Source organism: Salvelinus alpinus, chromosome 2 (genome assembly GCF_045679555.1).
Source record: "Salvelinus alpinus chromosome 2, SLU_Salpinus.1, whole genome shotgun sequence".
Taxonomy (NCBI): domain Eukaryota; kingdom Metazoa; phylum Chordata; class Actinopteri; order Salmoniformes; family Salmonidae; genus Salvelinus; species Salvelinus alpinus.
The window spans coordinates 70093627-70356588 of NC_092087.1; the positions used below are offsets into that span (position 1 = coordinate 70093627).

Below are 262962 nucleotides of genomic sequence, written 5' to 3' on the forward strand. Positions count from 1 at the left end.
GCGGTTAAAATTGGCAACAAGCAAACAGACTTCTTCTCTCAGGGGCGGGGAGTGAAACAGGGCTGCCCAATAAGTCCAACATTATTTAACATCTACATGAATGAATTGGCAAAAACATTAGAAGAATCGACAGCACCTGGTATCACCCTACACAACACTGAAATCAAGTGTCTGCTGTACGCAGATGACCTGGTGCTGCTGTCTCCCACTAAAGAGGGGTTACAGCAACACCTAGATCATCTTCACAGGTTCTGTCAGACTTGGGCTCTGACCGTTAACCTAAAAAAAACAAATATAATGATATTCCAAAAAAGGTCCGGAAATAAGGATGACAAATATAAATTCTATTTGGACACAGTTCTATTAGAACACACCAAAAACTACACATATCTAGGACTAAATATCAGCAACACAGGTAGCTTTCACATGGCTGTGAATGAGCTGAGAGACAAAGCAAGAAGAGCATTCTATGCCATTAAAAGGAACATCAAAATTGAAATTCCAATTAGAATCTGGCTCAAAATGTTTCAATCAGTTATAGAACCAATTGCTCTATATGGCAGTGAAGTATGGGGTCCACTCTCTAATAATGAATTTACTAAATGGGACAAACATCCAATTGAAGTATTGCATGCAGAGTTTTGCAAGACTGTATTGCAAGTACAAAGAAAAACTCCAAATAACGCATGTAGGGCAGAATTGGGCCAATATCCCCTCCTCATTCGAATAGAAAAAAGAGCCATCAAATTTTACAACCATCTAAAAACAAGTGACCCTAAAACATTCCAGGCTGTGCTCACTCTGCTCCAGGGGAGAGGTAGAGACAGAAGTGCATTTCCTACTACACTGTGACAAATACTCAGACCTAAGAGCATATTTCTTTCCCAAAATTATAATTCAATACAAAGAATTTGAAACTATAAAAGATGAAGAAAAATTCAAATATTTGTTGGGTGAAAAGCCAAAATGTGCAGTTTTGGCAGCCAAATATGTGTCCTCCTGCCACAGCCTGAGGGACAGCCAGTGAAAAATGCAAAGAAATGTTGATAATATTTCCCATTTAGCTTAGTTTTGTTTTGTCTTTCGTACCAGGTCATGTGTCTTCTCAGTCATGTTGACACTGGTCTACTACTGTTGCTTTAATGTATTGTTGTTCTGATTAACATTGTTGTTGTAGCTGTTATTAATGGTAATCCCATGTCCACTACTACTATTATTACTACTGTTAGTCCCACCATTTATTTATATATAAATATATATATATTTTGTGTATATATATACATATATATTTTATTTAAATTTTTTGATATGTATACTTTGACAATGTAAGTAATAATAACTTGCCATGTCAATAAAGTCAATTGAATTGAGAGAGAGAGAGAGAGAGAGAGAGAGAGAGAGAGAGAGAGAGAGAGAGAGAGAGAGAGAGAGAGAGAGAGAGAGAGAGAGAGAGAGAGAGAGAGAGAGAGAGAGAGAGAGAGAGAGAGAGAGAGAGAGAGAGAGAGAGAGAGAGAGAGAGAGAGAGAGAGAGAGAGAGAGAGAGAGAGAGAGAGAGAGAGAGAGAGAGAGAGAACCAGCCACGACCACAGCACCACCAACCTCAATGCCCACCGCAGCACAGACCAGCCCAGCTTCAGAGCCACCCAGATGAGGCCTACCTCCTCCCCACCGCAGACCCACACCTGGAGGAGCCACAGCCCAGCAGGCAGAGCTACGCACAGGCTGTGAGAGGAGCAACTGGCCCAGCCCCCACCAACCAAATGAGTGACATTAAACAAATGCTGAGTCTACTATGCTCACATGTGATGGGCCGAGGGTCATGGTAAGATGAGCACAAGAACTCCACCATTCTCACACTACATCCACCCAAGTGGCATGACACAAATTCTATCTTAAATGATAAACAAATCACATTTGCAAAATAAGAGTTTACTTTAATTGAAAAATCCTATTTTAATGGTTCTTCTTGGATTGTGAGTGTTTGTCTCATTTTGAAAGGTAAAGAAAAGAGAAAAAAAAAAGTTATGAAGTCTTTTTACGTTGCATGTTGGAATATACAAGGATTGAAGTCCTCTGCTTTTGGGCTAAAGAGCAGAAACCCAGACTTCCTGAAAGAAATTGATGATGTTGATATTTTAGTACTACAGGAAACATGGTGCAGAGGTGATGTTTCCACTGGCTGTCCACTAGGTTATAGGGAGATAATCATACCATCCACTAAATTAAAAGGAATCAAACAGGGCAGAGACTCAGGGGGAATGCTAATATGGTATAAATCTGAACTAATTAATTCAATCGAATTGATCAAAACAGGAGAATTCTTTATCTGGTTAAAAATCAACAAGGAGGCTATCTTGACAGATAAAAACGTCTTCCTCTGTGCCACATACATTCCCCCCTCAGAGTCACCCTACTTCAACGAAGAGAGCTTCTCCATTCTAGAGGGAGAGATTAGTCACTTTCAGGCCCAAGGCAACGTACTGGTCTGTGGAGACCTGAATGCTAGAATAGCAGAAGAACAAGACACTATTAACAGTCATGGGGATAAACACCTACCAGGAAGCAATAACCTTTCCCTCCCCACATACCCCCACAGAAACAACTATGACAAAGTGAAAAACAAAAATGGATTACAGCTCCTGAGGCTCTGTCGAACACTGGGTCTGTACATAGTCAATGGCAGGCTGAGAGGAGACTCTTTTGGTAGGTACACCTACAGCTCATCCCTTGGCAGCAGCACTGTAGACTACTTCCTCACCGACCTAAACCCAGAGTCTCTCAGAGCCTTCACAGTCAGCCCACTAACACCTCTCTCAGACCACAGTAAAATCACAGTGTATCTGAGAAGAGCAGAACCCAACCATGAAGCATCATGGCCCAATAAATTACATGGTACTAAACAAGCCTATAGATGGAGTGCAAACAGTACAGACATCTACCAAAAAGCAATTAGTAGCCAAAAAATACAATCTCTCCTGGACAACTTTTTAGCCTTAACATTCTCCTTCAGCAATGAAGGTGTAAATTTGGCCGTTAGGAACATAAACTTTATATTTGACAAATTAGCCTCCTTGGCTAATCTAAAGAAGCATAAGAGCAAACCAAAAATAACAGATAATGAAAAATGGTTTGATAATGATTGCAAAAATCTAAGAAAGTCATTGAGAAATATATCTAATCAAAAACACAGAGAACCAGACAACAAAAATATACGCCTTCAATATGGGGAAACACTGAAGCAATACAAACGCACCCTAAGAACAAAAAAGGAACAGCACATTAGAAATCAGCTGGATGGAATTGAGGAATCCATAGAATCAAACCACTTCTGGGAGAATTGGAATAAATTAAACAAACCTCATCATGAGGAGTTGGCTATCCAAAATGGGGATATGTGGAGAAATCACTTTGCAAACCTCTACAGCAATATAACAAAGAGCCCAGAACAAAAAGATATACAAGAAAAATTACAAATCCTTGAATTAGCAATCAAAGACTATCAGAATCCTGTGGATACCCCAATTACAGAAGAAGAATTATTGGAAAGAATATGCAATCTCCAACCCAAAAAGGCCTGTGGTGCTGATGGGATTTTAAATGAAATGATCAAATATACAGACCACAAATTCAAATTGGCTATACTCAAACTCTTCAACATTATCCTCACTGCAGGTATTTTCCCCGATATTTGGAACCAGGGACTGATCACACCAATCTATAAAAATGGAGACAAATTTGACCCAAATAATTACAGAGGAATATGCGTTAACAGCAACTTGGGGAAAATTCTCTGCAGTATTATAAATAGCAGACTACATCATTTCCTTGACGAACACAACGTCCTGAGCAGAAGCCAGATTGGATTTCTAAAAAATTATCGTACAACAGACCACATTTACACCCTCCACACTCTAATTGATAAACAAGTTAACCAAAACAAAGGCAAAATCTACTCGTGTTTTGTAGATTTCAAGAAAGCATTTGATTCAATTTGGCACGAAGGTCTTTTTTATAAACTAATAGAAAGTGGTATTGGAGGGAAAACATATGATTTTATTAAATCAATGTACACTAAAAACAAATGTGCGGTTAAAATTGGCAACAAGCAAACAGACTTCTTCTCTCAGGGGCGGGGAGTGAAACAGGGCTGCCCAATAAGTCCAACATTATTTAACATCTACATGAATGAATTGGCAAAAACATTAGAAGAATCGACAGCACCTGGTATCACCCTACACAACACTGAAATCAAGTGTCTGCTGTACGCAGATGACCTGGTGCTGCTGTCTCCCACTAAAGAGGGGTTACAGCAACACCTAGATCATCTTCACAGGTTCTGTCAGACTTGGGCTCTGACCGTTAACCTAAAAAAAACAAATATAATGATATTCCAAAAAAGGTCCGGAAATAAGGATGACAAATATAAATTCTATTTGGACACAGTTCTATTAGAACACACCAAAAACTACACATATCTAGGACTAAATATCAGCAACACAGGTAGCTTTCACATGGCTGTGAATGAGCTGAGAGACAAAGCAAGAAGAGCATTCTATGCCATTAAAAGGAACATCAAAATTGAAATTCCAATTAGAATCTGGCTCAAAATGTTTCAATCAGTTATAGAACCAATTGCTCTATATGGCAGTGAAGTATGGGGTCCACTCTCTAATAATGAATTTACTAAATGGGACAAACATCCAATTGAAGTATTGCATGCAGAGTTTTGCAAGACTGTATTGCAAGTACAAAGAAAAACTCCAAATAACGCATGTAGGGCAGAATTGGGCCAATATCCCCTCCTCATTCGAATAGAAAAAAGAGCCATCAAATTTTACAACCATCTAAAAACAAGTGACCCTAAAACATTCCAGGCTGTGCTCACTCTGCTCCAGGGGAGAGGTAGAGACAGAAGTGCATTTCCTACTACACTGTGACAAATACTCAGACCTAAGAGCATATTTCTTTCCCAAAATTATAATTCAATACAAAGAATTTGAAACTATAAAAGATGAAGAAAAATTCAAATATTTGTTGGGTGAAAAGCCAAAATGTGCAGTTTTGGCAGCCAAATATGTGTCCTCCTGCCACAGCCTGAGGGACAGCCAGTGAAAAATGCAAAGAAATGTTGATAATATTTCCCATTTAGCTTAGTTTTGTTTTGTCTTTCGTACCAGGTCATGTGTCTTCTCAGTCATGTTGACACTGGTCTACTACTGTTGCTTTAATGTATTGTTGTTCTGATTAACATTGTTGTTGTAGCTGTTATTAATGGTAATCCCATGTCCACTACTACTATTATTACTACTGTTAGTCCCACCATTTATTTATATATAAATATATATATATTTTGTGTATATATATACATATATATTTTATTTAAATTTTTTGATATGTATACTTTGACAATGTAAGTAATAATAACTTGCCATGTCAATAAAGTCAATTGAATTGAGAGAGAGAGAGAGAGAGAGAGAGAGAGAGAGAGAGAGAGAGAGAGAGAGAGAGAGAGAGAGAGAGAGAGAGAGAGAGAGAGAGAGAGAGAGAGAGAGAGAGAGAGAGAGAGAGAGAGAGAGAGAGAGAGAGAGAGAGAGAGAGAGAGAGAGAGAGAGAGAGAGAGAGAGAGAGAGAGAGAGAGAGAGAGAGAGAGAGAGAGAGAGAGAGAGAGAGAGAGAGAGAGAGAGAGAGAGAGAGAGAGAGAGAGATCAACTGCTGTCATGCCTGCTACACCCTAAACTCTTGCTTCCTCTTCAACTTCCTGTTGATGTGCGTCACTCGTGCATTTTTCATGCTGGCAACGGTAAGGGGGATAAGAACGCAGGGGTGCTAGGCTAGGCTACTCATCAATGTTTCAGGACAGATGGAGGTGGCGCGATGGGAGCTGGAGAGGTTATATTGGCCTGTGTACCATCTTTTAGCCAGGCTTCCACAGCTATCCGACTGACCATGTTGCCCAGTGTCTGGGCAGTGTTGTCTGGTACACAGCCAATAACAGCTGGTCAGAACCGCTGGGCTGGACCTGTCTGAACTGTGAGTTCACCTGAGAGGTCAGAGAGCCGCAGGCATAGAGATCCTCCATCTGTGTACCTACAGCTCAGCCTTTACTGACTGACACTAATACCATCCATCCTGCATTCGAGTGGGTGAAACTTAGAGTGGACAAAGTCTGGAGCGTAAGGATCTCATTCAGGATAGATCTGCTTCTTCTGCTTGTCTTTGGGTTGACTCACACCCAACATCGACATTCGTCTTACCTCTGATGGAAGGATGTCTGTCTGAGGAATCAGAAAAGAGCGCAATGGACACAGAAGGCCAGTAATGTTTCTTCTAGTCTACGTTTTGGGGTTGGAATAGGAAGCCAGAGAATCTCCCTCTCGCTCTCTCTTGCTCTCTTTCTCTCTCTCTCGCTTTCTCCAGTCTCTGTCCAACTGTAGTGGAGCTGTGCCGTCAGAGGACTCCCTATAACGGAGGAAGAACCACATGGATCCTGACCTTACCTGTGAGCGGGCTCATTATCCCAGCCTGCATCCAGTCCGGAAGACTCCGCTACTCATTAAATGCCACGAGCCAAGCTCGTGCTCCGTTCTGTGATTGCCTCTCCATGGCGAGAGGACCACAGGAGTAGAGGAGAGATGAGAAGAGGAGGAGGAGGGAGGGAGGTGTGGCTTTCTCTCTTTAAAGACTCGGCTGAGTTGGATGGTCAACTTTTAGTCCTCAGCTGTTAGTAGAATCCCCCTTCACCCAGAGTGTCTGTTCAGTGCAGTTATGATAAGAGGGAACTGTTGCCTGCATGTTGCACAGGCTGAAATAACACACTGACAGCCCTGCATACAGATGTAGGATCTTCATTTTAGCCAGTTTGCTCCAGCAGGAAAATAATCCATCAGCAACAGGAAATGTGGATAATAATAAATTGACATTTTTGTAGGGGTTGATACATTTTCCGTAAGGGTGGAAATTACAAACGTGTGAAGCCTTTTTAAACCTCAAATATACTGCACATTTTAAATGTCCTGCATGGCAGGAAAGTACTCCTGCAACAGGGTGATCGAATTAAGATCATACATCTGTATTAAAAAGGCCTTGCAGTGCACAATACAAAAGGGAGTGTGGAGGAAAAAGGGGTTTTGGGATGGGATTTCCAGATTTTCCTTTCCTTTTGCATGTGCATGTTTTAACACAGCAACCCCCAGGCTCTCATTATGGTGCACGGTGTTGTGCACGTTTGTGCTACCTGCGTCAACAAGAGGTATGACCGCTCCTCTGGACTAAAGCATTATTCATCTTCCTCCCAGGGACTAGTGCCACCTGGGACAGGTTATGAATTAATGAGACAGCTGAAATGTCATCTCTTTATCCACTCAATCGGACCAAAAAAAACTCCTCCCTAGGAAAGAGTTACGTTGCTGGGGAGGCACCATGAATCTTACTGGTATCGTCGATGGATATGGTGACGGATCAATCTTGACGGTGGCGTTTACGGCTGTGGCGTACATTGGTTGACAGGGATCACCGGTTTTGTGGTGAACTGACATAACATTAGTGTGTCACGTTTTGTGTAGCATTGCATAGAAAAAGTTGGATCTTTGTTGGAGAATGACCTAAATCATGTTCTTTCCGTCATAACTTATGTTCCGTTGTCCTTGAAATATAATTGCTATCATTGCCCATTGTATTTCTAGCCGCACTGCGTTGTAAAGCGAAAATAGCATTTCAGGCGCTTTCCAGGTCAGTGCTCAATACTGAGAGAAAATATATGTGTGAACCAATATTTCTCAGGCTGATTCTTTCATTGCAGATAGTTATTTATGTGCGGTTGACTGGAGATCGATTGCATCGTGGAACACTGATTACAAAACGTAGCTCTATAAAGAGGGTTGGAGCCTGAATTGGGAAGTAGGGCACCTTATGGTTGACCTCTATGGTATGAGAAAGAACAGATGTTTACATATAGGCAAGAGAGGTGCCCTGGAAAGTGGTGCTTGCCCAGCAAAATGTTATCTAATGTAACTCAGCATGTGTAACAACCCTTGGCAGAAATCCTTACACTAAAGTCTATTACTGTTTTCATATTGTCCTTGTCGAGTTTGTTATTTTATTTGATGGTTTGAATTAAGGTTGAGGGCATTGATTTATGGATTGGTTAATTATTCATTACTTAAATTAGGATCTGAAATTACAGTTATCCGGATCAATTCAAGTCTAGGTCAGTTTGACAGGAAAGTTATCATGTTATATATGAGATTTCATGTGTTTCATAGGTTGATCCTTTGACTGATTTCTATCGGGGGCGGCTGGTAGCCCTCCAGCTTTTAGAGCGTTGGACTAGTAACCGAAAGGTTGCAAGATCAAATCCCTGAGTTGACATGGTAAAAATCTGTCGTTCTGCCCCTGAACAATGCAGTTAACCCACTGTTCCTAGGCAGTCATTGTAAATAAGAATTTGTTCTTGCCTAGTTAAATAAAGGTGAAATAAAATCAGCTTTTCAGATCAGTTATTACAATTTTTCAGGGGAATGTCTGCCTGGTACAATTGATGGCGTCTCCTGGCGCAAATAATATTCACATTCACAAATGCACGGTCGTACTCTAGCAATGCACTACACCCATTACATCTTAGCAGCATTACGCTAGCAGGGAATTAGTGAGCAGCGTAGTAAGCAGCAGCCCCAGTGATTATGATGGCATGGCCAGTCGGCCATTGACGGGTGCTTGTGGTGACGTCAACTGAGAGGCTGGCTATAAACCGATACTGTGGCAGTTCTTTAGATCACCCTCATCTCTCCTTTGATCCTGCTGTTGTTTGGACAGTATAGTGGAGCCTCATCCCTTGTCAACGTGCTGTTTGGGTGATTCTCAACCTTGTCCTCAGGCCACCCAGCCACTTCCACTTCTAATCTATTTCAGTAGTAGCACACCTGCTTAAACTAATCACAGGCTTGGTGATTTGTTGACTAGTGAATTGAGTGTGTAGCATATCCTAGTCCTGGACTAAATAAATATATTGAGTGAAACATAGCAGAGTATTTACAGGGGTTTTCAAGAGGGCTGGGCACTCCCATATCAAATCAGGGGGAGCTCCCTGCAGAGGTGTCATGCCCATACGGGCACAAGGCCAAGTGCCCCGTCATGTTTGGCCTGGACCAGGCATAGAGTACCCCCTCCCCCCATTCTCCCTAGTAAGTGGTTCCTTCCAAGGTGTACCATGGAGAAAAGATATGCTAGGCAGGACGCTAGATGCTTTAGTGCAGGGGTATTCAACTCTTACCCTACGAGGTCCGGAGCCTGCTGGTTTTCTGTTCTACCTGATCATTAATTCCACACACCTGGTGACCCAGGTCTAATTCAGTCCATGATTAGAGGGGGGAAATGAAAGAACGCAGTGAAACTGGCTTCGAAGTCCAGAGTTGAGTTTGAGGGCTCTAGTGCATGCAGACAGTATCATTAGTGGAGGAAGGCGAGTGTTGAGTGACCACACAGAGCGTTTGATTTGATTTTAGCTGCCGGTGATTCGGCATGACTCGTAAGCAATGTAGCCTATTAATTCCTTCTTGATAAATAAATAAAAGGAAAATGTTTTGTTGTTTCTCTATAATACTAGCCACCTACTGTAGCAAATTTATGAAGTTTGCTTTAGCTTTCCAGCTAGATAGCTTCCCAATCGCCCAACCTCTTAAAACTAGCTACCATGCCATTTCAGGCTATCAATCAAGTTAGAGTAGCTTGTCAAACTATCTTATGCCTGCTGGAAAGGTTGCTACAGTAGACTTTAGAAAATACAAAAATTGCTTTAATTCTTGGGCTATGGTGCTATATACCAGTGTTGTACTAATCTCCTAAGGCATAAAGGTTCTTAAAGAATCAATGTGCATCTTTAATTAAAATTAAAATTGAACAGGTAGAGAGGTATGCTTATATAACCTATGCAGAAAAATACAAATATTTTTGACATAGAAATAGGCATAATGATTATGGCTGTAGATGTCAGTTAAAAGCTGTTTCAGGTGTTTCAAAAATGCTCAATTCTCAGATTTATCAGCACCCCTCCGGACCACCCCTCTCCATCCTAACTTACGTTGAGCCCCCTCTAAAATAATGGATGGATGACGCCCCTGGCTCCCTGTGTTGAACGTGTAAAACGAGCTCCCCCATAAGTTTTTGAATTACTGTTGGTTCAACCCACTAGTTTTAGACCACCCCCAAAACTCATTGTGCAATTCCAACCCTTTTCCAGCAGTGTCTACCAGTCCAATGTACTCTCTCGACTCTTCAGAAACAGGCTTCGGGTGTAACCAGTCCAGTTTGGTGTGTGTTCTGTATGAAGGGGAAATGATGATAGTGAGAAGAGTAAGGACGCCTGTTCTCTAAGGGAGAGCTCCCACCTCATTACTTTGTTACTGGGCTCTTGACCTTGGGTAAGAGGTAGTGCACCTTGGGAGAATGAGTCTCTGGGTCAGTGAGGCTGTGTGTGAATGTTCTGTCCGAGCTAATGAGGGTCTGTCCCCTCAAGGGACCTCTTTCTCTTTCTGTCAGGGACTACATCTCCCATCTCTCCCTCTGGCTACCTACTAACTAAGGCCTACAGTTGCTCGCTATCTGATCAATGTTGGCTCTCAGGGAAGATCACTGTTCTAACTGCTCTTTCAAGAGACCTTCCCTCCTTGTTCTCCCTCTGGATAACTGACTACCCGCGGGATTTATGAGTAACTGCACAATTTCTCCAAAAGCCATGCTGCAAGAGGCAGAGTTAAATGACTGCTTCTCTGAGATGTTTGTTACACCATCTGATACGTGGGTGATGACGAATATTAATAACTGACTCGGCTCAATGCAGTAACTGTCAAAGTACAAGACCATCAGCATCCAGGACTGCAGTGTTTTGTTACATGATGCATGTGATGGGAGAGGATGGCACTTAACACGACACTGTAAATTGATACAGAACAAAATAGAGCAGTATAGGCTACAGTATAGCATGGTGCTTTGAACTGACTATGGCAAAGGGGAGTGATATGACTAGGCGTTTTCTTCTTTCGACGGCCTCGCTTTCATTAGGGCGGACTGTGCGCGCCTCAAACGCACGCACACACCACCCAGCATTTGGGAGTGTTGTCTTCTGCAGTCAGCTAAAAAGACACACCACACACACTGTTTCGGTTGTTCCCAGCACCTCTCTGACCTTCAGTCTGAGTTCAGGCGTTTTTTCACTTATCCAGGACCAACGTCTTTCTCCAACACCATGTGACAAGATTAAAGCAGATTTAACCAGCAATAATTATGATTCTCTCTCTCTCTCCCACATTTTCCCGCTCTCTCTTTCTCTCTTCTCATCCACACCTTTTGCTGCATACGATTCACGCCAGCCCATGAATAAACGTTTAACTCTTATGTATCACAATTTTATTACAAAAATTATATATTTTTTCATATCTTTCAATGTTGCCATGCTTGGAGCATATAACAATTCTGTAGAAAACCACCCAGTCCCAGAAAGGATAGGCAAGCAGATGTGGCAGCGTTTTGTCACTCAGTCATGCTGTTACTATACAGACACCGTAACATTCCGAATACAGATACCGGTAGTACAAACACCTGCCCAAACACGTCATCATATCCGTGAACAAACCTCAATGAAATTACATTTATCAGAATAATAACAAGAAAATCTCCCACCCTCCCTCAAAATAAATACAAAACAAACAATACATATAATTTGCAACATAAAACGTATGCGCTGAATATTTGCACCAGCCAAAGGCACCCAGGCTTTGTTGCATGTTGGCAATTAACGACATTCGTTTACAGGGTTTACAGGAGACACTTTGAAGCGAACGACAATTACAAATTATTTTTACAGTCCGACTTGCAGTGTCCTTCAACGTACCCTCGGCGTCCTCTCTCTACATGTCTCTCGTCATTCACAGTGCAAGATCCGGGGGGGTGGGTGAGGTTGAGGGATTTGGAGGGCGCTGTATCATTTCACGGCGTCAAATACTGACAATACTTGGACAGACAGCATGAGTTCCACTCTAGAGGATGGCTCCATAAATTCCGCACTGTGCTGTGGATTGTCCAACGTAAGGCGTGGATTGCCCAGCTGCCAGTCCAAGACAAAATAAGCGAATCGAAACAGCTAAAGTGCGCTTGCAACAAAACTCCAATAGAAAACCAAACAAACAGATACCAACACTGTCCAACTGAGGTTTCCAAGACGAATTAGATTTTTCTCAAGATCAAAAAAAGTTGTTTCGTACATAAATATCTAATAGAAATCCCAGGTATAAGCTTATCATTAAATAAATACCAAATAGTCTGTAACGAACATCATAATGAAGACAAGAACGACAGAAGCTCAAAAGAAATACAGATAAGTCGGATTGGCCTTGGTTTCATGTCGAAATGCAGTTCAGTTGAGCGCACGGCACGGCTCGAATGTCCACTTGGTAGCTCCACCGAATATTTCAATGTTGGACTCCGACCAAGAGAATACGTTGCCAGTTTGCGCTTTACTGTTGCAGGTTGCCAGGTTATAAATATCCCCGATGGAAAGCTTCCTATCCCACATGTTGAGATTTGCTAGCTCACCCACATATGCTTGTGTGGCGTCGAAACCTCCCCCCAGCGTGTCCTGTGGAGCAACAAGATGACAAGTTCAAGGTTAGTGGCGCGAATTGTGGGTACGCGCGCGGCCTTTCTTTTACGCGTGGCCAATCTATTACAAGTGTGTGTAATAAGCTAATCATCCTGTACTGTATTAGGAAGGAATACAATTGTCCTATACCATGGACATGCATTTATTTATATTTCTAACTATCATAAAACTATAATATAAAGCAGCCACTCTTCGTGACAGATCCACCACAACCGAAGCCCACATTTAACCATCAACACGTTATTTGCTTTTCATGACAAGATATGCCTATTACTCTTTAATTGCTACAGATTTGCCACTTTTCTATCTGAAGTGGATTGTGCGTTGTCCCAATTGAGTGGGGGTATTCCACGACATCTAGCTCGAGGGCCTTAATTAAATGGCTACGTCTTAATTGTCAATTTCGTCAAGGTCTCTCAACTTTCCCATTACTTGAATATTCCTCCCTTTGATCATTGGAGAGAGAACGTGCTCTAATATTTTCATTGCTAATGGATATCATTATTTCCCCCAGGCCATTTATCTCAATAATATATCACGACTTGCATACCAATGTAATCTAAAGTTAGTTCATCCTCATTTAGTGAACCCTCTTACCTGCTCTTGTCCCAATACGAGGACGCCCTGCGGCTTGATGGGATGGTATGGCGCCAGATTCTCTCCACTGCCCCGCAGCACTCCGTCCTGAAACGCCTCCCACATCCCGTCGCGCGTGGTCCAGGTGATGCAGATGTGATGCCACTTCCCGTCGTTGATGATGAACGGCAACTTGGCCACCTGCAGCATGGACAGCGCACCCATTACTGAATGTTCAAATAGGCCTGGCCTAGAACTAATGATTGCGGCGGTTTTTAATGTTTTCAGACAGCACTGGCTGTAAATGCAATATTTGTATAATTAAGTTGCTTGTCACGTCTCCATAACTTTCCCAGACATTGCATAATGCTGCGTAGTTTAATTTGCTAGTCTGGCACACCACATTTACGCATGGCGATCTGTCCATTTTGCCTATAACCAAATGCTGTGTAGAATATGCCATTGCCGTCAGCGATCAGTACCTTATCATTGATGAGTATCTCCATCGGGTTATTTCCCCACTCAATCAGCACCAGCTCGTTGGCCTGCCCTGGGACAGCGTAGGAGAAAGGTGTGCCCACTCCGGGCGACGCGTTAGATTTAATCCACAGACACACGGTGAAGGCATACATCTCCGGCAGGGTTCTCTTGGCTTTGGCGTACATGTAGTTGGTTCTCAACGGGAATGTCAGCTGGAACTTGTCCAGTGGTCTGTTGTCTTTCCCACCTGCGGACGAAACATAGACCTACTTGTTTACCTTTCAGTGATTTATATAATTTACATTGCACTCATAGGCCTATGTTATAGTCAGTTATGTCATATCATGTGATTGATTGATGTATTCGTATACATGGTTTGCTCCACCAGTAGAGATTTTCGATCCCTAACTAAAGGTTTTCTCATTTCTTTTTAGTTTGACGATGCTCTGATTTATATAATTGACTTAGAACAGACTGTGTATCTCTCTCCTAACCTATTATCTGCGGTATGATGTGAGCAGGGCAAACAGGGAATTGCTCTCGCTCCCTCTCTCTCTCTCTCTCTCTCTCTCACTCACACACACGCGCCATCCCTTCCTAACCTCCAACCCCCTCATTCCCCCCATCCCTTCGGGGTTGTCAGTGAGGAACTAAACCTTGATCGATGTTCCAAAACGCGCCTGTCTGTCTCCAACACTGTGCGCGCTTTATCATGCACTGCGCACATCGTTAAAACCCCCTGGTAAAGTTCCTGCGCCGCTATGTCCCCTACAAAACCAACGACTCTCGTTCACAGTCACTGGAAATAAAGCGATCATTGGCTGTCGCTACATGCCACGTTAATTATTATCCCAGCGTGGCATCACTGTGTTAATATGAGATATGCAAAGCAATGCAGCTACCTCCCGCTCTCCATCTCCCATATCCCATTACGCACTGTGGCGGGAGCTGTGCTGCGGCACTGTCTGTATTGACAAGCTACTGTGGTCTGCGGGTTTGTAGTGATTCCTCATGTGGACCAGGCAATTAACAAAGTGAAATGCAGAGTTGTTTTTAGAAACTGGCATTGTTTTAGACATATAAACAATTGAGTGAGCTAATTCCACCACATTTGGATGATTTTTTTTTACTATTAAAACTTTATGCGCAAATTATTATCAAAATAATGTAATCAGTTTAGTCGTTTGTATAAGCAAGCATTCACATGAACACAACTATTATATTGACTGTGTACATTTGGGCATGATCTCTTTGCCTCATAGCTCACTCACCTTTCTCTAGGTCCGTTATCCGGTGATGCATGGAAGTCAGCGTGGACTCCACTCGGTTCCGCTGGTCCGTATCGTTTCTCTGACCCGGTTTGGTCTCCTCCAGGGTGTTGACCCGGGACAGCACCTGCTTCTCCATATCATCAATCTTGTTCTGAAGCAGGTCTTTCAGACTATTCGCCTGGGCCGTACCGTTGTTTCGGCTGTATTGCTGTACAACGGAACAAGGACATAGGAACAGACAAGATGGGACGATTAAAATAACTTTGGGTTTAAATAAACACTCCTACATGCACGAGGCGGGGCTCGTCGTGGGTAAAGCTCTGGTGCTTAGCTCGTTTGTGGAGGGCTTACTGCCTCGGCAATTTGCATCAAATGCCTAAATTGGTCCAAAGATGAGGCGTCTGTCTGTCCTTATCAGGAGTGTGGTGCGGCTTTATGTAGTGCTCTAGAGTAATCACTTTACGTCTGGATGCGGAAAAAGAGCTTTAAATAGGTCTATAGCATTAGTGACTGGACTGAAATAACCCTATAGCAAGCAATTCACAACTATATAGAGCACTTTTAACTAGCACATTGAGCACTATGTGCTATACAACCAACCGAGCCGATTGGAAACACGTAGAATGGATTAAAAGTTGATTGAAAGCTCAAACTGCATTCCAAATTACTAGGTCAAAATATTGAGGCCAAACAAACGCCAATGCATACCTCAAGATTCTCCAACCTCTGTTTGAGAGTCTGTAAAGTCTGTCCTAGTTGAGCGAGAGTGTCCTGAGGACCCCTTGATACGTCCCCCATAGTGTTCTTGGCGCCCGGTACTATTCTCCGGCCTCCCGCTCCCGCCTCGGGCAGACTCTGGCTCTCACACCGACTCAACTTGGACGTTAGTTCCCTGATTGTCTCCTTTTGGTTCATGATGGTCTCCTTTTGCTGTAACACGGTCTCCCTCAATTGCATCACCGTCGTCTTCAAATCCTCCGCCGGACCGCTGTTCTGCATCGTAGCCGCGCACAAGTCCATATCCTTGGGCACAGACGTGCAAATAAACTGGGTCTGTCCGAAATCTTGCGTTGACCCCTCCAAAACCAAGAAAGAAAGTAGGAAAAGTTGCCAAGAGTGTCCCTCCCTGATTCCAGGCATGTTTCCTGACGTGTGTGGTGTTGCAGCCGCTGAGTTTGTTTTCAGGCAGTTGGTTTCAGCACCACGGAGCTGTCCCCTGTCTGTAGCTGTGAGGTTTCAGCTCTGCTCGTCCTAGATTTTATAGGCTAGCTACAGCCGGGATGGGGGCAGCGTTGAGGCAGGTTCTCTGCAGCACAGTGGGGAGGAAGCAGGTTGTGCTGCTTAATCACGTCCAGCCTTTTATTTAAGGTGGACCGAGGCGATTAGAAGCATATTATATATGTTTTACACCACTGCATGACGTAAGTCGTGTACTATTATGTTGTCAGTCAGGAAATGCAGGACCGAGTAAGATAAAGCACTGCTATACTGTTTTAGGAATTAGTTTCTTAGGCTGCTATTATTATGGTCTGCAATTCACATTTACAAATACAAAAGGGAGAATAGAAGAAGATTAACTTGTTTTACCAGGAGTAAATATCTTGTAGATGGCAGTCTGCTTTACATTCTTTACATTCTGAAGTTGAACTGGTATTTAAATCCACCCCCCCCCCCCCCCCCCCCCATTTTTTTAAAATTAGATTTAACTACAGTCATTTCGAAGTCATATATCAGTACAGTGCATTGAACTGATTGAATTTGAACTAACTCGTGTATTCCATTAGGCCAAGTATAGCCTATGTGTCTGAAGTTCCACCTTAAAGGAAGCCACTCCCCATGCCCCTAGAGTGAGGATCCTGGCAGAGTCCCTCTCTCTGACTATTCCACTGAGTATTCTCTCTCTCTCTCTCTCTCTCTCTCGCTCTGTCTCTCTCTCTCACCTTCCACCAGTTGGCGTGTCTCATTCATCCCCATATTTCCCCACAGACATGGGTTTATCTGATGCAATCTCGGTGCAGTGTCATGTTTTATTTCCCACGTGGGGACGAGTTGTGTCACTCATACAATGAATCTACCTCCCTGTGTGTTCATCACACAATATATTATGCATGACATACATTCAAGTTAAATGTATTGCATTAGGCTATTAGTATTTTGCCCATAGTCTGGACTCCTTAGTCTGAAGTCCTGGATGCCATATAAAACTTGAAATTCTGCTTATGGAAAACATTTGTTTTCATTTGTGAGGTAGGCTACAGTGGATTCCGGTTCAAATGTGTCTCTGGCATATTCATTGCAAGGAGTTACTTTATTCAAATGAAATGATAATTCATTGTCTGCACTATACCTTCATCAGAGCAGTTGGCATCAAGTTTCTCATGTGTGCACATCCATGCAAGAATATACAATATCTTGTCACCCAATTCAGCAACCAACAGAAAAACGTTAGGCAAAGTAAATGTATGAATCATGAAATTATCTTAGGCTAAGCAAATAGATAATTAGTCAGTGATTGAGTCCATGTAGGCTACATTTCCTCACAGAGCAAACGTCCTCCTCACAAATGCGGAGTCAAACGAAAAGGAACGGTGAACTACCGTTTTTCAAACCCTCACCATCCACCTCACCATTCATCCGAGGGGTGCTAAAAGGATATGAAATTAATTCAAATAATTAATTTAACATGTTGTTGCGGAACAAGCACAGAGGCTAGCACATGAATATGTATTAAATACAGTGAGGGAAAACGCGCCATTTCACAGATGTCACTGGAAATATTTGATTTCCCTTTTGGAGCGAGATGAGATATTTTTCCCTCATCACTGAGCTGCTGGGAATGATCGGGAAACGGATTTTAATATAGCGACAGCCAAAATATAGTGTCTTTGGTAAGTCTAGTTGGCCTAGCCCACTGGGCCAAAACAGGTTGAATCAACGTAATTACAACCAAAAAATGTAATGCGATGAGGTGGAAAACTGATTGGATTTGAAAAAAATCATCAACATAAGGGAATTTCGTATTTTTTAACCCAACTTTTTACCTAAATCCAATGACATGGTGACCTTTTTTGTTTTTTCACTTAGTTGATAACTTAAATGTAAATCAAAACTAGACGTTGAACTGACGTATGTGCCCAGCGGAAGGCTACTACACGACAGCATAGCTATTTTTCTCAACCAGTAGGCCTATGAAATAATCAGCACTGCACCAACACAGCACCCTGGACAGCAGCACAAGTTGTTAGCTTACAGACTCGGTCCTCTTGTGAAACAAATGGGCACTCCAACCCTGTACTTAATCCAACCCTGTACTTAATTTCAGTTGTTTTATCAACTGAAAATATAGTTGTATAAGACTTTGTGACACGGAAGCGGTCTCAGTCAAAAACAATGGCAGAAATTCTACAGACCCATCTGTCGAGTTTAATTGGTTTAATTATCGATCGCTTGCGTTGTAATCAACAAGGTGCCAAGCCTATGGCGGGAAAAAGTCAAGATAACAAACGGTTAATGGCAAAGTCTAATTGCGCCTGCAAGAGCTCATGTTGAAAATCCCCCTTAACTCAGCACATAAACAAGGCGCTTTCTACGTCTCAAATTGCATCCTATTCCACAGTGCACTACATTTTTTAACTTGGCAAGTCAGTTAAGAACAACTTCTCGTTTTCAATGAGAGCTAAGAGTGGGTTGTTCAGGGACAGAAGGACGGATTATTACCTTGTCAGCTCTGGGATTCGATCTTGCAACCTTTCGGTCCAACACTCTAGCCACTAGGCTACCTGCCGCGCACCTATGCAGTATATGCATAGGTCAACACGTTAACGTTCATTATCTATCGCCCAGCCCCAACAGGCAGTAAAATAGCTGTTTACTATATGGGAGCAAATTAGCCAGTGCTCTATGCATTCGATCCACAGTACTGTAAACGATCAAGCTGAACACTAACCCTGCCGGAACGTAAGACAATCCTACTGGGAGACCAGAGTCGGCCCAGCAGCTTGCCTCGGATATATATTAATATTTATCCTTCATATCTGCTGCATAAGAAAGAGCAGCGCCATATGCTCAGCCAAACGCTTCGTCTCCTCTATTTGATATCTCTGCCAGTCTTTCCTAATTTTTTTTAGACACGAGAAGTTGCATAAACAACCAGAGTTGTGACTGAGGACTCTGGGCATATTTTGTTATTTTTAATTAGTAAGCTGATTTGTTGTCTTATCGGAACGTTTGGAGCACTTTCCACTAAAAGGACAGCCGTTTACATGCCAGAACTTAGGATCAATGAAATGTGGACAAATGTAATGACCCTATGATGGTTCACTGTTCCACTGCACCAACCGTGTGAGTCGATTGCGGTCTGTCTCTACCTAGCTGCATCCCTCCAAAATTGTTTTAAATTCAATCGAAAATGTCGCTGTTCACAGCTCTCAATGGTCCTTTTGCCCCCTGTGCATCTCGCCTGAGCAAAAACCTAGGGGAACAACGGGTCTTAATAGCACCAAGTCCGTTCAGAGGCTGTAGCTCTAGTTGAGATAATATAGCATAGCTGGACTCGTCCCAAACGGCACCCCTTTCCCTTTATAGTGCAACACTTTTGACCAGAGCCCACGACCTTGGTCAAGAAAGTAGTGCACTAAAAAGGGAATAGGATTCAATTTGGGATGCAAAAATGGGAGAATGGACTGCGATCGGTATTAATCAGTCTCCCTGTGCCTACTGAATAATGCAAGGCCTTTAAAACAGAACCCAATATCTAAGAGCACAGATAGAGAAATACCTTTTAACACTGTGCCTGCCTCTGCACCACTACTCCTTTATATGACCGGCATCTGCAATGGCCGGGAGGAGGAGGGGGCAGCGAACAAGCACAAACAAACCAAGGCTGTGGGTGCTTCCCAAATGGCACTCTATTCCTTATTTAGTGTACTACTTTTGACCAGGACCCATAAGGCTCTGATAAAAAGTAGTGCACTATATAGAGTATAGGGTGCCATTTGGGATGCATAGACCCATAAGGCTCTGATAAAAAGTAGTGCACTATATAGAGTATAGGGTGCCATTTCAGACGCTCACCATGAAAAGGTTGGCTCATAGCTATATGGAATGGTTCAGAGATAACACCAGTTTTAGCAATGTTTATGCAGTGTATTTGTTTACTGTCCAGTACTGCTTGGTTGAAAGAAAAATGGTGTTTAAACACAGTAAGTTTATATGCTACTGTGAGTTTAGCCCTATACGTTTTCCTGCTTAGTACTGTAACTCTGAGAATTCGCTGTAGACAGAGAGTTTAGGCACTCCAGTCCTCCCTGGACGCTCCCCTGTTCCTCCAGTCTTGTTATCTCCCTTCCCATCATGCCATAGGAGTCTGTCTGTCTGTGGAGCTCACCGTGGGTGGTTTCCCATGGGGAGTATGGCTGGGGAGATAGAGGTAGGGAATAGGGATGACGCACACACACACACACACACACATAGACAGACAGACATACCGAGACAGGATGGGGTGAGCCAGACATGGTGAATGGCTCTGTCTAGAGGTCTATGTCTGACCCATTTTTCCCCAAGGGTGTCCATGTGTGTAGGTTAGACATGCAGGGAATGATACAGCCACTAATAACAGCTCTGCAGCCCCATTGTCAATGGCACACAGCTCTCAGTCTAGTACAGTGCTCAGTTATCTTAACGTCACCTTGAAGAGATAGTTCACCCATACTTTACGATTAGTTATGTTAGCATCAATAACCTGTAGAAATATTCAGTATGGAAGGGATAATCAACGAGGGGCTTTGCGTTCTTTGGAAAAGAATGAACGACATGGAAGGTGTGTTCTATGATGCACTAGAGAACACATAGAGCCCCGAGTTGATAACCCTTTTATATCACGGCTATAATTTAAGCCCTGAATGCTGATTGGCTGACAGCCGTGGTATATCAGACCGTATACAACACGTATGACAAACATGTATTTTTACTGCTCTAATTACTTTGGTAACGATTTTATAATAGCAATAAGGCACCTTGGGGGTTTGTGGGATATGGCCAATATACCACGGTTAAGGGCTGTATCCAGGCACTCTGCGTTGCGTCGTGTGTAAGAACAGCCCTTAGCCGTGGTATATTGGCCATATACCACACCTCCTCGGGCATTTTTGCTTAAATATACCATGGCTAAGGGATGTGTTCAGGCACTCCGTGTTGCGTCGTGGATAAGAACAGCCCTTAGCCGTGGTATATTGGCCATATACCACACCTCCTCGGGCCTTATTACTTAAATAATGCACACTCCAGAATGCCCTTCAAGCCTATCAGAAACAAGTATGCAACAATGCCATGGTATAAATAGACAATACATTTCTACAGGTAATTATGCTAACATAACTAGTCATCAAGTTTGTTTGAACTATCTCTTTAAACTAATGTTAGGATAATATATGCCATAACAAAATATACTCAAACTATTGCTTTAAGCCCAGCACAAGACTCGCCACTGCACACAAAGCACTGCCATCCTGTGACTTATTCCCCACACATTAAAACCCAAAGTGACAAAAACAAATACCAGGCACTCTTTGTTCTGCAGGCGCTAAGCTAACTTTATAGCTAATAATTCTCCTCAGTCTGCATATTAGCGCTTTCGCTAAGACAGCGCTGTTTATCAAACGACCTACACTACTGGGCTTCTTGGGCCTCGTCCAAAACAAACAGCCTCCCACACTTCCTGATATAGCTCTTCACCTACAAGAAGTGTGTGGTCGAAAAACGTGTTCAGATGGGGAGACAGATTTTCCCTTAACTTGACGTAAGATTTTAATGACTGTTACGCGCCAGTTCCTCGTACATACTGTAGTAACCATAACAAATGACTGTTTGGAAGCATGCCACAGTGTTAACAGTTGGTGGTTCTAATGAGTGGACAGCCCCAGCAGATGTGTAAGCTGGTGTAATTGGTGGTGTGTTAGTCAGGTTCCGTCTCAAATGGCACCCCAATCGCTATATAGTGCACTACTATGGACCCTGGTCAAAAGTAGCACACTACGTAGGGAATAGGGGGCCATTTGGGACGCAGACTGTCTCTCTCTGCAGGTGAAAGTGTAGGGAGAGGAAGGAACACACACAGGAAGGACGAAGCTCCTCTTTGCTTGTGTCTGGGAGCCTCATGCCTGTTGTAGGCTCTATTCACTCTAACAAGATCAACAGCTACATTGGAGAGAGATGTTTGACACCGCAATATCTCTTGACAGTCTGCCTTCCCCAATTACCTATCAAAGACTCTTTTGCTAAGTCTTCAAGGTGTGTTTTCAGTATATGGGGAGGAGCTCAATTGGCATATGGATGATGAACCATATTTTAAAAAAAATCCGAAGGCCTTTTATATTCTTAGAGATGCCTGGTAGTCCACACACATCACCACACTATGCATGAGGTCTGTCAATGGAGATTCTCCCAGGTTCTTTGACACTGTACAAACTCGTTGCGTTTCACGTTTGAGTGTCAGTGTACCAGTGGTGTAAAAAGTAGCTCATTGTTATACTTGAGTTGTCACGCCCTGATCTGTTTCACCTGTCCTTGTGCTTGTCTCCACCCCCCTCCAGGTGTTGCCCATCTTCCCCATTATCCCCTGGGTAATTATACCTGTGTTTTCTGTCTGTCTGTGCCAGATCGTTTTGTTCGTTCAACCTACCAGTGGTTTCTTTTGCGCCTGTCTTTGCTATAGTCCCAGTTTTCTAGTTTCCCGGTTTTGATCTCTGCCTGACCTGACCCCGAGCCCGCCTGCTGTTCCGGTGCCTTACACCCTCTCTGGATTATTAACCCCTGCCTGCCTGTCGTTTGCTTGCCCCTGTTTAAAGAATAAACGTTTGTTTCTTCAACACTGTCTGCACCTGGGTCATACCTTAAAATGTGATATGAGTAAAATTATAGTTACCTTAATTGAAAATGACTCAAGAGAAAGTCACAGAGTAAAATACTACTTGAGTAAAAGTCTAAAAGTATTTGGTTTTAAATATACTTAAGTAAATGTAATTGCTAAAATATACTTAGCAAAAATCAAGTTAAAAGTATAAATCATTTCAAATTCCTTATATTAAGCAAACCATACGGCACCATTTTCTTGATTTTTTAAATTTACGGATAGCCAGGGGCACACCAAAACTCAGACATCATTACAAATGCAGCATTTGTGTTTAGTGAATCCGCTAGATCAGAGGCAGTAGGGATGACCACGGATGTTCTCTTGAGAAGTGTGTGAATTTGAAAATGTTCCTTTCCCGCTAAGCATTCAAAATGTAACAAGTACTTTTGGGTGTCAGGGAAAATTTATGGAGTAAAATGTCCATTATTTCTTTAGGAATGTAGTTAAGTAAAAGTTGTCAAAAATATAAATATTAAAGTGAAGAACAGATACAATAAAAACCTACTTAAGTAGTACTTTAAAGTATTTTTACTTAAGTACTTTACACCACTGCAGCGTACCAAGGGCGCTCACCGTAGCTCATATATCAAAATGTCATTGCATGTGTTTCCAAGGATATGGATATAATTTGAATCCTGGATGCTGATTGTCTGAAAGCCATGGTATATGAGACATAAACCAGGTGATTACAATCTTGTCTCATCACTGCAATTACCCAACAGGCTCGGCCAAGGTCAAGTCATGCATCCTCCGAAACATGACACGCAACGCTGCTACTTAACACCCGCTTGCTTAACTCAGAAGCCAGCTGCACCAATGTGTCAGAGGAAGCACTGTTCAACTGACAATCTTAGTCAGCTTGCAGGCACCCGCCCCGCCACAAGGAGTCGTTAGAGTGCGATGAGCCAAGGAAAGCCCCCCCGGACAAACCCTCCCCTAACAACACTGGGCCAATTGTGCACCGCCCTATGGGACTCCCAGTCACGGCCAGCTGTGACACAGCCTGGGATCAAACCCTAGGCTGTAGTGAGCCTCAACACTGCGATGCAGTGCCTTAGACCGCTGCGCCACTCGGGAGGCTTAGCACCTCTGAGATTTGTAATATATGGCCAATATACCACGGCTAAGGGCTGTATCTAGGCACTCATTGTTGCGTCGTGCTTAAGAACAGCCCTTAGCTTTGGTATATTGGCCATAGATCACACCCCCTCTGGGTTTATTGCTTAAATATATAACATATTGTTACTGCAGGCTGGGGACTACAGATGTTCACAGTTCACCTTGTGACTCTGGACCGTCACCACTCCCCTGGGGTGTCATAGCACCGAGTGGCACCAGTCTGGTAGCAGCCACGACTCACCAGGCCACACTTATGCACGCACGCACGCATACACATACACACATTCACACACACATCCAATCTGCTTTACCCAATTACTGTTATTTAAGTTTTCAGATCAAGGACTCTTTGCACTCAAGGAGGGTTTTCTGTGTATGGGGAGGAGCTTAGTGGATGGATGAAAAAACCCTCTTCAATATTGCACTGCAAAGTTTTCTGAAGGCCTTTTGTATTCTTAGAGATGCATTGCTATTTCCTCACATCGCCACACTTCGCATGAACACGGTCGACGGAGATTCTCCCAGGCACTTTGACACTCCACAAACTCGTTGCATTTCACGTCTGAGTGTCCGTGTACCAAGGGCGCTCTCCTTAGCTCATCATCGAAACATCACTGCATGTGTTTCCAAGGATATGAAACCCTACAATGCACAGAATCATAACCATTTAGCACCTCGCTATAGCGGAACACTTTACAGCAAGAAAGCACACGGTGCAAAGAGATAAATGGTGTTATGTGCCAACTGCCAAGCCAATTTGGAAGTTTTAGTTGGACGCTTTAACAATGCTTTTACAATGTGTCACTGTTTCAACAGACGCAGCACTCTTAAAAGGCAAGCTGAGGATACCCTATCAGTATACTCCGCATTGACAGTATGAGGAGTGTGGGCCCTCCACTTCTGTAGGAACCCCATAATGTTGTGGAAACCCCGTAAACCATGAAGGGGTAGGAAGTTAACAGTGTAATGGAGACAGTACTTCAGATCCTCTCCTCTCATGACACGACTACACTATCCCAGCTTCCTCCTGTAAAAGATAACTCTCTTTGCTTTCTGCCCTCTTAACACAGCCATTCATGGGGGGGGATTATGACGTTTAAAATAACTTTAATACCTCAACAGAGAACAAAGAATTTGCTTTAAATGGCTCACATTCTGCTTCCGCAGCTGGGGCGTTTCAGATTGCTCCCCATAGCTGGAGTCAACATTGTGGTAATGTTGGCGGTTGGCGGCAGTTTACTTTCCTCTGTTTGGATTTGAATCTCATCATTAAGGACAAACCCAATTAAAAGCAGCCTGCTGTCTCCCAAGCAGGAGACCAGCTCCCATCATGCCCTTCACCAGACGGCGGTGGGAGCCCCACAGCAGTTGTCGAGGTCACCAGAACTTTCTTGTGTGATTTATGGGGAGTTGGCCCACTTCAAGGTGGTTTGCGGGGACTTGGCCTACTTCAACTCCAAGGTGGTTTGTGGTGACTCTGCACACTCCAATGTGTTTTGTGAGGACTCACTCCAAGGTGGTTTGCGAGGACTCACTCGACACACTCCACTGTGTCTATATAACGAAAGATGAAAAATCACCAAATCAGCGTTAATTAAAGTGGGTCCACATTCTCCACCAAGGCATCCTTCAGCTTTGGGCTGAGTTTGCAGATACCCAGGCTCTTACTCCTGCCCTGTGTGTTTTATGTACGATTCGTTTCCTTCTTGCGTAACAGCCATCTTAGATTACGATAGTACATCATTTGATGGTGTCTTAAGTAAGTCTTCAGTGTCCACCTGTCATTGGTCTGCTCTTAAAATAGAATAGCTCTAACTCTACACTGTGGGGTATCTCAATGTTCTGAGGACCTCACATGATGCAGTATACTAATGGGAAGCAGCCTTCTAGGCAGCCTTTCATTGCTTTATCAAAGGCTCAGGCTCAGTTGATTCAGTTCATATATGGCAAGGCTGCTCACTGTTGGTCCTGGAGGGCCAAAACACATCTGGTTTTCATCCTCTCCTTCTAATCAGGGACTTAGTCAGACCTGGGACACCAGGTGAGTGCAATTAACTACCAGGTAGGAACAGAAAAACAGCAGTGTTTCGGCCTTCCAGGGAATTGAACAGCCCTGATATATGGGCGTACTACATATATGATAGTGACATCATGCCTGAGTAACTTGTGACACTTAAACGTTTGTCAGGTCTAATGCTTCACACCTCCTCTGAAGTGGAATTTGATTGATCCTTAACACATTGCGACAGGATGCTGCTTTTGGTGCGTATACCTGTGTTCCCGCAACACGTGCCTAGCTACATTAAAGACCTTGATAGACATGCTGTCAGAGAGCTATTTTGAATATAAAAAGCCCTCTTTTGTATCAGTTTGAGATACCTCTTCTATCATGTAGCTTTGATGTGACGTGAAAGGCCACTCGACATTCTCCCCTCTCTTTACAAGGAGCTTGGTCTATAATGCCGGATGTCCACCAGATGCATATGCGTTTTGTTTTGCCGAATGTCAATCCGCATTTTCCATACTTGACGCACATGTGCTTCACTTTTCAACTAGCTAAAAGCTAGCTAGTTGGAGTCTGTGACTGTGCTTCTGTTTGTACCACCGCACGGTAAAGTAACGCAGGAGTTGAAAATATTGAACGCGTGCGGTACACAGAACGCACAGCAGCCTAGTGCGGTACCCCCCAGCGTAGCGTTGCGGAATGCTCCATTGACAATGAATGACTTCTGCCTGAACGCAATGAGTTTGATGGCTCTGGTGGACATGAGGCGTAACACTACAGTATGCAGACAGAGCTGACAACTCATGGGAGTGGCTTTTCTGTACACGCATCACATTAAGCTCGATTGTTATCAGATGAAGTGCGTACTCCATCATGCCGCTGTCGTTTCACTCAGGTTAACAGTAGCGCTGCGTGGGTAAACTCACTGGGGAAGACTGGCCAGGAAAATAATGCTATATTGCAACCTATGTGTTGTGATAATTGTGTTTGCTCTACAACCTGTTAGTTCATATGCCTTGCGACTGTAATATATAGGCCTAAGGCCGAGACTATAAGAAGACACAGTGGCAGAATAAATTCAACCACACCTTTTTCATCACCAGACAGAGCAAGCTCTGTCTGGTGAAGTCCAGTTTGTGTGTGTGCGTGCAAGTAGAAACCCCATTAGCTCACCCTACTTGTAGAGAAACATCAATGCCAACCTCCTCTTTCATGTTGCCTAAACAGTCTATGACTCTGTCATACAGTAAACACTTTGAGTTTTTGTCATCCCAGACTACCTGGCTAAAATGCCAGGCCAGTTAGTTAACATTAGCTTATTACATCTAGCTACATGTTGAACTGCCATCCTTTCAGGCCAGGGGCACAATGTATGAATTTAGGATTGGATCAGATTCGGCATTATAATCAATGGCCAGTACGGAGGATGAAGTAAAACCACAAGTCTAAATCCCTATCCCCATCCATGGTTAATTTAAGAAAGGGCCAATTTTAGCTAGCTAGCCACCGGAAGACAACACAACTAGTTGCAACAATACATTTATTTCTGTAAATTACTTTTGGTGTGATGTGATTGGTGTGAAGTCAAATCTAAACTGACTTCCCTTTTTTTGGTGCACCAGGACCATTCACAGTTGAGCTCACTCAGTTTAGCTCAATGCTGACCGGCTATTATTTGTATTTATTTTTATCAAGGGAGGCCAAATGCTCGCTGGCTTTCCTCGTATTCAATACTACGGGCGGCAACAATATCATATTATTTTTGACCAGACAGCATCAGGTAGATGGGCTTCACATACAGAGACAGAGGGGCGCTGTTGCGCTCACTCGGATGCTTTCTCCGGTGATATACATTCAGCCTCTTGCGAATTGAAGGCAAATTATGAACACAGAACAGGGCTCCGGGCAGCCGAGCGGAAATGGAAGAAAACTCGCCTCCCTGCGGACCTGGCATCCTTTCACTCCCTCCTCTCTACATTCTCCTCTTCTGTCTCTGCTGCTAAAGCCAATTTCTACCACTCTAAATTCCAAGCATCTGCCTCTAACCCTAGGAAGCTCTTTGCCACCTTCTCCTCCCTCCTGAATCCTCCTCCCCCTCCTCCCCCCTCCTCCCTCTCTGCTGATGACTTCGTCAACCATTTTGAAAAGAAGGTCGACGACATCCGATCCTCGTTTGCTAAGTCAAACGACACCGCTGGTTCTGCTCACACTGCCCTACCCTGTGCTTTGACCTCTTTCTCCCCTCTCTCTCCAGATGAAATCTCGCGTCTTGTGACGGCCGGCCGCCCAACAACCTGCCCGCTTGACCCTATCCCCTCCTCTCTTCTCCAGACCATTTCCGGAGACCTTCTCCCTTACCTCACCTCGCTCATCAACTCATCCTTGACCGCTGGCTACGTCCCTTCCGTCTTCAAGAGAGCGAGAGTTGCACCCCTTCTGAAAAAACCTACACTCGATCCCTCCGATGTCAACAACTACAGACCAGTATCCCTTCTTTCTTTTCTCTCCAAAACTCTTGAACGTGCCGTCCTTGGCCAGCTCTCCTGCTATCTCTCTCAGAATGACCTTCTTGATCCAAATCAGTCAGGTTTCAAGACTAGTCATTCAACTGAGACTGCTCTTCTCTGTGTCACGGAGGCGCTCCGCACTGCTAAAGCTAACTCTCTCTCCTCTGCTCTCATCCTTCTAGACCTATCGGCTGCCTTTGATACTGTGAACCATCAGATCCTCCTCTCCACCCTCTCCGAGCTGGGCATCTCCGGCGCGGCCCACGCTTGGATTGCGTCCTACCTGACAGGTCGCTCCTACCAGGTGGCGTGGCGAGAATCTGTCTCCGCACCACGTGCTCTCACCACTGGTGTCCCCCAGGGCTCTGTTCTAGGCCCTCTCCTATTCTCGCTATACACCAAGTCACTTGGCTCTGTCATATCCTCACATGGTCTCTCCTATCATTGCTATGCAGACGACACACAATTAATCTTCTCCTTTCCCCCCTCTGATAACCAGGTGGTGAATCGCATCTCTGCATGTCTGGCAGACATATCAGTGTGGATGACGGATCACCACCTCAAGCTGAACCTCGGCAAGACGGAGCTGCTCTTCCTCCCGGGGAAGGACTGCCCGTTCCATGATCTCGCCATCACGGTTGACAACTCCATTGTGTCCTCCTCCCAGAGTGCTAAGAACCTTGGCGTGATCCTGGACAACACCCTGTCGTTCTCAACTAACATCAAGGCGGTGACCCGTTCCTGTAGGTTCATGCTCTACAACATTCGCAGAGTACGACCCTGCCTCACGCAGGAAGCGGCGCAGGTCCTAATCCAGGCACTTGTCATCTCCCGTCTGGATTACTGCAACTCGCTGTTGGCTGGGCTCCCTGCCTGTGCCATTAAACCCCTACAACTCATCCAGAACGCCGCAGCCCGTCTGGTGTTCAACTTTCCCAAGTTCTCTCACGTCACCCCGCTCCTCCGCTCTCTCCACTGGCTTCCAGTTGAAGCTCGCATCCGCTACAAGACCATGGTGCTTGCCTACGGAGCTGTGAGGGGAACGGCACCTCCGTACCTTCAGGCTCTGATCAGGCCCTACACCCAAACAAGGGCACTGCGTTCATCCACCTCTGGCCTGCTCGCCTCCCTACCTCTGAGGAAGTACAGTTCCCGCTCAGCCCAGTCAAAACTGTTCGCTGCTCTGGCACCCCAATGGTGGAACAAACTCCCTCACGACGCCAGGTCAGCGGAGTCAATCACCACCTTCCGGAGACACCTGAAACCCCACCTCTTTAAGGAATACCTAGGATAGGATAAAGTAATCCTTCTAACCCCCCCCCCCTTAAAAGAGTTAGATGCACTATTGTAAAGTGGTTGTTCCACTGGATATCATAAGGTGAATGCACCAATTTGTAAGTCGCTCTGGATAAGAGCGTCTGCTAAATGACTTAAATGTAAATGTAAATGTAATGAAACACTGAGAGACAAAATATATATTATTCAATGTTTTTTTCTTTTTTTCTTGGGGAAGCCTGACTTCCCTTGGCATCCATGAGTACACGCCACTGCAGGTAAATGACTGTCAGCTCAATTTCAGAGATGCTGATTCAAATTTGTCTCTCAATTTGGCTGGATACAACCCACCCACCAGCCATATCAAATGCATTTTGAATATCTTTTTTTACAATATCATGGACTGAATCCAGTCATTTTATGTTTAACTCGATTATAACCCTCAAAATGATGACACAACTCAATTATAAGTCTATTACACAGGAGGCAATTATGTTTTACCATGACCTTGTGCTCAGAACATTGAACCTTTTCTGGTTGAAGGTGCCTGTACTGATTAACACCTAAGGACAAACCTCTCTCGGCTACCCACACCTCTTCAGTGTGTGTGAGTGTGTGTGTGTGTGCAATGTGTGTGTGTGACGTACGTGTTTGTGTGTGAGAGGGAGAAAGAGTTTATGCGAAAGTGTGCGTGTGAGAGTGGAGAGGAGCAGCAGCTGTTTCTCTGCGGTAAATGGGTCCTCATGTTCACAGGGTGGGTATTGTCGGGGACCTTCTGTGAATGAGTGCGAACACGTGGTTGGCTGTCCTCCTGTCTAGTGGGAATGAAACCTGAGAATAGGCTGCCTGCTCGTCCACTGGCTTCAAATGTTTGTGCGTGGGCGTGCGTGTGCGCACGCACCTAAAAATAGACCTTTGGCTCAGCAATGGTGACATCACCCTATTATAACCTGAGGTACCAAAATCCCCTCTAGGACCTTCTCCTCCTTTTGTCAAATGACAAATGACTTCACAACCATTGAAGTGCTCTTCAACTCGAGGTCAGCCTGCCCTCCTTTCTCCCCCTCCTCTCCTCCTCTTCCTCTCACTCCCACCAGCTCTTTCAAATCCTCCATTCGCCATTCATCATCAAATCCTTTCCATCGAAAGGCTTGAGTAACCTAGTGATGATAAGTGAAAGGTAATCTATGGGGCGTGTGTTTCACACCCATTCATCTGACACACACACACACGCACATACACACACATGTTTGTTTTACCATCCTTGTGGGGACCGAACAATTGATTCCCATTCAAAATCCTATTTTCCCTAACCTTAACCCAACCTTAACCCCAAATGCCTAACCCCTGACCCTAATTCTAACCCTAAGTGTAACCCTAACCCCAAAGCCTAATATTTATTGTTTTACTATCCTTGTGAGGACACACACACACACACACACACACACAATGGAGCATTTTCCTGGTCCCACACTCCCATTGATTGGTAGATTATCTCATATTAACACATTGATCAGCTGTAAACGGAGACTGCGTCTGGGAGTGTGATCTGTGATAGATGCGTTGTTGATCATGAATTAATGGACACCTGTCTCAGTGGTTATTGATGAATGTTTCTGTTGAGGCCATTACAGATGATGGTGGAATTACATTCATGTTAGGGCTATCAGCGTATCTCTCAAAGCTAATTATTGGTATTGGTCTTTCTTTGGTTATAAAAAAGATCAGGTTTCTGTGCTGTCATTTATATCAGGGTCTCACAGCAGCGACTCTGATGGTCTTTGTCACTTCAAGCGTTGTGAGAATGTTAACGCTACCTTTTCAGTCGTACCTCACTCTAACCTTATTTAACCTCCCACCTCAATGGAGAGAGAGAGATAAAGAGGGAGAGAAAGAGAGAGATCTCAGTGTAATTCACTTCAGAAAGCGATGCTTTGTTGTCTCTTTTGAGGACAAACTCTGATGAAGACCCCGTATAAACACAGCGACCATTATAGTTTGAAGTTTTGAGATGGAAACTTTGCATTTGATTTAAGGCGATATCAACCTTTAATGTGAGTTATGAGCCCCGAAGCTGGCGCGAGACTGTCAGGGAAAATGGCCGCACTTGGAGAAAATACTGATGACGATGATATCAATGCTGAAGAATGCAAAGCATTAATCATGGCTCCTCTGTTTTTATTGATGGTCTGTGAGCTTGGCAGACGAACGGCACCAACATGCATAATTAAAACTGGACCCAGAAGCTGGTGTTGTTTCGTCCTCCCAAACAAAGTTTAATGTGCAACCTTTCTTTAATTCCTTAACTTCTTCAAATAAGGTGAAATGAGATGCTGCATGACTTGTAATGGTGGCTTTAGCTGTGTCGTGATTTAAGACACCAATGGTTCGTACATGCATAAAAAAAGTCATGCTGAGTCAGGAAACCATGATTTGAACTCTGATCCCCATAATGTCGCCCGTACAGTATGTACCTTTATGTGACTGAGAAGAACTGGGTGGGGCGAGTTAATGCCTCATTACGGCTCTTCCGTCTCCAGTTTCCCGTCTGAGAGGACACACTATTATCGTCCACTTAGAGGATCACATGATTATTATAGACAAGCTTCCTGGTAAAACAAACCTCTCCACATCCGATTGGAAACCTCTCCGATCCATCTCTCTATCTCTCTCTGCCATTCTCTGCTCTCTCTCTTCTTGCATGGTTCTTTGGCTCTGTCGTCTTGCCAGCCTTGTTGTAATCAGTCCTCAGGGAGGTGACACGTTGGCTTTTCTTCACCCTTGTCTGATTTGGCTCTGGGAACAGCTCCAGTTTCCGGATTGAGCCCCGTTGATCACCTTGTCACCATGCTCCCAATCTGGGAGGAGAACGCTGTGTTTGTCTGTGTGTGTGTGTGTGTGAGAGAGAGGATGTGTGTGTGTGTGACTAATCTTCCCCTCCCCTCCCCACTATCCCAGGGTCTCAACCTCCATTACACAATTTAGAGATTGAATTGGTTTTTCATTCACACTGGACACTGAGACAGGAGGGATAGATTCAGCCTGATACAGTTATGAGTTTCTTACAAATCTCTAGATTGCTGTACCATAGTGTTGCTGCTGGCTAACTCAAATTGCCAGCATATTGATTACTGCACTGGCCAATGCAGTGAGAGGGAGAAAATCCTACTCTCCATCTGCCATACTGTTTTCATGTTTTCTGATGAGCTGAGATGACCGCCTTGTGGTGGTGCATATATATGATCTGAGTTGTATTGTGGTGTGCTCATCACCAAGAGGATGAGAGAGTGATATTTTTGTCTGATTTAACAGGGAGGTGACTGAGACATTGGAAGAGCCTCTACTTCCCATCTACCATAGCTCATCTCCATTGCATCCCCTATGTCCTGTCTCCTATGAACCAACCAAGAAAATGGATGGAAACAGGAAGGGTTCTCTTGTCCAATAAGAAAGAATGATTTTCATTTTCCGTTGCAATACGACACAGTAGTAAAGAACCTTTCTGTGTCTTTTGATCACAGCAATTAAAAGTCCTTAAATATGAAATAATGTCATTCTCCAAGTGCTTCACAACATCCCATTTGTCTTACTAGAGAGTAACTAATCAAAAGAGAACCACTGTGTTCTCCCAGAAGCTCGGCTGGTGCGTAAAACCCGCGAATTCAGACAAACAAAAAGGTGTCATGGGTTTGCACTTAAAAAGATGTTGCATGAAGCTTACTCTATTATTCGATTTTTAAAATCATTTTCACTGCATCAGGGATAGCATACATACACAGATGTTTCGGCTTCACAGCCTTCTTCAGTGTGTAGGTGCACATTTCTTTAATTCAAAACAGAATTTGTAAAGAACAACCGATGAGCATCAAGTGCTTCTAATCAGGGTTGCCACTCATCTGCCAATCAGGGATGTGGCTTTTCTGGTCTACCTGTATACAAATGAGTCACAAAGAAATACATAATTATAGGCTATGGGAGGGGGGACGAGGGGCAACTCACAAATCAACCACCCCAGGTGTCCGCTCACCTGAATAGATCATATCAATTAATGTGATAGCCCACCACAAAAGACATCAGGCACAGCCGTTCATATATACAGTATGTGGGGTCAACTCATAAACTATATGCAAAAATGGATATGGACAGTGTTCTTGTAGCCTATAACAGTCTAAATTTGGCTTATAGGAAGGAGGTGAAATCTAAATCTTCGTTTAAACCTTGTGGAGATACAGAATTTTAATGTATACAGGCCATTCGGAAAGTATTCAGACACCGTGACTTTTGCCACATTTTGTTACATTTTGTTATTCTAAAATGTATGAAATAAATGCTTTTCCTCATCAATCTACACAAAATACCCAATAATGAGAAAGCAATTAAATTATTATTATTTTTTGTTGCAAAAAACAGATACCTTATTTACATTAGTATTCATACCCTTTGCCACGAGACTCTAAATGTAGCTCAAGTGCATCCTGTTTCCATTGATCATCCTTGAGATGTTTCTACAACTTGATTTCCACAACTTGACCTGTGGTAAATTCAATTGATTGGACATGATTTGGAAAGTCACACACCTGTCTATATAAAGTCCCACAGTTGACAGTGCATGTCAGAGCAAAAGCCAAGCCATGTCGAAGGAATTGTCCTAGTGCGCCGAGACAGCATTGTGTCGAGACACAGATCTGGGGAAGGGTACCAAAACATTTCTGCAGCATTGAAGGTCCTCAAGAACACATTGGCCTGCATCATTCTTGAATGGAAGAAGTTTGGAACCACCAAGACTCTTCCTAGAGTTTTCCGCCCAGGAAAACTGCGTAATCGGGGCAGAAGGGCCTTGGTCAGGGAGGTGACCAAGAACCCGATGGTCACTCTGACAGAGCTCCTGAGTTCCTCTGTGAAGATGGGAGAACCTTCCAGAAGGACAACAATCTCTGCAGCACGTCACCAATCAGGCCTTTATGGTAAAGTGGTCAGACAGAAGCCACTCCTCAGTAAAAAAGCACATGACAGCCCGCTTGGAGTTTGCCAAAAGGCACCTAAAGCACTCTCAGACCATGAGAAACAAGATTCTCTGGTGTGATGAAACCAAGTTTGAACTCTTTGGCCTGAATTTCAAGCATCACGTCTGGAGGAAACCTGGCACCATCCCTATGGTGAAGCATGATGGTGGCAGCATCATACTGTGGGGATGTTTTTCAGCGGCAGGGATTGGGAGACTAGTCAAAACCGAGGGAATAATGAACGGAGCAAAGTACAGAGAGATCATTGTTTAAAACCTGCTCCAAAGCGCTCAGGACCTTAGACGGGGGCGAAGGTTCACTTTCCAACAGGACAACGGCCCTAAGCACACAGACAAAACAATGCAGGAGTGGTTTCGGGACAAGTATATATTATTCGTAGCCGTCTATTTACCACCACAAACCGATGCTGGAACTAATACCGCACTCAACGAGCTGTATAATGCCAAAAGCAAAGAAGAAAATGCTCATCCAAAAGCAGCGCTCCTAGTGGCCGGGGACTTTAATGCTGGCAAACTTAACGTTTTACCCAATTTCTACCAACATGCCACATGTGCAACCAGAGGGGGAAAAAATCTAGACCACCTTTACTCCACAAACAGAGACGCATACAAAACTATCCCTCACCCTACATTTGTCAAATCTGACCATAATTATATCCTCCTGATTCCTGCTTCCAAGCAAAAGCTAAAGCAGGAAGTACCTGTGACTCGCTCAATACAGAAGTGGTCAGATGACGCAGATGCTGCGCTACAGGACTGTTTTGCTAGCACAGACTGGAGTATGTTCCGGGATTCATCCAATGGCATTGAGGAGTATACCACCTCAGTCATCGGCTTCATCAATAAGTGCATCGACGACGTCGTCCCCACAGTGATCGTATGTACATATCCCAACCAGAAGCCATGGATTACAAGCAACATCCCCATCGAGCTAAAGGCTAGAGCTGCCGCTTTCAAGGAGCGGGACACTAGTCCGGACGCTTATAAGAATTCCCGCTACGCCCACAAACGAACCATCAAACAGGCAAAGCATCAATTCAGGATTAAAATTGAATCCTACTCCCCCGGCTCTGATGCTCATCGGATGTGGCAGATCTTGAAAACTATTACTTGAAAACTAAGTGAAACCCAGCCGCGAGCTGCACAGTGACGCGAACCTACCAGATGAGCTAAATGCCTTTTATGCTCGCTTTGAGGCAAGCAACACTGAAACATGCATGAGAGCACCAGCTGTTCTGGACAACTGTGTGATAACGCTCTCGGCAGCCGATGTGAGCAAGACCTTTAAACAGGTCAACATTCACAAAGCCACGGGGCCAGACGGATTACCAACTGGCAAGTGTCTTCACTGACATTTTCAACCTCTCCCTGACCGAGCCTGTAATACCTACATGTTTCAAGCAGACCACCATAATGATTACCGCCCCATAGCACTCACGTCTGTAGCCATGAAGTGTTTTGAAAGGCTGGTCATGGCTCACATCAACAGCATCATCCCGGATACCCTAGACCCACTCCAATTCGCATACCGCCCCAACAGATCCACAGATGACGCAATCTCAATTGCACTCTACATTGCCCTTTCCCACCTGGACAAAAGGAACACCTATGTGAGAATGCTGTTCATTGACTACAGCTCAGCATTCAACACCATAGTGCCCTCAAAGCTCATCACTAAGCTAAAGACCCTGGGACTAAACACCTGCCTCTGCAACTGGATCCTGGACTTCCTGACGGGCCACCCCCAGGTGGTAAGGATAGGCAACAACACATTTGCCACGCTGATCCTCAACACTGGGGCCCCTCAGGGGTGCGTGCTTAGTCCCCTCCTGTACTCCCTGTTCACTCACAACTGCGTGGCCAAACACGACTCCAACACCATCATTAAGTTTGCTGACGACACAACAGTGGTAGGCCTGATCACTGACAACAATGAGACAGCCTATAGGGAGGAGGTCAGAGACCTGGCAGTGTGGTGCTAGGACAACAACCTCTCCCTCAATGTGAGCATGACAAAGGAGCTGATCGTGGACCACAGGAAAAGGCGGGCCGAACAGGCCCCCATTAACACCGACGGGGCTGTAGTGGAGTGGGTCGAGAGTTTCAAGTTCCTTGGTGTCCACATCACCAATGAACTATCATGGTCCAAGCACACATAGACAGTTGTGAAGAGGGCACGACAACACCGTTTCCCCTCAGGAGATTGAAAAGATTTGGCAAGGTTCCCGAGATCCTCAAAAAGTTCTAAAGCTGCACCATCGAGAGCATCCTGACCGGTTGCATCAGCACCTGGTATAGCAACTGCTCGGCATGTGACAGTAAGGCGCTACAGAGGGTAGTGTGTACGGCCCAGTACATCACTGTGGCCAAGCTTCCTGCCATCCAGGACCTATATACTAGGCGGTGTCAGAGGAAAGCCCCAAAAATTGTGCAAGACTCCATTCACCCAAGTCAGACTCTTCTCTCTGCTACTGCACGGCAAGCGGTACCGGAGCGCCAAGTCTAGGACCAAAAGGCTCCTTAACAGCTTCTACCCCCAAGCCATAAGACTGTTGAACAATTAATCAATTGGCCACCCGGACCCCACCCCCCCATTTGCTACTCGCTGTTTATTATCTATGCATAGTCACTTTACCCCTACCTACATGTACAAATTACCTCCATTAACATGCACCCCCGCACATTGATTCGGTACCATTACCCCCTGTATATACTGTAGCCTCGTTATTGTTATTTTATTGTGTTAATTTGTATTATTTTGTCCTTGAGCCCACCCATCCATCCATAGCCTGGACTTGAACTCGATCAAACATCTCTGTAGAGACCTGAAAATAGCTGTGAAGCGATGCTCCCCATCCAACCTGACCGAGCTTGAGCTGATCTGCAGAGAAGAATGGGAGAAACTCCCCAAATACAGGTTTGCCAAGCTTGTAGCGTCATACCGAAAAAGACTTGAGGCTGTAAACGCTGCCAAAGGTGCTTCAACAAAGTACTGAGTAAAGGGTCTGAATACTTATGTAAATGTGATATTTCAGTTTATTTGCAAACATTTCTAAAAACCTGTTTTTGCTTTGTCATTATGGGGTATTGTGTGTATACCGATGAAGAAAAAAAACTATTTAATCAATTTTAGAATAAGGCTGTAAAGTAACAAAATGTGGGAAAAGTCAAGGGCTCTGACTACTTTCCGAATGCATTGTATCTCCACACGGCTTCTCTTTGGAGTAATTTGTTGCTGTAATCACCTCCTCTACATGATGGATGAACTAAGAGAGTAAACAGAAAGTGGGTTTCATTTTTGTCACAGGGACAGATGGATGTGTTTTTTCTCTCCAGTGTTTCTTCTGAAACCTTAAACACCCACTGAGTGAGGAATGAGCACAAAAGGCAGACAGCAGTGGATACTAGGGAAAATAAAGAGGCAGCTGCTTTCTGTGTGAATTCACTTGTTCGGTGGAAACAGGCAGTGAGAATTGCAAGGTGCAATTCAGCAAACATTCTTGCGGCCGAGTAACCCTGAGGTAAAAATCTGGTCAGAAGGAATGTAACAGACAACCAAACATATGCTGGAAATATCTTTGAGCAGCACCCTGCGTCCCCTCCCCCATTACTTTTCTCTGGCTAAAGAATTGCATGTGCTTCTTTTCTAGAGAAAATCTAATTAGGTAAGAAAGGGCAACCTTTGAATGTTATACTTTAAAGAAGTACATTTTAAATGTTTGAAGAGGCAATCTGCAGTTGCTTCATCCATTTTTGGAATTAATTATATGTACCCACTGATTCTTTGGTGAATATAACTTATACATGCCTCATTAGCTTAGTTCAACTGTCTTACCCGATTAGGATCCAAAATATAAGCTTGTTTTACTCCAATGTCTGTAAACAAAGTAAATGTAAACAAACACTATATAGCCTCAAAATATGGTTAAAACTGTAATTCTGATATCATGGATGGTCAGTCCTAGTGTTGGTCAGTCCTGTCTATGAATTTGAGAGTGATTACATTTCTCCAGCTCCATCTTCTAGCTTTTTACCGAATTAGGGGCAGGAGGGTGCTTTGTTATTGCCCATTTAAGGTATTTTATGTTTGTTTGGATTATAATACACTATCTTGAAAGATTTCACTTTAAAACATGATGTAGTCTATAATTGCGCAGTGACCTGGGATAAGGCACTACTTGCACTATCATGGTAGGCCTATGTAGTATGAAATATTACTATAGTGGGGCAAGCTTAATAAAAAGTAAGATTTTCAACAACATGAGTCTCTCAAAATGTACAGGATGCAATAATAAACGTATCTTTTTGAATCGCATTGAGACATCACAACATAACTGTATGGAATATTTAGGACTTGACTTGACTATTTAACTTTTATTTTGATGAAAGGGACATTCACTGACCATGATGACGTTTTTAATGACATCTTCAGTCCAGGCCTGGGTGCTACAGTGCATTGTGGGTCTTTCCCAAGATGGCGGCGCCCTTGCAGAAGTGCTGAACGAGTGTCTCTGGAGAAATAGTTGGAATTGTTTGTTAATTTCACGGCAACTAGTTTACAACACTTGCCACGTCGACACACGTTTGTGTCAGAAGACCATACGACAAGCGTCATTGACAGCTCGAGCCTGACAGCGCGTGGCGTGGTTGTGGCAGAGTGTCCGTGTGAAGATGGGCCTCGTCTCGAGCCCCTTCCCATAGCAAAGAGCAGCCGTGGGGAGAGAAACCGCAGATTTCCCTGCAAACACATACCGGTCGAACTTGGACCTGTCGGGTTCGACATTGTTTACAAATTGTGGACGCTACCGTACAATTTTCTTTCAAGAATTATCTGTGCGACCGCGTCTATAATAGTCAGGAGACGGAAAGGTTTCCCACCCCGTATCGAAGAGGATTCTACCGTGCCAAGGTCTGTACGCTGCACGCCACCCTGTGAAAAAGGCAATTTCTGCACATTTGCTTCACTTGCCAGTCATTATTTTCTAAAACGTTTATCTAACTACTGTAGCTTGCAATTCCACAAGTAACATGAAGCACGTGCAGTTTTACAAGCATGATGTACAAACCTGTGATAACAATACTAGCTAGTTGTCGGCTAAGGGTCTGCTAGTTAGCCAGAAGCTAACCTGTCAAACTCGACCCCGAACTCTAGAACAGCCACGCGCGAGCATGGTTCAACCTCTGCAGTTTGATAACGTTCTACTGATTTCCAATTCTGTTATGTATCATTCTGCAATATGTACTATCCCGTTAGAAAATAGCATTTCCATGTAAGTTAGCCAGTCCATTCTGCATATTATCTACCATTTGACGGCTAAGTTAATTTAAAGGGAATTCACTGGTGAGACGTCATTGTCAGAGTTAAACCTTTTTACACAGCAAATGTTAATCGTGTCGAATGCAAATACTGTAGCTACCAGTTATGTACGTCTTAGAACGATAATATGCTCACTACAGCACATCATGACAAACGAGTCTTGTATGGTTGTACTTTGTTTTGAAGCTAACGCTGTTGAGTTCATATCCCACTCACCAGGGCCACCTGTGGTGAATGGGGTTTAGGGATGTGAGATTGCTGATGTTATTGTCCATGGTATTTATTGGTGGTGGTTTAGCTTTGGGACGGACACAACATCCGGAGTCTGTGTATTGGTTGGACTCCCTGAATTGTGGCTGGCAACAGAAAATAACCCAACCACCAAAAAAACGTTTCCTGTTAACAAAGGCATATGTATAATCTCGAGAAACTGTACTTACCAGATGTAAAGTTAAATGTCTCCCTCGCTATCAAATAAACGTCTGAATCCAACTTTAGCCTGAACAGCACCATATTCATGTTGAGTTAGACAGCAGAAGGCTATTAGGCCATGCAGTTCAAGGGAGACTTCCTAGCACGAAATCTACTGCTGTCTACACAGCTGGAATATGGTGCGGTTCAGACAAGTTGGATTCAGACGTTTATTTGATATCTAGGGTCACATTTCACTTTACGTCTGGTAAGTAGAGCTCCTTGAGATTATACAAATGCCTTTGTTGACAGGAAATGCTTTTTTTGGTGTGGGCAGCTATATTGTGGTAGGGTTATTTAACATTGCCACCCACCAGAACGATTAACAACTCAGGGAGTCCAATCAATGCAGACTTCTGATGTTGAGTCCCAAAGCTAGGTGGTGGTAGTTTTTAACCCAGAGCTGCTCCTCATCTGACTGGTATTGTGAGCTGGTCTATGGCTAAACCAACGCTGCCCAAACTTTCCTAGTCATTAGGAAGCAGAACTTAAAATGGTTGAATAGTTTGGGTCAACAATAGATTGCATCTGATGGATGCATGTTAAATATTTATCATATTCCTCAATGTTACACAAAAACATACTGTACAGCTATATCCTATTATTGAATGAAGAAACCTTTTTTAACATTGACCTCAACCTGACCTCCTCTCCATCTCTCTCTCAGGGCCCTGATGAAAATGGACTCGGAACTGCTGCACTCGCCGGCCGTGTGTCTGGCTGAGGAGGAGGAGGCGGACATGAGCGACTGGAACCTGCCGCTGGCCTTCATGAAGAAACGCCACTCAGAGAAGATCGAGGGCTCCAAGGCCCTGGCCCAGAGCTGGAGGATGAAGGACAGGGTAAGAGACGTCCTTATGGTACCGTTGCTCCCGTTGTCCCAAGTAGAGGTCGACCGATTAATCGGATTGGCCGATTAATTAGGGACGATTTCAAGTTTTCATAATCGGAAATCGGTATTTTTGGACACCTCTTTTTTTTTTTTTACACCTTTATTTAACTAGGCAAGTCAGTTAAGAACACATTCTTATTTTCAATGACGAAATAGGAACGGTGGGTTTAACTGCCTTGTTCAGGGGCAGAACAACAGATTTTTACCTTGTCAGCTCAGAGATTCAATCTTGCAAACTTACAGTTAACTAGTCCAACGCTCTAACCACCTGCCTCTTATTGCACTCCACGAGGAGCCTGCCTGTTACGCGAATGCAGTAAGAAGCCAAGGTAAGTTGCTAGCTAGCATTAAACTTATCTTATAAAAAACAATCAATCATAATCACTAGTTAACTACACATGGTTGATGATATTACTAGTTTATCTAGCGTGTCCTGCGTTGCATATAATCGATGCGGTGCGCATTCGCAGAAAAATAACTGTCGTTGCTCCAACGTGTACCTAACCATAAACATCAATGCCTTTCTTAAAATCAATACACAGAAGTATATATTTTTAAACCTGCATATTTAGCTAAAAGAAATCCAGGTTAGCAGGCAATATTAACCAGGTGAAATTGTGTCACTTCTCTTGCGTTCATTGCACGCAGTCAGGGTATTTGCGATAATAATAAACGTTTTGTTTTCGAAATGATAGTTTCCGAATTCGACCATATTAATGACCAAAGGCTCGTATTTCTGTGTGTTATGTTATAATTAAGTCTATGATTTGATATTTGATAGAGCAGTCTGACTGAGCGATGGTAGGCAGCAGCAGGCTCATAAGCATTCATTCAAACAGCACTTTCGTGCGTTTGCCAGCAGCTCTGAGCAATGCTTCAAGCATTGCGCTGTTCATGACTACAAGCCTATCAACTCCCGAGATTAGGCTGGTGTAACCGATGTGAAATGGCTAGCTAGTTAGCGGGGTGCGCGCTAATAGCGTTTCAAACGCCACTCGCTCTGAGACTTGGAGTAGTTGTTCCCCTTGCTCTGCATGGGTAATGCTGCTTCGAGGGTGGCTGTTGTCGATGTGTTCCTCGTTCGAGCCCAGTTAGGAGCGAGGAGAGGGACGGAAGCTATACTGTTACACTGGCAATACTAAAGTGCCTATAAGAACATCCAATAGACAAAGGTATATGGAATACAAATGGTTTCGAGAGAAATAGTCCTATAAATACTATATTAACTACAACCTAAAACCTCTTACCTTGGAATATTGAAGTCATGTTAAAAGGAACCACCAGCTTTCATATGTTCTCATGTTCTGAGCAAGGAACTTAAACGTTAGCTTTTTTACATGGCACATATTGCACTTTTACTTTCTTCTCCAACACTTTGGTTTTGCATTATTTAAACCAAATTGAACATGTTTCATTATTTATTTGAGGCTAAATAGATTTTTATTGATGTATTATATTAATTTAAAATAGTGTTCTTTCAGTATTGTTGTAATTGTCATTATTACAAATGAATAAATTTGGTTGGTCTTCATTGGTCGTGTTTCTAGGCCCAAGCGAGTCTCTTCTTATTGGTGTCCTTTAGTGGTGGTTTCTTTGCAGCAATTAGACCACGAAGGCCTGATTCACGTAGTCTCCTCTGAACAATTGATGTTGACATGTGTCTGTTACTTGAACTCTGGAGCATTTATTTAGGCTGCATTTTCTGAGGCCGGTAACTGTAATGGACTTATCCTCTGCAGCAAAGGTAACTCTGGGTCTTCCATTCCTGTGGCGGTCCTCATTAGAGCCAGTTTCATCATAGCGCTTGATGGTTTTTGCGACTGCACTTGAAGAAACTTTCAAAGTTCTTGAAATGTACCGTATTGACTGACCATTATGTCTTTAAAGTAAGCTTAAAGTGAGCTGTAATATGGACTTTGTCTTTGACCAAATAGGGGGTATCTTCTGTATACCACCCCGACCTTGTCACATCACAGCTGATTGTCTCAAATGCATTAAGAAGGAAATTTCACAAATCAACTTTTAACAAGGCACATCTGTTAATTGTAATGCAAAACAGGTGACTACCTCATGAAGCTGGTTGAGGGAATGCCAAGTGTGTGCAAAGCTGTCATCAAGGCAAAGGGTGGCTATTTGAAGAATCTCAAATATAAAATACATGTATATTTTTATTTGTTTAACACTTTTGGTTACTACATGATTCCATATGTGTTATTTCATAGTTTTGATTTCTTCACTATTATTCTACAATGTAGAAAATAGTAAGAATAAAGAAAAACCCTTAAATGGGTAGGTGTGTCCAAACTTTTGACTGGTACTGTACATGTGTTCATGCAAGCATCTGTGCGTCCTCGGCCTCAGCCTCAGGCAAACAGTCAATGGATGTAACAGCGTTGCCCCCCGGTGTCATTCAAACTGCCTTTTTTTTTGTTTATTTTGACTTTATTTTGTACTTTTTATTTTTGACCCTCATTCTGTCCCCCGCCCAGCAACTCCTCTCCCACTTGTCTCCAGTTCCACGTTCCAACTTTCAGTTTCCCTCTGTCTGTCCTTCCTATCTCTGCTGGCTACCCTCTTCGGATTTCTATGTGCCAAATGTCTTTCAATTATGCTGTGATGTTTAACATACAATTTGAATCTATTGAATAGAATCTGCACATTGCGAATTGAAGAAAAATACTTTTACTAAGAGTATATTAGTAATTGACTGACCAGGTCTATCCAGATCTACCAACAATGCTATTTCTAAGGCAAGTTTTAGATGAATGTTATGTTTTTTCAGCCATTCCTGAACCTGAGACTTGAAACAGGCTACATAAGGGCAATACCAGAACAAATGGTCTATTGATTCTATATCCTCACAACAAAATCTACAGAGCTGCGATGATTGTATGCCCTAAATATTCAACATTTTGTTGGTGGCAAGAATTCTGTACAATAGTTTTAGCTGATATAGACAAAGTCGTTGTTATATATCAACTCATACATCCTGTGCAATGGAATCGGTATATCAACAATCTCTTGCAATCTGTATGGCAGGAACATCTTGCTATAACATTACCATCATCACGGTCTACTGCTTTAGTAGAGACAATTCGTTCTACAGCGAGACTTCCACATTCAACCTTGTTACGGTTAGCCTTCGTCTATATTGTTCCCCATTTGTAGAAATTCATTATAACTCTGCTTCAGGCCAACCCTAGGCGCTTTGACAGTGGAATTTTAATGTTTTTCTCTAGTAAATGGTGACAGTTGGATTTCTGTGTTTCTATTACACCTGCCAGGGCTTATATGAAAAGTGCTGTTAGATCCCTGCAGCACTAGCTACCTGATTGTTTCATAGAGTCTGTTATGGAGAGCTATGGCGGCAATAATGCGAAGTGTCACATTGCAATACGCTTCGCCGGGTGACTTAGTATCCCTATTGGCAAGACATTCACCCAAATGACATTAACACACGTTTGCTAATATGACATAGAAATTAGGCTTCTACACTGTGCTTCAGGCGCTGAATTATATTGTAACCATAAACATTTAATTCATATATTAATTCCAAAACAGGAGAGATTCTTTGGGGTAAGACAAAGGTACATTCTTTCTCTAACACTGCTAGAAAATATGCCTAAATAATTTAGGCTAGTTTATGTTCTACAAAGAATACATTGTTTTGCATCAATTCATTTAATTACTCTACCCGTTTTGATTGTGTGTGTCAGGGTTCCCCAGCTGGCGGCCTCCCCCATGGGTGATTGACATTTTTTTATTAGAATTTTTGCAAAACATTTTTATTTTATTTGTATTGTTGGACATAATACTGTAATTAAAAAATAAATAATAATCTGTTCCAAAGTATTCCCACACATAATATAACTATATGTGATCCTATGCTAATGTAAGCACGTTTTGAAATCGTTTTATTCAAATATCTTTGGGCTTACGGTCAATATGCTGTCTACAAATGATTTGTAATTATGTTCTGACCATCCGCTCAAGAAAAAAATCTGCCTAATGCCCCTGGCCTACTGTTATTTACTACAGGGTGATCTACAGTGCCCTCCTGAATTATTGGAACCCTATGTAAATATGAACAAAAAATGCCGTGAATAAATGTCATTGTTTATCTGCTTGATCTGACACTCAAAATATCATAGCAGTCTAACCTTTTTGAGTTAAAATTGTTCAAAGAAATAAATCGTCAGCCAGAAATAATTATTTTATTCAAAAACATGCATCTCACAATTATTGGCACTCCTGCGTTTAGTACTTTGTGCACCCTCCCTTTTCCAAGATAACAGTATGGAGTCGTCTCCTATAATGTTTGATGAGGTGGGAGAACACACAGGAAGGGATTTGAGACCATTCCTCCATAGAGAAACTCTCCAGATCTTTCAGAGTCCTTGGTCCTCGCTTGTGGACTCTCCTCTTCAGCTCACCCCACAGGTTTTCAATTTCGTTTAGGTCAGGGGACTGGGATGGCCATTGCAAAAGCTTGATTCTATAGTCAGTGAACAATTTTTTGTTGCTTGATGCTTTGGATCGTTGTCCTGCTGGAAGATCCAACAGCCACCCAGGTTTTGACTTAAAATCTCCTGGTACTTGGAGTCCATGATGCCAGGTGTCCTAACAAGGTTCCCAGGGCCTTTGGAAGTAAAACAGCACCACAACATCACAGCTCCACAACCATACTTCACAGTGGGGATTAGGTTATTTTCTGCAGAGCTCTTTTTACGCCAAACCCAGCTCTGGTGTTTGTTTCCAAAAAGCTCTATTTTAGTCTCATCAGACCATAGAACATAGTTTCAATCAAACCTGGTTCCAATGACATTTAGCAAACTCCAGGGGCTTCCGTTTGTGGGTTGGTGACAGCAGAGTCTTTCTTCTGGCCACCCTTCCAAATAACTTGTTGGCATATAGGTGGTGATTTTAATTGTAGCTTTGGAGACTTGATGTAACCAACTTTTGCAATTCTCTAACTGCGGTCCTTGGGCAAAAACAATTCCACTTGAGCCATCCCTTTCAATGTGCATTGGGGGCAAAATACACTTGCGTCTTCTTCCAGGCAGGTTCATCACAGCTCCAGTTGTTAAACATTTCTTAGTTATTGCCCTAATAGTGGCTATGAGTATTTTTTACAGGTGTAGCTATCTTTTTATAGCCTTTGCCTGATTTGTGAAGGTCAAAACCCTTTTTGTTTCATTTAATTTGTCTTTGGCCTTTCTGATGTTGATGGATGACGTAAGGGAGTTTAGCCTGTGTCACCTCATAATTATACCCCAGTGAAACAGGAACTCATGGATGAACACAAGTTCCCAAAGATTCATATGTAACTTTAAAAAGTAATATCTTAATCGGAATATACATCAATTAGATTTTGTTCATAAGGATTTTTAGGGGTGCCAATAACTGTGACCCATATTTTTAAATAAAATAATTATTTATTGATGATTTTTCTTTGAACAATTTTAACTCAATTAAAGGTTAGATTCATATGATATTTTGAGTGTAAGATCAAGCTGATAAACAACATTTAAATTTTTTCACAGCCATTTTTGTTCATATTTACCTAGGGTGCCAATCATGGTCCTGATAGCTAGCTGGCCATGATCCTGCTGATTTCCCACGATGCAGCACATAATTTACGGGCCACTATTTTGACTCCAAGGTCGCGGGTTGGGGCGGCAGGTAGCCTAGTGGTCAGTAACTTAGAGGATGCTAGATCGAATCCCCGAGCTGACAAGGTGAAAATCTGTCGTTCTTCCCCTGAACAAGGCAGTTAATCCACTGTTCCTAGGCCATCATTGTAAATAAGAATTTGTTCTTAACTGACTTGCCTAGTTGGGTAAATAACAATTCAGGAGGGCGCTGTAGATTGACAGTGATGGATGATAATGTTAGGGGTGGTACTAGGGTCACCATTGGTTGTGTATTTTAAGAGTTAAAGCTGTTGAGAGGAGTGTGTTGTGATGGGGCTATCAAGTGGCCCGTAAATGATGTGCTGCATCGTGGGAAATCAGCAGGATCATGGCCAGCTAGCTACTACACTACAGACACTGTTGGGCTATCTCAGGATGAGAGGTGGCAGGCTGCCCAATTACAAGGCCCATTGGTCAAGGTGGAGTCCGGTCCCTGTGGAGATGTCTGTAATTGAGTTGTGACCATGTCGATGTGTGTGGTGCGCTCATGAAGCAAAGCGGTTTGTGTGTGTGTATACACCTGCTAGTATAGTGCAAGTTTGTGAATGATTCCGATGCAGGATAGGCCTTCAGAAACTCTATCATGGTCGGCCTAGTTGCTGCTACGAATCCCACAAACTCTGCCTCCCTGTTGGGCTGGTCTATGGCTGTTTCTGTGTGCTATATGGCTGTGTTTGTGGTATTGGGCTTTATGGGAGAGCTATGTTAATTATGGTACCCCAGAATAGTCATGGGTTTTCCTCTGTCCTTGTCAGGGATAGAGGATGGGCTAGAGTCCTCTGAAAGGATACATTTACATTTACATTTAAGTCATTTAGCAGACGCTCTTATCCAGAGCGACTTACAAATTGGTGCATTCACCTTATGATATCCAGTGGAACAACCACTTTACAATAGTGCATCTAACTCTTTTAAGGGGGGGGGGGTTAGAAGGATTACTTTATCCTATCCTAGGTATTCCTTAAAGAGGTGGGGTTTCAGGTGTCTCCGGAAGGTGGTGATTGACTCCGCTGACCTGGCGTCGTGAGGGAGTTTGTTCCACCATTGGGGTGCCAGAGCAGCGAACAGTTTTGACTGGGCTGAGCGGGAACTGTACTTCCTCAGAGGTAGGGAGGCGAGCAGGCCAGAGGTGGATGAACGCAGTGCCCTTGTTTGGGTGTAGGGCCTGATCAGAGCCTGAAGGTACGGAGGTGCCGTTCCCCTCACAGCTCCGTAGGCAAGCACCATGGTCTTGTAGCGGATGCGAGCTTCAACTGGAAGCCAGTGGAGAGAGCGGAGGAGCGGGGTGACGTGAGAGAACTTGGGAAAGTTGAACACCAGACGGGCTGCGGCGTTCTGGATGAGTTGTAGGGGTTTAATGGCACAGGCAGGGAGCCCAGCCAACAGCGAGTTGCAGTAATCCAGACGGGAGATGACAAGTGCCTGGATTAGGACCTGCGCCGCTTCCTGCGTGAGGCAGGGTCGTACTCTGCGAATGTTGTAGAGCATGAACCTACAGGAACGGGTCACCGCCTACATTGTAACACTGAATGACATTCAGGCGCTGTGACATGGAGCAGTGTGAGACAAACCAACCCTAACCCCAAAGTACACGGTTAGTAGACCTGACTCATTGAGGAGAACCCCAACGGTTCCTTATTAGATGTTTATGGCTCGCTCACCCCCTGCCTGAACTGGGACTATAGAGTGAGCTGTTAGTGGATGAGCAGTGGCTCACTGGAGAGAGAGAGGCTAGGTAGAGTAAACCAGGTCGGATAGCGCCCTGTACAGAACAGCCAGACTTGAATCTACTAAACCAGAGAGAGGAGACTCTTGTTCATATCCGTGTCCAATACATAAGCACACAATAGCAGATCCATTTGAGGAGCTATGCCATGTACAGGGCTTGACCCTGATGTGATGCTCTAGACCAGGGTTTCCCAAACTCGGTCCTGGGGCCCCCTCTGGGTGAACGTTTTTGCCTTAGCACTACACAGCTCATTTAAATAACCAACTCCTCATCAAAATTTGATCATTTGAAACAGCTGTGTAGTGCTATGGCAAACACCTAGTGGGGCCCACAGGACCAAGTTTAGGAAACCCTTCTCTAGATGTGACCCCTGGAGTTAAACATCAGTATGGCTTGTATAAGAGTAGTATCGGAAACCCAGAGCTAAGAGCAACAGCACTAAGTCTGGGATTAATGGCAGATTGCCATAACTTCCAAAAGAAAAAAAAATCTGGATGTTTCTCTTCAGACTGACTCTCCCAACAAATCACAAGGCAGACATGCCTGAATGTTGTAATTCAAAACCAAAGTTTGCAGGCGAAACCATTGTGGTGGTTTAAGTGAAGGTGGTTGACGCAAACTAGCCACTTGCGAAATGCACTCATTAAAAATAACCTCTATGATCTCCATCTTCCTAGATACTATTTTGTGTCCTGGTGATGTTTAACGCTATGGTAACAAGTGGATAAGGCAGTGATGTAGGAAAGCAGGATGTCCCAACTCCGCCCTTTCCTCTATGCCAAACTGATGTATAATTAGACATGTGAGCCAGAACATTGATAGGCCTACGTTGTGGGAGGCAACCCGTCTGTCTAGAAAGGCTAGTACGAGAGGTCCGACCTAGACCCACCAGAGAGATGCACTTCATCTCTTCTGTTTTCTATCCTGATTTCTCAGGGACTGCTGTGGATAACAGCAGAACATTTGATACATTCCTCAGATATGAAAACCTAGAAGGGATGCCCATTTCAAATGTTTCCAGGAAGCAAGTTATGAGATTTGCCATGCCCCCCCCCCCCCCCCCCCAGGGGTTCAGCTGCATGGCCTGACCTCCATGGTATGTTTAGGAAAGAATATCAATCGTCGTCTGTGTTTAAGCGGATAAGCTTGACTTCAACACACTGCCTTCATTTCCGAGCTCTTTCTCCATGACACCGTTCATAAGAGATGTTCCACCAACGACATGTGATGGTGAGGCCTGATGTCTGTCTGTGTATCAGATGATCCCTGACCCATGTGCCCACACAGTTGTTGATTCAGCACGCGAGACCGCACCCCTGTCCTGTCTCAGTTCCTCGTTAGAGGGACGCGGAGGCCGCACACATGGTCACACACACGTGGCACGAGATGGAGAGAGAGGAATATAATGATCCCATCTTACAATACAATAAATCAATACTAAATTGACGTCCACACCATTGTAGCAGGAGCGAAATGAGGCAGGTGTGCTATTTAGAATGTTTTTTGGTCTTAATCAGTAATCCATCATGAATTAATTAACTGCACACAGGAAATTAACTAGGCCAATTAGACATGCGGCCATTGACCTCTTAAAAGGATATCTGGGTTCTGTCAAAATCGGAGCTAGTCATTTGAAATCAATGCAGATGAGCGCTTCAATGAACCAACCACCTCTGCTTACTCTAAAGTACTGGCTTTCCAACAATGATTTCCACACATCCTCAAAAACACACTGCAATATCAAGCCCACTAATTGCATTACTTTGCTTTCTGCTGGGCTGGCTTCCTCCGTCTTTGCCATTATTTTCATCCTTTAAAAATATCTCGGTTCACCATGCAAAATTACTATATAATCGCCATGATAACCAGTGAATCTTTTTCAGGAGAGCAGTAAATCCAGGCTGAATAGCAGTCTGATCCAGGTACTGTAGATAGTTTTTGACGTGAATGTGGAGTGCCTCTGGCGTGAATGTGGAGTGCCTCTGGCGTGAATGTGGAGTGCCTCTGGCGTGAATGTGGAGTGCCTTTGGGCTCAAATTCAGATCTGTATCAGAAGGACACATGAATGCGGAGATGAGCAGTTGGATGTCATTTCTACGCTGTATTTGTTGTAGTCCAATTGCTCACGTTTTGACTACAACATTACCTCTTTAGGAACTCTATCGATATCAGCAGCTGCTGTGGCCTATTGTTGTGTGTGTTTGAGACCTGAGTGTGTGTGTGTGTGCGTGTGTGTGCACGCACACAAAGTGTGTTGTCTTTTTAAACTGGTAATTGGGTTTGGTAACTCCCCCTCTCATGAATAATCATGCATGGGACTCCAGGGAACTTTGAGCCATCCCCTCCCTTCCTCCGATCCAGCACCTCGGCCCATACGGATCAATGGCCAGTGACTATTCCATTTGCTAGGCCTGCTATAAATTAAGGCTATTTAAACAGAGGGGAAATCGATCTCCCCCGTGCCAGGGCAAGGCCTAGCAGGCTGGACGGCCTTGGAGATTGCAGCATCAGCTTGGGCCACTCACTTTATCGCCAGCAGGACACACATTAGGGCACAGTCACACTCTGATACACGTTCATTATCACAATCCCTTGGAATCTGTCTTGAAGTTTCTCTGTGTTTTCCATTTGGCTATCCTTGACCAATAGTTAAGTACCGGTGCCATTCACCTGTATGATAGTGAGCATTGTGAACAAGTCCAAAAAACCAGATTGAACCAAAGTCCGCTTCAGCTTTCACCCTACTCCTCCCCTGTTATCTCTCTCTCTCTCTCCCCCTCTGCGCTGCTCCGAACAGGATTTATGGGATTATTGGAAATCCATGAGGTCCAGGAGACGTGTATTAAAATGTAATTTTGTTTAGGCTTTCCTTCAGATTAATGTTAACAATTATGGAGGACCACCCTCTTCAGAAGGAGACCATTGTTATGGAGGATCAGAGCCTCTCCCCAGGGGGGCAAGACTTAGCCTCCACCTTTTCATTCCCTTTTTTCCCTCCCTTTTCTCCCCCTGTTCAGTGTTTATCTTCTATATTTTTAAACACAGAAAAGATTCAAAAGTGTATTAAAGCATCGCACTTTTTTGTACTGAGCTTGCTGCAACACGTACAGATTCTTGTCCCGATTCCCTTCATTTGTGGTTTCTGTGCTGGCTTGTAGCCCTCTGATACTTAATGAGCTTACCCAAATCCAATAGTCATTTCATTATTTCGGTGGCTAAAAACCGCCGCAAAATAACTGCCTACCAAACCACTAGAATATTAAAGAACCTGTCACAAGCCAAACATGTTTCTCTGCACAAGGCAAGCATCTTAGATTTGTCCCAAGTGGCACCCTATTTCATGTATAGTGCACTACTTTTGACCAGGACCCCTAGGGTTGCAGCGCTTGTGTCTCCTCCAGTTGGAATGTATGATATCAATAGGGGGACAATAGACTTTTCCACTGAAGTGAGAAATGAATGGGATTCAATCAATGGGAGCCAACATCTGGCTGCTGTCAAATGACTCCGACAGAGATTCTACCTCCCCATTTGTCTCAATTGTCTTTTTTATTTATTTTTTCATGCCAATTTCAGTGTTTTATTAGTCGCTCGCATATGATGTCGTTGGGAAACAAATCATTTCATTAGGGTTGTTTTATTGTGATGGTAATTACCTTAGTTTCCCGTGCCAGGCTGCAGTAATGTTGCTGGTGAATTAGTGGGGTGCTGAACAACGCCAAGTCAGGACAGAACGTCTGGCATGAACGTACCTCACCTCTAAAACTGATCTACAGGTGATGATTTGTGGTTGGGTGTGTGTGTGTGAATGGGTATTGGTAGACAGTTTGAAAGCCAGGACCTGCTTTTGGTGCTTGACTGTAAACCGTGTGGGTGCTTTTGTAGGTAGCTATGCCATCTTCAGTTTGACCAAACAACTCAAAGACACTGGAAGAATAATTGCAGTCACAAATGCTTACAGCTGTTTTCAAGTCAGTCAGTTAGGGCACTCCTTACCCATTGCGGCCATAACTATTTTTTGTAAAAATAGGAAAGAAGATATTTGCTATCTTCGCCAGAAATTCAACACTACATTTTTTTCCAGGGATAGCTGTAAAACCCGCATACTGTAGACTGGGTGCGTCCGAAATGGCACCCTATTCCCTATAGAGTACACTACTTTTGACCAGAGCCCAATGGGATGCAGCTTTTGTAGATTATTTGACGCTGGGCTGAAAATTCACCCAGGTGTGTTGTCATTTCAGCTATAGTATCTTTAAATGGCACGTCCCAACTGACTTATCCCCACTGGGGTCAATGTATAAGAAAGTAGTCATGCCTACCGGAGGTTAGTGTAGTGAAAGTATGGCCTCTATTAGTGAGGGATCCTATGGGACAGAGATGGGATTCACATCCACACTCCAATGGGTTTGATTAGAGTTGGAACCACAATGTTGTGGGAAATGCCATGAGTTTCTTTCCCCCTCTCAGCTTTGCTCACTCCGCAAGCTCCTCCTGCACTTGTGTGAGATCCATCTGAGACCTACCTGCATCTTTTATTGTCTCCTGTATCTTGACCTCTACTCCCGTCTCTGCTTTGTGTGTGTGTGTTAGGGCTGTCCCCGACCTAAAAACAATCTTGTTCGATTCTATGTTGCGATCTTCAGTGAAAAATGATTATTTTGGTCTAATGCTTAGTTGAGAAAGTACGTGCAGTTGAAATTGTCATAGAAATTTCCAGGATGATGAAAGGACGTCTTTTCCTGAAGTTGAAATCAGGTAAAGTTTTGATTCTGAATGAAAGTTGAAAAGACGTCATTTACATTTTGTTGAAAGGACATCTTTTTTTGGTAATTAATTCTATACCCAAATTTCAACTGCACATAGAATGCGTAATACATTGAGAATGTGTTACGCATTCTATCACAGTAATGCATTTTAAATCTATTCAATATAGGAAAGAGGCGCCAACTAAAGATTGCAACAGAATATGTATTGTTGCTTCCATCTGTCCCATGCACTTAAGTTTGTTTTTCAAAAGCTTTTAAATTGGCAGCGACTTTGAAAGGAGTCCAACCAACAGACCACTTCAACAACATTCTCAGTAACAGTTACAGATATGTTTCTTTCTTTCTATGACTGATATGTTGTTTATCTAACTTAGTTGAATGCACTGACTGTCAGTCGGTCTGGATAACAGCGTATGACCAAAACGTCCAGGAAATATGTCTTTTCATCTTTCATTCAGAACCTTAAACCTGCCTTTTTTTGGGGGATGTATTTAACCAAATAAATCTTACTGGTTGATGTCATTGGGAAATTTTACATGGAAATTCTCCCTGGTCCCTAAACGTGTTTGCGCCGTGAGAGAAAGCAGAAATGAAAGAACTTTACATATGTCAACTAGATGTATGTATTCATTCTATAATTTTCTGACATTCTGGTGAGCAAGGATTTATTTAGTATTCTAGAGCATCAAGTAATGACAAGAGAAGCTGCATATTTGTAATTTTAGACAAGTTGTCTAACAAATAACCTACTTAATGTCAAATGATGAGCATAAAAAATATCTAAATGATGCTCAACTTTTTTTGTTGTTGTCCCCTGTCAAAAAATTAACAACTGACGTCCCGGGGCAAATTAGGAATATTATTTTTATTCTATGATACAGGGATACTAGTGAGTGGAATGTCAAAGCTGCATGTAAACGGCTTATCCTGAAATAATACCTTAATCGGGATTGGGCTATTATTCAGAATACTATGTGCATGTAAACGTGGTCACTGACGTGAGCTTGCTCATTGACTATTACTCAGGCGTTGAGAAAAGATGCACAAGGCTAGTAACACAAGGGTAGGAGCTCCTCAAGTAAAATCAGTGCAGGGTTTGACTGCCCTCTCTGTTCTCTCTCTCTGTTTGTGTATGTCCATGTGTGCCCCAATGGATCAATCTGTGTTCAGGTGCACATGTTTACCTGACCCTGTTTCCTGTCCCCCTGGGCTACAGTAAATTGCCTGGTAGGGGCAGTAGCTACAGAACTCTGCTAACCACCATAGATCAGGCACATATTGAATTCAATACCCTTCTGTCTGCAATGAGCTTCGGCCTTTCTGTTCGTCAGCTACAGAGTTCCATTAACTTCAGTTATCCAGGCACACATTCAATTAAATACACTTCAATAGACCTTTCTTGGAAAGTCCTTGGGAGACAAATCAATCACCTGTAAAGGTGATCTTTCTTTCTGATGTATCATTAAGCGATATCTGGGCAAGGTTTATATACGGAGTTGTGACTGCTTTTTACATAAAAAAAAATATATATTTTTATTACAGAAAGCACATGAACACTGAATCGTGACTTGTATCGGAGTCGTGACAGTCTACAGACTTCTAAGAGAAGTTTGTGTTAAGTTCTTCCCTCCTCTCCAAGCAGAACCCTTTTGGTGTGTTCTCTATAGTCTTGGCATAGTGTGGTACCCAGCCTCAGTCTTGCTGATAGACAACATGGCGCTTCACTCTCCAGATCAGGTCAGCAGCACTGAGTGGTTCAGAATTGCAAAGTCACGTCAGGCTATGCCAACTATACAGACCTGCCAATGGATCCATCCATGCCAGAGGGCAAGGTCAAAATAGTGTGTATGGCTGTCCAAAAAAACGATCTTACCCCAGGACACCTCAAGTAATGAAAAATACAAAATAAATGCAGGAGCACTTTTTCCCAATATTTGAAGGACAAACAAGGGGCTGACGTTTCGCCGTGTCCGACGCCTACGGGAGCTCGAGTGTGTGTACAAATAGAAGGCCAAACCCACCAATGGTGTGCGTGGCCAAAGAGCTTCATTTCCATGTCATCTGACCATAGCACTGTCTGGAGTTTGCTAAATGGCATTGGCACCGGTGCTATGGTCATATGACACGAAAATAAAGGTCACCAGCGGTGGGTTTAGCCTTTGAAAGAACAATTCATATGGAGAAATAGCTCATCCCTACTCTAAAATATGGTGCTGGATAGGGATGTAACAATTCAACTATATGCATTAGACCTGTGAGGGAAAAATTACGTATTCACCTTATTTGTTGGCTATGTAACAATTATTTACTTAACGAACAGTAAGATATTTCTGTCTTGCTAATGCTGTGTTTTATGGTCTCCACTCTAGCACCCTGCAGCAAGTCTGGTTGTTGAGGACATGGGTTCTACTAGAGATAGCTTGAAGCTGACAATTGATTTGTGTTGGTGATAAAAACTTAAAAGCTAGCATTCCTTAGACAAGATGTGTGTGTGTGTGTGTGTGTGTGTGTGTGACTCGAGATAGAGAGAGCCTGGAAGAGTTAAGAACAATGCCACATTGTCTCATCTTCCTGGCATCTGGGAAACTGAAAGACCATCCTGTGTAGATAACCAAGGTGCCTTATGGGAAGGTTAGAAGTGACTGACTAAGCAATCTTGGTATCAGCTATATAAAAACTGTGCATCATCTGTAAAGGCTAGACTCTCAGCCTAACAGTCATTCAAGACTGGTGGGCTGACGGTCTCATTATTGCAATAATTAATCGATATTAATTAAAGATGATTGTTTGAAGAAAAATGTAGCATGCATCTGCCAGAAAATCGATTCAATCGCCGTTTCACTTTATTTTTGGCTCATATTACATTCTTTCTACCTTACGAAAATACCCTCCTATTGGGACAACTGATGCGTCCACTCCTTCAGTGTGGAACTAAGCCTGTATCTGTGAGTCATTTTGCATGCCAAACAACCCAAGGCAATATCAGTAGCCTAGTCAAACTGAGCACCGTGCCCAGCTTCGCCAGGTAGACGGCCTGTTCCTGATCTTGCACATCTGCACGGCACCTTCAGCATTCAAATGCTAAAATGGCTTGTGTGATATTATGCTATTAGTAGAGTGACAACCAATGTCATTTGCTAGGTTATTGTTATCTATGCGCTGTTGAAAATGATGTTTTACCGGAATAAAAGTCAACTACCAGAGGAAAGTTAATTATTACTAGAGGAAAGTGGGAGAACAAAAAACGTAGGCTACATTGCCCCTCGATACGTATCGAATCGTCTTGAAAGGAAAAAATGCACATCTGATATTAAATTGAAGGACAATCAAGAGGCTGACATTGTTGTCAGATGCCTGCCTCAGAGCCGTGTAGTGCGTGTATGAGGAGTCAAGAGTCTGAGCCTCTCTCTGAAATGTGAACGTCCTTCACACAAATAATGTAAATAAACAGGGTGTCTCTTCACTCTGTATATGAGTGCATGTGTTTATATGAGATATAATCCCAATAAAGTGTGTGTGCAGAGGCATGTGTATTGACTTCTGTCTCCCCCCCCCCCAGATGAAGACAGTGAGTGTGGCCCTGGTGTTGTGTCTCAACGTGGGGGTGGACCCTCCTGACGTGGTCAAGACGTCACCCTGCGCCAGACTGGAGTGCTGGATCGGTAAGAACACACAAACACACACACTTGCATAACCTATTCCATACTCAAAACACACATAAATAATTAAGAATGATAAAGCCATTATTATATTAAACAAGACATACCTATAGGAAACATTGGCTTTCTTCTAATGTGTCCAACCTTCTCCCCAACCCATGTTGCCTTGAAAGTATGTCCTGAGCTCCTAGTTGATGTTCCGGGCGCTGAAAGAACCGCGTATCCAGTATAACTTGGAGATAACCCCGTCAGTGAGCATTATGCGACCTCAGCATTCAAAAACATCATATTCGATGCACTTCCCGAAGGGCTTATTTGCAGTGTGTCATTTCCGCCTGTAGCTGTAGCCTTCATGCGCCAGGATATTTTTGGGAAGCACGAAGAGGATAAATTCTGTTTCCATTGCTTGTCAGGGACATCACCAGGACTTTGGATAAGTGAGTGCCCCTGGAAAGTTGGTGGGCTAGAATTTCCTGCTCCTATTGCAGGTTTACTATCTGTGTATTCATCCACTCTTGCATTAAAGACATGGGTCGTTTTCTCAGACCCACAAATACAATGATTTGCCGGTACCCCGTCAGTCCCTGGTTTTCAGGGCTGAGCCCCTGGTTATGAATCTCTGGTGACGTCCCTGTTGCTTGTTCTGACCTCCAAGAATAATGAATGCTGAGGGTAGCAGTGCAAGATCCTTTTAGCAGAATATTTATATTATTAGCATATGAACGATTTGCAATTCGATTGCTGGACAATCAAAGCCATCCATCCAACCCATTTATTCAGATCTGGTAGTTGATAGATTGGGCCTAGTTATTGTTCATTAACAGCATACATTTGCATTCATTCACTTAAAATAGCCTATATTATTCTTGTGCAATGTATAGCCTATTTGTACTGTTTGTCTGTCTGGACTGTCTGCCTGTCTTGGTGAGAATCTTAAGTTAATAAAATAATAAAATAGTGTTCTTAAGTTTGTGCCTATTATTATTCCTCGCCGGCCAGGGTAGGGCAGCGCTTTACAACATTCTAATGTTATAGTCTTGGGCATCTCTAAAGCATATTTTTTAAAATTGAAAATGGGAACAATGGGAGAGCTGGACCACTACTGATTTCAAAACAAAATGGACTACTTTCTCATTCATATTGTCAAGACATGAGGTGAGTATCAAAAATAGTTTTAAAAGATGCCCTTGCCTTAAAGTTGAATCTCGGGTAGATCTTTAGTCTGTGTATATATAGTGCGGTAGCAGAGAGAACAGTCTATGATGAGGGTGGCTGGAGTCCTTGGCAATAGTTTGGCTCTTCCTCTGAGCCTAATCATAGGCTGTTACTTTGTCTCTAAAATCACAATGTTTACATTTTTATAGTCATGTCACAGTCATTTTTAACTGAAACGTCCAAATGTCGGCCTTTTACCAAGGTCATTTTGTTTCATGGAATGTTCTAATTTCATGACTGATGAAAGTTCAGTATGCTATAGCCTAATATTCTGCCCATATGAACACATTGGTTTTAGGCCATATAAAGATCAGCTATGCATGATTTAATGAAAAGCAGCAAACAGACACATTGTTTCACTTTAATATAATAATCCAGGGGCTCTACTTTGATTTTTAGAAGAGGGGCGGGCATCTAAAGTTAATTTCCTGCATTTTTACACAATCCAATGTGCCGTCTCTGTTTAGAACAAAAAGTAAGCAAAAATGCCCTCAGTCACCAAGCTAGGTAAGTGATTAATAAGACTGAACTAAATCAAAGGTAATTCAATAATAAATATTGTGTTGCACCTTTAACCAATAGCCTAACAAATGAGCAACTCGTGACTAAAATACAAAGTCTTTTGATGTCTTTTATTAAGACATCCACTTTATCAAATTTCAGCCAGCCTGAGCCAACTCTCCCAACACAATTTCCTCCCCGTTCAGTCACACCCCACTCAGTTTTAGGATCTTAGTGAAACATTGTGTTGGTTTCGGGTGTGTTAGGCCAAGGACAGAGTGACAACTCACAGGACGGCAACCTGGGATTGCCTAAATAGGTATCTCCCCTGAGGTGGGCATGTTTTCAATACAAACTCCTTTAGTCGTGCTGTATTCCATATAAGGCATCCAGACCTTGTAGAAGTTGTTCAGTATACCCTTAGTCTTGTAATATCACATCTAGTGATACATAACTTGACACATGCTGAGATAAAAGAACATACTCTTTGCCAGAATTCAGCCAACCTTCACAAGACCATACAGTGCATTCAGAAAGTATTCAGACCCCTTCACTTTTTCCACATTTTGTTACATTACAGCCTTATTCTAAAACGGATTAAATAAGATGTTTTCTTCATGAATCTACACACAATACCCCATAATCACAAAGCGGAAACAGATTTTTAGAAAGGTTTGCTAGTTTATATATATTTTAAGAAGTACATAACTTATGCAAATAAGGTTTCAGACCCTTTGATATGAAACTTCAAATTAAGCTCAGGTACATCCTGTTTCCGTTGATCAGCCTTGAGATGTTTCTACAACTTGATTGGAGTCCACCTGTGGTGAATTCAATTAATTGGGCATGATTTGGAAAGGTCGAAGGAATTTTCCGTAGAGCTTCGAGACAGGATTTTTGTTGCGGCACAGATCTGGGGAAGGGTACCAAAACATTTCTGCAGCATTGAAGGTCCCCAAGAACAGTGGCTTCCATCATTCTCAAAGGGATGACATTTGGAACCACCATGACTCTTCCTAGAGCTGGCCGCCTGGCTAAACTGAGCAAACGGGGGAGAAGGGCCTTGGTCAGGGAGGTGACCAAGAAACCGATGGTCACTCTGACAGAGCTCCAGAGTTCCTCTGTGGAGATGGCAGAACCTTCCAGAAGTACAACCATCTCTGTAGCAATCCACAAATCAGGCCTTTATGGTGGAGTGGCCACACATCCTTGAGTCTTCTTTGGTATGATGCTACATGCTTGGCACACCTGTATTTGGGGAGTTTCTCCCATTCTTCTCTGCGGATCCTCTCAAGCTCTGTCAAGGTTGGATGAGGAGTGTCGCTGCACAGCTATTTTAAGGTCTTTCCAGAGGTTTGATCTGGTTCAATCCCGGGCTCTGGCTGGGCCACTCAAGGACATTCAGGGACTTGTCCCGAAGCCACTCCTGCGTTGTCTTGGCTGTGTGCTTAAGACGTTGTCCTTTTGGAAGGTGAACTTTCACCCCAGTCTGAGGTCCTGAGCGCTCTGGAGCAGGTTTTCATCAATAATTTCTCTGTACTTTGCTCCGTTCATCTTTCCCTTGATCCTGACTAGTTTCCCGGTCCCTGCCACTGAAAAACATCCCCACAGCATGATGCTGCCACCACCGTGCTTCACCGTAGGGATGGTGCCGGACATGATGCTTGGCATTCAGGCCAAAGAGTTCAATCTTGGTTTCATCAGACCAGAGAATCTCGTTTCTCATGGTCAGAGTCCTTTAGGTCCTTTTGGAAAACTTCAAGCAGGCTGTCATGTGCCTTTTACTGAAGAGTGGCTTCCGTCTGTACTCACTGCCAAAGGTGAATCATCAAAGTACTGAGTAAAGGGTCTGAATACATATGTAAATGTGATTTTCTAAAAATATACATTTACAGAAATGTCTACAAACCTGTTTTTTGCTTTGTCATTATGGGGTATTGTGTAGGTTTTGTGTATTGGTTAGGGGGAGAGAAAAAAAACATCATCCATTTTAGAATAAGGCTGTAACGTAACAAAATGTGGAAGAATTCAAGGGGTCTGAAGACTTTCCGAATGCACTGTAACATGCAAATGTCCCCTTTTGTGTTTTACACCTCCAGCAGTGGAATTACATTTCTGAGTGCATGTAATTCAGTTTCAGTGGCATATAGTATGTTCTTAAACTGCAGTAATTTATGTCTGAGATGATGAGGAATGCCCAGTCATGTTCATATCATCAATAGCTTCTACCAGGTCTTCTACCAACATTTTTGTTTTACATGTGTTGTGTCATCGGAAAATGCCTCCAACCCTTGATACAGTTTGGAAATCAACTTTGGATGTTCGTCAGACTGCCTTAAAATAGCATCTGGCTTGTCCAGTGTTTGCTGCATAGAGAGAATAAAGGGTTGTATCTGCAGAAATGTTTCTCTCCTGTGTCAGACTGGTCTTCCCTCGCTGCATGCTGAGATCCCTGTCACCATCTGATCGTCCTAAAAATGAGGGATGACAAAGAATTACCTTGGTGTACGTTTCTACATGATATTATCTAAGAATAGAATGTATGGTTCAATAATTGAAATGACCATTATTCCCTGATCCCGGACTGTAGCTTTAATGTTAAACTTCTGTCACGTAGCTGCTGTAGTTCTACCCATCAATTCAAGATGGAACTTTGTATCATTCACTGATATTGTTAATATACTGCAAAATTCCATAGTTCCATAGACTGGTCTTCCCTGGCTGTCTGACCATTTTGGGGCCCATGTCGCCATCTGATCCTGCTAAGACATGTCGAGCATAGTGTTGTGTACTGACTGCACTAGAGGGCTGCATTCCTGCGGGTCCCGACAGAGATCATTGCAGCGCAGTTGGCATTTTTCATGCTGTGGGTGGTCAGACTGACGACTTTGGGATGCAAATATATTTTGTTGTCCCACAGATTATTTGGAAACGGGACTCTTTCTGCTTTGTATGCGTTAGTCTACTTATTGTATTAACAGCACATCTTTTTCGCATTATTCACACACTCAGAATTTTCTGCTTCAACTTCAGTAGCCTACCTCTCCTAGTTGGGCGTGAGAGTTCAACGGTGCATAGTATTTGTGGTCTCATTGATAGAGTAGGCTGGCTACATGCGCTGAGAATCACGTGGCGGTTAAATTGAATATGAAATTAACTTAAATATGATTAGACTGTAGTTTAATGCAGTACCTAAATACATATTGATAATGGAAAGAAGTGGAGGGCTGTCAACCAACGTGAGTCGAAGTGCAATCAACACATTAAATCATCATACTATGCTTGCGCCTTTTTCATTTTCAATAAGTATTTGTCTCTGCCTGCAAATCGTTCTCCTAAAGGTAGGCTACATCCTATAGGGCTACGCAAAACCTAGCAAGTGTCGCGGTCATCATTCTTGCTGCTTCCAATTCAGTAGCCATACCTGTGAGATCAGGTGCCGTGTGGTCTCATTTAAATAGTAGGCTATAGCCTATGCATGGGATGACAAGCACGGGGCAGTTATCTTTCCAAGGAAATGTACTTCCTAAATAGGCCTATGATTAGGCTATAGTTTACTACATTGTCTGGAATATTGATCATCCATATTTCAAATTTTTTAAAGTGTCGATTTGCCCCCCCCCCCCACCTTTGTTTAACCAGGTAGGCCAGTTGAGAACAAGTTCTCATTTACAACTGCGACTTGACCAGGATAAAGCAAAGCAGTGCGACAAAAAAACAAGTTACACACAGGATAAACAAAAGTACAGTCATACACAATAGACAAATCTATATACCGTGTGTGCAAATGAAGTAAGGAGGTAGGGCAATAAATAGACCATAGTAGCGAGGTAATTACAATTTAGCAAATTAACACTGAAGTGATAGATGTGCAGATGAGTGTGCAAATAGAAATACTGGTGTGCAAAAAGTTAATAAAAACAATATGGGGATGAGGTAGGTAGTTGGGTGGGCTATTTACAGATGGGCTGTGTACAGCTGCAGGGATCGGTAAGCTGCTCAAATAGCTGATGCTTAAAGTTAGTGAGGGAGATATAGGGCTTCAGTGATTTTTGGGATTCTTTCCAGTAATTGGCAGCAGAGAACTGGAAGGAAAGGTGGTGTTGGCTTTGGGGATGACCAGTGAGATATACCTGCTGGAGCGTGTGCTACGGTGACCAGTGAGCTGAGAAGGCGGAGCTTTACCTAGCAAAGACTTATAGATGACCTGTAGCAGTGGGTCTGGCGACGAATATGTAGCGAGGTCCAGCCGACGAGCGCATACAGGTCGCAGTGGTGGGTGGTATATGGGGCTTTGGTGACATAACGGATGGCACTGTGATAGACTGCATCCAGTTTGATGAGTGTTGGAGGCTATTTTGTAAATGACATCGCCGAAGTCGGGGATCGGTAGGATTGTCAGTTTTACGAGGTTATTGTTTGGCAGCGTGAGTGAAGGAGGCTTTGTTGCGAAATAGGAAGCCAATTCTTCTAGATTTAATTTTGGATTGGAGATGCTTAATATGAGTCTGGAAGGAGAGTTTACAGTCTAGCCAGACACCTAGGTATTTGTAGTTCACATATTCTAAGTCAGAACCGTCCAGAGTAGTGATGCTAGGCAGGCGGGTGCGGGCAGTGATCGGTTGAAGAGCATGCATTTAGTTTTACTAGTGTTTAAGAGCAGTTGGATGGCATTGAAGCGCATCTGGAGGTTTGTTAAGTGTCCAAAGAAGGGCCAGCTGTATACAGAATGGTGTCATCTGCGGAGAGTTGAATCAAGGAATCACCCGCAGCAAGAGCGACATCATTGATATTTACAGAGAAAAGAGTCGGCCTGAGAATTGAACCCTGTGGTACCCCCATAGACTGCCAGAGGTCCGGACAACAGGCCCTCCGATTTTACACACTATCTGAGAAGTGGTTGGCGAGGCAGTCATTTGAGAAACCAAGGCTGTTGAGTCTGCCGATAAGAATGTGGTGATTGACAGAGTCGAATGCCTTGGCCAGGTCGATGAAGACAGCTGCACAGTACTGTCTTTTATCGATGGCTGTTATGATATCGTTTAGTATCTTGAGCGTGGCTGAGGTGCACCCGTGACCAGCTCGGTAAGCGGATTGCACTGCGGAGAAGATATGGTGGGATTCGAAATGGTCAGTGATCTGTTTGTTAACTTGGCTTTTGAAGTCTTTAGAATGGCAGGGCAGGATGATATAGGTCTGTAACAGTTTGGGTCTAGAGTGTCTCCCCCTTTTGAAGAGGGGGATGACCGCGGCAGCTTTCCAATCTTTCGGAATCTCGGACGATATGAGAGGTTGAACAGACTAGTAATAGGGGTTGCAACAATGGCGGCGGATAATAAAATCTTCCCACTCCTAAAAGGTAGGCTGTAAAAATAGCTCAAGAGAAAGTGCAAGTCTCTCCAACTCTGCTCTCTTCAAACAACATCTAGCATATTGCCTGATACAGCCCAGTAATACAATATAAGGGCCATGTGAGAATGGAAATCTCTGGAAATTTCACCTATTTCACATGTAATTTTTGTGCATTTGATATTGCCTTGCTGGGACCATGGCTGGCAAGTGATCTGTGTCACATATGCTTAAAATAGCATTGTGGGACTGCGGTTGGGGTTTGGACCAGTTCTTGCGGTAGCAGGCAAGAAAATAACCTTGCCGAACCCCCCCCCCCCCCCCCCCCTTTTCTAATTTCCTTAATTTTGTGGCTAAAGTCATATATGTTCTGTGGCCCACATCAGAGTCAAATACTTTCTATAGAACAAATTTCATGTGAGGATAGGCAACCAAAATTAATAATTAATGTATGTGTGTTATATTAAACAGAGGAAGTAAAATGTAGGCAAGCATTAAACATTTCAGAACAACTGCTAGTCGAATACGATATGGGAGAGATGACGAGATTTGGCAAAGATATTTATTTATAGACTAATACACTTGAAACAAATAGCCAACCGAAGTCTGCAGACATTACAAGTGCCTCCCTCGCAATGAAACCGATATAAAAAATCTATTGAAACACAGCCTAACGTGATCAGGTATCTCAACTATCAAGGAAGTCGCAGCAATAAAGAATTGGGTGCGTGCGTGTTCACGCGAAAGGGGGGGGGTTCTGGCAGGGGGGAGTTTTTCGGCACCGGTATAGCCTAGTGTCTAAGCCTACATTACAAGGTTATTATGGACAAAAGAGCAAGATTTGTTTTTATTTATCTACCTGCAGCATTGATGATCATGTCACCAGAATAAGACGCTCGATATTTATTGGTAAGGAGCATCAACCTCAGCACCTTGCGTTTTCACCACCCTGTGAAGTTCATCAATACTCATTTCATCTGCAGCCTAGTGGAAGGACCACACATGTCATCGCGTGACTCCAAATTTACTTTATGATGGTTATTATATCAATATTTGCACATAAAAGCGTTTCCACCACCATTTCTCGCATTATTCATTTTTACAGACAATAAGATCCCACCGTGTCTATTTATGTTTTGTCGACATTTGGAAAGTTTACCGACATTTGCTGTTTCCATCAGGCCTGTCGTGATTTTTTTTTTATCCGACATGTACTTAACTCGCATAAAAAGGTTGGATGGAAACCTGGTTAGAGAATAATAATTATTCTGATAAAGGAAATGTGACCTTTTCACAAAACAGAACCATACAAAGTAAAAACGAATGTTTTACATTGTGGAAATGTATGAAAATGCAACAAAATCAGAAAAGAAAGGGCTCCATTTAAAACCACTTAGAGTGTATTTGTTGCCACCCTAGGATCATGCACTACTCGTGAAGCATATTTAGAGCTTTTGTTATTCCAAAACATTAAATACAGTCATACTGTCTTAGAAATGAGAAAAATATAGTGATATAATATTATGACCCTATTGCCCAGAACCTACATCCAAGTTTTGTAAGTAATCTCATAACACTATATAAGACTGAGAAGAAACCAGACAGACAAAATGACAGTAATAATTCAACAATACGCCTCCACAGATTGTTTGACAAACCGAAACCACATGAAACTCTGTTGAAAAACTCAAGACCGTTCAATGGTAGCGTTTTATGAAGGGAACCATTTAACACATTCAAAAAAGCAGAGACTTCTGACAGGCTGCTCCTGTTTGCATTGTCCTCAGTAAGTCTACAATGAAACTGTCAATCATCAGATCATGTTTTTTTTTAAGATATCTGTGTAGAATAACTCTAAATGCACAATCATTAGCTATCATTCTTCTTCTCTGACACTCCTCACCCCACCCTCTTCCTCCTCACCCCACCCTCTTCCTCCACACCCCACCCTCTTCCTCCTCACCCCACCCTCTTCCTCCTTCATTTTACAGATCCCATCTGAAGAGAAATGAATGAGTCATCCCACTTTAGGGTCATCTTACGTTTGCTCACTGCAGTTGCATTATACTGCACAATATACATTTATTATTTCCTTAACTTGCTGGCTACTGGAAATGTATCATCTATCAATAAATATACTTTTCTCCAAAACAATTGTCTGTCCCTGAATATGCATATTGTCAATACATCCGGTAATTTCAAAATCAATAATGTTATTGTCTGCGTTGTGGGCATAATTTGATATCTCAGAATCTATAATATGCCCTATACTTTATACAATTGATTCCTTCTTGTCAATATTTCAATCCGAAGCGCTGGGGCGATTTCTCCGTCTTATGTAGTTTAATTTGATACGAGAAATAGCCCTACTAAACAAATGGCGAGGGATTGTGATACTGGTTCTCTATTGGGTTAACTGTCTCAGCTGAATTTCTGCTTCATTGTGATGGCACTATTGGGATCTATCTGATCTCTGTGTTACTTTGGATCTACATGACTTTTGCCTTCCCATTTCATGAACAGTGTAAAAGCAATGCTTCTAGATAAATATCAGGTCAAGAATTATGAGTAATGTGGTCATTTTTCTGCATTTCACTAATGTTTTGTGGACAGAACATTTCACCCTATGTTTTGCTGTGCTGGTTGTACCCAAGTCTAGTGTTGTCTGTCTATGATAATGAGGTGTCTGTGTTTCCTCTCCTCCAGACCCTCTGTCCATGAGTCCACAGAAAGCCCTGGAGACCATCGGAGCCAACCTGCAGAAGCAGTATGAGAACTGGCAGCCCCGGGTGAGTGAGTTCACATGGCCCCCATGTTCTCCCTCCTCTCCCACCTCAGTGACCCATCACCCACACACACCAGTCTGTACCTGTACGTACTGTGTTGTGGATCACTGTCTCACTAGTCTCTAGACAGGCTCCTATATGTCTTGGAGCTATGTGTCCCACGCGTGCACATAAGCAATCTCGCTTAAACACACTAACACATACCAACTCTCTCTCTCACCCACACCCACACCGTCCCACCCCCCACTACACACACCGCCCCACCCCCCATGACACCCCCCCCCCCCCACCCCCCCACGTGTGCGTCCCTGTTCTCAGTGTCGGTATGGGTTCTCTGAGAAGTGGGATCTGTTCTCTTTGAAGTGGAGTTGTGTGTTTGTGGTGTCATTAACGTGAAGTTGCGTTGGCTGTGTAAGCCCATAACTTAGTGCCTTTAGTGTTGATATGTTACAGACACTTACAGCAAACTTAGTATGGTCACGATATTGTGTGTATGGAGTGTACTGGCACTCTGTGTACAGTGTGCATGTGAGTTCAAAGTTTGTATGTGAGAGCGAGCGTATGTACTGGCGGCTGCCGCTATCCTTTCCCAGCGGTGAGCAAGGGCCTCTCCTCATGTCTGTAACCTGTCTGTGGCTAAGAGCTCAGAGCTGGAGCAGATAGCTGGGGCTACACTCACCTGGCTGGGGCTACCCTCATCTCCTAAACACCCACTGACACAGGGGGGGAGCACAGAGACTATGAGTATGTGAGAAGTATGGAATGGAAAGGAGATTTGAGCGTGGGAAGGACAGTAAGTAGAAAGGAGAAGGAGATAGTGAAACAGACCAGCTGAGTGTGGGCTGAGTGAGCCAGAGGTCAGAACCAAATGGTGGGAGAGAGGAGGAGAGAAGGAGCGGGGGAGTGTGAAAACATTCAGTCTCTTTCAGCTTCAGGACTTATGCCTACTGCTAGGCCACAGACCAGAGACCACTTCTGAGCCACAGACCTCTCTGTATGCTGTAACGAATAATACCAGCACTGAGCTGAACTTACCCTCTTACCTGTCACACTCTGACTCTGGGTTCATGTGAAAACCACTGTTTGTTCTTGAAAATGAAATTGGACCTAAAATAACTTTGTGCTTTACATACTGTATCTTGTATATTTAGATGTATCATTTACAGTTGAAGTCGGAAGTTTACACACACTTAGGTTGGAGTCATTAAAACTCGTTTTTCAACCACGCCACAAATTTCTTGTTAACAAACTATAGTTTTGGCGAGTCGGTTAGGACATCTAATTTGTGCATGACAAAAGTAATTTTCCCAGCAATTGTTTACAGATTATTTCACTTATAATTCACTGTATCACAATTCCAGTGGGTCAGAAGTTTACAATACACTAAGTTGATTGTGCCTTTTTAAACACCTTGGGAAATTCCAGAGAATGATGTCATGGCTTTAGAAACTTCTGATAGGCTAATTGACATAGTTTGAGTTAATTGGAGGTGCACCTGTGGATGTATTTCAAGGCCTACCTTCAAACTCAGTGGCTCTTTGCTTGACATCATGGGAAAAATCAAAAGAAATCAGCCAAGACTTCCACAAATCTGGTTCATCCTTGGGCGCATTTTCTAAACGCCTGAGGGTACCATGTTCATCTGTACAAACAATAGTACGCAAGTATAAACACCATGGGACCACGCAGCCGTCATACCGCTCAGGAAGGAGACGCGTTCTGTCTCCTACAGATGAATGTACTTTGGTGCGAAAAGGGCAAATCAATCCCAGAACAACAGCAAAGGACCTTGTGAAGATGCTGGAGGAAACCGGTACAAAAGTATCTATATCCACAGTAAAACAAGTCCTATATCGACATAACCTGAAAGGCCCCTCAGCAAGGAAGAAGCCACTGCTCCAAAACCGCCATAAAAAAGCCGGACTACGGTTTGCAACTGCACATGAGGACAAAGATTGTACTTTTTGGAGAAATGTCCTCTGGTCTGATGAAATACAAATAGAACTGTTTGGCCATAATGACCATTGTTATGTTTGGAGGAAAAAGGGGGATGCTTGCAAGCTGAAGAACACCATCCCAACCGTGAAGCAATGGGGTGGCAGCATCATGTTGTGGGGGTGCTTTGCTGCAGGTTGGACTGGTGCACTTCACAAAATAGATGGCATCCATGAGGAAGGAAAATTATGTGGAAATATTGAAGCAACATCTCAAGACATCAGTCAGGAAGTTCAAGCTTGGTCGCAAATCGGTCTTCCAAATGGACAATGACCCCAAGCATACTTCCAAAGTTGTGGCAAAATGGCTCAGTTACACCAGCTCTGTAAGAAGGAATGGGCCAATATTCACCCAACTTATTGTGGGAAGCTTGAGGAAGGCTACCTGAAACATTTGACCCAAGTTAAACAATTTAAAGGCAATGCTACCAAATAATAATTGAGTGTATATAAAAAGAATGTTAGACTACAGAAGGGAGCAAATAATTTACATGTTTTTTTAAAGAAATAAAAGCTGAAATAAATAATTCTCTACTATTATTCTGACATTTCACATTCTTAAAATAAAGTGGTGATCCTAACTGACCTAAGACAGGGAATTTTTAATAGGATTAAATGTCAGGAATTGTAAAAAACTGAGTTTAAATGTATTTGGCTAAGGTGTGTGTAAACTTCTGACTTCAACTGTACATGTAGCCATTGTAACTAATTGTCTTCACTTTCGATGACACAGATGACCTGAACCACAATGTGAGTACAACCCTGTTGCACAGAATCAACGGTCTTCTTTCCCGTCTTCTGAAAACTAGAATGGCCACCTCGTTGGTACTTAATCAGTTGCTTCCAAGCCCAGTGCCTGTACTACCCATGTTTGGAGGGACTTTCTCCAGTGTTGGCAGTGCCAGCCTAACCTGTCATTATGTCTCTCTCTCTGTTTGCTCCTCCACTCTCTCATTGACCCTCCTGGCCACTGTCACAGAACACTGAGAGAAGGCAAAATACTGACCTGGCTGCTGCCCAGAGCCCAGTCTTTACTCTGTCGCTCTCTCAGGGAGTGTTACAGTTGGACAAGAGCATGGTTTGATGGACTACTGTGTTAGGGACTATACACTATTTCCTGGCTTGGAGTCCGTAGCATGCCCAGCTATGGCACATTATCCCACATTTGTCCCTCTGTACTGTAAATTATTCACGTGGCCTATTTTTGTCTCTGGTTCCCTTGGGATGTAGCTAGTGCACTGTAACAGATTTAGCCACATATGTCCCACCAGTGTATCTATCTATTTAGCTATACATTCATGGCTTTGTGTTAAACCCTTGCTTGGGTATTACATTAGCCTAGCGTAGCGTTACATTGCTAATTTAGCCCAACATGTTAAACTACGATACTTCGTAATGGCTGTAATGGTGTACTTTAGGCCTATTTGGTCCCCTTGGCTATCATGGCATATCCAAGAGCAGCATAGCCTGACCTAGTGCTAGCGAAGCATGCTGCCAGTTGCTCATTATTGATAAAGAGTCTGAGTGAAAGTGACACCAGACTCCTGGCACGGCGGCGCTGCAGAGGGACAACGGGCTAATCTCATCATGATCCATCACCCTGCCAGCCCACGCTGACTGATACACAGGCCCAAAATAGACACTCACAGACGCTGGGAGGCCTGGGCCAAAACCGTTGGCAGTTTCTATACCTGTACATGTCCTACCTATATGCTATTCCTTTCCTATTCAATACTTTGCACAGAGATACACACGCATATCAGTGGAGGCTGCTCAGGGGAGGGCGGCTCATAATAATGGCGGCTCATAATAATGGCTTGAACGGCGCGAATGGAATGGCATCAAACCATTTGTTTTGATGTATTCAATACCATTCTGCTCCAGCCATTACCACGGTCCCGTCCTCCCCAATTAAGGTGCCACCAACCTCCTGTGACGCATACGTACAGACAAATATACACATGCTCACAGGCCCACTCACACGTGACACACAAAGACGACGATCTGTGGTGAACTGGGATTGACACTTTCATCGCATCTCGTCTAATCATCTTCAAAGTTCTCCTCAATATCTCGCCTCCACACTATAACCCACTGTTGGGCCTCTGCTCTGCCTCTGATTGGGTTCAATGGGTGCATTGCTCCCCTAGTCTCCTCTCCTCTAGAGCTCATCCTCACCTAGCTAACCCACTCTCCGCTTCCTAATGGGCCCTCGTTAATATTTTATTTCTTCTTCACTGCTGTACACAAACCAACCACCGCTAATGGCAGAGAAGGGAGAAGTGCAACTACCCAAACTCCCACAGCTATGTGCATAGTAGGCGGTTGCTGCTGGAGCTAGCTCGATTTGTGCTGGCGTTGCACGACTCCTATGAGATCGATAATGATGTAGCCTACATGTTGTATCAACGTTGTATTGCCGTCAAAATGTGACAGCTTGCATAACAACTGCCAGGCGTTGCTTAACTCTTGGCTTTGAAGGGTAAAACATGACAGATTAGTCAGTGCACAGATTACAATTGCTCACTTGTGGTTTGCTCATCAGTCTTCTCTTGACTTAAAGGAGTTACCAGTTCTGTTATACTGTGGATGTCGATTCAACTGAGAACTAGCACCGCATTCAGTTTCATGACTGTCTCATCTGTGTTGAGATGCCACTCGTTGCTCTATTCTGTCTTTCTGTCCCCGTTTGCCTTATTCCTACCCTTCCTGTCTCTTTCATGTTCCTTTCTTTTTTCCCATGGTACTTTCTCACCCTCTTTCACCCTCTTTCATATCATGCATTCCTCTTCCCCCTTTTCTCCCTCTTTCTCATGAGACAGTTGGTTAGAATTGTTGATTTGTGCCACATGTCGTAGTGGAGATTCTCCCCTCTCCTCTCCACTGGTTGAGATGAAAGCTCCTGTTTTTAAAAGCAGCAACATTGTCAGAATGCCATTACCTTTTTAACAGCCCTGTGGCAGAGAAGGCTGGCTGAGCAGAGCTGGTATGACTTCTCTGCATGCCTGCATTAGTCTCTTCCGCTCTCTCTCACCCTTTCTCTAACTCCCCATCGGTCTCCCCCGTAACTTTCTCACTTTCTATCTTTGAGCTGTTTTTTTTTCTGCGAGCACTGCACTGGCTGTAGATCCCTGCTGTCCAGTAGAACGCCTTCTGCATTATTTATCAGTGTTCTAAAACACTGCTCCTGATTGGGTTTTAGATTCTCTTTTATTACCCGGGCTGTATTGAGATCTCAGCGGGAGAGAGAGAACAGAGCGCGAAAGGGACGAAGTGTTGGGTGACTGAGCTCACGTGATCTTGACAGTCTAACTCACGTTCCATAGTTTATGGTGTGGATGATCGTCTGGCCAAATACAGAGAGGAGTTAAAATTTGGAATGCTAATATTTTCAGAACAAAGTGGAATTCACATCTTCACATGCAGAGATGGCGTTCCCTCTCCCAATGCTCAATGATTTGCCTACCCCTTTAGGCAGGACATCACAAACTATTCAAGCTAGGGGAAACTAGCATATAACATGTAGAGATTTCCTACCAGCCTCTCTGGATCGGGGTGGGGGTGGACCATTTGGCACACAGGAAGATGTATGGTTGTCTACTTCCCTTGGTCAGTGGCCGATCCATAGATCGTCTCTATAAACAACGTGGTAATGAGCTGAGGCACCGGTCAAGGCAATGGGATCCCTATGGGAGAGAGAGGAACCAGTTCAGAGCAGTATCGATCAGCTCTCTGCCTGCTGATCACCTTCATAAATATCATAGGAAAGACGACTAGAGATCTATAGACGATCTGGTGGTGGTCGCGAACGTTTAGTGCAGATCAAGTGTCGATTTGTATGATCTAGTACAGTACATTGATCCACTTTTGAAATGTAAACTTAGTTAACAAAACAATAGGAACACCTTCCTAATATTGAGTTGCACCCCTTTTTGCCCTCAGAACAGCTTAAATTCGTCGGGGCATGGACTCTACAAGGTGTCAAGCGTTCCACCTGGATTCTGGCCCATGTTGACTCCAATGCTTCCCACAGTTGTCAAGTTGGCTGGATGTCCTTTGGGTGTTGTACCTTTCTAGATACACACAGCTGTACAATTCTGTTTTTTTGTTCCTACCTAGTAGTTAATTGCACTCACCTGGTGTCCCAGGTCTGAATAAGTCCCTGATTAGAAGGAGAGGAAGAAAACCGGAAGTGTTTGGGCCCTCCAGGGCCGACATTGAAGAGACAGAACATAGATTTTTCTGTGTACTGTTGGACTGGTCAATAGCCTTGAGCAAATACATTAGACATATGGTGGTCGATGTCTTGATTTTATCACCTGTTAATAATGATTGAGAGGGAGTTGCAGTGTATTCTCCTGTGTAGGCAGGCGTGAGATGGAGATCGTGTCATGTGAGACTTGACCGTGAGTGACAATTGTGTTAGTCAGACCTCACATCATCTCAGTAAGCAGAGTGAGTGAGGGTTGTGTGACACCATTGCAGTGTATGTTTGACTGTGTGGGAGGGGTTTCAGACTGCTCGCTCCATGTCATAAAAGTTATGAACAGGGCGAATAGTTTGACAGAACAAATTAAAGTGGATTGGGTTATTACAGATTTATATGACAGAACTGGCAAAGGGGGGGGGTTATAGGTATGAGTGAGTTTGTGCGTCCACTGCCTGATTTTGTGCGTGTGTGTGGTAGGCAGAAGATGTGTGTGTTTGTGTAATGATTGTTAGCTGTGTCATGCTGCTCTCCACAGTTTATGACTCATCTCTCAGCTGCTGCTCCAGTCATGTTTCTGTGTCAGCGATGTTCAGGGACAAATGGGCAGTGTAGCACTATTATTAAATACGCCGGCCGTGTGCGTGTGAGCGATCCCGTGTTTGTCTTGTGTGTGTCATTTGGCAAGACCCATTGGAGCCCAGCCATGGAGAGGATACAGACTACAGAGCAGGAGGAGAGACCCACAGGAAGACAGGATGGGACTAGGGACAGAAAGAAATGAATGCTGCTTCACTTCCTGCACTTAACTAAATCTACAGTTATTCTATCTATGTGTAAATGACTGTGGATGGATCTGTCTGGGCTCTAACTTTGCGTTTGCAAAACTATGATTTGTGTGTTAGGCAAGGCTTGAATAGGACTGTGACGGTCATGGAATTTTGGATGACTCTAATTAGCCTGCCAAATGACTGCAGTCACTGTAATAACTGTTCAAATAGCAAAAAATATATATACATTTTTTGCAACCCTTCTGTAGTCTTTAACATTCTTTTTATTTACATACACTCAATTAGTATTTGGTAGCATTGCCTTTAAGTTGTTTTTCTTGGGTCAAATGTTTCAGGTAGCCTTCCACAAGCTTCCCACAATAAGTTGGGTGAATTTTGGCCCATTCCTCCTGACAGAGCTGGTGTAACTGAGCCATTTTGCCACAACTTTGGAAGTATGCTTGGGGACATTGTCCATTTGGAAGACCCATTTGCGACCAAGCTTTAACTTCCTGACTGATGTCTTGATGTTGCTTCAATATATCCACATAATTTCCCTCACGATGTCATCTATTTTGTGAAGTGCACCAGTCCCTCCTGCAACAAAGCACCCCCACAACATGATGCTGCCACCCCCGTGCTTCACGGTTGGGATGGTGTTCTTTGGCTTGCAAGCCTCCCCCCTTTTTCCTCCAAACATAACGATGGTCATTATGGCCAAACAGTTCTATTTGTGTTTCATCAGACCAGAGGACATTTCTCCAAAAAGTACGCTCTTTGACCCCATGTGCAGTTGCAAACCGTAGTCTGGCTTTTTTATGGCGGTTTTGGAGCAGTGGAATCTTTCTTGCTGAGCGGCCTTTCAGGTTATGTGGATATAGATACTTTTGTACCTGTTTCCTCCAGCATCTTCACAATGCCCTTTGCTGTTGTTCTGGGATTGATTTGCACTTTTCGCACCAAAGTACGTTCATCTGTAGGAGACAACGCGTCTCCTTCCTGAGCGGTATGATGGCTGCGTGGTCCCATGCTGTTTATTCTTGCGTACTATTGTTTGTACAGATGAACATGGTACCTTCAGGCATTTGGAAATTGCTCCCAAGGATGAACCAGACTTTGTGGAGGTCAACATTTTTCCCCCTGAGGTCTTGGTTGATTTCTTTTGATATTCCCATGTCAAACAGAGGCACTGAGTTTGAAGGTAGGCTTTGAAATCAGAAGCTTGTAAAGCCATGACATCATTTTCGGGAATATTCCAAACTGTATGTACACTTCTGACCCACTGGAATTGTGATAGTGAAATAATCTGTCTGTAAACAATTGCTGGAAAAATTACTTGTGTCATGCACAAAGTAGATGTCCTAACCGACTTGCCAAAACTATTGTTTAACAAGAAATTTGTGGAGTGGTTGAAAAACTAGTTTTAATGACTCCAACCTAAGTGTATGTACACTTCCGACTTCAACTATACATACATACTCTCTCTTTAGGGTACCTGAGGATTATATAAAAACGTAGTTTGACTTGTTTTAACAAAGTTTAGCCAGAGCGTTTTGGATTCCTTTGTCTGCATGTTGAACTCAAATCGATGGTGCCAACTTACTTTTTGGGATATAAAGAAGGAGTTTATCTAACAACAGAACCATGCATGTTGTAGCTGGGACCCTTTGGATTGCTAATCAGAGGAAGATTTCCAAAAAGTAAGTGATTATTTAAATCGCTATTTGAGGTTTTATGAAGCCTGTGCTGGTTGAAAAATCAGCCCACAGACTGATTTCCAACTGTGACTCCCAGTAGCAGTACCAAAACTCCAAACTCTTCCTCGGTTGGAAGAAACAAGCCTGAAACTTTTAACAAAGACTGTTGACATCTAGTGGAAGCCATAGGAATTGCAATCTGGGAGCTGAAATTGCATAGGACCCATAGCTTTCCATTTGTAAGAGCATGGCATCTCAAAAATAAATCATTTCCGGTTGGATTTTCTCCTACCATATCATTTGTGTTATAGTCTCATACATTATTTTAACATTTCTACAAATGTCAAAGTGTTTTCTATCCAATGGTACCAATTATATGAATATCCTGGCATCTGGGCCTGAGTAACAGGCAGTTTACTTTGGGCACGTCAGTCAGGCGGAAATTCTGAAACAAGGACCCAAGCCCAAACAAGTTAAGGTCTCTCCAGAGATGTTCGATCGGGTTCAAGTCCTGGCTCTGGCTGGGCCACTCAAGGACATTCAAAGACTTGTCCCGAAGCCACTCCTACGTTGTCTTGGCTGTGTTCTCTGTTCGTTGTCCTGTTGGAAGGTGACCCTTCGTCCCAGTCTGAGGTCCTGAGCGCTCTGGAGCATCAAGGATCGCTATGTACTTTGCTCTGTTCATCTTTCTCTCGATCCTGACTTGTCTCCCTGTCCCTGCCGCTGAAAAACATCCCCACAGCATGATGCTTCCACCATGCTTCATCGTAGGGATTTTGCCAGATTTCCTCCAGATGTGACACTTGGCATTCAGGCCAAAGAGTTCAATCTTGGTTTCATCAGACCAAGGAATCTTGTTTCTCATGGTCTGAGAGTCTTTAGGTGCATTTTGGGAAACTCCAAGCGGGCTGTCGTGCCTTTTACTGAGGAGTGGCTTCTGTCTGGTCACTACCATAAAGGCCTGATTGGTGGAGTGCTGCAGAGATGGTTATCCTTCTGGTAGGTTCTCCCATCTCCACAGAGGAAATCTGGAGCTCTGTCAGTATGGTCATCGGGTTCTTGGTCACCTCCCTGACCAAGGCCCTTCTCCCCCGATTGCCCAGTTTGGGCCCGGGCAGGCAGTTCTAAACTTCTTCCCTTTTAAGAATAATGGAGGGGACCTTCAATGCTGCAGAGATGTTTTTGTACCCTCCCCCAGATCTGTGCCTCGACACAATCCTGTCTCGGCGCTCTACGGGAAATTTCTTCGACCTCATGGCTTGATTTTTGCTCTGACAAGCACTGTCAACTGTGGTACCTTTATATAGACAGGCGTGTGCCTTTTCGAATCATGTCCAATCAATTGAATTTACCACAGGTGGAGTCCAATCAAGTTGAAGAAACGTTTCAAGGCTGATGAATGGAAACAGGATGCACCTTAGCTCAATTTCGAGTCTCATAGCAAAGGGTCTGAATACTTGTGTAAATTAGGTATTTCTTTATGAAAAGCTGTTCACTTTGTCATTACGGGCTATTGTGTGTAGATTGAAAACATATAATTTAATCTACTTTAGAATAAGGTCTGTAATGTAACAAAATGTTTAAAAAGGGAAGGGGTCTGAATACTTTCCGAATGCACTGTACAACCACGGTTTTATCTGAAAATGTTAACACACGAGGCTGATGGAACAGATCAGAACTTTAAGCTTAATGTTAATAAACTATTTCTTCACATTATACTCACAGCAATGCACACACAGCAATACGTACAAATGTTCCACAATGCAAGTAGCGGGAAAGCACTGTTCTAATGAGCACCTGATTTGAAAACCAAGAGAACAGTAGAGAAATGCTGCTTTCAATTGCACGTGAGGAAGTGTTTATAAAATAATTCAATGTTTCTATGGTCAGATTTTGTCTAAGCTAATTTGAAGCAAGGTAAGACCTGCCTCATAATATGAAGTAAAATATCCAAGTTTCAAACAATTAAATTGTTTGAGATTTGGTTACTCAGATTGGTGGTGATGTGCGGTGCGCAACAGCCATTGGCCATTTGATCTGAACTAGTATGTGGACACGATCAAGCCTTAACACAATGTTATTGTTTGCCGCAGGCAATGTGCTTATATCACCTTTGTAGTGTAGGCTAATTATTTACGTACATTTATGCAAGTTAATGTGAGTCATGCATTGGAAGGATGACGGCTAAAACTAGCATTGTCCCGTTTGGCCTTTTCCCATCCCATTCAGACTGAAGAGCTGAGACACAGAATCTGTAGAAAGGCCAAAGTCCTCCACCGTTCACCACCACTCTCCAAGTCTCAACGCCTCTCGTTTCCAAGCCTCTCTCTGCTGCCCTCTCTCCTCCCACTCTCCTCTCTACCTGGCCATCAGCCTCTCCATTCCTCTCGGCACCCTCAGCCCTCGCTTCAACTCTGTCTGCCTGGAAATGGCATGAACATGTAGCTACTTTATGCATAGAGTTGCCTGTTAGCATTTGCCTAGAGATAGTACTAACAATTTGGTAGTCTCGCAACTTTTCAACGCCCTCCACTGTTCGTAATGTCAAACTATGTATGTCTGGCCCACTCTACCCATGCACTTGGCTTTTCCCCTGATTCTCTGTAGTATCCTACTCTAGGCCTATCTGTCTGCTTAGCTGGGCTGCAACTACGAATTGGGTTGTGTTCCATCTTTTAAGCCTCCAATTCCTAGCCTCCCAATGTGCCAGTCCCACACTACCAATTTCACTTGGACTGCCTTTTGATTCCCACTTGCCCCCTATTCATCTTGGCCATCTATCTTTTCTCTCCAACTGCCTCCAATTTGTATGCAGCTCCAGCCTCCAGAATATAGCTCTTACTTAAAATGTTTGCTCCTGTAGCTCATCTCTGCGGTGTCTTCACTATACACCGTATGGAAGCATGCGTCGTGAGTGTCTGTATTGGGCATTAGTAATACATGGGATTTCTGTGTGATCTAAAAACGTGGATTAATTTGGTGTGTGGCGGGGCTTTATATAGAGTGTTTGTGCATTCGACTACATGTTGTTTGGAAAGCTGTTGTCATGTTTACTGGAATTACCACCCCTGCTACACTGAGGGTTTTACCATCATGCCATCTGATACTCTCAGAGCTAGATGGGGTCTCGTTTTGGGTTTGAAGGACTTCTGCTTACTGGAATCATTACATTTCCATAATCAATTTTCTCTGAAACAGTTGTTTGGGTTCCCATATGCATGTTTTACTGGGCTATTGGTTCTAATTTTCACGTGTTCATCTTCTCTTCCTATCTGTGTTCACTGTTCAGTGCGTGTTGTGTGTCAAAACATGTAGTGTCTGTTGTTAGTTGTACTTGTGTGTAAGCTCTTGACCCGTGAGTGAGTAACATGTAAGGGCTTGTAGGCCTCTGACCCACTACAACCAAGTGGACTGACTACCAAGTGGACTGACTCCCTGACTACTTCTGTGATAAGTCATATACTGAACTGTGAGCAGTGCCAAACATGCCTGTCCTGAGCTGTTCTAAGTCTGGCCCTATGAGAGGAAAATTGCAAGAGTATGTTATAATGCTGTAATTGCATCAAATGGTTGTTTTATGCAACAGAATAAGGGGTTGTTGTAACGCTCATCTGTGTTCTACTGAGGATGGGCCTCTGGAAGATGTACGATGTCTTTGGCTGATACCGCATTCCAGAGCAGGAGTTAATGTTTTTGTTCTTTAAATAAGGTACCAGGGAGAGATGACCCCAGGGCCAGACCTCGGGGGTCTACACAACTGTTTTTACAGCAGATACTGTCTGCTGTGAATTATAAGTATCTTTCATATAAATCTTAACCTTGTGACCCATTCCATACATCTGTTGTTTGTCATGTAGACTGAAGGAGGATGGACTTTGCTGTAAAATGCTGTGGCTCAAACCAGCTGGTTGAGTTCCCAGTGATCACCTCCAGGGGTGGTTACCGACCAGCTCCATTACTGCATTAATTAAATAATAAAGTTGGATTGTTTTGAAGAAATCGAAAAGTCTCTCTTTTTGATTACAATAATTCCACCACAGCCCTCACTACACTTAGGCTAAGTCTGTGTACACTGCTTCTAAGCCAGCCTCTTAAAATGCAAGCATTGGTCTGTTTTGGTTAAAGCGCCACACGTAGGATTGTTAAGAATTTTTGCGTGTTATTTTCAGACAATATCCACAATATATCTCCAGTAACAGTGGAATGATAGTATTTCACAGTATTACTTGCCTGAAAAAGTTGTGATTGTGATTTTCGCCTAATGTTTTCTCCTGTCGGAATGGCATCTTTTGTCAAAATGGGAAAGCTGTTTTGACTTTGGCTGTGTTTATCTAGTGGAAATCGGGTCTAGTGCCTAATGTAGAAATCCATCTGTCATTTCCTGGTTGCGAAATTTCTACACAGTTCGCTCAGTTTCAGTTTCTGAGAAAAAAAGGACTGAATAGTGTAGGGCATCATTGTACCATCTAAATAACTGTGAAATCTTCTCAATAACAAAAAATATAATTTTTACAGCAGTTTGAAGCTGGTGGACCAAAACCGAAAGTAAAAGGCTCAAGCCCAAGTCTCCGCCATGTTACAGGGAAATGGGATGCAGCGGAGGGGAAGATTTATTTTGAATGCAGCCTAGTGCTGTTGCGATTCACCTAGCTTCCACAGGGGAGAAATGCTAGGTGTAGCACCTTTTCAATAGATTCTAAGAATTTGAATAGGGCAAATTTATCCTTAATCTGTACTTCGATATAAGTCTTACCTGACGTGAGCAAGAAGTTGCCGTTAATACTGATGTGTGACATTCAACTCAAGGTCCTCATTTCAAGTCCTGTTCAGAAACAAATGGCATGCTTCTCAGCTCAGTTGAAAGCTTTGCAGAATATTTCCACAGAGTCACGATTCCTTTCTTCGACACCGATGCCATCATGAATCGCACAACAGTTCAGAGCATCAGTTATAAAATATAATTGAACACGTCTGCACAGACGTTTCTGTAAAGGCCTTTACATTTTCCCCATACACTATTCTACAGCATGAGTCAAACTCACACTTTCATGTCCCCTCAGCCTATTCACTGTGTCTGAAGATTACAAAAGCCCTTGTCTTCTCTTTTCAGAAAACCGATGTTTGTTTACACAAAGAATAGTTTATCTATACAGGAATGAGTTTATCCGCCTTCGGATTCCGCTCTCCATCGACGAGGCTTTTTGACAGCTCCTCATTGGATGTCCTTGAGGTTTTGGCTGCGACGGCCGCCGCAATCTGAGTGAGCATCTGGGCTTATCCACATGTCACTGGCGCCCGGAGCCCATGGTAAACACAGCAACGTGTGTGCGCACACACTCATGACTCACTTTAATTACGACATGGAGCTGTTTGAATAGCTACACACACACACACACACTCTGCAGTTTTTTCAATAGCTGTGAGTCTTCCGCCGATGTCGGTGTGTCCGGGAGCGCTAGTTTCTACATTGTTTATATTGTATTTGTATTGCTGAGGATCACGGTGCTAACAGACGCTGATGTACTCCTACTGATCCATTGATGAGCAAGAAAAATACACACAAAATTAAAACCAATTACTTCATCCTCCAAGGGACATTGTTATTGATGCTTTACAGTCAAGCTACTGCTGAATGACTAGGCCTCTTTTTTTATTTATTTTTTATTTTTTTTACATTGTACTAAGCAACCTTCAATATCCCACGTTACCCCAGTCTGTAACATCATGATGTCCATTCAGTATTCAAGAAGGATCAAGTCAAATGTAGGGATGGTTTGAAGGGCTGTTGAATTTTTTTTTTCTTCCCCCACCTTTTTTTTACCAGGTAGGCCAGTTGAGAACAAGTTCTCATTTACAACTGCGACCTGGCCAAGATAAAGCAAAGCAGTGTGACAAAAACAACAGAGTTACACATAAACAAACGTACAGTCAATAACACAATAGAAAAATCTATGTACTGTGTACATGTGTGTAAATGTAGGGAGGTAAGGCAATAAATAGGCCATAGAGGCGAAATAATTACAATTTAGCATTAACAATGGAGTGATAGATGTGCAGATGATGTGCAAGTATAGATACTGGCGTGCAAGAGGATAAATAAAAATATGGGGATGAGGTAGTTGGGTGTGCTATTTACAGATGGGCTGTGTTCAGGTAGTGATTGGTAAGCTGCTCTAACAGCTGATGCTTAAAGTTATTGAGGGAGATCTAAGACTCCAGCTTCAGTGATTTTTGCAATTTGTTCCCGTCATTGGCAGCAGAGAACTGAAAGGAAAGGCGGCCAAAGGAAGAGTTGGCTTTGGGGATGACCAGTGAAATATACCTGCTGGAGCGCGTGCTACAGGTGGGTGTTGCTATGGTGACCAGTGAGCTGACACAAGGCGGGGCTTTACCTAGCAAAGACTTAGATGACCTGGAGCCAGTGGGTTTGGCGACGAATATGTTGCGAGTGCCAGCCAACGAGAGCATACAGGTCGCAGTGTTGGGTAGTAAATGGGGCTTTGGTGACAACGGATGGCACTGTGATGGACTACATCCAGTGTGCTGATTAGAGTGTTGGAGGCTTTTTTGTAAATGACATCGCCGAAGTCAAGGATCGGTAGGATAGTCCGTTTTTTACGAGGGTATGTTTGGCAGCATGAGTGAAGAAGGCTTTTTTGCGAAATAGGAAGCCGATTCTAGATTTAATTGAGGTGCACAACTAAGATGCTTTACAGTCAAGCTACAGTACTGCTGAATGACGACTGTTTACATTGTACAAAGCAATCTTCTCTATCCATTTTACAGTCAGGTTTCATCATAAGATGTAGGCTCTCACAATGCCCGAAGAGTTTGTCTAGACAGGTCTGAAGGTTTTTCTGTTCAGTCGAGGCTTCTTTATTGGCTATCTGCAAAGTTGCATGTGTACCGTAACATAAAGGGTTACGTGTGAGCCAAGCTGTTTTACCGTTTGGTCTTAGTTTGTGTTGCCGTCGATTACTAGATGCATGTATTCTACCCTCCAGATTTTGCCGCCTTTGTTTACTGTACGAGAATGCACAACCTTGGTCTAGGTCTCGGATCAGTGCACTTGTTCTTTGTTCGATGTTCTGATAATGTAGAGAATCAGTCTATTCCCTTGTCTTTTGTCAAGGAACAGAGAGCTTCTAGAATGCCTCGTTTTTCAGACGAGCTCCCAGTGCATATTAAGTGTCATATTCCAATTATCCTGTGACCGAATCCTAAATATCCATCTACGTTCTCCTGCTCTGGGTTGTCAAAGTAAAGTGAAGAGCACGAGGCATACGCATAGCTTGGTATACCTCTGCACGACTACTCAATCAGCAGTCTTCATCAGACACATGCACTTTGTCATTTGCGCACACACACATTCTTATTTCACACACGTTTTCCGTCCACACATCTGTCACTCAACCAGCTCCTCCTTCCATTTGGTGCTTTGATTGCTTTTGAACCTGGGGACCTTGGCTTTTCCGCTCTCCCCCAATTAGCGACTGTGGGGACTTCCGTTCTAAGGGGTCCCTAGTGTGTGTGTGTGAGTCCATCCCCTAGCTAATGGTCCCTTGTCTCCTGTCTGAAGGTTCGGCTAGTGGATGTCTGAATAAGCCACTTTCTCACAGGGCTTGTTCTAAGAGTTCCACTTGGCTGCCTTTACTTCTGTGCTCTTTATTCCAAAGTGCCAGAAAGACACTGGTTTTATGTGTCGACAATTCAGTTACAGCTCATTGCCATAAGATGACATTGTAACTGCCAGTTTGACAGATTTCAGGGAAATGAATGTTGAATAGTACAAAAAGCTCCCCTCTTGTATAGGATTTTTAGGCTGTCGAAATGGCTTTTATTGCTTCATTTAGCCGACGCTCTTACCCAGAGCTACTGGCAGCAGCAATTAGGTTGAATATAAGTGCCTTTCTCAAAGGTACGTCGACATACTTTTTACCTAGTCGCCTCAGGGATTTGAACCAGCGACCGGTTTCTGGCCCAGCGTTCTTCACCGCGAAGCTACCTGCCACCCAGTCTTGTCCTTGCCGTTCTCTTTGCCACCGGCAAGTGTATTGAGTCATTGAGATCTGTGTGCATTTTTCAATATGCATTACTACCGTGCTCCACACAACCATGCTCCCAGTGCATTCCCCCGAGGATGTTCTCTTGACTACTTTCTTTGTGTGGAGCACAAAACATTTGAGAAGCACTTGCACTTCCCCTACTGTGTTACCTCACGCTACACCTCCCAATTCACTGAACCTTCTTCCAGCCAGGACAATGGCAACAATAGAGACGAAACAAGATATATACATACAGCAAACGTTTTACGTCATAACTATCAGCTAGATACAGCGTATGTGAATTGTAATAATGTAGCTAACCAGAAAATGACCTAAAACTACTGTTATGCAAGGTACAGCAATGCCAATTCTTTGTGGGTATCTACCTAGCTATAATCAGTAGCTAGCCAGTTAACACTATTGACTTAATATGGGCTTGTGATCTACGCGGCACTACAGTGGGTGTTGTAGGCAGGTAAGCATGCCAAAATGAACACGGCATGTATTTATTAAAGTATCAAGTTAAAATATTGTAGTTTAACATTTGAGATGTGAATAGGCAACATTTAAATTCCGAAATGTGTATTTTCACTCACTACAGTGAAAATAATGGCCACCATTGATTAAAAAAATAAATATCTTTTTTTAAATATTCCTGCGCGTTCGGGTACGCATTAGAGAAGTTCCCTCCGTTTCGCAAACTTTGATTTGGACTCAAACGCCGACCCTCCCGTGCTCCAATATATAGCATTTTGAGAAACACCCGGTGTGTTTGATTCAAAGGTGCATTTTAAAACACCCTGTATTTGATCACACTGTTAAGACTGATCCTATTGTAATGTAGGGATGTGAGCGTCTGGCCTTGGCCTTGTGTTAGAGCTGATCTAAGGAGGTTCATGTCTGGTCCTGCCTGCCCTCCTCAGCTGCGTACTTAGCTACAGCATCCTTCCTTCTGCAGCAGCATGCCCCTTGGGTGCAGCGTGACTCTCCTTCTCACTGTCTATTATGCGGAGCTGTGTGTGTGTGTGTGTCCGTCTGTCCGTCCATCCGTGCCTCCGTGCGTGTTTTACAATGAGGTTGCAACGTATCCTTCTGTTCTTCACACACCCCTCAGACTAACAGTTGATGTGCGTCGATAAGAGTGACAAAAAGTAAAGAGACTAGAAACCCGCAGACCCAGGTCTCAGAATTGGTAGATTATCTTCAGATTCTGAGGACTGTGTGTCAGGCTTTCGCGCTCTACTTTTCTCACTCTTTTCACTGCCTTCCATGCTGTGAGCCTGTGACACAATTAGTAGTTGAGAAAGCCACACGGGATTATCTGCTTTTCACTGCTACAGGGAAATGGGACTGGCGCCTTATAGCTGATCATTAGAGCTTCTTTCTCTCTCGTTCCATCTTTGGTCTCCTCTCGGAAGCTTCACGCAGGGCTTTAATTAAAACGTGAAGCCTGATTCCATCTGAGCCCTCAGTGAACCCCACGGTGGGGTAGTAATAAAAGTACTAGAGGGAGTGTCTGTCCTGTGAAAGGTCTCAGAGACCCCTCGATGACGAATCTAACACGCACGTTTGTGACGTGGCAGGTGTGATTTACACACAAACCGCTGAGGATTCACTCTTTGTTCATGACTCACATAATCTCACACGTCAGCACGCTGTCGCTGCACTGCTTAGGATTCAGTCTGTCTCCTCAAACTGTTTCTGTCCTCTGGTCAGACGGGGAATTGTTTTGTTCCCTGTCACTGAAGGCTTCGGTGACCGTCGTACACAGGACAATATGTGGGAGCGTGGCGGAGGTGTGTGGGTGACCATAATCCCCTGTCACCGAAGGCTTCGGTGGCCACATGTAAGAGGAAAGGAGAGGTCTGTGTGTGTGCTAGCCGAGGTGGGCTCAGGACACTGACTGGAGCGTGGCAGTGCTGGGCCTGGGCACTGTGAATCAATAGGCAGGGCAGAGCAAGGGGCAGCTGGGTGTCGAGAAAGAAACAGGGAGGAGGAACGCCGTTTCTGTACTGGCTGACTGGACATCACTTTGTATGAGCTGAGCTTCCAAATCTCTTTTGGTGTTTGTGGTAGTGCACTCGATCATTTGCGACCTTTCCTTGGACTCCCTAGTTTGTCATATTAATTCAACTTCATGCGTCTTAAGACCATCTTCAGTTCTCTAACTAGGCCTTGCATTCTAAATTAAGTCTTCTCACAATGCTCTGTTCTCTGTGAAGTTTCCCTTCAGTTAATCAGCAGAGATTTAAATAGAGAGAGAAAGGATGGCTAGAGGGAGAAGGGGTCTGTGTGAACTAGGGAAGATCGAGAAAGTCGGCAAAATAAAAATGGTTCCGCACACACAGGTTCCACACATACAGAGACGTACTCTGGTACCAGCTTCAGAGGGTGGTAAGTGTCTGTGCAGATTGTAGAAGCATGGGAAGACTGGGTGAAGTTGTGTGTGAACTTGTGGCTGTTCCCATCACCTCTTACCTGGCTGTGTTCACCTTTCCTTCCCACCAAACTGTGACAGAAACCATTGGGAAGGTTCCGATTCAGCCTCTGAATGGGACTGACTAACCATCTGACCAGCTGTGACTGCTACAATTAAAGCTCTGGCAAGGCAGACTGCCTCTGTACCTCTGTTACGACCTTTTTAAACTACCTGCTGTGCTGGGAAATAAGACAGTAAAAGAGTGGGGGCGGAGAGAAAGAGGAGAGGTAATAAAGCCTTGTTCACACTCGGGCAGTTTGAAGTGACTCAAATCTGACACATCTGATATTTTTCCTGTAGTTTGAGCAGCCAAAAAGCACATAGAATCTGATGTTTTCAAATCAGTTTTAAACCACCTCTATAAGTGGTTGTAAATCAGATAGAAAGCTGATTCCTGGCCATCCACTTGTCTGAACGGTCAAATTAGATTTATTTGCCATCAAGTGTTTTATTTTATTTTCTTCTGTTATTTGGAATATCTTGTCGCTTGCTAGCTACTCTGTTGAAAATTTGACAACATTTGCTAGCTAACTAACTTGTTAATTGGTTACAAAAGCATTGGTGAGTGTGCCTACAAGCTAAACAGCTAGCTCGGTTGTTGACTGTTGTGGCTAGCCAAAAAGGATTCATTTTGAAAGTTGGATCGTCCTTTGACGTGACTGGGAAACTTCCATGGCAGGCACTCACCTTAGCTAGCTGCACAACTTCTGAGTGATGGGAAGCACAACCGCCAATCAGCCAACACCACTGCACAGACACCTGTCATTACTTTAACAACTAGCGGTAGACGTGTCAGTCAGCAAATGACTGCTGTCTGAACACACATGAATGCCATTTGATCACTTGTAAATTGCTTTTTGGACACAAGTGATTTGAGCCTGCAGTCTGAACCAAGCAGGACAGATGCAGGGAGATTGAGGGGAAACGGAGAGAGCGAGATGGAGGAAGAGACGGAAAGAGGCAGACTGAAGGTGTTGAGCTTGTCTACTCTCCGTGTGTGTCCCAAATGACGACCTATTCACTATGAAGTGCAATACTTTTGACCAGAGCCCTATGAGCCCTGGTCAAAAGTAGTGCACTAGAAAGGGAACAGGGTCCCATTTGGAACACTGACTCTCTCTCTCTGGAGCCAGGTAGCCTAGTAGAGAGGAAGCCATTCATCACAGCCACTCTGTGACTAAAGCCAGCCTAATGAAGACCGATAGCTACTAGGGCAGGATAGATGAGTAGGTTATCTCTGTAGTAAGCACGCGTATCGTTAGGAAGGCAACCTATGTACAGTCCATGGTATGACAGGGATTCGGACCATTAGGTGGTAGACACTCATGCTCCTTATGTAGTTGGCCCTTGGCCCTCTTTCTGGATGGTCAACTTGAGCCTTCTTCAGCCTTGTTAATCAATTCATGATCATGATGCAGTGGTTTTCATTTAAATATACTGAACAAAAATATAAAATATAAAAATATAAGGAAATTAGTCAATTGAAATGAATTCATTAGGCCATAATCTATGGATTTCACATGACTGGGCAGGGACTCAGTGGGGAGCAAGGCCCAGCCAATCAGAATGAGTTTCCCCCACAAAAGGGCTTTATTACAGACAGAAAAACGCCTGTTTCATCAGCTGTCCGGGTGGCTGGTCTCAGACGATCCCGCAGGTGAAGATGGTGGATGTGGAGGTCCTGGGCTGGTGTGGTCTGCGTTTTTTAGTCCGGTTGGACGTACTGCAAAATTCTCTATGGTAGAGAAATTAACATTCAATTCTCTGGCAACAGCTATCGTGGACTTTGATGCAGTCAGCATGCCAATTGCACACCCCCTCAAAACTGTTATGTGACAAAACTGCACATTTTAGAGTGGCCTTTTATTGTCCCCCAGTACAAGGTGCACCTGTGTAATATCATGCTGTTTAATCAGCTTCTTGATATGCCCCACCTATCAGGTGGATGGATTATCTTGGCAAAGGAGAAATTTGTTTTTGTGCATATGGAACATTTCAGGGTTCTTTTATTTCAGCTCATGAATAATGGGACCAATGCTTTACATGTTGCGTTTTTATATTTTTGTTCGGTATAGATTGGTTATCTAAGTGTTAGACTGAGTTGGTCCACTTGAGCCTACTTTAACCTACTTTAATCTTTTGACATTATATTAATCTGTTAGCCTAGTTAACCCATTCATGCAGTGGTTTCCATTTAAATGAATTGCATCTCATTTAGTCACATAGGAAGTTAAGGTCAAGTGGTTTGCTTTGAACATTGCTTTGCAACAGAAATACCATTTTGGTTTTTGAAACCCGACCTTCTCTGATGGTTGAGCCTACCTTTCCAATTTCCATTACTGGTTTATTTCTTGACCTGCAACCCAATACCACTCTCCTCATCGTCTTCTTTAATAGAGGGTTCATCCCTCCATCCTGTACCACCTAGACTGCATCTGCTTTCCTCTGGAGCCAGCTCCCCCTCTCCCCCACCATATCTTCCTATTTTCTCTCCTGTCTTACTCTCCCCACCAAGTTTCTCTCACCCTCTCCTACCTTTTTACTAGCTTTCTGTCCATCCCTTCTCTCCTCTCTACAGGCATATTTTTCATGTGTGTAGATGAAGAATGAATGATGCATACCTTGCCCTGTATTGGCCCTATTTCGGAGGTCTGAGGACAGCAGGCTGAGCTTAAGGGACTCTGTTCCAGACACACAATCGCTCTGCCCCAGACTTCATTAATGGGTAAATATTACTGAAGCATGCAGCACTGACACCATGTCCCAGAGAGGGAGAAAGAGCGGGCAGGTAGAGGAGAGGAAAAGGTACACACACGAGAGGCGGACACGCTGGTGAGATGTATACAGACAGAGATGATCCCGTCATGGTGTATCTTACTGGGGGCCTAAAAACAGAACCACTGTGGCAATGTGTTGTAACTTGTAATGTGATTAGGTCTGCCTGCTCACTGTCCCCATCACATGGCAAGAGCATCTTACACTGCTATTTTAAGCTTCTTCTTTTGCAACTCGTGGAACTTAAGTGTAATAATGCAATCTTTAGTTTCTCTGAATTAGATGTAATGTCTGTAAGGTGAATTAAATGTAATTTGGTGAGTTTAGCCTCATACGGAACTTTTGTCCTTGGTATCAATCTCAAGATATCTGTCACCATGTCTGTCTCTGTATCAGCAGGGTAGATACCACTTCTAGGAGATTCAGGCTATTCTTTCCTTTTCCTGCTTTTCCTGGAATGGGGCGGGAGGGCAGGCGAACGCTTTCTGCCGTTTACCAATGCAGCTAGCCCAAGGAATGCGGGGGTGGGACGTGTGTGTTTAGCGCAAGGGAGTTGGACATGCAGTCATTGACACACACTTGGGTGTACACAGAGCTCACCTGACACACACACACACACACACACACACACACACACACACACACACACACACACACACACACACACACACACACACACACACACACACACACACACTAAGCAGTTTCTAGGCATTACAATTAGAGGCCTCATTTAATTTTAAATGGCTCTGCTGATGGCTATACTACTCACCTAGAGGCTGTGTCTTACATTGAGACTGCAAAGTGCATACTGAGTATAATTGCACTCACACACATGCACACCTGCATACACACTCACCCACTTTACTATGGGCGTGAAAAAAAATCTGATGGCATTGTAATGTGCATTCTATTCTGTAGTAGAACTGGCTGGCTGTATGTCAGATGATGTCTGCAAATAAGAGAGGTGTGTGTGTGTGTGTGTACAAGCATAGCAGTGATTTGGCCCAGAACCCTGTTCTTCAGGTTGAGGTGCCAGCTGTACTGCTGACAACACTCCACAGTGCCCTCATTAGCCGCCCCAGTCAGTAGACGCACAAGCACACACCGACCCATACACCAAACGTAACAAACACTGTACACACTCAACTTAGCCAACTCTTCACACGCGCTCTAGAGAGGAGAACACTTTAACAACCACTTCCACTCACATACCCACATACACGAATGTGCGCGCTTCCATTAAGAGGAAATCCTAACCGTGTTCCTGGAAGTGTGGAGGTGTTACATTTGATTTAGCTCATAGCTAGTCACTGGTAGGGCTGGGCGATATGACCTCAATATTGTTCACATATTTGACTGCGTTTGAGATTTTTTTTACTAATGATATGCTTTATGAGTAGTGCATGACCCTAGTGTGGCAACACATACATTCTAAGTGTTTTTAATGAGGCCTTCTCCATTCTGATCGTTTTATACTGTTCAATTCAACTTCAACCAAAAGTTGGAATATATTGGCCAAATTGAATACAGCATTACAGCAAATGAAAAAGCCAGAGAGGCGTTATTGTGACAGGGTTTGAACCAAAGTGTTGGTCAGTGTTTCTCAGTGGACTCTAATTAAATGTTACATTAAATGTTTTCTCTTACTTGATATAGCTTCGATGTAGCTAAAATATTCATGCTTTGCTTGTTCCTCTCTGATTGATGATATATCGTTGCACAAACAACATGCCGATCTAGGCCTTCACCAGCACTGGTAGCAGGCTGTATTAGCTAGCTACATTTGCTCTGACCCAGTACATTTAGCTAGCTAACTAGTCAACTAACTAGCGATTAGCATTAGCGGCGTGATTTCTTTGAACCACAACTTGCTAAGAAAATACAAAACTAGCTAGCTGTTTGCAGACAGTAAGATACACAAACTAATAGTACAAATATAGAACGCTAATATATACCGTATATAGTAAAATACAGTAACCACTGGCTCTCTTCCATTCACTGCACTCACTCACTGACATACACGTACACAGACACAAACTAACAGTACAAATATAGAAAGAAACAAAGTGTAAAGCAGCATTGTCATCAACATCTTGTTGCATCTGCAACTGCTCTCCTTGAGTGACATGGTACAGGGTTTGGTATGTGTCGAAGGAGAGAGACGACTCAAGTAGCAAACGGAGTAAATTATAAAAACGGACATTACACGCGGCGGAGTGGCGTAACACATATAACAAACCAAACTTTGAAGTACTGTTATAGGTAAAGTAAAACCCCAAACTGGTCCGCGCATCAATACCGGTATATAGTAAAATACGGTAACCACTGGCTCTCTTCCATTCACTGCACTCACTCACTGACATACACAGACGTACACTAGAACTACACTTCTGAAAAAACACACCTTTCCAGTAAACACTCACTGGACTACAAAACCTGTAGGGTATCTTAACCTCATTTGAGGCTTTATTGATCAGGACCTTTATAATAACCCAGTGATCCCTGAGGAGCAGAAGGAGACATATTTTATGACCTGATCAATGGACCCTAAATCAGATGGAAAGATCTGAAGTAGCCAGGAGACACCTGACCTGGATACCTCTACAGGCTCACATATTACACCCCTGTTTGTTTGATTGTGTGTGTGTGAATGTTACGTCTGTGTGTGTTTTCTGACCCATCATTTACCATAACCAGGGGGAGGGGTTCTATCACAAACATCCGCTTTGTGACTGAAATAACCTAAGAGGTAGGTGTGTGTGTGCGCGACCTACCTACCTACCTACCTACCTACCTACCTACCTACCTACCGGTGTGCCTGGTAGACCCCTGCATTAGAGGCTATTTCTGAGTGGAGGTGGATTAGTTACACACACTCAGATTAGTGTCAGTGTGTGTCCTCATTCCCCCTTGTTCGCCCCACATTCTAAATTTTACACTGAAACACAACTCTCTCTTCTTCCCCTAACCACACCCCACTTTTCTCCTCTCTCTTCCTGGTGTATCCGGACAGAATTCCCACTTCAATCCCCCAACACACACCGGAAGTCCCCAAGCCTCTGCCAGACTCGGTCTTTAGGAATGGACTCTGGCATTGCTGCCACTCCAACCCCTCCTCAATCAATTCCCGTTGTAATTCCAGCGGCTGTAGCTGGAAATTGGGATCAGAGTCGATTAGAGGAGAACAAGAGAAAAGAGGTGGATTGGGCAGCTGACAGCTGAGCCCGTACGAAGAGAGCGCTTTACTGGACCTCTGTTCTGAAGCTGTTCACTGGAGCTATGTACCAAAACTCTCAAATGGCTTCCTGGTCCAACTAGCTGTATTTAGACTGGAGCTGGCTATGGGTTATTTGTGTCCTCGTGTCTGAGGTAGAGTTATGTGATGCCATAGGGCTTAGCTGTAGCGTCATGGTCCTGAGGCGCTAGCTTTATAGCATACAACGGTGAAGGTAGAGATATATGGTAGCGTCTAGTTGTATTTAGCCCAGTGGCCATGGTAGAGTTATGTGATGCTGGCCTTCACAGCAAAACAGCAGAGTTATGTGGTGCTAACGGGGCTAGCTGCATAGTGTACACTGCAAACAGAGTTATGTGGTGCTAACGGGGCTAGCTGCATAGTGTACACTGCAAACAGAGTTATGTGGTGCTAACGGGGCTAGCTGCATAGTGTACACTGCAAACAGAGTTATGTGGTGCTAACGGGGCTAGCTGCATAGTGTACACTGCAAACAGAGTTATGTGGTGCTAACGGGGCTAGCTGCATAGTGTACACTGCAAACAGAGTTATGTGGTGCTAACGGGGCTAGCTGCATAGTGTACACTGCAAACAGAGTTATGTGCTGATTACATGGTGGCTTGTGGCCCCTGGCTGACACACCTCTGGGGGACGGAGGTTTACACAGCTCATTCTGCTGGCCACCACTACTACATCAGCTCCCGATCATCCCAGTCTGTAACACCACAAGCAGCACGCATTAAGTTGTGTAGTGGTCTAAGGCACTGCATCTCAGTACTAGCTGTGCCACTAGAGATCCTGGTTCGAGTCCAGGCTCTGTCGCAGCCGAGGAGGCGCACAATTTGCCCAGCGTCGTCCGTGTTAGGGGAGGGTTTGTCCGGCCGGGGTGTCTTTTTGTCCCATCGCGCTCTAGCGACTCCTGTGGCGGGATGGGCGCATACACGCTGAAATGGTCGCCAGGTGTACGGTGTTTCCTTCGACACATTGGTTCGGCTGGCTTCCGGGTTAAGCGGACATTGTGTCAAGAAGCAGTGGGGCTGTGTTGTGTTTCGGAGGACGCACGGCTCTCGACCTTCGCCTCTCCCGAGTGCGTAAGGGAGTTGCAGCGATGGGACAAGACTGTAACAACCAATTCGATACCATGAAATTGGGTAGGAAAAGAGGGTAAAAGGAAAACCCTTGAATGAGTAGGTGTGTCCACATTTTTGACTGGTACTGTAGATGGTTGGATGATTTATGAAAGTTAGGCTATTGATTTATAGAGCTAATTAAGTTGGTTTCCTCTCCTCGCTTTTCTTAGACAATTAAGGCAAGGGCTGTTTGCTCATCTCCTAACTCTGCTGCAATATGCTGGTTAACTTTGCTATTATGCACATAGCAACATGTTCTAGGAAAAGGCGTCAATTCAACAGCGCACTGATGTGTTTCTGAACCGCGGACAGCGACTGCTATCTAACGCGGGAGAAAGCTAATTTGTTATAATATCTTTTGTATTAGTGTTCCACCATTGCTCTTACATAATATATCCATATACAATTTCAGTAGCACATGTCTTAGTGACAGGCGGTGCCATTCCCACAGCCTCCACAATGGATCAGTCTGCTTAGACAGGCTATCCCACACCTACCCACACAAACAACAAAATCATTTTATTACATCAATTATTTTCGGGCCAACACACTATACACACTTTGAACTATCTTCCCCCACTACACATTGCAACTGACACAGAAATGGACCCTCACAAATTGCCTGTGTGTCTGTTTACTCTAGGGAATTGGGCCCTGTGTCTGAAATGCATTACAGGCAAAGCCCAGTGTTTGCTCACTAGATTGACTTGAGTTCAAAGGGCTGCAGGGTAAGTCTGTGGATCCTAGCGACCTGTTATCTTTCCTTTTCATCCGAGTGGACGTGCACACACACACACACACACAGGACTGTGCAGCTGCAGATTACAGCCCCCAGGGTGTCTGACAACAAGGAAAAAAAGGTGACGCCAGATCAACTGTCTGTCCACTTACCCATACTAACGAGGAAGTGATGCGTCATCTGTGTCATCCTAAACCTGTCATTACTCAGTGCTGGCCTTGCGCTGGTTCATGAACAGTTGAATGATTTATCTTTTCTTCTTCTTACACATTATAGTCAAACACAGGGGTTCCCAAACTTTTTCACTCAGGCCTCCCTTCCAGTATTGGGGAACATCCAGTGATCCACACCTATTTCAATGGGCACAAGCACTGTTCATGACACTGTTCACACCCCGCTTGTTGGTGGAGAGAGAATTCTGCAGGTTTAAAGCTTATTTTCTTGCAATTCTATACATTTAGCCATGTCTGTGTATTAATGTGATATTTGAGTGACTCCAACATAACAATCTGTGGGCTAAAAAACCTTACTAAAAACGTTAGCTGACATGGGCTGGTTGATCTGGGCATTTCTTGCAAGTTATAAATAGCTCTCTAAAGGGATGCAATGACTGATATGACTAGGAAAACTGATTCCTTTTAATAAAAAAACTGTAAAAAGCAATTCTAGTCCCCCTCGCTATTTACAGCTCACTCTGTATTAAAGATGTGATCCGGAACTTTGGTGACTAGTAAGTATTTTTATACCTCTCACTTTGGGCTGGATGTGCCAATGTGTAGTTCATTCATGCATTATCTATGAAGAGAACTATTGTCTTACCTCAATTAGACACAAAATCCCTAGTTTGAAAGCGACTGTTTACTGAAATCTGTGCTGCGCCATTTTCACTACATTTTCCCCAAAGTGGGCCAGCCCCCTAACAATTCGAGTTCCAGCCAATGAGGTTCCTTCACTATTTGAGTGACAGCTAGCAAGATGCACAGACAGCAAAGACAGAGCGAGTAAAAAGTTGTGCACAAAATTAGAGGTCGACCGATTATGATTTTTCAACGCCGATGCCGATTTATTGGAGGACCAAAAAAAGCCGATACCGATTAATCGGCCGATTTAAAAAAAAAATAAAAAAAATAAATAATAATAAAATATATTTAAAAAAAAATATATATATATATTTTTATTTGTAATAATGGCAATTGCAACAATACTGAATTAACACTTATTTTAACTTAATATAATACATCAATACAATCAATTTAGCCTCAAATATATAATGAAACATGTTCAATTTGGTTTAAATTAAGCAAAAACAAAGTGTTGGAGAAGAAAGTAAAAGTGCAATATGTGCCATGTAAGAAAGCTAACGTTTAAGTTCCTTGCTCAGATCATGAGAACATATGAAAGCTGGTGGTTCCTTTTAACATGAGTCTTCAATATTCCCAGGTAAGAAGTTTTAGGTTGTAGTTTATTATAGGACTATTTCTCTCTATACCATTTGTATTTCATGAACCTTTGACTATTGGATGTTCTTATAGGCACTTTAGTATTGCCAGTGTAACAGTATAGCTTCCATCCCTCTCCTCGCTCCTACCTGGGCTCGAACCAGGAACACAACGACAACAGCCACCCTCGAAGCAGCGTTACCCATGCAGAGCAAGGGGAACACAACCACTCCAAGTCTCAGAGCGAGTGACGTTTGAAACGCTATTAGCGCGCACCCCGCTAACTAGCTAGCCATTTCACATCGGTTACAGAAGCCTAATCTCGGGAGTTGATAGGCTTGAAGCACAGCGAAGAGCTTCTGGCAAAACGCAGGAAAGTGCTGTTTGAATGAATGCTTACGAGCCTGCTGCTGCCTACCACCGCTCAGTCAGACTGCTCTATCAAATCATAGACTTAGTTATAACAAAATAACACACAGAAATACGAGCCATAGGTCATTAATATGGTCGAATCCGGAAACTATCATCTCGAAAACAAGACGTTTATTCTTTCAGGGAAATACGGAACCGTTCCGTATTTTATCTAATGGGTGGCATCCATAAGTCTAAATATTCCTGTTACATTGCACAACCTTCAATGTTATGTCATAATTACGTAAAATTCTGGCAAATTAGTTCGCAACGAGCCAGGCGGCCCAAACTGTTGCATATACTCTGACTCTGCGTGCAATGAACGCAAGAGAAGTGACACAATTTCACCTGGTTAATATTGCCTGCTAACCTGGATTTCTTTTAGCTAAATATGCAGGTTTAAAAATATATACTTCTGTGTATTGATTTTAAGAAAGGCATTGATGTTTATGGTTAGGTACACATTGGAGCAACGATACGCACCGCATCGATTATATGCAACGCAGGACACGCTAGAGAAACTAGTAATATCATCAACCATGTGTAGTTAACTAGTGATTATGATTGATTGTTTTTTTATAAGATAAGTTTAATGCTAGCTAGCAACTTACCTTGGCTTCTACTGCATTCGCGTAACAGGCAGGCTCCTCGTGGAGAGCAATGTAATCAGGTGGTTAGAGCGTTGGACTAGTTAACTGTAAGGTTGCAAGATCAAATCCCCGAGCTGACAAGGTATAAATCTGTCGTTCTGCCCCTGAACGAGGCAGTTAACCCACCGTTCCTAGGCCGTCATTGAAAATAAGAATGTGTTCTTAACTGACTTGCCTAGTTAAATAAAGATTAAATAAAGGTGTACATTTTTTTTTGTTGCCAAATCGGTGTCCAAAAATACCGATTTCCGATTGTTATGAAAACTTGAAATCGGCCCTAATTAATCGTCCATTCCGATTAATCGGTTGACCTCTACACAAAATGTATCTGTACGTATGTCTCAATTTTCGGGGACCACTTTTGGTTCGTGAGCACTACTTTCAGAACTACTGGCAAAAGAAGTAAAAAGTACCGGAGAATCTCTTTAAAATCATTTTACAAGGTGATATGATTCTGTCATGACACTTGCATCATGTTACTCAGTCTGGCAAGGACAGTACCCTCCATAGAAATAGAATGGCTTTTTATATGGTTGCCTATAGCCTTTACTGTGACTAGAATGTGTCTGACTGGGTGTCTATTAACAGGAGTGACATAAGGGTCTCTTCAATTTCCTGAGGTGTGAATTGGAAGAAGACAATTGACCCAAAGTAAAGGAGCCCCTGGCTGACTTCGCACCAACACACGTCATCACTGACAGATCTAGGAAAGGGTGTGTGTGTGTGTTTGTGAACATGCAACGAAAGTGAACAGAAATACAGGCCTGCTCATTGTGTGCGCGCGCACCATCAAACCATTGGCATCATTTCTCCTCAGCGGTATTGATCTGAGCAGCTGAAAGCAGGAAGATGATACAGTGCTTGAGAAATGACTCTATTTCTCTTACTCTCTCTCTTCTTCTTCTTTCCTCTCTCTCTGCCTATTAGATTTGTGGTTCTCCTTCTCAGCCAAACAATCCCAGTATTTGTGCTGAAATGTTAACATAGCCCTTCCCGATGACAGGAAAAGGCACAGCACTCAACAGATTTGCGTTCATTGACGACAAGTCGGGGTGCCACTGCTGCTGTCAACTATACAAACTGTCTTCAGACATTGTCTATCCTTGCTTGTTCTTTAGAGCTTTTAGAAAGAAATGTAAAAAGTACAATTTGATTTTGCAAATAGTTTTATTTTGCATACATGCTTTTTGATCTGCAACTTCAGTCTGTTAGATTATCAGCTTTCAGTCTTTCTGGTAAAAAAACTATCAGACTGGTGACCAAGCTTACAATCTGCCTGTAGTAGTATCTCCTCATTCTCAATCTCATCTTTCTTTGTGTCACATATTTTTGTTACACAACATTTATGCAAGGCTGGTAATACCATCCATCTTTTCCTTTGTAATCAGAGTGAGTTTAGTCTCTAATGTCCTTGTGGGCTTACCGTCCTGCACCCCTCAGTGTTGAGATGGCTTTAGGAAAGGTTTAATGTGTTAATGATGTGGCGTCCCAAATGGCACCCTATTATGTATGTCGTGCACTTCTTTGGAGCTTGCTCTGGTCAAAGGTAGTGCACTACATAGGGATTAGGGTGTCATTTGGGACGTATACTCTTATTGTTATGGAGCAGATCAGGGATGAGAGGTTGGTTACGCTCTGTGCTTTTCCTTGTTCTAGTACAGGGATTATCCCGAGTCCCACAGGTCCACCATCAGTGGAAAATGTGTGTGTGTGTGCGCGTGTGTGTGAGAGAGCGAGTATTTGAGTAGCTCACGGTATCAGTATGTCTGAGATTGTAAGAGTCTGTCTTTTCGTGTTCTTGGTTATCTGTATCCTTCCCTGGTACCTGTTCCTTGAAGCAGACAGGGCAGGGTTTAACTCGGTTCAGGTTGACGTGCGCCAGGCACCATATCTGTCCTGACATTGACAGAAACAACAGAACCACTTCATGCACCAATGGAGTCAGTCAGATTTTTTTGTAAGGAGTGATGGATCAATACATGGACACCTCGATAAAGCCAACTAAACAGAGACGGACAGAAACTGAAAGGGCAGACGCACATCAAATTCCCAGCTCAGTGCCAATGGGACTGCTCAGACACTGCTGGGCATTGGGAGCTAGCTGCAGAGGCAGAGAGATGGAGGATAGAGGAGAGATGGGAGGAGGACTTCCTGGGAGTATTGACTTACCTGCAAGGAGAGTCCCAGTGGGGTACCAGGGCTCCCCCTTCAGGTAAAGATTGGGAACAGCAGTTGAGTGTGTGATGGGCACATGTACACAAAAGCGCTTTCACTCTCTCACTTTCTCTCCTTTCTTCCTTTCTCTCTCCTTCTCTCCCTCTTCCTCTCCTTTTCTCTCTCCTTCTCTTCCTCTTCTTTTCTCTCTCCATCGAACACACTCGTTTGAAGAAAGTTTAGTCAGCCTAAACTGATCAAGTTACCGCCCCATCTCTCCCCACTCACATTTCAGTGTACATCCGATTGTGAAATCCCAACTCTAACACAATTAGCAGCTGCTGATAACACTTAATCTCATAAGGACTAACATTGGATCGTTGAGTGTCTATCCGCCAGGCAGTGTTCAGACTGCGGTCCTATCTGATTGCACCAAACTCAATCGGCAACTTTAGCTTTCAAGGCATTCTCACTGTGTTCTGAAGCCGAATGAGGAGACTGGATGACGTCGTTGAATACAAATACATATTGGACTGATTGGTTCATTGCTAATTAGCTTGGTGTTTCTAATGATTGTGTGGGTTAAATGCTTAAGTACTTGAATGGGAACTGATGTATTAAAAAAGTTAGTTAGTTCATACTAGGTTGAATGGGAACTGGTTCATACTAGGTTGAATGGGAACTGGTTCATACTAGGTTGAATGGGAACTGGTTCATACTAGGTTGAATGGGAACTGGTTCATACTAGGTTGAATGGGAACTGGTTCATACTAGGTTGAATGGGAACTGGTTCGTACTAGGTTGAATGGGAACTGGTTCGTACTAGGTTGAATGGGAACGGGTTTGTACTAGGTTGAATGGGAACGGGTTTGTACTAGGTTGATGTAATAATGTGCGGGCGGCTATGAGAAGGGCTTACCAAGAAAAACTTCCTAAAGGACTCTTGAGGTAAAACATAGTTGGAGCACTCAAAAAAACAAAAAAAAAACCTATTGATTTCTTATTACTCACTATAATCCATTGTACAGGATGCGGACAGTCTATTTTTGTATGACGACGTGTACACACAAAGCAGGCCATTGTCCCACTCTGCTCTCATTGCTAAATGACCTCGAGGCCTGTTTCCCTAATTAAAGGCAGCAGGAGCATTATTTAAATATGCCACTGAAACCTATTACAGCAAGCACAATAGTCTATTCTATTCTCCCCAGGTAGGATAGCAATGACGCAAATACACCTCCTTTCTCATAGAAAAATATTATTCAAATAGAACCATAAAGACATCGCCCATAGCCCTAACCTACTTTCAGCAGCGCTATTCAGTTGTATCTAGTTATTTCTAGTCCTCGAGGCATTGGCCTGGAAGGACGGTCAATCCACATGCTCTCTGTTTCTCCAAAGTTGTTTAATGATGAATGAAAGAGGGAGTTGAATTGGAAAGACCTGTGTGTGTTTGGCCTGCTTCTTGTTTCACCCCCTTTTCATATTTCTACACTCGCGTCCGTCTATTAATCGATACACTTTAAACTATGGTGCGTGTGTCTGTCCACACTCTCAAACTGAAATGCGTCTCTTTCCTTCTCTCGCTCTCCTCTCATCGAAGGCATGTTGTCAGATCAAATGAGGGGCAGTTAGTTGTAGCAGCGTGATAACAGAACACAATATCAAATGATGTTAACGCTCTTCCACTCTTTCTCACTCTTTCTCTCGGTTTCTCTCTCTCTCGCTCAGGCACGTTACAAGCAGAGTCTGGACCCCACCGTAGACGAGGTGAAGAAGCTGTGTACGTCCCTGAGACGCAACGCCAAGGAGGAGCGTGTCCTCTTCCACTACAATGGACACGGGGTCCCCCGACCCACCGTCAACGGAGAGATCTGGGTCTTCAACAAGGTGAGAGAAACACACACATGCAGAAATATATATATATATATCCAATGATGACTTCCACTTCTGCCTCTACAATCACACTAAGACTCACAAATAAAGTCCAATCGTTGAATACACATGAACACAAACTAACAGGTCCATTGGCTCCACTGATATTAGACTTAAACAAGTTATCCCACACGCACACCCCCCTCACCAACAACCAAAATAGTTATTACAGAAATACATTATTTTATGGACAACTCACACAAGGAAGCACCCACTCTAAATGACACACTGCTCCTGTCTTGGTTTGGGCGCTGCCTCTCCCCAGTACACCCCAGAGCCTCTCCTCCTCTCCTCTTCCTCTCTTTATTCCCCTTAATGATGACTCCTATAAAACAAGCCCTGCTGCCTACTGTCTGCTACGGTGTGCCAAGGCCCCATTGATCCCTCTGGTCCACCTCCTAAAACCACCACCACAGAGTATCTCCCAGTATAGTAGTCAGAAACAGCACCAGGACTTTCATTGCTTCCCCACATCCAATCCAAAAAGTGAATTGGAACGCAGATGTACAGTTAAAACCACATCTCCCCCTCTTTCTTTCAATGTTAGTATTGAAAGAGGATTGAAGGATCTGGCAACATCTTAAACTCATTTTGGACAAGGTTGAACAAATAATTGCTAGTAGTACAGAGAACATTTCTATTTGCTGGCGTGTAGGTGGCTATAACATGGCATCTAATGTTGTCTACCAAAATGTTTAATAACCCCCATCCTGTCTGTCCTGTAGAACTACACCCAGTACATCCCTCTGTCTGTGTACGACCTCCAGACGTGGATGGGCAGCCCCTCCATCTTCGTTTACGACTGCTCCAACGCCGGCATCATCGTCAAGTCTTTCAAACAGTTCGCCCTGCAGAGAGAGCAGGAGTTGGAGGTGGGTGGCAGAGACACACTGCATTCGGAAAGTATTGAGGCCTGGACTTTTCCCACGTTTTGTTACGTTGCAGTCTTATTCTAAAATGGATAAAACATACATTTTTCCTCATGAATCTACACACAATACCCCATGGGGACAAAGCGAAAACAGGTTTTTAGAAATATTTGCAAATGTATACATTTAAATAAAATATACCTTATTTACATAAGTATTCATACCCTTTGCCATGAGACTCGAAATTGAGCTCAGGTGCATCCTGTTTCCATTGATCACCTTTGAGATGTTTCTACAACTTGATTGGAGTCCACCTGTGGTAAATTCAATTGATTGGACATGATTTGGAAAGGCACACGGCTTCTATATAAGGTCCCACAGTTGACAGTGCATGTCAGAGCAAAAACCAAGCCATGAGGTCGAAGGAATTGTCCGTAGAGCTCAGAGACAGGATTGTGTCGAGGCACAGATCTGGGGAAGGGTACCAAAAAATGTCTGCAGCATTCAAGGTCCCCAAGAACACAGTGGCCTTTATCTTTCTTAAATGGAAGACGTTTGGAACCACCAAGACTCTTCCTAGAGCTGGCCGTCCTGCCAAACTGAGCAATCGGGAGAAGGGCCTTGGTCAGGGAGGTGACCAAGAAACCGATGGTCATACTGACAGAGCTCCTGAGTTCCTCTGTGGAAATGGAAGAACCTTCCAGAAGTACAACCATCTATGCAGCAATCTACCAATCAGGCCTTTATGGTAGTGGCCAGATGGAAGCCACTCCTCAGTAAAAGACACATGACAGCCCGCTTGGAGTTTGCCAAAAGGCACCTAAAGGACTCTCAGACCATGAGAAACAAGATTCTCTGGTCTGATGAAACCAAGATTGAACTCTTTAGTCTGAATGCCAAGCTTCACGTCTGGAGGAAACCTGGCACCGTCCCTACGGTGAAGTATGGTGGTGGCAGCATCATGCTGTGAGGATGTTTTTCAATGGCAGGTACTGGGACTAGTCAGGATCGAGGGAAACATTATATATTTTTTTAAATACAGAGATCCTTGATGATAAACCTGCTCCGGAGCACTCAGGACCTCAGAATGGGGTGAAGGTTCACTTTCCAACAGGAAAACAACCCTAAGCAAACAGCCAAGACAACGCAGGAGTGGCTTCGGGACAAGTCTCAATGTCCTAGAGTGGCCCAGCCAGATCCCGGACTTGAACCCGATCGAACAACTCTGGAGTGACCTGAAAATAGCTGTGCAGTGACACCACCCCACCCAACCTGACAGAGCTTGAAAGGATCTGCAGAGAAGAATGGGAGAAACTCCCCAAATACACGTGTGCCAAGCTTTTAGTGTCGTACCCAAGATGATTCGAGGCTGTAATCACTGCCGAAGGTGCTTCAACAAAGTACTGAGTAAAGGGTCTGAATATTTATGTAAATGTATTTCATTTATAAAAAATAAATGTGCACAATTTTTTGGGGTGTGTGTGTAGATTGAGGGGGGGAAAAACTATTTATTCGGTTTTAGAATAAGGCTGTAACGTAACAAAATATCGGAAAGTCAAGGAGTCTGAATACTTTGAATGCTCTGTACACACACACAGACGTACACACACACACAGAGTTCCCCCATACACACACACAACCACTCCCCCAGCGAGACCAAGGTATGTGCCTTGAATTCCGAATGGCAAGCCAGCTAATTCTTTTGAATGAAAGAAGCGTTTCACAATCTCCTCTCTGTGATCATTGCCAGCGAATAAGCAGCTGGAGCTAAATTAATTAATGATAGTGTTTTGATTTGGTCAGGATCTCCTCTCCCCCTCCCTACCAGTGAATTGACAACATGCAGTTCAATTATTCATGGAGGAGTTTGAACGCACTTCAGATTATATTGAATACAGCAGAAAGAAAGAGGATGAGCGAGAGAAGGACACGGAGGGTTGATGAGATGTAGAGAAAGGGGGCAGAGAGGTGGAGGAGAGGGCGAGCAATAGAAATGGGGAGGAAGTGGAGAAAAGAGAAGTGGGAGAGGAAGGGATGGCAGCGAGGCGATGGACAAAAAAAAGTGTTACAATGCAGTCTAGAGGCTGAGAAAAAGACAGATACTGAGAGGAGATTCGTCCTTCACCATAAAGTCACGCTAAGTTCAATACCAGCAACACATCTTTTCTCCTTTTCTCCCCATCCGTCCATTCAGGCTCCCTCTGCCCTGCTCCCTATGTGTCCAACTCTTACCAGGCTGAGATAGCAGGGGTCACGGCCCAGATAGAGGAAGGAGCGAGAGAATGCCCAGCGGCCCATCAATAACACTTAAATCTGTCAGTGCGGGAGAGGGAGAGAGGGAGCGGGGAAGGAAGAGCGAAAAAGTGAGAGGGATGGAGAGATGGATCAACAGAGGTCTAGAGCGAGATGGCAAGAGAGAGGGATAGAGAGTAGCCTTCGTTCCTCAGCTGTTAAAAGTGTTGGTATAATTGACCACTCTGGGTTCTCTTTGGGTCAGTATGGGGTAAAGCTCTTAGCTCCAGCCAGCTGGAACTGTTGAGAAACTCCATGCTAGCCTAACTATCCACTCAAGTGTAAGGTTGTAGCCACTGACCAGTGAGTTTGTGAACAAACTATTTAAAATGTGCCTTATAACAACATGGGCCATGTGATACAATGGAATTTAATGTGGCATAACCTAAGTATGTGTCTTGGTCGAAAGTAAACGTGATATTTTAAACAAACCTTATTCATCAGAAAAGAATGTGCCGATATGCAAAAGGCATTTATGCTTTGTGTTTGGAGTGGGTCCTTTTTAGTGGGTCAGTTTAAGGCTGATGTCTTCAGTCAGTTTGTATTGAAAATGTTGTTTTTCTGGGTCACAGCACAGAACAGTTGGGGTTACTACTGTGTTAGACCACACTGCTTTCAGCTTCATAGCCCTCTGTGTTAGCACTAGGCCAAGTTAAATAACATCATACTGCTGGCGGAAGGCAAAATGGCTCCACTTTACACCTTGGTGCACCTCTCCCCCGCCTGCACAGCAACAGGAAGAGGGATGTGGGGAGTGATGGAGAACGAGAGAGAGTTGGAGGACGGGGATGGAAAGATGAATGGTAGTTGGGAGGGAGAGGAAAGGGCGAGATGGATAGATGAAAGAGGAATATTGAAATAGGATGAGGAGGGAGGTAGGGAAAGAGAGGAAGGAGAGAGGTGGAGAGACAGAGGGAGGGAGGTAGTTCCGGAAGACTATTAAAGATGCATGATAGTACCCAGGCAGGGAGTCCCTGTGCTCTCCACCTCCTCTCCATCCCGGTTTCCGCTACAGCATAACGCTCTGCAGCAGAGTGCACAAAGAGGGTGGCCCTAGTTCACGCCCACGCCTTCTCACACGCACACAACCCTTCTTATATGCATGTATTCACACACACACACACACACACACACACACACACACACACACACACACACACACACACACACACACACACACACACACACACACACACACACACACACACACACACACAGGGACAGACTTGATCCCAACAGGGGCATTTTTAAAATGTATTTTTTTTTACTGGGAAGGAGGTGGAGGGGTTCTCACTCACTCACTCACTCGCACACACACACGCACGCAACCTTCAGTCAGGGGTGTGGTGTCTGAGTGCTCTGTTATGAGCAGTCCACTTCCTGCTAAATATTTCAGAACTTACTGTATGGAGTCAGCAATATGATGCTCACTGTATTGTTTGTGTGTCCGTGCTCTTTCTTTTTGGCGGAAGGAGTCGGATTGTTGTGCATTTGTCTGTTGGTATATCTGTTCTCAGCCAATGCACACTCCTGTGTGTGTGTCTGTGCATGTGTGTATTGTAAAGGCTGTGTTAGTTGACTCCTTGCTGTGTGTGTGTGTATACACCCCGCTCCCCATACAGTACAATTAGTTCTGTGAATTAGTGGCAGTAAAAAAAAATCCCATACCCAGTGTGATGAAAATAAAATCCTTCCATGCTGATTGTAATGCAAATTTCTGAGATTACGATATGCTAATATGTTAATTACCGAAAGCAGCCAGGTTTCGGCAGTAATGTGGTATTTACCATAAGGTGTATTGTATCACCATATCCCAAATGACTTGTGTAACAATATTGTTCCACCATCGTTGATCCATCATCATGCATTATGGACTAGTTCAAATATACATGTTGCGTTGGTTATTGTAACATTCCCCATTTCATCATTAAGACGTGACAGAGAAGATGTAATCGTACGAGACACTGACATGCACAGTGTACATACGCAAGCGCACACGTCCCTATTAATCGAGACAGGTCTGAGCAGAGCTGTAGGTTTTAATAGTGGTATTTATGAGTGTGTACCTAAAAAGCAATGAAGACACATGGATCTTACACTGAGATGTTGGCTAGCTGCAGGTCCTACATTTAGTTTCCTTTCTCTGGAGTCTCCTCATTATAACACGCTACAATTAGAGAGGAAGGCTCTATATCCATAAGGGGTTTCACTGTGGTTCTACTGATTAGAAGTGACTTATTCCCGGTGTGTTTCTAGAACTGGGAGGACTCATGCTGTCTCATCATGTAGTGTTGAGGTTGTTTGTTGTTTCAGTGTATCTCCGTTGTTTAGGTGGAGCGGCTCTTCTGCCCATGGCTCTGTTGCACCCTGAACCGAGAAACTTTTCATGCCTCTGTTGATTTCAATTGAAAGTTTTGGAATGTTGTATTTGCACCTCACCAAGGGGAAAAATATGGAGAAAATGCTGGTCTGTCTGTCTGGTTGCATTTCAGAGTGGTGTGTGTGTGTCTACCAGCTAGCCCTTAGTAAAATATGACCAGCCTTCCATCGTAAGTGGCGTTAGAAAGCCTAGGTTTACCATGCCTCGCATCAGATGTTGTGGAGCTGACTGTGGGGAGAATTGCGCTATTTTCACCTCACATTTCCCAGATTGTGTGTGCTGTGTGTGACACTTGTCTTTGAGTGCATTGTGTGCGTGTGCGTCCCACGTTCCCTTTTCTCCCTATAGACTAAGGAGATGTGAGGACAGAGAGCAGAAGTTCTGTGTCTGATTGACTGGGCATGTGTCCCTGGTCTACTGCACTGTATGTAAGTGTTTGGGTTGACACTTTGGAGAAGATCTTTCACTTCCTCCCTGCACAGCAGTTATAGGCAGCTTGACACAGTGATGTTTTTGAAAAACAGGAAGTGGTTTTAACACTTAAAGCAGAATTTCCCTCTTCTCTGACGGATGGGATGGCACTAGGAGTGGTAGGTAAATCTCAGTCTCCTGGGTGCAATGAAGAGTCCCACTCTTCAACACGCGGTACCATCCATCTACCGTGACGCTTGCTATCATAAGGCTAGACGGACAAAGTGCTTTAAATTGTATTGCACCCTTCCATCATATGCATCAGCTATGCCATCAGTACAAAACTACCCCCAAGGGCCGGATCAAATCTCCAGATCCTTGCCTGAAACTCGGCCGTACGTCGCGTATTGTTAGTCATTGGGAGATTTAGGCTGCACCAGAATTGTAGAATTATGGCAGAACTCACACATTTGAAGCTCGAAAGTACAAGCGCTTCAGTCATAAGTCTGTGAAGTATTTATAAGCCCAGGGAGTCCATGGTACACAGCCTTGGATAAGGAGGGGAAGGGAGCGCTCCGAGGTCATCAAATGAAATGTGGAGCTCACCTCCACAAGCTGCCTAGAGGCAGGCTGACCTTAAACCAGGTCTGGGTGGATCTATACACCCATACAGGAGTAGACGCGCGTGCACACATGCACTCAGGCATAAACACCTGTGCATTCCACACAATGTCTCTCACACCTTTGTATTCAAGGCATTGTACAGGCGGTCTGGTTCCCCAGAATGATAATATCACATTAGCCAATATCTGCTCCAGAGGCTGTTTGTTCAGAGTACACTGTGCTGTCGAACACGGCCACCGTCCTGAACTTCAAAAGCTCTCTTCCACATCTCATTACCGGATGATAGCGGAGCAGTGAGAGGATCCAATAACCTAAAGGTTTTCACTCCCTTTCTCTGACCTGCACATCCCTCTGGCCTGTTATCTGTCTCCTCTTTTCTGTTGGTTCTGTTCTTGTTCTTTTATCTGGTCCTCTTTCTCTTGCTCGGTGTTACCATCTGTGGTTGGTTTTCCCTTCTCTCTTGTTCTGTCATCTTGTTCTTTGTCGACTGTTATTTCTCTTTCACCTCTCTTTTCTCTCTGACTTTATTTACATTTGAGTCATTTAGCAGACGCTCTTATCCAGAGCGACTTAGTTAGTGCATCCATCTTAAGATGGCTAGGTGGGACGACCACATATCACAATCATAGTAAGTACATTTCTCCTCAATAGAGTAGCTATCAGCAAAGTCAGAGCCAGTAAGGGGGAAAAAGTCAAGTGCGAGATTTCAGTATTACATATTTTCTCTATTTTTAAATTATTCCCTGGTGTTCTCTGTTTGTCTATACCTTTATTATTTTTTTAAATAAAAACTATTTGTATTTCATTCAGACGGGGATAGCATGAAATCGGTGTGTCCGTCTGTGCAGCTTATCTGTTTGACCTGTGTCTCTGTATAGCCTGTCGCTCTATTAGCCTCATCTCCAATCCAAGTCTTTTTGTCCTCTTCCAGGTGGCAGCCATTAACCCTAACCACCCCCTGGCCCAGATGCCTCTCCCCCCCTCCATGAAGAACTGTATTCAGCTGGCTGCCTGCGAGGCCTCAGAGCTACTGCCCATGAACCCTGACCTCCCCGCTGACCTCTTCACCTCCTGCCTCACCACGCCCATCAAGATCGCCCTGCGCTGGTAAGAGCCACAGTGGACCAGCCAAAAGATGGATCACTCCAACTTAAAACTCCTTATTCTCAGACACCCTGTCTAAATGGCGTACTTTCCTTGCTCAATTATATCCAATGATATTGATATTAGTATGCCAAATGAAAACGATGTAGATATATAATTTCCACAAAAGTATGGTCATTGGTAGTGTTAGGTTGTAATTTTTCAGAGTAAATAACTCACGGACACTAGAGAAGCTTAACCAAGTTGAATTCTTCCCAAAGGGTCGACACAGCTGTATTCAGACAAAAGACATGGCTTCCGCCGTGGTGGTATTCATACCCCAGTCTCCTCCGTATCTCTAAACATTGCATCCTTCTTGCTAGGCAGGGACCTAAGTGATATGAGCCTTCAACGGTTTCTCCCCTTATCAGTACTGTCACATGCGATTTGTTTACCCTGCACTCAGCACATTCCAAGCTCAGTTGTCTTACTACAGAGAACCATTAACTTCTCACTCCTTTATATACTATGCGTCTGATCCATCATGTCTTTAATATCTCAATGTTCAAAGTTGACCCAGAATCCAACCGTTGACATCCCTGCTCTCTAAAGCATTGATGCGTCATTAGTTTTGAACATATCTGAACATACTGTACTTCGGGGGAATACATCGGCATAGCCTTCATTTGACATACTACTATATAATTGGATATCGTTCCATGTTCCCTAGTGTTGTTTTCTGCTGCCTCTAGTGCTGTCTGTCTGTGTGGTACAGCCGATTTAGCATGTAGATCACACTGACGGAGGTCTTGCTTACCAATCAAAGGTGATTTCATCACCTCTAAAGATCCCCTGTCACTTCACCATGCGTGCACCCCACACACACACGCGCACACACACAAGCCCATTTGTAGGATGTGTTATTTATGTAATGACTGGGTGATGATTAGGGTCGTAGGGCACAACAATATAGTATGGTGTTTACCAGCTTTACTGGGTTGATGTCTGGCAGAGAGGTGATTCAATTGGGACGCTAGCGCAGGAATCCTCTTGGAAAAGGGTCACGGTCAATTTGTGAAGGGGAGAAAATGGACATTGAATTAGGCTGTCACCAGTGTTCAACTTCATGGCGTGTGTTTTTGCCTAATGAACATGACTCTGGCATTGCGGTGTTCTCTGTAGTGTGTTTCTCTGTTACTCATGAGTGGAGACCGCAGAAGTTTCTATCTATCCAACCATCAGTGTATTTTCTTTGCCTGTGTGTGTGTGATTGCCCAGTTTCATATTCACAATGGGATTAGGCCACGGACCCAAATCTATCCAATCTGTGCATATTAAATGTGATGCTTCATAAGCCGGAACATCTCTCTCTTCTATCCTCACTTTCACTGTCTATCAATTCAATTCAAAGGGCTTTATTGGCATGGGAAACATATGTTTACATTGCCAAAGCAAGTGAAATGGCTCATGAACAGTAAACATTACACTCACTGAAGTTCCAAAGGAATAGACACATCTCGAATGTCATATTATGGCTATATACAGGGTTGGAACGATGTGGAAATTAGAGGTCGACCGATTATGATTTTTCAACAGCGATACCGGTTAATAGAGGACCAAAAAAAGCCGATACCGATTAATCGGCCGGTTATTCTTTTATTTAAAAAAAAAAATATATATATATACACTGCTCAAAAAAATAAAGGGAACACTTAAACAACACAATGTAACTCCAAGTCAATCACACTTCTGTGAAATCAAACTGTCCACTTAGGAAGCAACACTGATTGACAATAAATTTTACATGCTGTTGTGCAAATGGAATAGACAACAGGTGGAAATTATAGGCAATTAGCAAGACACCCCCAATAAAGGAGTGGTTCTGCAGGTGGTGACCACAGACCACTTCTCAGTTCCTATGCTTCCTGGCTGATGTTTTGGTCACTTTTGAATGCTGGCGGTGCTTTCACTCTAGTGGTAGCATGAGACGGAGTCTACAACCCACACAAGTGGCTCAGGTAGTGCAGCTCATCCAGGATGTCACATCAATGCGAGCTGTGGCAAGAAGGTTTGCTGTGTCTGTCAGCGTAGTGTCCAGAGCATGGAGGCTCTACCAGGAGACAAGCCAGTACATCAGGAGACGTGGAGGAGGCCGTATGAGGGCAACAACCCAGCAGCAGGACCGCTACCTCCGCCTTTGTGCAAGGAGGAGCACTGCCAGAGCCCTGCAAAATGACCTCCAGCAGGCCACAAATGTGCATGTGTCTGCTCAAACGGTCAGAAACAGACTCCATGAGGGTGGTATGAGGGCCCGACGTCCACAGGTGGGGGTTGTGCTTACAGCCCAACACCGTGCAGGACGTTTGGCATTTGCCAGAGAACACCAAGATTGTCAAATTCGCCACTGGCGCCCTGTGCTCTTCACAGATGAAAGCAGGTTCACACTGAGCACATGTGACAGACGTGAGAGTCTGGAGACGCCGTGGAGAACGTTCTGCTGCTTGCAACATCCTCCAGCATGACCGGTTTGGCGGTGGGTCAGTCATGGTGTGGGGTGGCATTTCTTTGGGGGGCCGCACAGCCCTCCATGGGCTCGCCAGAGGTAGCCTGACTGCCATTAGGTACCGAGATGAGATCCTCAGACCCCTTGTGAGACCATATGCTGGTGCGGTTGGCCCTGGGTTCCTCCTAATGCAAGACAATGCTAGACCTCATGTGGCTGGAGTGTGTCAGCAGTTCCTGCAAGAGGAAGGCATTGATGCTATGGACTGGCCCGCCCGTTCCCCAGACCTGAATCCAATTGAGCACATCTGGGACATCATGTCTCGCTCCATCCACCAACGCCACGTTGCACCACAGACTGTCCAGGAGTTGGCGGATGCTTTAGTCCAGGTCTGGGAGGAGATCCCTCAGGAGACCATCCGCCACCTCATCAGGAGCATGCCCAGGCATTGTAGGGAGGTCATACAGTTACGTGGAGGCCACACACACTACGGAGCCTCATTTTGACTTGTTTTAAGGACATTACATCAAAGTTGGATCAGCCTGTAGTGTGGTTTTCCACTTTAATTTTGAGTGTGTCTCCAAATCCAGACCTCCATGGGTTGATAAATTTGATTTCCATTGATAATTTTTGTGTGATTTTGTTGTCAGCACATTCAACTATGTAAAGAAAAAAGTATTTAATAAGAATATTTCATTAATTCAGATCTAGGATGTGTTATTTTAGTGTTCCCTTTATTTTTTTGAGCAGTGTATATTTGTAATGATGACAATTACAACAATACTGAATGAACACTTATTTTAACTTAATATAATACATAAATAAAATCAATTTAGTCTCAAATAAATAATGAAACCTGTTCAATTTGGTTTAAATAATGCAAAAACAGTGTTGGAGAAGAAAGTCAAAGTGCAATATGTACCATGTAAAAAAGCTAACAATTAAGTTTCTTGCTCAGAACATGAGAACATATTGTAACGACCCTTGGTTTATAAGCGCGGTTATCGACTCTGCCGCACGAGCATGCTTTTGCGGCACAGTCGATAGCGCGCTGGACTTCGGGCTAGAAGGTCGAGGGTTCGAGACCTGCTCCCTGCTGTTTCATTACAATATGAAAGCTGGTGGTTCCTTTTAACACGAGTCTTCAATATTCCCAGTTAAGAAGTTTTAGGTTGTAGTTATTACAGGACAATTTCTCTCTATACCATTTGTATTTCATATACCTTTGACTATTGGATGTTCTAATAGGTACTTTAGTATTGCCAGCCTAATCTCGGGAGTTGATAGGCTTGAAGTCATAAACAGTGCAATGCTTGAAGCACAACGAAGAGCTGCTGGCAAACGCACAAAAGTGCTGTTTGAATGAATGCTTACGATCCTGCTGCTGCCTACCACCGCTCAGTCAGACTGCTCTATCAAATCATAGACTTAATTATAACATAATAAACACAGAATTACGGGCCTTGGGTTAATAACATTAATATGTTAAAATCCGGAAACTGTCATTTCGAAAACAAAACTTTTATTCTTTCAGTGAAATACGGAACCGTTCCGTATTTTATCGAGCGGGCGGCAACCCTAAGTCTAAATATTGCTGTTGCATTGCACAACCTTCAATGTTATGTCATAATTATGTAAAATTCTGGCAAATTAATTACGGTCTTTGTTAGGAAGAAGTGGTCTTCACACAGTTCAACAAGCCAGATGGCCCAAACTGCTGCATATACCCCGACTCTGCTTGCACAGAACGCAAGAGAAGTGACACAATTTCCCTAGTTAAAAGAAATTCATGTTAGCAGGCAATATTAACTAAATATGCAGGTTAAAACATTTTTTCTTGTGTGTTGATTTTAAGAAAGGCATTGATGTTTATGGTCAGGTACACATTGGTGCAACGACAGTGCTTTTTTTCGCGATTGCGCTGGTTAAATCATCACACGTTTGGCGAAGTAGGCTGTGATTCGATGATAAATTAACAGGCACAGCATTGATTATATGCAACGCAGGACAAGCTAGATAAACTAGTAATATCAACAACCATGTGTAGTTAACTAGTGATTATGTGAAGATTGATAGTTTTTTATAAGATACGTTTAATGCTAGCTAACAACTTACCTTGGCTCCTTGCACTCCCGTAACAGGTGGTCAGCCTGCCACGCAGTCTCCTCGTGGAGTCCAATGTAATCGGCCAGAATTGGCATCCAGAAATGCCGATTACCGATTGTTATGAAAACGTGATATCGGCCATGCCGATTAATCGGTCGACCGCAAATAGTTAAAAAAGGGAAAATAAACATAATATGGGTTATATTTACAATTGTGTTTGTTCTTCACTGATTGACCTTGTGGCAACAGGTCACACATCTTGCTGCTGTGATTGCATACCGTGGTATTTAACCCAATAGATATGGGAGTTTATCAAAATTGGATTTGTTTTGGGATTCTTTGTGGGTTTGTGTAATCTGAGGGAAATATGTGTCTCTAACATGGTCATTTGGCATAAGAAGGGGTTAGGAAGTGCAGCTCAGTTTCCACCTCATTTTGTGGCGGCCTTTCTCAACAGCAAGGCTATGTGCACTGAGTTTGTACATAGTCAAAGCTTTCCTTCATTTTGGGTCAGTCAGTGGTCAAGTATTCTGCCACTGTGTACTCTGTTTAGGGCCAATTAGAATTGTAGTTTGCTCAGGTTTTTTTGTTAATTCTTTCCAATGTGTGAAGTAATTATCTTTTTGTTTAGGTCTAATGGGTCTAATTGTGTTGCTGCCTTGGGGCTCTATTTGTGTTTGTGAGCAGAGCCCCAAGACCAGCTTGCTTAGGGGACTCTTCTCCAGGTTCATCTCTCTGTAGGTGATGCCTTTTTGTTATGGAAGGTTTGAGAATCGCTTCCTTTTAGGTGGTTGTCGAATTTCTTAATATTATGCAGTTCCTTTGGCTTTGATGCCTCATGGTTTGGTTATTGCTCTGTTCTAGTAGACTGTGATTTTGCTGTGATCTGATAGGGGTATCAGTGGGCTGACTGAACGCTCTGAGAGATTCTGGGTTGAGGTCAGTGATGAAGTAATTTACAGTACTACTGCCAAGGGATGAGCTGTAGGTGTACCTACCGTAAGAGTCCCCTCGAAGCCTACCGTTGACTATGTACAGACCCAGGGTGAGACGGAGCTGCAGGAGTTGTGTTTTTGTTGGTTGTTTTGTCACAGTTGTGTCTAGGGGGGCATATTTGGGAGGGAATGCTGTCACCTCCAGCTAGACGTTTGTCCCCCTGTGTGCTAAGAGTGTCAGGTTCTTTTCCAGTTCTGGCATTTAGGTCTGTCCCTGGGCATGGAAATGGTTGATCTCCCCCTCTAGGATGGAGAAGCTGTCATCGTTAAGGTATGGGGGTTCTAGTGGGGGGATATAGGCAGCACACGAGGACATTTTTTCATAATTTCCTTATTCATTTCTAGCCAGATGTAAAATGTTCCTGTTTTGACTAATTTATTAGTGGGTTAGGTCTGCTCTATACCAAATTAACATACCCCCTGAGTCTCTTCCCTGTTTAACATCTTGTAGTTTGGTGGATGGGACTACCAGCTCTCTGTAAGCTAGAGTGCAACCATTGGGTCCGTCTCCTCTATACCATGTTCCTTGTAGGATGACAATGTATTTGATGAAGTCTGGGTTCCTGCTCTTTAGGCCAAAGGCAGATGACCTCAGACCTTGTGTATTCCAGAATGAGATAGTAAACGCTTTGTGTTCCAGTGTATTGTTGTTTTCCTGTGGTTTTGGCCTGGACCATTACAGCAGGTGTGAGCAGAGCATGTTGAGCATCTGATACATACCTCTTAGGTCGCAGGATGGGGCTTAGGGGGGTGTTTTAGTGGGGGTTGGGCCTGTTGCTCTGCTCACGTCCTGGGCATATGTGTGGCTGTCATGTTGAGGTACTTGCTGGGGGCATGGGGGTGGGGGCAGAAGACTGATCTGGGGGGGCTATATAGGGTGTGGCTAGAGTTTGTTTGGGGAGTTGACTGGTTGGGGTGGGGATGTAACTGGTGGTGCTGTGGTCTGGGTGTAGTTCCTCTTGGTGTGGATCCTCTTGGCGCAGGTCCTCCGGTGGGAGGGGGGTCTGGGTGGGGTGTCAGTTTCTCAGTTGCTCCTGTGTGAGGTGCTGTTGCTGTGGTTGGGGGTGACGTCCTTCAGGGTCCTGGCAAAGGTAGAGACTGCTGCCTTGTAGAGGTGGAACTGGTCATAAAGGCTGTTCAAGTCCAAGGTGGAGTGGTGAGCCAGGTAAACATTTTGGTTTTGAAGCACAGTCACAGGTAATGCTTGCGTTCACCCACTGTATGGTGGCAGGGTAAAAGTATTTTCCTGGTAGCAGGGTGGAGATAACCACTTGGGTGGGGGAAAGTGGAAAAGGCTTTTCCAATCACTCTGAGTGCTGTGGCCACCCTTTCCTGCTGGGCTCTGTTTGTTTGTGCCTGTCTCTATTATAATGTGGCTGGGTGACCCTAGTTGGTCCTCTAACAGCAACTCCAGGGCACGCCGAGTGTTCGGATACCAGATTATAGCCACTTGGTGTTTTGGAAAAGTTTCCAAAACACCTCTGCTTTCCCACCTCCTGCAGTGCTGTGCCATGTGTTCCTCTCTCTCCTCCTTCGGGTCTCTCACCTCAGACCAGAGTGCAGCCAGCTCTCTGAGACAGCAGTCCATCTCCACCTTCAGCCCTCTGGGTACTGTAGGGGTGGTGGTGTTGTGCTGGTCTGTTTTGTGTGTCTGTGCTATCTGGAGAGTGTGGACTAGCTCTCTCCCTGAGCACCACCATGTCTCTCTCCGGCTCAGTGAGTGTATCCCTCTGTAATGGAGGAGCAGTGCAGTTGTGGGACCTGGGTGTGTTAAGTGCTGGGGGGTACAGTGTGACTATCCTTGTCTGTAGGACAGTTTGAAGAGGTGTGATCAGACTCGCTCGAGGTGGGTGGAGTCGTCACCCAGAGAAAGCTTCTCCTGCCATGCCCTCGCTGTGATGCCCTCGCTGTGATGCCCTCGCTGTGATGCCCTCGCTGTGATGCCCTGGCTGTGATGCCCTGGCTGTGATGCCCTGGCTGTGATGCCCTCGCTGTGATGCCCTCGCTGTGATTCTGTCCTTTTGGAAGTGTATGACGCTGCCCTGCAACACCACTGTTCCATTCTTGTACAGGTTGACAGAGGGTGTCTCAGTCCCGGTCCTCATTTTCCACTATTCTGATTTTCCACCCTCTGCCAATACCCTCTCTCTTAAAAGCAGGGTAGTGTGCTCTTATAGCTGTGTGCCATGCCCAGGGATGGTCTGTGTGGAAGATTAGGTTGCTTACGTTCCCATTTGTATAGCAGTCAGCAAATAGTGTCTCTGGATTGTCTATCAGGAGCTTTTCTTTGTTCTCTTTCTGTGCCTTGTCATTTTTAATATGGAAGGGGTACTGTACTGTGGTGACCTCTGCACAGAGGGAAGCCATGGAGCAGGGAGGGGGGGGGGGCAGGCAAAGAGGCATCTGCATTTGGGTGGGGGAGGAACTCTGCTGGCCCTTTCATGTCAGGTTGAATGTCTATGAATACCATTACTTCAATTAATAGACCAGGCATTTATTTGCTTCCATCACTGATCACAACCAGCGTTTATTAGAGCCTGTCTTTTTCCTTTTCTTTTTCCTCTCTCCACCTCGCAGTCTCGCCCTCTTCTGATCCACCGCGCAGTCTCGCCCTTTTCTGATCCACCGCGCAGTCTCGCCCTCTTCTGATCCACCTCGCAGTCTCGCCCTCTTCTGATCCACCTCGCAGTCTCGCCCTCTTCTGATCCACCGCGCAGTCTCGCCCTCTTCTGATCCACCGCGCAGTCTCGCCCTCTTCTGATCCACTGCGCAGTCTCGCCCTCTTCTGATCCACTGCGCAGTCTCGCCCTCTTCTGATCCACTGCGCAGTCTCGCCCTCTTCTGATCCACCGCGCAGTCTCGCCCTCTTCTGATCCACCTCGCAGTCTCGCCCTCTTCTGATCCACCTCGCAGTCTCGCCCTCTTCTGATCCACCTCGCAGTCTCGCCCTTGAACTTTGACTTTTTGACTTGCCATTCTCGCACTCGTTTTGGATCAATTCCAAAATGCCTGGCTGTTGCCTCGCCGGAATTTTGCTCTATGAATTTGGTTGTGCCATGGCTTGCGTTGATGACAGATAAAAATAATAAAGTTTAATGCACATGACCATGGGAATATCAGTGCTGTGTCCATGGTAACCTCGTAAACAACTAATTTAGACCCAGCGTTTATTTGAAACAAGCGTTTGTCTGCTGAAAAGGGACAGTGCTTGTTCAGGCAAGTAAAAAAAAAAAAATGGCAGACAAGAAAATATATATTTAAGTTGTTGGAATTGACAAAATCACCCAAAAATCACTATCAAAAATGAGGCTACTCCGATCAGAATTGGATCAGTGTCCTCCGGATGCAATTTGATGCACGCTGTCCTCCCAATCTCTGCAGAACACATCAGAGTGTAATTATTATAGGCCTGCATAGACAGTCTTTCAATCATGCAGTTGCCAAATGCATTTTTGAGATCAAAGCGACACTAGCCGCGAGTGCACATTTGTTGATATTCGTTGCTAGTTAGTGAGTTATTTGCCTAGTTATAGCAAATTCTTTGGTCAGCAATAAATCCTGGAAAAGTCGTGGCGTGTGCGTCACCTGCGTTTGTCAGTGGGCTGTTGCCGAGGAGGGAGGGGGAGGGAGAGATTTGTGCTGCTTGTAAAACAATGATATACAACAGACTAACTACATAACCAGCCAAACTACACAATATGTTTTAAATTCGCTAGTTAACTATTTAGGTATCGGTGTGTATTAATGTCATTGTCATGTCCCATGTCTTAAAATAACTTTCCACAGGCACCTGTGAATAACCGCAAATGACCGACACGCAGGTCATACGGGTTCACAGTTGATGAAACCAATGCTGCGTACTCTGGTTGAAAACCCCTACGTCTCTCACGCGCTCAAAATTGGTTAGGATTGTCCTCTGTTCAATACTGGCCATGTAATTCTGGAAAAGTAAAACAAATATTCTTAGAATGGCCTTATTGACAAGTAACTTCTATGCTGCCAAGATCTCCCCTGAACACTGAATATTTTAAGCTTACAAATAGATTAACATCTTAGCTACCTCGCCTTCCTTAGCCATTTGATCCCTGGTTCATTGAGGGAATTATTTTAGAAAGTATTTGGTTGTAATTGTACTGTTGCAGGGTGGCCAACCACCCCCCAGGAGCGCTACTGGGTGTGCAGGCTTTAGATTTAGCCCTGCTCAAACATAACCGATTGTGTGGGGGAAAAGAAAAATACTTTTTTGAAAATCTCCTGCTCAACAGGACCTCGGTAGTCTGACTCTGGTGTGTTTGTGCAGGGCTGGATCAAAAGCGTGCCACCCAGTAGGTCTCCAGATGGAGGGTTGACGGCCCACATGTGTTTTATACAGTGGCCTATTAGTGCAGTATTGTACTTTGTGGTGGGCTAAGTGCCTTGCTCAAGGCCACAACGGCAGGAGAGACTTTATAGTACATGGGATCAGAGAGAAGCAGCCTTTCATTGTCAATACCAATGATACTGTAATAGTGAATATTATTTAGGGATGTGGTTCCTTGCATCAAACAACACCATTTTCAGTCACCTTTTTGTCCCGTGGTGTTAGGAGGAGGGGGGGGGGGGGCACAAGTGATTTGAGCTTTCTGTCAAACTTGTCCGAAAGATAAATGGCAAAAAAAAAATCATGTCAAGCCCTCATATGGAACTGGAGTTCCTCGATCCAAAATGGTTGTCACAATGTCCGATTGATAGAATAGTTGCCATTCTCCATTTGACTCCTTAGAAATGACAAGGTCATGCCAGTTTGTGAAGTATTTCAGAGTAGACATTGTATTTGCAAAGCACTGTTTGCCAGATTCTAACATCATAAATGCTTTAGCAGGTTGCGAGCCCTGTGTAAATGTCGTTGACAGATGACGCTGAGATATGTGGGTGAGGAGGACGGGCATACTTCAAGATGTACTCATAGGACATTTTAAAAAGTCATTATTTTTGTCATAAACACCATGGATTTAAATTTTCCCCTTTTCTCCGTTTTATTTCTACTGAAGGTCAACATAATACTTACGCTGCATCCCAAATGGCACCCTATTCCCTATATAGTGGACTGCTTTAGACCAGAGCCCTAAGGGGCCCCTATTTTGACCTTCAGTTTTAATGAGGTCTCTGTAGTGTCATAAATAGTAATGACTTTTAAAACGGCAATTTCTGGACAATCAGGTATAGATTGGTACTGGAAAACCACTGCAGAATCTGATCTCTTATCCTGTGAACTACAATACCCAGCACACCCGCTCTCCTTATGCCCTAGTGTTGTAGTTTGAGGGGATATGCATCTTAGCGTTTGGCACTGTTCTGGGTTCAAGCAGGGCCAATTCTAGTACAAATCGAAAGTATTGGCAAGGTCTCAGATGTGCGCACATGACGTACAGACACACGTCACTCATGGTTTTTCTATCAAAGGATGAAGTAAATGCTAATGGGTACTTCAAATGGCAGTTTCTGAGGAAAGTGAGTAGCCATTTCCTCTTCTTTATCAACTATCTTTTCATGCTCCAAGGATCTGTTATAGTGGGATGCATTAGCGTACAATATTACCATTGGGGAAGAACATTTTATAGGCATATAATTCCCAAAAAGTGTCAACTCTCATTCTTTTGGTTGAGACATTAAACTGATGTCTCAGTGGTAGGTTTTCCGTTTCCCTTTCATTATACGTGTCTTGGCATTTGTTGCAAGAATATTGTGTCTTGGCTAAATTTCAAACCAAACATCTAATATTATCATGGCCACCTAATCCTTATTTCCCAATTGACTCATTTGACCACTCAATTTGTGGTAAAAATAAAGGTTAATGATGAAGTAATATAACGGTAGATAATGTTTCTATAGCCAAGTCTTATTGCTTAAGGATTTGATAGTCTTGGAGTGAACATCATTGGATGGGTCATAGCAGATGTTTTCCAATGCTAGAAATATCTATTATCAGCCCTGTCTCGAGACTGCAGTGAAATCTGCCTCTTTCGCTCTCTGGCACTTTCTCTCCCTCACTCTCGCCCTGTCTCCCTTCCATGCTGAAAGAGACGTGCTTCTCTCCTTAGCTAATTGCATTCCGCCCGGAGTGAAAAAAACAGACGAAGGCTCACGAAGACGCCAAGGCCTCTGCTTCCAAACCTGCAAAAAAAATTGCATGGAGGAAAGTGAACGAAAGAGGGAGGGGGGCGGTGAGTGGGAGAGAAAAAATGAATATAGGAAGAGTGAGAGAGGGCTTCCTTGCTTACCAGAGCAAGAAAATAATTTCTGATTTCCCCGATGCGGGGGGAGGCTGAGGTGATGGAGGGGGGAAAGGAGAAGTGTGGAAAAGAGGGGATAAAGAAAGGAAAAGGTATAAGGCAGAGAGAGGCAGAGAGAGGCAGAGAGAGGCAGAGAGAGGCAGAGAGAGGCAGAGAGAGGCAGAGAGAGGCAGAGAGAGGCAGAGAGAGGCAGAGAGAGGCAGAGAGAGAGAGGCAGAGAGAGGCAGAGAGAGAGAGGCAGAGAGAGAGAGGCAGAGAGAGAGAGAGAGTGAGGCAGAGAGAGAGAGGCAGAGAGAGAGAGAGAGTGAGGCAGAGAGAGAGAGGCAGAGAGAGAGAGAGAGGCAGAGAGAGAGAGGCAGAGAGAGAGAGAGAGTGAGGCAGAGAGAGTGAGGCAGAGAGAGAGAGGCAGAGAGAGAGAGGCAGAGAGAGAGAGAGAGTGAGGCAGAGAGAGAGAGGCAGAGAGAGAGAGGGGCAGTGAGGCAGAGAGAGAGAGAGAGTGAGGCAGAGAGGCAGAGAGAGAGAGAGAGTGAGGCAGAGAGAATGAGAGAGAGAGAGAGTGAGGCAGAGAGAATGAGAGAATGAGGCAGAGAGAGATTAAAATAAGGAAAGGTGAAGGAGGATTGTTATGCTTGAGGGACTCAGCATGCTTATCCATAGCCGCTAGAAGTAGGGGTGCTGAGGGTGCTGCAGAAAAATGTGTGTGTGTGTGTATATATATATTTTATCCAACTTAGTGCGCTAGGCCTTTATTACTTGTGTATGAGCGGAAAATAAATACTTGTCAGTGGAACAGGGAGAACCTTCCAGTGGCCATTTGCTTATCAGATAGTTGGGAGCATCATATGGCCTCGTGTGACTGTAGCTGAGTAGCTCCATCTTCCTGCTGAATCTTTAAAGGACACTCCTGTTCTGCTGCTCCTTGGCAGGTCACTGCCTCAATCTCCTGGAACGTTGGTGCTTCCGACCACACTCCTCATGCCAACCCTGCCACCTGGGCACCGTGTGTGTTTTCACTTAGGAAGGTCTCACATACACGCACTCGCACAAACGTAAGCAAGTGCGCGCACATATACACAGGCATGCATGTATGTGTGTGTGCAGGGTTTAACGTTAAACATTTCTCTCACTGGCACAGTTGGCATGCTTTCTCTCTATTCAGCTGTTAATAGGCTATATTTGGTTATTATAATATACAGTCGTGGCCTAAAGTTTTGAGAATGACACAAATATACAAAGTCTGCTGCCTCAGTTTGTATGATGGCAATTTGCATATACTCCAGAAAATTATGAAGAGTGATCAGATGAATTGCAATTAATTATGAAGTCCCTCTGCCATGCAAATGAACTGATTCCCTCAAAAACATTTCCACTGCATTTCAGCCCTGCCAGAAAAGGACCAGCTGACATCATGTCAGTGATTCTCTCGTTAACACAGGTTTGAGTGTTGACGAGGACAAGGCTGGAGATCACTCTGTCATGCTGATTGAGTTCGAATAACAGACTGGAAGCTTCAAAAGGAGGGTGGTGCTTGGAATCATTGTTCTTCCTCTGTCAAACATGGTTACCTGCAAGGAAACACGTGCCGTCATCATTGCTTTGAACAAAAAGGGCTTCACAGGCAAGGATATTGCTGCCAGTAAGATTGCTGCCAGCCATTTATCGGATCATCAAGAACTTCAGGGAGAGCGGTTCAATTGTTGTGAAGAAGGCTTCAGGGCACCCAAGAAAGTCCAGCAAGCGCCCGGACCGTCTCCTAAAGTTGATTCAGCTGCGGGATCGGGGCACCACCAGTACAGAGCTTGCTCAGGAATGGCAGCAGGCAGGTGTGAGTGCATCTGCATGCACAGTGAGGTGAAGACTTTTGGAGGATGGCCTGGTGTCAAGAAGGGCAGCAAAGAAGCCACTTCTCTCCAGGAAAAACATCAGGGACAGACTGATATTCTACAAAAGGGATTGGACTGCTGAGGACTGGGGTAAAGTCATTTTCTCTGATGAATCCCCTTTTCGATTGTTTGGGGCATCCGGAAAAAAGCTTGTCCGGAGAAGACAAGGTGAGCGCTACCATCAGTCCTGTGTCATGCCAACAGTAAAGCATCCTGAGACCATTCATGTGTGGGGTTGCTTCTCAGCCAAGGGAGTGGGCTCATTCACAATTTTGCCTAAGAACACAGCCATGAATAAAGAATGGTACCAACACATCCTCCGAGAGCAACTTCTCCCAACCATCCAGGAACAGTTTGGTGACGAACAATGCCTTTTCCAGCATGATGGAGCACCTTGCCATAAGGCAAAAGTGATAACTAAGTGGCTCGGGAAACAAAACATCGATATTTTGGGTCCATGGCCAGGAAACTCCCCAGACCTTAATCTCATTGAGAACTTGTGGTCAATCCTCAAGAGGCGGGTGGACAAACAAAAAAACACATTCTGACAAACTCCAAACATTGATTATGCAAGAATGGGCTGCCATCAGTCAGGATGTGGCCCAGAAGTTAATCGACAGCATGCCAGGGCGGATTGCAGAGGTCTTGAAGAAATAGGGTCAACACTGCAAATATTGACTCTTTGCATCAACTGCATGTAATTGAAATAAAAGCCTTTGACACTTATGGAATGCTTGTAATTATACTTCAGCATTCCATAGTAACATCTGACTAAAATATCTAAATGTTGATACTGTAAATGATACACGTTTTCACATATAGAAATATGCAGTGCACATTTGGTGTGTGGTTTGCTTGTATGACGTCTAGGGATGTGACAAATTGAAAGTGTTGCTTACCGTTTAAACCGCCATTAAAAAACAAAACTGTTCCATTCAAACAATAAGAAAAATATCACATCAACTCACAATGCAGAATAATAATACCTATTAGGTATTAATGACCGCTAGGGTCAGGTAATGAAGTTATATCTACTGTAGTCATATTTCCTTTTAAAGCAGCTCATCTATGGCGTGTTTGTTTATCTGTAAGGGCACACTATAGCTTTTTAAATGCCGACACGAATGCATCTCTGGAGATAGTTTTGAAGTGCCAATGAATGTACAGTTTACTAGTAAAGGAATGCCACTGTAAAGGAATACGGCTTCTGAAGCTGGACCATCACTAGGCAACCAGAACTGTCAATGAAATAATCTCTGAGCCGTCTGTACGCTGCCTGTGCGCAGATCACACTCTCCTAAAAAAGTACTGTTAAATGTGTTAAATAACGTGACTTGCCTAGACATTTAGTAGAAAGAAAACACATCTTCCACTAGGAAACGACTCCTAAGATTCAGTATTTTTGAAACCGAGTAGACTTAGTTGTCGCACTTCCGGGAACACATACATTTGTATCTTTCATAGCAAGCTAGCGAGGGACGGAGAGAGAGGGGAGGGGAACAATATAGGCAGGTCGGGCACCAGGCAGACTGAGTCAGAACCATGCACTAGGCCTGTCTTACCAGCAATCAAAAGTTGTATCTCGCTACAGAATGCTGTTTTTTGACATTTCTTGGCTTGCAATGTCTTGCGACTTCAGTAAAATAAGGCATATCGGGGCCTCCCGGGTGGCTCAGTGGTCTAGGGCGCTGCATCGCAGTGCTAGCTGCGCCACCAGAGTCTCTGGGTTCGCGCCCAGGCTCTGTCGCAGCCGGCCGCGACCGGGAGGTCCGTGGGGCGACGCACAATTGGGCTAGCGTCGTCCGGGTTAGGGAGGGTTTGGTCGGTAGGGATATCCTTGTCTCATCGCGCTCCAGCGACTCCTGTGGCGGGCCGGGCGCAGTGCGCGCTAACCAAGGGGGCCAGGTGCACGGTGTTTCCTCCGACACATTGGTGCGGCTGGCTTCCGGGTTGGAGGCGCGCTGTGTTAAGAAGCAGTGCGGTTGGGTTGTGCTTTGGAGGACGCGTGGCTTTCGACCTTCGTCTCTCCCGAGCCCGTACGGGAGTTGTAGCGATGAGACAAGATAGTAATTACTAGCGATTGGATAAAATTTTTTTTTTAAAATAAGGAATATCATCAATGAATAGGCTAGGATATTCTATATGCAAGACTGAATACTGAACGCATCACTCGTGAAGATGAAGAGCAGGCGAGCAAGCTGTAATGTGATTTTTAATTTAGTAAAAAGTATATTTCAAATGAATATTTTTTTTTATGATCCCAATTTCCTTTAAAGGTTTTAATATTTAAACGTTCACACCCCTAATGACATCAAAGTGTTATTTATTAACTTCCTCAACATATCTTTCAGAACAGATCAACTCCTCTCCAGGGACCTTTCTGTCATTTACAGTGCATTCGGAAAGTATTCAGACCCCTTGACTTTTCCACATTTTGTTACAGCCTTATTCTAAAATTGCTTATTGATCAGGGGGGGGGAAAACTATCTATACACAATACCCCATTATGACAAAGCAAAATATATATATTTTTTAGAAATGTTGGAAATGTATAAAAAAATAAGCAATTGTTCTGTGACATGTCCTCTAGTAGAGAAGGTAAGAACGATGGAAAATGCAGTCAGAGAATAATAATTATTCTGTCAAGGAAAAGTGTATTTTTGTTTTTATAGAGGCATAAGAAATGTGACTGTGTGTAAATGATAACACATTCATGCAGGAAATTAAGAAATTGATTAATATTTTGGAAGTAAATGCTGGAATTAAACAATTAACTATGCAAATGAGAAAAAGCTTTGTGCATTAAGGAAATAGACGCCTGTCTCTAATGAGCGCTTGCTTTGGTCAGTGATTTAAGCAAACAAAAGCCCAGGCTATTAATTGAAGTTTTGCGGTATGTGTCATAGCAATTCTAGTACAAATCGAAAGTATTGGCAAGAACTCGACAATGTCTCACATGCTGTACAGACAGGCAGTTGTTGCTCGCATATGTTTTTTTCTAAGGATGAGGTTTCGGCTAATGGGTACTTCAAATGTCAGTTTCTGATAAAAAGTGTAAGATTGGAGTAGCCATTTCCTTTTCAACTATCTTTTCATGCTCAGGGCTCCCGAGTGGTGCAAGGCACTGCATCTCAGTGCAAAAGGCGTCACTGCAGTCCCTGGTTCGAATCCAGGCTGCATCACATCCGGCTGTGATTGGGAGTCCCATAGGGCGGCGCACAATTGGCCCAGCATTGTCCGTGTTTGGCCAGGGTTGGCCGTCATTGTAAATAAGAATTTGTTCTTAACTGACTTGCATAGTTAAATAAAGGTTAAATAAAAAAATATCCATTATAGTGGGATGCATTGGCGTATAATAATACCATTGGGGAACAAGGACATTAATAGGCATATCATATGTTGAGACATTAAACTGTGTTCTATGTGGTCACTACACAGCTCTTGGTATTTTTTGCAAGTATATTGTGTCTTATGTAAATTTCAAACCCAACATGTTATATTATCATGGCCACCTAATCCTTATTTCCCAATTGGGCCACACAACTTATCTGGGAAAAATAAAATGTAGATAATGTTTCTATAGCCAAGTCTTATTGCTTAAGGATTTGATAGTCTTGGAGTAAAGGTATTAGATTGGTCATAACAAAGAATGATTTCCAATGCTAGAAATATCCATTATCAGCCCTGTCTCGAGACTTCAGTGAAATCTGCCTCTCTCTCTCGCTCCCTTCCATGCTGAAAGACATGTGCCTCTCCCCTTAGCTATTTGCATTCAGCGCCGCTGTGAGAAAAACAGATGCGAAAGCTCACTAAGACAGGCTTACCTCGGCTTCCAAACCTGTATAAAATGCACAGAGGGAAGATAATGAAAGATGGGGATGAGATGGTGAGTACGAATATAGAGGGAGAGAGATTCCTTGCTCACCAGAGCAGAAAATCATTACTGATAGAGCACTGTCTTCAAGGGATTTCCTCGATGTTCAGATATAGTGTGGCTATGGTAACGGAGGGGGAAAGGAGCAGAGATGGTGAGAGGAAAGGATGGAACAAGAGGGGATAAAAATAAAATGAAAGGTGTGAGGGAGGGAAGGAGTGGAGAAATTCGGAGAGGAGAAGAAAGAAAGGTGAGAAAGATCTGATGAGCTTGGAAAGAAGGGGAGAAGAGGGTTAAATAAGGAAAGGCGAGGTCAGTACAGGTGCATCAAAGCAGGGACCGAGAGACTGAAAAACAGCTTCTATCTCAAGGCCATCAGACTGTTAAACAGCCACCACTAACATTTAGCGGCCGCTGCCAACATACTGACTCAACTCCAGCCACTTTAATAATGGGAATTGATGGAAATTATGTAAAAATTTACCACTAGCCACTTTAAACAATGCCACTTAATATAATGTTTACATACCCTACATTACTCATCTCTTATGTATATGTATATACTGTACTCTATATCATCTACTGCATCTTGCCATCTTTATGTAATACATGTATCACTAGCCACTTTAAACTATGCCACTTTATGTTTACATACCCTACATTACTCATCTCATATGTATATACTGTACTCTATACCATCTACTGCATCTTGCCTATGCCGTTCTGTACCATCACTCATTCATATATCTTTATGTACATATTCTTTATCCCTTTACACTTGTGTGTATAAGGTAGTAGTTGTGGAATTGTTAGGTTAGATTACTTGTTGGTTATTACTGCATTGTCGGAACTAGAAGCACAAGCATTTCGCTACACTCGCATTAACATCTGCTAACCATGTGTATGTGACAAATAAAATTTGATTTGATTTGGAAAGGAAAGGAAATGAGGATAGTGATTCTTGAGGGACTCGGCATGCTTATCAGATGGTTAGGAGCTAGTCATGGCCTCGTGTGACAATGAGGAGCTGAGAAGCACAATCTTCCTGCTAAATCTTTAAGCAAGACTGCCTCAATATCATGCCACCTGGGCATCGTGTGTGTTTTTTGCTAAGGAAGCGAAGTTCTCACAGATGCAAACACACACACACACACACACACACACACACACACACACAACAGAAAAAGAAAGCACACATTTGTGTGTGTGTGAGCCCTTCCCTCCTGGAAACTGAGACAGCCTTTCCTGTCACCTCTAGTAGCTTCTTGTCATTATCTATGATGTTGTGAGTGACAGTACACCTTCAAAAGGCACATCACTGATCAATTCTGAATGAAAATGTGTCAGCAAACTAACAACTCATTCTCTCTGTCCTCACATCTCCTTAGTCAATAGGGGGAAGGAGGAAACATGTGAGGAGGGTGTAACACACACTGAGTATAATGTAAATGCAGCTGTTGTCTGTCTCTGTGGTGACTTCACATTGGGGAAGCAAAGCATTGTGTAACCTCACATGTTCAATCAAGTGTATTTCTCAGTGACTGCTTCTCCGATGTCATGGTGACGTTGGCTAGATAAGCACAGAAACACCTCGTCGAGCGCCGAGACAACGGTTTTGAAACTCTGACAAGGGTTTATCGTTGGCTTTTCTGCCGAAATGTTTGGTGATCGACTAGGAATTCCTTGAAGATCGACTAGTCGATTTGGTTGGTGACAACAGCAATAGAATTGATAAAACGCAGAGTTATATTCAAAACAGCAGTGCGTTTTAGCCTAGGGTCTTCAAGGCATTCTGAGGTAGTTTCAAAGTATTCTAAGGTACTCCATGGTAGGGATCTACACGGGACGGATTTCTTCATCCCGCTACCCCCTCCACACCTGCAGCATTACATACCTTACCTGCTGGCTTTCTGTCCGACTGCCACCTGATACGGCAAGAACTGGTCCCAAACCAGTTATTGTAGGCGTATGTGACACAGCTCACTTGCCAGCCATGGTCCCATTAATTTTGCGCCTTTTAGGCAATATCAAATGCGCAAATATAACTTAAATAGGTCAAATTACCACAGATTCTCACGTGGCCCATTTTAAATTCGTCTCTCTGTATTACTGGGTTGTATCAGCCAATATGAAAGATGTAGTTGAAGTGAGCGGAGTTGGAGACTTGCACTTTCTCTTGAGCTATTTTTATAGCCTACCTTTCAGGTGTGTGAAGATTTTCAGACAGAAATATGGATGATCAATATTTATTTCTACGCAATGTAGTAAACTATAGCCTAATCATATTTAGGAGGTACATTTCCTTGGAAAGATAACTGCCCCGTGCTTCTCCGCCCGTGCATAGGCTATTGCCTACTCTATTAAATTGAGACCACACGCACACCTGATCTCGCGTGTGTGTGTGGAAGCAGCAAGAATGATGACATCAACACGTGCTACGTTTTGAAAGAGGATATAGCCTACACTACATGACCAAAAGTATATGGACACCTGCTCGTCGAACATCTCATTCCAAAATCATGGGCATTAATATGGAGTTGGTCGCCCCCGTTGCTGCTATAACAGCCTCCACTCTACTGGGAAGGCTTTCCACTAGATGTTGGAATATTGCTGCAGGGACTTCTATTCAGCCACGAGCGAGGTCAGGCACTGATGTTGGGCAATTAGGCCTCATTTTCAAGCATGGTGGTGGCTGCATCATGTTAGGGGTATGCTTGTCATCGACAAGGACTAGGGAGTTTTTTTTAGGATAAAAAGAAACAAGATGATGGAGAAAGGAAACCGCACACTGCTCTTGATAGTATCACTGATATTTAATAAGCTTACGTATCGGCCTCACGGCCTTCGTCAGAGCTTTTGTGAATTTAAACAAAATTAGCACCCTTATGTAGACCTCGCCCCACCCACATCCGTTCCACGCATCGAAAGGGGTCTAAAAAGGTAGAAATGTCATGCTTTAGGTCATTAAAATGTACTGCGACTGGATAATCCCTGTCTTTTCTCCTGATTGAACTTTTATGTTCACTAATTCTCTGTTTGAGAGAACGAGAGGTTTTACCGACAAAGCAGAGCCCACATGGACATTTAATCATGTAAATAACATGGGTGGTGGAACACGTAATAATGTTGTTTATTTGGAACCGTTTTCCTGTGTGTGGGTGGCAGAAATATTCACACTTCATCATATTGTTGCACTGTGCGCATCCTCTGCATTTATAGCTACCATTTGGAAGAGGGCGTAAAAGAGCCTGGCTGATTTTCTTTTGTGGCTGACAGTTGGCATGAACCAATTTATCGTGTAAATTGCAACCTCTCCTATACACAATACGTGGTGGATATTTAAATTCAGCCGGCAAAGCTGGGTCCGATGATAAAATATGCCAGTGTTTCTTGACCACATCTCCCACTTTTCGCGAATTCAAAGTATATGTGGTTGTGAACATTACGAAATGTTCTTTAGCTTTAGTGGGTCTTTTTTTGTAGCAGTTCATCTCGTGTTTTACCACAATGCCAAATTAAGAGCTTCAGCCACACATTGTGGTGAAAAGCATCTTCTTAGAAACCTAATGCGCATCTCCTCTGCTTTTTCTAGATAGTCCTCTGTGGAGTGGGCATATACGTCGCAGTCTGAAAAACTGGCTTCTTGGAAGTCCTCTTTTTAATGGCTCAGGATAAAAGTTGTCCCCCTGTAATAGAGTATTTCTGTCCGTTTCTTTTCTATACAGAGTTGTAAACAGGGTTCCATTTGATTTCTCAATCCACATATCGAGGTAAGGAACACGTTGAATGTCACATTCAATAGTGAATTTGAGATTGGGGTCAATGTCATTGAGTAGTGCAATAAAGTCTGACAGCTCTTTTTCCATTCCTTCCCATATGCAAAAAATGTTGTCAATATCTCGATACCACTTCAGGACTTTATCGTTTTCATTATTAACAAAACTTTCTTCAAAAAGACCCATATAGAGGTTAGCATAGCTCGGAGCGAATGTGGAGCCCATCGATGTTCCATTTCGTTTGGAGGTAGTATTCATCAAACCTAAAATAGTTAAACGCCAAAACATATTCAGCCAGCTATAGATTAAAGTTTGTTGATGGATATTTGTTAGTATCTCTGTCCAAATAGTGAGCTAGGGCTGCCAGCCCCCCCCCATGGGGAATGCTGGTATATAGACTCTCGACATCTAATGTGACCAAATTACAGTCTTCTGTTAAACCCGGTATTGGTGAGATCTTGAAGTCTATAGTCTTTTACAGTCTATAGTCCTTTACATATGATGGCAATGCTTGCACATGAGTTTTAATAAAAGAGTCTACAAAGTTCGACAATGGCTCTAGCATTGAGCTTATTCCTGCAACCACTGGTCTGCCGGGATAATTGCCTTGTTGTGTTTTAGATTTGTGTAATTTTGGTAAAATGTACAGGCATGGACGTGTGACACATTTGCAGCAAAGATATTCAGGTTTTGAGATGAGGTGGTTTAATAGGGCTTGCTCCAGATTAGAGCATATATCCCTTTGGAACACCTGTGTGGGATCAACACTGTTTTCTGTAGAAACGTTCATTGCTGAGTTGTCTCTGAATTTCCTCTTTATATTTTTCATAGTCTAGAACAACCACAGCACCCCCCTTATCTGCAGGTATAATAACCAAAGATGAATCTTTCATTAATTCATTAAGTGACTGTTCTTCTGTTCTAGTGAGATTCTTCTGAATGTGGTTTCTTTGTCTCGTATATACTGACATGGCTTCTTGTTCGACTAACCTACAACAGGTATTAATCGAGGAGTTGTTAACCATGGGACAGAATTTGCTTTTGGGCTTAAAATGGGAACGAGTTCTTTGATGTGTTTCTAGGCCCGAAACAGTGGTTTGTGAAAACACATGCTTAAGTTTAATCTTGCGAAATAATTTAAACAGATCTACTTTCGTATCGAGTGGTTTATCTGTACATGTAGGTACAGACTGAGACTTGAGCGTCAGTAAGGTCTTTTTTGGAGAGGTTAATTACCGCGTCATGCTGTAGCTCCGTGTCCACGGCCTGTGTTCCTGGTCTCCTCTTCAACCGCTTGCCTCTCCTACATCATTTATTTTCTTTCGTGGAGCCTTGTGTTTCTTCCGGGCTAGAAAAACCGACTGTGTGCCATGGTAGCTGGAGTCACTGTCTGTAGGGAATTCGCTCTCAGTGGATGCCTCTGTGTCCAAGTTTCCATGTCCTCCCGCTGCTGCGTATCTGCGTCCCCCGATCAGTGGTGCGTCCCTACGTCGGCCTCTCTGTGCTCCTGTCCTTGGGCCTTCCCATGTGTACACTTGGTTGAGCTGGTAGTCCTCTGTGTCTCGCTGATATTTCTTGATCTTTGTTGCTTGTAGAAAGTCTCTGTATTTCCCAATGGACTGGTTGATCGTGTCGTCTATGGCTGAGAAATTTGGGCCTAGAATCTCCTTCATTATAACCTCATGTTCGCTAATCTTAACTTCAACTTCTTTTACTTCCTTCGACACATGTTCAACGATTAATAGCATTAAATCTAAAGATCATTTGAGTATTTCACCCCATTGCTGAATGAAAGTTTTGTCGTTTTTCCCTGTTGTAGGCTCTTTCTGTATTCTCAGTCCTCTTGGAATGCGCTTATTGTGCCAATACTCGCTAAGAGTGGTGCCATGCAGGAACAAACGAGTTTCTTTCTCTCGGAGTCGGATTTTAAGTCCGACAGTCGAGTGCGGAACTGGGTTGTCCATGTTGGAGGTTGGGAAAAGAATCTTGTTGGCGTCTTCTTGTGTGAATGAAAGGGTACTCGCACAATGCGTGGTAAGTGAGTTGATCTCTCCTAGCGGATCCATTGTATACTCGGTACGTCTTTCTTCTTGGGTATACTTCAGAGTGAGATTTCAGAGTGCAGAGTGAAAATAATAGTTCCAAATAAATGACATTATTACGTGCTCCACCACCAATGTTATTTACATGATTAAATGTCTATGTGGGCTCTGCTATGTCGGTAAAACCTCTTGTTCTCTCAAACAGAGAATTAGTGAACATAAAAGTTTAATCAGGAGAAAAGACAGGGATTATCCAGTCGCAGTACATTTTAATGACCTAAAGCATGACATTTCTACCTTTTTAGATTTTGTGGCATAGAGAAAGTTAAGATATCAGACAGGGGAGGTGATATTAATAATACTCTGAGTAAAAGAGAATGTTTTTGTATTTTCACCCTCCAGACATTATTTCCTAAAGGACTTAATGATGAAATGCCTATGTATGTTATGTTGTGAATTTGAACATGAATTATGTCCCTATTTAAGATTACTCTGATGTTTTTCGTACGATTTACCCAATTATTTATGAAAACATGCTATGTCCTCATTGTGGTTTTACAGACGTGTTTAATACGTCTTATTTATACACTTTTGTAATATTTATGAAATGCATATTGTTATATTTGGTAGCACTTAATTGTTTTTCCTTCGCCTCCAACCCCTTTCGATGCGTGGAACGGATGTGGGTAGGGCGAGGTCTACATAAGGGTGCTAATTTTGTTTAAATTCACAAAAGCGCTGACGAAGGCCGTGAGGACAATAAAGATTGCTCAGATGTGTGAGTGCCTTTTGAAGAATAAAAATGTGCGAAATACAGCTTTCAGCACAGGCAAAATCCTAGACGGGAACCGGGTTCTGTCTGCTTTCCAACAGACACTGGGAGATGAATTCACCTTTAAGCAGAACAAAACCTATAACACAAGGCCAAATCTACACTGCAGTTAGACGACATTGAATCTTCCTGAGTGGCTTAGTTACAGATTTGACTTAAATCAGCTTGAAAATCTATGGCAAGACTTGAAAATGGCTGTCTAGCAATGATCAAGAATAAACTTGAAAGAATTGTAAAAAAATAAATAAAATGTATTGGCAAATATTGTACAATCCAGGTGTGCAAAGTTCTTAGAGACTTACCCAAAAAGAAAGCTGTAATCGGTGCTAAAGATGCTTCTACAAAGTATTGACTCTGGTGTGAATACTTATGTAAATGAGATATTTCCATATTTATTTCACAATAAATTGCCCCCTCCCAAAATAATATTTGACTGTCATTATGGGGTGTTGTTTGTAGATGGGTGGAAAAAATATATATTTAACCAATTTTGAATTCAGGATGTGGAATAAATCAAGGGGGTATGAGTACTTTCTGAAGACTAACTAGTGATTCCAGGTTACTGGTAAAAAGCTGCGAGATATTAGCTTTTTCTTTATGACCAAAACATGACCTTCCATTTTTAGCTGATATGGGTGTCAATTCATTTAAGCAGCATATCAAATTCGGATAACATTGTCGGTTACACCAGCACCTACCTAATTCCAAACAGTGAAAAAAATAAAAGAATAATGATTTGTATGTACAGTTGAAGTCAGAAGTTACATACGCTTAGGCTGGAGTCATTAAAACTCGTTTTTCAACCACTCCACAAATATGTTGTGAAACTATAGTTTTGGCAAGTCGGTTAGGACATCTACTTTGTGCATGACATAAGTAATTTTTCCAACAATTGTTTACAGACAGATTATTTCACGTATAATTCACTGTATCACAATTCCAGTGGGTCAGAAGTTTACATACACCAAGTTGACTGTGCATTTAAACAGCTTGGAAAATTCCAGAAGATGATGTCATGGCTTTAGAAGCTTCTGATAGGCTAATTGACATAGTTTGAGTCAATTGGAGGTGTACCTGTGGATGTATTTCAAGGCCTACCTTCAAACTCAGTGCCTCTTTGCTTGACATCATGGGGAAATCAAAAGAAATTGTAGACCAAACAATAGTACGCAAGTATAAACACCATGGGACCACGCAGCCGTCATACCGCTCAGGAAGGAAACACATTTTGTCTCCTATTGATGAACATACTTTGGTGCGAAAAGTGCAAATCAATCCCAGAACAGCAGCAAAGGACCTTGTGAAGATGCTGGAGGAAACCGGTACAAATGTATCTATATCCACAGTAAAACGAGTCCTATATCGACATAACTAGGCCACTCAGCAAGGAAGAAGCCACTGCTCCAAAACCGCCATAAAAATGCCAGACTACGGTTTGCAACTGCACATGGGGATAAAGATCGTACTTTTTGGAGAAATGTCCTCTGGTCTGATGAAACAAAAATAGAACTGTTTGGCCATAATGACCATCGTTATGTTTGGAGGATAAAGGGGGAGGCTTGCAAGCCAAAGAATACCATCCCAACCGTGAAGCACGGGGGTGGCAGCATCATGTTGTGTGGGTACTTTGCTGCAAGAGGGACTGGTGCGCTTCACAAGATAAATGGCATCATGAGGGATGAAAATTGTGGATATATTGAAGCAAACATCTCAAGACATCAGTCAGGAAGTTAAAGCTTGGTCGCAAATGACCCCAAGCATACTTCCAAAGTTGTGGCAAAATGGCTTAAGGACAACAAAGTCAAGGTATTGGAGTGGCCATCACAAAGCCCTGACCTCAATCCTATAGAAAATGTGTGGGCAGAACTGAAAAAACATGTGCTAGCAAGGATCCTACAAACCTGACTGTTACACCAGCTCTGTCAGGAGGAATGGGCCAAAATTCACCAAACTTATTGTGGGAAGCTTGTGGAAGGCTCCCTGAAACGTTTGACCGAAGTTAAACAATTTAAAGGCAATGCTACCAAATACTAATTGAGAGTATGTAAACTTCTGGCCCACTGGGAATGTGATGAAAGAAATAAAAGCTGAAATAAATTATTCTGACAATTCACATTCTTAAAATAAAGAGGTGATCCTAACTGACCTAAGACAGGGAGTTTGTACTAGGATTAAATGTCAGGAATTGTGAAAAACTGAGTTTAAATGTATTTGACTAATGTGCATGTAAACTTTCGACTTCAACTGTATGTGTGTGTATATATGTATGTGTGTATGTGTAAAAGTGTATGTGTGTGTGTATATGTACAGTGGGGAGAACAAGTATTTGATACACTGCCGATTTTGCAGGTTTTCCTACTTACAAAGCATGTAGAGGTCTGTCATTTTTATCATAGGTACACTTCAACTGTGAGAGACGGAATCTAAAACAAAAATCCAGAAAATCACATTGTATGATTTTTAAATAATTAATTTGCATTTTATTGCATGACATAAGTATTTGATCACCTACCAACCAGTAAGAATTCCGGCTCTCACAGACCTGTTAGTTTTTCTTTAAGAAGCCCTCCTGTTCTCCACTCATTACCTGTATTAACTGCACCTGTTTGAACTCGTTACCTGTATAAAAGACACCTGTCCACACACTCAATCAAACAGACTCCAACCTCTCCACAATGGCCAAGACCAGAGAGCTGTGTAAGGACATCAGGGATAAAATTGTAGACCTGCACAAGGCTGGGATGGGCTACAGGACAATAGGCAAGCAGCTTGGTGAGAAGGAAACAACTGTTGGCGCAATTATTAGAAAATGGAAGAAGTTCAAGATGACGGTCAATCACCCTCGGTCTGGGGCTCCATGCAAGATTTCACCTCGTGGGGCATCAATGATCATGAGGAAGGTGAGGGATCAGCCCAGAACTACACGGCAGGACCTGGTCAATGACCTGAAGAGAGCTGGGACCACAGTCTCAAAGAAAACCATTAGTAACACACTACGCCGTCATGGATTAAAATCCTGCAGCGCACGCAAGGTCCCCCTGCTTAAGCCAGTGCATGTCCAGGCCTGTCTGAAGTTTGCCAATGACCATCTGGATGATCCAGAGGAGGAATGGGAGAAGGTCATGTGGTCTGATGAGACAAAAATAGAGCTTTTTGGTCTAACTCCACTCGCCGTGTTTGGAGGAAGAAGAAGTATGAGTACAACCCCAAGAACACCATCCCAACCGTGAAGCATGGAGGTGGAAACATCATTCTTTGGGGATGCTTTTCTGCAAAGGGGACAGGACGACTGCACCGTATTGAGGGGAGGATGGATGGGGCCATGTATCGCGAGATCTTGGCCAACAACCTCCTTCCCTCAGTAAGAGCATTGAAGATGGGTCGTGGCTGGGTCTTCCAGCATGACAACGACACGAAGCACACAGCCATGGCAACTAAGGAGTGGCTCCGTAAGAAGCATCTCAAGGTCCTGGAGTGGCCTAGCCAGTCTCCAGACCTGAACCCAATAGAAAATCTTTGGAGGGAGCTGAAACTCCGTATTGCCCAGCGACAGCCCCGAAACCTGAAGGATCTGGAGAAGATCTGTAGGGAGGAGTGGGCCAAAATCCCTGCTGCAGTGTGTGCAAACCTAGTCAAGAACTACAGGAAACGTATGATCTCTGTAATTGCAAACAAAGGTTTCTGTACCAAATATTAAGTTCTGCTTTTCTGATGTATCAAATACTTATGTCATGCAATAAAATGCAAATTAATTACTTAAAAATCATACAATGTGATTTTCTGGATTTTTGTTTTAGATTCCGTCTCTCATAGTTGAAGTGTACCTATGATAAAAATTACAGACCTCTACATGCTTTGTAAGTAGGAAAACCTGCAAAATCGGCAGTGTATCAAATACTTGTTCTCCCCACTGTATGTATGTCAAAGACGTATAAAGTTGTCAAAGTAACAAAAATTTAAACGTCAATTACAATGCCCTAAAAAGCTTTTTTATTTTCATTGGAGTGTCACCTATGCTCTTATATTAGTTATATTCAAGAATAAAGCCAATAATTCATTTTTATTATGATTCATATGAATGTACCCTAGTAAAATGTAATTCAGTGTTTAAATAAATAAAAAAGATATTTATGCCCATTTTACATAATCACAAGGTTATATATCCATGCATAGACTGGCAGAAATATAACTACCCAGAAAAAATGACATTATTTTATTTTGAATAGCACATATTTGATGTGTCACGGGTCACAACAACTCAAAGTTTGTTGAAGGTTTTTTACAAAAACGTCCTGCCTTACACTGAATTTTTTCCAAAAACCTATTTAAATATCTTTCACTTCATCCTTTGAGATTTGTTTTTGTCTCTCTGTGTCAACAAAACAATTATTGTATTTTAATATAAAATACTGGTGTTATACTGTATGACAATTTAGTTACCCTGAATGATACTTATCACTACGGCCCACACATTTTGATTAAATGTGATTCCTTCAGCAATAACACTAATGATCCTATGAACTATTATCAATAGCAGCAATAGGATTTTTCTTTTAGCTATTTTTTAAGTTATAAAACTGTGTAAAACAGGATAAGATGTTTAAAATGTGCAGGCTAGCTGAACTTAGATCTCTTCCATATGTGTATGTGTGGACCCATACGCCACACACATAAAGAACATGGGTTTTACTATGCAACATAGTTTAACTGACACATGAAGTACAATTTAATTCACGTAGGATTAAATCAGCATTGAAAATTCCAAACAAAGCATTCATTAAAAAACATCCCATAAACATTGTGCAAAAAACTGTAGTTTTGCTTGGTCATCACGAAACACTGGATATCTTTCTCAAAGTTATATTGCAATGCTTTGATACCCTTTTCACTTTTTTCTGGAGTGGAGGAAGCATGTGGTTGATCCAGTGTTTGAGATTGAGGCTCAAGGGATTGCTGTAGTTCTGGAGTCCAGGACTCAGATGGTTGCTCCAGCTCTGGAGGTGCAGGTTCATGTTGTGCTTGTACAAGTTGTTCAGGGGCCTGCTCAAAAGAGTTTCCTTCCGTGGATACTGGAGTTAAGTTCATCACCACATTCATTTGTTTGATTTCTTTCACGGCGCCGCCTCTGATTTAATCAAAATTTCCCCCTTTTTTCCCAGCATCAGAGTGTGTCATTGTATGGATCGGTGGATGATGAGGAGTGACCTCCTTCTCTGATAGCTAAAAAACAAAAATGTAACAGTTATGACACTGGCACAGAATAGGATTCACATCCATGAAATGTTATTAGTAGTCTCTTAATGGTAGGCTATACAATGATAATACTTAATCAAAGTTTAAATGTTATCATCTCCCTCTGCCTTTCTCAAACATGTTTTGTTACTTTTTCATTGCTAATGTTAATAATAATCACATTACTATAATTTGATCCTGCGGCAACACTTTACGTTGCATTATTACACAATTATTACATGATCATTTACGTAATTATGCATTGCTACACTAACTTTCTATTCAATGCAGGTAAATTTCCATTCAATGCAGGTAGACAAATGCAATTTCAAGATACTTACACAAAATAGCTACATAAAATGCCCATCAAACTACTTCAATTCAAACTTGTACAGTCTCGATTTTTCATAAAGTTCCCCAGCTATTAACTAATATAATTCATTATCCATTTTTAATCCATAATTGTTTGTGTAATATTATATAAACTAATATAATCCATCGGTTATACCTTAACTGCAGTGCAATAAAACATTAACTCCAGTGTAATTGTACAACTTAATGTTAATAAGTGTTATTCACCCAGCTTTATTTCCTATTATATCCTATTCTGTTGCTGACAGTAGCTTGAAACCATGAAAACAATACCTTGCTTTTCTTCTGGCTTGTCTTTCCTCCATAGCAACTGGATCTGCGTTAATATTTTGTCTGTGCCGTGCAGCCCTCTCCTTATTAGACAACCGCATCTAGAGTATAAAGATAATGTACCTTGAAATACTTTACAATGATAATATTCTGTATTCATACAAGTACATTTGAATTGCATGATTAAATGTTGTAAACTAGTGAAAACATGGGATAACAAAGCTACTGTCATTCAGCATAACGGGTGACATTGTGGTATAACATGAACCTTTTGTTGTGCTGAAGGACAAAAGCGTGATATGGATTTCATACATAAACTTATTTAACAGGCAGTTCCTTGGCCACCTATATAAAATAACCATATAGCCTTTTATAAAAAATAACATTAAAAGTATGTTTTCTGTGTTGTGCTGAAGAACATGCATTTTTGTTACCAAGGTTACTAGATGGTGAAAAGGTGAAATCATCAAATATTTCAGAGATTACCGTCATGTGATATGCTTTTTACCTTTGTTATACTGAATGATATTGATTAAGCGCAGAAGTCCGGACAAAAGTTATTCAAGTTATTAAATAATTTTTAGATACAGTATGTCGCTCCCATTCTATATATTGTTGCAAACACTAACACAATTATGCCATGGGTGTTCATTTATATTTTTAAAACACTTTTGTCATTAGAATTTTTACCTGAACAGTTACACTGAAGGACATTTTGACACTTTAGAAATCAATAACAATAACTTAATTTAATAGTTTGCAACACAATTATTTCTGGGTCAAAAGAAGGGAAAGACTTTATACCTGGGTTTTGTATGTCAAAGATAATGGACCTATATATTTTAAAATAATATAATCTTTGAGAACTACAATTACCAAGCTAGACAGTCAGGGAGAATTGAACATTCACCGAACAATGAATTTAGCAGTGTTGGTTTTGTTATGTTTGAGCAAAATAACACAGCATTAGCCATAGCAAAATGCATAGAATTGCAGGAAATTTGCTTGGGAGAGAGCTGCAATATGTAACTTTGGGCGAGCCGACCAAATTTACATAGAAATGTGTATTATAGATCTGTCATTCTCATTGAAAGCAAGACCAAGAAGCGGTAGATCTATGTGCGCCATTTCTATGCTTCCAATTTTAAAGTTACATTTTTGTCTTTTACTTTCGGTCTTGTAAGCCAGCTTCAAACAGCTGAAAGAAAATACAATATTTTTGGTTATGGAAAATATGTTTGTGGTTTATTAGTGGTACAATGATTATCTACACAACACATGCTTGTTTTGTCACGTAAACTGCAATGAGGTGAACCATTTGAAGTTTTGCAACCAGGAAATGGCGGTGCAATTTCTGCATAGTTTCTAACAGCTGTCATTCAAATACCATACAGCGCTGTGAAGCATAGAACCTGAGCTCTGACGTCATTTATAGCATGTTACAGTACAGCCACTGCGTTCCAATTTAGGCGCTTATCAATTACAAAATCTGCATTTTTTTTTTTACCTGTATACAGGAAAGGGCTACCAATCAGGAAGAGATCGGTACTGAAAGACAACTGCATTATCTGATCTCTTATTCTGCGAACTTTGTCAATTATCTTTTCATGCTCAAAGGATCCATTATAGTGAGTGCGATGCATTGGCGTACAATAATACCATTGGGGTAGGAAGACATTTGATAGGCATATAATTCACATTTCTTTGCCATTTTCATTCTTTGGTTGAGACATTAAACTGGGGTCTCAGTGGTACGTTTTCCGTTTCCCTTTCATTATACGTCTCTTGGCATTTGTTGCAGGTATATTGTCTTGGATAAATTTCAAACCCAACATCTAATATTATCATGGCCACCTAATCCTTTGTTCCCAATTGGCTCATTTAACTTAAAAAAAAAAAAAGGTTAATGATGAAGTAATATAACAGTAGATAATGTTTCTATAGCCAAGTCTCAAATTGCTTAATGATTTGATAGTCTTGGAGTAAAGGTATTAGATGGGTCATAACAAAGAATGATTTCCAATGCTAGAAATATCCATTATCAGCCCTGTCTCGAGACTTCAGTGAACTTTAGAGACTCTGCCTCTCTCTCTTTCCCCCTTCCATGCTGAAAGAGGCATGTCCCTCTCTCCTTAGCTAATCGCATTCAGCGCTGCAGGCTCACTAAGACGTGATGGCTTACCTCGGATTCCAAACCTGCAACACACAAAAAAGCACAGAGGGAAGAGAATGAAAGAGGGAGGTGAGATGAGAGAAAAAACAAATATAGGAAGAGTGAGAGAGGCAGAAAGAGGGTTTCCTTGCTCACTAGAGCAGAAAATCATCACTGATAGAGCACTGGCTTCAAGGGATCTCCCCGATGTTCAGATAGAGGGTGGCTATGGTAACGGAGGGGGAAAGGAGAAGAGCAGAGATGTGAGAAGAGAGGAAAGGATGGAACAAGAGGGGATAAAAAGAAAGGGAAAGGAGAGAGGGAGGGAGGGAGGAAATGAGGAGGAGAAGAAAGGATTAGAATGATCTGATGAGCTTGGAAAGAAGGGGAGAAGAGGGTTAAATAAGGAAAGGAAATGAGGATAGTGATTCTTGAGGGACTCAGCATGTGTATCAGATAGTTAGGAGCCAGCCTCGTGTGACTGTGAGGAGCTGAGAAGCACCATCTTCCTGCTGAATCTTTAAGCAAGACTCCTGTTCTGCTGCCAACTCCTTGACAGGTGACTGCCTCAATATCCTGGAACTTTGGTGCTTCCGCACACTCTACTCATGCCAACCCCACCCCCTGGGCATTGTGTGTGTGTTTTAGCTAAGGAAGCTAAGGTCTCACGCAAGCACACACCGACATACTCAGTCACACACACACACATAACAGAAAAAGAAAGCACACTAATGTGTGTGTGTGCACGCGAGACCTTAGCTTCCCTCTTGAAAACTTGGGACAGCCTTTCCAGTAACCTCAAGTACCTTCTCATTATCTATGATGCTTTACATGACGGTACACCTTCAAAAGGCAAAACGCTGATAAATTCTGAATGAAAATGCATCATCACGGAGCCTCATTATCCAGTCTTACATTCCTTTCGTTTGCCAAGATATCCCTTGACACACACCAATGTTTTGCACTCGTTTAAAGCTAAAACAACTCATTCTCTGTCCTCACATCTCCTTAGCCTATAGGGGGAAGGAGGAAACATGTGAGGAGGGTGTAACACACACACACACTTCCTGTGCAATCTCTGGAGCGTGGACTCAATATGGGAAATGGAAATGGAACTGTACTCTATGCTCTTTGTCCTTGTCTGTGGCGACATCACAATGGGGAAGCAAAGCATTGCTTAACCTCATGTTCTATTTCCCTTTGGACTACTGTACATTCAGCTTTGTTTCAACAGACCTAAACAGGAATGTAATGGGTACAGGAAGAAGTTTTACCCCATAAAACCTCATAATACATCAGAATACTTTAACGACCTCAGACTACCTTGAAGGCCCTGTGCTAAAACACATCGCCGTTCTGAATGCATCTCTGCGTTTTATAAGTTCAATAGCAATGCGTAGACCTTTTGAAATGAAATCTATTTTCTTCCAACCCGAGTGCCTTGAACCAGATCCATTAATATACATGATACATATACGGCACTGCCCTCGAACCATAGAAATGAATAAAGATAGGTTATGCCTTGAACATCCTTGAGACATAAGCCCTGAACCTACTGTGACTGTTTCTCTGTCTGAATAACCACTTAGCTTCTAATAGTGTAGATCTCAAACATTAAGAGGAATCCACAGCTTAGGGAATCAGAGCAGAACATTATATACAGGTAACTGCCAAAATAAAGGAAACAATTGAGTAAATGAGGGATATAAAGTATATTGAAAGCAGGCTTCCACACAGATGGAATTCCTGCGTTAATTAAGCAATTAACATATCATTCTTAGGGTCATGTCATAAAATGCCCAGTTGCCCATTATTTTGGCTACCATGGCTAGAAGAAGAGATATCAGTGACTTTGAAAGAGGGGTCTTAAGACACTTTATGTTGGGGTTTCCTTTATTTTAGCAGTATATTATACAGCAATAGCAAGGAGCCAACAGTCAGCTAATTAGTGTTTTGTTAATTATTGCTGCTAATGTCAGTGTATCAACGAGGGAGAGCAAGGGAAAGGATGGAGCGGGAAGACAAGAGGGAAAGGATGGAGCGGGTAGAGGGAAAGGATGGAGCGGGAAGAGGGAAAGGATGGAGCGGGAAGAGGGAAAGGATGGAGCGGGAAGAGGGAAAGGATGGAGCGGGAAGAGGGAAGGGATGGAGCGGGAAGAGGGAAAGGATGGAGCGGGAAGAGGGAAAGGATGGAGCGGGAAGAGGGAAAGGATGGAGCGGGAAGAGGGAAAGGATGGAGCGGTTAGAGGGAAAGGATGGAGCGGGAAGAGGGAAAGGATGGAGCGGGAAGAGGGAAAGGATGGAGCGGGGTGACAAGAGGTAAAGGATGGAGCGGGGTGACGAGGGAAAGGATGGAGCGGGGTGACGAGGGAAAGGATGGAGCGGGGTGACAAGATTGAAAGGATGGAGCGGGGTGACAAGAGGGAAAGGATGGAGCGGGGTGACAAGAGGGAAAGGATGGAGCGGGGTGACAAGAGGGAAAGGATGGAGCGGGAAGAGGGAAAGGATGGAGCGGGAAGAGGGAAAGGATGGAGCGGGAAGAGGGAAAGGATGGAGCGGGAAGAGGGAAAGGATGGAGCGGGAAGAGGGAAAGGATGGAGCGGGTGACAAGAGGGAAAGGATGGAGCGGGGTGACAAGAGGGAAAGGATGGAGCGGGGTGACGAGGGAAAGGATGGAGCGGGGTGACGAGGGAAAGGATGGAGCGGGGTGACGAGGGAAAGGATGGAGCGGGAAGAGGGAAAGGATGGAGCGGGAAGAGGGAAAGGATGGAGCGGGAAGAGGGAAAGGATGGAGCGGGAAGAGGGAAAGGATGGAGCGGGAAGAGGGAAAGGATGGAGCGGGTGACAAGAGGGAAAGGATGGAGCGGGGTGACGAGGGAAAGGATGGAGCGGGGTGACGAGGGAAAGGATGGAGCGGGGTGACGAGGGAAAGGATGGAGCGGGGTGACGAGGGAAAGGATGGAGCGGGGTGACGAGGGAAAGGATGGAGCGGGGTGACAAGATTGAAAGGATGGAGCGGGGTGACAAGAGGGAAAGGATGGAGCGGGGTGACAAGAGGGAAAGGATGGAGCGGGGTGACAAGAGGGAAAGGATGGAGCGGGGTGACGAGGGAAAGGATGGAGCGGGGTGACAAGAGGGAAAGAATGGAGCGGGGTGACAAGAGGGAAAGGATGGAGCGGGGTGACGAGGGAAAGGATGGAGCGGGGTGACAAGAGGGAAAGGATGGAGCGGGGTGACGAGGGAAAGGATGGAGCGGGGTGACGAGGGAAAGGATGGAGCGGGAAGAGGGAAAGGATGGAGCGGGAAGAGGGAAAGGATGGAGCGGGAAGAGGGAAAGGATGGAGCGGGAAGAGGGAAAGGATGGAGCGGGAAGAGGGAAAGGATGGAGCGGGAAGAGGGAAAGGATGGAGCGGGTGACAAGAGGGAAAGGATGGAGCGGGGTGACGAGGGAAAGGATGGAGCGGGGTGACGAGGGAAAGGATGGAGCGGGGTGACGAGGGAAAGGATGGAGCGGGGTGACGAGGGAAAGGATGGAGCGGGGTGACGAGGGAAAGGATGGAGCGGGGTGACAAGATTGAAAGGATGGAGCGGGGTGACAAGAGGGAAAGGATGGAGCGGGGTGACAAGAGGGAAAGGATGGAGCGGGGTGACAAGAGGGAAAGGATGGAGCGGGGTGACGAGGGAAAGGATGGAGCGGGGTGACAAGAGGGAAAGAATGGAGCGGGGTGACAAGAGGGAAAGGATGGAGCGGGGTGACGAGGGAAAGGATGGAGCGGGGTGACAAGAGGGAAAGGATGGAGCGGGGTGACAAGAGGGAAAGGATGGAGCGGGGTGACAAGAGGGAAAGGATGGAGCGGGGTGACAAGAGGGAAAGGATGGAGCGGGGTGACAAGAGGGAAAGGATGGAGCGGGGTGACAAGAGGGAAAGGATGGAGCGGGGTGACGAGGGAAAGGATGGAGCGGGGTGACGAGGGAAAGGATGGAGCGGGAAGAGGGAAAGGATGGAGCGGGAAGAGGGAAAGGATGGAGCGGGAAGAGGGAAAGGATGGAGCGGGAAGAGGGAAAGGATGGAGCGGGAAGAGGGAAAGGATGGAGCGGGAAGAGGGAAAGGATGGAGCGGGTGACAAGAGGGAAAGGATGGAGCGGGGTGACGAGGGAAAGGATGGAGCGGGGTGACAAGATTGAAAGGATGGAGCGGGGTGACAAGAGGGAAAGGATGGAGCGGGGTGACAAGAGGGAAAGGATGGAGCGGGGTGACGAGGGAAAGGATGGAGCGGGGTGACGAGGGAAAGGATGGAGCGGGGTGACGAGGGAAAGGATGGAGCGGGGTGACAAGATTGAAAGGATGGAGCGGGGTGACAAGAGGGAAAGGATGGAGCGGGGTGACAAGATTGAAAGGATGGAGCGGGGTGACAAGAGGGAAAGGATGGAGCGGGGTGACGAGGGAAAGGATGGAGCGGGGTGACAAGAGGGAAAGGATGGAGCGGGGTGACGAGGGAAAGGATGGAGCGGGGTCACAAGAGGGAAAGGATGGAGCGGGAAGAGGGAAAGGATGGAGCGGGAAGAGGGAAAGGATGGAGCGGGAAGAGGGAAAGGATGGAGCGGGAAGAGGGAAAGGATGGAGCGGGAAGAGGGAAAGGATGGAGCGGGAAGAGGGAAAGGATGGAGTGGGAAGAGGGAAAGGATGGAGCGGGGTGACAGAAGAGAGAAAGGAAGGAGCGGGAAGAGGGAAAGGATGGAGCGGGAAGAGGGAAAGGATGGAGCGGGGTGACAAGATTGAAAGGATGGAGCGGGGTGACAAGAGGGAAAGGATGGAGCGGGGTGACAAGAGGGAAAGGATGGAGCGGGGTGACGAGGGAAAGGATGGAGCGGGGTGACAAGATTGAAAGGATGGAGCGGGGTGACAAGAGGGAAAGGATGGAGCGGGGTGACAAGAGGGAAAGGATGGAGCGGGGTGACAAGAGGGAAAGGATGGAGCGGTGTGACAAGAGGGAAAGGATGGAGCGGGGTGACAAGATTGAAAGGATGGAGCGGGGTGACAAGAGGGAAAGGATGGAGCGGGGTGACAAGAGGGAAAGGATGGAGCGGGGTGACAAGAGGGAAAGGATGGAGCGGGGTGACAAGAGGGAAAGGATGGAGCGGGGTGACAAGAGGGAAAGAATGGAGCGGGGTGACAAGAGGGAAAGGATGGAGCGGGGTGACGAGGGAAAGGATGGAGCGGGGTGACAAGATTGAAAGGATGGAGCGGGGTGACAAGAGGGAAAGGATGGAGCGGGGTGACAAGAGGGAAAGGATGGAGCGGGGTGACAAGAGGGAAAGGATGGAGCGGGGTGACAAGAGGGAAAGGATGGAGCGGGGTGACAAGAGGGAAAGGATGGAGCGGGGTGACAAGAGGGAAAGGATGGAGCGGGGTCACAAGAGGGAAAGGATGGAGCGGGGTCACAAGAGGGAAAGGATGGAGCGGGAAGAGGGAAAGGATGGAGCGGGAAGAGGGAAAGGATGGAGCGGGAAGAGGGAAAGGATGGAGCGGGAAGAGGGAAAGGATGGAGCGGGAAGAGGGAAAGGATGGAGCGGGGTGACAGAAGAGAGAAAGGAAGGAGCGGGAAGAGGGAAAGGATGGAGCGGGAAGAGGGAAAGGATGGAGCGGGGTGACAAGATTGAAAGGATGGAGCGGGGTGACAAGAGGGAAAGGATGGAGCGGGGTGACAAGAGGGAAAGGATGGAGCGGGGTGACGAGGGAAAGGATGGAGCGGGGTGACAAGATTGAAAGGATGGAGCGGGGTGACAAGAGGGAAAGGATGGAGCGGGGTGACAAGAGGGAAAGGATGGAGCGGGGTGACAAGAGGGAAAGGATGGAGCGGGGTGACGAGGGAAAGGATGGAGCGGGGTGACAAGATTGAAAGGATGGAGCGGGGTGACAAGAGGGAAAGGATGGAGCGGGGTGACAAGAGGGAAAGGATGGAGCGGGGTGACAAGAGGGAAAGGATGGAGCGGGGTGACGAGGGAAAGGATGGAGCGGGGTGACGAGGGAAAGAATGGAGCGGGGTGACAAGAGGGAAAGGATGGAGCGGGGTGACAAGAGGGAAAGGATGGAGCGGAGTGACAAGAGGGAAAGGATGGAGCGGGGTGACAAGAGGGAAAGGATGGAGCGGGGTGACAAGAGGGAAAGGATGGAGCGGGGTGACAAGAGGGAAAGGATGGAGCGGGAAGAGGGAAAGGATGGAGCGGGAAGAGGGAAAGGATGGAGCGGGAAGAGGGAAAGGATGGAGCGGGAAGAGGGAAAGGATGGAGCGGGAAGAGGGAAAGGATGGAGCGGGAAGAGGGAAAGGATGGAGCGGGAAGAGGGAAAGGATGGAGCGGGAAGAGGGAAAGGATGGAGCGGGAAGAGGGAAAGGATGGAGCGGGGTGACGAGGGAAAGGATGGAGCGGGGTGACGAGGGAAAGGATGGAGCGGGGTGACGAGGGAAAGGATGGAGCGGGGTGACAAGATTGAAAGGATGGAGCGGGGTGACAAGAGGGAAAGGATGGAGCGGGGTGACAAGAGGGAAAGGATGGAGCGGGGTGACGAGGGAAAGGATGGAGCGGGGTGACAAGAGGGAAAGGATGGAGCGGGGTGACAAGAGGGAAAGGATGGAGCGGGGTGACAAGAGGGAAAGGATGGAGCGGGGTGACAAGAGGGAAAGGATGGAGCGGGGTGACAAGAGGGAAAGAATGGAGCGGGGTGACAAGAGGGAAAGGATGGAGCGGGGTGACAAGAGGGAAAGGATGGAGCGGGGTGACAAGAGGGAAAGGATGGAGCGGGGTGACAAGAGGGAAAGGATGGAGCGGGAAGAGGGAAAGGATGGAGCGGGAAGAGGGAAAGGATGGAGCGGGAAGAGGGAAAGGATGGAGCGGGTGACAAGAGGGAAAGGATGGAGCGGGGTGACGAGGGAAAGGATGGAGCGGGGTGACAAGATTGAAAGGATGGAGCGGGGTGACAAGAGGGAAAGGATGGAGCGGGGTGACAAGATTGAAAGGATGGAGCGGGGTGACAAGAGGGAAAGGATGGAGCGGGGTGACAAGAGGGAAAGGATGGAGCGGGGTGACAAGAGGGAAAGGATGGAGCGGGGTGACAAGAGGGAAAGGATGGAGCGGGGTGACGAGGGAAAGGATGGAGCGGGAAGAGGGAAAGGATGGAGCGGGGTGACAGAAGAGAGAAAGGAAGGAGCGGGAAGAGGGAAAGGATGGAGCGGGAAGAGGGAAAGGATGGAGCGGGAAGAGGGAAAGGATGGAGCGGGAAGAGGGAAAGGATGGAGCGGGAAGAGGGAAAGGATGGAGCGGGAAGAGGGAAAGGATGGAGCGGTGTGACAGAAGAGGGAAAGGATGGAGCGGGGTGACAGAAGAGAGAAAGGATGGAGCGGGAAGACGGAAAGGATGGAGCGGGATGAGGGAAAGGATGGAGCGGGAAGAGGGAAAGGATGGAGCGGGAAGAGGGAAAGGATGGAGCGGGAAGAGGGAAAGGATGGAGCGGGAAGAGGGAAAGGATGGAGCGGGAAGGGGGAAAGGATGGAGCGGGAAGAGGGAAAGGATGGAGCGGGATGAGGGAAAGGATGGAGCGGGAAGAGGGAAAGGATGGAGCGGGAAGAGGGAAAGGATGGAGCGGGAAGAGGGAAAGGATGGAGCGGGGAGAGTGAAAGAATTAGAGGATAGAAGAAGAAAAGGACAGGAGAAGCGAAGCAGACGGTGAAAGAGAGCCAAAAAATAGGGGGATATAGAGAATTGGAAACTTGGTAGACGATGAGGACTTGGGGTTGGGAGACGTGTAAAATGGAGAGGGGGAGTGGAGGGCAGACTGAGGGAGTTGGGAGACATGCACATTCACAATGATAGGGGAGAGGGAGCGAGAGAGACCGAAGGACAGAGATTGGATTTGAAGGAGAGAGCCGCATAGAGGGAAAGATGGAGACAGAGGGAGTCTGGGGAGGACTGATTGGGGGATGTAATGAGCTGTAGCAGACAGTCGGCTCCAAGGGGACCAACAGAGAAGCTCCGCTCCTCCCTCTACGACCTAGTTTGGGATCCCACCGAGAGGTAGCCGTTGCGCACACAAGACCCCACACACACTCTTCCTCACTCTCTCTCGTTCTCTCGCTCTCTCCCAAGCACGTACGCATAGACAGTCACACGGTTCTCTCTGCTCCACTTCTCTCTATAGGACAGTATGTCCTTTGACACCCTTCTCCATCTCTTCTCTGTTTGTTTTGGCTGTGGATCAAAGTCTCCTCTCCTCCTGTGTTTTGGGAACACTCTCCTGCTTCTCTATCTCTCATTCTGTCTACATGGACTTGTCTCTATTCATGTTCCATGTCCTGTTTGAGAAGACTCTCGTGTGCCACTTTGACCTCTGTCCTAAAAGTTCATTACCACAACAAACACAGTGGGAGATCTGAATGTAATGGCCACCTGAGGTTTGTTGTGGGGAGTTGTTACACGGTGTTAGTTTGCACTTTGTCTGGGTACGTGCTTGAATGTCCAGATGAGACGTTGGATTTGTGTAACGCATGCGCGCGCGGGTGCACGCTCACAGAATACACACACCCCCACTCCCCACCACAGACACACACCTGTGTTCCCCTTGATAATAATGACTAAGCCCCATCTGAGATCTCAACCCAGCTGCTATAGTTGCTACCTCAGCAGTGCTATATCGTGCCTCTCCTCTACCTTTAAACATCACCCTGCTGGGAACGCACTGGACCTGCTACCAGCCCGGGCCTGTCCAAGCACGATAATACCCTCTTCACTGTGGGAGTCACAGTGCGGTCTAAATAGACCTGGATGTACCCTGCGTGTATCCCTTTGTGACCTGACCCTCGCCTAAACCTCTCTAGTTCAAAGACCTTACACTATGTAATTGAAAGTTACTAATTGTTCCTGTGATATCAAACTTATTTTTCACTGTGAAAACAAACATATTTCTTTGTGGTTGACACGGCAATGCTTCCACACATACTGTATGCACAAGTTCAGCGGTTTACAGATGAATTAAGACCGGAAACATTTATATAGCACTTTTGTTTGCTTTCTTGCTGCCCTGATTGGACTGGATCTCTGTTTGTGCCCCCAGGTTTTGCATGCAGAAAAGTGCCAAGCTGGTGCCAGGGGTGACATTGGACCTCATTGAGAAGTAAGTACCGCTGTGGCTACTCTCCCGCTTTCATTTCTGCTTTCTTAACTTTATATTGCTTTTCTTCTTTTGTTCTTTCAGCGAGTAGTGTAGTTTGGACCAATTTAAAGCTCTACTTTTTATTTTGTGAAGTTCAGTTTTTTTTTTATAGATGGATTTGAGTATGTTCTTGTTGTGAGTAATACAAGTATGCCAGATAAAAGGACGTACAGATGCAATTCCACTCGTTTTGAGAACATAAAAGGCAGCTTACAGCACCTAGAGCTCCCTCTACCCCAACTACACAGAGAGACTACGTTAACACGCTCACATAACATGAAAACAAGACAGATACAAACTTTTCGATACTTTAGATTTGGCCCTCTTGCCTAGTCTTTGTCTGACTCAGACAGACGTTCTCGCTTTCCCTCCCAAACACACATGCTGGCGTGTAAACGCACACATGACTTTGCCTCCAGCTAATTGTGACTCAGTCAGCACATGGCCATGATTCCCTCAGTGTTAACCAGGCCAAAATGGACACACACACACACACACACACACACACACACACACACACACACACACACACACACACACACACACACACACACACACGAGAGTCTAGTCCTCTAGAGGTTAATTAGTGTGTTTGGCTAAGGGCTAGTAGAGGCTGAGGGTGTCATGGTGCACACTCACTGAACGTGAGTGTGTGCACGTGAGTGTGTGCACGTGAGTGTGTGCACGTCGGGAGCTCAAAGTTCATCTAGTAGAACTCTTTCCAGTGTGACGCAGATAGTCACGTTTCACTCCTCTCTGCCTACTCTTCCCCACCAGATAGTCACGTTTCACTCCTCTCTCCCTACTCTACCCCACCAGATAGTCACGTTTCACTCCTCTCTGCCTACTCTACCCCACCAGATAGTCACGTTTCACTCCTCTCTGCCTACTCTACCCCACCAGATAGTCACGTTTCACTCCTCTCTCTGCCTACTCTTCCCCACCAGATAGTCACGTTTCACTCCTCTCTCTGCCTACTCTACCCCACCAGATAGTCACGTTTCACTCCTCTCTCTGCCTACTCTTCCCCTCTCCAGATAGTCACGTTTCACTCCTCTCTGCCTACTCTTCCCCTCTCCAGATAGTCACGTTTCACTCCTCTCTGCCTACTCTTCCCCTCTCCAGATAGTCACGTTTTACTCCTCTCTGCCTACTCTTCCCCTCTCCAGATAGTCACATTCCACTCCTCTCTGCCTACTCTTCCCCTCTCCAGATAGTCACGTTTTACTCCTCTCTGCCTACTCTACCCCTCTCCAGATAGTCACGTTTCACTCCTCTCTCTGCCTACTCTTCCCCACCAGATAGTCACGTTTCACTCCTCTCTCTGCCTACTCTTCCCCACCAGATAGTCACGTTTCACTCCTCTCTCTGCCTACTCTTCCCCACCAGATAGTCACGTTTCACTCCTCTCTCTGCCTACTCTTCCCCACCAGATAGTCACGTTTCACTCCTCTCTCTGCCTACTCTTCCCCACCAGATAGTCACGTTTCACTCCTCTCTCTGCCTACTCTTCCCCACCAGATAGTCACGTTTCACTCCTCTCTCTGCCTACTCTTCCCCACCAGATAGTCACGTTTCACTCCTCTCTCTGCCTACTCTTCCCCACCAGATAGTCACGTTTCACTCCTCTCTCTGCCTACTCTTCCCCACCAGATAGTCACGTTTCACTCCTCTCTCTGCCTACTCTTCCCCACCAGATAGTCACGTTTCACTCCTCTCTCTGCCTACTCTTCCCCACCAGATAGTCACGTTTCACTCCTCTCTCTGCCTACTCTTCCCCACCAGATAGTCACGTTTCACTCCTCTCTCTGCCTACTCTTCCCCACCAGATAGTCACGTTTCACTCCTCTCTCTGCCTACTCTTCCCCACCAGATAGTCACGTTTCACTCCTCTCTCTGCCTACTCTTCCCCACCAGATAGTCACGTTTCACTCCTCTCTCTGCCTACTCTTCCCCACCAGATATTCACGTTTCACTCCTCTCTCTGCCTACTCTACCCCACCAGATAGTCACGTTTCACTCCTCTCTCTGCCTACTCTACCCCACCAGATAGTCACGTTTCACTCCTCTCTCTGCCTACTCTACCCCACCAGATAGTCACGTTTCACTCCTCTCTCTGCCTACTCTTCCCCACCAGATAGTCACGTTTCACTCCTCTCTCTGCCTACTCTTCCCCACCAGATAGTCACGTTTCACTCCTCTCTGCCTACTCTTCCCCTCTCCAGATAGTCACGTTTCACTCCTCTCTCTGCCTACTCTTCCCCTCTCCAGATAGTCACGTTTCACTCCTCTCTCTGCCTACTCTTCCCCTCTCCAGATAGTCACGTTTCACTCCTCTCTCTGCCTACTCTTCCCCTCTCCAGATAGTCACGTTTCACTCCTCTCTGCCTACTCTACCCCACCAGATAGTCACGTTTCACTCCTCTCTCTGCCTACTCTTCCCCACCAGATAGTCACGTTTCACTCCTCTCTGCCTACTCTACCCCTCTCCAGATAGTCACGTTTCACTCCTCTCTCTGCCTACTCTTCCCCACCAGATAGTCACGTTTCACTCCTCTCTCTGCCTACTCTACCCCACCAGATAGTCACGTTTCACTCCTCTCTCTGCCTACTCTTCCCCTCTCCAGATAGTCACGTTTCACTCCTCTCTCTGCCTACTCTTCCCCTCTCCAGATAGTCACGTTTCACTCCTCTCTGCCTACTCTTCCCCTCTCCAGATAGTCACGTTTTACTCCTCTCTGCCTACACTTCCCCTCTCCAGATAGTCACGTTCCACTCCTCTCTGCCTACTCTTCCCCTCTCCAGATAGTCACGTTTTACTCCTCTCTGCCTACTCTACCCCTCTCCAGATAGTCACGTTTCACTCCTCTCTCTGCCTACTCTACCCCTCTCCAGATAGTCACGTTTCACTCCTCTCTCTGCCTACTCTTCCCCACCAGATAGTCACGTTTCACTCCTCTCTCTGCCTACTCTACCCCACCAGATAGTCACGTTTCACTCCTCTCTGCCTACTCTACTCCTCTCCAGATAGTCACGTTTCACTCCTCTCTCTGCCTACTCTTCCCCACCAGATAGTCACGTTTCACTCCTCTCTCTGCCTACTCTTCCCCACCAGATAGTCACGTTTCACTCCTCTCTCTGCCTACTCTTCCCCACCAGATAGTCACGTTTCACTCCTCTCTGCCTACTCTTCCCCTCTCCAGATAGTCACGTTTCACTCCTCTCTCTGCCTACTCTTCCCCTCTCCAGATAGTCACGTTTCACTCCTCTCTCTGCCTACTCTTCCCCTCTCCAGATAGTCACGTTTCACTCCTCTCTCTCTGCCTACTCTTCCCCACCAGATAGTCACGTTTCACTCCTCTCTCTCTGCCTACTCTTCCCCACCAGATAGTCACGTTGCACTCCTCTCTCTGCCTACTCTTCCCCTCTCCAGATAGTCACGTTTCACTCCTCTCTCTGCCTACTCTTCCCCTCTCCAGATAGTCACGTTTCACTCCTCTCTCTGCCTACTCTTCCCCTCTCCAGATAGTCACGTTTCACTCCTCTCTCTGCCTACTCTTCCCCTCTCCAGATAGTCACGTTTCACTCCTCTCTCTGCCTACTCTACCCCTCTCCAGATAGTCACGTTTCACTCCTCTCTCTGCTTACTCTTCCCCTCTCCAGATAGTCACGTTTCACTCCTCTCTCTGCCTACTCTACCCCTCTCCAGATAGTCACGTTTCACTCCTCTCTGCCTACTCTTCCCCACCAGATAGTCACGTTTCACTCCTCTCTGCCTACTCTTCCCCTCTCCAGATAGTCACGTTTCACTCCTCTCTGCCTACTCTTCCCCTCTCCAGATAGTCACGTTTCACTCCTCTCTCTGCCTACTCTTCCCCACCAGATAGTCACGTTGCACTCCTCTCTCTGCCTACTCTTCCCCACCAGATAGTCACGTTGCACTCCTCTCTCTGCCTACTCTTCCCCTCTCCAGATAGTCACGTTTCACTCCTCTCTCTGCCTACTCTTCCCCTCTCCAGATAGTCACGTTTCACTCCTCTCTCTGCCTACTCTTCCCCTCTCCAGATAGTCACGTTTCACTCCTCTCTCTGCCTACTCTTCCCCTCTCCAGATAGTCACGTTTCACTCCTCTCTCTGCCTACTCTTCCCCACCAGATAGTCACGTTTCACTCCTCTCTCTGCCTACTCTTCCCCACCAGATAGTCACGTTTCACTCCTCTCTCTGCCTACTCTTCCCCACCAGATAGTCACGTTTCACTCCTCTCTCTCTGCCTACTCCTCCCCATCAGATAGTCACGTTTCACTCCTCTCTCTGCCTACTCTTCCCCTCTCCAGATAGTCACGTTTCACTCTTCTCTCTGCCTACTCTTCCCCTCTCCAGATAGTCACGTTTCACTCTTCTCTCTGCCTACTCTTCCCCTCTCCAGATAGTCACGTTTCACTCCTCTCTCTGCCTACTCTTCCCCTCTCCAGATAGTCACGTTTCACTCCTCTCTGCCTACTCTTCCCCTCTCCAGATAGTCACGTTTCACTCTTCTCTCTGCCTACTCTTCCCCTCTCCAGATAGTCACGTTTCACTCCTCTCTGCCTACTCTTCCCCTCTCCAGATAGTCACGTTTCACTCCTCTCTCTGCCTACTCTACCCCACCAGATAGTCACGTTTCACTCCTCTCTCTGCCTACTCTACCCCACCAGATAGTCACGTTTCACTCCTCTCTCTGCCTACTCTACCCCACCAGATAGTCACGTTTCACCCCTCTCTGCCTACTCTTCCCCTCTCCAGATAGTCACGTTTCACTCTTCTCTGCCTACTCTTCCCCTCTCCAGATAGTCACGTTTCACTCCTCTCTCTGCCTACTCTTCCCCTCTCCAGATAGTCACGTTTCACTCCTCTCTCTGCCTACTCTGCCCCTCTCCAGATAGTCACGTTTCACTCCTCTCTCTGCCTACTCTGCCCCTCTCCAAGACTGGAAGTGAGTTTAGGATTGGATCCAAACTCAAGAGTTGCCTCCCCTGTGCACCATAACTCCTCAGGTACCTCTGCCGAACCGCAGCCTGTTCCTCTTTCAAACAATCCCCTGTTCCAAAGGAGAGGAGACAAGAAGTGTCTCTCTCTTCAGGTGGATAAGGTACTCTCATCCTTCCTTCTCTCTTGCTCACTATCTGGCTCTCTCTCTCCCTTTGGCATCATGTCTAACTCTCTCGCTCTCTTCCCAACTTCTCTGTAGCGTTCTCTTTCCTTCTCTCGCTCTCTCTCTGACATATGGAGATGCCTCTGTGGAGGATAAAAACTGCTTGAGAAATAACCAGGTGGAAGAGACAGCCTTTCAACTAACAATCAGAGTGAGATCTCACTCTCTTACTTTGCATCTCTCTCTCTCTCTCCTTTTATTCTCCTTCTACCATATCAGTACATCACGGGTCGGTTTTGACAGCTTTGACACTTCTCCCTCCTTACATCTCTCACTGGACTGGAGGGCTGCGGCGAGAAGACATGTAAAGGCGCGTCAGGAGGCTCATACGAGCGTCACTCTTATCGTGGGTTTGCGTCAGCGGTTGAGGTTGTGCTGGGAAAAGGCTCCCCTCTGGAAACGGAGCTACCTTCCTAGTGTTTTAAAGTGACGGCATTCCGTCTTGATACAGACCCAAAAGAAATCAAAATGCAGGTCGCGGTTGAGAGCTTTGCAAGTGTGAGGATGTTTTTGGGAGTCCTCGTCTCAACTGAACGTGTAGAGTGTAGTCCGCAGTGGACTCGTTCAGTATCGCCTCAGAGAGTTGGACACCAGCCGACCCAGTCTAATCAGTTTGAGTCAAAGTTCGTGCTGGGAAAGGCTTCCCTTCGGAGTGTGTTTTTAAGTGACGACGTTCAGATCTGACCCAGATGCAGACCAAAAAGAAATCGATTCGGGTGGTATTTCAGAGCTTTGAGTGGTGTACTAGTTAAAAATCACCTCACAGTTGGACTTCACCTACTAAGTACTGGAGTCCAGTGCAGCAACGGAAGCGCTAATTCATAATGTACTGTAGCCGTTCCTACAGAATCACCCAACACCTAGGCCAGTTCTGTTGGGTCTCGTAAGAACCTGTCCATAGCAGAGTTCATACCTTGTCACAACACTCATTTAAAGGACCTTCTCATTTACCTCTGTCTGGAACTTTAAACACAGCTAGTTTTGGTGGCAGTCTCTAAAATGGTTACTGGTTACTCCCCCCCCAAAAAATCTAATTATATCTGAACGCTATAACGTTGCAACCTCCTGAACAGGCCCCAGGTGTATTAGTGCTGGGTTGGAACAAAACCCTGAACACACCCTGTGTGGTTCTCCAGGCCCGGGGTTTTAGACCGATCCAATAAGGAGTGGTGCTGAAGCGTTAGCTTCCGGAAGGCTGAGCTGTGCCAGTGTGTGTTTCAGCACTGGGCCCCAGGAGATGGTGACATTTACCTCCCAGCTGAGTTTGTGACTCAGTCAGCACATGGCCATGACTCCCTCCGTGTGTTCAGTGTTAACCGGCCATAATGGAGACGCGCGCGCACACACACACACACACACACACACTTTCTGCTCAGAGGGCCAAGACGTTACATATAGACAGCCGACCCCCATTACATAAGACTAAGTCACTGCAAAGAACTTGGACCAACCAGTAATTACATGATTTACTTCTTCTCTCCCTCCTACACACCCACACACTCCTACATACACACACTTATTGCAAAAGGATCTTAGATAAGAGATTTCGAGTCACGATTCTAAACCATGTCAGTTATCATGACTAATACTCTACTTCACGCAGATGCAATATAATGGAATTTGTTTATTTTCTCTTTTGACTTCACACCGCCAAGCCCCGCCTCCTGATCAAGGATGATCCTTTCTTATCAAGAAACACAGGTCTTTTTTCTTTTCATCTCCCCTGAACTGTTTTCCTACTGCATGGGAATGATGGGAATAACATGGGAACCCTATGAGCTTTGAGCATGGATTCCAATTCCAATCCCGCAGCCTATTGATACTGTGTCTCCCAGACCCCCTGGAGGGGTGCGGTGCTAGTCTAGCCCCCTGCTCGGTCTCTGAGTAGGGTAGGGCTGTGCTCATCATGCCTAGTCACTTGGCTTATGGGTCATTATTTCACGTGACATAGTCACCTGAAAGACTTGGAAACTCAGCAGTGACACTGGCGCACTCTACCTTCTGGGAAATAAATAAATGAAAACTAATCCATTAATAAATGGAAAACACTTGTATGACGGGTAACAATTCGGGTTGGCAAGGGATATTATACTTTGACCAGGATATCCGTCCATCCATCCATTCATTACCTCTGTATCCCCTCTTAATCCTTGAACAAAGAGGGAAACCAATTTACCTCGCCACTTTTCTGGTACACAGGTTGTCCTGTCCGGAATGCGTAATGTTTCCTCTTTGGTGCTTCATGGTGTTGCCAATCATTGTTGGCCGGAACACCCAGTACTCAGTGGGCCACCAGCCTTTCATCTAAACAGTAATGGGATGTTATAGGTTGTATTGTTTGTCCTTCAGAGGTCTCTCCCCAAGCCAAACAAGCTTTGGAAATCATGTCGACGTGTTAGTGAATAATACTGGGAGGGTAGGTTTTACGGAATTATTGATAATAAATTGTTTACCTCAAGCAGGAACCCTGAGAAAACATGTCTTTACATGTCGCTGCTCACCAGTGCCCCCAGTCGAACGGAGTCAAGGTTATGGCAGAAACATGTAGTCCTCTTTTTCCTCCGTTCTAATACATTTAGCTGAGAGGGTGTGTGTTGTCTGTACTGACTGCTAATGTATGTTTGGCCAGATGAATGGGAGAGGTGGGTGAGCTCCTGTGGGGTTTAGGAGCTCTGAATGGGAAAGAGAAATGGTGTCTCTTTGATGTTGTGACACGCTGCTCTTTCACATGAGCGATACCTTGTTGGTTCAGTGCAGCCCCTCAGCGTTCACTCTGGGCACTGTGTGTGTGTGAGCTTTCTTTAGTATGTGTGTGTGCTTTCTCCGTGTGTCTCAGGATATACCCAGGGAGATGGGGGAAGCCATTTGTCCCCGTTCCTCCTTGTACTCCTCTCCCCCACTGAGGGGGTCATAAAGCGTCATGGGGGGGGCGGTGGCCCGGTCAACACATCACCATCAACACAGCCATGCCTCTATTGATCTACACTACACACACTGGGGCTGTTAGGAGTCATCATTAGACCACACACACACATACTGTACGTTGTTTTACATTTTGTTCATTTAGCAGATGCTATTATCCAGAGCGACTTACAGGAGCAATTAGGGTTAAGGTGCCTTGCTCAAGGGCAAATAAGACCAATTTTCCCACGTAGTCGCCTCAGGGATTCAAACCAGCAACCTTTACTTGCCCAACGCTCTTAACCGCTAGGCTACCTGTCGCCCCACAGACTAGGCCACACACACACACTCTACCTACTGGGGACACCTGTTCTGGCACCACATTCTGGGGACACCACTTTCCTGACAGCCTAGAGACAAGATGAAAACATCAACAACAAAATCTGTAATAAATACAATTGTAATTGATTTATTGAAATAAGGATAGATGACATTGTGATGACTGGGCAAGAGGAAACTCCTTATTTGACATCAACAGGAAGTCCTATCTGGGGACCAAGTTCTGACCAACTAGTGCCATCAGGGAACTAACTAGTGTAGGCTATTGTTTAGGGCACAAGGGGAAGATGGATCCTAATCTAGATTACCGGCAAAGTTTGTATTGGTAGAACCGCCTGGCCTTTCAGCCTATCAGTACCCGCTAGAGAATGTTGCCGGGCATACTCTTTAGCATATGCATCAGATGCATATCAGCCTGTAAGGTGCGCAAACATGCTTGATAAATAGTGCATAAGCTATTGTAAATGATTAATTGCGTGAAGAAATATTCAGTGTAATCCATTTGATCAACTTAATTTGTAGATTTGATTAGTAATAGTTATAGTAATTAAGTCAAGTAAAAATATAATATTTGCTGTATTCCTAAACAGTCACCAGTGCATCAGCAATTGTAAAGGGTGAATTGCATAAATAAATATTTGTGGAAATATATTCATGACAAGATACAATCAACAAATTACTGTTTTTATATCGGACACTGTATTGTGCCCTTATGCGAGTGTCGTTACGCATTAATCAATTTCCTCTTCTTTTTTGGGGGGGTCCACAGTCAGCGCACAGCTTCGGGGCTTTGTGTGAGCAATCCTCACAAACAAATCGGTTGCACTGCACACAGTTTTCATGGGCCTTGCTTCATGTGCACCTGCCGCAGTATCACCTCAGTATTGGACACCATCCAGCCCAGTGTAATCAGTTTGCGGCATCCAGCCCAGTGTAATCAGTTTGCGGCATCCAGCCCAGTGTAATCAGTTTGCGGCATCCAGCCCAGTGTAATCAGTTTGCGGCATCCAGCCCAGTGTAATCAGTTTGCGGCATCCAGCCCAGTGTAATCAGTTTGCGGCATCCAGCCCAGTGTAATCAGTTTGAGAAAGTCCGCCCCATACCGATCAGACCAAAAGGACTCCACATCATGCTCTGTCCGCCGTACGCCCCGCGAACGTACAAGAGTTGAATAAATGCTTAGTTCATCCATATACAGTGGGGAGAACAAGTATTTGATACACTGTCAATTTTGTAGGTTTTCCTACTTACAAAGCATGTAGAGGTCTGTAATTTTTATCATAGGTACACTTCAACTGTGAGAGATGGAATCTAAAACAAAAATCCAGAAAATCACATTGTATGATTTTTAAGTAATTAATTTGCATTTTATTGCATGACATAAGTATTTGATCACCTACCAACCAGTAAGAATTCCGGCTCTCACAGACCTGTTAGTTTTTCTTTGAGAAGCCCTCCTGTTCTCCACTCATTACCTGTAGTAACTGCACCTGTTTGAACTCGTTACCTGTATAAAAGACACCTGTCCACACACTCAATCAAACAGACTCCAACCTCTCCACAATGGCCAAGACCAGAGAGCTGTGTAAGGACATCAGGGATAAAATTGTAGACCTGCACAAGGCTGGGATGGGCTACAGGACAATAGAAAAACAGCTTGGTGAGAAGGCAACAACTGTTGGCGCAATTATTAGAAAATGGAAGGAGTTCAAGATGACGGTCAATCACCCTCGGTCTGGGGCTCCATGCAAGATCTCACCTCGTGGGGCATCAATGATCATGAAGAAGGTGAGGGATCAGCCCAGAACTACACGGCGGGACCTGGTCAATGACCTGAAGAGAGCTGGGACCACAGTCTCAAAGAAAACCATTAGTAACACACTACGCCGTCATGGATTAAAATCCTGCAGTGCACGCAAGGTCCCCCTGCTCAAGCCAGTGCATGTCCAGGCCCGTCTGAAGTTTGCCAATGACCATCTGGATGATCCAGAGGAGGAATGGGAGAAGGTCATGTGGTCTGATGAGACAAAAATAGAGCTTTTTGGTCTAAACTCCACTCGCCGTGTTTGGAGGAAGAAGAAGGATGAGTACAACCCCAAGAACACCATCCCAACCGTGAAGCATGGAGGTGGAAACATCATTCTTTGGGGATGCTTTTCTGCAAAGGGGACAGGACGACTGCACTGTATTGAGGGGAGGATGGATGGGGCCATGTATCGCGAGATCTTGGCCAACAACCTCCTTCCCTCAGTAAGAGCATTGAAGATGGGTCGTGGCTGGGTCTTCCAGCATGACAACGACCCGAAACACACAGCCAGGGCAACTAAGGAGTGGCTCCGTAAGAAGCATTTCAAGGTCCTGGAGTGGCCTAGACAGTCTCCAGACCTGAACCCAATAGAAAATCTTTGGAGGGAGCTGAAAGTCTGTATTGCCCAGCGACAGCCCCGAAACCTGAAGGATCTGGAGAAGGTCTGTATGGAGGAGTGGGCCAAAATCCCTGCTGCAGTGTGTGCAAACCTGGTCAAGAACTACAGGAAACGTATGATCTCTGTAATTGCAAACAAAGGTTTCTGTACCAAATATTAAGTTCTGCTTTTCTGATGTATCAAATACTTATGTCATGCAATAAAATGCAAATTAAATACTTAAAAATTATACAATGTGATTTTCTGGATTTTTGTTTTAGATTCTGTCTCTCACAGTTGAAGTGTACCTATGATAAAAATTACAGACCTCTACATGCTTTGTAAGTAGGAAAACCTGCAAAATCGGCGGTGTATCAAATACTTGTTCTCCCCACTGTACATGTCCCACCTACTGTTTCCTTTTCTATGTGCATGAGCAACAGTACCATCTCTGATGTGCGGCAACATCTGCATGTCACATAAAATCCCTTTTCTACCCAAACCGTGCCGTCCCTCCCAGACTCCTGTCTCGCCGTCCCTCCCAGACTCCTGTCTCGCCGTCCCTCCCAGACTCCTGTCTCGCCGTGCCGTCCCTCCCAGACTCCTGTCTCGCCGTGCCGTCCCTCCCAGACTCCTGCCTCGCCGTGCCGTCCCTCCCAGACTCCTGCCTCGCCGTGCCGTCCCTCCCAGACTCCTGCCTCGCCGTGCCGTCCCTCCCAGACTCCTGCCTCGCCGTGCCGTCCCTCCCAGACTCCTGCCTCGCCGTGCCGTCCCTCCCAGACTCCTGCCTCGCCGTGCCGTCCCTCCCAGACTCCTGCCTCGCCGTGCCGTCCCTCCCAGACTCCTGCCTCGCCGTGCCGTCCCTCCCAGACTCCTGCCTCGCCGTGCCGTCCCTCCCAGACTCCTGCCTCGCCGTGCCGTCCCTCCCAGACTCCTGCCTCGCCGTGCCGTCCCTCCCAGACTCCTGCCTCGCCGTGCCGTCCCTCCCAGACTCCTGCGTCGCCGTGCCGTCCCTCCCAGACTCCTGCCTCGCCGTGCCGTCCCTCCGACTCCTGCCTCGCCGTGCCGTCCCTCCCAGACTCCTGCTTCGCCGTGCCGTCCCTCCCAGACTCCTGCCTCGCCGTGCCGTGCCGTCCCTCCCAGACTCCTGCCTCGCCGTCCCTCCCAGACTCCTGCCTCGCCGTCCCTCCCAGACTCCTGCCTCGCCGTCCCTCCCAGACTCCTGCCTCGCCGTCCCTCCCAGACTCCTGCCTCGCCGTCCCTCCCAGACTCCTGCCTCGTCGTCCCTCCCAGACTCCTGGCTCGCCGTCCCTCCCAGACTCCTGCCTCGCCGTCCCTCCCAGACTCCTGCCTCGCCGTCCCTCCCAGACTCCTGCCTCGCCGTGCCGTCCCTCCCAGACTCCTGCCTCGCCGTGCCGTCCCTCCCAGACTCCTGCCTCGCCGTGCCGTCCCTCCCAGACTCCTGCCTCGCCGTCCCTCCCAGACTCCTGCCTCGCCGTCCCTCCCAGACTCCTGCCTCGCCGTCCCTCCCAGACTCCTGCCTCGCCGTCCCTCCCAGACTCCTGCCTCGCCGTCCCTCCCAGACTCCTGCCTCGCCGTCCCTCCCAGACTCCTGCCTCGCCGTCCCTCCCAGACTCCTGCCTCGCCGTCCCTCCCAGACTCCTGCCTCGCCGTCCCTCCCAGACTCCTGCCTCGCCGTCCCTCCCAGACTCCTGCCTCGCCGTCCCTCCCAGACTCCTGCCTCGCCGTCCCTCCCAGACTCCTGCCTCGCCGTCCCCCCCAGACTCCTGCCTCGCCGTCCCCCCCAGACTCCTGCCTCGCCGTCCCCCCCAGACTCCTGCCTCGCCGTGCCGTCCCTCCCAGACTCCTGCCTCGCCGTCCCTCCCAGACTCCTGCCTCGCCGTGCCGTCCCTCCCAGACTCCTGCCTCGCCGTGCCGTCCCTCCCAGACTCCCGTCTCGCCGTCTGTTGGCTCTGAGTTTTTACTGTGGCGAAGCTTAGGCATCGGAGGCGGAAGTCAACATCTGAATCAGATGAAGACTCTTCATCAGCAATGTCGATTTCAAGCTCAATATATGATCCTCCATCCAACTCGAACTCACCTAAATTCTGCAGCATTTGCAATACTGTTAGTGCGTCCATTCATTTGGTTCGGCTTGCCATTGTGAACTACACACTGTATGTTGTACTCGGTGTCTAATTTGACTCTCATAGAGGGGAAATGATAGACCATTTGCAGCCTTTCATAATAAAATAGACTGCCCACTTCTTCATCAACATTACAATATAGTTCTAAATTGAATCATCCTCTTCACCCTCATCATTCAGATCAATTCAATCACCCTCATCAATCAGTTCATTCAAGTCACATGCACCATTATCAGTTTCTATCTGGTTTATATTGCCCATTGATGACAGAATAGCATATTTTAATTGTATTATGTTACTCGTTTTTACGTAGTAGGCATAGCAATGCTGCCGCGTAATTGGTAATGTGCTGAATTCATGGACAGCAGGGATGTTCTTGGAAAAAGTGACGTTTGGAAATAGAGCTGCACCTCTTGAATTATGAGAGTTATTTGACAAAGGTAAGTGTAATAGAAACTGCAGAATATGCTCTTTCTGATAGTATTTAGAAATGTGAATGTTTTACTTGCATGTGACTCTGGAGGAGGATATGATAAAGTGATGCTCCTTTCCCTGCATGTACAGTTTGCCAACTGATAGGCCTAATATTGTCACTCATCAGATTATTGTCAATTGAATCTTGTCTGTAGTCTATCTCTTAATCTGTGTGAAATTAGTTTGGGTTTAGTTTAGGTGTAGTTTCGATGGGCCGGCTGGACAGGCTGACTGGCATTGTTGTTTCCCGCTCATCAACTTTGATAGAGTCAAGGATATGTTTTGCATTATTCTGAAGGCCTGCTGCACCATGTAGCGTGTTTTAGTTTCCCTTATAGTAAATGAAACAGTTCCATAACAGCTTATGTTCACAAAGTAAAACTTAAAAGAGAACGGTATCAACCCCCTAGGTGATTTGCTGCTGATAAATAGGCATAACACCAACTCATCATTACACTATTGTCTTTCAAAATTAAATCAACATCTTCACCCTCATCATTCAGTTAGGCCTAATTAGAATTTAATTGTGAAGTAAGGTGCACAATTATCGCCCATTCATCCATTTGTCATTAATTTAGTGAGGAGAGAGTCGCATTAGCACCTGGGTGGATACCAATGTTCTACAGCACATTGTCTTGGCAGGTTAAGTTTGGAATAGGTGTGGGAAAAAACTGGTAAAGGCTCCAAATATTTTTCTGTTGGTGATTTCAAATTCTGACAAATGAGCAGTGTAAAATACAAACATTTCGGAAAAATCAGGGAAGGAGCTAAATCAAATGTGAGGGGCAGTTGGCCTACAGTAGTTCTAGTGTTAACCCCGTTGCTCCCTCTCTCCCTCCAGTCCAGTAGCCATTAGTGTCTCTCCCTTTAGTTCAGTACTACACTCTGCTAGCTAGTCTTTAGCCTCCTCTCTCTCTCGCGCGTGCGCAAGACGACAGTCTCCGTCTTGCTCCGCACAGACCACACAAGTTTAAGCGGGTCATTGTAGTTAATTTCCATGTTTTCTGTGCTAAACAATGTACACTGAATAAAAATATAAACGCAACATGTAAAGTGTTGGTTTCATGAGCTGAAATAAAACATCCCAGAAATGTTCCATACGCACAAAAAGCTTATTTCTCTCAAATTGTGCACAATTTTGTTTACATCCCTGTTAGTGAGCATTTCTCCTTTGCCAAGATAATCCATCCATGTGACAGGTGTGGCATATCAAGAAGCCGATTAAACAGCATGATCATTACACAGGTGCACCTTGTGCTGTAGACAAAAGGCCACTAAATTGTGCAGTTTTGTCACACAACACAATGCCACAGATGTGTCAAGTTTTGAGGGAGTGTTCAATTGGCAAGCTGACTGCAGGAATGTTCACCAGAGCTGTTGACAGAAAATGTCGTGTTAATTTCTCTAAGCTGCCTCCGAAGTCGTTTTAGAGAATTTGGCAGTACGTCCAACCGGCCTCACAACCGCAGAACACGTGTATGGCGTTGTGTGGGCAAGTGGTTTGCTGATGTCAATGTTGTGATCTGAGTGCTCCATGGTGGCGGTGGAGTTATGGTATGGGCAGGCATAAGCTACGGACAACGAACACAATTTCATTTTATCAATGGTAATTTGAGATCCTGAGGCCAATTGTCATGCCATTCATCCGCAGCGATCACATGTTTCAGAATGAAAATGCACGGCCCCATGTCGCAAGGTTCTGTACGCAATTCCTGGAAGCTGAAAATAACCCAGTTACCCATTGAGCATGTTTGGGATGCTCTGGATCGACCTATATGACAGCGTATTCCTGTTCCTGCCAATATCCAGTAACTTTGCACGGCCATTAAAGAGGATTGGGACAACATTCCACAGGCCACAATCAACAGACTGATCAACTCTATGAGAAGGTGATGTTGCGCTTCATGAGGCAAATGGTGGTCACACCAGATACTGACTAGTTTTCTGATCCACGCCCATAGCTTAAAAAAAAAAAAAAGAAGCTATCTGTAACCAACAACATCTGTTTTCCCAGTCATGTGAAATCCATTGATTTGGGCCTAATTAATTAATTTTAATTGATTCATATCCTTATTTTGAACTGTAACGCAGTAAAATCTTTGAAATTGTTTCATGTTACGCTTATATTTTTGTTCAGTATGGAAGATTGACCTGTTGGAAAATACAACTCCCTACCACATCACACAGTTCAGACTTGATGTGATTAATCTCTGCAAACTGCACATCGAGTTCAGGAAGAAAAAAAACACAACAAAATGGAATTCAAGTCATTGAACGGACGACAGTCAATTACTTGTTTAATTTTTTTTTTAATAATCGAAATTTGGGTTAATCGCTTAGCACTACTATATAGTGCACTATTTTAGTGCTTTATATGTGTATACATTCTGCGGTGCTTTCCCATCAAGTCTAATGACAGATAGTTTTAAAGTGTTAATATAGTTTGATGACACTGACATGAATAGCTCTATGTTAATTAGACGGATGTAATGGATGTATTATAGATATTGAACACTGAGTGTACAAAATATTAGGAACACCTGCTCCTTCCATGACATAGACTGACCAGGTGAAAGCTATGGTCCCTTACTGATGTCACTTGTTAAATCCACTTCAATCAGTGTAGATGAAGGGGAGGAGACACGTTAAAGAAGGATGTCTAAGCCTTGAGACAATTGAGATATGGGTTGTGAATGTGTGCCATTCAGAGAGTGAATGGGCAAGAAAAAAGATTGCGGTGTCTTTGAACGGGGTATGGTTGTAGGTGCCAGGTGCACCGGTTTGTCCAGAACTGCATTGCTGCTGGGTTTTTCATACAACAGTTTCCTGTGTGTATCAAGAATGGTCCACCACCCAAAGGACATCCAGCCAACTTGACACAACTGTGGGAAGCATTGGAGTCAACATGGGCCAGCATCCCTGTGGAACGCTTCCAACACCTTGTAGAGTCCATGCCCCGACGAATTTAGGCTGTTCTGAAGGCAAAGGGGGTGCAACGCAATATTAGGAAGGTGTTCTTAATGTTTTGTGCGCTCAGTGTATTTTATATGGAATATACAGGTAACTGCCAAAATATTGGAAACGCTTGAGTAAATGAGGGATACAAAGTATATTAAAAACAGGTGCTTCCACACAGGTTTGGTTCCTGACTTAAGACATTTACAAATGTATAAAAATGCTGGCCAGGCCATTATTTTGGTTACCATGGCTATGCCTCCATAGGATGACAATGCCCCCTTCAGCAGGGCACGAGTGTTCACTGAATGGTTTGATGAGCATGAAAACGATGTATGATGCCATGGCATTCTCTGTCACCAGATCTCAACCCAGTTTAACACTTATGGGAGATTCTTGAGCGGTGCCTGAGACAGCATTTTCCACCACCATCAACAAAACACCAAATGAATTTTCTTGCGGAAGAATCGTGTTGCATCCGTATATATAAATAGAACACTGCTTTATTCCTATGGTCGCATTCCTCCAACAGAGTTCCAGACACTTGTAGAATCTATGCCAAGGTGCATTGAAGCTGTTTTGACTCGTGGTGGCCCAACGCCATTAAGACACTACGTTGGGATTTCCTTTATTTTGACAGTTACCAGTATGTTAATATTACTGACAAACCTATGGTGTTGTGTAGGATACCTGGGAGACTGAATGACAGACGTACCCCACTGGGAGAGCTCAACTGGATCTTCACTGCTATCACTGACACTATCGCCTGGAACGTGCTGCCCAGAGGTACACACACACACACACACACACACACACACACACACACACACACGAGTTTGGGAGCATATATGCATGCGCACACACTCATACCCCTGTGGCTGCCCAGACAAGTAGAAAGTCACTCGCACACAAACACTCATGTGAGAGGAGAACAGTGGTAATGGGCTGATAAACCCCAGAAACCATACGGCACTGCCAGTCATTAATCAGCCTCCATCACAGTGAATCTCCTTCATGAAGGCACGGCACACCTAATCCACCTCACCACACACCTCACTCTCACAAACTACGCTCACACAGACATACTCGCACACAAAAGCACGTGAACACGCACACTCGAATCACACCACAATCAAAACACTTATGCACAGACAGACTCACTCCCTCTCACACATACACACACACACACACACACACACACACACACACACACACACACACACACACACACACACACCAATTATTATCATTAGTTGGGGATAAACACTGGAGAAACCTGGCCCAATTAAACTAAATGAGATAATGCATGAATTAATAATACGAGTTGAAAATGTCACTACCGCCCCCTGCCTTGATCTATCTGGCGCTGCTACTCCACTCTGCCTGTCTGTCCACATTCAATACACACACACAATACATACATACATACATACATACACACCTACAGTGCATTCAATGCACAATACATGCTCACCTACAGGGCATTCGGAAAGCATTGATCCCTTGACTTTTCCACATTTTGTTATGTTACAGCCTTATTCTAAAATGGATTAAATTATTTTCTCATCAATCTACACAATATACCCCATAATGACAAAATGAAAACAGGTTTTTAGAAATTGTTGCTAGTGTATTAAAAATAAACATACCTTATTTACTTAAGTGAGTCTCATATGAGTCTTGAAATTGAGCCCAGGTGCATCCTGTTTCCATTGATCATCCTTGATATTTCTACAACTTGATTGGATTCCACCTGTGGTAAATTCAATTGATTAGACATGATTTGGAAAGGCACACACCTGTCTATATAATGTCCCACATATGATAGTGCATGTCAGAGCAAAACCAAGCCATGAGGTCGAAGGAATTGTCCGTGGAGGTCCGAGACAAGATTGTGTCGATGCACAGATCTGGGGAAGGGTACCAGAAAATGTCTGCAGCATTGAAGGTCCCCCAAGAACATTGTGGCCTCCATCATTCTTAAATGGAAGAAGTTTGGAACCACCAAGACTCTTCCTAGAGCTTGCCGCACAGGAAAACTGCGTAATCGGCGGAGAAAGGCCTATGTCAGGGAGGTGACCAAGAACTCGATGGTCACTCTGACAGAGCTTCTGAGTTCCTCTGTGGAGATGGGAGAACCTTCCAGAAAGACAACTATCTCTGCAGCACTCCACCAATCAGGCCTTTATGGTAGAGTGGCCAGACGGAAGCCACTCCTCAGTAAAAGGCACATGACAGCCTGCTTGGAGTTTGCCAAAAGGCACCTAAAGGACTCTGACCATGAGAACCAAGATTGGACTCTTTGGCCTGAATGCCAAGCGTCACGTCTGGAGGAAACCTGGCACCATCATGCTGATGGGATGTTTTTCAGTGGCAGGGTCTGGGAGACTAGTCAGGATTGAGGGAAAGATGAATGGGGAAAAGTATAGCGAGATACTAGATGAAAACCTGCTCCAGAGCGCTCCGGACCTCAGACTGGGGTGAAAGTTCACCTTCCAACAGGGCAATGACCCTAAGCAAACAGCCAAGACAACGCAGGAGTGGCTTTGGGACAAGTCTCTGAATGTCCTTGAGCGGCCCAGCCAGAGCCCGGACTTGAACCCGATCGAACATCTCTGGAGAGACCTGAAAATAGCTGTGCAGCAACTTTCCCCATCCAACCTTGAGAGGATCTGCAGAGAAGAATGGGAGAAACTCCCCAAATACAGTTGTGCCAAGCTTGTAGCATTTTACTGAAGAAGACTCGAGACTGTAATCGCTGCCAAAAATTATTCAACAAAGTACTGAGTAAAGGGTCTGAATACTTATGTAATTATTTAAGTTATATTTGTAATAAATTTGCTAAATTATAAAACCTTTTTTGCTCTGTTATTGTGGGTAGATTGAGGGAGAAAAAAATATTTAATCCATTTTAGAATAAGGCTGTAATGTAACAGTGGAAAAAGTCAAGGGGTCTGAATACATTCCGAATGCACTGTACATCTCTCTGTTTCTCTTTCTCCCCTTCTTTCTCTCTCTTTCTTTGATGCTGTCTGTTATTTTCCATCGACCATGCTCCCTTGTCCCCTATCGCTTTCTTTCTTTCCATTCCTTCATGTCCGTTCTTCCTTTTTTCTCTCCTCTTACTCATCCTCCCTCTCTCTAGATCTGTTCCAGAAGCTCTTTCGTCAGGACCTGTTGGTGGCCAGTTTATTCCGCAACTTCCTGTTGGCAGAGAGGATAATGAGGTCATACAACTGCACCCCTGTCAGCAGTCCGCGCCTGCCACCTACATACATGCACGCCATGTGGTAAGACAGACACACACACACACTCTCTCTGTTGGCCTTTTCTATTAAGTCGTATCGGTCTGTCCATTCATTAAATTCATGTTGAAAACTGTCTGCAAAATCCTTTTGTGTGTTTTTCCACCATCAGTTGCTAAAAGCATTAGTTGGGGGAGAGTGTTTTTGCTGAAAGCCTCTTGAGTGAGCGATCGCCTGTTTTCCTCTCTTATTGCCTCCATTATCTCTTCTTGAGAAGACATTAAATAGCACTGAATAATCTGGGGTGCACTTTCCCTTTGTTACTACACCCCATCACAGCTCTAAAGAGATGCTTGAGCCAGCAAGAAAGGAAGCACAGAGCGAGAGAGATAATGTGGAGGGAGGAGAAGGTCAAAGGACAACAAGGGGTGGTAAGAAAGAGTGGAGGAGAGAGACTGATATGAAGTGTTGAGGTAGCTAGATAGCAGTGAAGAAGGAAGGAAGAAAGAGTGGAGGAGAGAGACTGATATGAAGTGTTGAGGTAGCTAGATAGCAGTGAAGAAGGAAGGAAGAAAGAGTGGAGGAGAGAGACTGATATGAAGTGTTGAGGTAGCTAGATAGCAGTGAAGAAGGAAGGAAGAAAGAGTGGAGGAGAGAGACTGATATGAAGTGTTGAAGTAGCTAGATAGCAGTGAAGAAGGAAGGAAGAAAGAGTGGAGGAGAGAGACTGATAGGAAATGTTGAGGTAGCTAGATAGCAGTAAAGAAGGAAGGAAGAAAGAGTGGAGGAGAGAGACTGATAGGAAATGTTGAGGTAGCTAGATAGCAGTAAAGAAGGAAGGAAGAAAGAGTGGAGGAGAGAGACTGATAGGAAGTGTTGAGGTAGCTAGATAGCAGTAAAGAAGGAAGGAAGAAAGAGTGGAGGAGAGAGACTGATATGAAGTGTTGAGGTAGCTAGATAGCAGTAAAGAAGGAAGGAAGAAAGAGTGGAGGAGAGAGACTGATAGGAAGTGTTGAGGTAGCTAGATGGCAGTAAAGAAGGAAGGAAGAAAGAGACTAATAGAAAGTGTAGGAGAATACGTAAGTGTGGAGGTGGAGAGAAATAGTGAGGGTTTGGGGAAATATTTTGATTGATGATGGTGGCCATACACAATCAGCAAGTGTTATTAAAATGCTCTTGTTGTCTTTATTAGTGGGCGCCATTATTAGGATATAAATTGGCTGGGGACAGGTGTGCATGAGTGTGATGGGGGTGTATGGCGCTATGGCTGCACGAAGCTCTGCTGCAGGTAGAAGCTAGAGCAGTGTCAGCAACTAGATACAAATTCCCTCATACACACTTAAAGTTCCCAAGGTCCCGAACTGTCATTCTGATTTCCATGTAAAATAGCCTTTTGAGTGACTAAAATATCACCCATAATATTTGTTTTGGATAGAAATGCGCGAAAAAGTACTTTTTATCTCAGAAAGTTTGAAAAGACAGGCTTTGTGGGCGGGGAGTTTATTATTCATGAGCTCACCTTGACTGACAGCTCTTTGAAACGCTGGATGCGGTAAAATCATCTCAAGCTAATTTAGTGATACACAATGCAGCTCAAACAACATTGAAGTTGCAGCAATGATGTCAATGTTTTATACATATTTTCTTTGGCATCGCTCTTGTGATGCAGTTCACAGCAGCAATGACAGATGTGTTGACTTGACAACTGCGTCAGAGTTCTGAACGACGGCTCGGGGATTCGAACCAGTGACCTTTGGGTTACTGGCCCAGCGCTCTTAACCGCTAGGCTACCAGCGGCCATCACACACCCCTCACTCCTATCAAATCCCAATCACGTTTCATGTCACTTTTCACTCACTTCCCAAACTAAAACTAACAACAAGAGTGACATGTTTTTTGTTGTTGTCGCCAAACAAATGTTTGTCTGCTTGTTTCGACTGATTCCAGATGTTTCATATATTTGATATATTCATGCATTGGGATTACAGATATTTATACCTGATATGAATATTGAGTGCACACTGTGCTATGTGAAGGATATGATTATTTGTATTCTACATAGATTATAACTAGCATCTAGGATCCTTTGACTAGGGAAATATCTTTCTCCATAGAGAATTGTATTCTAGTCATTTATCTTGGATTCCTCTATTACCTGGATGGAATAGGCAAAGGCAGTGTTCTTAGTTGCGTTCAATAACTGGAACAAATCTGTAACGTTGCGTATGGTTACATTCGTCAACCAAATGCTCAATTACTGCATGCACTTTCTAACCAGAGGACAAACCCCTTAGCTGCAGACCCCAAGTGCTGCCTCAGAGCAAATAGGGAGGAAGAGGAGTTGGTGGATAGGGGAAGAGGGGGGGAAGGGGGGTTGGTGTGAGAGTGCAGCAGTAAAGGGGGTTTGATGTGTGTTATGTAACAGTGTGAGTTCAACATGATGACCAGGTAGAACAGAGTTTGGGATGGATCAAAGCCTCAATGCTGCCCTCTCTAGGACTGTCTGTGTGTGTGTGTGTTGGACATTTGGGTTGTTGATGCCTAGTGTGTGTGTGTGCATCGTTCCTCTACAGGCAGGCATGGGACCTGGCTGTGGACATCTGTCTCTCTCAGCTGCCCACCATCATTGAGGAGGGCACCGCCTTCAGGGTGAGTGTGTGTTTTTTCCATTTATCAGTGCGGGTTCCTCTAACTTTGGGACTTAGTCATGGCGTGTGTGTGTGTGTCTGTCTGTCAGGGGTCTCAAACTCATTTTGCCTGGTGTCCAAATTCTGTCTTCACCAAGGTCCTGCGGGGCCACACTGCCAAAGGCTTTTTCCCCTTCATTTGAGTAGCCCTCAGGCGCTAAGATATATCGCCCTGTATGCTGGGGATACAATTTCTGTGTGTTTGACACCTCACTGAGAAATAACCCCACTAGCTGACGGATGGCTGTCTGTCACTTCAGTGTCTGACACTTTCAGTTCTTTCACTTTCATTGTATTTACCCTGGTTACTTTGACCCTGGCACTTCTAAGAGTTAAAATACCATTTTATTTCCACTGATACATCACAAACACCTACGTGTCACTGAGTCAATAGCAGTGATAGTAGCTGTGGTCAGTGTATCACTCCATCCTGTTAAACCCGTCTGGGGCTACTTGTCCAGTCAGTGCAATCATTCATTATAAGATATTTTCATCACACGCACTTGAACGTTTCCCACTGTGATAGTCAGTGCTAACGCATCATCTTTGGGGTCAGTTTGGGTGGTATGAATGGTGTAGTACAATACATGCTGCCCTGTCATATACCGCCATCCTCTGTGCTTTTCTACAAAAATATAGAGATCGAGATGGTCATTAATGATGCATTGTTGCAGCTCCCTGTAGAAATCGGTCTGTCCAGACGAGCTACAAAAGTTTAGCATCCCGTTATGGTGTAATAATCCACCGCGATTGTAATATTGAATTCCCAATCTCTCTGGAGGAAAACCCTGGGCCAGGCAGGGATAGAAAAGCCGATTGTGACAACATCAGATTATTACCAGGGGTTGTGTCTACTGTCATCTTCTGAACTCTCCATCTCTCTTTTCCTCACTCTATCTATGCCGTCTTTACTTGCCTCTATTTCCCACTCTCCCTGGAACTCTTACTCCGGGGGTGTCAGACATACGGCCCATGGCCCAGTGCAGCCCTCCGGACCCCGGTGAAGACCGAATGCAGCCCTCCGGCTAAATTAGTTTGCCACCCCTGTCTTTTTCCCTCTTTCACTTGTCTCTCTCTTCCTCCGTCTCTCCTCGCAAAACGTAGCGGTGAAATTAATTTCAGACACCATATCAAGCAGAGAGCAATGCACTGCCATTGCAAAAGTTTGTATGCAAAAAGTTGAATGAATCTCTACAGAGCGTGACTCCCTACCTCTGAGTCATATCAGTTCTCCACCTGGCCTGTTGAGGTGTGCCTCTTCTCTACCACTTCTGAGAGAACATCCCTCTTCCCCCTCTCTTCCTTCACCCCCGCATGCTTAATGGCACTATAATTGACCCACCTGGGTCCTCTACAAATGTTCCCCCCTCTCTCCGTCTGCCTTTTGAGAGATAAGAGACTCGTTCACCCTCTCTGTCTCGCTCTTCAGAGTTTAGAGAAGCCCTCTGTCTGTTAGTTTGTTTGTGTGTGTGTGCGCGAGTGTTCGTTCCTCGTGTTTGAGCGCTTAAGTGTGTGAGAGAGCATCGCGGTGGTGCTTTGATTATTCACAAATTCACTTCCTCAACCAGTGGTAATATTTCCCTCTGCTCTCGGCAGCGGGAGAGTCTCTGTTGTAATTCCCTCTGCTATATTAATGGGACGAAGATGATGAAACTGGTCATGGCACAGTTAATAGCGGCAGAAACATCGTCATGACAGCCCTGCTCTATGTGGGGCTGAAGGGAAGCAGGGAAGAGAGGGGTGGTACATAATGAAGTGACACATGTTCTCACACACTACTGCAGCTGGTAGTCAAGGCTACAATAGAAGCTTCCTTATGTAAGGGTGTTATGTAATAGACAGATCGGTGTAAGATTTGGCTCTGTTCAGTTGGGGGGGGGGTGAGACAGAGGTGTGCTGCATTTGTTTCATGTTTACTGTGTGCTACAGATTGTGTTAAGATTAGTGTCTGCGTGTTGCGTTGTAGACATCGACGTGCTGAGTTGCCGTGCACATGCTTATATAACTTACACACACAACCTAAATAAACAAACATTGTTACAAAGCTCGTTCTACAATGAGATGTATGGTATTGTGTGTACAGTTCATTATCGATGCTTTAAGCCTAATTTGTGTGTGTTAGAGAATGGTGTTCTAGATCAAACTATTAAATGGATAATGCTATTGTAGAGTTGTGTGTTTGAGAGGTCACAGCTGTGTTTGTATGCAGGTCAAGATGCACTGCGTGACCAAAAGTATGTGGACACTTGCCTGTCGAACATCTCATTTCAAAATCATGGGCATTAATATGAAGTTGGTCTCCCCTTTGCAGCTATAACAGCGTCCACTCTTCTGGGAAGGTTTTCCACTAGATGTGGGAACGTTGCTGTGGGCACTTGCTTCCATTCAGCCACAAGAGCATTAGTTAGGTTGGGCAATTAGGCCTTGCTCGCAGTCGCAGTTCCAATTCATCCCAAAGGTGTTTGATGGGGTTGAAGTCAGGGCTCTGTGCAGGCCATTCAAGTTCTTCCACACCGATCTCAACAAACCATTTCTGTATGGACCTTGCTTTGTGCACGGGGGCATTATCATGCTGAAACAGGAAAGGGCCTTCCCCAAACTGTTGCCACAAAGTTGGAAGCACAAAATCGTCTAGAATGTAATTGAATGCTGCAGCGTTAAGATTTCCCTTCGCTGGAATTAAGGGGCCTAGGCCAAACCATGAAATACAGCCCCAGACCATTATTCCTCCTCCACTAAACTTTACCATTGACACTATGCATCAGGGGAGGTCAAATTGTCTTGGCATTCGCCAAAACCAGATTTGTCCGTTGGCGTGCCAGATGGTGAAGCGTAATTCATCACTCCAGAGAACATGTTTCCACTGCTCCAGAGTCCAATGGCGGCGAGCTTTACACCAGTCCAGCCGACGCTTGGCATTGCGCATAGTGATCTTTGGCTTGTGTGCGGCTGATCGGCCATGGAAACCCATTTCATGATGCTGCCGACGAACAGTTCTTGTGCTGACGTTGCTTCCAGAGTCAGTTTGGAACTCGGTAGTGAGTGTTGCAACCAGGGACAGCTTGTGTGGCCTACCACTTTGCGGCAGAGCTGTTGCGCCTAGACTTTTCCACTTCACAATAACAGTACTTACACTTGATCTGGGCAGCTCTAGCAGGGCAGAAATTCGACGAACTGACTTGTTGGAAAGGTGGCATCCTATGATGGTGCCACATTTGAAAGTCACTGAGCTCTTCAGTAAGTCCATTCTACTGCCACTGTTTGTCTATGGAGATTGCATGGCTGTGTGCTCGATTTTATATACCTATCAGTAATGGGTGTGGCTGAAATAGCCAAATCCACTCATTTGAAGGGGTGTTCACATACTTTTGTATATATAGTGTATGTACTCTGTGATTGAGCTCAGTATCAATGTACTGTATGTATTTAGATGTATATTCATCATAGCTGTATTAAAACGATTGTATTTGTTTCATCCCAATAGCACAGTCCGTTCTTTGCAGAGCAGCTGACAGCGTTCCAGGTGTGGCTCACCATGGGAGTGGAGAACAGGAACCCCCCCGAACAGCTCCCCATCGTATTGCAGGTGCACAAACACACACACACACACACACACACACACACACACACACACACACACACACACACACACCAACGGGCATAAAATATCTACCCTACCCGAAAAACATCTTTCAGTTTTCGGAATCTTTCCCTTTAAATCGCCATAGCAACGTCCCCTTTCAAAGTTGATTGACTGGGTTTCGAGGAATATAAAGTCACGGATCTGGAGATGAGAATAACAAGGGTATAGAGTTGAATTTGATTGGTCCGGAGTGTGGAAACGCCTCCTAATCTTACCACCTCCCAACGCCGAAATATGGAAGATATAAACTAGCAACGGTTCCAACAAACTAATGTTCTTATTTAATCAGTAAGCATATTAAGGTTATAATATTGTAGAGAACAATCTGATTCATTGTATGTGATTCGTAACGACATGGACTAAAGATATCTAAATTTCGACTAGGGCTGTCAAACGATTAAAATCATTAATTGCAATTAATCACATTAAATTCTGTAGTTAATCGCGATTAATTTCAAATGTTGTATTTGCTCAAATTTGGTGCTAAATAAAGATTTTTCCATTTAAAAACAAAAGCTGTGTATTGAGTTGTAGGTGTGTAGAGACTGAAACACAAAAAATATTCTGTATCAGAATTTTCTTAATGGCATATTCAACATAAACAAGTTAAGCAATACAAAATTCCTGTAACTTACTAATGCTCCGAGTAGGTGACACACACACACCACACACACCACACACACACACACACACACACACACACACACACACACACACACACACACACACACACACACACACACACACACACACACACACACACACACACACACACACACAGTTAAAGCTTTAGCCATTCAAAATTATTGTTCTCCCAATTACTGATTGGCTATAAGAAAAAATAACTTGCCCTATGGATACGAAGAACAAACAGCATAAACCTGTCCCACAATGCCATGAATTCCACAGAACATAAACCTGTGACCATACACTTCAGTCATCCTCCTATTTCCTTTCACTGAGCCAGTTGCTAAGAGACAAACAAGCCTGTTGACATTTTGAGATGATAAAGCTACTCTCTTCTTCTGTACGATATGCCCAGAGAGTGAAAACAACCTCTCACGAGGGACTGATGTGGCAGGCGTTGCCAGGGACCTTCGTTCAGTGCAGGCCAACTGGTGTGCCCCTGCATGCTGTGACCACCACTGTAGTGGACAGTCCTCCATGCTGATGCTTTGTAACGTGCCACACATTTTTCAATGGACTCCTCCTCTTCATCAGACTCAGAAGAACTCAACAAGAGGGCAGCTTTCTTCTTTGGTGGCTCTGACTGTGTTGCTTCACCAGGTTGCTGTGCAGGCCTCTCTTCCTTCAGCAAGTTGCTGACCAAAGCCCACACCTCACCCCTCTCTCGTCTGGGAGGGCACTTCAGGTCCTTAAACCTCGGGTTAGTGCTGTGGCCATGTGAGGTTGGTGTTTTCATTGCGTTTCTCCAGGTCTGTTGTGAATGTCAGCTTGAATCTGACCACGTAGGCAGGGTCATCATCAGAGCTCTCCATCACCCAGAGGAAATGGCACAAGACAGGCTACACCACTGAGCAGGAAATGTACTTCTCTCCTACCAGACAGTCAGTCTTGTACCTGCAGTGGAAGATAACACAATCACTTCAGTCAATTATGAGAGACTTGTTATACACAGACATATTCCCTAATTCACACAGACACATACTCTCTATCACACTTTCTCTCACTCTCACTCACACAATTCACTCTCTCTCTCACACACACACACACACACACACACACACACACACACACACACACACACACACACACACACACACACACACACACACACACACACACACACACACAGATTACCTGCAGGGCTCCAGTAGTGCCTCCAGCTTCTGCAGTTTCTCCAGTTCAGCTGTGCCAGAGCATCTCACAGTGGTTGTTGGTTTCTGTGGACACGCTTCACCATTTCCAGAGTGGTATTCCATCTTGTGCGAGTGACTCCTTTTGCCCATTTGCGACTTGCGGTTGTCCTAGCTCCGCAGCGTTTGGTGGGCTGTGTTTAATAGGAAACAACGCTTTGGAGCTGCAACTTCATCGTTGACGGTGGGAGTGGTTTTGCCGAATGGAATCATGGGAGTTTGAGCCTTTGAACAACAGAAAAGTATTGTCATAAGCTGACTAAATGTCATTGTAGATTTGAGTGTCCATTTCAAGTTTTTCTAGATGTTATGAGACACAGATAACCAGAGCAACATACAGCAGGAAGTTCCAATATGATCAGAAAACTACAGACGGTCATATAGAAAGCTGAATATGATTTCATGAAATGTATTAGTCATCTCAGGGATCCTACTTGAAAACATCACAGAGAAGTCAATAGACATGAAGTCATAAAATGACACTAAACTGTGTAGGACATCACTAAATACTTCATAATAGGGGTGTAACGGTACACGTATGGGTTTTCAAACTGTTCGATATGGGAACCTTGGTTTCGTCCGCACTGTGAACCTGAATGGATACATAAAAATAAAATATATTTTTAAACTACACCTCTTTGTAAACTTAAATGTAAGTAAATTTGAGCTGGCTAAACATTTAGGCTATTCCGTTAAAACAACTAGAGGCTATGCCCACATTTCCCACACGTTTCAATGCCCACACATTTCCCACATGCCCACACGTTTCAATCTGTTTGGGAACATTTAGTTTCCCCCAGTAATTACCCTATATGTATTAAGCCACCGCTGCTAAATCGTGGCCACTGCCAAAAAACAAAACAATTATAATAACATTCCAAATGTTTAAAGTGGCGTGGCGGAGTTACCCTTTAAATGTCAAGCAGTTGCATGCTCTCTGTAAGCCTGGCTCAGTTAAATCATGGCCTGCTCTCTAACTGCACAAATAATGCATTTATCTGCCTCGCTAGCTCCTCCAGGCACTCCCCCTCTTTTGCTCTCTCTCTCTCTGGTTCTCGCTGCTCTTTCTCGCCTTCCCTCACTCTCTCTCCCTAACCCCCTTTACGTCAGGCTGTGTTTTCTTTAAAGTGGCACTTCACAGCAGCAGTAGCCCCATGTGTTGTTGTGCTGGCCTAGCCCCTATGCTGTACGGCTCGGTGCTGTACTCAGCGTGATCATTTCCCCCTGACTCAGCAGAGCTGTGAGCTGCAGCCTTCCCTCACACGTCCACTGGGGAAAGAAAGGCAAATTAAAAAACCAGGAGACTGTCTGGGAGAACCATCGGGGAGGGATAGTGTGGGGGGGGTTTCTTTTTTTGATGGGTGGGGGCGGAGCGGGTGTGATTTGTGTGGGTGTGCGCATGTAGAGCGTTGTACACACCTGCGTAAGCTCTTACACCCACGTAAGAACAGACCTTCTTACGTTGATCTCTAATTTATAAAGCTGTGACATTGCGTTCTCCGAGATATAGCGGGTGATTGTGTGTGATCTATTGAAGAGGAGCTTTGGGAAAATGAGTAATAGAGGGGAGGGGTCAGAAAGAGAGAACGCCTCTTTATTACGACAGTCTAGTGAATCAGTGGGTGGCTGCAGATTGAACATCTGTACCGGTTGACTCACACCCTGATGACTTGTAACACGTGTTACTGATGATCACCCACACGCTATGAGAGAGTAAAATGCTCTTTCGTTTTCCTGTCATTTGAGCTGGTCTTGGTCTGTTCGCTTTAGTCGTGTGTGTGTATGTATGTGTGTGTGCGTGTGTCCACTGATTCTGATTTGTCACTGTCACTTGTCTCAGCAGTTGGGACAAGATTGATGAGCGACTTTGCTATTCTGTGTGTGTCATTAGTGGCTGTTTATATAATCCCATCGTTCAGAAGTATACTTTTTCATCCCTCCGCTTCCAACCGCTCTTCAATCGCTGAATATTCCTCCTCTTGTATAACAGACAGACCACAAATTCCCAGGCTCTCCTTTCTCACACGTTCCCCTGAAGGGTTGAGGGGTAGCCCTGGCACGGTCTAACCCCGGTCTCCTCCTGCGTTCGCTCATAGCTGCTGGGTTGAGGTCACACTGCTCTAATAATACACAAAACTATGCTAGAAATAGCAGTGTGTATGGGTTGATCGGGGGGGTGGGCCGTGTGGAATCCGCTCCCCCCCCTGTGCGCGCATGTCCTCGCGCCCACGGCACACGGTCGCATGGGGACACGCCAACGTCCGGACTTGGTGGTGCCAAAAACACGCACAATCTGTTAACATTACACCCCACCCACATGCACACAAATGCAATGTCATATACTGCAGTGGAGGCTGGTGGGAGGAGCAATAGGAGGACGGGCTCATTGTAATGGCTGGAATGGAATCAATGGAACGGAGTCAAGCGGTTTCTAGATGTTTGATACCGTTCCATTGATTCCATTACAGCCATTATAATGAGCCCATCCTCTTATAGCGCCTCCCACCAGCCTCCACTGACGGGAACACACCAATACACATGTATTCATATTCACCTCATTACAGACAGACCTCTTATGCTAATATGGTATGTACACCTGAAGCAGCCAAAACTCTCTCTCACACACACACACACACACACACACACACACACACACACACACACACACACACACACACACACACACACACACACACACACACACACACACACACACACACACACACATACATACGGAGAGAGAGACAAACAACTGCCAGTGCCAGCATATTGGTGAGTGGTGTGAGCCACCTGTTCCACCTCTCCCGCTTTCCTTTTGCTCACGATGCCACTAAACACGTTGAACACGCCACGGTATTGACCTCTGCCCCCTCCCTGGTCTCTTTCAGGTTCTCTTGAGTCAGGTTCACAGGCTGAGAGCGCTGGACCTGCTTGGCCGCTTCCTGGACCTGGGGCCCTGGGCCGTCAGTCTGGTGAGAAACTATGCAGCATTCTTGTCTACCAATACACAAACACAGAGCCAAAATACAAGTTTAGCTAGCACAGATAGATGATTATTGTAGATATACAAGCTCTCATCTACTGTCAGGTCTGAAACAATCTATATCATCTACTAGACACTAAAAATAAGATAACTCATGTAAAATATACTGTGTCTTTAAAATGTATATAGTACTGTATGTATAAGCTGGAAGTAGAAGCCTAAGTGTTGTCGTCCATTAGTTTACTCCAATTAGGGAAGGTATATTTGGTATATGTATTTTAAAATAAATAGACACAGATTTAGGGCCTTAGGGGCCTCTGAGTCTTTTCATTATTATAGAGGTGTTGCTAGAAAGACACAATAGTTAAAGCCAGTTGTGATTTCTTTGGGTAGGAACTTTAAAGTGAATAATATCTCTTGTGTGTGTTCAGGCCCTCTCAGTAGGGATCTTCCCCTACGTGTTGAAGCTGCTACAGAGCTCTGCGCGGGAGCTCCGACCCCTGCTGGTCTTCATCTGGGCTAAGATCCTGGCTGTGGACAGCGTGAGTAGTAACACACACACATACACACTAGCATATACAGTTGAAGTCGGAAGTTTACATACACTTAGGTTGGAGTCATTAAAACTCGTTTTTCAACCACTCCACAAATTTCTTGTTAAACTATAGTTTTGGCAAGTCGGTTAGGACATTTACTTTGTGCATGACACAAGTCATTTTCCCAACAATTATTTACAGACAGATTGTTTCGCTTATAATTCACTGTATCACAATTCCGGTGGGTCAGAAGTTTACATACACTAAGTTGACTGTGCCTTTTAAACGGCTTGGAAAATTCCAGAAAATGTCATGGCTTTAGAAGCTTCTGATAAGCTAATTGATATAATTTGAGTCAATTGGAGGTGTACCTGTGGATGTATTTCAAAGCCTACCTTCAAACTCAGTGCCTCTTTGCTTGACATCATGGGAAAATTTAAAGAAATCAGCCAAGACCTCAAGTCTGGTTCATCTCTGGGGTCAATTTCCAAACGCCTGAAGGTACCGCCTTCATCTGTACAAACAAATAGTACGCAAGTATAAATACCATGGGACCACGCAGCCGTCATACCGCTCAGGAAGGAGACGCGTTCTGTCTCCTAGAGATGAACGTACTTTGGTGCGAAAAGTGCAGATCAATCCCAGAACAACAGCAAAGGACTTTGTGAAGATGCTGGAGGAAATAGGTTCAAAAGTATCTATATCCACTGTAAAACGAACGAGTCCTATATCGACATAACCTGAAAGGCCGCTCAGCAAGGAAGAAACCACTGCTCCAAAACCGCCATAAAAAAGCCAGACTACGGGGACTGCACATGGGGACAAAGATCGTACTTTTTGGAGCAATGACCTCTGGTCTGATGAAACAAAAATAGAACAGTTTGGCCATAATAACCATCGTTATGTTTGGAGGAAAAAGGGGGAGGCTTGCAAGCCGAAGAACACCATCCCAACCGTGAAGCACAGGGGTGGCAGCATCATGTTGTGGGGCTGCTTTGCTGCAAGAGGGACTGGTGCGCTTCACAAGATAGATGGCATCATGAGGAAAGAAAATGATGTGGATATATTGAAGCAACATCTCAAGACATCAGTCAGGAAGTTAAAGCTTGGTCGCAAATGGGTCTTCCAAATGGACAATGACCCCAAGCACACTTCCAAATTTGTGGCAAATTGGCTTAAGGACAACAAATTCAAGGTATTGGAGTGGCCATCACAAAGCTCTGACCTCAATCCCATAGACAATTTGTGGGCAGATAAAGCATGTGTGAGCAAGGAGGCCTACAAACCTGACTCAGTTACACCAGCTCTGTCAGGAGGAATGGGCCAAAATTCACCCAACTTATTGTGGGTAGCTTGTGGAAGGCTACCCAAAACATTTGACCCAAGTTAAACAATTTAAAGGCAATGCTACCAAATACTAAGTGAGTGTATGTAAACTTCTGACCCACTGGCAACGTGATGAAAGAAATAAAAGCTGTAATAAATAATTCACTCTACTATTATCCTGACATTTCACAGTCTTAAAATAAAGTGGTGATCCTAACTGACTTAAGACCTACTAGGATTAAATGTCAGGAATTGTGGAAAAACTGAGTTTAAATGTATTTGGCGAAGGTGTATGTAAACTTCCGACTTCAACTGTATCTACACGTGCATACCACACACACTCACTGTACACCATTACAATAACCAAACCATACCAGACTCCTACCATCATAGCAAGCTACATTTGAATTATTGCACTTTATTTTAAACCAATTTCACTCTCCCTACAGAATAGTTGATATGTGTCTATATAGGGACAGTCAAGTCGTATCTGTCACATGGATCAGCTTTGTGTAGCTGTACAGAGACATGATTGCCATGAAGTCAATAACAGTCCCAGATAAAAGCAGAAAATGAACCCATTCAGTCAGTTAATGTCAGTCGATCAGTTTAACGTTAGTTGACGTTAATGTAGAGTAATCATCATCAGGAGATTTGAGTTGTGAGAGGCGGCTGCCTACATACAGGCTTGAAATCGTTGGCCACTTTAATAATGCCACTTTAATAATGTTTACATATCTTGCATTACTCATCTATGTATATACTGTATTCTATTCTACTGTGTCTTGGTCTATGCCTATCTATTGCTTGTCCAAATATTTATATATTCTTAATTCCATTATTTTACTTAGATGTGTGTGTATTAGGTGGTAGTCGTGAAATTGTTGGATATTACATGTTAGATATTGTTTCACTGTCGGAACTAGAAGCACAAGCATTTCGCTACACTCGCATTAACATCTGCTAACCATGCGTGTGTAACCAATAAGATTTGATTTGTGCTACTTATTTTACTGATTCCTCAACCAACGTAAGTATTTAGCTAGATATTGGATATCAATATTGGGTAATGTTCATAGAGGCCATGCCATAAGTACGTGATAGCCATGTTTATAGTATACACACACACTCGCTTCGTAGGTTATCTGTAACACAAAGAACATTGTCCTTTTAGCACATTTTAGCTGTTGAATCAAATGGCCGCCCTAAAACTCACTTACACAAAGCATATTGCCTTTATACTTACATGGTAGAACTTACCGTATAACCCTAATGTAGTAGGACAGTCTGTAGTATTCAAGTGATTCTTTAGCATCCAGACACCCGAGTAGTCATCACGGTGTTAGTCAATGGTTAAGAATAATCAAAGGACTTTGAGATGAAAGGACAGGAAGAGAAGTCTTTTTTTCCCCTCTGTCAGATTAGTAGTGTGACTCATGTATTGAGTTGTGTTATTCAATAATGGCTAGGCTTTGTCTTTAACCTTGGTTATAAATATTATGTTGAGTAGTTGCATATTTGTCGCGCTGCAACATATGACACTTCCTCAAGGAGCACAATAAAGTAATCTACCTAAATAGAATAAATATATTATTTAGGCTGAGTTGATTCTACTGTAAGGATGGCAGGAGACTGTTGTCAGTGAAGTGTCTGAGACGTGTTTTCTTCATCACTCGTGTAATAACAGCAGATTAATGACAAGATGACTAGACTGACGTACTGGATTGTTTCTCTCTCTCTCGCTCTCTCTCTCTAGTCGTGTCAGGCAGACCTGGTAAAGGACAACGGACACAAGTACTTCCTGTCTGTCCTGGCCGACCCCTACATGCCTGTGAGTATCACCCAATCAGAGCATGAGAAAACCGAAAGCGCCACAAGGCACCTGTGGGTGCGACACAGATGTTACCCTTAACCATAGATCTAGAATCAGATTGCCCTTACCGCCGATCATAACCTTTTCCATTATAGCTGAGAATATATCTGACCCTGTATCAGTGGTTAGTGGTGACTTCTACCTACTCAAACATGTTGTGTGCTGTGATCCATAGCTCCCAGTAATGAATGAGGTGTTTGTGAACTGAGTTGATACATGGCAGTTGACTGTGTTTCTTGTGTTTTCTGTTTCAGGCTGAGCACCGCACCATGGCTGTCTTTATCCTGGCTGTGATTGTCAACAGCTACACCACAGGCCAGGTGTGTGTGTGTCTTGTGAGAGAAAGGGGACACAGGAGAGATTTTAGGGGAGAATGTGGTAAATGATTCGATGAAGAAATCACTTTAAAGGTGACGCTATTATAAAGCAAGCCCCACATTGATTAAAACCCTTCAACAGACACACTTCTTAATTCTCCCCAACTCTCAGTAGATAATCAGTCATATTTTCAACATTTACTCCCATTCTGCTCTCTCTCTCTCTCTCCTGACAACACTTTATCATGGCGACTGTCACCGTATACTCCTCTATTCCCAGAAAACGCTCCAGACCTCTTCACGTGGTTTTTGGTGTTTATTGAGTCTATCATAGATCCACATAGCCTTACAAACCCCCCTCTCTTTCTGTCTGTCCCTGTGTCTCGGTCCCTGTGTCTCGGTCCCTGTGTCTCAGTCCCTGTCTCTCTCACTTTTGCTCTCTCTCTGTGTCTGTCGTTCTCGCACGCAGCGCTCTCCTGTCGATTGCGCACCTCTCGGTCGCTCTCGCCTGCGCGCTCTCTGTCGCTCGCTCTCGCGCGTTCGGTGTCTCTCTGTCGCTAGGTCTCTCTCTCGCTCTCTCTGTCTTTCTATCTATCTATTAATCTTGCTCTTCATATCTTTTGCACACTCCTCTCTCTCTCTCTCCCCCTCCCTCTCTGTTTACTTAATGTTCTCCATCTCCCATTGGCTCTGTGTTAATAATAGATGAGCTCCAACATTACAGAGACGTGCCGCTCGTTCAAAGTTCTCGCCGCCTTGTATTTCTACCTCTCTGCCTTCCTTTCAACAAGCACTTCATCATTCCTTCCATTTGTTGGATTGGTTGGAACACGTGGCCTAAACTTCAGGGGTTAGGAGTGATGGTACTCCTACTGGTAGGGTTCAGCTCCGGTGTGATCACGTTACAACTTGTACACTGAATCCCTGTACTACTCTAGTTGTCTGATGGAGGATGGTTTGATACTGCCACAAGGCAGAGAGTCTGCCAAAATAGTTATAGGCTTTCAAATGGTGGCTTTTCATAGCCACAGGAACCAATACAACCCCACATAAAAGGTGACGAACTCTTAACAGGCAAGCATTGGACGTCGACCCTTCAGGTTCACAGTGGGAGGTAGAGGTTAGTTCCCTGTTGGGTTTGCCCATAGACTTCCAGATGGGAAGCTCAGCCTAAAGCCAAGTCATAAAGGCCTTGGACGTGCGTGTGTGAATTACTGACATGGCCCCTCTAACACTCTTTCTCTCCTCCCTGCCTGCCATCCAACTCCTTTCTCCTCCTCCTCAACACCCCCCTCCCCCCAGGAGGCTTGTCTGCAGGGGAACCTGATAGCCATCTGCCTGGAGCAGCTCTCTGACCCTCATCCCCTGCTCCGTCAGTGGGTGGCCATCTGCCTGGGACGCATCTGGCAGAACTTTGACTCGGCCCGCTGGTGTGGTGTCAGGGACAGTGCCCACGAGAAGCTCTACAGCCTGCTGTCCGACCCCATACCTGAGGTGAGAGGGAAGGAATACACACCTTTGGGACGTACACACATACACACGTTTGGGACGTACACACATACACACCTTTGGGAAGTACACACACACACACACCTTTCAGATGTACACACACACCTTTCAGACGTACACACACACACCTTTCAGACGTACACACACACCTTTCAGACGTACACACACACCTTTGGGACGTACACACATACACACCTTTGGGACATACACACACACACCTTTCAGACGTACACACACACACACACACCTTTGGGACATACACTCGGTGGCTGTGTGTGTGTCACACCTAGCAGATTGAGGGTTCAGTGGCTCCTTTAGGATTTTGAGGACCTGAGGGACAGTGAAGTCAGTTTGCGCTGTATTTCGCCCACCTCACATGGGTGACATGCAGGGCACACACACACACACTGGGACAGGGAACATCTGTTGCCAGCAGCCTAGCAGGGCAATCTCTCTAGAGGCCAGGCAGCTGCTGTGGCTGAGTGGTGAGACCAGGGTCCACATCCACTCTGGTGTAGACACACACACACACATTGATCTCACACAACCTTATGTACACACTCACAATGCCTGAAGAGAATTGGGTATTTGAGTGCTTCACCAGGAACTTCGGAGAACCCAGACACACACAAACCACAATATAAAAATCTATATTTATTACTCGACTAGTTTGATCAGCTCCCTCCTTCAGGGCCCAGATTCACAAAACCTTAAGAAGAAATGTCTTCTTAACTGCCATTTTGTCCTTAACTAGACTTAAGAAAAAAGTTAAAAAGGTTCTTGGAAATGTTCTTGCGCTATTTCTTATGTTTCTCCTTAAGCAAGAAGTTAAGAATAAATTATATTCTTGAACATAAAGTTATTGGAGATGTTGTTAATTCCAAGATAGCCAAACCCTTGTCTTAAACTCAGGGCAGTGAGAGAAGAAACTCATGAACGCAATTGAACATGTTTTATTCAGAAACTTAATCTGAAAGTTTCTGTATTGATTATTTAAACCCAAGGACATGTTTTTAGAACAGTAATCTCAGTAGAAAATATGATAACATGATTGCCATTGCTAGCTAGATAGCTAGCGAAAACGGTTGCCTAGCAACAAGCATCTTAAGAAGATTTGTTAGAAGATATTTGAGAAGCTAGTAAGAAAATCATAAAATCTTAAGATGTTGAGGAATTGCACTTATGAACTTGTTTTTTTCTTAAGAAGCTTAAGTTTTTGCGTAAGAAGTGTTTGGTGAATCTGGGCCCAGTTCCTCTCTTTAAAATGAAGGTGTGTGTGTGTGTCAAGTACTCCATATAATGCAGACAGAGAGTGAGGGAGATGGATAGAGTGAGATAGAGACTGGGAGAACAGAGAGAGGCAGACTGAGGAATGTAGATCAGTGACTACGGTGAGTTTTTAATGAATTTTCAGCTGAGGCCTGTTGGGGGGATTTCTCAAGAGGAGATGCATATTTACTCTCTGCAATATACACACACACTGGGCCAGGTTTGAGTTAGTTTTGCGTATGACAGGCACTGCCCTGAGAGATACTTAGAGAATAAACAATAGATTATGTGGACCTGCACTTCCTTTGTGGCTTCTTGGGGCGATTATTGATAACAATTTAGAAATAGGAGTTATTGTTATTTAGCGTACACAGTCAATTAGTGTGATGGGCGGTATTGCGTGACCAATGGTAAATTATTATTTTCAGACACCATTGATCTTCTCAGTAAATATGGCTGCATTAGAAATGAGAGGATTAAGGAGTGGGTATTAGTATTGATTCCCCTTTTTAAAAAGCAGCACCAAAGCAATCTAACCAATGACTGACCAATGACTTGGTCTGAATCCAACCCGGAAGTGATTAGGGAGTGAGTTCTCTTGTTACCAAACTATCCCCGGTCTCCTCAGGTGCGCTGTGCGGCGGTGTTTGCCCTGGGGACGTTTGTGGGGAACTCAGCCGAGCGGACGGACCACTCTACAACCATCGACCACAACGTGGCCATGATGCTGGCACAGCTCATCAACGACGGCAGCCCTGTGGTCCGCAAGGTGGGCCCGTACACACACTTCTCACCTCAATATTTCCAATGTTCTTGCTGAGGTCGTTGACTGATTTTTACTGTGGGCGATGGACTGTGTTAGGTCTTTTGCTGTGGTTGACTAGGTTTTGACCGTGTGTGTGTTGGGTTCTGGTTGACTGTGTGGTGGCCGTGTGTTCTTCAGGAGCTGGTGGTGGCGCTGAGTCACCTGGTGGTTCAGTACGAGAGTAACTTCTGCACCGTGGCTCTGCAGTTCATGGAGGAGGAGAAGAACTACACTGTACCCTCACCTGCCAACACCTTAGGTACACACACACACACACCACATACACACACTTCCAACCTCTGTCATAATCATTACAATAGGAAGTCATTGATGTGTATTGTTCTAAAGCACACTGGTCCACTCAGACTTGTCCCAGAGACTAACTACTGTACATGTGAAATGGGGTTTAGGGATCTGAGGGAGTTTGAATGAAATATGCAGCATGTTTTGATAGAGCACATCAATATTTAAAATGACCTTTATTACCTATTCTCATATATACTGTCATGTCGCTACTGTATTGCATTTAGTGCCAAATTAATGGGTTAATTGACCTTCCCCTGTGTACAGAGCCCTGTAACCTGACTCCAGTGCGCGACAGCCCAGCCATCCCGCGGCTGCGTTCAGTCAACTCCTACACCAACATCAGAGCTGCCACCACCGCACGCAACCTCAACAAGAGCCTGCAGAACCTCAACCTCAACGAAGAGGGTAGGAGAGAGAGACGGAGAGGATGACATTGAGGCGGGCGAGAGAGTGAACTGAAAAAAGAGACGTGGAAAGGATATGGAGAGATAAATGTGGTTATATACTGTGAAGGAGGGAGATGGAGAGAAAGAAAGCGACTGAAGGGTAGAGACTTTTCTCTTCCCTCTGACTGCCTCTCTTCTTTCCCAAAGAATTACTTGAGGGGATTTGAAGAATCGTCATCATAGTCATGATGGCAAAGTCACAACAGAGAATATAATTATCCTCGGGCTTACCACGCTGACGCGTGTGTGTGTGTGGGGGGGAGCGGCTGTCTTGCTCTGCTTGCACACACACGCACACAAAACACACACACACAGTTTTGAGAGCCTATGTCCATCATACACCCACAGCATTAATGGAGGATTACACTCTTGACCCTCTCTCAGCCCCCGCTGTACTGACTGACTCAGGTGTCAGCTCATTCTTGCTGAAGCCAAAAGGCAATATAGCCATGCTGATTAATACTAGCCGCTAGCATGTTAGCTTACCGCTTACAGCCTCTCTGAATCCACATCGTCCACTCATTCTAACTGGCAGCGGTGCTTGTCACCAACAACCATGACAAACCTTTTAGCCTGCCTTGCCTACTCCCAATCCCCATCTCAATATGCACTCTGTCACAGGGATATATGGTGGCCATTTTGTGTGAGTCATGCGATGATAATGGGAAGTTGTATAGAGTTATAGAGTGTGATGACTCGGGCGGACAGTTAGAATAGGCTGGGGAGATTGAATGGAAGGTCCAGTCAATAGCTTGTAGTTTCTAGCGAGAGGGAGATGGGAGGGGGGGGGGGCTAGTAAAAAGTTGACACTTCACTTTACCTTCAGACACACAAAATCAAACAATCAGAGCAGAAAAAGTACTTTATTTTCACGCTCCATTTGATACTGTTCCATACTTCAAGGTATAGTTATTCTGGTATAATATGGTAAATTTCAGGGTATTGTTATTCAGGTATAATATGGTATATTTCATGGTTTTGTTATTCTGGTATAATGTGGGATATTTCAGGGTATAGTTATTCTAGTATAATGTGGGATATTTCAGGGTATAGTTATTCTGGTATAATGTGGGATATTTCAGGGTATTGTTATTCTGGTATAATGTGGGATATTTCAGGGTATAGTTATTCTGGTATAATATGGTATATTTCGGGGTATAATTATTCTGGTATAATATGGTATATTTCAGGGTATAGTTATTCTGGTATAATATGGTATATTTCAGGGTATAGTTATTCTGGTATGATGTGGTATATTTCAGCGTATAATTATTCTGGTATAATATGGTATATTTCAGAGTATTGTTATTCTGGTATCATGTGGTTTATTTCAGGGTATATTTATTCTGGTATCATTTAGTATATTTCAGCATATAATTATTGTGGTATAATATGGTATATTTCAGAGTATTGTTATTCTGGTATAATGTGGGATATTTCAGGGTATAGTGATTCTGTTGTGTAACTACTATTCTGTCATTTGAATGTCTAGGTGGTCCGGTGGCGTTCTCTCCAGGTAACCTGAGCACCAGCAGCAGTGCCAGCAGCACCCTGGGTAGCCCTGACAACGACGAGTACATCCTCTCCTTTGAGACCATCGACAAGATGAGACGAGTCTCCTCCTACTCTTCCCTCAACTCCCTCATAGGTAGGAAAACTACTAACCTACACTACCCTTACTACTGAGCTACACTACCCTTACTACTGACCTACACTACCCTTACCACTGAGCTACACTACCCTTACCACTGAGCTACACTACCCTTACTACTGACCTACACTACCCTTACCACTGACCTACACTACCCTTACCACTGAGCTACACTACCCTTACTACTGACCTACACTACCCTTACTACTGACCTACACTACCCTTACCACTGAGCTTACACTACCCTTACCACTGAGCTTACACTACCCTTACTACTGAGCTTACACTACCCTTACTACTGAGCTTACACTACCCTTACTACTGATCTTACACTACCCTTACCACTGAGCTTACACTACCCTTACTACTGAGCTTACACTACCCTTACTACTGAGCTTACACTACCCTTACTACTGAGCTTACACTACCCGTACCACTGAGCTTACACTACCCGTACCACTGAGCTTACACTACCCTTACCACTGAGCTTACACTACCCTTACTACTGAGCTTACACTACCCTTACCACTGAGCTTACACTACCCTTACCACTGAGCTTACACTACCCTTACTACTGAGCTTACACTACCCTTACTACTGAGCTTACACTACCCTTACTACTGAGCTTACACTACCCTTACCACTGAGCTTACACTACCCTTACTACTGAGCTTACACTACCCTTACTACTGAGCTTACACTACCCTTACTACTGAGCTTACACTACCCGTACCACTGAGCTTACACTACCCGTACCACTGAGCTTACACTACCCTTACCACTGAGCTTACACTACCCTTACTACTGAGCTTACACTACCCTTACTACTGAGCTTACACTACCCGTACCACTGAGCTTACACTACCCTTACTACTGAGCTTACACTACCCTTACTACTGAGCTTACACTACCCCTACCACTGAGCTTACACTACCCTTACCACTGAGCTTACACTAACTACCCTTACCACCCTAATCTTACAGTTCTACTCCTCTCCTTTATTCCAAATCACCTCTTGTTCCTCTCAGTAGTAAGGGGTTGTAGTAACTACCACTTAAGTCAAATGTTCACTTAGTCATGTATTGATGTCAATGGGAGACTAAGTAAACATTTTACTTAAGTGGAAGTTACAATTCGCCCCTTTCAGGGCTCCAGACTAACATTTAGTCTGGTGGCACTGGTGACACTCTCTTTTTAAGTTGGTGGAACAAGCCCATGATTTGGTCGCACCATTCCTTTCCAAGGCTTCAAGCAATAGAACAGAAATAGTAATCACCTTATATGTTCTGACTTCTTTTGTTCAATAGAGATTAATTTGCCTAAATCATTTTTTGCATTAATATCAAAGGCAAATTTATTTGGGGCTAAAACTCAAGAAACTAGATTAGCTAGATTGCTAACACTAAATATAATACTCACTGCTAGTAGTCATGTATTAATCTGAATGTAATGTCCTAAAGAAACGTTGCAGTTTGTAGCCTACTACCCTATGCACTAGCAATGGCTGATGCACATTTCAAGCACTCTGTATATCTCAAAGCCGTATATAATGAACAAAAATATAAACGCAACATGCAACAATTTCAACTATTTTACTGAGTTAGTTCATATAAGGAAATCACTCAATTAAAATAAATTCATTAGGCCCTAATCTATGGATTTCACATGAGTGCATAGGCCCACCTGGGAGTGCATAGGCCCACCCACTTGGGAGCCAGGCCCAGCCAATCAGAATGAGTTTTTCCCCCAAAAAGGGCTTTATTACAGACAGAAATACTCCTAAATTTCATCCGCTGTCCGGGTGGCTGGTTTAAGTCGATCCCGCAGGTGAAAAAAGCAGGATGTGGAGGTCCTGGGCTGGCGTGGTTACACGTGGTCTGCGGTTGTGAGGCTGGTTGGACGTACTGCCAAATTCTCTAAAACAACGTTGGAGGTGGCTTATGGTAGAGAAATGAACATTAAATTATCTGGGAACAGCTCTGGTGGATATTCCTGCAGTCAGCATGCCAATTGCACGCTATCTCAAAACCTGAGACATCTATGGCATTGTGTTGTGTGACAAAACTTCCCATTTTAGTGGCCTTTTATTGCACCTGTGTAATGATCATGCTGTTTAATCAGCTTCTTGATATGCCACACCTGTCAGGTGGATGGATTATCTTGGCAAAGGAGAAATACTCACTAAGAGGAATGTAAACAAATGTGTGCACAACATTTGAGAGACATAAGCTTTTTGTGTGTATGGAACTTTTCTGGGATCTTTATAAAGATCCCAGAAAAGTTCAGTATAAAATATCTTGGTTGTAAAGTATTTGCTATTGACCTCAATATAAAGAGTATACCCCAGAAAGCTGAGAACATCCTCTCCTCAACAGTTGTTGTTTCCAACTCTGTGTTTTTCCCACTGTTGGATATTTAAATATTAAACAATCAGAACCCTTTTTTTCCGGGGGAGAGCGTGTGGCTCACAGCAGGCACCAGCAAAACAGTTACAGGGGCTGTGCAGACACTTTCATTACAGGAATCTTGAGGATAATGCACTCTACTGTTTGACCAAATCATGGTTTCAGCCTCCAGAAAAATAGGACGTTTTGACACTTGAGTGAGTTGACCTTGTAATGAATGTTCAGCTCGTGCCGATGCAACCAATACATTTTTTTTTACTTGCACAGCCAAGTCAAAATGCGACTAAGCGGTCGCAGTCTGGAGCCCTGCCTTCCTATACTTTCTCCTGCTTCAATTCCCTCTTACCCGTAGGTATGACTTGTTCTCAACCTGCCATCCTCTACTGTTCAACTCACGAGGGTGCCCCTGGCTCCAAAAGACTGAGTGCTTTTCCTGGTTTCACTGAGGGCTGGCCCCGCTCTGTTTCCCCTATGCTGTGGTGATTGGCAGAGGCCTTGATGCGTCCTGACACTCAGTTTGTGTGTGTGGAGAAAAAGCATTAACTCACCAACAACACGAAGGAGAGAGGGGGAGAGAGATGGGGATTCCCTACTTTCTGTTGCCAGTTTGAGAAATGCCCACGTCACACACCAACTGCCCTTGTATTTGACAAAGTACTCCAAAACAGTGGTTCCCAACTCCAGCCCCCCCAAAAGTACATATTTTTGTTGTAGCCCCGGTCAAACTCGCCTGATTCAACTCATTAAGGGCCTGATGATTAGTTGACGAGTCAGGTGTGTTGTCTGGGCTACAATGAAAATGTGTACTGTTTGGGGTACAGGAGGACCAGAGTTGGGAAAAACTGCTCCAAAATACGAGGACACGGCTACAACGCACACACACAAACACGGGGGTGGCGTGAGACGGGTACTAAGTACACTACACACGCTTCCCCACTTCCATAAATCCCTCCAGTGCACCACTGACCCATGGGAACACACCGCTGCGTTAACTCAGATTCATCAAATAATCCGGTATTAATCAACTCCCACAGGAAGCTCTGATTGGCCAAGTCCAACACAGCCACATCTATGGGTCTTTTCAGGACACAGTGGCATGCGCTTGACCAAGTCTGACGAATAAACTACCAGGAAATGCATATCAAATATATTTTTGTATATAAAATAAAAAATTCACATTCTGGTAGACGTTTGTGTCGCTACCCTTTTAACCGGTGCGTTTAGCGTTCATTCAGCTTCTATCTAAAACCTTCCCAAGCTGCACTGGGGTCTGATTCCTTCTAAACAGGTTGAGTATGAAATTGGCCCCTCGCCCACTATTCTGTGTCCAGTTTAGCATCGAACCATAGAATAGGTTTAGTCATTCTATTTCCATTGTCCTTACCTCCCTATGTGCTTGATTCTGACCCAGCTAGCAGCTCATGACATGACATGGCATGCATAAACAAACACCATGGGGCTGTACCATAGAAGGTTTAGCATAGTGCTGACTCAATGCCTAAACATTTAGATATGTTACTTGTTTGGGAGCCTAGCCATGTTGCAGGAGCACAATTGGGTTGTGTTAGCTAATACTGGTCAGTCACATTCAATATATAATTGATTGGGCAATACCTGGTTGTTGATAGAAGTGCTCTTCGTAAAGGGACAGTTCACTCCCAAATCAACACAACAGATGGCACAGAATATGGACTTACAACTTTGAATTTTGGGTGAGCTACCTCTTTAAGGCCCTGAGCGAGACTAGCGTCCTGTCCAGGGAGTGTACTTGTACAGCAAGCTGCCTCACGCTACAGAAACAGGAGATTCTATTCCCACCAGAAAATAACAGTTGGAAACGCTTAGTGAATCTGGCCTTAAAAATAAAAAGGAAAATATCTTACACAGCAAAATACCACCCAGAGCACACCTACCTACTCTGAGGCGCTCTGATATCCTCCCTGACATTTCTGTTTGGCCACAGCAAGAACTTGGCTCAGCTTCTCCCTGTGTCAGTGCATTTAAGATGCTCGTGTTTGAATGAAGGAAATGGGTTATATACCGTAGCTTACAGAGGCTGACCAAGACTTATATTGGATTGGGTGTTAAATATGCATTAACAGATGACCTTTGAGACATATTTTTCTGTCTTGTTGGAATACTGCAGGGGAAGCTCCAAATGTAGCTGTTGTAGTGAGAAATATCGTTTAGGATTTAACATGGTTGTAAAATTGTGCAGATGTTGCAAAGGTCCTCATACCAGGCCTTGCGGAACACAATTCAGCCTGGGAATGATCTGTAGTCACACTCTCATGTTGAACTGTGTAGGGTGCTGTGGTGATAATGTGTCTATGCCAGTGAAAACTGAAGTATTTCCCTGTTTAAATGGAGGGGAAACAGTATTTCACATTCATCACCAGGGCTGTTTACCGCAGCACCTAATCACATTCATGCCCCCGGGCTAGAACCTAATCACCTCTTTACCTCGCTCACCCGCTCTCGCTTACACACACTCGCTTTTTCCCTTGCTCTCTCTCTCTTTCCTGATTGCTTGCTTGCTTACTCACTCCCTCTTTCCCCGTGCGCTCTTTCTCTCTCTTTCTCATGCTTCCACTCTTGCTTACCCCCCTTGCTATCTCTCTCGCATGTACTCTTTCCTGTCTCTCCCCGCTCTCCCCCTCCAGCTCTCACCCCCCTCTCGGCCCACACTACAATCTGCTGCAGTACTATTAACCAGAGCTCACGATTTTTGCTGCGACATGTGCCTCCACGCATTTTCTCTATGAAATGCACTGGTTAGCCGCAACAGTTTGTGATAGCCTGCCACGCCACGCCTCCCCTCACCCGTCCCTCATTCTACAGCCTCTGGAGGAGGATGAGTGTGTCCTGTCTTACCCTCAGTATAGAGTGACAACTCCCTAAGGACACTTTTCATTCTGTTCTCTGTCTACAAGTGTGAAGTGCTGGGGAAAGGGAGAAGGGCATTAACAGCTGGATACCTTCACTGCCGGCCGTCGAGACGAACAGAAGATTGCATCAGACAGAGGGAGAGAGCATGGAAACTAGAGAGAGGGAGTGCTGTGTTCCTTGCAAAGTGAGAGTCAATGTTCCAGAATAATGAACTAGAAGAAGAGGGGGGCACTCCTAATACAAAGAGAAAGGTGACAGGCAGGTTTAGGCCCGGAGCAAAACAAACTGATGTTGACAGCGCCTTCGTGGCCAAGCCCGGTGAGTGACCGTCTCTCTCAAATGCAGCTCAGCGGCACTGCAGTGTTCTGTCAGGTTGAGTGACAACTTGGAATGAGGGATGACACCGCAGAGAGGACGACAGGAGAAAGAAAATTGATAAATAAAAGTTGGAGGGGGGAGATAGTCCTGGGTGGGAAGGGAGGGAATAATCGCCAAAGTGAACATACACACTTTCTCTCATTCACAAACACACACAGACCTGTCGCCCTCGATAGGTAAAAAAGACAATAGCAGAGCACTTGCTCATTCATATTCCGCATGATGATGACAGTTGGCAGTCATGTTCCTCTCACAATCAGCAGTGGTGCAGAAGCCAGCTGCCTTCATTGTGTGTGTTGATTAATGATTAATGAGTTGCATTACCTGACACGGCGGCCATGTTGGCTCCAGCAACTCAGCAGATGACTGAGTGAAGGAGAAGTGAGACAACGGCCAGTCAGTGTGGATGTTTTTGGATGTTAGATGACAGGTGATTAGCATCAATTGGATGTTAGCGTTTGTATGCGATGATGATGGAGAATTCAGTGGTTGAGTGTGATCGCTAAGCATGTTGTGTTTGTGCGAGAGAGAGAGAGAGAGATTGTTGAGTGTTTATGGAAATCATGCTGTGTGCGTACGTGAGAAAATGAGATGGTGAGAAGGTTGGCTCTTATTGATGGTTGCTAATCAAATATTGATGCTAATCATGCTGTGTTTACGTGCTTGTTGAGAATGGGAGACAGAATGTAGATGTTCGCTAATGTATATTGATGGTGTTCACACTGTGTTGGGTCATTATGTGAAAAGGTAATTCAGTGTGTGTGTGTGTATTGATGGTAATTGATGCTGTGTGCCTGTGTGTATTAATGGTAAGTCACGTCTGTGAATGTTGGATAATTATGTATATGGTTAATCATGCTGTGTGTCGTTGCAGGGGTGTCGTTCAACAGCGTTTACACACAGATCTGGAGGGTTCTCCTGCACCTGGCGGCCGACCCGTTCCCAGAGGTGTCCGACTTGGCCATGAAGGTCCTCAACAGCATCGCCTACAAGGTACTAAACATACACACTGTTCTCTCTCCTTCTGCTGTGTGTCTGTTTGGTTTTCTTTAGGTGTGTTTTATGCGTTGAAAAGGTCACGTAGTTTCATACACACACACTCTTGTTCTTACACACACACACACACACACACACACACACTCTCCCTCTTCCCTGGCATTTTCCCCACCTCGAGACCATTACTTTTGTGCAAATGCAATTAAGGCGAAACGACTCCCCCAGGCCTGCCACTGCAGAGAGGAGAAGCCTGCCGTTACTTAAGAAGGTGTAATAACCACTGTTGGCCCCTCGCGCTTGAGAGAGCCCCCTTGTATTTCCTGCTGCTGACACCATCAGTTCCTCGCAGTCCCCAGAGCTGTTCATCTCAGCTTTAGGGCTCCCCACTGAAGCTCCGTAAAAAAAACAACAGGACTTATTAGATATTACATTGCAACAGACTCTAATGTATGAGGCATTGCAACAGACTCTAATGTATGAGGCACTGCAACAGACTCTAATGTATGAGGCACTGCAACAGACTCTAATGTATGAGGCACTGCAACAGACTCTAATGTATGAGGCACTGCAACAGACTCTAATGTATGAGGCACTGCAACAGACTCTAATGTATGAGGCACTGCAACAGACTCTAATGTATGAGGCACTGCAACAGACTCTAATGTATGAGGCACTGCAACAGACTCTAATGTATGAGGCACTGCAACAGACTCTAATGTATGAGGCACTGCAACAGACTTTAATGTATGAGGCACTGCAACAGACTCTAATGTATGAGGCACTGCAACAGACTCTAATGTATGAGGCACTGCAACAGACTCTAATGTATGAGGCACTGCAACAGACTCTAATGTATGAGGCACTGCAACAGACTCTAATGTATAAAACACTGCAATATACTCTAATGTATAAAACACTGCAATATACTCTAATGTATGGAACATTGCAATAGACTCTAATGTATGGAACATTGCAATAGACTAATGTATGAAACATTGCAACAGACTAATGTATGAGGCACTGCAACAGACTAATGTATGAAACACTGCAATAGACTCTAATGTATGAAACACTGCAATAGACTCTAATGTATGAAACACTGCAATAGACTCTAATGTATGAAACACTGCAATAGACTCTAATGTATGAAACACTGCAATAGACTTTAATGTATGGAACCCTGCAATAGAATAATGTATGAAACATTGCAAGAGAATAATGTATGAAACATTTCAATAGACTCTAATGTATGATGCCGCAGTATTTTTTGAAATATACATTATGGGCCACTGCTGCAGTCTCAGTTCCTCGCAATCCCCAGAGCTGTTCATCTCAGCTTTAGGGCTCCCCACTGAAGCCATGTAAAAAAACAACAGGACTTATTAGATATTACATTGCAATAGACTCTAATGTATGAGTCACTGCAACAGACTCTAATGTATGAAACATTGCAATAGACTAATGTATGATGCCGCAGTATTTTTTTAAATATACAATATGGGCCACTGCTGCAGTCTCAGTTCCTCGCAATCCCCAGAGCTGTTCATCTCAGCTTTAGGGCTCCCCACTGAAGCCATGTAAAAAAACAACAGGACTTATTAGATATTACATTGCAATAGACTCTAATGTATGAGTCACTGCAACAGACTCTAATGTATGAAACATTGCAATAGACTAATGTATGATGCCGCAGTATTTTTTTAAATATACAATATGGGCCACTGCTGCAGTCTCAGGAAAGGTCATTTGACCATGATAACATCGTGGCTTGTAAATTTATCCTCTCCGGTGTACTCACTCTTTCTCCTCAACACAATCCACAGTCCTGTGCAACTCTTCTCTGAGACAGAAACAGGGGGAAGCCCAGGTGGAAATCCCTGTGAATCTCTGAATGTGTCCCAAAATGACCCCCTATTGAAGTAGTGCACTACGTAGGGAATAGGGTGCCGTTTGGGATGCAACTCTCTCTCTGTTGTTTCCTGCTCTTTTGATCCATCTGTAGATGAGCTTGGGAGGAACTATCATCTCTCTATTGCAGTGGTGTTTCATTTCCCAATGGTTTTCTTTCCTACATCGCTCCCTCACAATACATTCTACCCCAGGTTCAAATTGACTGATTTAACCTGTAAATGATTGTTGCCGTAGAGTTGGTTTTCTCTAACAACTTACCTGGTGAAAAGAAAGTTAATGAACAAGCAATGAGATGGAGAAGACTTAAACTGTGTCTGTGATGTTAGACACAAACCAACATTGGACTGTAAATTGTGCCTTCCTGTATTATGCTTACGCAACACATTCTATTCCACTGAGCCACTGACTTTATGTTCATTTTCTTATCGTCATTCCTTCTTATTGTTGCGTTGTCGAGAAAGAACCTGCAAGTCAGCATTTCATTGGACGCTGTATACAATGTGTATCCTGTTCATGCGACTAATAAAACTTGAAACCTCAACCGTACTCCCCTCAACAAGAAAAAGCCCATCTCACACGGATGCCGTAATTATCTACTAGTCACTTACCTAGTCCTCACACACTCTTCAGCCTGGCAACACTTCAAAGGAAAGAACAAAGAGGGTCGACCCACATCTTCACACAGACACACACACACACACTTAAAAACAAGTGTCAATCCAGGTATTCAGTGTCTCGCGCTAAACGCAATATTGACTGGAGTGTGTAACAGGTTGGTGCAACCCACGTCTGTTAAAGCCAGAGCTCTCGACAGCCTCCCCTTGACAAGCAGAGAAATGCTCTCATTGGTTTAAGTGTCCAACCGAGCAAATCCAATTGTGTTTTAATTAGGATTTTTAGCGCGTAGTTGCCAGGTGCCAAGGAGGATGGAAGTGTGAAACACATGCAGCTTCTTTGTTCTCTAAATTAACATTTTAATGCATTTTTTATGGGGGGAAAGGGTACAACTGAATGCCTTCAACTGAAATGTGTCTTCCGCATTTAACCCAACCTCCTCTCAATCAGAGAGGTGCGGAGGGCTGCCTTTATCGACATCCGCATCTTCGGCGCCCGGGGAACAGTGGGTTAACTGCCTTGCTCAGGGGCAGAATTACAGATTTTTACCTTGTCAGCTCTGGGATTCGATCCAGCAACCTTTCGGTTACTGGCCCAACACTCTAACCACTAGGCTACCTGCCGCCCCTTAAGAGGTTTAAGCCTAAAGGTTAACTGGTTATTTTTTTGTATGTGGTCCATACTTTGTGATGATACTATTGCACATGTTCAGGTAGGTCCCTTCCCGTTTCAGCCCATTTGCTTCTGTTTGGTTCCTAGTGAATGCCCCTTTTTGGTTTTCTCTTGTGCCAACTCCTACAGACCAACAGTACGAGTTAGCAAGAGAGCACAAACTGATCTGGGACCAGGCTTGATGAATGTCTCTTGCACATTCGGGGAGACACTGGTAGACAAAGCTCTAAAACCCACTGCATGAGATCATGACCAACCCACAATCTCTGGGCCTTACTGCCTTACTCAGCAGAAAATCACCGCTCTCACTTCCACAATCCCTCCCCCTCGGTACTGCCTCCATCAATCAGATTGCTTCTTGCATCAGACCACATCCCCTTCCAACCAATCACACCTCACTTTGAGGCTGCTTCATGGGGCTATTATTGTTGATCAGGGAGGTGTTCTGTACTTGTGTGCGCCCACAGAACATTTAAATCGCCCCTTTGAATAATTCAACACTCACAAGTGTAGAGAGGCTGGCTGGCTGGCTGGGTACATCCCAAATGGTGCCCTACACAGTGCACTACTTTTCACCAGGGCCCAGTAGTGCACCAAATAGGGAATAGGGTGCCATTTGCGACCTAGATGCTGTTAATTTGTCTGCTGCAGAAGCAGTTGGGTTTCAGGTCTCCTGGCCCGCCGGGAAGCCCGTTGTGATAACAGGGTTTATATACTCTTCAGTATCTCTCTTGCTTTGTGTATTTTGTTAGCATGGCTTTAGGAAGTGATGAATAAGTAAGGGAAGTAAGTAAGTAGGGGGGGTGACAGGATGTTCCACAGCACCGCGTTGGCGTCTCCGTTAAGTGCACCGGTGGCGGAACTGGACGAACGAAGAACTCAACAGAATACAATTATGCAACAATATGTCATGTTTTTGCATACATTACGTTAGGAAGCGTTGTCTATGACGAAGATGACTATGTACACACTGGTGGTGGAACGAGTTGGTTTGAACCAGCCAGGCGACCAGCCATGCGTCGATGATGACTATGCACCAATGGTGGAACGCTCCGGTTCGAACCAAGCACTTTATACCATACAATTATGGGACGCAATTACTCAACAATTGTATGTTTTGCATACAGGAAGCTTAGTCTGTGGGGTAACAATAACCTATTGTCTACCATGCAATAATCCTGATGACTGTGTATGTTGCATGGGAAATGACATACCGGTTATTCAATTTCTTACACTGTCAGACTGACTTCACCAGCTCTTACTGATTGTGATAAAATGACAAGTTTCACATCTTCCTCCTTTTACTATTCTCTCTCCTCCTCTTCCTCTTGCTGTGTTGTTTAATAATGATATCTGGACTCTCTTTGTAGAGAGGGAAAGCTATCTCCATTGTTCCTTAGTTGATATGAGCGTGTCGATTTAACACTTAGCGAAGACTCCCAGTGTGAGATGAGATCAGTTTTACCCTTTGAAGATTTCTCTCTAAGAAGTACTGCTTCTCAGCGCTCTCTCGATGTGATGGTGTGTGTGTGTGTGTGTGTGTGTGTGTGTGTGTGTGTGTGTGTGTGTGTGTGTGTGTGTGTGTGTGTGTGTGTGTGTGTGTGTGTGTGTGTGTGTGTGTGTGTGTGTGTGTGTGTGTGTGTGTGTGTGTGTGTGTGTTAAGAGATTTTTGTCAAAATGCTTTCTGAGTTTGTGAGGTAACTAACAGTACGAACATTGCAGTGTATTTGTTGTGGTGGTGTTGTGATAATTGCTTGGTTTCTCCCACCTAATTCATCTTTTACTACTGCAGTTTGTGAAGCCTCTCAGATTAGTGGCAAGCCCATCCGTAACGACTGTCATTTCTATGCTTTGTTTTAATGAAGCGCTCGCCTGCAAACACTAGTAATTGATGCTGCCGCAACCCACACACACACACACGTATAGTAGTAACAAACTCTTAAACCCAAAACACACACAGACACACACACACACACACACACACACACACACACACACACACACACACACACACACACACTACTACTGGCAATTAGCATAGAAATCTAATCAAAAGGCAATTCCAGACGGTAGAATGTGTTTGCTGATGTTAACTGGATCTCCGAAAGCCAACCAGGTTTTTCTTTTGTAAACAACTCACTGTTATTCATCAGGTTTCCCTTATTGAGTTTTACTCTTCTCTGGTGAATAGCTGTTACAGTGTATACTGGCGTTGATTCTGTTATTGATGGGTGCAGTACCGGGAGGATTTCAAGGTGCCTTGCTGTTACTGGTGTTGTTGGATAGATCATTTATCAAAGGGTAATATGTTGAAATACAGTCGAAGTTCACCCAACTGCTACAGAACACAGTACAGTAGGTTTCCTTATGGAGTATGTTTTTAGCCTACTTGTGTTTGATATTACATTAGGCTCTAAATGGCTATTATCATTCCTCACTTTTTGTACTCCTGCTCTCTCTTTTCCCTCCATCTCTCTTCTCCTGTCGCCGGTCTCTCAGGCCCTGTCTCTGTCTCTGTCTCCCCAGGCCACTATGAACGCTCGGCCCCAGAGGATCCTGGACTCTGGCTCTCTCACCCAGTCGGCCCCTGCCAGCCCCACCAGCAAGGGGGCACACATCCTCCAGGCAGGGTGAGGATATACGCACACACACGCTCAACTCATATTACATACAATCTTCATATTCTTAACCCTACCAGGATTATCGGTGTAGCAGACACACAAACACACACACACCACTTTACGTCCACCATCCTCATTTTCTCACCAATGCTCTCCTGCCCCCTACACTAACCTCCCTCTCCCCCCATATCTGCCTCTTCCCCCAGTGGTTCTCCCCCCATGCCCAGTGCCAGCAGCTCCAGTCTGACCAACGAGGTGCCCAAACCCCCGACACGCGGAGGAGAACAGCCCCCCACGCGACCCCCCTACACCCCCACGCTGGGCGGACAGGCCCCCCACTCCCACCAGTTCCCCCGAACGCGCAAGATGTTTGACAAGGGGCCCTCCGGCTCTGAACAGGTACCCTGACATCTTCGATTTCTAGAATCTCATTTCTGGTTAACTTGTTTCTTAAGGAGAAACATAAGAAATAACCTAAAAGAATGTTGAGGGATAGCAACTTTCCTTAACTAACTTCCGAAGTCTATAGTAAAGGAAGACGTGGTAGTTGAGAAGAAATCCCATTTAAACAAGACTTTTATGCTAATTACCTCAATTGCTCAATTAAGGCTTCTGGAGAAATGTTTTTATCCAACTTGCTTAAGACGCTTAATTTTAGTCAATTTAGTCTGTTTGATTCATTATGAAAGAACTCCCAGACACTTATTTTTGGATTATCTTTCATACTGAATTCTGAGAGTGTGGTGGTGTGTATTAGTGTTACTGTGTTAAAATGTGAATATTTTGTAATTATCTGCGTGTGCGTGTGTGTGTCAGGCCGGGGATGATGCAGATGACCCAGGAGGTCACAAGGCCTACATGAATGCCAACCTGTCTACAGGGCTGTGTGACTGGAGCGCCAAGTACTTTGCTCAGCCTGTTATGAAGGTACTGTACTACACTTCTCGCTCTTCTATTTTCATCCCTCTTTCTCTCACACTCTCTCTCGCGTCTCTCTTAAACACACACACACACACACACACACACACACACACACACACACACACACACACACACACACACACACACACTACTGTAGTGTGTCTCAGTACCTGTTCAAGGAAGCTGTTTAGGCTGTTACAGCACCTGACCTTCCTTTGATGGTCAGAGGAAGCAGCTGAGTCATGTGTATGGCTGTCTCCACACACTCACTCACTCCGAAACACAAACTTGCGCACACTCACACACACGCTGTGTCCTCACACACACACACACTCCCATTAGCACACACACGCACCTTGGCAATGCCGTTAGGGGAACCGCAAACTCCCTCCAACACTTTCTCAAACCCGCCTTTCATCTCTCCATCCTCTGAAAGAAGAAAGAGAAAAAGTAACGTTGTCAGCTCGTCTTGACTTTGCCAAACTGACGCTGGTCTGGAGGTGAGAGAGAAAAGGATGGAGAGAGACACTAGGTGGATAAGAGAGAAGGAGAGAAGTGGCTTGAGAAACAGGAGATAGAGAGGGAGGAACAAAGTGGGGACATGGTATAGAAGGAAAGAAAAACAAGGGGTGATGGGGTGAGATGAGACGGATGAGAGAGAGGTAAACGAGAGCGGGAAGAGAGAGGGAGAGGTATGCACTTTGCAGAAGTACAAATGAGAAAGCTGTGTTTGCAATTTCTGGAACGCTCCCATAAAGAGCCGCTGTGTCTAAAAGTCTGTACACAGGTTATCATATCAATGTGTCAGCAGTACGAGGTGTGTGTGTATATAACCATTAGCAGACCTTTGGTGTGTGTGTGTGTGTTTCCGTCCTTTGTCAGCCAGGGTCATTGTACAGTCAGTGTGTAATGTCCCACATTAGTGGCTGAGATATCCATATCGCAAGAGGCTGCATTCTTTTTTAAACCATGAATGTAGCGTTCAACTGTAATAAGAGTCCCCTGGGAAACTGACCAACACTTTGGTTCCTACTCTGTCGCAACAACTTCTACTCTACCTGGCTTTTTTCATTCGTTGTCATGCCAATTAGATTATTTGCCCATATCCTGCAGCCCAAGCTGAGATCCAGCATCATGACAGCCTCTCACCTTGAGACACACACACACACACACACTCATCAGCGCTGACTGAGGCAGGCCTTAATGTCTTAGCACTGTAGAGATGTACTAGCAAACAGTGACTTGCACACACTATTCCCTTGAGTCCTTTACTTAATCACTCTTTCTCTCCACCCTTCTACTCTTTCTCTCCACCCTTCTACTCTTTATCTCCACCCTTCTACTCTTTATCTCCACCCTTCTACTCTTTCTCTCCACCCTTCTACTCTTTCTCTCCACCCTTCTACTCTCTTTATCTCCACCTTTCTACTCTTTCTCTCCACCCTTCTACTCTCTTTATCTCCCCCTTCTACTCTCTTTCTCTCCACCCTTCTACTCTCTTTATCTCCCCCTTCTACTCTCTTTCTCTCCACCCTTCTACTCTCTTTCTCTCCACCCTTCTACTCTCTTTCTCTCCACCCTTCTACTCTCTTTCTCTCCACCCTCCCTTCCCCCCTTCCATTCCTTTTTTCTCCCTATCTCGCTCCACCCCCCTCCATCTGTCCCTCCCTCCACCCCTCTATGTTTTGTCACTGTGAGTGCTTGGTGGTGATTACCACAGCATATGAATCCACATGCGTTAGCAGCTGCAGTAGTAGTCAATAGCTGTGTCCGAAATGGCTCCCTATTAAACGCACTATGGGCCATGGTCAAAAGTAGGGCACTGCGTAGGGAATAGGGTGCCGTTTGGGATACAGTCAGTGTGTGGCTGCTCTGTTAGTGTTAAGTATTCAGAGGGCAGAGCAGGGAGCCTGGTGGGGCATGTACTTAATAAGCAGCAACACTCTGGCCTCACAACACTCCACCATTACACTCCATTACAGTCTTTCTCTGTACATTACCAGCCCTGTCCATAATGCTAATGGTTACAGCTATACACACAGGGACATGCACACACACACACACACACACATTTACATAGAAATGTGTGCGCGCACAGAAACACACATGCACACACATCCACTTAGAAACACACATCTACACAGAAATGCACGCATGCACAGACGCACACGCACATGTACACACACCAAAACACTCAAACGCAATCCCTTCATTGCCCTCTGCAGTTACACCAGAGGACCGCCATTGATGTTCACTAATGATTCTCTCCCTGTCAGGGACTGAGGGATGGAGAAAACCATCAACACAGCCTGAGAGGCAGCCCTCAGAAATAGAGGGATGAATGGATGGAGAGAAATATGGGGGTATGAGAGTGTGAGGGAGGAGAAAACCCCTCAACACAGCCTGAGAGGCAGCCCTCAAAGAGAGGCAATGGATGGAGAGGGAGGAGGAGGAGAGATGAGAGGACAAGCAAGGATATAGCTGTTAACCTCTCTAGGGTACGTGGGACAGTAGCGTCCCACCTCGTCAACAGCCAGTGAAACTGCAGGGTGCCAAATTCAAAACAGAAATCCCATAATTAAAATTCCTCAAACATACATGTATTTTACACCATTTTAAAGATACAGTTGTTGTATATCCAGCCACAGTGTCCGATTTCAAAAAGGCTTTACGACGAAAGCAAACCAAACGATTATGTTAGGTGAGTGCCTATTCACAGAATACCACAGCCATTTTTCCAGCCAAAGAGAGCATTCACAAAAAGCAGAAATATAGATAAAATTAATCACTAACCTTTGATGATCTTCATCAGATGACACTCATAGGACTTCATGTTACACAATACATGTATGTTTTGTTCGGTAAAGTTCATATTTATATCCAAAAATCTGAGTTTACATTGGCGCGTTACGTTCAGTAGTTCCAAAACATCCGGTGGTTTTTGCAGAGAGCCACATCAATTTACAGAAATACTCATAAATGTTGATGAAAATAAAAGTGTTATGCATGGAACTTTAGATGCACTTCTCCTTAATGCAACCGCTGTGTCAGATTTCAAAAAAGCTTTACGGAAAAAGCAAACCATGCAATAATCTGAGGTCGGCGCTCAGAGCCCAATCAAGAAAAAAAGATATCCGCCATATTGTGCAGTCAACAGAAGTCAGAAATAACATTATAAACAGTCACTTACCTTTGATGATCTTCATCAGAATGCACTCCCAAGAATCCCAGTTCCACAATAAATGTTTGTTTTGTTCGATAATGTCCATCATTTATGTCCAAATTCCTCCTTGTTGTTCTAGCGTTCAGTACACTTTCCAAACTCACGACGGGCGTGCAAGTCCAGCGGAAAGTACGGACGAAAAGTTAAAAAAGTTATATTACAGTCCGTAGAAACATGACAAACGAAGTATTGAATCAATCTTTAGGATGTTTTTAACAATTCTTCAATAATGTTCCAAACGAAGAATTCCTTTGTCTTCAGAAGTGCGATGGAACAGAGCTCGCTCTCACATGAGCGCGCATGGTCAGCTCATGTTCAGCTCATGGTAGACCTTACTCAATCCCCTCTCATTCGGCCCCACTTCACAGTAGAAGCATCAGACAAGTCTGTAAAGACTGTTGACATCTAGAGGAAGCCTTAGGAAGTGCAACATGACCAATATCCCACTTTATCTTCAATAGGGAATGAGTTGAAAAACGACCAACCTCAGATTTCCCACTTCCTAGTTTGATTTTTTCTCAGGTTTTTGCCTGCCATATGAGTTCTGTTATACTCACAGACATCATTCAAACTGTTTTAGAAACTTCAGAGTGTTTTCTATCCAAATCTACTAATAATATGCATATTCTAGCTTTTATGGCTGAGTAGCAGGCAGTTTACACTGGGCACGCTTTTCATCCGGATGTGAAAATACTGCCCCCTACCCCAAAGAAGTTAACAGTTGGAGCCTAAGAGGGGATCCTCTTCATTTAGCTCATTAACCCATCATTCCAAAGAATGGGATGACAGAAGGAGAGGAGAGGGTGAGATAAGAGAGTGTTAGATGGGCAGGAAGAGGATGAGGGAGTGTTGAAACGTGGGAGAGAACACTTAGCAGCCTAAGAAGCAACCCTCTTCATTTAGCCCAGTAGCACAAAGCTCTTGTCTTTGGGAAAGGGAAGCAAGTGTCTTCTTCTCTTAGCTCTGTAATCACTTCCAGTTTAGACATGCTTCCACCCTATTCAATCTAATAGAAATAAAACATGTCTCTCTCTGTATTTCTCTCTCTCTCTCAATTCAATTCAAGGGGCTTTATTGGCATGGGAAACATGTGTTAACATTGCCAAAGCAAGTGAGGTAGATAATATACAAAAGTCAAATAAACAATAAAAATGAACAGTAAACATTACACATACAGAAGTTTCAAAACAATAAAGACATTACAAATGTCATATTATATATATGCAGTGTTGTAACAATGTACAAATGGTTAAAGCACACAAGTTAAAATAAATAAACATAAATATGGGTTGTATTTACAATGGTGTTTGTTCTTCACTGGTTGCCCTTTTCTTGTGGCAACAGGTCACAAATCTTGCTGCTGTGATGGCACACTGTGGAATTTCACCCAGTAGATATGGGAGTTTATCAAAATTGGATTTGTTTTCGAATTCTTTGTGGATCTGTGTAATCTGAGGGAAATATGTCTCTCTAATATGGTCATACATTGGGCAGGAGGTTAGGAAGTGCAGCTCAGTTTCCACCTCATTTTGTGGGCAGTGAGCACATAGCCTGTCTTCTCTTGAGAGCCATGTCTGCCTACGGCGGCCTTTCTCAATAGCAAGGCTATGCTCACTGAGTCTGTACATAGTCAAAGCTTTCCTTAGGTTTGGGTCAGTCACAGTGGTTAGGTATTCTGCCACTGTATACTCTCTGTTTAGGGCCAAATAGCATTCTAGTTTGCTCTGTTTTTTTGTTAATTCTTTCCAATGTGTCAAGTAATTATCTTTTTGTTTTCTCATGATTTGGTTGGGTCTAATTGTGCTGTTGTCCTGGGGCTCTGTGGGGTGTGTTTGTGTTTGTGAACAGAGCCCTAGGACCAGCTTGCTTAGGGGACTCTTCTCCAGGTTCATCTCTCTGTAGGTGATGGCTTTGTTATGGAAGGTTTGGGAATCGCTTCCTTTTAGGTGGTTGTAGAATTTAACGGCTCTTTTCTGGATTTTGATAATTAGTGGGTATCGGCCTAATTCTGCTCTGCATGCATTATTTGGTGTTCTACGTTGTACACGGAGGATATTTTTGCAGAATTCTGCATGCAGAGTCTCAATTTGGTGTTTGTCCCATTTTGTGAAATCTTGGTTGGTGAGCGGACCCCAGACCTCACAACCATAAAGGGCAATGGGCTCTATGACTGATTCAAGTATTTTTAGCCAGATCCTAATTGGTATGTTGAAATTTATGTTCCTTTTGATGGCATAGAATGCCCTTCTTGCCTTGTCTCTCAGATCGTTCACAGCTCTGTGGAAGCTACCTGTGGTGCTGATGTTTAGGCCGAGGTATGTATAGTTTTTTGTGTGCTCTAGGGCAACGGTGTCTAGATGGAATTTGTGGTCCTGGCGACTGGACCTTTTTTGGAACACCATTATTTTGGTCTTACTGAGATTTACTGTCAGGGCCCAGGTCTGACAGAATCTGTGCAGAAGATCTAGGTGCTGCTGTAGGCCCTCCTTGGTTGGTGACAGAAGCACCAGATCATCAGCAAACAGTAGACATTTGACTTCGGATTCTAGTAGGGTGAGACCGGGTGCTGCAGACTGTTCTAGTGCCCGCGCCAATTCGTTGATATATATGTTGAAGAGGGTGGGGCTTAAGCTGCATCCCTGTCTCACCCCACGACCCTGTGTGAAGAAATGTGTGTGTTTTTTGCCAATTTTAACCGCACACTTGTTGTTTGTGTACATGGATTTTATGATGTCGTATGTTTTACCCCCAACACCACTTTCCATCAATTTGTATAGCAGACCCTCATGCCAAATTGAGTCGAAGGCTTTTTTGAAATCAACAAAGCATGAGAAGACTTTGCCTTTGTTTTGGTTTGTTTGGTTGTCAATTAGGGTGTGTAGGGTGAATACATGGTCTGTTGTACGGTAATTTGGTAAAAAGCCAATTTGACATTTGCTCAGTACATTGTTTTCATTGAGGAAATGTACGAGTCTGCTGTTAATGATAATGCAGAGTATTTTCCCAAGGTTACTGTTGACGCATATTCCACGGTAGTTATTGGGGTCAAATTTGTCTCCACTTTTGTGGATTGGGGTGATCAGTCCTTGGTTCCAAATATTGGGGAAGATGCCAGAGCTAAGGACGATGTTAAAGAGTTTTAATATAGCCAATTGGAATTTGTTGTCTGTATATTTGATCATTTCATTAAGGATACCATCAACACCACAGGCCTTTTTGGGTTGGAGGGTTTTTATTTTGTCCTGTAACTCATTCAAGGTAATTGGAGAATCCAGTGGGTTCTGGTAGTCTTTAATAGTTGATTCTAGGATTTGTATTTGATCATGTATATGTTTTTGCTCTTTATTCTTTGTTATAGAGCCAAAAAGATTGGAGAAGTGGTTTACCCATACATCTCCATTTTGGATAGATAATTCTTCGTGTTGTTGTTTGTTTAGTGTTTTCCAATTTTCCCAGAATTGGTTAGAGTCTATGGATTCTTCAATTACATTGAGCTGATTTCTGACGTGCTGTTCCTTCTTTTTCCGTAGTGTATTTCTGTATTGTTTTAGTGATTCACCATAGTGAAGGCGTAGACTCAGGTTTTCCGGGTCTCTATGTTTTTGGTTGGACAGGTTTCTCAATTTATTTCTTAGATTTTTGCATTCTTTATCAAACCATTTGTCATTGTTGTTCATTTTCTTCGGTTTTCTATTTGAGATTTTTAGATTTGATAGGGAAGCTGAGAGGTCAAATATACTGTTAAGATTTTCTACTGCCAAGTTTACACCTTCACTATTGCAGTGGAACGTTTTACCCAGGAAGTTGTCTAAAAGGGATTGAATTTGCTGTTGCCTAATTGTTTTTTGGTAGGTTTCCAAACTGCATTCCTTCCATCTATAGCATTTCTTAATGTTACTCAGTTCCTTTGGCTTTGATGCCTCATGATTGAGTATTGCTCTGTTCAAGTAGACTGATTTTGCTGTGGTCTGATAGGGGTGTCAGTGGGCTGACTGTGAACGCTCTGAGAGACTCTGGGTTGAGGTCAGTGATAAAGTAGTCTACAGTGCTACTGCCAAGAGATGAGCTATAGGTGTACCTACCATAGGAGTCCCCTTGAAGCCTACCATTGACTATGTACATACCCAGCGTGCGACAGAGCTGCAGGAGTTGTGACCCGTTTTTGTTGGTTATGTTGTCATAGTTGTGCCTAGGTGGGCATATGGGGGAGGGAATGCTGTCACCTCCAGGTAGGTGTTTGTCCCCCTGTGTGCTGAGGGTGTCAGGTTCCTGTCCAGTTCTGGCATTTAGGTCGCCACAGACTAATACATGTCCCTGGGCCTGGAAATGATTGATTTCCCCCTCCAGGATGGAGAAGCTGTCTTCATTAAAGTATGGGGATTCTAGTGGGGGGATATAGGTAGCACACAGGAGGACATTTTTCTCTGTTAAGATAATTTCCTTTTGAATTTCTAGCCAAATGTAAAATGTTCCTGTTTTGATTAATTTAATGGAGTGAGTTAGGTCTGCTCTATACCAAATTAGCATTCCCCCTGAGTCCCTTCCCTGTTTCACACCTGGTAGTTTGGTGGATGGGACTACCAGCTCTCTGTAACCTAGAGGGCAACCAGTGGGTCCGTCTCCTCTATACCATGTTTCTTGCAGGATGACAATGTCTGCATTACCGATTTCTTTGGTGAAGTCCGGGTTCCTGCTCTTTAGGCCAAAGGCAGATGACCTCAGGCCTTGGATATTCCAGGATGATATAGTGAAGGCTTTTTGTTCCATAAAGTGTCCAATGTTGTTGGTCGGGGTTTGGCCTCAGGCCAGTAAGTGTGAGCAGAGCCTGCTGAGCATCTGGTACATGCCGTTGGCTTGGGCGAGTGTAAGAGTGGGGGTTGGGCCTGTTTGCCCGCTCACTACCTGGGCGTATGTGTGACTTCCATGTTGATGCCCTCTTTGCGGGGGTGGGGTGCATGGGGTGGGCAGGAGTGGCATGGGTCTGATCTGAGGGGGCCTAAATTGGGTGTGGGCATGGTTGATGTGGGGGGGGTGTGTAGGTCCAGGGGGGGGTCCTGGAGGTCTTGGAGGGTGTCTCGCTGGTCTGGGTGGGGTGTCTATTGATCTCTTGCTCCTGTGTGAAGTGTTGGGGCTTTGTTTGAGAGCGATGTCCTTTAGAGTCCGGGCAAAGGTGGGCACTGCTGCCTTGTAGAGGTGGACCTGGTCATAGAGGCTGTTCAAGTCCAGGGTGGAGTGGTGGGCCAGAAAAACATTTGGTTTTGAGGCACAGTCACGGGAAATGCTTGCGTTTACCCGCTGTATTGTAGCAGGGTGGAAGTCTTTTCGTGGTAGCAGGGTGGAGATAACCACTTGTGCGTTGGGGAAAGTAGAAGAAGCTTTTTCAATCACTCCCTTCAGTGCTGTGGCCACCCTTTCCTGCTGTGCTCTCAGGTCGTTTGTGCCTGTGTGTATTATTATGTGGCTAGGTGAGCCTAGTTTGTCCTCAGACAGAAGGTCTAGGGCGCGCTGGGTGTTTGGACACCAGAGTTTAGACACACTGTGTTTGGGAAAAAGGTTTTTTTCTTCTATATATTTCCCATTTGAGTCCATAAGAAGGACAATCTGTGTCTTGTGTTTGTCCTCAGTGGGTGTGGGGGGGTTGTCAGGAGGGCTATCAGGGTGGCTGACAGGGGGGGTGCTCAGAGGGGGTGAGAGCTGCTGGGCTTGGGGTTTTTCTTTTGTCTGTTCTGTTGTGATGTCGTTTCTATGGTCAGGGTCTGGTGTGGACTGTTCTGCTGTGGTGTCGAGACTTTTGTCGGGTGCTGAGGTGGGCTGTTCTGCTGGCGTCTCTGTGGGGATGGCCACCTCCCTAGTGGGTTGTTCTCTGTCATATGCCATCCCCCTCAACCTCTCCTCCAGCAGTCTGATCCTCTCCTCTAGTGCTCTGTTCTTCTCCTGCTCCTGCTCTTTCTCCTGTTGATGTTGTCTCACCACTGTCCATAGTGCAGATATGTCTTTCTCCACCTCCAGCTCTCCAGGTCTGGTTAAGGGGGTGTTGTTGTGCTGGACTGTTGTCTGGGTCTGTGCTGACTGGAGTGTGATCACCTGCTGTTCCAGCTCCACCTGCCTTACCTCCAGCTGGGTGAATTTATCCTTCATTTCAATGAGGGAGAAGTACTCTGTACTGGGAGGTTGACTGTCTGCTGAGGGTTGCTCGTCTGTGGGGTTATATGGTGAAGAGGTTTGGTCTGACCCACTTGGGGTGGGGGTATCTTTATCAAGGGAGAGCTTCTCCTGCTGGGCTAATTCTTTGATTAGGTGAAAGTCCAGCTGAAACTGTTTGTGGTTGCCCTGTACCAATACTGTTCCAGACTTATATAGGTTTATATTAGCTGACTCCTCGTCCTCGTTGTCAAGAATCCTGAGTTTCCACCCCTCGTTAACCCCCCCTCTCTTAACAGAGGGGTAGTGTGCTAATATAGCACTGTGCCATGCCTGGGGATGGTTTGTGTGGAAGATAAGGTTGCTGATGTTCCCATTTTTGTAATAGTCAGCAAAAAGTGTCTCTTGATTTTCCATAAGGAGCTTCATTTTGTGATCTTTTCTTGTCTTGTCATTTTTTACATGCACAGGGTACTGTATTCTAATTACTTCTGAGCAGCGGGAGGCAGCTTCTAAGGCCTCTCCATTTGGTTGGGGTAGACTATTCGACTCTCCTGCCATTGTTGGGCTAATGGGCTTTGACACCTCTCACTTGACACTTAAGTGCTAGTTGAAGCTGTATCAAGCTTGGCAGAAATATGTTACTATTCAGTCCTTATAAAGTAGTGTCATGTATTTTTCTTCTTGGCTTTTGGAAATCAAATATAGTTTCAGACTAAACATTACTCACTCAGTTCCAGGTTGGGTGGTGTTCTCAGGTTTCTGTTGTTTTCCAGAGGATTTGCTGTATAGAATAATTAATCCTTGGTAGATGTGAACCTTCCAGGTGATTCCGTAAATCCGTCCAAAATCAGGTTGTAGGTTTTGAGTTTTGATTTGAAGTGAGGGTTATGTTGTAGAGGGTAGCATCCTGTATGGGTTCCTGACAAAAAATCCAAGTTTATCTAACTCTAAATGTATCTTTTTTAAAGAAAATGCTGAAAAATGCAGGAGCTCATCTGATCGTGACCTCTCTCTCTCTCTCTCTCTCTCTCTCTCTCTCTAGATTCCAGAAGAGCATGATGTGGAGAGCCAGGTGAGGAAAGAGAGGGAGTGGAGGTTCCTGAGGAACGCCCGCGTTCGAAAACAGAGTCAACGCATCACGCAGAGAGGTGACGCGCACACACACTATGTATAGCTACTCATAAATACACAAACACACTATGTATAGCTACTCATAAATACACACAAACACAATATATAGCTACTCATAAATACACACAAACACTATGTATAGCTACACATAAATACACACAAACACTATGTATAGCTACACATAAATACACACAAACACTATGTATAGCTACACATAAATACACACAAACACTATGTATAGCTACACATTAATACACACAAACACTATGTATTGCTACTCATAAATACACACACACACTATGTATAGCTACACATAAATACACACAAACACTATGTATAGCTACACATAAATACACACAAACACTATGTATAGCTACACATAAATACACACAAACACTATGTAGATTTGCTGTCACTGTTGTAGATTTGCTGTCACCACAGTATAGAAGAAAAACAAATGTGCTCCTGCACTTGGTCACACATACCGTGGCATACCGTGGTAGGGGGATATTTGAAGAGTGAAACACACACCAGTGAGGGGAACGTGAGTATGCATATGAGGCTAGAGGGGGAGCGAGGATCTATTGGAAACCCCCCTCGTTCCAAAAGCTCTGCCAGACTGGTCTCTCTGACCCCCACACACATTATACACACACTATACACATTATACACACACTACACATGATACACACACATTAAAGACCCCAGGCTTCAGCACAGCTCCCCCTGTGAAGTCAAGAGCCCGCTCAAACAGAATGGCTAACACTCCCACGTCACTGCCAGCTCCTACAACACACACACACACACACACACACACACACACACACACACACGTGCGCTCACGAGTCCATTGGCGTCAGAGCTGAGGCTCACATACACATGCATCTCTCTCTCCCCTTTTAACCATCCCTTTCTGCCATCCTCTAGAGTTGAGAGACTAAAAGATCAGGGCTGCCCTCATTCATTCTCCTGCCTCTGGGGAGATGGACAGACCGAGAAAAGAGAGGGGGAGGGAGGGGGTACGTTAGAGTGCGAGAGAGACCGACAGGTTAGAGGGTGACAAAGAATAGAGGGAGGAGTAGGAGGGTGGAGAGTGAGACTGAGGGAGTGAGAAAGGAGAGTAAAGAAACAGGAGTAAAAATGATAGAGGGATGAAAGTGGGGGAGAAAATAGAGGGAGGACAACAAAGACAGGAAAGAAGAGAGCCGGGGAACAGAGACAGGAAAGAAGAGAGCCGGGGAACAGAGACAGGAAAGAAGAGAGCCGGGGAACAGAGACAGGAAAGAAGAGAGCCGGGGAACAGAGACAGGAAAGAAGAGAGCCGGGGAACAGAGACAGGAAAGAAGAGAGCCGGGGAACAGAGACAGGAAAGAAGAGAGCCGGGGAACAGAGACATGGAAAACTGATTGAAGTCTGTTTTTTTCAGTATTATTTGTGATGAAATTACATTCGCGGTATTGAATTTTGCATGGTAGAGAAAACGACACAGACAAGACTAGCTTTTAATGAACACCTTTTCAGCTTTTGATCAACAAATACAGAGGCGAAGGTCTTGCCAAGGTCTCGCTAGGCTAGATTAAAAACATTTTCTTCCAATATTTCTTTTGTTACGACTTTATGAAACATTTTCAATTAATATTTCTTCTCTGAAATTCCTGGTGGTCCACTTAGAGAAATCCCAGATAGCCGAAGGACACCTTAACGACACAAGTGATGGTTGTCATGGCTACGTAGCGAGAGCTAGACCTTTAGACAAGGATTGTAATGCGACTGTAAGGACTATTGAATAGGGCTCTCACTATCAAATTTTCCAGTCTTTATGGGAGTTACAAGAGTGTTTTCATCCAAACATATCTTTACTATCGTGATACCACAGTCACACACCCATATAAATATAGACCTTTAGACTTATTTTCATAAATTGACAGGTCAGGTGACTGGTGTCAGGTGACTGGTGACTGGTGTCAGGTGACTGGTGACTGGTGTCAGGTGACTGGTGTCAGGTGACTGGTGTCAGGTGACTGGTGTCAGGTGACTGGTGTCAGGTGACTGATAGTGCTCGGTGTCTCCTCCCCCTCTAGGCGTGACACGTCTGGACGACCAGATCTTCATCAACCGTAACCCTGGCGTTCCCTCCGTGGTCAAGTTCCACCCCTTCAACCCCTGCATTGCCGTGGCAGACAAAGACAGCATCTGGTGAGAGACGTATGCGCAACGCCTCAGCTATATTTGTAGCACATTATTGACTGTCTCATATGATTCTGTCCCTGTACATAATGCTTTACTTTGGCCAGAGACAAACAGCGCCTTCAGAAACTATTCACACAAGGAGCACTGCAGTATATGAGAAATAGGAAGCCATTCGAGATGTGTCCATTGACTGTGTTTGTTTGCTGATCTGAGAGGACTGGATATGTGGGAACAAGCCATATGGTGTGGGTTATTTGTGTTCAGAACCAGGTCATTCAGACACATGCTGTAGTGGCAGCCCTGAGAAAAGTCTGTCCCCTATCAGGGCCAAGACAGTCCAGTGACACACATAGAGACATAGCTGGCAGTGCTACAGACACTTGGTTTGATATATAGTGCCAGAAGTGGCTGAAGTGGCTGAAGTGCTGGAAGTGCTGGAAGTGCTGGAAGTGCTGGAAGTGCTGGAAGTGCTGGAAGTGCCTGGAAGTGCCTGAAGTGCCTGGAAGTGACAAGTGCTGGAAGTGACTGAAGTGTATGTGTGTTCTGTAGTTTCTGGGACTGGGAGAAGGCGGAGAGGTTGGACTATTTCTACAACGGGAACCCTCGCTACACCCGCATCACAGCTATGGAGTACCTCAACGGACATGACTACTCCCTGCTGCTCACTGCTACAGGTCAGACACACCTATACACTGTACACACAGGCAGGTAGCCTAGCGGTTAAAGAGTGTTGGGCCAGTAACCAAAAAGTTGCCGGTTTGAATCACCGAGCCGAAAATCTGCCGCCGTGCCCTTGAGCAAGGCACTTAACCCAAATTGCTCCTTTAAGTTGCTGTGGATAAAGTATAATATAAATACACACACATGCGATCATCTCAAAAATACGCACATACACCCAGACTCAATTATCTTGCACAAACATATGCAAGCACACACACGTAAAAAAAAAAAATTGAACAAACTCCCAAACAGTCAATCACTTCAGCATCACCCAATCGAATTAAATGCAGAAACTAAATAGACCCTAGTTGCCTCAATTCAAGGACACCATCATTTTGCAGTAAATAAATGTGCATGTTTTCTCTCTCCTGGACATTGAAGTCTTAATAAGCCAGCCTCAAACGCCTGACTCACATCCTCAGACAGGAACGCGCACGCACACATTGTTCCCTGGGTGAAAAATGCAGTCTTAAATAATTCTAAAAGGAATTAAGTCGGCAGCATTATGTTGAATTGCTGGAGAGCGCCATTCTGTTCACTTTATTTCTCTCGTGTGAAACCAATTATCGCAGGGCTGTGTTAAAATGCTTTGCGGCTCCAAAGTCATATACAGTCATGTGGTTTTGTCTGTCATTTTAAACATTGTCATTCATTCACCCTGGTTTGCAGCCCTGTCTGAATACTTTCAAAATACATCCGTATTTGAAGTTCTTCCCTACCGTGACGTGAAGGATCGAGCACGATCAGTCATTACTTCTAGGAAGAAAGGAGTGTACATAAGTGGTTCAATACTGAATGTTCTGGGATTCTTTGGCAGTCTGTTCAGGAGGACAAGAGAAACAAGACCCTGTTAACACGACCTTGAACTTAGTTTCAGTTTAGTTTGCGGTGCCTTTGTGCAATGAGTGGCAGGGAGCATGGTATTATATTTGTGTGTGTAGGCTTGAAAGCATTGGGAAGGTACCAGGCTTGTAGGAGAGGCACAAGCGCGTTGTATTGTACATATGAGTTTGTAAAGCTGGAGGCTGTAGAGACGAGGTCAAATTGCTTGAAAGTTGCTTTGTGTCGACCCGACGTAAGAACTTGTCCGTTATCTCTTTTGTTCAGAGACGTATGTTATGGGATAGGATACCTCCCGAATAGCACCCTATTCCCTGTATAGTGCACCCATAGGGCTCTGGTCAAAAGTAGTGCACTATGTAGGGAATAGGGTGCCGTTTGGGATACTGCCATAGACTGTGCTCCTGTTGTGTTCTTTCAGCACTCTTAGGTCACGGACGCGCTCGAGGCCGTAGCGATTAATGTTAATCCATGTGCACACGCTTTGTCTCTCATGGGCACAGAGGGGGGGGACGTGTTTCTGCAAGTGTAAATGTGGAAGTTGTTTGTGACCTCTAACCTTGTATGATATCTGTTTTTTTCTCTTTACTTTTCCTTCCTTCTCTGTCACCCCCCTTCCTTTCTTTCTCCAACCATCCTCTCTCCCCCTCCCTCCCTCTAGATGACGGGGCGCTGCGTATCTGGAAGAACTTTGCGGACCAGCGGAACCCCGAGATGGTGACGGCGTGGCAGGGCCTGTCCGACATGCTCCCCACCACCCGAGGTCAGCCCTCCTCCAGCGCCCACAGTAAAGACCACGCTATTTACCCCCTCTAGACCCCCTCCGTTTATCAGCCTAGACCCTCAGTGTACCTCCCCGTCGGCTTCAGTTTTACCTCCCCCCGTCCCACCACCACCACACAATACAACTTTTACCCCATTCCCATCCACCCCTCTACCCCAAACCCTCAATCCACCTAGTTCTAGTGTCCACAATCATTCAAGTCCCCCCTCCTCCCCACCTGCTCAGAATTCAGACCACCATCTCCCCACGTCCCCTTTCCACCAACTCTCCAACCCCCGCATATTTCCCACTCTACATCTGCCAATTGCTTGTCTATGTTCCTCTCCTGTACTTCTCTGACGTGTGACCGTTCAGAGAACTATAGGCTATGCTTATGGATGGCAGGTGCAGGAAATTGGCTACTTCATACTGAATTCATTCATTCATTTGAGATTGTATCAAATCAACGCTTATTGGTCGCATACACAGTTTAGCAGATGTTATAGCGGGTGCCGTGAAATGCTTATGGTTACTAGCTCCTAACAATGCAGTAAAAGGTAAAGACAGAAAGAAATGAATACACGTCGGGATGAATCTAATTAACAACCCAAAAAGCGCTGTAACAGTAATCCAAATGCAATCTATACGTATGTACACCGGATGGATTTACACCAGATATACAAAGAATGCTATGTACAGCACTAGATATATTAAGAGTGAGTCAGGAATCCAGTATATAAATAAATATGCGGTGAGTATAAACAGTGTAACTAAAATGTACAGTAGAAGAAAAGTGTGTGAGTACATACAGGTCAAGGATGTGCTGTTGTATGACATTCAATACATAGCTGAATCACTTTCAATTACTATCTGTGCTGGGTGTGAAGGAGGACAGGCAAGGGAGCTAGCTAGCAGGATGTTAGCTCTGACAGCTCTGTGTAGAATCATGGAATGAGACACACTCATTCTATTCTAATGAGTGTATGTGTGCTCTGACTGACAGTACAGCGGACCACCAGCTGTGTGTGTCCCACCTTAACAAAGATGAGCAGCGTCCCTGCTCAGGGTGCCTGCTGAGAGGTGACACAGTTAACTAGCGTCACAGGGAGAGCTGTCATACACACACACATCCCTGAAGATTTCAGAGTAGGGCAGATGTCACAGTCAACAACAAGGTATTCAGCAATCAGGATTTACCAGGGTAACGAACCACCACTTCACCTTGGAGGTAGAGAGGGGGCTAGAGATGGTCTGCACAGCTCAAGCTTGCGTTGATACAGCTAGCGCACTTCAAATGAACAGATGCCATCGTGAGATCATTGTTGGCACCGATTGTAACTGCTTCAGAAGCACACACACACATTCCAAATCTCCCCTATCTCCATAACACGCGCTCTCCCCTCCATCCAGTAACGACTTGTTGGGTGCAATTCCTCCTAATTTTGTCTCATTTCATTGAGATCCTCCAACTCTGTCTTGCTACTTTGCTGCTACGTTGACTTTGGTTGGTTTTATGTTCATCTTCCTCTAGCAGAACAAGGCTGCCAGCTCCCCTACACTGTAATAGTTGGTGTTAATTGTATCACTATGCTATATGCAGTTATAAACTGTGTACAAAACATGCTCTTTCCACGACATAGACTGACCAGGTGAATCCAGATGAAAGCTATGATCCCTTATTGATGTCACTTTGTTAAATCCACTTCAATCAGTGTAGATGAAGGGGAGGAGTCAGGTTAAAGAAGGATTTTTAAACCTTGAGAGAATTGAGACATGGATTGTGTGTGTGTCATTCGGAGGGTGAATGGGCAAAACCAAATGATATAAGTGCCTTTGAACGGGGTATGGTTGTAGGTGCCAAGCGCACTGGTTTGAGTGTGTCAAGAACTGCAATGCTGCTGGGTTTTTCACACTCAACAGTTTCCTGTGTGTATCAAGAATGGTCCACCACCCAAAGGACATCCAGCCAACTTGACACAACTGTGGGAAGCATTAGAGTCAACATGGGCCAGCATCCATGTGGAACGCTTCCAACACCTTGTAGAGTCCATGCCCCGACGAATTTAGGCTGTTCTGAGGGTAAAAGGGACTGAAACGCAATATTTGGAAGGTGTTCCTAATGTTTTGTACACTTGGTATACATACATGCGTACGTACACACACACTCGTCTTCCCTGTGGTACAGGGGATTTAGACTCCTCTGCCCTCTAGGCTTTTAGATGAGATATGCATTGCCTCCCAAATGGAACCCTATTCCCTATATAGTGCACTACTTTTGGCCAAGGCCGTAGGGTGCATATATGATTTAAGATGGAGTGTAGCTATCTGGAGCCTGTTTTTAAATGCACAGCCAGTAGTTGAGTAGTGGAATATCTCTCTTAGTTTTTGATCGGGGCGTATCAGCGGTATTCATTTGGAAGATGTCATGCTGGGGAAACTGCAGCCTTGTTCTTCCGCTGCTCATTGTGTGTGTGGCTGTGTGCGCTTATGTGTCTATCTGTCTGTGTGTCTGTCTGTGTGGGAGTCAGACTCACACAAACAAATACACAGAGAGCGTGCGTGTGCGAGACTGCATGTATGCGTCAGAGAGTGAGTGAGTGTGTGTGACCATGCATGCGGGGGGTACTTGCTAACAGTGTGAGGTGCTGGGGCTGATGTGCTTCTGACTCTCCCTCCCCCATCTCCCTGCCTCCTCCTTTCTGCTCCTCCCCTCGCAGGTCTGGCCAGGCGGGTCTCCATCTGTCTTGACAGGAGTAAGGGACAGGGAGGTGAGTGCTGCCGTCGTCTTTTCCTCTCGTCTGACTCAGTGTGCTGCACAAACTCCAGCAGTCTGCCCCTGCGCTACTACTTCCTCCTGTAACCTGACCCGTCCATCCCTCCATTCGATGATGCTTCCTCACCCCCCCCCCCCCCCCCGGCCTCCCTTTCGTCAGTAACCCTCTCTCCACAGGACAAAGCTGGTACCGTGTCTTCCTACCAGTGGTCATGTACAAAATAGACATGGAGGGGGACAAACTCTGCCCAGACAACTCTCTAGTTTTAACTGTAAGCTTTCACAAATATATTAATATATATATTAATATATTAAAAACTCAGATTTGTCATTTTAGTTTATATGAATTGGTTACTTGTTTTACCCTGATGAATAAATGATAATAAAAACAGTTTGTGTCGACGTAGTTAGAGCAATGCTTCAACTCCGATGTGAACGTGTCGTTTCTGGGTCTATCGGCTCAGTATCGTTGCAGGGTTGGAATTACAGGAGTTCCAGTGGGAGTACTGCACTAATCAGGGAACCCCCATTAGTCTTACAACTGTCAACACGGCACCCGCTATATTATTTTTCACGGCATCCTCAATCATCTACAGTGTATAATTAGAGGCCTGCTGGTAATGTGGGATGTTGATAGTAGAAATAATGGACCTCCTTCCTCTAGCCCTGAGGCCCTTACTCCAGACTCTACAGTACCAATGATTAGTTCCCTCCACAGCCAAGCAAGGGGCCTTAAAACTGTCTTCATCCAGACTTGGGTTTTTCCTCTGCAGCTGAATTAGCATGTAATGTGTGTCAGAGAGAAGACTAGAGATTGGGAAGGAGGGTATAGAGAGAGATGGAAGGGATAGGGAGAGAAAGAGAGGCGAGAGAAAGAGGAGAGAAAGTGATGGATTGACCGAGAGAGATGAGAGAGGGGGGAGAGGGGGGGAGAGAGAGCCTGCCTGCCTGTTTGGGTGCTGTTTATTTTCTATCTGTTGTGGAGCAGCGCCGTCTCCCTCTCAGCCCTCATTACACCCTATGGAGTTATCATTAGTGTTTGTTTAGCATTCCGGAGAGGGAGACCCACATCGACTTCCCGTCCACACAGACAGAGCGCAGACCTAATTAAGTTTTCATGCAAATGTCGTTTATAACATCTTGCGCTCCCCCCCCTCTCTTTCTCTCTCTCATTCTCTCTCGTCTATCGCTCCCCTCAACTCTCACTCTCATTCTCCTGCAGCAGCTTGAGGAAGTTTTCTTTTTCTCTGACTAGACTGGGGAAGTTTGAGTGAAAGTAGGGCAGTCCTGGGGCTGTCCTACTCCACATACGCTGGATGGCTGGAGGCTTGTTAAAAAGGCCTCTGGGAGCTAGTGGCTGGGAGATGTAGGACTAAAAGAGGATACGTACACAGAGAGAGAGGAACAGAGGGGGGCGGACAGCTAGACAGAGAGAGAGACTAGGAGAGGAACATACAGAGGGGGACAAACTAAAACAGAGACTGAATATGAGAGAAGGCTCAGATGTCTCAGCGACTCAGGACCCAACCAAAATAACTGTGCCAAAGTTTTTAGTCATCACTGCTCTAATACTCAGACTCCCTTAGCCTGTAATACAGGTTAAATACAGGCTCCACTCTAGAGTTTTATATCTCTCGTCAGCTCACAGGTCAAGTAGCCTAGCGCCAGAAGCCTCATAAACTACCGGTGTCCGTGTCCATCAAATCAACCCCATCCATGGTGACGCCCTCATCGTTAACTACAGGCTTGTGCAGCGTAGTCCTAGTTAATTCCATCACCGTGGTCCTGGAGGACACTTTCAAAGCAAACACGATTTAAGGGAATCAAAGAGAGAGAGGAGGGAAGTTGAAGTCGGGGCGCAGTCTTTAATAAACTGCGGCGTGTGTGAGAGCCAGTCCATCAACAGGTGATAATGGTGTGGAATGAGAATGCAGAGGCAGTGCTGGTCTCCTAGAGAGAAATAATGAGTGATGGGAATATAAAGTGAGACTGAGGGATATGTAGGGAGAGCTATAGAGAGAAGGGTATTAGGGAAGAGAGCCAGGGGCAAAATGAATAGTGGAATGGGGCTATCGTAGCCACTGGAGACCGCTAACGCTAGTTTATGCGAACGCTAGCTATAGGGATAACCTAATTGCGCTAGCAGCTAGCACCTATACGCAACACCCACGCACAGGCAGCCCCGAATATCCATTCCATTATGCAGTATGCTAATGCTAACTAAATCATTAGCCGCCTTTGTAGTCGTTATTAAGGAGAACAATGGGCCTCCAGCACTACCTCACATCCACTCCCTCAGTCAGGCATCTCCATCTATAATGTCGCTATTGTTTTATGTGTGGACTTGTAAGATCCCTGGTTATGCTGCTGATTCTCTCATTTTAGGGAAGTTGACTAGTAACATTTTGAGTCTGTGTAAGAACTCAATGCATTGACCCTGATGTGACCTAAAGCAAAGGAAATCTTTAAACTTCTGAGAAATGTTTTTGATTGGAGTTGGTTCGGGATGAACTGTATGGAGTGGGAGAAGAAAAAAGATGGGATGGGAAGAATGAGAGATGGGGTGGACCATTTTGTTCTCTTATTGTCCTGAGCAACAAAAAAATGGTGCTTCTGTTCAGAACGAAACGATTGGAAATTTTTGGGATTTCCAACCCTTGCTTGTGAGCATTGACTTTAGTACTATCTGCCTGGAATAGTTAAAGTTCTAATAAACAAGATTAGGGTTTCTCTGCTGCACTCTCTTCCTCTCCCTCTCTCCTCATCAACAAGAGATGGGAATTTCTCACTAACACAGAGCTCCATACTTCAAAGGAATGCCTCATCTCCCTCAGTCTCTGAATGGGGCCAGTCGTTCTGTTTGTGTGCACGCGTGTGTTTGAATGTTGTTTCTGTGTGTGTGTAACGGGGGAATCACAGATGTTCGTGTGTGTGTGTGAGGGTCCCAGCTCTGTGCGTAGCTGAGTACACTCTGAAGTGTTCCCCCACGCGTCTGCATGTGAGCCAGAGCTAGCTAACAGCCCGCGTAGCTGTGACGCCAGAGCTAGCTAACAGCACGCGTAGCTGTGACGCCAGAGCTAGCTAACGCCCGCATAGCTGTGACTCCGGAGCTAGCCACGCTGGGGCTTAGCCTCAAGGTTAGGCTACGCCCCCGGCCCTCTGCCAGGTGTCACAGAGCGATTTATCAAGTACGGTTGAGACGCGACCACAGTTTAGCTCTGTGACTCCCACTCTCAGTAGCAGCATATGGAGTTGCCGAGGGCTTCTCGCGCTTTCTCTAATCTCTCGCTCTCTCTATCTTTCTCTCTCGCTCTCTCTAATCTTTCTCGAATCTGTTTTTCTATCTCTCATCTCTCTCTCTTTCTCTCTACTCTCTCTTTCGCTCTCTTTCGCTAGATTCTCTCTAATCTGTCTTTCTCTTTCTAATCTCGCTCTCTGTCTTATTCTCTCTCTCTCGCTGTTTCTCTCTCTAAATTCTCTCTCTCGCTGTTTTTCTCTCTCTAAATTCTCTCTCTCATCTCTCTAACCTCTCGCTGTCTTTATCTCTCTTTATAATCTCTCTCTGTTTTATTCTCTCTCATCTCTCGCCGTCTTTCTCTCTCTCTAATCTCTCTCGCTCTCTCATCTCTCTAATCTGTTTTTCTCTCTCTAATCTCTCGCTGTCTTTCTCTCCAATTTCTCTCTCGCCAATCTCTGTCTTTCTCTCTCATCTCTCTCTCTCGCTGTCTCTCTCATCTCTCTCTCGCTGTCTTTCTCTCTAATCTTTCTCGCCAATCTGTCTTTCTCTCTCATCTCTCTCTCTCTCGCTGTCTTTCTCTCTCTCTCGCTGTCTTTCTCTTTCTCTCTCTAATCTCTTTCTCTCTCTCTCTCTCTGTCTTTCTTTCAATTTAATTCGATTTGCTTAATTGGCATGCTGTAACTAAAGCTTACTTTGGATATTTACAATATGAAAATAATAAGAACCAAATTGTCAACGGGACATCTTTCTCTCTAATCTCTCTCTGTCTTTCTCTGTCTTTCTCTCTCTAATCTCTCTGTCTCTCTCTCTCTCTGGGTGTGACACCCTGTCACTGCAGCCTGCCAGTAGTAACATCTGGTAGAGGAGTTGGTATTTTTGTTTGTTTGTTTTTTGACCCCCATTTTTCCCCTCCCAATTTTGATCTTGTCTCATCGCTGAAACTCCCCAACGGGCTCGGGAGGCGAAGGTCGAGTCATGCGTCCACCGAAACCTGACCCACCAAACCGCGCTCCTTAACACCCGCCTGCTAAACCTGAAAGCCAGCCGCACCAATGTGTCGGAGGAAACACCGTTCACCTGACGACCAAGGTCAGCCCGCAGGCGCCCGGCCTGCCACAAGGAGACGATAGCGTGCAATGAGCCCCCCCCCACACCGCCGAACTCTTCCCTAACCTGGACGACGCTGGGCCAATCGTGCGCCGCCCTAGAGGAGTGGGTCTTTTAACCTCAGCCTGTTGCGAGTCACAGGGTTGGCAACCGTTTCAAAGGCTTTTGTCCACTTCCAAATCGACCCCTAGCACCCTAGGGTATTAGTGATATCCTGACGGCTGATGACAGTGACCCTTCATTAGACCCACAATTGACTCAGATGGTGTGTTTCCTGTTTACATCCGCCAGTCTGAGTGTGTCAGAACTTTTGGCAGATGCTACCAGAACCCATGCTCAGCTGGTAGATCATGCCCCCGAGTCCCAGGCATTGACAGCTGGGTCTTTGTCAATGATGTTTCCGCCTGTGTGTGTTCCCTTGTATCTTTCTGTCTGTGTGTGTTACTAACCAGCGTCCTCTCTTAGGTGCAGGCATGGTGGTGGACTGGGAGCAGGAGACGGGGCTACTGATGACATCTGGAGACGTGAGGGTCATCAGGATCTGGGACACGGAGAGGGAGATGAAGGTCCAGGTGAAGAGAAACACACTGAACATAACTAACCTGTTTATCAATGACGTTGTTTTGAAATGTCACAGGTGCCTCTGCACATCCATGATTTCTCAGGTGACAATTCTCAAATCCTTTCTACAAGTTTTGACCAATAGGTCCATTGGGAGCATTATGACAATCTATGGAACTGTGGGTACTTTCCCCTTCTTTCTTGCATGTCGGTTTACATACTTCAGAAAGTATTCACACCCCTTGACTTTTTCAAAAAGAAAATGGTGACGTCCTGAATTTAAAATGCATTTAAATTGAGATTTTGTGTCACTAGCCAATGTCAAAGTGGATGGTTTTTTTTGAATTTTTTACAAATTTGTCTTGAGTCTAATTATTCAACTTATTTAGGCTTGCCCTTTGTTGTGGCAAGCCTAAATAAGTTCAGGAGTACAATGTGCTGAAGTCAAATAATAAGTTGCATCGACTCTGTGCAATAATAGTGTTTTACATGATTTTTGAATGACTGCGTTATCTCTGTACCCCACACGTACAATTATCAGTCGAGCAGTGAATTTCAAACACATATTCAACCACAAAGACCAGGGAAGTCTTCCAATGCCTCGCGAAGAAGGGCACCTATTGGTAGGTGGGTAAAAAAACAAAAGCAGACCTATCCCTTTGATTATGGTGAAATTATTAATTACACTTTGGATGGTGTACCAATAAACCCAGTCACTACAAAGATACAGGCTAACTTCCTAACTCAGTTGCCGGAGAGGAAGGAAACCGCACAGGGATTTCACCGTGAGTCCAATAGTGACTTTAAAACAGTTAGTTGAATAGTTGTAATAGGAGAAAACTGAGAATGGATCAACAACATTGTAGTTACTCCACAATACTAACCTAAATGAAAGTGAAAAGGAAGCCTGTACAGAGTAATGGGTGAGAAAAAAAAATATTTAATTTAATTTAATATTTAATTTGAATTCAGGCTGTAACATAACAAAATGCGAAATATGGCCAGGGGTATGAATACTTTCTGAAGGCACCGTATGCATCCTGGTATTCAACACCTGGCTCAACATTATCGGTTGTATTTCCATTCAACCTGTTAACCCTTTATTTGAGAGACAGTAGTATGGGAAGTATGCGAGCCCTGCCCTGTCTCTGGCTGTATTGACGGCAGAGCCCAGACGGCATTCTCCATCAGTCAGCTGTAGACGTGATTGATCGAGTTGTTAGCCAGTTACTCAATGTTTAATGAGCGCCGTGACAACCACAACGTTCGTTATGTCACGGCAACGACTATGTAATTACGTTTTTTTCCCTCCACATTGCTTGAACTAATTGTGTGTGTGTGTGTGTGTGTGTGTGTCTACCAGGACATCCCAACGGGGGCAGACAGCTGTGTGACTTGCCTATCATGTGACTCACAGCGGTCCCTCATCGCAGCGGGGCTGGGCGACGGCTCGGTCCGCCTCTATGACAGGAGAATGGGCGCCAACGAGTGGTGAGTTGTCTCACGCGCACACACGCAAACGCACACACGCTCGTGTGCTCACCCAAATGCAGACACACACTTTTAATGCTGCCTCCACACCTTGACTTTCATAAAGGCTTCAACAATGAGTCATCCCTGCACGCACACGTACCTCGTCACATTATTCTGTCTAAAATGTGACTTGAGGTTAACGTGAATGGGCTTCTAATTTTCCTAATTCATTACTAATCATATGGTTTCTTATTCCCAGTAGCACAAAGAGAAGCTGTGTGTCTTAATGTTTTATGAAACTCTCATTAGCATCAGATATGTTTTATCCCCTTAATTATCATCAGACACAATGTAAAATCGTATGTGCAAAGCAAAATAGGTAAAGCTATTAATATTTTTTTTTCTTACGTCATCTCATATACACTTACCGGACAGTTTATTAGGTACACCAATCTAGTACTGGGTTGGACTCTACTTTGCCTCCAAAACAACCTAAATTCTTCGGGGCATTCTCCAAGATGTCGGAAAACGCTCCACACGCAGATTGGACATCGGTACGTTCTGATGCTGTATTGGGTTGAGGTCTGGGAACTACGCAGGCCACTCAAGTAAACTGAACTTGCTGTCATGCTCCAGGCAATGTTTTTCCACTCCTCGATTGTCCAGTGTTGGTGATCACGTTCCCACTGGAGCCACTTCTTCTTGTTTTTAGCTGATAGGAGTGGAACCCGGTGTTGTCGTCTGCTGCAATAGCCCATCCGTGACAAGGATTGACGAGTTGTGTGTTCTGAGATGCTGTTTGGCACACCGCTGCTGTACTGCGCCTGTTAGCTTGCACGATTCTTGCCATTCTCATTCGAACTCTCTCATCAACAAGCTGTTTTCGCCAACAGGACTGCCATAGAATGGATGTTTTTTGTTTGACGCACCATTCTCAGTAAACCCTAGACACTGTTGTGTGTGAAAAGCCCAGGAAGGCGGCCGTTTCTGAGATACAGGAGCGTCTGGCACCGACGATCATAACATGCTTAAAGTCGCTTAGGTCACTCGTTTTCCCCCATTCTGATGTTCAACCAAACTGTAACTGAATGCCTTGATGCCTGTCTGCCTGCTTTATATAGCGAGTCACAGCCACGTTGACTGACTGTCTGTAGGAGCGATCTAGTTTCATGAACGGCGTGGTGTACCTAATAAACTGGCTGTTTATTTGAAGACTCATATCAGTGATTTCTGCTGTATTCTCACCTGGGAGCTCCCAGCTCTCCTGCCACATCCTGTGTCTACACGGTCGTGCGCATCTTCAAATGCCCCCCCCCAGCCAAACATTATTTTAGTTCACCCCAAAGAGAAAACAGGGCAATTAAGCCGTAGTGTCCCATAAATCTTTAACTAATGTTCATTTAAGAGCTTTCCCTCAGGCACTGAGACTGTAGAACCCTTTCCCTTTGTGCTCTCCTTTAAAACCAGTAGGGGGCTAAGCAAACACACGCATCGCATACACACTCAGGCGAACACACAATCATGCACACTCTTACAGAGTTTGTAACTATTTTCGCCAAGGGAACAGGGATAGGTTTTGGTCCTCACTTTGGCTTTCTGATTGCTTCTTACTGCTGGCCCAGAGTCAGGTTTGTTTTCTGCGTCTTAAAGCTAGGATTTGAGGTTAGGTCATCTAGAGCCTAGATCTGTGCTTAGGGGTCAACTTCCTCCTCAATCTTCAATCACAGTGTCTTGTCACTCAAGGATGCTGTTACCATGGAGACGGGCTGTCCAATAGTGCTTATACCCATGTACTTATGGTGACACCCAGTGGCCATATACACACAATACAGCCTTGCTTACTGTTTGGGGTTTTAGGCTGGGTTTCAGTATAGTACTTTGTGACATCTGCTGATGTAAAAAGGGCTTTATAAATACATTTGATTGATTGATAACTTAGACTCTGTTCAACACAACGGCACTGCTTTAAATTCTCATACACCGGTCACTTTTACACTGTGTGGCGTCTTGCATGTTGATGAACTGCGTTGGAGTCCATCCACTCACGCCGCTTACTTTTCACATCTGCCTCTGTCTCTCCTGTGAACAACAACATGGTTGTGGGTGGACTGAAGTTGATGATGCTTTTCCTCTGTGTCTCCCCACAGTCGTGTGATGACGTACCGGGAACACTCGTCCTGGGTGGTCAAGGCCCACCTGCAGAAGCAGACGGACGGCAAAATCATTAGTGTCAGGTAGTGCTCGTTGATGACTGATTGAATGGTTGGTTGATGGATGGATTATTTCTGTGACGGTCGGGTGTCCAGATTTGGTCAATCTACTATTCTTGACTCTCTCACACGCTCTAGTTCCCTCGCTGTCTGTGGCTCGGTCCAAGACCAGCGGCCCTACTTCCTGTAGATCTAAATGGATGTGATGACATGTCATGTACTGTTTGGACTCCTTCATCCTCCTCCCCAGTGTCGATGGAGACGTGCGGTTCTTCGAGCTGCGGTCGCCGGACTCTGTGAACGTGCTGCAGACGGTGAAGGGGTTAACGGCGCTGGACATCCATCCGCAGGCCAACCTGTTTGCCTGGTGAGTTCACAGGTTTACGGCACGTGGCAGAAAGGGCCTTCATAATTGGTCTAAACCATAGAGTTCGATAGAGGACTCCAGATGGATATAACCCATTTTTTTAACCCTCTATCAAACTCTATGGTCTAAACTCACTTTGAGGAATTAAATGTGGTCGGTCTGACGATGTAGCAAACGATTTCAACGTTTGCTACATTTGGTATAGCAGCTATGAAACTAATTTCTCACTCTTTCCTTCATTCTCTCGTTCTCTCCATCCTCTCCCAGTGGATCGATGAACCAGTTCATAGCCGTGTACAACTCCAACGGTGACGTGATCAGCAACATCAAGTATTATGACGGTTTCATGGGCCAAAGGATCGGTGCTATCAGCTGTTTGGCCTTCCATCCCTACTGGGTACTATGCCATTCTTACTCTCTTCATAGTAGTCTGAATCTCAACTGGATAACGTAACATGGGAACTACGATTTGGGTGAATAATGCATTAAAGTGAATAAGTTGCGTGGGTACAAGGAGTTATCCCTATGTCTCTTAAACTATACTCTGCAAAACCTGTCTTTTCATCACACCTAATTACACTAAATGGTTTGGGAAATGAATGTTTTTACACCTGTCTTTAGGAGTCCATTATATTCTTTCTCTTTCTCTCTCCCTGTGTCCCAACAGCCCCACCTGGCGGTGGGCAGTAACGACTACTACATGTCCATCTACTCAGCGGAGAAGAGGCTCAGATAACCCCTCAGCGTTAACCCCCCCGAACTTTACCTTTGACCCCTGACCTCTCACCCTCGGAGCCAGGATGTAAATTACTTCTAATGTACATATGCAATTGTTACTACCCCTGAATGTTCTATAGTGATGGCTGCTGAAACACTCGTGTTATGATGTTGACTTATCTGATTATTCTTGATCGTTTTATTCATATTCTTATTATGAAGCTATTGATTGTAGACTTGGCAGTGCTGAGGAGCGTGTATATTTAATTGCGTGTATACAGAGATGAATAATAGGTCTATTTTAAAGGTTCCAGCCTTGGCTGGGGGAGACAGGCGGTGTCGCTACCTGAATGAACTCGGAATGACCTCTACATTACCTTTCTATGACCTCTATGCATCGGGGTCAAGAGGCTATCGAGAGATGGACAATTCCCTCTCTCACACACGACTCTGGACATGAAAGGCGTGGCTCACGGACGCCCGCACGACCCTTATTAAAAGCCCCCCCCCCCGCTGTAGCTAATAGACTTTCTCTCACTGTTCGCGTACAAGATGGTGGACTACAGGCGCTTCCTCTGAAACGGCCAGGCACTTTGACAGACGGGGCACGTCTGGTGTGAGAGAAAGTGAAATGTAGAACAGAGCACAGATGAGCCCAAAGTGGGCCCACAGCCTTGGACACAAACCGATGCCCATACAGATGTCCACTACCATGCTATACTGTAGGACTAACCAGACCTTGCATCCATGCACCCTCACCCAATTGTGCTAAACTCACCAACCTCACCAACCAAGCCATTCATCTCCATTGTCCTATGCCCAAAGGCTGACCCCATGTCCATAGCGCAATGGGTGACTACTGCTCAGCTCTAATCCCAAGACTGATGCTACTTGTCTGCCCTACCTGCAAAGCAATAATGAATTAGCTAGGAGCTCTACAGCCTCCAAGCTTCTGCTGCTCCAGCTCCAGACCCCCCCCCACTCATCAGCTGAGCCATACCCGCCTGTGGAGCCTGAAGTATCAGTTCCAGAGCTCTGGCTGAGGCCCGCTTGACCCATGCCCATCCCCAGCCAGAAGCACCCCGAGGCTGGACGAGAAGAAACACAGCGCCCACTGCATCCCCTCGTCCCCATTGACACCAATGGGGAAGAGGGAATGGGGTTCTGCTGCTACTTTGCTGCATCCTCGCACACAGGCTTATGAGGACTTTATAAACTGTGTATGGACTGTCCCCAGAATCACACACACCAGCCCTAGGCAGCCCTTTCCCCTGTGTGCCAACTACCAACCTCCACCCTGCTATCCGTTACCCTTTTTGGAGAAAAGTCTGCGGCAATTTTCTTCTATTTTTGTTTTATTTCTTTTAACCTTGGTTTTATTTGCCAGTCGTGTTTGGTTTCTTTAGCAGAAAGGGAGTTTCAAGAAGATTGGGATAGAGAAGTTGGGTCGAAAAACAAGAGTGACTTCAGACTTGCACACCACTGGTAAATACACAGTAACGATCCATAGCACTTCTTCAGTTCAGTGTCCTTGTCAAAAGCCACAGCTCCTCCTGTCAACCTCCAACACTAGCTCAGGTACCTCATGAGCCACATAATACCACGACGTCTCTGCATGGTAGACTCACGGAGGTTTGACTGCCATAAGGTCTGCTGTTACTCTTGATGTGACGAACTAAGAAGGTCAAAATCAGTTCAGTGAGTCCTGAGGTGCCTTTTTTTTAAACAAGGGTTACCCCTCTGGTCAACACTCGCTACAAGTGCGGTATCGCCATTAATGTGCCTCTATTAGGGGTCGCTTTTTTGGTTTGCTCTGCATTACCTTCCTGTTTTTCTTTGAAACTTTTTTTTTGCTCAGTTTTTTGTAATTAATTTTTTTAATTTGCTGGTGTTTGTTTGCCTTGGACCTCAGTGGGATGGAGAGATGGGAGAGGACTGTTTCTCCCCCTTTCACAGACGCTCTCACCCACACGGTGTCTCTCCTCATACAGTACTCCCCCCTACCCTCACCTTTTTGCCTCTAAAGTCCTCAGCTTGGCTATCACCCTAGAAAGGAATGGACAATAATGCTTTGCCTGTGGACTGAACCGGGCAGGGTAACCGGTAACACATGCCATGCATTCTGTAGAAGCGGCTGCACTCGCGGTCATAACCAAGCCCCACTACGCTCAGTAGCTCACCCTCTAGGGTACGGAGGAGGTACTGCAGCCTCCACTGCTTTCACTGACACCTACAGCAAAACCCCACAACGCTGTCTGTCAGCCATGCTCAGAATCACATCTCTAGATATCCTGCTTTGAGTTTTAACATTTTAGATATGGAAACAAAAATAAACTTTGAATACTTAGGAGAAATGAAAGCAATCGGGTGTTTCTCTGTGACGGAAGACTGCTTTGCTGACTAGTTTATAGGACAGGAGATGAAGTCAGTAAAATAAACCAAATACACAACAGCGCTGGTTTTCCTGGTGTTTTTTTGTTTTTGGTGTGTGTTTTCATGTTTGTGTTAATGTTCATGCTCTCATTATGAAGTTCTACATGTATTGTGTAAGACAAATGTATCTGCTATTGCGTCACAATATTCATGTCATCATTACCATATCGATTCATCTGGAATTAAAAAAAATAAAAAAAAGTACACTTTTTTCATCAGGCATATTATCCTTCTCACCAGACCGCTTCAAAAAGAATCCCCTGAGGAGTGAGTGTCTGTGATGTGAAAATCAGTCCTGGTATGAATTTCATAGCAAGGAGATGATTCAAATATTTTTCATGGACTTAATTAAGCCTGATATTCGAGGTGCTGCTTGCTACATTTTGTTTTAGTTTTTCATCCGGAATCCTTGTATTTATTCTTTGTTTGGTATTTTGTGAATGTTCTGAATAAAAGCAGATTTAGGGCTCTATCCAATCCGTATCGTGGAAGTTACAGAGCGATTGATATTATATGGCAATTTTTCTACTTTAGCGGACACTGCGTTCACCATAAATGCTGCATATCTCGGCTCAATAGGAAATGACCTTCACATGTCTATCGTACAATCTGTAACACTTCAGCGAGACGCATTGAATAGAAGGCCTTTGTTAACTGTTTCTCTGTTTGCCGTGACATTGGTTTGTCTATGGTTAAATGTCAACAAAGCCTCAGTATAAAGAGAGACAGTTTAATTGATAACAACCAATGACACTTGCCAACTAGCAGTCCCCTATCTGAGTTTAGACATGGAATAGAATCCTACTGGTCTGGAAGTACAGATAAGTTTACCTTAACTGGAGCCAGGGCAGGAGCTAAGATAAGTCCAGTCTCACACTGTCTTGTCCAGTTGGATATCAGGCAAAAATTGTAAAGTAATCTGATTATAATAATTTTGCTGGTAGTGTAAAATATTAGTTTGTTTTGTAATCAAATTACATGTAATCAGTTAGTCCCCAACCCTGCTTAAGGGGGTATAAAGAGTTTGCTGGTTCTTAAGTGAAAAAATACAAGGACACCTTTCTGTTTTCTCAATGACATTCAAGTCAGCATTGAAAAAAATGCAAGTTTATTCAACCTGAGCGAGTCAGAGACCACTATGATGACATACCAAATGCGTTTGATGTATCCTTTTTGTCTTCGAATGCCTCTTAAAGGGAAAGTAATCCGAAAGTAAGTAATACGATTACGTTAGTTATGGTAATCCAAAAATGTAGTTACTTTTTACAATTTTGGACAGGTAACTAGTAACCATAATGGATTACATTTTGAAAGTAACTTACCCTGCCCTTAAGAAATGTACATTTACATTTTTGTCATTTAGCAGATGCTCTTAACCAGAGCCGATTTACAGTAGTGAGTGCATACATTCTAATATTATTTTTTATTTCATATTGGTACAAAGGTAAGAGTGGTATATCATAGTCAAACTGTTTATTTTGCTCTAATAAGTTCATCCAATAAGGTATAATATGTCTGGCGGTAGGTAGCTCAGTAGAAGTTAAAACAAACAAAATCGTAACTAGGAGCTTAAGCTAACAGTAGTTTGACAGCTTTGAAGGGCATGCTGGGATTTACGACGGTGTAAACTGTAACGAACGAGCACAATGTGATATCCTATCCTCAGGAAACAGGTTCTCCTGAGCACAAAAGCAAGGGTGCCCCACTCCATGTTACCCCATAGTACCTGTAGAGGCCCAGACACTTGGGGGGGCAAAGGTTGGCTCCTTCCTACTGCACCCTAAGCATGCTGAGCAGTGTCTATGACTACACACACAGCCCAGAAAGAGAACGTTCCAAAACAGCAAAGCGCCAGCAGCTCACACATCCTGAGGAAACAACAGTCTCTAACTGGAAAATAAAGCCAAGTCGAGGGCTCTGCTCGCTGTGATAACCAGCGGCCCACTCTGTGGCTGAGGTAGAGCACCTCCCCTGTCCTCTCCCCCCCCAAGTCAGTCTTCAGCCTCCTAACCTCCAGTCGCATCAGCCCAGGACAGCCACCACCGATGTGGCAGCTCCAGCAGCCCTCAGTCAGGATGGTCACCCAACTACTACTGCTAACCTCTGTACTCCTCTCCACCTGTAAGGAAGTTTGATGATAATCTACCTCTGGGAGGGTTTTGGGTTGGGTGGGGAAATAAGGAAGTATGGATTTTCTTTTCGTTGATGTAGTGTGATTTTTTTTTTCCCCTCCTGTTCCATCCAGGCCAAGTGGCGGAATCGCAGGCGCGTATGTATTAAAGTGTTTTTGAAGAGATTCTTAAAATAGGATAGTCAAGAGTGCAGTGAATGCAGTTTGCAAAACCGGGGAACTCGGTGTATTTCAGGTTTTTCTTTTGGAGTGGTATGTATTATACTGAGAGGTGACTGATTTACCCTAATTGTAGTATTAACACAGCTAAAACTGTATTGACACACAGGAAATCCTATGAGAATGGTTCCTCGATCTTGTTGTCTTATCAGTGTTTTCACACTTTTGGAGTCCGAGACACTGGAAAAGTTGTGGAAGGCTTTGGGAACTCATGTGTTAGCAGTGTCACACGCCGCCGCCTCCTGTTAGGATAGGGGAGTAAAAACCTGGCACTGGGCAGAGGAATGAGTCCAGCTAGCCAGTGGTTGATGAGCGCCTTATCCTGACCATACCGAGATTAGCAATTCTGTGCTTGGAATAGCAGAATACCACTATTCTAAGCAGGAAAGTTGACTCATTGGCTTTGCCAAGACTGGTCAGGGTTCACACACCCTTTCTATGGGGGTCCGCTATGGCTCCATACCGTCTGCCCCCCCGTCAGTGGTTTTCCCCTTGATGGCGCTGGGCCCTGCTGTGTGACATTGGGTGGGGACGGCAGTGTCTAAAATAGCGATGGGTCCCCTGGGAGGGCATCTGTTTGCCTGTTTAACAAAATGTCTTTCCTTCCTCTGGTTGGCGGGGGCCTGTTTACTGGGACGTTCCCCTTGGGACGGGAGCCCCCCGGACTGGGGGTCTCAACCTGACAGAACTGTCCGCTCCGCACTAGACTCCACTGGGAGGCCCCTTTATCTAAAGAAGCACTCTGTGGAGGACAAACGTGGGGAAACAGTTCGCGATCAGCATGCACTGAATCAAAATACCTCTTGTGTTGTTTTTGTTGAGGGTCTGTGTTTCTGTCCAATTCATTGGTGTGAGTGATTTCATCTCCTGTGTATCTTGGAGCTGGAAGATGACTAGCTATATAGCACTGTGATTTACTGCACTGTTCTCTTACTATGGGGATGGCCTCGGTGAAAAGATTAATGCCACTACCAAGTGTGAATTCACAAAATAATGTGCTTTGGTACAAGTTCACAAAGGCTGGTTTTCTAGAACTTTTGTTATACAGAGCGTTTGATCAGTCGGAGCATTGACGTTGAGTTCTTTCTCCAGTGTTCACAATCCGAAGTGTCGAGCCCAGCAACGCCGTCTCCCAAGGTACCAACGTGACGGTACGCTGCCAGGCCTTAGTCAGCAGCTCTGGGTTCCTGAACCGTGAATACACCATCTACAAGGACAACACCGTGGTGTACACGAAGAGTACCACCACCACAGAGGACCTCCTCTACTCTCTGCGTATGGCCAGAGTGGCCAACACTGGGAAGTACGAATGCAAGGTGAACATACAGGGCAAGGAGCCAAGCACCAACTCTGAAAAACTGACTGTGACAGGTTAGTACTCTGTCAACTCTTCTCTATTGTGGACTGAAAAGCTTGCAAGTTAAGCATAACTCTGTGTCTATGGCATGTGATTTTTATCTGTGTGACCGCGTGCTTTCACTCGTACTCGTGTCCATCCAGGCCTGCAGACGCCAGTCCTCAGCGTCGACAAGCGTGTGTTCAGCGAGGGAGAGGAGGTGACCGTTTGGTGTAAGGCCCCCGAGGAGTCCGGCGCTATCGTCTTCTACTTCTACAAGGACTCCAAGGACCTTTGAGGAGAAGGTCAAAGTCAACCATGTGTGTTAACCTTAGCAAGAACACCCAATATTTTTTTACCCCCACTACAACTTATTTCACAAACATCAATACTTCAAGTAGCAAGCGCACACGTTTACTTTTCTAGTTAACATTGTTGTATTATTATGACCAACCAGGTGGAGACTAGGCTGTGATTCAAAAACGCTTGCGTCCAAAAGCTACACTGTGACTAGAGGGTCATACTGCTGCCAGGCTCGGTCCCGTCCCCTGCCAGCAACAATGTGGTGGTCACTGTAAAAGGTGAGTGGAGCCCAAAAACAGAACATGGTGGTGAACATCTAGGGCAGGTTTCCAAGACACAGGTTAAACCTAGTCTTGGACTGAAACACACATTCAGTGGAGATTCTCAGTTGAAATACCTTTTTAGTCCAGGACCCTACTGTTGTTCTCAATCTCAATTCATCTCTAATCATTTTAACCATGTCCGAAACTTAATAGAATGTGTCTGGGGGAAAGTCTCTTGATTTCAACCTTCAGCTTCCAGACCAATTTTCCTCGTTTTGTCCTCCAGAGCTGCATCACACCTGTAATCTCTGTCCAACCACACGGATCAATGATCATCGAAGGGGAAAATCTGGACATCTGCAGTGTCATTGGTAACAGCTCCGGGCTCAAAGTCTACCTGAGCAAGGAAGGGACTGATTCTGCTGAGTACTGGTCAAAGTAAAGCCAACCACAGCATGAGAGCCCTGGCCGAGCACTCTGGAGAGTTTGAGTCCAGTTTGGAGATGGGAAATGTTGTCAAGCAAGTAATGGAAAACGTGAACAATTACAGGTGAGTGAATGGATTTTCAAGGAATCTGAAATGTACGGTAGAATGTGGTGTTGAAAAAAGCTTATCAAAAAAGCTATTATCTGTTCTATCAGTGTATAACCAAGTCCAGGCTAGGGTTAAATTCTGGTGAACTTTCCGTTAAATTCCTAGGTTTTCCAGAAATTTCCTGGAATCAGGAGCGAATAAACAGGAAATCCAGAATCCTCCAACCAGGATTTCTGAAAACCTGGGCAAGCCTATTCACATCTATTACCTTATCAATGTTCATCACAACATTCCTCGTGAATGTTCTTACATGTACTCAGCCTCCAAGAGTGTTGAGTAATCAATGTTTTTTTTAATCTACCAAACAGAACTGTTTTCCCAGCCAGTTCTGACCATGTATCCGACAGAGGTGTTTGAAAATTCACGTTAACCGGCAAGAGAACCAACTACTCTGACAGAATCAGCGCTTCGGATGTGAAATACTCCATTTACAAGGACAATTACACACTGACGCCAGGCAGCTTCAATGGTATATATGTCGCCGTAGGGGTACGGCGCACGAATGGGAAATACTCATGTAAAGCAGACGCCAGGATGATCTCCAAGTACAGTGCAACGCTGCCTGTCCAAGCAAAAGGTACGACTACAGCCCATAAGGCTTTTCTGTGTGACCCAAAGTAAGTCAATCTCACTTGTCTTTGAATAAATTCATTTAGTTAATCACCAGCAGCATAACACTCCACATCCTACTGCTGGTTTGCCTCTAAAGCTAAGCAGGGTTGGTCCTGATCGGTCCCTGTAATATGAGACCAGATGCTGCTGGAAGTGGTGTTTGAGGGACAGTAGGAGGCACTCTTTCCTCTGGTCTAAAAAAAAATATCCCAGTGCCCCAGGGCAGTGCCCTGTGTAGGGTGCCGTCTTTCAGATGGGACGTTAAACGGGTGTCCTGACTCTCTGTGGTCATTAAAGATCCCATGGCACTTATCATAAGAGTAGGGGTGTTAACCGCGGTGTTCTGGCTAAATTACCAATCTGACTCTCATACCATCATGGCCATCTAATCATCCCCAGCTTCCAATTGTTTCATTAATCTCCTCTCCTATGAACTATTCCCCAGGTTGTTGCTGTAAATGAGAATGTGTTCTCAGTCAACTTACCTGGTAAAATAAGGATATTCATAAGGATATGCTGAGAACATGTATGGATGCAGTATCTGTCACAACAATATGATATTAAAGGGGAACTCCAATCAAAAATGTTAATGTGGGAAATTGCTCTTTTAGGTGAAGAACACCTGTTTTAAATGGCATTCTTGACTCAGATACAACCTTTGAGTCGAAGTGTAGTCATGCGTGTAGCTGCGGTCATACGTGTAGCTGCTAAGTGTAGTCATACGTGTAGCTGCTAAGTGTAGTCATACGTGTAGCTGCTAAGTGTAGTCATACGTGTAGCTGCTAAGTGTAGTCATACGTGTAGCTGCTAAGTGTAGTCATACGTGTAGCTGCTAAGTGTGGTCATACGTGTAGCTGCTAAATATAGTCATACGTGTAGTCATACGTGTAGCTGCTAAGTGTAGTCATACGTGTAGCTGCTAAGTGTAGTCATACGTGTAGCTGCTAAGTGTAGTCATACGTGTAGCTGCTAAGTGTAGTCATACGTGTAGCTGCTAAGTGTAGTCATACGTGTAGCTGCTAAGTGTAGTCATACGTGTAGCTGCTAAGTGTAGCCGCTAAGTGTGGTCATGTGTGTAGCTGCTAAGTAATGTTGATGTCATTGGAAGGTAACCTCTCCACATTAACAGTCCATTTTGTAATTTCAGTCACTTTCCTTGTTCTATTCATTACCCAGTTCTTGACAGTAAACCGGAGATAACGGCCATTGGCAGAGTGATCGTGGGAAAGCCCTTCTAGGTGCGCTGTCACTCAGACCGAGGCAGCCTACCCATCGACTACACCTTGTGGAAGAAGTATTCTGAGGTTAACTCGACCACCGTGCAGCAGCCGCACCATCAGGCCATCTTCCCTATCACCGTCCAGCACTACAGCGACACACAGGACTATAAATACGAGGCACAGAACAACCCCAAAGTCGACACGTTGGTCAGCAACAAACACTGCAGTCATAGCTGAGCCTGTTAAAGTGTGGAATGGTATACAACATTAAGCACATTCATGCATGATTGTAGCATTATTGCACACTTATTTAATCATCAGAAATACCCCTCTCCCAGTGCCTCTGTCCAATCCAGGACTCATCATCACCCCAGACCTGTCGGGGGTCGCAGAGGGAGATGAGATGTACCTGATCTGTGGGGTGGAAGGTTCCCCTCCCGTCACCTTTAAGTGGTACCAGCCGCTGTTCACCACCTCAACCCAATCCAGCGCGTCCCACCGGATCAAGGGAGTGGGGAATGAGCACAGTGGCACCTACTACTGCAAGGCCTTCAACTACACTACCATGGTCCAGAGTCAGCCTGTCACCGTAGATGGGGAGAGTTACACACACACACACACACACACACACACACACACACACACACACACACACACACACACACACACACACACACACACTGAGAAGATCGAGCAAGGCACTGCTGTACTTATCACAATAGGTTGAGAGACAGGCAAACAGCACACACAGCGGGAGTCCACACGCTCCACCATAGACACACATTTATTTACTGCTCTTACTGGATGCACCAGTCTAGTTTAGTTTGCGTTCACAGTACCACTTGTGTAGAAACGAAAGACCCTCCTCTTTGGACCAGCAGCGACAGTTTTGCTCTTCTCACAACACTGTTCAGGGGCTGCTTCAGTGACATCTGACAAGTTTACTTCCATCTGATCTGATCCCTCCACCCCAGTGCCTGCCAGCAAGGTTATCTGACCCCACTATTAACGAACCCCAATGAGCTCCTCTGCTGTGGCGTTGATTAGCATGAGCCACGCTAAATTCCCCGCCGCTAAGCTAACCTTGGCCCGTAGCCACTCTGCCCTCTATGTCCTGTGGTGTGGTTAGTGCCGACGGCAAACGCGAGAGCACAGTCAATCCGGATGCTAGTGGCAACGCAATAACCTCCCATGGGTTGTGACTCCTCAGCACGACGTGGCTAGCACTCATCAGCCAGAGCAATTAGACCCAGCCTGCTTCCCCCCATATTGGCACTACGGCAGCTACAGTGGCAAGGCAGAAGATAGGGGGATGAGGAGGAGAGGGGGAATGAAGGGGACACTTAAGTTCAGACCCCAAGAGGAGGAAGCAGATGGACATTTGACTCTGAACTTTAAGATTGACTTTCTCTCTTTCAACCATCCTTCTCTGTCCCCTCTCTCTACTCTGTCCTCATCTCCACCCACCCTAACTGTCTTTCAACCTTTACCCTTTTCCTCTCACAAACACCCTGCCTACCTCTCCTCTCTCCCTGCATCTCTCTCCCTACCTCTCCCACTCTTCCTCCCTTCCTCTATCTCTCTACAGTGAAGATGGCAATGTGGAAGAAATGTTTGATCGTGGCCTGCTGTCTGCTAGTGATGGCTGTCCTGGTCCTCGCCTGTGTGCTGCGCTACAATTCCAAGAGAGGTAGAGAGACCTACAGTCCCCCAGTAACACAGGCCTTTGCTGGTGTCTGACTATGAATGAACAACCTCTTCTCTCTCTCATCCCCTTCTTCTTATTGTATAGGTAAGAGAGAGAACGCAACTGAACTGTCAGTGTGAGTTGGCTTGCCTATTTCCTAAGTAGTTTTCTGTGATAGTGGCTATCTAGGATGATAGCATTAGCTGGCGCCAATGGTTTTTGGTCAGTGCTTAGCACCATGTTGCCACATACAGCACAGCCAATGGGCCTTAAAGGGATAGTTCACTCAAAAATGAAAAGTTTGTCAGATGTTTTCAGATCTTCTATTGACTACATTCAAACATGTCCCATGGTATCTGTTATGTAGATCCGGCCATATGCCTCAATCCCAAATAAATGTGAACGATAAGCACCATTTCATTTTAGGTGTGATCTGATTTTTTTTTAACTACCTTTGATTGTCCCTTTTAATAAGCTTTAAGGGTCCTAGAATTAAGAAATGATCTCCTGTTGTGTCACTGCCAACGTTGACTTTATGTTCACCATTTCTCAGAAAGCCTTCGAGCCCTAAATCAGATGACTCTCTAACAGTGAGTCTTACCCACAGCACTATGGAGGTTTATAACCCACCCGAAGGTAGCCCGTTCTCCTACTCTCTCCTGTGTGTTCCATCTTGACCTATCGTCATGCTTCGAACCATAACCGACATTCAACTGCCACCGTCTGTCTCACCCCCCATTCATGTGTTCCATTTCATGCTAGCCGTTAGCATGCTAGCTGCTTGTAGCATGTTGGTGTCAGAAGTCGTCATCCTAAGGTCAGTCCATACCATGACACCCATACGGTGTGCCTCTGAGGTGACCTTAGGTGACTTCTTAACTCTCTGCATCTCCTCTCATATTTTCCTGTTAGAGGAACAAAAATGAATGGTCTTACCGTCCAGCTGTAGATATGTGTGTGTGTGCGCGTGTTTAGACAGGAAAAGTAGCTTAGTTCCTTATATACAAATCGATACAGGTCTTAACAATTGATGTTTTACTTCAGCAAACATGCCTCGTTAGATGTGCAGATTCTGCAGTGGTTTGCAGGATGTAGCTAGCTACAGGGCAACTGTGTTCAGTAGTGATTGTGTCAGGTGTTGAGTGTTTGTTGAGTGGCCATATCATCTTATTACAGACGCAGCGCCACCTTTTGACGGCATGGAGGGGAGAGCGACCAATGGGACGCGAGATAGTGTGGCATCACTTCCTGCTTGCATCAGCAACAGTCTCCCAGCAACAGTGTAGAGAACCCCCACAGAGGGAGGGACTTTTTTGGTTTGAACCAAAAAAGAACAAACATTTTGCACCACTTGGTTGAAGAAAAGGATATATTGGATGAAATCCAAGGATGACAACAATTGGAACTATGGCTCAAAAAAATCCCCACAGACATTTTAGAGAGGGAAAAATGGCCAAAAATAGTAGTAGAAAATACTACTACTTTGTTATGTGTTGTAGATGTAATTTCAGAAGGTACAGGTGTAGTGGACACAATATGGCTGACACCAAGGGGCTTGTTGTCAACATCAGTCCCAGTGACAGACAGTTGAACTGGCCCCATTGCTCCCTCTCCTCTCCTGCTGCTGTCTGGAAGAGCTGTACTTTCCTGTCATTATCAACATACTGTCTTTGTCCTGTGTTCTCACCTCACTGTGTCTGTCTGCCTGTCTGACTGCATGTCTATCGAATGATGGAACTAGCCCATTTGTCTAATAGTCTGTTTGTCCAAAAACAATGTGTGCGTGTCTAAATGCATAGATCTGATTCTGTATATACAGTACACTAGTCTATCAATAGAAATGTGTGTATATATTTTGGGTTTGGTTAATTGATTGATTTTAAAGAGGCACTTTTACAATAAAACTGTTTTTTTAGCAATGTGTCAATAGCGCAAATTTTGTTTTATGAGATACCAATGAATGTCTATAATGCTGTATAGCTACACTGAGTATACCAAATATTACCACCTGTTCTTTCTGTGACATAGACTGACCAGGTGAATCATGGTGAAAGCTATGATCCACTTCAAATCAGAGTAGATCAGGGGTTCTTACTTCTTCAGCCTGGGACCCAAATGAGAAAATCTATGTTTTCCTGGGACCCAAGATTAGGAAAATATGCAACTATACGTACATTTCATTGCCCTTATGCCTAAAACAAATGCAATATAGACTAAAACAAATAACAATTAAATTAAATATCCATATAAATATGTATTAATGTTTATTTTCCCCCATTAAAAACATACAGTGGGGAGAAGAAGTATTTGATACACTGCCGATTTTGCAGGTTTTCCTACTTACAAAGCATGTAGAGGTCTGTAATTTTTATCCTAGGTACACTTCATCTGTGAAAATCCAGAAAATCACATTGTATGATTTTTAAGTAATTAATTTGCATTTTATTGCATGACATAAGTATTTGATACATCAGAAAAGCAGAACTTAATATTTGGTACAGAAAGCAGGGATTTTGGCCCACTCCTCCATACAGACCTTCTCCAGATCCTTCAGGTTTCGGGGCTGTCGCTGGGCAATACGGACTTTCAGCTCCCTCCAAAGATTTTCTATTGGGTTCAGGTCTGGAGACTGGCTAGGCCACTCCAGGTCCTTGAGATGCTTCTTACGGAGCCACTCCTTAGTTGCCCTGGCTGTGTGTTTCGGGTCGTTGTCATGCTGGAAGACCCAGCCACGACCCATCTTCAATGCTCTTACTGAGGGAAGGAGGTTGTTGGCCAAGATCTCGCGATACATGGCCCCATCCATCCTCCCCTCAATACGGTGCAGTCGTCCTGTCCCCTTTGCAGAAAAGCATCCCCAAAGAATGATGTTTCCACCTCCATGCTTCACGGTTGGGATGGTGTTCTTGGGGTTGTACTCATCCTTCTTCTTCCTCCAAACACGGCGAGTGGAGTTTAGACCAAAAAGCTCTATTTTTGTCTCATCAGACAACATTCCTCCTCTGGATCATCCAGATGGTCATTGGCAAACTTCAGACGGGCCTGGACATGCGCTGGCTTGAGCAGGGGGACCTTGCGTGCGCGGCAGGATTTTAATCCATGACGGCGTAGTGTGTTACTAACGGTTTTCTTTAAGACTGTGGTCCCAGCTCTCGTCAGGTCATTGACCAGGTCCCGCCGTGTAGTTCTGGGCTGATCCCTTACCTTCCTCATGATCATTGATGCCCCACGAGGTGAGATCTTGCATGGAGCCCCAGACCGAGGGGTGATTGACCGTCATCTTGAACTTCTTCCATTTTCTAATAATTGCGCCAACAGTTGTTGCCTTCTCACCAAGCTGCTTGCCTATTGTCCTGTAGCCCATTCCAGCCTTGTGCAGGTCTACAATTTTATCCCTGATGTCCTTACACAGCTCTCTGGTCTTGGCCATTGTGGAGAGGTTGGAGTCTGTTTGATTGAGTGTGTGGACAGGTGTCTTTTATACAGGTAACGAGTTCAAACAGGTGCAGTTACTACAGGTAATGAGTGGAGAACAGGAGGGCTTCTTAAAGAAAAACTAACAGGTCTGTGAGAGCCGGATTTCTTACTGGTTGGTAGGTGATCAAATACTTATGTCATGCAATAAAATGCAAATTAATTACTTAAAAAATCATACAATGTGATTCTCTGGATTTTTGTTTTAGATTCCGTCTCTCACAGTTGAAGTGTACCTATGATAAAAATGACAGACCTCTACATGCTTTGTAAGTAGGAAAACCTGCAAAATCGGCAGTGTATCAAATACTTGTTCTCCCCACTGTATCTGTCTAGGTTGGAACTGTTGCTGTTAAAATACAATAAATATTTTTTATTCTGAACTGGAATAAAGTGATTGATCACATCTGTAGACCAGAAAACAGACACAGTCCTAATGAGAGCAGGTCTATTCTGGGCTCTGTTTTTGACAGTACAACACTGAGGTCATGCTCAGCCTTGAAACAGTTTCTGTACATGTTTGTTAAGTATGTCAGAGTTGAGAACCCTGACTCACATAGATATGTAGTGACAAACTGGACCAGAACATCTACTGCTTTCTCAGTCAGGCAGGAGACCGCTTCCTGCTGTAGATGATCAACCCAGAACTGTGTGTTTGCCCCAAAAAACATCTTGCTTCAATCAGTTTATTCCAGATAAGAATAACAATTATTATTGTATTTTAACAGCAACAGTTCCAACCTAGACTAGTTTTCAACAATTTCTACAGTAGGCCTGATCATTTTTCATCTGTACTGTTACTAGGGTTACACTATCAGTAGCTAGCTTGCTTTGGCGAATGTTAGCTATTATCTGTGTACAAGGCCAGGGGATTGTTTGAAAGAGAAACTCACATCCACTACTATGAGAGTTAGTTAGTACTCCCTTATTACTGCTTATCGCCTGTGATGGGGAGAGCAGTGCAGTGTCTAATAATGAGCCTGATGTGGAGTACACTGAAGTGGTACACTGTCAACCTGTGGACCCTGCCAGAGGTGACTACACACACACACATCAGTTTTTCACTCCGGCTACCTCTCCCTCATATTCCCTTGATCTTGCTCCCCTTTTCTCCCTCCCTCTCATAGCTCTTTCTCTACCTCTTCCCTCTCTCATTCTGTCCCTGCACTCATAGCGAATCATCACAAAAGAGTTTGCTTTGCCGTCATTATTTCAGCTTATAAGACTCAGCGCCATTTCCTGGGGGGGGGGTCTAATTGGCCACAATTAAGCCGTCTCCACAGTAACCTGTGTGATAACCATGGTGATCAGGCTTCCAGAAACCTCTTCTGGCGAATAAACAGGAAGGGCTGAACTAATTGCCAGGTTACTCTCTATGGTACCAACCCCCCTCGATTAGTATACTCTGTTGGCCCCCATGGGTTTGCTATGGCAGTTGGTTGAGCTTATCGTTAAGCAGGGGCGCAACTTTGGTTTTAGAAGTGGGGGGGACATAATATTTATTTAATTATTATCCAGTTGGATAAACACTAAACAGCCTACGCGACCGCTCGGAGACGTCCACATGGTCCTAAAGCACACCTTTGCCTCCTTTTGTATCGCATACCAATGATAAAACTGGTGGAAAAATAATGCAATTTCAGAATGTGGGGGGGGGGGGACATGCCCCCCCTCCCCATCCCCAGTGAAGGTTACTCCCCTGTCCTTAAGTATCCAGTACAATGATTTGCCAAGAGATGGAGCATCTGCTAAGAGACTAACAAGTAAATGTTCGTAACAAACAGTTGTAATGAAGGGATATGTGATGATGGTTATCTAATGTGTGTGTGCCCATGAGCAATGTTTAAGTGGTACAATTATGTAACAATTAAACATATTACAATTATGTAACAAACATTGTTACATTAATTTGTTTCTATGTTTTGCAGTTCCTCTGAGAAAAGGCACAGAATCGGTGTACAGTGAAGTCCAGAACTCCCCATCCGGTGAGCCCAACACCTTGTAAATATGGGTTACATTTATAAAGTGCTTTAAACTAGGTCTCAAAACACTTGATGTTGCCATGGGGATAACTCACCTCATCCACCAGCAGTGAGTAAAAGGAGGTAGAAGGTGAGGTATTCATTATTGTATCCAGACCTGCCGGACCAGCGGGGTCTGTTTGAAGGTGACTATTTCCTCTTGCTGTTAGCAGGAAGTTCCTGTTTTTAGACACCATCCAAGTTGAATTTGTCAGTGAAGCAGTCCATGTGGAAATGTACCTTTTATCAACCCAAATTTAACATAAAACCCGTAACATACCTTTTGTTTGTAACTCTCATCTCTGGTGAATTGGTGAGTGTTAAGGATAAGGGTGCGTGTTTAGGATAAGGGTGCGTGTTTAGGATAAGGGTGAGTGTTTAGGAAGAGGGCAGGGACTGCACTTGTTGCTTTTTGGCATAGTTATACCCCTGCTGTGATAAAAAAAAAGGGGCTCTGCTTCAAGGGAACCAATGAGTCAGCAACTAGGCCTGGGCGTCATAACTGTCAAATGAGTCATCATGATGAATAATAATTCAGAGAATGATTATTATTCAATGCCCTCCGAATGTGGTCTAATGAAAGAGGAAAGGGAGGGTGATATGCACATCCTGAACTTGAGAATACTGGTGCTGGGATGAGAAACAATACACATAATGGGAGTCCCTCATTCCTTTATCAAATGAAAGAGTACACACACAGAGACACAGGTTATACACTATGTCATCTCTGTAATGGACTAGAGGTTGTCCTTCTTCCCTGATCCTGTGTCTTGTTTTCCCAGGTGCACCTGGTGACCATTATAACTATGTAAGCACAGTTTGAGTCTCTGTGTCTTACATTTTACTCTCTGTGACTGAGGCACTGTGAAAACAAACGCACACGGCTAACACACTCAGTAACAGCAACTGACCTTTCCTCCAGCCGACAAAAAAGGGTGAGGAGTGACATAATCAAGGCCACAGGGTACACCTTCTCCTTCCCTCTCTCCCTCTTTCCCTCCCTCCTTCCCTTTCCCAACCAGCCCTAGTCACTCTGTGGGCTGAGGCTCTTGGGTACTAGTAATTTCCCTGTGCAGGAGAGGGAAGCTGTGGTCAGAGTATCCAGGCAAGAACAAAGGGAATTTGGGCTAGGGCTTCCTTCCCAGTGAGATCAGCAGCCAAAAGGCCCAGTCAAATTATACCTCCATGCACAGCTCAACCTCAACCAACACGATGTCCTCCTCTGGCTACTCACCAAGACACATCAGTGATTTACAGACAGCTCGTTACAGTCCACACTGTTTTCTCTTACTTGGAGCTGAGGGACTAAGGCCGGGTTATCTGTTTTGAAGGGGAATTTGACATAATGAGTCAGGATATGACATGATGGTCTAAACTTAATTCACTCCTTGATGGAAAAGGAGGAGCAGCCAAGATTGTGGTGAGGTGGTTTTTAGCGATAAAGGCATTTCATTGTGTGTTTTTGAATGTGTGCAGCTACCCCTGGAGAAATATCGTTTCGTATTCTGTGAAGCCTTGGTGAAATACGGTGTCGTATTCTGTGAGGACCACTTTCAACAGTTGCGGATGGATTTTTCGCCTGCCTTGAGAGAATCGGATTGTGTTCCAATGTGATGGTATAGAGTTGTGCTGTAATAGTTTTGATTTGGGTTGCGTTACGGTGTAGACTTTTCTGCGTGTGATGGTATTGAGGCTAGTTACGCTGTTGACTTTGGTTGTGACCGTGTTTACATAATTGACACTGTTGAGCAGTGCAGTGTGTCAATATTCAGTAGGATGGATCTCTGTCTCAGCAGGGTTCAGTGGAGTACGCCTATCTCAACGGTGACCAAACCGGAGTCAACCAGGACATGCTGGAGGTCAATCACCAGGAGCACCATGACCTGGAGTAAAGGTTACCTCTGATCCCTCGCGACCCCTCACACTAGGACCACAAACTAAATTCTCCCCACCTCTGCCCCCGACCTTAACCACAGTCCTTATTTTCATATTGTTCTTGTATTCTGTACCTTTTCCCTACAAGGAAAATTGTTGACTCGTGTAAGCTGTAGATATTTTGAATAATTTTATAGCCAAGTAAAATCACAAATCCTAATTAGGACTTGCTGTATAGTTCTATCATACCTTGTAGACTCTTATCTTTGTTTACCTTTTCATCATGTCTCATAACCATAGAGGTTGGTACAGAGTTCAGTTAGCCTGGCCCCTCCCTCGAACGCAGTTCTCTTTGATCTCCTAAATGGACAGCATGACAGTTATGCTCTGTCATGATGGCTAAAAAATCCCCCTTTCAGACTTCCGTTGCAGGTCAGTGTGAGTGGGCTGATAACCTCCCTACTGTCACTAGACTGGGTCCACACCCAAACCAGGGCACACTCCTGTAGGGCCATCCTTGAATCACACTATGGCAATAACTATGGGGGAAAAAGAGTGAATGTAAACAGAGGATCTGCCTGTCACCAGCTGCTCAGCCTGATGGTATATGGTGTTTGTGATGTCACATCCTGACAGGCTGTGTCCAAGTGTGTCGAAAGTTGGAGGGAGAACAGTGTCAGGCCTGAAGTGACTCAGACATACAGAATTGTACATGGTTATAAATTACCTTCTTACTGCAGTTACTGTTTTTCTAACACACAGAATTATCCAAGTAAAGTCAAGGTAATGTTAAAAAAAAATTGTTTTTTTAAATATCCTTCTAAACTTTGAGTATCGTATGTTACGTTATTACGGTGTGTTATGCAATACGTTATATTAATAGAGAATGGTTACAATCGTCCTGTAAATTACAACACCATTGTAAGGGCTCCCGAATGGGGCAGCAGTCTAAGGCACTGCATGTCAGTGCTAGAGGCATCACTACAGACCCTGGTTCGATTCCAGGCTGTATCACAACCGGCTGTGATTGGGAGTCCAATAGGGCGGCTCACAATTGGCCCAGCGTCATCCGGGTTAGGGTTTGGCTGGGGTAGGACGTCATTGGAAATAAGAATTTGTTCTCAACTGACTTGCCTAGTTAAATAAAGGTTAAATAAAAAAGTAACCAATATCTAATATAGTGGTCTATGATTGTTGTAATATTCAGCATGGCCAGTAGAGGGCAGCATCCTCTTAAAAATACAGTGACGTGTATACAAGAAAGTTACTGCAGCCTTATCCTCCACACAGACATTCGCTGTGGGGAGTTATTGTTGTGTGGGTTCCGCCATCTTGTGACTAAAAGTAGTATGTGTCAGATAGTTTTGAATCATAAGAGCGATAAGAGCACATATCTCCAATTCTCAGCTTAGTAGTGCTGATCTAGGGTGTCCATAATGTTATTTATTATGATTTAAAAAAGCTATAACTGATCCTAGATCAGACATCACTCCTACTCTGAGACGCGTTTCAAATACATAACCCTGATTCTGTTTTTGTTTATTTTGGAGAGGAGAATCCTATTTGGTTGTTTTTGTGAAACTATAATAAATGTAGGCCTATGCCATCTAAAACTTAGAGCACTTGCAGAGTAACTAACTGTCTTCTTAGAAACAGATAAACACAATTTTCACACCTTAAAAACGCGTTCATACAACTGTGACGTCTTCGTAGCCCTCCCTCCACTGAGTGTTGCTTCCTCGAGTATGGTGCATAATGTCTATCCTGCGTTGTTTACGAACATGTCAGCTAACACCGAGACATACCCTCGTAATCATCTCTCGTTGTCTCGACAACAGAACCTACCGTCAATTATCTATCTAAATGGTCATTTCCTCTCTTTGATAACCTCAAGGCCATTGTGGAACTGTAATGGCAGCATTGGCATGACAACCACAAATAAACTCTCTTCGATCTAAGGGCCATTTACATAATGTCCCCAGTTATCTCTCTCCCACTCTCACACTCACTCGCTCACTCACATATATATATATCGTGGTCAGAAGCCTGTTAAAGACTAATTAAAGGAAATTACCAGAATGGCCGTAACATCGCTTATATATATATCGTGGTCAGAAGCCTGTTAAAGACTAATTAAAGGAAATTACCGGAATGGCCGTAACATCGCTTGAGTGCTTCGATTGTTGGCCTGTGTTAATGGAATCATGACGCTGTGCTTTTGGATGAATAAATTCGGTTAATTTGTGCGCACCATTTTTCACATCTAGAATGGGAAGTGGAATAATATGTTTTGCTGGATCAGACAATATGAGAGTAGCCTATAATATGATAGTAATATAACTGTTATGTAGCCAAATAGCATTGTTTTATAGCTCAAACATATAGTATCATTGGCCTAATGAAATGTCGGGGACCAGGGTAACAGTTAGTGCTCATACATCCTTCTATTTGAAATATAATTCGCATATTGACTTACAGATCAAATAAAACAATAGATAAACATCCTGCCACCCTTCACGCCCAATTCTATTGTTCCTGCCCTGCAGGCACTGTGAGTGTTGCTAATACGGGCATGTGGTGATTGGGTGTGGAGAGAAACCTGTATATTTGTTTTGTCTATCTGTCATTACAGAGTAGCCGACTTAGTACTTAGTGTGTTTATATTAATGGAGGGAGATTGGACTGACTGTGAAAACAGCGCGGAAAATAATTAACTCGCATGACAGTAGTTGAGATGGTGTGGACAAACCAAGTGTGAGCGGAGCAACTGTCAAATCAGTTCATCAGCCAATCGTGTGACAGATTAGATGACTGTGAGAAGAGCTGGCACCCTTTAATGCGATGTTAGTCATGACACCTACTAGTATTTGTACATAAGCAGAAAAGTTGTGAATTTGTGTTATCTGTCTGTGTTTGGAAGGAAAACACATCTATGTAAACAGCATTATGGTGCCAAACATTTAAGAATTCTATTATCTGAAATTAAGCAAGGGAATGCAATTAAACGGCCTATCGTGCACTGTAACTAATAGACAGGTGTGAATTACACCTCTTAGATCATGCACGTTATTTCTTTGAAAGGGTGATGAAAAGTCTTGTCATCTGGGTTCAAAATAAAATTCTGGGCAATAGCAATGAATACAAGAACTTAACATAGGCTGAAACCTGTCTGAAAGAAGTGCCCTGTCTGCTCTTGCCCATAGGGCAGAGAAAGAATACCAGTTTGTCACTGGTATGCTGGCACTTAGATTGTTTGCACGTCCTTATCTGGTCTATTGGCCTTTATGCAGCTCAGCTGTTAAAATGGACTTTGTGTACGCTTTATTTGCCCTAAGCCATCTTTATTAAATATATGCTGAAAATGCACAGTTTATGACTGACTCGGTTGTAGAGTATGTATGTCATCAGTGTTTCAGTATTGACCAATACTGTGACCAGCTTTTAGTGCACTCAAGGACGATACATAGCCAATTAGCCGCAGAGGTTCTGTTAGTCATCACCAGCACACTGTCACATTCATGCCTAAAAGATCACAAGAAAATCTAGGTCTAAAAGGCTTAGTGTAGTGTATTTGTCGAAAATCAAAGGTGAGGAATAAAAAATAAATAAAAGGTGTCCCTTTGATAAGAGAGGTCAAGGAGCACACAGCACTTGTCTGTGGATATAGAACATTTGACCTATCACGGGAAATATTCATCCAAAATCAGTTAAATAAAACATTTCAATTCCAATAGCCTACTATGGACGAGGAGACACATCTCGGAACACGCAACTTATATAGCTACTGCTGTGTACAGCTTTTCAAGTTTGAATGTCACGTGCACAAGTACAGTGAAATGCCTTTCTTGCAAGCACCAAACCCAGCAATGCAGTAATCAATATGATTTAGCACTAAAAATAACATAAGGTAGAACAAAAACACAAAAATAGGAAATAAGAACAAGACAGTAAGACGCTATACAGGGTCAATTATCTATTCATATACTGTCCATATTGTCTATACACACCATTATATATGCTCTATATTCATATTCTGGTCTCTGACATTGTTCGTTCTGATATTTCTTAATTTAAAGAAAATGACGTGTGTATTCTTTTTTGTTGTTTATTGCTAGGTATTACTGACTGTACTGTTGGAGCTAGAAACACAAGCATTTCACTGCACCTGCTGTACCATCTGCAAATCTGTGTAGACAACAAGTCAACTTTGATTTGAAGTCTAAGAAACAGGTTTACAATGACAGTATCAAAAATTGTGTAAAAGGTTTTATGCTAGCTTACCGTAAATGTAAACAATATAATACTATATTATTTGTTACCTCATTTTATATTGTACTGTATAACATCAAATGTCAGGGTTACTGAATGGAAACACCATGTATGAATTAGAAAATATTACATTATTATTTTCAATTCATGAAATTGAAACTGACAGTGTTAAGTTGAATTTAATTAATTACAACATTGCTGGCCATAATACCAACCTGGTATGAGTAAGTGTTTTGTGACGTGTTCAGGAAGTACTGTACAAAGTCTGCGACGATTAGGTCACAGGAGCTAGCTCATCCCAAATAAGGAGCCATCAGCACACATAATTATTTTTTCCTATTCATGGTTATCACTATGCTGACGCTGCACTGAATACGTTGATTAACCAGTTGTCATGGCTATTTCCCAATAGACCTTTCCTCCATATAGAATTTTTCTAGATCCTTAATATCCTTCGTCTGCATGTATGGACTGCCCTCTTCAATTCAAACCACAGGAGACTGAGCCGGCCATTGCAAAAATAGAGATTTTCTGGTAAAGTTACCATATATTTGTGGATTTTGATGTGTGCTTGGGGTTATTGTCTTGCTGGAAGACCCACTTGCGGCCAGGTTTCAGGGGACAGGAGCTGATCTATGCTACTATGCCCATCAATGGGGCGGTGGCAAAGACCTCACCTCGTGCCAGCTCACCAATGGTCATCAATGGGGAGAACAGAATTAGGTAGGTTTAGAATCACCTGTTCAAACTTCAACATAGTATATGTTGGTGTGTCAGATATCACCTATCCCTAGCTTCCATTGGTAATAGAACATTGGCTGTGTGTACTGTATGTGTTCACAGAAACATGTATGGAGCCAGCACATGGGGACTTGCAAGATGAGGTCCCTACGGGCTTGATACTGATGTCTCTGAATGGAGAGAGACCTGGCACTCCACATAAACATTTTACTTGACAAAACTTTTACTTGTATTGTCTTTTTTATTATGGAATGGGGAGGAAGAAACCCTGTTATTCTGCATCAGGATCAGGGAATTACTGATAGGGGACACACCACACAGGAAGGTATGACCTCTCTGATATGTTTGCCAAAGTAGCCCCATTACCACCAGACAAAATGCCGATAGGCACATTGTCTGTATTGGCTGGGAATGACAATGAAAGGTGAAATGTGCACATTGTTATATTAGCAGAACACCGCTTCTATGGTATTATGTAAAGCAGGTGTCAAGCTCATTCCATGGAGGGCCAAGTGTCTGCGGGTTTTCGCTCCACCCTTGTACTTGATTGAGGAACTCCCCTCACCTGGTTGTGAAAGTCTTAATTGAAAGGAAAAAACTAAAACCCGCAGACACTGCACTCCGTGGAATGAGTTTGACACCCCTGATGTAAAAGGTTGTTTATTTTACATGGACCTGTTACTATGTTTGAAAGTTAACAAAACACTTAGTTTAGAATATCTACAGAAATTCAGCAATTGCATTCCTCTCATATTACTCTGTAAGCTACTGACCTATTCAAAGCCTCTTCCGGAATTCAACCTGCAGGAGGTTTGTTTGTTTGACTGAGTGGGGGAAAACACCTGCGGACAAGGTTCCGACAGATGGGTGTGTCTTGGTGGTACCAAGGACACACCCATGAAACACCCACATCAAACCACACCCCCAATCCAACTCATGTTTGGCTTCTGTCATGGCCAGGGATGTTGCTGTAAAATGTATTCTGATCAATTCTAAATAAATGATATTTAATTACCATAAATACTCTATGGTAGAATGACAAACGAAATACGTATGTAGGCAAAAGCAGCCTCTAGGTAGGTAAATGGTGGTTTCTTCCTTGTCTTCTCTCTGGTGGTGGCGCGAATGATGAATAACTGTAGGCGTGTGTGCAGAGGTCGGAGGCTTGCCCACTTTGAGCGGGCCAAATGCAACGTAATAAGAACAGCCGCAGACATAAAAATATACCAGGGGTTGCTAGAATGGCTGTCCTCAAAACAGTTTATGGGTTTAGGGCTCATGTACGATGCACTTTAACCCTACTGTCAGAGTGCTACAGAAACAAACTGATACACCGCGTGAACCTTATCACACCAGCAAGATCTAGGTTCCAAATTCACCGCGTGTGGGCCTCCCGAGTGTCCCAGGCTGTGTCACAGCCGGCCGTGACCAGGAGAGCCATGAGGTGGCGCACAATTGGCCCAGCGTCGTCCAGGTTAGGAGAGGGTTTGGCCGGCCGCGATTTCCTTTTCCCATCGCGCCCTTTTCCCAGCGACTCCTTGGGGTGGGCCGGGTGCCTGCAAGCTGACTTCGGTCACCAGCTGTACGGTGTTTCCTCCGACACATTGGTGCGGCTGACTTCCTGGTTAAGCGAGCAGTGTGTCAAGAAGCAGTGCGGCTTGGCAGGGTCGTGTTTTGGAGGACGCATGGCTCTCACATGGCTCTCTCCCGAGTCCATAGGGGAGTTGCAGTGATGGGACAAGACTGTAACTACCAATTGGATATCACAAAATTGGGGCGAAAAAGGAGTAAAAGTACAACAACAAAAATATAAGAAAATAAAATCACTGGGTGTAGGCCTTGATGTTCATTAAACTCCACGGACCCATAGCCTCGGAAAGTAATTTGGGGGTGCTATGTCATCACTGTAGATGGCTATATCAGTCTGCTAATACAGGAATATTGAAGGCCCAGTGCACAACTTTTGTGAAAAATGTAATTAAAATATATATATTTTTCAGGGGGTGCTTCAGCGCCCCTACTTCCCGCGGCTATGCATGGACCCCTCTTGCCAGTGGAACCCAGAACAGGAGAGTATGTGACCACTTGGTTAGGGTGCTGTCCTTTCAGTGCCGCAATTCGAAGGGTGCTCAAATCGCTTAAAATAACCCTCATCTAGATCTGTGTCTGTTGCCTACTCCTAATAGTCTACTCATCACTTATTATTATTAGAAATAGATTCACTTCTCACAATGGTGCTAATTGAATTTATTGAACCTTTATTTAACAAGGCAAGTCAGTTAAGAACAAATTCTTATTTACAACGAAGGCCTAGGAACAGAACTGCCCTGTTCAGGTTTTTACCTTGTCAGTTTGGGGATTCGATCTAGCAACCTTCCGGTTACTGGCCCAACGCTCTAACTACTAGGCTACCTGCCGTCCCAGATAGGCCTACTATATTACAGTATATGATATTATATTCAGTTCTGTTATGTCAAATACTTATTAATCATTATGTGATCTTGTGAGACATTGATTCAGCTTTGATCTAACTTTACCCTCTTAGGCCTCACTCCCCCCTATCTGAGATATCTACTGCAGCTCTCATCCTCCACATACAACACCCGTTCTGCTAGTCACATTCTGTTAAATGTCCTCAAAGCACACACATAAATGTCGCTCCTCTTTTCAGTTCGCTGCAGCTAGCGACTGGAACAAGCTGCAACAAACACTCAAACTGGACAGTTTTATCTCAGTCTCTTCATTCAAAGACTCAATCATGGATACTCTTACTGACAGTTGTGGCTGCTTTGTGTGATGTATTGTTGTCTCTACCTTCTTGCCCTTTGTGCTGTTGTCTGTGCTCAACAATGTTTGTACCATGTTTTGTGCTGCTACCATGTTGTCATGTAGTGTTGCTACCATGTTGTGTTGTCATGTGTTGATGCCTCGCTATGTTGTCGTCTTAGGTCTCGCTTTGTGTAGTGCTGTCTCTCTTGTTGTGATGTGTGTTTTGTCCTATATTTATATTGTATTTATTTTTAGTCCCCACAGGAGGCCTTTTGCCTTTTGGTAGGCCGTCATTGTAAATAAGAATTTGTTCTTAACTGACTTGCCTAGTTAAATAAAGTTTAAATAAAACGAATATGTTACACCAAAAACACCTCAGTCATTTCTTGTCTGAAAATGAATAGTCACGTTTTTCCTCATGTGGCCAAAACTGAACAGCGCACACTACTATGCAGGAAAAATGCTTTGCCAATAGGCCTACAAGAAAGGCTTATAGTTCAACACTATCTGCTTTAATTTGCTGATGAAACAGTAATTCAAGAAGATCTAAATGCATATTCCCATGAAACTGATTGAGATCAAATGATCGGCATGCAGTTTGGACATTTTCACCGGTAAAACGGGAAGAATTATTCTTGGCCTATTTTGAAATGAGGTACAGTGGGAAGAAAAAGTATGTGGACCCTTTAGAATTACCTGGATTTCAGCATAAATTGGTCATAAAATGTTATCTGATCTTCATCTAAGCCACAACAATAGACAAGCACAGTCTGCTTAAACTAATAACACACAAACAATTACTTTTCATGTCTTTATTGAACACACGGTGTAAACATTCACAGTGCAGGTTGGGAAAAGTATGTGAACCCTTGGATTTAATAACCGGTTAGCCCTCCTTTGGCAACAATAACCTCAACCAAACGTTTTCTGTAGTTGCGGATCAGACCTGAATTTTGGACCACTCCTCTTTACAAAACTGTTTCAGTTCCACAATATTCTTTGGATGTCTGGTGTGAACCGCTCTCTTGAGGTCATGCCACAGCATCTCAATCGGGTTGAGGTTACTTTTGTAACCCTTTCCAGCTTTAGGGAAGACAACAATTCTTAATCTTAGGTCTTCTGAGATCTCTTTTGTTCGAGGCATGGTTCACATCAGGCAATGCTTCTTGTGAATAGCCAACTCAAATTTTGTGAGTTTTTTATGGGGCAGGGCAGCTCAAACCAAAATCTCCAATCTCGTGTCATTGATTTGACTCCTGACTCCAATTAGCTACACTGTGAATGTTTAAATGATGTATTCAATAAGACAAGAAAAATACTATCATTTGTGTGTTATTAGTTTAAGCACACTGAGTTTGTCTATTGTTGCGACTTAGATGAAGATCAAATTTATGCAGAAATACAGGTAATTTCAAAGGGTTCCCATACTTTTTCTTGCCACTGTATGCCTAACTTGGTGTTTGAGGGTATTAAAAACTGAACATTTTATTGAGATAATAGGCCTGTGTGGGCATAGGCAGACATTGCAATTGGAGGATGCATTTTATGCCTATTCTACATCGATATTCAATAGGCCACATCTGTCAATACAAACTTTGAGGAATTATGAGGTCCTAAAAAGAAATATTGCTCTCATTTAGGCTCCCGAGTGGCGCAGTGGTCTAAGGCACTGCATCTCAGTGCTAGAGGCATGCGTCACTGCAGACATCCTGGTTCGATTCCGGGCTGTATCACAACTGGCCGTGATTGGGAGTCCCAAAGCGCGGCGCACAACTGGCCCAGCATCGTCCGGGTTTGGCGGGTGTAGGCCGTCATTGTAAATAAGAATTTGTTCTTAACTGATTTGACTAGTTAAATAAAGGTTACATGTTTTAATTGCACTACACCACTGGTCATGGCCGCCAGGATTTCTTGAGGAGCAAGCCAAAAAACGAGGCCAAATCAGCATGTGCAGTAACCCCTTCAGCAAGAGTCCCAGGACCAGTGGAAGCAAAATAGCCCCATAACATCAAAGATCCACTACCATATTTTACAGTAGGTATGAGGTAATCACTGGTGTGTGTGACCAAAGAGCTCTATTTTATGTCATCGGACCATAGCACCGGCTGGAGTATGCTAAACGGCATTGGCACTTCAATTGGAACTGGTGCTATGGTCAGAAAAGTACCTCCTACCTACTGTAAAATATAGTGTGAATCTTTGATATTTTGGGGCTATTTAGCTTCCACTGGTCCTGGGGTCCTTGTTAAGGTCAACGGCATCATTAACTTTGCCAAGTACTGGGACATTTTAGTCGAAAACCTGGTTGCCTCTGCCAGGAGGCTGAAACTTGGCCGGAAGTGGATCTTCCAGCAAGACAATAACCCCAAGCACACAAAAAAAAATCCACAAATATATGGTAAATTGACCACAAAATAAACATTTTGCAATGGCCATCTCAGTCTCCGGACTTGAACCTCATTGAAAACTTGTGGTTTGAATTGAAGCGCAGATGAAGGATATCAAGGATATGGAAAGGTTATGTATGGAGGAATGGTCTAAGGGTGTTTCTACACTTGGTCCCTTTCAGACATTTTTTGTGTACTCTGTGCAGTTTACATAATGTTTTTTGTGCAGCGTAAACACTCCAAAGGAGCCCCTGAAGCTAACTGTTCTGGTTACCTTTTTTAGGGCAATGTGAATACAAAGCTCCCTATGTTCGCTTTTCATTATTCCCGCATCACACACTAGACTACTGCAACACCGTTTCCCCTGCCATAATCCATGTTTGCCCGAAAAAAACGTGTGCTGTTTTTGGATATTGAGTAGTGATTGTTAAGGATGAACAGAAATGTTAAAATATGTGTGGAGTTTTTAGTTCAGATTATTTGTTTGAAATATGTGATAGATAGGCTGAGAGCTTCATAAGCTGTTTATTCAATTGTGGGGTTTCAATAGTGTGAGAAGGTGATGTATTTGGTGAGAATCACAACATAGGGTACAAAATGTCTCTTAAAGGGCCAGCAGCCTACATTGGATTTATTCTGTTACTGATAATATTTACTTTAATAGTATCTTCTGATTACAATTATTATGTCATCTTTTAACTAAATGTGATTTATTAGTTATTTGTAGGCATATTTAGCTGTCCGATAACACGTTCTGATGGAATGGCTTGTCCTGCACTTTGTAAAAACCCAGAGTGCATTGAGTAAATGTTGGACAAAGATCTTGGTTCTTTAGTAAAAGTAGCAATGTGAATGCAAAAAGTACTCGGACCACATAATAGGTGAACTGGCAAGTGTCGAGTCCTCATTCAAAGGCAAGGGCAGTGTGAATACAAAGAAAATTTCCCCAAATCTTTTAGCATTCGCTATACACTCACCGGACAGTTTATTAGGTACACCACCCGTTCACAAATGGATCATTCCTACAGACAGTGAGTCACGTGGACGTAACTTGATATATAAAGCAGGCAGACAGGCATCAAGGCACTCAGTTACTGTTCAATTGAACATTAGAATGGGCAAAACAAGTGACCTAAGCGACTCTGAGTGTGGTATGATCATCGGTGCCAGGCGCGCCGGTTCCAGTATCTCAGAAACGGCTGCCCTCCTGTGCTTTTCTCACACGACGGTGTCTAGGGTTTACCGACAAACCAGTCATCGGCAGTCCTGTGGGCGAAAACAGTTTGTTGATGCGAGAGGTCGAAGGAGAATGGCAATTAATGAGTAAGCTAACAGGCAGGCCACAAACAGACATAACAGTGCAGTACAACAGTGGTGTGGCATCTCAGAACGCACAACTCGTTGATCCTTGCCACGGATGGGCTATTGCAGCAGACGACCACACCGGGTTCCACTCCTGTCAGCTAAAAACAAGAAGTGGCTCCAGTGGGCACACGATCACCAACACCAGACAATTGAGGAGTGGAAAAACGTAGACTGGAACATGACATCTTGTAGAATCTCCTGAATAATTCAGGCTGTTCTAGTGGCAAAAGGGTGTCAGACCCAGTACTAGATGGGTGTACCTGATAAACTGGTGACTATGTTAAATATGTATAATATTGGAAAGGGAAAGGGGATACCCTAGTCAGTTGTACAACTGAATGCATTCAACTGAAATGTGTCTTCCGCATTTAACCCAACCCCTCTGAATCAGAGAGTATTTTCAGTTAGATTTCAGAACCATCTGGACATAAAAGTAGATCTGTTTGTGACTTAGTAACCAAAGCAGTAATCTGAAAAAAATATTTCCAGTAGGACCAAGGGCAGGAATATTTATTGTAAGTGTACCATTGATAAGAAAGGTCAGGGAACTTGTCTGTAGACTTGTAGCTCATATGGATAGGAAGGTACTGAAAATTAGACATCACAGGAAATATGAATGTGAAATCAGTTAGATAAAAAATGTACAATTCTAATGATAAATATAATTTTGGAAATCAAAGGGGGGGAACATTGGGGGGCGGGGCCAAGGAACCAACCACATTTGTCTAGATCTATAGCTCATATGGACAGTGAGCTATTGAAATTTAGACCTATCACAAGAAATATCAATGTAAAATCATTAAAAAATCTAATTGTTGTGGGGGGGGGGGACTAAGATCTCTAGATCATTTGAGACAATTAAGTGTTTCTGTAAACACCAAGTTTGGCTGATTGCAGTTTTAAGACGGCCCCTTAAAGGCGCTCCATGCTCAACCTGACATCTGCATTATTAAGGGGATACAGCCTATGTCGAGTTCATGGCATTCTTAAAGCCAATTTATGCTTGATCTGAAAAATGTGGGTGGTGGGTGAGACGCAATTCGGAGCCTCCAAAGGCAAGCATTGACATGATTGGTTGACTGTAGGTGGGGGCGGGAAGTCCTGTATAAAGACAAAATCACTTCCTTGACTACTTCCTTCACAACAGCTCCATGCTGCTCTGCAAAGCGCAAGAAGTATGAATGTCCTGACTTTTGCAGAGGCCGTATCACCGTAAATGCTGCATGGCGAATGCAGATGACGAATTGACCATATAGCGCCCTTAATATTTCCCCATTGAAGGAATAAATTCTGTACCTTGCTCTCTATCACCATAATCATCCTAGAACCTTATGTCGAAGAGGTATTGTCGAGCAAACTCCGAATATCAAAACAATATGCAAACTGAAAACAAATGTACTGCAGTCTTTAATAACCGGCAAGGTATCATTCGCCATTCCATCTGCCATCTCCTCCCAGAATATTATACTGTTTCAAC

General features: G+C 44.4%; 2 protein-coding genes, 1 long non-coding RNA gene and 1 pseudogene across 11 annotated transcripts; 3 read left to right on the plus strand and 1 right to left on the minus strand.

The window, feature by feature from the left end:
* Positions 1-11383: 11383 nt before the first annotated feature.
* Positions 11384-16224, minus strand: LOC139567570 (neuronal pentraxin-1-like). Its single transcript, XM_071388928.1, has 5 exons — positions 15688-16224; positions 14980-15187; positions 13711-13955; positions 13250-13429; positions 11384-12628 (listed from the first exon to the last, which is right to left on the minus strand). Exons 1-5 carry the CDS (start codon positions 16117-16119, stop codon positions 12407-12409), a joined length of 1287 nt encoding a protein of 428 aa, XP_071245029.1. The 5' UTR covers positions 16120-16224; the 3' UTR covers positions 11384-12406.
* Positions 16225-39262: 23038 nt separating this feature from the next.
* Positions 39263-234237, plus strand: LOC139567571 (regulatory-associated protein of mTOR-like). Of its 9 annotated transcripts, none has more exons than XR_011673424.1 (37): positions 39263-39726; positions 41273-41447; positions 57248-57350; positions 67119-67201; positions 100658-100816; positions 101587-101733; positions 108369-108544; positions 149936-149995; positions 167133-167233; positions 169593-169737; positions 172266-172341; positions 175864-175965; positions 180788-180871; positions 181314-181424; positions 184501-184575; positions 184872-184937; positions 186237-186428; positions 188341-188481; positions 188656-188776; positions 189088-189228; positions 190762-190917; positions 197467-197585; positions 203286-203416; positions 203614-203806; positions 204224-204334; positions 214738-214843; positions 216908-217022; positions 217566-217690; positions 219238-219363; positions 222057-222107; positions 226923-227029; positions 228382-228509; positions 230639-230725; positions 230952-231068; positions 231336-231465; positions 231736-231886; positions 232093-234237. XR_011673424.1 is itself a non-coding variant. In XM_071388929.1 (36 exons), the coding sequence occupies exons 2-36, from the start codon at positions 41280-41282 to the stop codon at positions 231802-231804; spliced, it is 4122 nt and encodes a 1373-aa protein (XP_071245030.1). In that variant the 5' UTR covers positions 39263-39726; positions 41273-41279; the 3' UTR covers positions 231805-234237. The 9 variants fall into 9 exon arrangements, 7 of the variants coding, with proteins under 7 accessions (XP_071245030.1, XP_071245031.1, XP_071245032.1 ...); XR_011673425.1 differs by having other exon boundaries at positions 231736-231870; XM_071388929.1 differs by having other exon boundaries at positions 231736-234237.
* Positions 234238-236114: 1877 nt separating this feature from the next.
* On the plus strand, positions 236115-243880 carry LOC139567572 (platelet endothelial cell adhesion molecule-like; annotated as a pseudogene).
* Positions 243881-248873: 4993 nt separating this feature from the next.
* LOC139567573 (uncharacterized) lies at positions 248874-255985 on the plus strand. Its single transcript, XR_011673426.1, has 2 exons — positions 248874-254946; positions 255067-255985. It is a non-coding gene; the product is annotated as an uncharacterized lncRNA (long non-coding RNA).
* The last annotated feature ends 6977 nt before the right edge of the window (positions 255986-262962 follow it).

Coding starts and splice junctions, on each gene's coding strand:
- LOC139567570 (XM_071388928.1), bottom strand. CDS start 16,119: ATGCCTGGAATCAGGGAGGGACACTCTTGGCAACTTTTCCTACTTTCT. Junction 15,188..15,687: donor AGAGGTTGGAGAATCTTGAG/GTATGCATTGGC, acceptor TCCGTTGTACAG/CAATACAGCCGAAACAACGG. Junction 12,629..13,249: donor TCGTATTGGGACAAGAGCAG/GTAAGAGGGTTC, acceptor GTTGCTCCACAG/GACACGCTGGGGGGAGGTTT.
- LOC139567571 (XM_071388929.1), top strand. CDS start 41,280: ATGAAAATGGACTCGGAACTGCTGCACTCGCCGGCCGTGTGTCTGGCT. Junction 108,545..149,935: donor ATCAAGATCGCCCTGCGCTG/GTAAGAGCCACA, acceptor TTGTGCCCCCAG/GTTTTGCATGCAGAAAAGTG. Junction 175,966..180,787: donor AGCTCCCCATCGTATTGCAG/GTGCACAAACAC, acceptor GGTCTCTTTCAG/GTTCTCTTGAGTCAGGTTCA.